This window comes from Oryzias latipes, chromosome 1 (genome assembly GCF_002234675.1).
Source record: "Oryzias latipes chromosome 1, ASM223467v1".
In the NCBI taxonomy this organism is placed as follows: Eukaryota; Metazoa; Chordata; class Actinopteri; order Beloniformes; family Adrianichthyidae; genus Oryzias; species Oryzias latipes.
Genome location: NC_019859.2, coordinates 2738371 through 3004739, shown reverse-complemented (window position 1 = coordinate 3004739; position 266369 = coordinate 2738371). Strand labels below are relative to the sequence as shown.

General features: G+C 43.0%; 9 protein-coding genes and 2 long non-coding RNA genes across 24 annotated transcripts in view; 2 read left to right on the top strand and 9 right to left on the bottom strand.

Moving 5' to 3' along the window:
• Positions 1-2058: 2058 nt before the first annotated feature.
• Positions 2059-11283, bottom strand: LOC105354554. The gene is made up of 5 exons (XR_909151.3): positions 11029-11283; positions 8256-8338; positions 7878-7976; positions 3031-3110; positions 2059-2493 (listed from the first exon to the last, which is right to left on the bottom strand). It is a non-coding gene; the product is annotated as an uncharacterized LOC105354554 (long non-coding RNA).
• A 13035-nt stretch (positions 11284-24318) lies between these two features.
• cygb (cytoglobin) lies at positions 24319-55498 on the bottom strand. 2 transcript variants are annotated; one of them, XM_020702137.2, is made up of 4 exons: positions 55163-55498; positions 54625-54916; positions 41226-41457; positions 24319-29621 (listed from the first exon to the last, which is right to left on the bottom strand). In XM_020702137.2, the coding sequence occupies exons 2-4, from the start codon at positions 54810-54812 to the stop codon at positions 29457-29459; spliced, it is 585 nt and encodes a 194-aa protein (XP_020557796.1). In that variant the 5' UTR covers positions 54813-54916; positions 55163-55498; the 3' UTR covers positions 24319-29456.
• Positions 55499-61637: 6139 nt separating this feature from the next.
• On the top strand, positions 61638-110708 carry LOC101165692 (myosin-10). Of its 4 annotated transcripts, XM_011478025.3 has the most exons (45): positions 61638-61805; positions 63248-63629; positions 70980-71136; positions 82773-82800; positions 84070-84172; positions 84428-84457; positions 84902-84916; positions 85377-85394; positions 87582-87674; positions 88733-88796; positions 89896-89994; positions 91179-91322; positions 91402-91497; positions 92050-92168; positions 92464-92616; positions 92720-92893; positions 93059-93232; positions 94535-94649; positions 97704-97897; positions 97976-98097; positions 98172-98241; positions 98320-98480; positions 99269-99377; positions 99463-99594; positions 99698-99904; positions 100039-100176; positions 100315-100438; positions 100569-100740; positions 102984-103196; positions 103279-103423; positions 103492-103698; positions 103777-103881; positions 103977-104129; positions 104647-104895; positions 104966-105178; positions 105283-105495; positions 105565-105726; positions 105809-105937; positions 106007-106095; positions 106202-106325; positions 107584-107673; positions 107814-107932; positions 108011-108119; positions 108196-108368; positions 109191-110708. In XM_011478025.3, the coding sequence occupies exons 2-45, from the start codon at positions 63285-63287 to the stop codon at positions 109336-109338; spliced, it is 5997 nt and encodes a 1998-aa protein (XP_011476327.1). In that variant the 5' UTR covers positions 61638-61805; positions 63248-63284; the 3' UTR covers positions 109339-110708. The 4 variants fall into 4 exon arrangements, with proteins under 4 accessions (XP_011476327.1, XP_023809909.1, XP_023809911.1 ...); XM_023954141.1 differs by lacking the exon at positions 85377-85394 and having other exon boundaries at positions 109191-109338; XM_023954143.1 differs by lacking the exons at positions 61638-61805; positions 84902-84916; positions 85377-85394 and having other exon boundaries at positions 63253-63629; positions 109191-109338.
• A 2274-nt stretch (positions 110709-112982) lies between these two features.
• Positions 112983-133838, bottom strand: LOC101167341 (ubinuclein-2-like). Of its 2 annotated transcripts, XM_023954144.1 has the most exons (17): positions 132993-133838; positions 131187-131291; positions 130354-130452; positions 126956-127066; positions 125764-125867; positions 123539-124079; positions 122365-122435; positions 122131-122260; positions 121423-121529; positions 120231-120341; positions 119984-120127; positions 118636-118686; positions 118516-118558; positions 116988-118445; positions 116702-116909; positions 115797-115865; positions 112983-114378 (listed from the first exon to the last, which is right to left on the bottom strand). In XM_023954144.1, the coding sequence occupies exons 1-17, from the start codon at positions 133299-133301 to the stop codon at positions 114332-114334; spliced, it is 3708 nt and encodes a 1235-aa protein (XP_023809912.1). In that variant the 5' UTR covers positions 133302-133838; the 3' UTR covers positions 112983-114331. The 2 variants fall into 2 exon arrangements, with proteins under 2 accessions (XP_023809912.1, XP_023809918.1); XM_023954150.1 differs by lacking the exon at positions 130354-130452.
• Positions 133839-136087: 2249 nt separating this feature from the next.
• On the bottom strand, positions 136088-149551 carry ttc26 (tetratricopeptide repeat domain 26). 2 transcript variants are annotated; one of them, XM_023954153.1, is made up of 18 exons: positions 149258-149551; positions 149026-149169; positions 147370-147462; positions 143608-143722; positions 142982-143031; positions 142741-142886; positions 142051-142222; positions 141364-141438; positions 141196-141298; positions 139787-139842; positions 139383-139436; positions 139239-139302; positions 139063-139151; positions 138875-138958; positions 138733-138802; positions 138134-138240; positions 136498-136631; positions 136088-136365 (listed from the first exon to the last, which is right to left on the bottom strand). In XM_023954153.1, the coding sequence occupies exons 1-18, from the start codon at positions 149258-149260 to the stop codon at positions 136251-136253; spliced, it is 1674 nt and encodes a 557-aa protein (XP_023809921.1). In that variant the 5' UTR covers positions 149261-149551; the 3' UTR covers positions 136088-136250. The 2 variants fall into 2 exon arrangements, with proteins under 2 accessions (XP_023809921.1, XP_023809932.1); XM_023954164.1 differs by lacking the exon at positions 147370-147462.
• A 12942-nt stretch (positions 149552-162493) lies between these two features.
• Positions 162494-164506, bottom strand: LOC110015246. Its single transcript, XR_002873169.1, has 2 exons — positions 164418-164506; positions 162494-164300 (listed from the first exon to the last, which is right to left on the bottom strand). It is a non-coding gene; the product is annotated as an uncharacterized LOC110015246 (long non-coding RNA).
• Positions 164507-166846: 2340 nt separating this feature from the next.
• LOC111947355 (lymphocyte antigen 75-like) lies at positions 166847-168217 on the top strand. Its single transcript, XM_023954134.1, has one exon. The coding sequence runs from the start codon at positions 166966-166968 to the stop codon at positions 167674-167676; it is 711 nt and encodes a 236-aa protein (XP_023809902.1). The 5' UTR covers positions 166847-166965; the 3' UTR covers positions 167677-168217.
• Positions 168218-173270: 5053 nt separating this feature from the next.
• On the bottom strand, positions 173271-180796 carry LOC101165446 (solute carrier family 25 member 38-B). Of its 3 annotated transcripts, XM_023954128.1 has the most exons (10): positions 180342-180796; positions 180166-180274; positions 179735-179830; positions 178617-178700; positions 177703-177827; positions 177298-177382; positions 176623-176802; positions 175168-175336; positions 174924-175087; positions 173271-174681 (listed from the first exon to the last, which is right to left on the bottom strand). In XM_023954128.1, the coding sequence occupies exons 3-10, from the start codon at positions 179747-179749 to the stop codon at positions 174559-174561; spliced, it is 945 nt and encodes a 314-aa protein (XP_023809896.1). In that variant the 5' UTR covers positions 179750-179830; positions 180166-180274; positions 180342-180796; the 3' UTR covers positions 173271-174558. The 3 variants fall into 3 exon arrangements, with proteins under 3 accessions (XP_023809896.1, XP_023809894.1, XP_023809897.1); XM_023954126.1 differs by having other exon boundaries at positions 180166-180796; XM_023954129.1 differs by lacking the exon at positions 178617-178700 and having other exon boundaries at positions 180166-180790.
• Positions 180797-181876: 1080 nt separating this feature from the next.
• On the bottom strand, positions 181877-206240 carry LOC101165201 (myosin-9). Of its 2 annotated transcripts, XM_011477718.3 has the most exons (43): positions 206114-206240; positions 203263-203472; positions 203042-203182; positions 202804-202960; positions 201886-201913; positions 201716-201809; positions 201453-201473; positions 200319-200411; positions 200181-200244; positions 199991-200089; positions 198623-198766; positions 198419-198514; positions 198259-198335; positions 197973-198167; positions 196677-196850; positions 196411-196584; positions 195157-195271; positions 193419-193609; positions 193213-193334; positions 192950-193019; positions 192717-192877; positions 192500-192608; positions 191020-191151; positions 190720-190926; positions 190490-190627; positions 190292-190415; positions 190054-190225; positions 189748-189960; positions 189531-189675; positions 189245-189451; positions 188479-188583; positions 187149-187301; positions 186820-187068; positions 186450-186662; positions 186163-186375; positions 185914-186075; positions 185697-185825; positions 184400-184488; positions 184199-184322; positions 183754-183962; positions 183572-183680; positions 183292-183464; positions 181877-182586 (listed from the first exon to the last, which is right to left on the bottom strand). In XM_011477718.3, the coding sequence occupies exons 2-43, from the start codon at positions 203446-203448 to the stop codon at positions 182478-182480; spliced, it is 5886 nt and encodes a 1961-aa protein (XP_011476020.1). In that variant the 5' UTR covers positions 203449-203472; positions 206114-206240; the 3' UTR covers positions 181877-182477. The 2 variants fall into 2 exon arrangements, with proteins under 2 accessions (XP_011476020.1, XP_004065556.1); XM_004065508.4 differs by lacking the exon at positions 201453-201473.
• A 2864-nt stretch (positions 206241-209104) lies between these two features.
• map2k7 (mitogen-activated protein kinase kinase 7) lies at positions 209105-225285 on the bottom strand. 2 transcript variants are annotated; one of them, XM_020703732.2, is made up of 12 exons: positions 225089-225257; positions 223357-223404; positions 220510-220654; positions 219797-219863; positions 218544-218657; positions 218299-218418; positions 217522-217629; positions 217256-217435; positions 216209-216289; positions 215044-215186; positions 214899-214944; positions 209105-214816 (listed from the first exon to the last, which is right to left on the bottom strand). In XM_020703732.2, exons 1-12 carry the CDS (start codon positions 225210-225212, stop codon positions 214673-214675), a joined length of 1320 nt encoding a protein of 439 aa, XP_020559391.1. In that variant the 5' UTR covers positions 225213-225257; the 3' UTR covers positions 209105-214672. The 2 variants fall into 2 exon arrangements, with proteins under 2 accessions (XP_020559391.1, XP_020559421.1); XM_020703762.2 differs by lacking the exon at positions 223357-223404 and having other exon boundaries at positions 225089-225285.
• A 2208-nt stretch (positions 225286-227493) lies between these two features.
• The window catches only part of pkn1 (protein kinase N1), a 47683-nt gene continuing 8807 nt past the window's right edge, over positions 227494-266369 (bottom strand). The window contains exons 1-23 of one of the 4 annotated variants that reach the window (XM_020703598.2): positions 253357-253487; positions 252798-252992; positions 251193-251298; positions 249109-249257; positions 248520-248640; positions 244669-244814; positions 244350-244563; positions 244048-244242; positions 243649-243758; positions 243430-243573; positions 242628-242703; positions 239725-239860; positions 239450-239534; positions 237281-237360; positions 236073-236148; positions 235533-235624; positions 234831-235007; positions 234558-234620; positions 232809-232885; positions 230771-230913; positions 230451-230558; positions 230280-230360; positions 227494-228452 (exon numbers count right to left, since the gene is read on the bottom strand). In XM_020703598.2, coding sequence (XP_020559257.1) covers positions 228249-228452; positions 230280-230360; positions 230451-230558; positions 230771-230913; positions 232809-232885; positions 234558-234620; positions 234831-235007; positions 235533-235624; positions 236073-236148; positions 237281-237360; positions 239450-239534; positions 239725-239860; positions 242628-242703; positions 243430-243573; positions 243649-243758; positions 244048-244242; positions 244350-244563; positions 244669-244814; positions 248520-248640; positions 249109-249257; positions 251193-251298; positions 252798-252992; positions 253357-253398 — 2820 coding nt within the window. In that variant the 5' untranslated portion in view covers positions 253399-253487 and the 3' untranslated portion in view covers positions 227494-228248. Of the gene's footprint in view, positions 228453-230279; positions 230361-230450; positions 230559-230770; positions 230914-232808; positions 232886-234557; positions 234621-234830; positions 235008-235532; positions 235625-236072; positions 236149-237280; positions 237361-239449; positions 239535-239724; positions 239861-242627; positions 242704-243429; positions 243574-243648; positions 243759-244047; positions 244243-244349; positions 244564-244668; positions 244815-248519; positions 248641-249108; positions 249258-251192; positions 251299-252797; positions 252993-253356; positions 253488-266369 lie in introns of those variants that run through there. The other 3 variants (XM_020703632.2, XM_004065506.4, XM_020703688.2) reach the window with 3 other exon arrangements.

The window sequence follows — 266369 nt, the reverse complement described above, 5'->3', positions numbered from 1 at the left end:
CTCACGCCCCCGGCCGTCCCCCCAACTCCGTTTGGATGAAGCTCGTCTGCTGGACTTTAAATATGTAGTTGTAGAGTTAGATAAGTTCATTCTTCTCTATGAGTTCTGGTAATCCCCTGTCCGTCCTGGGGGAGGATCCCTCCTTCATGTTGACACTGAAAACTTGATTTTCATAGAAGTGGGTCTTTCATGTTAAGGCTGCGTTGATTAGATGTCTTAAACCAGGGGTGTCAAACTCATTTTCACTGAGGGCCACATCAGCATAGTGGCTGTCCTCAAAGGGCCAGATATCTTCTACATGTAATTAAATGTAACGAAAAATGAATGTAAATGCTCCTTAATGTTAAATCACTCATTCATTTATTTATTATATCTTTTTAAATTGACAATTACAGTTGCATAGAAAACATATGTTTGCTTGTTACTCTAAATCCTTTTAAATTTGATTTTGACAGGTTAGGTTATATGGACAGTGTTGATGTCCTAATGTATAGTTGCCCAATCCGATATTTCAAGTCAGATTCCCCCTCGATATGAATAAATACACACCAATTTTTATTTTTTATATTACGAAATTAAAAACCTTTATGCGCTTGCGGGCCACATAAAATGACATGGCGGGCCTTGAGTTTGATATATGTGTCTTAAACCATTTGATTAGATTGAAAACGAGGTGGAAACAGCTGCTGTGCTCTGCTGCCCACATCTATGATGGTACAATAAAGATTTTTATCTTTAAATCCCTTTAAGGTTAATTTCCTTCTTTGCCGTTCCTCGGTTTTATTGCATTGCCAGTGATCCGGAATATAAAATATAATCAGGACTAGATTTTATTTTGGCAGGTCAGATATCTGTCACTGCAGCCTCACTGAAAACAGTTCAATATAATAGCCTGTTCATTAAATTTGAGATCAAACCACACTCAGGAGTATTTCTGGATGTAATGAATAAATAGAAACCAAAGGTCTCTGTTTCCACAGTGACCAAGAGACCTAAGAGGCTGACAGAAAACTGGAAACACGGATACTTCATGCAAAACATCAAACAGAACACCCTCTTTCGCCGGCGGCGGACGGCGTCGCATTTATCAGCTTCTCCTGACTGCACTCCAGCTTCTTCACCCACTTACAGATTTGATCTCAAGGACTTTCAGAGACACGATCAAGGCAGCGGCACCCAGAGAGAAAAAAGCTGTGTGCATTAGAGTCACCATCAGTGCCCTTCTCCCTGCTTCTCTCTGTGGCCATTAGGAGTCCTGCCTCCTCTCCCCCCCTCAGCACCATCATTAGATTAACTCCCATGGTCTGCCAGAGTGTCATTACCCGAGCTGCCATGCTTCGCCGGGCGCACAAAAGCTTCGCTTTCACCTAATAATTTGAGTCAGACAGGCTCATCGGGGCAGGAGACAACAGCGTGAGTGCTGCTGCCGCTTTCTGCAGATATTTGTGCCCTCTTCTGCCCTGATTACAAAGGCAGATGGAGTGCACGCTTGGCAGAAGCGATAGTCTGGGGGACGTATTGGAATCATTAGTTCTCTGCTTCTGCAGGTAGACCGAGAGAGCATCATGACTGGAAGGATTTGATGCATGATTCTCACTGCGGCCTACACATATATACACTCTAATTGTCATTTTAATACAGACGCTGCAAAAAGTCAGAAATATTCCTGGCACAGGAGTGGTTTTGGTCCCTTTATGAAAACAATTTTGACCTGTTGCTCTCTGTGGATCTTCACGTCTGCAAAATGGTTCCCTGGGACGACAAAACAGGAAAGCCTTAATGCAATAAAAGCTTCATACCGACGATGAGGCGGCTATTTGTTTAATTATGCAGGAAATAAGACAATGAAAAGGGCTGCAGCTCACAGAAAAAAAACGAGAATGAGTTAATTGCTTTGGAACTGCATTTTTGCTGTCCTCTGTGGACGTGCCTGACGAACCATGTGCCGAATAAAAAACACGATACAAGAAAAAAAACATCAGATAGGCAGCTCGCTTTGTTTGTGCCGCCAGCGTGGGTGTGGATTTCCCTTCAAATAAAGACGCAGGAGGCTGTCACTAGCAACACAAAAAACTCCTTTTTTTATTTCCGCTCAGTCAGCGTAATAATGAGAAATGAAGTGTTGTAGCTCTGCTTCTGGGACAGTTGAGTAATGATGCACAGGAGCAAGATAGTTCTCCTCCTCTAAATGTCATGAGACGCTTATGGGACAGTCATCACAGGAGGGGTTGCAGATGAAGACTAAACTCCAAACAAAACTGTTTCCCTGCAACGGTGTTGGCGCCTGTGGCAGGCAGCCTCCTTCAGACTGTTTCCTGTTTGTTCCTGGAGCAAAGCAAAGCATAAAATAAAAAAAGCATATCTTTACTGAGGCGGTGGTCTGATGGAAAAGCAGTCGTGTTTCACAGAAGACTGCTGTGGCTGGATCGAGGTTGAAGACTCTCCGGGCTTTTCCCACTTTTAGAGGGAGGATAGTTTTTGTAGAGAAGCATTCTGGCAACAGAGAAACATAACTTATATATTAACATATGCAATAATTTAATACCATAACAAGTTATTTCGATAGAAAAAGAAGTAATCTGATTACAGCAAGTCTGTAAAAACTGTAAAAAGATTAAATTGAAAAGACAAAAAATACAAAACGTTCTGGCCATTTCATCAAAACGTTGACAAAAATAAACTCTTACAGTTAAAAAAAATAAAATAATCTGTCTGTCAACCAAATGGTAGTTTTTTTTTCAAACAGTGAGGTAGAAAATCACAAAGAGATTCAAAAAATGCACTTACTTTTATTTTCAATTTATTGAGGGAAACAAGTATCTGAACCCAATTAGTACTTTGTGTTAAAACCCTCATTAGCAGCACAGAGGTCAGACAGTTTTTGTAGTTGATGAGCGGGTTTCTGCACATCTCTCTTCTTTACAAATGACTTCTAAATCATTCAGATTTGGTGGCTGTTGCTTAGCAACTCTGAGCTTCAGCTCTCCCCATAGGTCTTCTATAGGTTTGAGGTCCAGAGACTGACTGCACCTTGATCTGCTTCTTCTTCTCCTGTGTGCTTTTGGGTCATGATCCTGTTGGAAGATCCATCACCACCCATTTGAAGCCTCCTGGTGGGGGGAAAGAGGTTCTCAATCAGGATTTGACAGTACATGGCTTCCACATGGGGAATCAGCCCTGTGCAGAAAAACACCCCAAACCATAAGGGTTCTACCGCCGTGCTTGACATTGGGGATGGTGTTCTTGGGGTCATAGGCAGCATTTTTCTTCCTCCAAACATGGCGAGTTGAGTTGAGGCTAAAGGGCTCCATTTTGGTCTCATCTGACCGAAGCACCTTCTCCCTAGGAGGGCTACTTTAAGAGCTCTGCAAGATGTGAAACCATTACGGTGTAAAGTATTCCCAATGGTGTTCTTGGTGACTGTGGTTCCAGCTGCTTGGAGAGCATCAACTACCTCCTGCCGTGTTGTTTTAGGCTGATCTCTCACTGTTCTCATGGTCATAAAAACCTCACCAGATGAGTGATTTGGAGCCCCAGACCCATGGGTGGATTGATGCTCATGTTCTTGTATTTTGGCACAATTGCACCAACAGTTGTCAGCTTCTTGCTGATAGTTTTGTAGTCCATTCCAGTCTTGTGCAGGTCTATAATTTTCTCCGGTAACCTCTTAGGACCTGACCTGTGACAGCATATTTAGAGGGTAAGCTCAAATATTAGCGCGGGTCGTAGCCCTTGTGCTATCCTAGGCACTTTAACATCGGGAGTTGTGTCATCTAGACCCACGAGACAGTGCGCTGAACCTTTTTTCTTCAATGATTTGTGATCTTCACTGGTGTCCATGGATTACATGAAATCTTTCCACCTTTATCCACCTTTGTCATTAGTCTCTCCCTTGTTGCAGAGTTTGGAGTCTGACCGATGGATTGATTGTGTGGACAGGTGTCTTTTTTACGGGGGACGTGGTTTAGGTGAGTCTTGTCACTCATTGTTTGTCATGGAGCTTGGACACGGTCGCTGCAACAACCACATTTCCCGAACTGGGATCAATAAAGTATCTTTTTCCTATTTTATCTTATTATCTAACAGGTCTGTGTGAACCAGAATTCTAACTAGGGTATCAAATACTTATTTCTCTTAATGAAATGCAAATACATTTGTATTGATTGTCTTTCTGTCACTGTAAAAATGAACCTACCGGTAGGTCAACAGATTGTCAGTTTCCTTAAAAGCAGACAAACATACAAAATCAGTGAAGGATCAAATCTAAATCTGCGGTTTAGAGGTGATATTGCTTTACGTTGATAATTGGTGAAAAAGACAGTTGGACATGACAGACGTCCAGAAAACATTCACAAACACCCTTTCAAAAGGGGGGGAAAGCCATAAAAGGTAATCGGTAAAACAACCTGGTTTTGCATGGAGTGTTGCATCCAAGAATATTTTTTTTTAAATTGAGTAAAAGGTGGAAAAAATGCATCAGCAACAGAGATAACACGGCGTTGAGTGGTGTGATGTCACTGAGGAGTGTTATGCAGAAATTGTTCCAAAACACAGGACCAGAAATATTGCTGTCACTGAAACAATTTCCAGCAGATTTCCAGATTGAAAGAATGCTCTTCATTTGGGGTTAGTCAAAGCCATCATTGAAATAGAGGTAAAGACGTTTTTTAAGAAACAAAATCATGTGAAATGAACCTTTGAGCTTTTATGTGTATTTTAATGATCATTCCCAACAATAAACAATCCCAAAGCTTTTTTTTTGATCCACTCACGCCTTTCTGAGTAAAAACCTGCTCCAATTCATGAAAACGAGTGGATTTCTCACATTGTGATGTCACAAAGTGAGGAACCGCCCCTTCCAGGATGAGTCTGCGTGGCCAGCACCGCCCCCAGGCTAACACCCACTTTCCCAGTGGAGCTAGGAGTGATCGGCTAAATGCTTTCATTTTCCATGCCCAATCGGCACATCCATCAAAAATTCAGATGTTGTTTGTTTTTGTGGGCGAAACGCAGACACGCTGCTGAGACAGACTTTAGGTTGATGTCAGGAAATGGGCGGCACCCACACGGAGCGAAAGGCGGAGCTTCAAAGATTCCAGAAGTGTTCCAAAGGTAGTATAGAAGTTCATCCCCCGACAAGTAAGTTAGTGTAGAACCGCCACTGTTTACAAGTAACACGGATTCTGTCTCTCTGCTCTTCCTTCACACTTGGGATTTGATTTCCAAATGACAGAATTTTGGACCACTAATTCTTTGATCCTTAGTCCAGGTAAAACTCTTTTTCGTTGTCTATAGTCAGGAGTAGATTGACAGGAACAATGTCACATTTCTAGTATCTTTCTCCATGCGGGGGCCCTTCATGCACTGACTCCATCCTCAGTCCATTCCTTCTGATGATTCTCCAAATTCCTGAATGAGTTTCATCCCTGTTGATGACGCATCTTTCCCTACCCTGATTTTACGCAGGGATGCGGCGGTCTTTGAACAACCAGCTTGTTCTTTTGTGTGAAGGGAGTCAAGAACTGTAAACCGGACACCAGTCAAGTCAGCTATCTTCTCCATAATTGGATACCTTCTGATCCAGACGGACAAACAATTTAAAGGTTCAGGAAACATTTAAAAAACACTGAACTTTTCTATTCAAAATTCAAGAATAAAAGTTTTAGATCTTTCAACACACGTGCAAGGATTCTGTATAAAAGAAAACACAAGTTTCCTTTTTGAATAGATTGGTAAAAAACATTTAACATTATCATAAATTTTATGTTCTTGTATTTAAGGAAATGACCTTTAGGTACTACAAAAAAAGCACGAGACCAGCTCCTGTTGGATGAAAGTCTGTACTTTCAGGTCCTAAAAATTGGGCCGGTCTCACTGATCTGATGTGTTTTTACTTGCAAATTGAAGCAATCTTTTCATGCAATATTAAGTTTTCAGTTTTACATATGTTAAACCTTTTAGACAAATTTTATACAACGTTTGTAGAAGTAATGGTTTTTACCAATTCTGTCATCTTTTGATTCCATTCACTGTTTAGAAGAGGAGGACCCAAAACTGCCTTACAAAATTAATGTATTTTTAATATGATGTCAATAGAGATTTTTATATCTGTTTTTAATTTAAAAAAACACAATATTGGTTATTAATTGAACTAAATAATCTGTTTGAGAGACAAACAATGAAGGAGACAGGACTTTCCCGAGGGGCTGATTTGCCCTTTTAGTTTTTCATCGTCATTACAGGCACAGCTTGCCTTAATGATGCTTCATTTTCTCTGGGATGTTACATCCTATTATGAGGTAATCAGTGAAGCAAATTTACACATTAATTGGTTTGCATTTTCAAGCATTCAGCAGGTGTATGTTGGAATCCAAAGCAGTCACTTGGGGAAACGGAAACAAATGCCGTCGACGAAAGTCGCAGCATGAAAGGTGACTGTCAGAGAAAAGCAGAGTAACAGTTTTATTGGGTTTAGTTTTGTATTTAAAGATATCTTCTTCTGTTTTTGTATAAAATACTAAAGTTCATCACCAACTGAAATCTGAAAACATAGGTCTCTATTAAAAAACTCAGAACAATCTGCATTGTTTTAAAGTATGTAGGTACATTTAATTCTTTTCTCTTTTTTTTGCTATACTTTTAGAAGCCATTTTTTCAGCTCTGTGCTCTTTAACATTACACCAGAATGTAACATCGTATATAACATTAGAAAAAGATCAACTGAAAATGACCCATGGTACAGTTTTGACCCCAAATTAATGAAATGAAATAAAATTTAAAAAAAACTTATTTTTTTCTAATTTTTTAATATAATTAATTTTTAGATATTTTGTTGTGATTTTTAAATATAATTTGTTTTGTTTCTTATGGGATTACATGTCTGCCAAAAATCTAAAAGAAAGAGTAATGATATTGGGGATTTCCGTGGAGTTTCTTTTAACAATAGTTAGTACTTGTGATGCTTTTGAGATCATTTCTGATGAGTTCCTAATAAACTTCTATTGTTTTTGTGTTTTCGTGTACTTTATTGACGGTCCCTGCCTGCGTCTGCAGCGTCACACGCATCAACATGAAGGCAAAGTTCAGAACAGGTGGATCCTATTTACTGAAAAACTCCAACTGTAACTCATTTTCTGTATCACCACAAACCAAAATAACCAGAGCACCAAAGGTCTGTAGCACGGACAAGTTAGATCATGCTTTCTTTCCTTTTGTTGAAAGCAATATGCATCCAAACAAACAGCAATTATTTCAGAGAACAAAGTTTTTCTGTAACATAAGTAGGGCAACCAAACAAAACGTTTGTGAGACAAGGCTGTTCGAAAAACGTATTTAAACGTATTTAAAGTTTCTTCAAGGTGGAGGTCAGGGAGTCGCTCCTCCTTCTACATTAAAATGTGTCTTTTGCCTCATTTCACATTTACGACCATCGTACAAGATAAAACGAGACTAAAGCTAAACATAAACTTTCTTAAGCTTTTGTTTCTGTCTCTGTTGAGTCTTTTGTGTCATGAAACTGGGAGCTTGTTTGACAGCTAACACGATCAAGTGACCAGCAAAACAGTCTAGGTTTTGTGAAAATTAGAAGATCCACTTTTTTGTGATAAAGGCTCCTGTTTGTCAAATACTTCTGAAGGTAAAAGAAAAACAGCAACTAAAAAACTTGTTTAAAAACAAATTGACCCACAGGAAATTTGTATTTCCTTTCCTTGCGTTTCGTTACAGGAAATTGTCGCATTGATTAAATTGATTACCGGTAAACATGATGGATCACGGCTGTCTAAACGAGTTACTGATTGAAAGCAAAGAACAAAAAACCTTTTTCTGTTTTAAGAGATAACATTTCGTATTTCCTGGCATGTGTGAATATCTCTTACTTTGTGTCTTTTCTATGCTCCAGACTCGCACATCTCTTCAGTGCTCAGGCAAACGCGCATATGCAACCTGCCTGTCCTCTCGTCCAGCCATGACGTCCCCTTAAAAAACAGACATCAGGGAGTCGGATCAGCGAGTGATGTCTGCTCAGCTCCAGAATCTGATACCTTCCTGCAGAGAGTCCACCTGTAGGTGGTAGGTCCATAAAACATTCACAGGAAGTGACGGATTCAAAACCATCCCATGTGGGGGTGACATGTCTCAAAGGAACTCTGGTTAGCCCTGCAGTCCAGAAACAAACTCCTTTGTATCTAAAGTTATCAGCGGCCTCAGTGGGTTTCTACGGACAGTAGAAGCAAGTTTCTGCTTTTCAGAGTTACCTGGTGACGGCGTGCGCCTGAGCTGTCAGGATTTGGTGTCTTCGCCGGATGGTTTCTCCTTCTCCTCCGAGTCTTCTGGAAAACTGAGTAAAAGTGGAAAAAGAGAGAAGACAGAAACCAAAGTTAGATCTCAGTAAGGAATAAAAGGGCAGAGAGTTCAACAAGAGCTTTAATTCTCTGAACATTTTTTAGCGAGAGTAGGTCTGACTGAACGTTTCTATGGCAACCACTCTCACTGAAATCTGTCAATCAAACGTTTTTAATGTTGGACGTAGGGGCCGGCAGGCTCCACCTGCTTTTTTTGAGGCATCTGATTTGTAACTTAAAAATATCATGAAAAAATGAGGATTAGTAAGAACATGTTAAAAAAGATAGAAGTCTGCGGGATTTTGGCTTCTTGGAGCCCAGGGCACTTCCTGTTTGGAACACCAGGGGGAGGAGCCACTCGGACAAGTTTTCAATAACAGTTAATGGATCAGTTTGTGACATGGGGAGGGATCCTAAATGGCAACTGAAATAGAAATGAAAAATCAACAGAAACAATGCATTTCGTCTACGTAGAGGAAAAATGTCTGTATCACTGATTATCAGGCAGATAAACATTCAAAACTGGGCAGCAAAGATGGGAAGGCGAGCATAGAGTGTGTTGGGCTTGTCTTTTCTCACAATGGGATGGTTTATTAAAATACCGGTTTCTTTAGATCAGGGGTGCCCAAATCCAGACCTCAAGGACCGACGTCCAACATGTTTTTCAACCAACCTCCCATTGAAGATTCTTATTGGCTAAACACACCTGATCCAGGTAATCAGCAGCAAATGAGACAGGATTTCTGGAAAACCAGTAGGAGGCCGGCCCTCGAGGCCTGAATTTGGGCACTCCTGCTCTAGATCCTAAAGGCCTGAAATAGGGCAGCACATTAGGGGGAAAACTTGCGATGTGCTACATTTTTATTTATTTTACAAACTGTTGTGTCGTTTTTCAGTTGTTTTTTATCCTTCTTTATATCTATATAAATCACTCTGCCCACATTTACGGACATTTTTATATTTGTACATTTCTTATTTTGCATATTTGCACACTTCCGTTGTACACGTTGTACCTATAGCACATATTAATATTTTAAACATTATATTTTGTTTGTATCTGTCTTTGCACTGTAAATGGTGATGGCTTCAATTGATTTGTCCAAGTGGATAGTAACAATAAAGCCATGTCTGTGTGTCTGTCTGTCTGTCTGTCTAATGTCTTTTTCCCACAACAGCTCCTAATCCAATGTCCTAAATCCTTAACATTTGCAATTAGTCTAAGTGTTGCAGCTCCTGGAAAGCATGTTTGATGGTCAGAACCATCTAACAGGAAATCCCAAACTGTTCCAAGATTTTGGGGGTTCTTTCTAGGCAATCGGTCCTCTTAGATCACATTAAGCCTCCAAACAGAATTGTTTTTCTCACTCCATAATGGGGCAGTCAGTCTGTAGATACGGTGTAATGAGTTAAATATCTGGGGTCACCGCCTGCCTGCAGCGGTTTACTGCCTGAAGACGGCAGAACGGGCTTCTGAAAGACGAGTCGTGAGATGATCTCTGCTTTGCTCCGACTTTGACAAGGACCTCCAACTGAGGCACCACCCCTCATTACACACTGTGAAGAGCATCATAACCTGAGCATGACCACATCAGAAGCACCACATTAAAAAAAAAGCCTCATGAGGAGGAAACCATTTCTACTTGAGAACCAGTCTGCAAAACATGTACTGACCGGTTCAGACACAAACAGATGATTTTAAATTCTCTAATGAGAAAAGATACAGTTATTTGTATTGTGGAGATGACCTGGTTAAAACTGGATACCTTTAATTATGTCGCCTTAAATTGACAGAATAAATAGTTTTGGGTTGTTTTTTTTTGTAAAAAAGTATATAGAAAATCTGCAGAAATAATAATAAAATTGACATACAGATAAGAAATATTTTTTCAAAGAAAAATAAATGAATGATATAAATATTTATCTCAACAGTAGATCCATTAGGTAGTAGGTAGTAATCCCACCACGATCATGAGCGATTTCCATTTCTTTTGCCATGATTTTACTTTTACTTCTCTTTTCTCTTGTCCCATCTTTTCTTTTAAGTAAAGGTCAAAAGTATGTATCATGTATCATCATCATCTGAATCTTAACATTAATTTAGAGTTATTAAAAAGCCACATCGATCATCTTTCGCTGTCAAATTGTTCCCAGTGGTCTTTTAATTAGGATTATGCCGTTTTTAGCCCAAATCCAAAAGCGTGTGTAGTTTTCTAGGACATTGTGTCTACAGAGCAGCAGGAGTCCATTAGAAAGTCACCTCTGAGTTGTGGGCGGGACTGTTGGTGGGGAACAGCTCCGCCCCCTCTTCCCCTCCCCGTTGCTGAAAGCTCAGTTTGTGGCCTTTTTACGTCACAAATAAAATGCTTTTTTTTTTTTTTTTGTCTGCTCCTGATTCAAAACAAATTGAATAAAGAAATCCAAATGGGATTTTGATTTTCTTTATACTCCATCATCAGAAAAATGCAACAAGAAAATGGTTTAAAACACAGTTTTCATCAGAATGGAGCTTTAACACGCTTTCAATCCAAGTGCAGATTATGATGATTATTTATTTAACAAAGAAAGAATCCCCTTTGGGTTGTTCAAAGTGTGCAAAGTTGTAAAAGCAAAGAGCTTTTTTACTTAACTATAAAAGAAGCAGCAAACACCTCGATGAGGTTTGTGCACAGAAGGATTGTGATCTTACGTTTTGCCCCGGTTGAGGAAATGCTGGCGCAGAACAAAAGCCAGAGTGGAGAGAACCATGATAGTAGTGCACATGACTCCCCCGGAGTGCACCACCCTGCAAAGAAAAAGGCCGTTCAGCACCAACCAGCCATGACGAAGACCAGCACCCGTCGTTCCTCTGTCCCCCGGTGTGGGACTGCTGCAGCAGAGGGATTAGTCAATCCCAGATTATTGCTGCATCTTTCCATCCAGGCCTGTGCGGCACAGCTAATCTTTGTTGTGATGTGCTTGCACTTGCAGCCTAATCTCCTATCAGGAGCATCTGTGAGCCTTGTTTTCAGCTTCTCAATAACTGATTTGTATTTATGTCTGGAATCTGCCACCCCCGCGGCCCAGCGGTCGCCGTGATAATCAGCTGCCCACACACCTGCACCTCATTATTTTAATCCGCTATTAAAGCTACTGATCCGTGCACAGAACTATCAATCCGCCCCCACGCCATGCTTGAGCCATTCATCACAATTACTCCTCTCCAACAATCAACAACCAAGTTCAGGTGTTTGAACTTGGATTGCAGTAAAACGCTGCGGTTAATGAAGTAGAGGTTAGTATTAGTTATGAAATAAACCTCAATTATTACTAACGATTATTTTGTGGCCTTTCAGACTTTCATAGCTTCAGTTATTTGAAAAACATGTAAAGATTTGGACTCATTAAATTTTGAGAAAGTCATTAAACCAAACTTTTCCTGAGTGAAACAACCTCCCATCTTCAACTCCCCAAAGACGGGAGATTATGGAGGCAGCCAAGCCCCCTCCCAATTTGTTTTTGGAAAAGCAATTCCAGTTCTAAGTGGTTGAACCCGCCTCCACCTTAATGACTGCTCTGGAACTTTCTGATGTTTCCAGATTACTTCCAAACTTTACTGAAAGTCACTTTATGTAAGTGGGACCCTGTTTTCCTGGTTGGACATCAGCCGCCAAGAACTCCTCACCATCGTCTTCTGTCTGTTTCTAGCTCCCTCCAGGTTCACGTGAGCAGCCTCCAGTTTCTGTCTCTATCGGTTCCTTGGTCTTCCTCTTTTTCTCTTCCTCTGGGGTTTCCAGGACAGGGCCTGACAGGGGATGCTGGTTTCCTCATGGGGAGGCAGATCCAACCCCGTCTTCTCCGGTCTCTTCTTCCACCGGCTTTGTTCTTTGCTGGTGCTTTTTGTTGCTGATGGTTTCCAGCCTGTAGATCTTGAGGATTCTTCTTACACAGGACTCTCTTGATGGAGGTTTCTGTTGTTCTACCCCATCAAACACTAATCCCCCGTCCTGCTCAGTAACACCTTCTTCTCTTTCCTGGTAGCTCCAACCTCAGCATTGGTTCCTGACAAGGTCTTGTCCTGAACACCAAATGTCTCCATCTTTCCCTCATATGTAACCCACATATCTGTTCAAATCTTCTCCACTCACCACTCTGTCCTCTCCACAGATACTCTGGATCTCCGCAATCATCTCCCTTCAGGATTTCTCCTTTTCCTCTAGATCACAGCCAATGTGGGGACATGACCACATTACAGTTTTTCTCAGTCGCTTTAGTACAATTCTCAGATCAAAATGAAATTCCCAAACTATTTGTTCAATCTTCACATCATAATGTCACTTGTGCACATCATATAAGCAGTTTCTCACTTCTTTGAACAAGTTGCAATTGCTTTGGTACATCCATGCAAATGATTATGTACAATTCTCTGCTCTTTGCTACATTATCAGTTGTTCATGTCATGTTGATCAAAATGTATTATATAGTTCACTGTGCAATAGTCTTACTCCTCAAAACACCTAGTCATTAGTTCATCGTATAAGTCATTAACTGCAAAATGGTTGACCAAGTTGTCATAATGTGACAAACATATTTCGCTGCATTGCAAGAGAGGGTATTCGCTGTGATGTGGATGAGAATTTGTGGCCTAACATACAGGAACGACAAGAGGTGTAGGAAGACCACACCAATTCCTACTGCACTGCCTGTACTGTTGGACAGAATATTGTCCTATCTTTTTTCCCCTTTGTGTTACTGTTTGCAGTGTTTTTTTTTTATGTTGGTATGACATGGTCTGTCAACAAATTACAATATGAACAATAAAAGTGTAAATGTGAATCTTGTCCAGTCTCTTGCAATCAAACAAAAAAGGTGTAACTTACATTTTACAATAATTGTCATCCAAACTTTAGCCATAGTTTACATCAGAACCTCCCTCTAAAGTACACAGTTATTTTGACAACATGACTAAGTAATTTGACTGTCTTGTTCGTAGACAATGACACAAGGACTTGACATTCTGATGGCACTGACATGTTCAATGACATAAAGACTTAGTTTTGAGAGATGAACTAAAGATTTTGAGCAAGTTACAGGCTTTTGCAAGAAATCCATAGTGTTTTGCTGTTTGCACAAATTGTTTTGAGAAATGCACACACGTATTTGCAAACTTCAATTCTGTTTCGAGAATTGTACTAAAGCGACTGAGAAAAACTGTAAACACCACACCTTCAACCTCCAGCCACAGACTCATCTCCTTATCTTACACCCTTCACCTCCAGAACATTCCTGGCCAACTCCTCCTTCAAGATCCTACCTGCTTTGTTCTTCTTTCCATCCACACCATGAGAATCTGATACCAATCTACTGTATAAGCCTTGATCCGTTCCCATCTGGTCTGTTAAACACACAGGAGATCCACCTTTCTTCTTCACATCATGTCGACTATATAGACGGACGGACGGACGGACGGACGGACGGACGGACGGACGGACGGACGGACAGACAGATAGACAGATAGACAGATAGACAGATAGACAGATAGATAGATAGACAGATAGATAGATAGATAGATAGATAGATAGATAGATAGATAGATAGATAGATAGATAGATAGATAGATAGATAGATAGATAGATAGATAGATAGATAGATAGATAGATAGATAGATAGATAGATAGATAGATAGATAGAGATTTACATGATTGATTTGACATTGGTTTCAAATTGTTGTTCAAGTGTCCTTACAGGCAAATTTTTCCAGACTTGGGACCAGCACGTAAAAGCCCTGGATTGTGTCCTCTTGTGGTTGCACCATCTGTTGGAGGTCATTCACAGACCGTCTCAGTATTTCCTCTAAAACCAGTTAATATGAACAAAAAAGTTAAAGTTTGGGAGTTTGGGAGAAAAAAATAGTCACTAACTTCATCAAGACCTCAGGAAATTGCTGGACTGAAGTTGACAGGGAAAAAAAAGGTTGGATGTGTTTTTGAAGGGTTGACTTCACCTGTGTGACACACAGGTAGTTTCTCAATTTCCCAACTAATGAGAAGATTTTAATATCCGAATGCAGCTCACTCCCAATATTGCAGCGGCTACGTAAGGACATGCATGCATGGAGGAAATTACAATCCCGTGTTGACTCTGCATTTTATTGCACAGTCACACTGTCAAGAGTAGTGTTTGTGTATTAGCACTGCAATGTTTATCCATCAAGATTCAATTACTCTGTTCCTCTTCCCCTCAAAGTGTGTCTTGTTATCTGCAGTCCTCCAGGTAATATGATGCACGGAGGTAACGGCAAAATTACACCGTTATGGACCAGGTAATGTGTTGGAAATGAGGCGAAGACACATCATCTAATAAACAGTAAATCAAACTAATATGGGACTGTTCCAAAGACAATCTAAAAACCAAGGTGATAACTGATGTAGGCGGTCAATCCATCGCACTGAAATGTCAATGCAGCAGCTTAAAATAGAAATTAGTGTTTTTTTTATGGCCCTAAGGTTTTTGTGTGTAATAACATTGCAGATGGGGGTGTTTTGTTCACAGATCCTTATCAGGAAATCACCAAGCTGCTGGACAGAATAAATTGCGATTTGATTAAGTAAATTTTATATATGGCAAAGGTGTTAAAGTTGATTTTTCAGGAAGTAAACCTATGGGCTTGTCCCGGACATGAGTTCCTTCATCTGTATTTGCAGACAGAAGGGCAGAAAAGATGATAATTGAACAGAACATTGTTATTTTGGTAGCACTATTTAGAAAATCCTAATTAAAACTGAGAACACAAATTGTTCAACTCTGGCTTTGATGCATTAAATGCAAAAAGTAAAATGAACACAACGTTAAGTCAAACTTCCAAACTAGAAGTGAAAAAATGGCTTTGAAACCTCTAAATAGAACTTTGGTCATTTAAAATAAGCTAATCCTAAATAACCTGCATTTCTAATTATTTCTTTATTTTTATTGGGATAAATCAGAAGCAGAGCTGCATAAAAAAGACCCCATTTTTTTGACGCAGCAAGTGAAATGAGCGGGCCAAAGTCTCCCTGCTCGGCTCTATTCCGATCTATCCTCTTGCAGACGAACAGATCCATGAACGCCATCATTTTCATTGGCGTCCCTGCCAACAGTGGGATTAAGGCATCCAAAGAAATACTTTCAGATCATTTATTTTTTCGTGAAGGGTTCGTCAAAAGCCCGTTTCAAGGTTGGAACTGCCTGAGATCCGACGAGTACATCTGCAGCCCTACAGGTCAGATACCTTAGAAACACGAAAGGCCGTTTTAGTAGAAGCATAGAATCCGATACCAAGAAAAAAAAGGACTTTGACTCTCAGAGCTTTAAAGACCCAGTCAGATAAAAAATTGTGATTTTGTGTTTTTAACATGTTCTTGTGGCATTGTTCTCATGATGCAGGACATACTTATATTAAAAAATTAAGCTTAGAATTGAATTTCTTAGTATGTCTTTATACAAATCGTTGTGAATCAAGAGCAGATGAAAAAATGCAGTTTGAAAAAGATCATATTTGTGACGTTTATCACCACAAGCTCCCTGCTCTGCTCCACTCTGATCATCCACTTGCAGACAGATAGATCCGTCTTTGGTTGGGCTGGAATCTGGTTAAAAACTGTTTGGCTGGATTTTGTTTTGTTGCACCAGTAATGTTAGCGTAGGGTTGTAAGGATCTGTAAGCCAGTGGGAGAGCAGCATAATCATACTTCAAAAACCGCTGGAAACTATTTTCTTAAAGATACACGTAAAGTCGCAGTGGGACTTTAAAACAGTTTGCAGTAGGAAGCGGATGGCAGCAGAGCGGCCTCCGCGGACGCTAATCTGGTTTTGTCAAACCAGAACGCTGTAAACTGCACTCAACTGCAGCAAAGTCTCTAAAGCTTTGACAGCAAAAATCAAAGTTTCAGGACTTATTGTGTCTTCTTCCTCGATGGCTTTGAAAAGAATGCATCTCTGACTCAAGAATCCTCACATCAGAACCTTTAACCTTCGTCACGATTGCATTACTCAAAGCAAAAACCCGGCTTGCATATCGAGAAGGGCTCCAAATTACTTTTACGCGAAAACACACCCACAAATCAAGAGCTTAGCCTCTCCATTATCTGTCCGTCTCAGCTGGAGTTGTATTTCTTCTGGGCAGTCAGACGTGGATATTCTCCAGCTAGTAATGACATGCTCCGCTGCGTGGACGGCACACAGACTCACACAGGCGGCGGCGGCGGCAGGGAATGTCAAGTTGCTGCGATGTGGCTGTGCATCTCATCCACAGCTTTTAGATCAGCTTATGCCCTCTTATTGGAAAATTCCTCAGGCCTGCTCTTAAGCTTCATTTAGATGGAGAGCTGCACTCGTGTTTTAACCAGTTTTTAGCCGAATTTTGGAGTATTTTGTCGGAGGTTGCCAACAACCAGCTGCTGGCTAACATGAACCTGTGTGAGGTCACGACTGTGTAACGTAAAATCCCAATAAACCTGAGGACAGAGAAGGGATGGCTCTTCTCTGATGTCTACTGTGAGCACAGGAAAGCTGTGGCTGCATCCAGTCCTAAAGCTTTTTCTGAATCTCTGCAGGTGTTTGGAAACAGATTAGGTTCGTCCAGGTGTGTTGGGGCATCAAGCCCACGAGATGTGATGAGCCCATTTCGCCCAGCGCTCTGAAAACGCCAATACGTGGCGGTGAGAAAATGTGTCTCCATGGTGACAGATCTTGTCAAGCACATTTTGCGTGATGGATAAACCCGTGGGAGAGACACTATTTTCTGACTCTCATTGTTTACCTGCTTCACCTATTCCCATCACTGAGCCACGCACCAAGAAAGTAACACAGATTTTGTTTGAGCACTGATCCCTCGCAGGGAGCGAATGCATTTTTTACTCAACCACAAGTAGCTTGAGTGAATGCTGCTAATGAAAACTAACCCCCTCCGTGCTCTCAGAAAATAGAACAAAGTGTTCCCCACCACTTGATAACAAGCTGTAAAGTTTGAATAAATTACTGATTTGAAAAATATGTCTCTTTCTCGCTGCATGAACCTCCCACTGGAACCTCGGATTGAGCCTCGCCTGAAGCGTCAAGCAGCGAACAGGCAGCCATTTATCATTGATTAGGAACTTTTACATCTTGTTTCTTTTAATTATTTCTCATTTCAGAATCAGTGGGGCAGCTAAACGGAGCGTTTGAGCCGAGCAGCGGCAGGCAGGGACTGATGTATCCTGGGTTTTTTTAGTCAAGCTTCATTTTGGAGGGAAAAAAATGATGTTTATGGTTGCCAGGATGGGGTGAAAAGACAAAACAGAGAAGAACAAATCAAGTTCAACAATGGCAGAAAAATAGCATCCTTTCTCCTCGGTTTCTGTCGCTGCAGTTCTTGCAAACACGGGAAAGTGGAACCCATCACCAGCACACACCAGCTGGGAGACCTCAGCTGCTTCAATTGTTACCAAGAATCGATTCTGAAATGCTTTTGGTCTGACTGCCGGCTCGGGGCAAAATTACATCTTTTGATCTGCTGCAATGTGGTGAACCGTTCAGCCTCCCACAGCCAAGCAGTGTTCTCCTTCAAGCTCCCGATGTCTGTCAAATCAACCTGGAAAACTTTTCTTTTGTTTTTTTTTTTTTTTTTTTTTTTAACTTGTCCTGTCCAACAGCTAGGCAGACAGATGAGAGCTGAGGGCCTCTTGTGTTGGACATATTTTACTTTAACAAGAGGGGTTATTAATCTTCAGACAAACCAAAGGTATGTCTGAATAAACCCCTTTTGTAATTGAGGCCAAACTTTATTAATTTCAATCATGTTTGAAAATCTTTGGTGTTGGATCGGACGGAAAAGGAAAGAGGGGAAGAAGAGAGAGGGACGTTAGAGAGAGGGGGGGGGGGTAGGAGGGTGATAATAGGAGGGGAAGGGGGGTAAGACCATGAAGCAGCATAAAGCAACAAGTTTACTGGTTGTTAATCATTATGGTAAGGTTCAAATGTAGTACAAAAAGGGTGGGGCCTATCCACACACACACTCAAATGTTATAAACACACCTGCTAGCTGCAAAAATGTCCACCTGTCGACATCTACACAAAACAGATAGTGTTCACACGCATACTTATGCCTTAAAACCAACTAGTGTGAAATATTTCAGTCATTCAATCATGCAAACTGTTAGTGCAAAGGTGAGCTAACACCTGTGCTCAGGTGAGTGCTCATGTTCTTCTAAAATGGATGGTGGAACGTGACAAGATGTAGGGAGAGTGCCCAGCCATCCCCACCCCAAGACCCCCACCGCAGCAGCAGCGGCAGCCGAAATCCCCCCAACGCCACACGGGAACCGGCAGGGAACAACCGCCGCCTGGGCGACCAAGCCCGCCACCCAGGCCAGGGCCAGCAGGACCGCCGCAAGGCCCCCAGAGCCAGAGAGCAGGGAGGCACGGAGGGAAAGAGAGCGCCGCCCCAGCCCAACCAGGAGAGCAGCCCCCCCGCCGCGCCGGGAGCGCCCAACGCAGGGCCCCACCGGAGAAGGACGCCCACAGCCCCAGACGAGCACCCCACCACCACCCAGGAGTTCCGGGCATCCCCCTGCCCCTACCCCAGGTACGAGCCAGGACCCCCCAAGGGAGACCCGCTCCGCACTCCAGGCAGCCATCCGCCCGGCCCACGGTTGGTCCAGGGAGGAGCAAGGCAGGGGCCCGCCGCCCCCGCCCAGGAGGGGGGAACCCCGGGGAAAAAAGAGGGCCCACAAGGGGTGTTATAAATATGGCCCGACCAGACTCGGCCATGTTGGAAGTTTGGCGGGGCCCAGCGCTCAGGGGCAAGGACCAGGACCCCCACCGTGCGGAGAGAGCACCGCCGGGCCCGGGGAGCCAGCACCCAAGGGACACGGCCGCCATCGCCAAGGGGCCCGCACCTCCCACCAGGGAAGGGGTAGGGGACAGATGGACCCAGGTCCCACCTTCCTTGCAAAATGTGTGTGCGTGTATGTGTGTTTGAAAGGGTGTGTGTGTGCATGTGTGTGTGTTTATGTTGGAATGTATATATTGAAGGGGGAGGGGTGTGTGTACTAAGGGGGGTGCAGTTAAAATTGGCGAGTAGGGCACTAAGGGGACATCTCCTGATTACTCACAGTGATGTCCCCTCACCCTCCACACCAAGGGGCCCTAAATGTCTATGGTGCGGTTAAAATTGGCGGGTAGGGTGCCAGGAGGACATCTGCTGCTTGCTGGCAGTGATGTCCAAGCACCCCCCCTACCAAGGACCCTACATGTCTAAGGTGCAAATAAAACCGAAAGAGGGGGTGGCCTTTTCTGTTTGCTGCTGCTTCTTCGGTTCTGGCTTTTAATCCGTGTGACATGAAACATTTATGGCAAAAAAGTATGTAGCAAAGATATTTTGTGGTTATTTTGCTGGTGGATTTTTTGATGGTCAAATTTGTAGGCGGACCCAGCAGAGCTTCACACTTCAGTTTGTCTCGTCTAATTGTTGTTTTTGGAGCCATGTTGAGGTGGGCGGAGCAAACTCCGTTCATTGTGACAACTTCAGGGTTCATTTTCCCTATTCTGAATTCAGTGGGTGACTTCAAAATTGATCTCTCCAATGTACATTGGAGAGCGGAGGGATGAATGTCAGATGCAGACATGATGGAGGCGATGTCAACATTTCGAATGATTAATAAACGTTTTCTTTTCTTGTGTCAATGCAATGGAAAGTAGACGCAGCGGAAACAAAAAGCAACAGAGACGGAGACGCAATGTTGACGCAACACAATAGATGCAATGTGACGCAATGGAGATGTGATGGAACAGAAACGCAACGCAAATGGACCAGTGTAAATCAGCCTGTATTTACAAACTAAAAAAAATATCAGAAGACAGTACACCCCCTCTTTGCATCAAATCTGTCAAACATCTTCAATTTAGGACTGCTCAGCTAATTTTTTGGCTAATTGTGTTGGGGGGGAAAAACGCTTAAACATAAAGAGTACCTACATTTTAGTATTTTTTTCTTTTACAGATTTTTCTTTATCAATTCCTGTAACTGGGTTACATTGTACTGTAAACTATAGATAGATAGATAGATAGATAGATAGATAGATAGATAGATAGATAGATAGATAGATAGATAGATAGATAGATAGATAGATAGATAGATAGATAGATAGATAGATAGATAGATAGATAGATAGATAGATAGATAGATAGATAGATAGATAGATAGATAGATAGATAGATAGATAGATAGATAGATAGATAGATAGATAGATAGATAGATAGATAGATAGATAGATAGATGACTTTATTAATCCCACAATGGGGAAATTTCATTTATGTGGCAGCAACACGACATTCAGAAATAATCTATATAATATAGCATATAATATAGCATTGAAATATGATTTCTTTGGTCTTTTACTAGATATACGCCTTAAATACCATAGTTAATTAATGTTTAAATATAGAAATACTAAACTACTGGGGTGTTGAATGCCTCTTTGTGCCAGCTTTTCCCTCCATACCCCTTGAAAAGGGATCTAATATTTTCAAAACAGGCAGCAGTGGAAGCGGTTTATTTTTCATGGGTATAAACAAACCTGGTTTTCTCTGGGCGCTCCTCCAATGGTCCAAGAACATTCTTCATAGGTTCATTGATAAGTCTAAAAGTGTCCCTTAGGTGTGAATGTGTGGGATTGTGTGCCCCTGCACCAGACCAGCAATCTGTCCAGGATGTACCCCGCCTTTGACTAACAGCATCCCATGACCCCTAAAGGGGTTGAGTGGGTTAAGTAGATGGATGGATGGATGGATAGACAAGCTTGTAAACATTTAAAAATCCTCAGAATGAAGATCATTTTTCCACAAAGTTGATGCTTCCCTCAGAGTGTTTTAACTGACCAGGAGTCTGCTGAAAAAAACGACACGCGCCTTTCGCTGGCCCCCCCCACAATTTTAACTTCCTCTGTGGGGGCCTCGCGGCGGTCCTGCTGGCCCTGGCCTGGGTGGCGGTCTTGGTCGCCCGGGCGGCGGTTGTTCCCTGCCTGTTCCCGTGTGGCGTTGGGGGAATTCCGGCTGCCGCTGCTGCTGCGGCGGGGGTCTGGGTGTGGGGGTGGCTGGGCACTCTCCCTCCTTCTTGTCACGTTCCACCATCCATTTTAGAAGAACATAAACACTCACCTGAGCACAGGTGTTAGCTCACCTTTGCACTTATAGTTTGCATGATTGAATGAATGAAAGATTTCACACTAGTTGGTTTAAAGGCATAAGTATGCGTGTGTGAACACTATCTGTTTTGTGTACATGTTGACATGTGAACATTTCTTGCAGCTAGCAGGTGTGTTGATAATATTTGAGTGTGTGTGAGCAGGCCCCGCCCTTTTTGTACTACATTTGAACTGTACCGTAACGATAAACAACCAGTAAACCTGTCTGCTCTATGCTGCTTCATGGTCTTACCCCCCCCTCTCACTATCACCCCCCCCCTCCCCCCTGACATCCCTCCCTCTTTTTCCCCTCTTTCCTTTTCCGTCCGGTCCAACACCAAAGATTTTCAATCATGGTTGAAATGAATAAAGTTTGGCCTCAATTACAAAAGGGGTTTGTTCAGTCACACCTTTGGTTTGTCTGAAGATGAATAACCCCTCTTGTTAAAGTAAAATATGTCCAACACAAGAGGCCCTCAGCTCTCATCTGCCTGCCTAGCTGTTGGACAGGACAAGTTAAAAGGAAAAAAAAAGGAAAAAAAATAACTTCCTCTGTAGACACACACTGTATGCTAGCAGCACACACGCAGCAAATACACACCACTCACAGAGGGACCCCGGAGTGGGGGGCTTTGCGGCTTGGCAGCGGTGGAGCCCCCCACACTGGGGACCTCCTATTTTACCTGCAGCACACACACAGCACTCCCACACCTCCATACATGGGTGGGGTCGGGGGGGGGCGGCCAGTCTTCACCCGCCTGGTCCTCTCAGGGCGGCCGGGCTTATGGGTATCCTGTCAGCTGCGGGAATGGTCGGGCATACGGCGCTGGGGGTCGGCCGGCTGTGGGGGGTTACGGCGTGGCGGCGGGGGTAGGGAGGGTAACCACATGATTGTGAGTATGTGTGCGTGAGTGCATGGGTAGGACGGACTTGGGGGCTGGCTCGCTGGGACCCTCTGGGGCTTTCCCTCCCCATCACAGAGAGGGAAGGGCACTGAGAGGGTTGGGGAAGGGGGCTCAGATATTATGGCGGGGGGGGTTGTAGTGTGTAGGGTTGTAGAGTTATGGGGGGTGGCTGTGGGTGCGTGCCGATCCCTGGGATGCTTAGGTCGCGTGCCTGGGCTGGCTTGCGGAGACGGGGCGCCGGCCCCCGACTCATGGGTCCCGGGGGCCCTGGCTTCGTCCCTGGCCTTTGTCTCGGTGTCCGGCGCCCGGTGGCCCCCATGGCTGCCGCCTGGTACGGCTAAGCGCTCATGTCTCGTGGCCTGGGGGCCGGACACTGGGTTCGCTTGTGCCTCTGGGCATTGGGGGGGCCCTCTCTGTGCCTGGCTGGTGGGGTGGGCGGTCCCCTCCTCCTCCCCTCCCAGGCTGCCTGGGTCCGGGTGCTGGGGGGGCTTCTGGCCTGGGGGGCTCTCCTCCCCTCTCCTGGTCTGGCTGGTCTGGCTGGGTAGGATCTGGTTCCCCTTATGAACACACGGTTCACGTCGGCAGCATGCATGTATCTCCACCCCCACGTGCACGTGCACACTGCCACACTGCTCCCTGTCTGCTTCATCCCTCCTCCTTACCCACAGTGTATTGATGGACAGATTTTTTTTTTCCGCTCATCTTAGTGTCAGATTTTCACCTTTGATGTAACATTCGTCTTTCCAGCAGATCTGGTATCATTGTTACAGCTTAAAATAATAACTTATTCAAATCAGTGCTTGTATCCCCCACCTTTTCACCTTTCTTCCTTTTACTCTCTTCCACCCTCCCCACACACACTAAATGTAACAAATAAATAAAAAATAATACGACAAAAAGGGGTTTATACAAATCTACACTCTAGTTTCTCGAAGCTATATAACCTCTTTTTGTGATAGTAAAACCTGTCCAACACAAAAAGCCTTCAGCTCTAATCTGTTTGCTCAGCTGTTGGACAGAACAAGTTAAAAAGAGAAAAAAATAAAAAATAAAGAAAGAAAGACAAAAACGACACGCGTTTGTGCTGCAAGACATCTTCCAAAGGTAGAGTTTGGTTAAGTGGTCTGAAAACTGCATCAAATTTGAAAAGCTGCTGCCAGAACCATCGATCATGCTTGACTTTATTATTTTTAATGAAAAATTCCCTTTTACTTAATATAATTGTGAATAAGCCAGGCCTTTTTATCAGAACCATTGGTTTAGTACATTTGCATCCCTGTTGGTTGTTTCTCCAAAGATAAATCATAAAGCATAAAATACTTAAAATCTACACAGTTGGGCACTGCTTGTTTTGTCTATGCAAGCCTGAGGCAGGTAATCAAACAAAGTGGATTTATTTCAGGACAATGTGTTTGCAGTGCTGCAGTAGAATAATAGAAAGATGAAATCAGTCTCCCAAAGCTCCTTGATGTTGTTCAGAAAATTGCCTGAATTTCTTCTGTTGATGAAATATCAATCCCTTAAAGCCATGGAAACTGTTTAAAACGACACTGTGGCAGGTCTGTGTCTGCAGCTCCTTTGTGAACCTGTTAGGTCAGGGTTCACTTACATCTCAACTGCTACAGAATTTCATCATTTTATTTCACACCAAACTGGAAGGTTCACCTTCTTTGAAGCAATCTGCAGCTCATCTCAGCCCATTTGCTGTCAGTTTTTATTATCTTCAACCCCGTTTTGCTCCTTTCCGCTCTCTGCAAGCATTTCAGAAGAAAAACATGATCTAAAAAAACGGTTTCTGCAGGTGATGAAACCTCGATGCAACATCCTCTTTTAAAAAAGCAAAATAAAAATCAAATCCTGCACCCAGCAACCATAAAAACTAGCCACACAAAAGAGTCCTCGGCGTCCCATCTTTATTCAAATCACCAATCTTTACATCAGATCAATATTTAAAGAAGAAAAGATAGATCTGAGAAATATACAAGCATAGTTTATTGATGTTATGATTTTGTGTGTAAAGTTACAAGTCTGTGCAAACATGCGCAAAAACTCCACAAAGCCACGGCGCTCGCTGCCACAGACAGCGAGGTACACAAACACGAACAAAGCATTCACATACAGCCACCTCCGCAGAGATGTACAATAGAAAAATATGACTGTAGACTCATAGGAACATTTCACAATAAAAGCACAGAGCCACATATGCCACGGACCCCTATTTACTGAGGTGAAATGACAAAATGTACAGTTCAGATGGAGGCTATCAGCATGTGGGGACACGATCTGACCCATGCGGGTGTGGAAACTGATAATGGTTTGTGGGGAAGCTTTTGACAAAAGAAACCCCTCCTGAACCACTGGAGGTCTGACCCTCAGAGTAGAGCGGATGTTGGGCATCTGGCAACAAATCTTAAAAACTGTTTCTGAATCAATGAAGCGTCACTGTCAGCATGACGAGAAGTTTGAGATGTTTGCTCTTACTCACCTGTCAGAGAGGAGCTACAGCTTGAGTTTAAACTTATGAAACTTTTCCTTAACATCTCTTCAAGTTTAGTTTATGCAACAACTCTGTTATCCTGGCGTTGTTGGGTGGTATAAGCTAGCGGGAGAGAGCATAAGCAAAGGATTGATGGGAAATTAGCAGAGGCTTGCTCTGCGCCAACAGACCCGCCCACAACTCAGAGGGAAATTTCTAATGAGCTCCTGCCGCTCTGCAGAAACTATGTCTTAAAAAACAATGCAGGCTTTTTGCTTTTTTTGCTAATTACCGCACAATCATAATTAAAAGGCTACTGAGAACGATGTCGCAGTATAAAAACATTTAGTTGGCGTAAAGGTAAGGGATGTATTTACCCCTTTTTAAAACTCGTACTCTAAGAAAACAGTTGAACAAAAAAATAAGCTGTGTGCTGTTTTTTGTAATTAGTTTAATAATGCTTTCAACATTTTTAAAAAGGGAAATATAAACTTTGAAATCATTCATTCTTTCATTTATGAATGAATGAATGAAATTTGCAATCATAACCGTTAAATCCAAAGTGTGGTCTTTGATTATAGTTATCTATATGACTATGTATTTATCTGAGATTTAAAAAAATAAAACTGAAACTGATATTTTGGCCAAGCCAGACTGCACAGCATAAATCAATATTGTTTTTCATACAGTTAGTCATTTATTCAGGTTGGAAAAATATGTTTATATTGCCAATGGGTCTCCCTGTTAGTATGAAGATATGTTCTTTTTGTGTATTAAAGTATAATTTACATTTGGAGTTCATAAAAATTTTTTTTCCAGCCACTGAAGTTCAGACCAGATGTAACATCTAAAGCAGTCACGATGACTTCCTGTCAATAGCGGTCGAACATTTTGTCCTTTTGCATTCAGACCCTGTCAGCCTTCTGGAAAATGTCTTCCAGAAGAATTCAGTTAAATTAAAAGTTTGGAAACTGTCATTGTGTCCATTAGAGCATCACATCAGCATTTTATCTCTGGTTTTTGTTCTTGATTGCTGCTTCATTGATCTCATTTTCTCCTGAATGGACGCCATCTAAAGTGTTTGGCCGTTAATGGTCGACACGGTGCTGCGGGTTGGAAAACCAGCTGTCCGGGCATAATTGCTTTAGCAGTCGGTCGCGAAGATCCCAGCAGAAGCAATGGGAGGTTAAAGTAGATGGATGACCCAATGACGAGCAGAGGAAACTCATTATATTCCCTATTAATGCCAGATGCTGATGCCAGGGAGGATCAGATGGGATGTGGAGGACGTCGCAGGGGCAGATGTAAACTCTAGATTGGATCAAATGTCCATTCTAAACAGATTTGCTAGGTATGTTTGGGAATTAGCCACAGAGGAGGACTGGCGGTGAGAGTGAACGCAATCCAAAGAAGAGTCAAATAAGGTAAAGTTAGTGGGGCTTTCTTAGCCTGAACCTGCTTTAAAAAAATCATTTTAATAGACCTCCAGGGAGGATTTGTAGCCGTTAATGCAGCTTTTAAAGCAGCGCAGCTCTCTGACAGAGTTTAACAAGGTAAACTACCCGACAGTTCTTTAAACATCCATGCAGGAGACGTTTCATCGCACGCCTGACGTGTGGTCGCCAATCGTGTCCACCCGCTGACATCTTCCGCCTCACTTTCAGCTTAAAAAAAGCCGATGCTGATGATGAGAGGAGCAGGACAATCGAGACTTTCACGCCGCTCTTCAACACTTGTAAACAAACACAGAAGAATATGCACATTTGTCCGCTGTGCTCCTGCACACACACAACTCTTCAGTAGACATCAGATATGAGACTAAGAGAGGAATGTTGGGCTGCAGGTCTATCAAACATGAGGATATATATATATAGTAGCTGAATACAGAGGATCTATTAACAGTCAGCAGCTCTGTTATCTCATAGCTGTGGCTTAAAAAGCCCAGATTTTTCTTTTCCGCAGCTTAAAAAATCTAATCTCTTCTTTCTTTCCGTATAAGACGAGGCACATCCAAAAGTGCAGCCTTTGTGTGCCGTTCTGTTGGATTTAAAGTATCTAGAAATAACCCACATGTTCAAATGTCAACTTCCTCTTCAGGTGGTTGCCAACCAAATCTCTCCCAGCTGAGAGGCCAGCATGATTGTAGCTCAGCAACTAAAACAACCAGACTTTAAGCTTATCTTAAAAAAACAATCTGCAAAATCTGGATGAATGGATTCATACGTTTTTTTAATTGAAGGACTCAGTCTTGACTTAAGTTAGATGACTTTGTTGATCTGTTTTCACTAAATCTTAAAAATCTGAATTTGATGTTTATTGTTAATTGCATTAATCCTGGTGCCGCAATTTTTCCTTTTGTGTAGCTTAAAATGTGAAAAATCTCCTTAACTGGAAAGCCAATGTTAGATTTAAAATCAAAATTTGAATCAGTATTGAACTGAACTGAATTGGAAATGGAATCTAATCATCATTGAAGAAACTGTCAGTGAAGTCCAGCGTCACAACGTTCCGCAGACCAATAACTCAACCAGTAGCATGTGGGGACACCAGAGACGATTCATCTTTACTAAATCAATCTAGAAAAATATTTGTCAAATAGAATAACTTGCTAGAAATCCCCAGGCCTTGGCGGAGGAAGGTTCCCAGTTCAAATCTAATTTAAAGGCTTTCTGTATGGACTTTGCATGTCCTCCCTGGTTCTGTGGAGGCTTTCTTGGGCGTCTTTGGCTTTCATCTGCTCGTTAAAGCAAGTTTAATTTGACAATATTAAACTAATCATTAAATACTGACTAGAATAACTGAATATTTGTTTTGGTTCGTCTCATAGAAAGATGGTTGAGCTTTTCAGAACGCGTGATTTTCTGTAAATTTGACTCAAACAACCCTTAACAGCTAAAAGCAGGAATGAAAAATGATGGACCCATAACACAGGCTGTCCACTTATGTGTGCCTGTTGGCAAACATCCAATTATGCGAGTCCAAACCATCGACTGTATATGAGAACTGGACTGAGTAACCCCACCCCCCTGGTGTTCCAAACAGGAAGTACCCACTGGCTCCAAGAAGACAAAACCTCATAGACTTTCTATAGACAAATAAACAGCTGTTGATTCTATTGGTCAGAATAACCATTCTGGCTCTGATACCCATTTCTAACATGTTCATGATAAACCTCTTTTTTTTCATGATACTATTCTGAAGTCAAGTTTTGTACAAATCATAAAGAGACCAATCAGATACCTCAATAAAAGTGGGCGGAGCCTGCAGGCCCCAAAACCCAACATTAATATGTTTGACAGTAGCCTGCTTCTAACTAGCTCACACCTGATTGAAGAGAGTGGTTGTCATAGAAACTATGACTCTGAACAACTTGAACTGCTTACTGACGTCTGGCTCCAAAAAAAAAAAAGAAAAAGAAAAGGCAACTGAATTAGCTTAATTTTGTTAAAACTGGAAGTAAAGGGGTGATGTCGGACTCACTCACTCCAGTTCTCGATACAGCCAAAGGGCCGACCCCACTGGATACAAACCAGATTCTGTGATTGATTGTAGTCTAATTTTTGCAATTTCTTGGTGTCCATTTATCCACACACAGGTTGGGAAATGATCATACTTGCTTGAGTGGAAAAATGGGGGGGGGAAACTCAACACAACCTCAACCAGAAACAGGATTTTCTCTTCTTTTTTTTTTAAACAATGTTTTCATTCAAAGAAAGCTGGAATCAGTTTGTGGTAACATTCAACAAAAAGTAACTGTGTCACCATCGTTGCTCGTCTTCTCCGATCAGCAACGTGCAACTCATGAGTTTGACCATAAACAGCAAAAATCTGCATCTGACCGACTGAAAACCTGTAGCTGCATGCACATGCACAGAAAGGAAACTTTGTCACAGCGGTTGCTACATAAATGAAACCAAGTCAGAGGAAAATAAACCTGCAAAGAGCCAGAAGCAAAAGTCTTAAAGTTTCTACAAGGAGACAACCTGTAATCAGGTTGACCTCACTCGAGAACTTATTCCATGTGGCACAACTGCTGCTAATCAGGCTTTTGGGGTAAAAAACTGATTGGATAAGATTTCTTGCATTAAAATGGTTGATGTTTGTTGGGTAAAATCCCTTTAGATTCAATGTTTGCCCAACTCCAATTCCTGTTAAAGATAAATTACACCCAAAGTGGTAAACCTATTACTTGTAGTTGTTCTTTGTCTTGGCTAAAGTTTGCTTTTCAAAATCCTCTCTGCTGCAAAAGTTTAATGAAGTTGTTCAAACACTCAGCCGTTCTCTGACAGGAACACGGATCACAGCAGAAGAAGTCAACAGTCGACATCAGAGATCATTTCACCTGCTAATTACACAAACAGGAGCTCGCGCGGGCTAAAAGTGAAGTGGACTTCTGGCTACATTGTTTGGTGTCCGGCTGATCCCCCGCGGCGTGGAAACACCACAGCAGGTGGAGCTTAGCACCAAAACACAGAGCGGCGTCGAGCGACGTTCCACGACCTGCAGCGCTAAACTCCTCACTGCATTTTCCCCTCGCTCGCATCGTCTCACTTCCTCCTCACACCGCCGAGCTGGACACCTGGAGCCAGCCCACTTCGGTGTAGGCGCCGGTCACGTGCCAGTACACCGCCGCCATCAGTTTGGTCCACACCAGCTGCACCTCTGCCGTGAAGAATTCTGGGAAATCTTCTGAGAGCACGCTCAGCATCACGCCACTCAGGATCTGCTTAGCAGAAGAGGAAGAAAAATTGAAACAAAGAGGTTTTTGATCGTCAACAGAAGCAAAGCAGCTCCACCGAAAAGCATTACCAGAGGCCCACAGCCACCAATCTTGGTGTCATCGTGGACTGGGATTTCAAATTTGACAAACAGATAAATGGTGTTTAAAAAAAAAATCAAGATTTCATAATTTGCGGCTTTTATCTAAAGTTAAACCCTTTATCTTTTACTATTCTTGAGCAGGTCGTGCACGCTTTTATCTCTTCCCGACTGGACTACGGCAACGCACCTAACACTGGGATTTCCCACAAGGCACTTTCCCGGTTCCAGTTAGTCCAGAACTATACAGAACTCTGCTGCACGACTTTTAACAGGAGACAAACAACACGAGCACATCACACCTATTCTTGTGTCCTTGCACTGGCTTCTTGCTGATTTTAGGATTATTTTTTTTAAATGTATTTATTGTTCTTGTTTTTTTTTTTTTTTTTTTTAACTTGTCCTGTCCAACAGCTGGGCAGACAGATGAGAGCTGAGGGCCTCTTGTGTTGGACATATTTTACTTTAACAAGAGAGGTTATTAATCTTCAGACAAACCAAAGGTATGTCTGAATAAACCCCTTTTGTAATTGAGGCCAAACTTTATTAATTTCAATCATGTCTGAAAATCTTTGGTGTTGGACCGGACGGAAAAGGAAAGAGGGGAAGAAGAGAGAGGGACGTTAGAGAGAGGGGGGGTAGGGGGTGATAATAGGAGGGGAAGGGGGATAAGACCATGAAGCAGCATAAAGCAACAAGTTTACTGGTTGTTAATCATTATGGTAAGGTTCAAATGTAGAAAAAAAAAAAAAAAGGGCGGAGCCTGTCCACACACACACTCAAATGTTATAAACACACCTGCTAGCTGCAAAAATGTCCACCTGTCGACATCTACACAAAACAGATAGTGTTCACACGCATACTTATGCCTTAAAACCAACTAGTGTGAAATATTTCAGTCATTCAGTCATGCAAACTGTTAGTGCAAAGGTGAGCTAACACCAGTGCTCAGGTGAGTGTTTATGTTCTTCTAAAATGGATGGTGGAACGTGAAAAGAAGGAGGGAGAGTGCCCAGCCATCCCCACCCCAAGACCCCCACCGCAGCAGCAGCGGCAGCCGGAATCCCCCCAACGCCACACGGGAACCGGCAGGGAACAACCGCCGCCCGGGCGACCAAGCCCGCCACCCAGGCCAGGGCCAGCAGGACCGCCGCAAGGCCCCCAGAGCCAGAGGCCAGGGACGCACGGAAGGAAAGAGAGCGCCGCCCCAGCCCAACCAGGAGAGCAGCCCCCCCGCCGCGCCGGGAGAACCCAACGCAGGGCCCCACCGGAGAAGGACGCCCACAGCCCCAGACGAGCACCCCACCACCACCCAGGAGTTCCGGGCATCCCCCCGCCCCAACCCCAGGTACGAGCCAGGACCCCCCAAGGGAGACCCGCTCCGCACTCCAGGCAGCCACCCGCCCGGCCCACGGTTGGTCCAGGGAGGAGCGAGGCAGGGGCCCGCCGCCCCCGCCCAGGAGGGGGGAACCCCGGGGAAAAAAGAGGGCCCACAAGGGGTGTTGTAAATATGGCCCGACCAGGCTCGGCCACAGTTGGAAATTTGGCGGGGCCCAGCACTCAGGAGCAAGGACCAGAACCCACCCCCCAGGGACCAGACACCCCCGGCTCAGATGTAATGTGAACCCCCCCACCGCGTGGAGAGAGCACCGCCGGGCCCAGGAAGCCGGCACCCCGGGGACACGGCCGCCGCTGCAAAGGGGCCCGTACCCCCACCAGGGAAGAGGCAGGGGACAGACGGACCCAGGTCCCACCTTCCTTGCAAAATGTGTGTGCGTGTATGTGTGTTTGAAAGGGTGTGTGTGTGCATGTGTGTGTGTTTATGTTGGGATGTATATATTGAGGGGGGAGGGGTGTGTGTACTAAGGGGGGTGCGGTTAAAATTGGCGGGTAGGGCACTAAGGGGACATCTCCTGATTACTCACAGTGACGTCCCCTCACCCTCCCCACCAAGGGGCCCTAAATGTCTAAGGTGCGGTTAAAATTGGCGGGTAGGGTGCTAGGAGGACATCCGCTGCTTGCTGGCAGTGATGTCCGAGCACCCCCCCTACCAAGGGCCCTACATGTCTAAGGTGCAAATAAAACCGAAAGAGGGGGGGCCCACTCCATACGGCAACCACAGGAGGGGGGCCACTGCCTAGTAACCCCCCCCCCCAAGGCTCATCGCAGGCTAAGCCCCCCACCCCCTCACCCTATTATGAGGTGATATGAGGAAGGGGGTAAGTTGGGGACAGATGATAGACTGTCCCCCGCCCCCCCCGCCCCCCAGCAAGGGGCCAGGCCCACCCAGCCCCGGGGCCCCACCCCCGGAGGCGCAGACACCCCAGGCCCAGCACCACCACCCCCACACAGAGAGAGAGGAGCCAGAAAGCGCCGGCCCCCACCCCCAAACGCCGGCCCTAGAAGAGCTCTGATCAGGCCTCGACGGGACCGAGGCAGCCAACCGGCCGGGGAAACCGCCGATGGCCTCAGCGGAGACCCCGACCCGTCAACCCCCTCTGCCCCGTACCACTAGTGCCCCCCCCCCCTCCCCCAGAATGCCCCCCCACAGGACAGGGCCGACAAGACCCCCACCCCACCCCACCCCCAGACCCCGCAGCCGAAGCGGATGACACCCAGAGCGACCGGGGGCCCCAAGAGGGTTGCCCCGTCCCGCCCCAGAGCCAGGGAAGGGCCGATCCCAGCCCCAGGTGTAGATGGGAAGCCCATCCAGCGCCGCTGGGCCCCCCCCCGAGCAGCGCCCCCCGCCAACCCCCCCCAGCACAGGCAAAGGGACCACCCCCCCAAGCCAAGCCAGACCACCCCCCCACCACGCACCCCCACCCCACCCCCCCACCACGCACCCCCACACCCAAGCCCAGAGGACCACGCAGCGCCCCAGCCCGCCCCACCCAGGCGCCGGACCAGACCCCCCGACCAACGGAGCCCCCACCACCCCCGGCCAGGCACCGGAGGCCCCGACCCCCACCCCGGCCCACGGCAGAAGGGCAAGGAGCAGCGACGACCATGCCCCCCCCACCCCCTAAGTCACGGAGTTAGCTATGGGAGACCAGAGAGACCGAATTCTTTCAAAGTTACTTGAACTTTGGGCTGACATTTTTTCCAAGCTGATATGATCAAGCAGCAGATTTCTGTGTTGACTTATATTTATATTTTTTTTGCTTTTCAAATTTATTAAAATAGTTTTTTTTAGCAATGCAAAGAGTTATGAAAATGATAGAGCCTAATCCTCCTTCTACATCGATGGCACTCATGTCACCAAGCACACAAAGTGACGGTGAAGCTGTGATTGAAACCTTAAGCCAGACTGATAGATCGGCACATACCTGCTGCCAGAGAGCCTGGACCGGCGTGCAGAACCATAGTGCATGCATGTAATTGTCGGGTAGATTACTGTCACAGTGCTGACAAATGTCTGAGTTACTGAGACCCATCTTGAACATCCTCTGTCCAGTGTAGTAAATTCTCTGAAGAGTTTTGAAATGGATTAGCTGCAGATTTGGACTTTTTGTCATTTTAAAGGTGTTTAGACAAAGTTCTGACCAAAAACTTTCATCTGTGCTGATGCTCAAATACGCATCCCATTTTGTTGTCGGAAGTGAAATATTGTTATCTACATTACATAAAAGTTTGTATATTTTGGAGAGAGTTTTATTCCTTGAGAAATTGATCAGAGTGGTAACTACATCTGGTAGCTTTAAATCGTTGTCTCTGTATTTAAACTTTTTAGTAATAATTGATTTAAGTTGCTGATATTCCAAGAAGTTATATATTCCATGTTTGTCTTGAAGTTCCTGGGGAGTTATGAATCTTCTATCAATAATTATGTGCTCTAGTTGTTTTATGCCCCCTGCTTGCCAAGCTGGGAAGTGGATAATTTTTTTGTTTATGAGGATGTCTGGGTTGTTCCAGATGGGTGTCATTTTGCACGGTTGAATTGATGATTTTGATATTTTGAGAAATTCCCACCAGGCTGTTAAAGTGGCATTTATATTAATACTTTTGAAACAATCCTGTTTTTTAACTTTTTGACTAATAAATGGAAGATCTGACAGGTTGATCTTTCCACATAACGCCTGTTCCAAGTCTAACCATGAGTTGGTTTCTGGATTATTTTTTAACCATTTTAAGATGTATTGTAATCTATTTGCAAGAAAGTAATTGTGGAAGTTAGGTAATTCTAATCCTCCACAGCTTTTTGCAGATTTTAAAGTTTTTAGACTAATTCTTGCAGGTTTATTGTTCCATAGAAAGCTTGATATGGATGAGTCTAATGTTTTGAACCATTTTAATGGCGGTTGTGTGGGAATCATTGAGAAGAGATAATTAACTTTGGGTAAGATTTTCATTTTAACCGTGGCTACCTTGCCCATAAGGGACAAAGGCAGGTTGGTCCAGCGTGTTAGATCGTCCTGTATGTTTTTCAGTAATGGGGTGTAGTTTAGCTGCACCAGTTCTGATATTTTGGGGGAAAAATAAATACCTAGATATTTTATATTGCCTGATTTAACTGGTATTGTGAGTCCTTGCTCCGCATTACTGTTCAGTGGTAATAAAACAGATTTATTCCAATTAATGGAATAGTCTGATATAGAAGAGAATTCATTAATGATTGTTGCCGTTTCATTTACAGAATGTATATTACTTAAAAACAGTAATATGTCATCTGCATAGAGACTAATTTTATGATGGCTGTGTTTGGTTTTAATTCCTTTAATACTCTCATTCTGTCTTATTGCTGCAGCTAGAGGCTCGATAAATATTGCAAAAAGAGAGGGGGAGAGTGGGCAACCCTGTCTGGTTCCTCTTCCAAGAAAAAAACTGTTGGAAGTCTGTTTATTAGTTCTAACTGATGCATTGGGGTTGTGATATAATATTTTGATCCAATTGATGAATGATTCTCCAAACCCAAACTTATGGAGGGCAGCAATGAGGAACTTCCAATTTACTCTATCAAAGGCTTTTTCAGCATCCAGTGATAGTATAGTCATTTCCTGGTTTTTGATGGTGGCAAAGTCTATTATGTTAACGAGTCTGCGGACATTGTCATCCGAGTGTCTGCCTTTGATGAATCCAGTTTGATCAAAGTCAATTATGTGAGGAGTGACTTTTTCTATTCTCTGTGCTAGTGCTTTGCAGATAATTTTTACATCTGCATTCATTAAAGAAATGGGGCGATAGCTTGAAGGACTCATGGGGTCTTTGTCTGGTTTTACAAGAAGGATAATGTTGGCAGAGTTCATGTTAGGTGGTAGAGATTGGCTTTCATTGATAAATTTTACCGTTTTATAAAACGTTGGTGCCAGTTGTTCCCAGAATTCCTTATAAAACTCTGCAGGAAAGCCGTCAGGCCCTGGTGCTTTACCATTAGGCATAAGTAACAGAGCTTCATGAAGCTCAGACAACGAGAGCGGAGAGTCTAAATTTGTGATTTGATCTTCGTTTAACTTGGGCAGGTTTATATTGTTGAGAAATGAGTTGATGCTTTGTTCTGATGGATTGATCTGTGGAGTGTATAAGTTTTGATAAAAGTCTTTAAACGCATTATTAATTTTTACCGGGTCATGGGTGTTCATTTTTAAAGCTTCGTAAAGTTGTTAACCTAATTTTTTTCTCTGACTTTTAACACCGCATGAGTTGTGTGGTCCTCTGTGCTTTCATCCTATTCTTATTCATTTTAATTTTAGTCTCTGCACAGCATTTGGGAAACTGTTTGTTTGGGAAATGTGCTCTCTAAATAAAGTGGATTGGATTGGATAACGGCTCAGGGGTTTGGCTACTTGCGTGTTGCGTTCAAGTGCTGTCACTTCTGCAGAACTGGTCGGATCCTGCAGAACCTCAAAGAACATGTGAACTTTCTGCGTGTGGTAATTTATTTAGAAAATGTAGTCCAGTCTATCTACCTTAAAGGCCTCCAGCAGCTTCTGGGCATCTGAATTCATGCAACAATTTGAGTCTGCATACATTTTTCAAAAACTGGATGTGGGTTTTTTTCCCCCTCGGATGTCTCCATCCTCCCTTTCTGCTAATTACTTAGATCAGGTGTTAGACAAAAACAAAAGGTGCAAGGAAACAGGAAGTCTGGAAACAACCCAACAGTGCTTTTAAAGACAAATACTGACAGCATCTTCATCTTTGTGGCTGTCCTCAGTGGTGCATCCTATTTGGCTGGATGTTTTGATTGCTTTGGGTTTGATTGACATGTAAATCTGCAACATTTTTTATAAATTAAAATAGTCAAAAATCAATGAACTTCTTTCTCTGACTTTGAGATTTAACGGATTCTTAACTTTTTTTTTCTTAATTGGGCAAAATAATTAAAACTTCATGACAAAAGCAAACATTTTTAAAACAGTTACATCACAGACCAGCAAACTATCAATAAATCAGAGAAAATCAAGTCCTGCTTCTAACTCAACCTGTCAGATAAATCATTGGAAGTTTAATCCTAAATCTTGGGACAAGAGAACCAGCAGGATAATAAAAACAGTCCAACAATTACCTTAACACTGAGGACTGAAATAACGGGGGATTTAATGTCATTAAGCTTCCGGCTGAAGATTTTCTGTTTGTTTTGTCCGGCAGCTAGAACCTATTAGGAGTTTTCTACAGAGTGAAACAGGACGTGATGTGGTTCAAACATTTTCATCTCAAAACTTCACGAATAAAAGAAACTGAATGAGAATTCTGTCATCTGGTTAGCGTGACATTTGTCTCTTTCATTTATACGACTCAGGAGTACCATATTACAAAAGGAATCTATTACAGCTACATAATACTAAAACAAAATAGTGACGCAAATTTGCGGCAGTAAGAGATTTAGAGTTTAAATTTAAATATATTTTCTGATCTTTTGGACTCACTTGTAGCATATTCTAAATTTGGACTAAAAGTAGGCCAAGAAGAGTTAATTTTTCATTTGCTTTCACGAATTGAAACCATCTTCGTTATTTGATTTTTCATTTTTGTTTCAGTTCAGACAGAATGTGTTGGGCTTTATTTCTACAGACTAGACTGACTGAAGGGAAGCGTTGCTGCTGCCAATCGTATTTCCTGTGAAAGTATAAATAATATCTGTAACGTTTCTGTACATTAAAGTTTATTACACCATGGTCCAGTTGAATACTCGATTCTGATTGGCTGCTGGGTGTGCATTAAAACCGGATAACTGCAAGGTGAAAAAAGAAGTTCCGGTCACCTAGCTTAACTGTTTTATATCACTACTTCTTTAAAACAACGTTTTGCTTCATCATTTGGTTAAAAAAAAAAGCGGTAAGAGGTGAACTTTCTCTCTGAACTGATACTTTATTCAACCCATCGGGACGAATAGCATATATATGTCCCTGAATCTTGACTGCAGCGGTGGTGCGGCGCGACGCGGACTATTTGTTATGTGATGCTGCGTAACAAATAGTCAAATAGTCAATTAGTAATAACGCACACTCTGGTCAGAACTCTGTCTAAACACCTTTAAACTGACAAAAAGTCCAAATCTGCAGCTAATCCATCTCAAAACTCTTCACAGAATTTACGACACTGGACAGAGGATGTTCAAGATGGGTCTCAGTAACTCAGACATTTGCGAGCACTGTGATAGTAATCTACCCGACAGCTACATGCACGCACTGTGGTTCTGCACTCCTGTCCAGGCTCTCTGGCAGCAGGTATGTGCCGATTTATCAGTCTGGCTTAAGGTTTCAATCACAGCTTCACCGTCACTTTGTGTGCTTGTTGACATGAGTGCCATCGATATAGAAGAAGGATTAGCATCTATCATTTTCATAACTCTTTGTATTGCCAAAAAAACTATTTTAATAAATTGGAAAAACAAGAAAAACATAAACATAAGTCAACACAGAAATCTGCTGTTTGATCATATCAGCTTGGAAAAAATGTCAGCCCAAAGCTCAAGTAACTTTGAAAGAATTCAGTCTCTCTGGTCTCCTGTGGTTGACTCCATGACTTAGGGGGTGGGGGGCTTGGTCGTCGCTGCTCCTTGCCCTTCTGCCGTGGTTTGGGGTGGGGGTCGGGGCTTCCGGTGCCTGGCGGGGGCGGTGGGGGTCTCCGTTGATCGGGGGGTCGGGTCCGGTGCCTGGGTGGTGCGGGCTGGGGCGCTGCGTGGTCCTCTGGGCTTGGGTGTGGGGGTGCGTGGTGGGGGGGTGGTGTGGTGGTCTGGCTTGGCTTGGGGGGGTGGTCCCTTTGCCTGTGCTGGGGGGGGGTTGGCGGGGGGCCCTGCTCGGGGGGGGGGGGGGGGGGGCAGCGGCGCCGGATGGGCTGCCCATCTGCACCTGGGGCTGGGATCGGCCCTTCCCTGGCTCTGGGACAGGACGGGACAACCCTCTCGGGGCCCCCGGTCGCTCTGGGTGTCACCCGCTTCGGCTGCGGGGTCTGGGGTGGGGTGGGGTGGGGGGCTTGTCGGCCCTGTCCTGTGGGGGGGCGTTCTGGGGGGGAGGGGGGGCCCATTATTGGTACGGGTCGGGGGGGCTAGCGGGTCGGGGTCTCCGCTGAGGCAATCAGTGGTTGCCTCGGCCGGTTGGCCTCCTCGGTCCCGTCGAGGCCTGACAAGGAAGGTGGGACCTGGGTCCATCTGTCCCCTACCCCTTCCCTGGTGGGGGGTGCGGGCCTCTTGGCGATGGCGGCCGTGTCCCTTGGGTGCCGGCTCCCTGGGCCCGGCGGTGCTCTCTCCGCACGGTGGGGGGGTTCATATTACACCTGAGCCGGGGGTGTTCGTGTCCCTGGGGGGTGGGTCCTGGTCCTTGCCCCTGGGCGCTGGGCCCCGCCAAACTTCCAACATGGCCGAGCCTGGTCGGGCCATATTTATAACACCCCTTGTGGGCCGCCCTTTTTTCCCCGGGGTTCCCCCCTCCTGGGCGGGGGCGGCGGTCCCCTGCCTTGCTCCTACCTGGACCAACCGTGGGCCGGGTGGGTGGCTGCCTGGAGTGCGGAGCGGGTCTCCCTTGGGGGGTCCTGGCTCGTACCTGGGGTAGGGGCGGGGGGATGCCCGGAACTCCTGGGTGGTGGTGGGGTGCTCGTCTGGGGCTGTGGGCGTCCCTCTCCGGTGGGGCCCTGCGTTGGGCTCTTCCGGCGCGGCGGGGGGGCTGCTTTCCTGGCTGGGCTGGGGCGGCGCTCTCTTTCCCTCCGCGCCTCCCTGCTCTCTGGCTCTGGGGGCCTCGCGGCGGTCCTGCTGGCCCTGGCCTGGGTGGCGGTCTTGGTCGCCCGGGGGGCGGTTGTTCCCTGCCTGTTCCCGTATGGCGTTGGGGGAATTCCGGCTGCCGCTGCTGCTGCGGCGGGGGTCTGGGTGTGGGGGTGGCTGGGCGCTCCTCCTCCTTCTTTTCACGTTCCACCATCCATTTTAGAAGAACATAAACACTCACTTGAGCACAGGTGTTAGCTCACCTTTGCACTAATAGTTTGCATGATTGAATGAATGAAATATTTCACACTAGTTGGTTTAAAGGCATAGGTATGCGTTCGTGAACACTATCTGTTTTGTGTACATGTTGACATGTGGACAGCTAGCAGGTGTGTTGATAATATTTGAGTGTGTGTGAACAGGCCCCGCCCTTTTTGTACTACATTTGAACCGTACCGTAATGATAAACAACCAGTAAACCTGTCTGCTCTATGCTGCTTCATGGTCTTACCCCCCTTCCCCTCCTATTATCACCCCCTACCCCCCCTCTCTCTAACATCCCTCTCTCTTTTTCCCCTCTTTCCTTTTCTGTCCGGTCCAACACCAAAGATTTTCAAACATGATTGAAATTAATAAAGTTTGGCCTCAATTACAAAAGGGGTTTATTCAGACATACCTTTGGTTTGTCTGAAGATTAATAACCCCTCTTGTTAAAATAAAATATGTCCAACACAAGAGGCCCTCAGCTCTCATCTGTTTGCCTAGCTGTTGGACAGGACAAGTTAAAAAAAAGAAAAAAAAAAAAAAGTAATAACGCACACTTCGTCAGCCATTAACCCTCACTTAACCATCTCAAATTCAAGAGGAATTAAGGAACAACGGCAGTAAATGAAAGAAAAATCAACTTTTAGAGTTTACAGACCTGCGAACCTACAAGACCAGATGTTCACGGAAATCACCCGATGATCATTTTATATTTTATATTAGTTTAGTTTTGTCATTTCACCAAAATAAAACAATATTTTTTGTGGTCATACTTAAACCACATATACAATAGATTCAAAATGTATTGCAATCAATTTTTTTAATAATTATGTTCTTCTTCTGTCAGTACTATGATAAAAGTTACTTCTAAATAATAAACGAGTCCTAAGACAGCAAAAATGTCATTTACAATTAATCTGTAATATAAGCGCAGTTGCTCTCTAATGGGAAACTAATGGGACACAAACCTGACTTTTCCTTCTTAAATCAAAACCTTTAAGTCTGATATTATGCAAAGGATTGACAGTCACACGAGGTTAAAAATCAGGGGAAACACTGTGGCGCTGATAGATGATGCATTTAGTCTGAAATGAAGCATTTCAGACTCAGAACAAAAAGGTTGAACGCTTTCAGGAGCAGGAAATGTGTTCTCTGCACAGCTGGCCTTCATGACTGCAGACGCTATTCAAAGGATCTGAAGAGGGACGCACTTCCCTCCTCATCCGGATGAAGAGGGGAGCTCGCTGGATGCCATGTTGAAAATACGAACCCTTCGTGTTCTAGTTGGATCAAGCTTCAACCCTCCCATCGCTCAGCTCTGTGCACCTTCCTGGAACTGAGCTTTTCCGTAGAAATTGTTGCTCTCAGGACCATGTTGTTGATTGAATGACATGCATTTCTATAAAACTCAGTCTTGATGCATCTTTTTGCATCAAATCGTTTTAAAAGCAGTTTATCAAAAAAGAGGAATCAGAAGATTTAAACCAGAACAAAATGAATTAAATGTGTTTATCAAGCTTCACAAAAGCAGTTTCTCACCTTCGTGTCTATTTGTTTTTGAAGTGAATGGATGCAGATGCTGAACTTTGTGTACATCATCCAGTAAAAAACAGAGTCAGAAAATGTACATGTGATTTTCTTTGGGAACATTTATGTATCTTAGCAGAATTCTGTGATATAATGAATAATAGGCTTCTTAAGGGGCTTTTTAAGCATTGTTATCAGTTTTCAAGATTGAAAGATGTCTTTATTCTGTAAACTTCTTGTGGTAATGAGGTACAAAATCTGCTTTATAAATAAAGTTTGATTTGGTTATATTAAGCAAGCAAATCAATAGATTTATCAGAGACTTTTCATCTTTAAAAAGTTGCATTTTACTCGATTTAAGATTCTTTGTTCTTGCCTTGACTTTGTATTTATATTCGGGACAATATCAATATTAAAATGGCCATTATATGTTAAATATATATATGAATTAAATATACATAAAAATATATACATGTATTAAAAATGCATTTTTTTATTAACTGGAACTTTGCTTTGTTACATTTGGAAAAAGGAAAATCACGCCTACAATGATCCGGAAATAAACAAATCAAATATGAGTTTTACCTTGAAGTATATGGGTTCCACCTTGTGTTTGACAGCGTGGGCCTTTCCCACCAAGGCCAGTACTGAGGAGACTTTCTCGGGGTCTTGCAGGTTCTCCACCACTGTGTTGATGGCGTTCATCACCCTGCGGGCGTGCTGCCGGAGCTGGCTGCTCTTCTCCATCTCCTCAGGATCCTGCATGTCTTGAAACTGGCTGAAATACTGTTTGGCTGACGGGAAGTTGACAAAGAACCTAAAGAGAACAGACGGAGAACTGTGAGGTCCAGACGACAATCGTGGACTTTTTCATATAAGCAGAGCTTTGGGTTAGGTCGAGGCAGAGTCATCTTCATGTTAGGGGCTTGTAGCTACAGACAGGTAGGGGAAATCTACCCAAACCCTTCTCCAGACAGGTGGGTTTTCTAGATTATTGTTATTATTTCGGTTTGTATTCAATATTGACAGTCTTCCTCTGTACGAGGCTGATCTTTGGGCAAACTATGAAAGGGCCAGTATGGGAAAGCTACGGGTGACAAATGAGACTTTTCTCAACCCTTTAACAATGAAACTTTCACATTATACAAGTAAGGAGTTTTCACAATACATATACAGTACAGAATCAGCTGATTCCTGTTCATCGCGTGAACAGTTGAAGAGTTACATCAGGTCAAAGAGCGTGGGTTATTGAGGCATCGCCGGCGACCTCTCCGGTGTTGAAGGGCAATTAGTAATGTTGTATTTAGTGAAATAGGCTTTCAGTCAAATATGTAGAAATGCTGGAGGAGTTGCCTTTGTGTCCGCCCTTCTTTAACTAACGTACATGCTATTACTATTGTAGGTTTTTGTATTTTATTGTATTGTTATTTTTATTTTTTGTACACTCTCGGCTTTCATGTTTTGTATTTTTCTGCATCACTGATTGGACTATGACTTCGGAATAACGTCTGCCTGCCAACTATCATTCCCTTATAAATACTACAAAGTACATGTGTGGTACACTTGTTAGTTGTATTTGAAATCTCAAGCTGGGCAGTTATTGTTTCTTTGTTCGAGACCCCCCCTGCCTTTCATTGTAAAACATCTGTAATCTGTTTTGGTTTATATTTCTCTAATATTTTTGATGCATCTGTAGGAGCAAGCAGAACCTATTTTGCAATGTCAAAGGATATTTATACGAAGTTGCAGTGGATGCAGGTTCTTTTTATTGCACCTTCAAAGTTGTGTTTAATCACATTTGGTGAGCATTGTATTTTTTAAGTACTGTCTGAAATTGCAATTTAAACCAAATACTACCAATTCCTAACGCTTGTTTTTTTTAAATCTACTGACATTTCCTGGGGTGGTAATAACTTGCATCTAAATACTTGTTGTACAGTAAAAGTTAACACTGTCCCTGAACAATAGAAACTTCCTCTTTCCGCCTACCGTAACTTCACAATAATTATTACTAAAATATGAAACAGCTCTTCAAATCTGGAATCAATTTGGCAGCCTTTCTTCCTGAAAGTGCAGATCGGTAAGTTGCACATCCTTTTTCTGACACTCAAGTGTTTAATCAGAGGAAGTTCCTGGCAGAAGCCTCTGAAGTGGCGAAGCGCCGCGAGACGCCGTAGTTAAGTCTGATCTGACAGAGTGTAATTGGAGGCAGGTGTGCTGAGAGGAGCATCTAATTTTCACGCGCATCCATCTGTATCCAGGAGCACCAGAAAAAAACAAAGAAAGCTTCATCTAAAGGCAGAAACTTAAATGAATTAAACAGATGTTTACATGTTCACATTAATCCAGCCATACACAGATGCTGTAAAAAAAAAACTGTTAAAGGCTAAGAAATAAATCTGTTTTTGTGAGGTTTTAATTATTGTTTTAATTAATTCAGTTGGAAGGAGTAAACAAAACTCAATTCTCTCTGTTTACTTCATGTTTGGAAATGCACTGCTGCTGATTTAGTGTTCATAAAATGTCATTCAGGTTCATTTGTTCAAAAGCACAAAAGGAGGAGGAAAGCAGCCGTAATAATAACCAACATGCCACACAAGTGGTTTTATCTGTGATAAACTTTGTCCAGACTTTGTGAGTTTACTTTGTCTCCAAGTTTTGCAACGGCTGCTCTCCTCCAAAAACTAGTGCGACACAAGTCTTTCAAAACACTCCTGAAACCCCTGATGTCAAAGGTCAGAACTGGTAACCATCACCCTTTTTGTTTGTTGAGGTGTTTGAGATTTTTTTATCCTATTTTTCGTTCTACAGGGTGAAAAGAGTTTGTTCTAGTTTCCGAAGGACATTTATGCAGGACAGCAGTGGATGCGGTTTATTTTGTGGGAATCCGTGATCCTGAATGCTTCATGTCTGTGTTTGGACAAATGCAGGAACAAAGATGAACAGCGGTCCTTTATGTATTGCAGGAGTTATGTTGTAAAAATAACCTGCAATGAACAAAAAAAATTTTGGGAATTTTGAAATTTTCGACTATTTCTTCAGCCATTTACGTAATTTATGTCACTCCAACAGATTCAGAGGCTGAGAAAAGCTAGTAAACACCTGACTAAAGTGTTGCAAAATGTTGCTTTTCTCCGAATCAGAATTAGCCGATTCACATTGATCACCTCAGCGTTTGTTACAGGAACATTACAGCGCGTCAACATTGATATCTCTGATGTTAAAGGGTTAACCTATTCTGTACAGGAGACATTGCATGGAGGAGATTGAGTGACAACAGCCAATTAGGACCCAGAAGACAATGCAGAAAAAGAAAAAATGTGCAAAATTCCATAAAAAAATCTGCGAGGATGCAAACGCTGAGGCTGAATATGTGGACCAATTCCACATTTCTTAGTAAAATGTTAGCTGTTTCCACCTAATGTTTTCATGAAGAGGGATCAGTTAATAACTGATAGTATATGACATGATCATTTAAACAACTAAATTAGAAGGTACTTGTTCCTGTTTGTTTTTTTTCCCCAAGGTATTTGTATAAAGTTTTACATTATACAAACCACAATCCTGATGTATTTAAAAGTTCTGAAATTATGAAAGACAAATTACTAAAACAAGTATTTATAATATTTTAAAGCTAAAGGAAAACCACCATAATGATAATTCATAATAAATGAAATAAACAAAATACCCCATACCATTACCCCCCCTTCCCTGTCCCTTCCTCATAGCCATGCCATCACTCCATCACGCTGCGTCCTGCATTATGCACCATCACATGCAGCTAAGCTGCAACAAGCTTGTACTAAAAAGGGACCCCATAAATCTTCAAATGTGTCAAGAGACTTTTATGAGTGAATACCTAATTATCTCCAGTTTTAAGCAGGATATGATATCCTGCAGCCACTGTGAATGAGACGGAGAAGATGTTTCTTTCCATTAAACCAGGAGTGAGGCAAACAGTATACAGTATTTTTTGGCAGTATACCTAAAACAGCTTTGTCCTCCACAACCCCAAAAAGGGCTGCTAAGGGATTTGGTTTCAAATCAGTCTTAAATACACGAGACATCGTGTCAAAAATGGTCCTCCAATATTTATTCAGATGAGAGCATGAAAAGAACATGTGGTACAGAGAGGCATCTGTAAGATTACATCTAATACATGGTGGGGTAACTGTGGGGTACATAAAGCCAGGCCGGTGTGCCACCTTGTACTGAATTAGTGTCTAGCACAAAAAGAAGATGAGTTTACCAGTTTAAGAGCAGAAACCCAAGTCATCCGATATCTTCTTCCCAAGCCATCTTACATTTATCCACAGAGGAACATTTAAGGTCCAATATGATGTTGCACAGTCTAGAAATGATTCCCTTCCTGGATGGATCAAGTGACAAACTTTTATCAGTTATTTCTGTTTCTTTAATGGTCTTTGAATTGTTTTTTTTTTAGAATGTTGGTAGCTGTGAAACAAAGAAATGACGCAAAAAAAAATCTGAGTTTAAAAGATCAAATGTCTCTTTCAGTTGTACAAATAAAGCCAAAGTTATCATCTTTAAGTAGATCTCTAAAGCGAGTGATACCACTGTTGTACCATCGCAGGAAGCCTGGATCCACAGTAGATGGCTTAAAAAGGGGATTCACAGCAACAGGACTCCAAATAAAGAAACTGTAAAGGCCAAACTGTTTTCTTAACTAAGAACAAATCTTCCCTTTTTTTTAAAGTCATTTTTGCTGCGATAATCTTTATTGTTTGAATATATATATTAGAGCACTAACAATGAAAAGAAAAAAAAATCACTTCAGCAATACAAGAATCCACCTGATCCTAACTGAAATGTCTCAGATTTGGCCTAAATAGCACCCAAATCTGAGGAGATGTCTGTGGGTTTTATCATTTTAGACCGAATCTGAGATTTTTGGGGATTTTCTGAGTTGTCCCACAACGACATGAGTCGTAGGAAGGGCCTTAAAATTCCTTTCAAACAAAAGAAAAATGTATTTTGTGACAAGATCTTTGGTCTTCACAGGAAATCCCAATAACAGGATCTCACACAAGCTTCCTGAACAGCAACTTTTAGCGTCTCATTTTGTTTTTTATAGATCTATCTTACTGCAAATGAGAAAGGATGAGTTTGGTGAAAAGATTCTAGCAGTGCTCAGAAAACTGGATTTGAATGAACCTGAAACGTCGGTGTCTAACCTGAATATCTACCACTGAAAAGAATCAAGTTAATCAGTGGAAATGGATCTCATGGAACATAATCCTGAACTGCTGAGATAGATAAGTTTCCAGACGTCTGTGAAAATAGTTATGGTTAAAAGACGTTTCTAACATCTAAAATATGACCTCTTTAAACACATTGAATGCAGTTTAAATCCATTTTAATGCTGCCGACTTTTGCAAACAATTCAGAAAATGTGAACACGCATCAAAAACCTGCAGCAGCAGTTTATGAGATTGCGGTTTCTATAAATGGATGCAGCCTAAAGCAGCCGTTGTTTCTAATAATGGTTGTTCTGACAGAGATGGAAGATTTTTCTGAACCGATAAAAGAAGAAGACCGTTGTAGAGGTCGGTGGGATTTTCTGCTTTTGTTCTTGTTAAGAAAAAGTAAATGGAAGACGGGACAAACTTTCATCTGAGTCAGACTTCAAGTAGTCTCCAAGAAGATCGTCTCTGCATCTCATCGATTTTTAAAGCAGATTGATTTATTTGATTTTCTTAATTCTGAAACCTCATTGGCTTCTTTGAGCTGCTTTTTTAGGTGAATTATCTGCCTCCATCTAATCCTACCATGTGTATCCTCCTCACCAACACCCATCATGCTCCTCTATGGTCTTCCTCTTGGCCTCCTTCCTGGTAGCTGCAACCTCACCCCCTTTATCCAACAAAATCACCGTCCCTGCTTTTTTCAAATTTTGATCACCAGCGTTACATTCACCCAATCAGCTGTTTTCTCTATTCCTGATTTGAGACACTAAAAGTGATTCTTTCTCTACTCTCTTGATGATCGTCTCCGATCTCAATGTAATCTGCATCTTTGCCCGTGTTAATTTTTTAGTCTGAAGTCTAAATGCTGATCCTTTTTATACATTCGCAAGAGCAAGTCGCATCCGTATGCAATCTCTGATGAAACAGCGTCATTTATCACAGAAACAACCACAGGTTGTTGCACCTGAAAGGGAAAATAAATATATTTCTACTGTGCATATGCCTTAGTCTCTGGTCAGCAGGTTGTAACTGGCGTATTATGCTCCAAAATCTATAGAACTCATTCACTGAGAAGAGCCAGATCCTTTTTTTTTTGGTTCGTTTTACAACATGATGTCCTTAAAGTCCGTTTGGGTTTAGGGGGGGGAAGAAAACATTGTACTTGTTCTTACATTTGTAGTTTGTTTTTTTTTCTAAATGTATTTTATGTTTTTATTTGGAATGGACAACTAAAAGAAAGTATACGTCTCCAACAATAATAGACAATAAACATGAGTCCTCGTGCTTGTTTAAATTTGGTTTGAGATGTATAATAGCAGTTGTGGTTGAAGACTTAACCTGGTGGCATGTGTGTGAAATTTCCTAATGATCGCTCGGACAAACATGTGAAAATTGCCAACTTTCACACTTGGCTCCCGAGCTGTAGGTCTTGTGGCCATCCCATAATAATTTCAAAAGTATTTCCAATACCTTTTTGCTTTAGAGGATTTTCACTTTTTTTTTTAGCCCCAGAAGGAATTGATTTTTTTAAGGTTTCTCCTGCTGAGATGTCATTTTCTGTCATAGGCTCAGTAAGAAAGAAGAATGGTGAAACAGTCTGGTTTCTCAGTCCAGGACGGCTGCAGGACGGACTGACAGTAACCCAGCTGTGACGTGACGAAAGCGTGAGTTATAGTCTGAAAATGCTGTTTTCACTTTCACCAATTGTCTCTGGTGACAAACCTGTTTACAGGATTCTTGTTGACATGACTCGTCTACCTCCCAAGCCTGGACCGTCCACGCCGAAGGCTTTTTAAACCATCTTTGCAGCGTTTGGATCGTCTTTGAGGTTCATCCGAAGCGTTTAGTTATTTTATATGCATGGGCAGTAAAGACTTAAAGATAAACAGACTGGAAAGAAAGCCGAAAGTAAAATTGGTTTTGAGTTGACAGGATTCTTCTCAGGCAAGAAAGTTTCTACAAGCTCTGCTGGCGGAGTGTGCGAGACGCCTGACAGCTTGAGTCGTCACAGGATGTCAACGGAAATGTACTGCAATGTCAAGCTGTCAGTAAATGTATGGACACAAAGACGCACATTCTGTTCTGTCAGGAGTCCTGCTATAAAAGCCTTGCTGGAGGAATTAATTTTCCCGCTGGGATTTGGCCTCAGCGGCCTCGCTACACCACAGCCGCATCGCTCAGTTCTTATGTCATGGGAAGGCTGCCTTTATCGCCTTCACCTAACAGTTGTCACGATGTGCACACACACTCTGTTCTCTGGCGACAGAAATAGTTCAAACTGTCCCGTAGTTCTTGTTCCGCTTAAAAAAAGAAGAAAAAAAACAACATGAAAGCTAAACGGCGAGTTTCAAGAGGAAGAGCTCCTCTGATGTTTTCTTTAAGGAAAACAGAGTTTCTCCCTTCGGAGTCTCTTCTCTTCGGAGACTCATTATTTATCTCCTGTAGTTGTTAATGGAAAACATGGCAGGATCATCGCAAGAAAAAGTTTTAAAGTTGAGTGAAAAACGGTTTGTTCGTTAGACCGCCTAACCGAAATGGATCAAGGAAGAATCCCACGGCTGTGTGAAGCCGTGAAAATTTGCACAACTCACCATCAGTCAGTATTACACTTTTGCCGAAATACCCATTTTAAATTCTGTTGCACTGAACAGAATTTTGTCACTGCTGAGCTGCAACCAAAACCCCAACGCTGCCCTTAAAGTGCAAGTCCGTTTTAGTAAAAAACCAGAACCGCAAGTTACAGAACAAATCCACTTTTTAGGATCCGTGGAGTCTGATGACAATACCCCCCCTGTTACTTCTCTAGAAACTTCAACAGATCAAATGTAAACCAAACAAACAAATCAAGCGGTCACCGACACAATTCGGGGGGGGTTGACCCCTATGGGTGCTGTGGGTTTTTGGGTCGTCTGGCCCCAAGGGGCCACTTTCACTGAAAAGTCAATGTAAATGCACGTAAATATGCATTTTGGGGCTTCTTTTCTCAAAACTCTAGCCTTCAGAAGTTTGAAGCCTGTATTTGGCCTCTTTGTAAAAAAAAAACGTGCATCAGCGTCTTTTTTAAGTCATGGAAGTGCTAACTGTTTGAAAATTCATCACAGAGGAGAAATTAATCATTACGATTTGTTCCCGGCTGGAATTATGTGAAACCAAGTCTTTCAAAAATCAGAATAGAGCTGTGAAGGAAAAAGCCTGGAGCAAAATTTACTAGATTGCATCACCTCAACATTTCACACTAAGCTTCTAGCGGGCATGCTACTAAACTGTAGCAAAAGAATAAAAAACGGCCAAACACACATTCAACAACACGAGTCACATGACCACACACACGAATGCTGCACGCACAGGTCAGTCATGTGACCTCAGAAGAGATCCGTCTCGCCCTCCGCTCACCGGCGGGAACTGTCTCCTGAGTTCTAACCAAACTACAACTCCCAGCAACCGCAGCGCACACTTCCTGGATGCTGCACACCTGACTCTCATTCATTCATCAACCACAGCATCCTTAAGCACTGCACTGAGTGAAGCTCAGTGCGAAGTACTGTTTTTGCCACGCTATATTTCTTAGTGAGCGCTTTACTGATTTCCTGACCCTGTTGTGTTTCTGACTCTGATTGCCTGCTGCCTGCCCTGACTCTGGCCTGGATTCCGACTCCCTCTTTTCTCCTCTGATGCTCTCATGCCTGTTATCGACTCCTGCCTGCCCGACCCTGATTTAGCTTTGTGAACTTTTAGCTGAGCTAATAAACCTGCTGCATTTGGATCCATCCGTCTGCCTGTTCTTGTGAGATTATATGAGTGGGTGTGGGATGTCCACACAAACGACAGTAGGTTGTCTAACTTCCTCATTTCTAACAGTCCGGCTGCACACAAGGAGTTTACATGTGTCACGTGAACAGCACTAACAGGTTCCTTGCACAGTCTGCAGGATTGGGGGAGGGTAAAAAATCTGAACAACACGCCTGCTTCTCACCTACATCCCCCTTACGTATCCCTACATGTTGTATAAGTGTTTACTACGACCTGTCGCCTGCAGCATGCCCGTAGAAAAAATATGCATTTTGGTTTGACGGGATTAACGAGCGCTCTAGGACCTTGACATTTACGAGCGGGTCACCTGCGTACCTTGCACAGGTTTGTCCATTTTTTTGAACCCGCAGACAACCCGTCTCCACCTAAAGGGGCAGCTGTGACGCCGGCTTAAGACGGGGAGAAATCCAGAAAGTTCCCCGTTAAGTTTAAGCCTCATCTCACATTCAACAGAACGCCTCTCGATTATTCTCAAGACATCTGGGTTAATATTTGGTGGTATGGGGCTTGATCTTAAGTACAGCTTTTCGGTAAGTGAGAACAACCCAGTCAGGCATGGTGGCGACAGTGTGATTGTGTGGTGCTGCAGAATTTGTAGTTTGGCTCAACAATCACTTGATTGTAGTTGATGCCTCCAGCCGGTTTTAATGTTTCGAGGGCATTTGCTTTGAATATCCTTGTCGCGCTAATGCACAACATTCCAGTTCAGAAACTGCACTTTGTATTTACTTGTATCACAGTTGTTTAATAGTATGACACATTTCATTGTTGTCTGATGGATAGGTACTAAAAGAAAAATACTCATGAATGGGGCTCATATTTTTCACAACAATGAATAATTACCCCCCAATTATTTGACGCTCCCTCCATTTTAGCGGCTGTTCAATTGCTTCTGTCATTTGACAACAGTGCTGTCCTGTTTTGTGCATCAGGAACATCTGAACAATAATGTCCTTTCACTAAAAAGAGAGCTGGGTCTGGCGTTAGTCTCAAAGCAGACATATGTGGCGTTCTGCAGATGCCCAAGGCACTCCCACTCTTCGGTGCAATTGCATTTGTACGCATTGGTGAGATCAACTGAGGCTTTTGTCATCCTCTTTCTTTCTATGCTTTCATGCAGATCATTATCTGCACACCTCTCTCACGTCTACAGTTTTGACATTCAACCCACAAACTAACAATAACTCAATTCTCGATGAGGAGCTTTTCATCCAATTTATGGTTTTGATTCCACACCAGTCTGTAAAGCCCACAAAAATCAATGAGTCGACAGAAAAATTTACATTTTTGGGAGTCCAGATGTTTTTCAAACCCTTTAAGTTGCAAAATTATATTAGTTTTTATTTAATTAGTTTTTGCTCAAGACAAATTTCCGCTGATAATTAATTCTGCAACATCTGAAGGTTGAGCAAAAGCTCACGGGTCACAGCTAATAGCTTGTTTATTTAATAAATATTAAAACAATTCCTCCAGTTAGTTCTGGAATCTTGTGTGCCGTGATGTGTGAACTCTTGTTTTTTTTTTGTAATTTTGACAAATGTTTGAGCTATGCTGCATCTCCGTAAGCCGTTATGAAAATATTCTTTTTTTCATTGTTTTTTTAGATTATATGCTGCACGGTGTAGCAGTGGTTAGCGCTCTTGTCGTGGTTCAAGTCCTGGCTGGAGGACCTGAACCAGAATCACCAATGGGGGACCTTTCTGTGTGGAGTTTTCATGCGTGGGTTTTCTCCGGAGACTTAGACTTCCTCCCACCATCCAAAAACATGCTTCATAGGTTCATTGGTTACTCTAAATGAATATGTCAATACGAAAGTGCATGGGTGTCTAAATTGTGGCCCTGTGACAGACTGCCGACTTGTCCAGGATGCCCCTGCCTCCGCCCACAAGTGGGATAGGCTCCAGCAGCCCGTGACCCAGAAAGGGACAAAAACGGGTTTCAAAGATGAATGAATGTTTAGATTATGGAGAAAACCTAACAAGTGAAGGAATAAAAAAAGAACTGAAAGGAGTAAGACTAGGTGGGAGAGGAGAGCATTTGAGTGCCAAAGCCTGTTGCTGTCATCCGCAGATAAGAGCTCAGGACAAACACTCACTGACTGTTTCACACACTTACTTACTAGGGTCTTAAATCCTCTGAAATGCAGTTTGTTTCTGCCACATCAGTCTCACTAGATCTACTGTCGATCCTTCAGATTGCGATTATTTTAATGCTTTAAAGTAATTTCCTGTTTTTCTGAACCACACAGATGAAGGAACATGACAGTCAAATTCAGCAGATTTCACTTGGTCTGCAGGACTTTGCACTGGCAGCACCTCCTGCGTCGTGTGCATGTGTGCCCTCGTGAAATCCCTGAGGGCTTTTAGAAATATGTGTATAAATTCCGGCTGTTTAAAAAAACTGAGAAACAGCTGTGAATGGCATAAACACAGGATTCACAGCAGGAATGTACCGGATAAGAGTGTAAATGTGCAGCATTTGGACTTAAAAAAAAAAAATCAAAGGAAGGATTCTGGAGCATCATACTGAGGGAGGAATGCGTTGCTCTCTCCTTCTCTGCACTTGTCACAGTTTAGTTGTTGGTGAGAGGCTGAAGGAATATGTGCAGAACATGGTGTGTGTGTTTTTATCCCACCAGTGCTGTGGGAAACAGAAAGATGTTTCAGTGGGATGGAGGAGGCCCTGTTCTCTGTGGAGACGGGGATGTTTCGCTTCATTTTGACTTCTGCTAGAATGTGGTTTGAGTATGGACATGTGATTCCTCAGCCTTCATTCCATTAAAAAAAAATGAAAGCCATTATGGTCTGTCTGTTTAGTGTATCACAGCTGGACTCCATAAAGGTCAATTAAAACATGTTTGGAATGATAAAAACAGCTGATTTTTCATCTTGATGGCTGAATCCTTGTTGGATGGATGGATGGATGGATGGATGGATGGATGGATGGATGGATGGATGGATGGATGGATGGATGGATGGATGGATGGATGGATGGATGGATGGATGGATGTAAAGACAAATTGATAGACGGACAAATGGATAAATGGGTGGATAATTGATAATACATGGCCTGATGGACAGATGGATAAACAGAGACAAAAGCATGGAAGCATGGATGGATTTATAAAAAAATGGATCAATTGATGGATGCATAAATGGATGTATAAATGGATGGACGGATGGATATATGAATGAATGGATGAAAAGATTGATGGATTTATGATCGATGGATGATTGATGCATGGATGGATGATAAGTGGACAAATGGATTGATGATCAATGTATGGATGGATGTATGGATGGATTTATGATGGATGGATGGATGGATGGATGGATGGATGGATGGATGGATGGATGGATGGATGGATGGATGGATGGATGGATGGATGGATGGATGGATGGATGGATGGATGGGCCAAAGGACTGACGAACAGATGCCTGGATGTTTGGATAAATAGCGTAGATGGATAATGTTTGGATAGATGGATCTTTGGATAAATAAATGGTTGCAGATTTGCTTCCGTTGAGCTAACTTGCTGAAGAGACTGCTGGCTTTAAAACGGCTACTTTTCTGTTTTGCTTTGGATTATCATCAGCTAATCTGGCAGGGATCAAAACTGATTTTTAGTTTAGTTCTCCTGCTGTTGCTGAACTAAGACCATTTTTATTTGACTGTTAAGTGATGCCGTTTTTGACCAAACCGACTTCATCCACTTCAAACTAGTCGGTGTTTATTTTCAAAAGTCGTTGTGGCAAAAAGCAAAACATCTAGAAAAAAATAGTCGAAACACTAAATTGAAAAGTCATTTTCACCAACTGCACTTGTAGAAACAATAAAAATACAGACTTATAGTTGAGTAGATTAACAATTATTGGTAAACATTACTCTTCATTACTACTCCAAACCCATTCACAGGTTAAAGCTACAGTGTACGTCAGGCCGTTCTCGTTGCTAAATTCCTCAAGAAAAAACATTTGAGGTTTTTATTTACTACTTCGTGTAACTATGGAGATTCTTGTTTCTACAGCAACAGATAACACCTTGGTGGTGAGTCCCTGAGACTGCCAAAGAATGTTATGTCCATAAGTTACAGGAATTTCATGTACTTTCATTGATAATTTTAGAACAAAAATAAAGATTTGGAAAAATGCATATAGTGGATGTTCTGAATCCATCTTCTTAAGCGCATAAAAACAGGTGATGATTAAATGGCGCCTGTCAATCAGTGGAATATAGATGACCAATAATGATAACCTGATATGGATGCAGATAAAAGAATAGTTGTTTTTTTTACACAGCTATTGTGGTTGATTTTAGCATCATTCTGCTTTCTGATGGAGTTCAAACAGCCTCATTAGAAAAAGTCTCCTGCATCCTGGAATGGTTTTTATTAAGTTCCCACTGTCAGACAAGCCTCAGGCATCCTGCTCCCTTTATTTATTTCTTGACTCAGCCAAACAAGCTTCAACATTCATCTTCACGTCCTTCAGTCGGCCGTCGTTTCTCAGAGAGGCCGACTGGTTCATGAAATGTCAGAGGGAAAAACTTAAAAAGCAAATCTTGGTGTTTTTACTGCGGTCAAAAGTGTCTGAATTTAGATTTCCAGACTGAAAAGCCTCACAAATGCTCACCTGGGATGACCGTGCAGAACATGCGCTGCACTCGTAAAACTTGGAAATCATCCCTGACTCTAGACGAGCTCCTCAAGCAGAAAACACGTGGATTAATTCATATTTTAGGGACTTGAAGTGACATATTCTGCTTACCAACTGAAATGATATCAAAGCTTCATGCATGTGGGTTTAGGTTAAAGGGTTGTTTATAAATTTGTTTTAGCAAAACATCTTTTTCACGTAATCTCTCAACTGTGGTGCAGAAATAAAAACTACAGTCCGGTAGAACCTGCAGCATCATTTCTGGACAAAACAGATGACATTCCCAAAAACAGAACCGTCCGATGGCCTCACCTTATGAGCACAGACACCCCCACATCCTCACAGTTCTTGTAGACGTGCCCCCATGTGTGCTGGATGATCTCCATCTCGGCGTCGGACAGCGGCTCCGCCCGCTCTGGACGGTCCTCGCACTCCCCCCTCTGCACTCCCAGCATCTGTGGAGGTGGGGAAGGCGGCGGTGGAGACTCCCTGCGAGACATCCTCCTGCGCCGCAGCAGCACAGGAGCTCCCAGCAGCGCCCGGGGGAGGTAGGGAGCCAGGGAGGGGGGCAGGGAGATGGAGAGCTGAGACCCCACGGCGGGAGCTGGGAGGAGAGTCGAAATGAGAAGAAGAGCAGGAGGAGGAGGAAGAGAGGAACAAAAGGGGATCCAGGCAGAGCTCAAAAAAGGAGCAGGAGAAGCAGCTCTGGACCTCCCCCCCGCTGCTGCTCGCTCTGGCTGCCAACTCTCCTCTGGTCCACCCCCCACCCCCCCTTCACAGTGAAAACTTATTTCTCTCCCTAGTTTTGCTCTCCCTCTGCCTCCTCCCCTCCCCTGCTGTCTTTCCTCACCCTCAGAGAGGAAGATGCTGGTCCGTGATGCTGAGGATGCTCCTCTCCTTTCCCTTTGATCCTCTCAGTCTGCTGGAGGAGAAGAGGAGTTCGGAGTGTCAGAATGTGTCAGGGAGTGTTGAGACGGGGGGGAGGATCTGGAAGGAGGGGAAGAGGAGGAAGGGGGACGACCCCCTCAAACACATGCACCCACAGAGGAATAGCAGGGATTGCGATGAAATGGAATGCAAATGCATGGAATCAGGACATCATGTTTGAACAGCTAATGTAGCAGAAACATGCAGTTATTTATGTAAATGATATTTTGGTTCTGCAGATTTCCCCGTTTTTCCTCCGTGATTCATGAGAAATTCAAACTCTTTGCCTCATTTTGTCAGAGCTCCCTTGAAACCAACAAAAATGATGACTTTCAGTCATTCTCTGTCACGTAATCACATGGCAAAAGGACCAATCAGATTTAAAAAAAAAAGGAGCAATAAAAAAAACTTAAAAACTACCTTTGAGGGATTCAAGCAACAAAGTTTTTTTTTTTTTTGCAGATGTTCTCAGGGTACTACCCTTATTTCTTAGTTTCTCTGTAATAAAGCTTCAAAATGTGGGTCGGGAGGCGTCTAAAGGCCCTCACAGTTTCAGCAACAAATACTGCAATTGAAATCCTCAGAAAAAAAACTAACGTTTATTTATTTATTTTTTCTGCAAAAGGACTTTCAATCATCCTCCAGCAGCCGGATGCAAAGAGCAAATGTGAACAGAAGCATCTGAAATATTCTAGAGTTTAAAGACGCAGAACCAAATGTACCGGTAGGTTTTTTGTTTTTTTTTACTTTAATTGAACCAGAAAATTTGGTCTAGATTGGAAATGGATCGGGCATCTTTCAGAAAGTAAAAAGATTATGTAAATCACATGATTCAGTGTTTAAAGTCCCACTCAAATCATCTTCTGATCTAAACTGTTCTTTTATTTTATTTTTTAATATTTGTTTATTTTTAAAAAAAAAAAACCTAAAACAGAATAATAACTATAAATGCTAAAGTTGGATTAGTGAAAGAATCCAAGCCATCCCATATATAAAGAAACTAATGGAAATAAAAAAGCATCTTTAGAGCTTCACCAACTGAACCAAAGTTGGAGGGAAAAGGTGCAAAGAGAGCAAACGTTCTGCAGAACGCTGAAGAGAGCCCAAGCAGCGCCGCATTCATCCAAACTGAGTCTGGCAGAGCTATTAAAATGCAACAATAGACATCCATTATCTATGCCTGAATACAGGAGATTTTTGATAAACGGCTGCCAACACAAAGCGGCAGAGGGGAGGTTTGCAGTTGGAGGGGGAACGATACTGTTAAAAATGCCAGAATGGCACAGAAGCAAATATGGGAGCCATCAACTGAGAGACGAAGCTGCCAAAAGCAAAAAGATTTCTGTGCAAAACCAAACCGTGCCAACGCTCAGGAGCAGACAACCAGCTGGGATGTTGGGTTTGTCACAGACGCTTTTTCCATGCAGTGGAAAAACATCCCATTTGCACCGTAGCAACAAAACCTGTTCAGGTTTTTTTTTTTTTTACAGTCAGTGGAAGGTAGAGACAAATGACAGAAACACCACAGGAGTCCACATCCATCACCTCTGATTCCGCCTGGAAACAGCAGCTTGGAGCAAACATCCTTTAAAAACAGTACAGCGGCATGTCTGTGCACGAAAAAACTGGAAGTCTTAACTGCTCCTGCCATCTACTGTCCACTCCAGCAGATTTAAGTGATAAAACAGTCAATAACTAAATAATCCCGTCTGTCCTGACCACATCCATCTGGTTTGGATCTGCAACTAGACAGGACAGGAACTGACTGCAGCCTTCCCTCCATTCAGGACCTGTACCGGTCCGGGGTCAGGAAGCTGGCTGGTAGAGTCGTAAAAGACCCCTCTCATTCCGGACACTACCTTTTCAGCCTTCTCCCGTCAGGGCGGCGTTTTAGAACAACGTGCGCCAAAACCACTCGCCACAAAGTGGCGAGTGGTTTAGAGATTTCATTGTTAAATTTTTCTCATAAATGTTTGGAAACATCAAATATTTGTCAGCAATATGTTTTCCCCCTGGAAAGTTAACATTCTTTTTTGTAATGAATTGGGTTGACTGCAAAAACCTCAAAAGGCACGTCTAATGTCATATTTGAAGTTTTTCATTAATTACGCACTCCAAACCATAAAACTTGAAGTTCTAACACTAATATTTTACACTTTGTTTTCCTTACTTTTAGAATGTTTGTTTTTTTTTCAAAAAAAAGGGATTTAAATGACTTAATTTTACCAAACTCTTGTCCAAGTTTTGCCCCAATTGACTTTATGTTGAGTGACTTCATCTTTACTGGATAACCTGCGGTATTTTACATTTTTCTCTTGTACATTTTGAATTAAACAATGTTAAACTCATTTTAATAAAGGAAAAAATAATATTTAGTCACCATGACAACAAAAGGCCAGTAAGTGGCCAGTTAATGTGGATAAATGCTGCCACCTTGTGGTCAAAATGAGGTAACACCGTTAAAGTACAGAAACAGTTTTAGAAGTATTTCTAAACTTTTGATTTCCTTGGCAACGGCAGCTTCCTGTTAACCATGTTCTCTCTACATCTTGTTTCATTCGCGTCCGTTTGTTTATTACATTTTCGTACCATGTTCTGATGAAAATGTGTGAGCAACACAAGCTCCACTTTTGCGAGCTCGTCACGCTAACACCGTTCAAAATCTACGACCTCTAAATCCAAATTATTTCCCTAGTAGCTTTCCAATGAAGCTCGGGAGTGCAGAGATGATGGAAGGCCTGCGAGATTAATCGCAAATTTATCGTCTTTGTTCCCTTTGTACCCTTGAAGTACACTTTTCATTTTCCTGAACAGCCGCCGTGTCTCCAACAAATCCTGGGAAATAAATCAGAATACGGCCACAATTATGCTCTGCTTCAGCCAGAAAACTGCTTCATTTTCAATTCACATAATTACTTCTTTAGTACTTTTTTTTATTCTCCTTTTACATTTGACTCGAAAGTTTAGGTTTAAAAACAAAATGTTTACAAACAAACCCAGGAATCAGAACCAATCAAGCGCACCTGGCCTCGATCAATCCTAAAAAGCTCTACAGGTGCGTTGAACACGTGACCAGCCACTCTTCCGGTAGAACCGACCAATTCCTTTGAAACTAAGATGCTGACATCCGGTCGAGTTGTATATATTTTTTTTTTCTTTCTTTCTTCTTGGCGTTCACACTTTTGTTTTCATATGTTGTTGAAAAAAAATGTTTTTAATAAAGAAAGAAAGGAAGACCCTGTGTTTTTGTTTTACCGGGAAATGCACCCTTGCAAATGTACAACCCCTGACCCCTGATAAGTGTTGTGGTCCACCTGTAGTCTGGATCAGCTGTTTTATTAAAGTTTAATTTTAGAATCTGCAGATTTCAGTGTGTGAAAGGGGCCTTTCTGCCTCCACCCCTGCCTTCCCCAAGGTGATCTACTCCCCTCTGCTCTGATTTAAGTCAAACTGCTGAGCCAAGTAAAAAACAGCAACAAAACACTGCTGTTTCTTGACTTTTTGAGTTTCTGACAGTGAGACTGTTTACATCAAACTCAGCTGTAGGGGGCGATGCAGACATCAAATTAAAGAGTTGAAGTCTTCTTGCTTCTTTAGTTATGTAACGAGTGAAATACATGCAGAGTTCTGACTTTATGCTCATTTATCTGAATACTTTGCATTCAGAAGAAAACAACAAGACTTACCTCTGAGATTCATAGCAGAGGGACACAAAAAAACCAAGACGCAGTCGAAAAATGTTTTTTTTTGTTCAATTTTGCCTACTCTTTTTATCATCAACAATAACAATAAAGCTTTTTTTCGGTTATATAATGCAACTATTTAGTACCTTTTCAGTCCAAGTGCAGAGTATTTATCGAGCAAAAAGGAGGAAGTTCTTATCAAAACTTATCATCAAAACATATTAATAAAAAAATATATTTATGTTACATTTGGTAGGATGAAAGTACAGAAATTCTCATTGGATAGCTTTTCAGCTTTTGTCAATTGAGTCAGTATGAATTAAAACATACAGTAGGTCATCTACTTACACTAACCAAAAATATAAACGCAAAACTTTTGTTATTGCTCCCATTTTTTATGGTATGAACTCAAAGATGTGAAACATTTTCCACATACACAAAATAACCAGTTCTCTGAAATATTGTTCACAAATCTGTCTAAATCTGTGATAGTGAGCACTTCTCCTTTCCCAAGACAATCCATCCCACCTCACAGGTGTGCCATATCAAGATGCTGATTAGACAGCATGATTATTGCACAGGTGTGCCTTAGACTGACCACAAGAAAAGGCCACTCTGAAATCTTCAGTTTTGGTTTATTGAGGGGGTCAGGGGACCCAGACAACCAGTCAGTATCTGGTGTGACCACCATTTGCCTCATGAAGTGCGACACATCTCCTTCGCATAGAGTTAATCAGGTTGTCTATTGTGGCCTGTGGAATGTTGGTCCACTCTTCTTCAATGGCTGTGCGAAGTTGCTGGATATTGGCAGGAACTGGAACACGCTGTCGTATACGCTGATCCAGAGCATCCCAAACATGCTCAATGGGTGACATGTCCGGTGAGCATGCTGGCCATGCAAGAACTGGGATGTTTTCAGCTTCCAAGAATTGTGTACAGATCCTTGCAACACAGGGCCATGCATTATCATGCTGCAACATGAGGTGATGTTGTTGTATGTACGGCACAACAATGGGCCCCAGGATCTCGTCACGGTATCTCTGTGCATTCAAAATGCCATCAATGAAATGCACCTGTGTTCTTAGCCCATACCATAACCCCACCACCACCATGGGCTACTCGATCCACAACATTGACATCAGACAACCGCTCACCCACACGACGCCACACACGCTGTCTGCCATCTGCCCTGAACAGTGTAAACCGGGATTCATCCGTGAAGAGAACACCTCTCCAACGTGCCAGACACCATCGCATGTGAGCATTTGCCCACTCAAGTCAGTTACGACGACGAACTGGAGTGAGGACGACGAGCATGCAGATGAGCTTCCCTGAGACGGTTTCTGACAGTTTGTGCAGAAATTCTGTGGTCATGCAAACTGATTGTTTCAGCAATTGTCCGAGTGGCTGGTCTCAGACGATCTTGGAGGTGGACATGCTGGATGTGGAGGTCTTGGGCTGGTGTGGTTACACGTAGTCTGCGGTTGTGAGGCCGGTTGGATGTGCTGCCAAATTTTTGGAAACGCCTTTGGAGACGGCTTATGGTGGAGAAATGGACATCAATTCCCTAGCAACAGCTCTGGTGGACATTCCTGCTATCTGCATGTCAATATCACGCTCCCTCAAAACTTGCGACATCTGTGGCCATTGTGCTGTGTGATACAACTGAAGATTTCAGAGTGGCCTTTTCTTGTGGCCAGTCTAAGGCACACCTGTGCAATAATCATGCAGTCTAATCAGCATCTTGATATGGCACACCTGGGATAAGGGATGGATTGTCTTGGGAAAGGAGAAGTGCTCACTATCACAGATTTAGACAGATTTGTGAACAATATTTCAGAGAACTGGTTACTTTGTGTATGTGGTAAATGTTTCACATATTTGTGTTCATACCATAAAAAAAGGGAGCAATAACAAAAGTGTTGCGTTTATATTTTTGGTCAGTGTATGTAGTATTTGAATGTGGCCTCTGTTGCATTGCCAGTGTTGGGAATAATGTATAGCAACAGTAATATATTACAATAATAAATTACTTTGTGTTTTGACAAGATAGAATGGTGCTAGTAGTTCATTCTTAATAATATTAATTATATAACATTTATTAAGTACACTTGAATAATATAAAATTCAGGTGTACTTTTTTTTATTTTTGTTGTTGTCTTTATTTTTTGCTAAGGGATGCCACAAAAATGTTTTTCTGTTTACGTTAGGCTACTTTGAAGTGTTTATTTATTTTTATTTTTTGTTTACTGAAATAACGGAGTCACATTTTGTGGTTTAAAAACTACATTTTATGTTGCTAAGTGTGTTTAATCATGTTGTTTCAGAGAGTTTATAGATGTCTACCTTGTAGACAAAGTGATGAAACTGTGACCTGATTTTATTAATGTCATTTAAATTTACCTTTGATTTATGGGGCCTAGACATGAAAGTGGTTTCAGTTAGTTAATTATTATATCAAAAAACATTGCTAACATTTTATCAATGTTTTTCCATAAAATAATTACATAGAAAAAAATACTAGAATAAATTGTTACCATGCAGTTACATCAAGTAATATATTACTGTCATTAGATGCACCAAACTCAGTCTGCGGCTGAATTAACCAGTTGACCAATCACAACAGATCACCCAGACCGGATGCCCAATGAGCTTCCAGCTTTTCCTTGTGGGCGTTTCCCACTCCCCAAAATGCAGTGGGAGCCGCTGCAGTGCATCTTCCCGGGCCGGGGAGAGTTCGGTTGAGAGGGTGCTGGATGGTGGGGGAGTACCACTGATGAGAGAGCGGGCGAAGGAAGGGGCCGTTTTGCTCGCATTGGCAGATTATTGCGCTTCTTTACTGGGAACACCACAGACGTATCTCGTTTTAATTTGCTGCGTTTGGTAAGTTTGATGGAGAATTCTCTGGTCCTTGCGGGATTTGTTTTCTTTTTTCCTCGCGCGGATGTAGCGGTTAGCAACAGTCACCGTTACGGTTAGCTAGTACTAGCGGATTATTATGCTGCCATGACTTTATAATGATGGCGAAACCGTTAGTTTGGCTAATGTTAACCGGCACTTTAGAATTACAATATATTTTCTAGCTATGTCACGTGTTCCTGGATTATTGTATTTTGCCTAAAAATAGAAGTTTACATTTTAAGCGCGCGTGCGGTCAGTGTCAGCCTACTTATCCTCTGGCTGCCCGACGCAAGTTGAGCCGCCCACACCCATGATGATGATGGGATTTGTCGGAGGAGGCTGCACAGCTCACCCGCACACACACTTCCACTTTTCACGAAAGAAAACTCAACAATTAATTGTCCAAATGTGTATTTTAAGTGTTTTAAGCGCTCGCGGAAGCTCCCTTGGAGGGGGGCATCTTTTGTTACCGGCGAAAACTGCTGGAGGCACCGGACGCCAACTTTAAGCTAGCCTTAGCAAAGCTAAGTGGCAGATGCCGCTGTTGGCCTTACTGGGGTACAAATCAGTCATTGCTTTTGTCTCTATGGAGTATAATACAGCATATTATTGAGGATTACAACCGAATAGGGGATGAAAGTGGTTGAGGGAAGCAGGGACGGAACAGCCAAACTGATCCCTGCATCCCATGACCTGACCCAGATTCAGTGATTTACCAGCGCCTACTTTAAGAATGCAACTTCATTGTATGTTTAATAAATCTGCTTATCCATTAACATGAGTGTTTAGAAATAAATAATGCAATCATAATGAATAGGTCATCAATAATAACAATTTCCTAATATTTGAAAAGTCATTTTCTTAAAACAATCATTCAATTCCAACGATTAGTTTTGTTATCAATCAGAGCAGTTGGAGATGGCAGAACCTCAATATTTTTGTCCTTTTTTTAAGAACTAATGTGTGATTAACAAAATTTTAAAGCAGTAATAATTAATACTGGTTGTCCATTGTTTGTGTTTTTACTGATGTAATTCGCTGAAATGTGTTTAAATTTAATTTAAATATAGATTTAATGGGTAAATGGTGCACAGGAAAGTCTGTTGCGAATGTTATCACTGTTTTTACAGTTTAAATTAAGGACTTTACAACTGTTTTGTTTTTTTCTTGGTCCTAGAATGTAATCATTTTTAAAACAATTTACCACCAAGAGCATTCATTTTTATGTTTCACAGATAGTGGGATCTCTATAATGGCACATTAGTCATAAATCTACCAGATGATTTGATAGAATCTTTAAAGATCGACATGAAACCTGAGAAAGGTTTAAAGCTTTAAAGTGAATCTAAAAACAGCAAATACACTAGTTTTGATGATCTTTTACACTCCTAATAGAAACCCTTTCCTTCTTCTGCTTTCCTCAGGTAACCGAGACATTTGTCCTTCTGGTTTCCAGCAGTGATGTCACAGAGGAGTGGGCAGGATGACCCGCAGCGGTACCTGTTTGTGGACCGCGCCGTGGTGTACAACCCGGCTGCGCAGGCAGACTGGACTGCCAAGAGGCTTGTGTGGGTCCCGTCAGAGCGCCATGGCTTTGAGGGTGCAAGCATCCGCGAGGAGCGCGGGGACGAAGTGATAGTGGAGCTAGCTGAGAACGGGAAGAAGGCGGTGGTCAACAAGGATGACATTCAGAAGATGAACCCACCCAAGTTCACTAAGGTAGAAGACATGGCTGAGCTTACCTGCTTGAATGAAGCATCTGTGCTCCACAATCTCAAGGACCGATACTATTCTGGCCTCATTTATGTGAGTATAAAGATTTGCTTTGCGTTTACTGCAATACTTTGTATGCTACTACTAATAATACTTTGTATTCCTTTTGGTCACAGCTAATGGTACTTTTATTTTGAAAATAATAGGAAGTTATGCATTTCCCCGCCTTTTGAAAATATCCAAACTCCAAAAATGCCTTCAGGATGGAATTAAGTAAATTCTTTTGATTATTGAGATTCTTAAGACTAGGGACATTCTTATAAGAGAACTTTATAATAATAAATATTCTAATTTGAATTTCATTTGATGTTAGACTTCAAAGATTTTGTTGAGCTGCTGTCGTTTAAACTCCCCTGTTGTGCCAATGAAGACCATAGCTGTTATGTCTTTGAAGTTATGTCATCTGGTGCTCATCATTATTTACTCCGGTGCAAATGGATGATTATGAGGACAAAGGAAAAATGATGGCGATCCCTAATAATCAGATAACTGCAATCAAAGGATTATGCGGTATGTGTGACGGCCACAATCACCACATCATCATAGACTCTTATGTAATCCATTCAGTGTGATCTTCAATCAGCAGAGAAGTATCGTATCCGTCTATCAAACCATAGCTGGGGTGTGTTCCACTACCTTCTAAATAGAGTAATAAAGCGATGGATTGTTGTTTTAAAAACACGCTCATTATCTCGTTCTCTCAGACACATTATCGTGATGCCTTCAGGGTGTTTCCTCACCTGGAAATGTTCTGGTGCTTTCGTTTGTCCTTCAGCTGTTTTGGAGCTACAGGTTAGAAGGTCTGAAGATCGCTGACGGAAACCGTTATGCCTACTCTATTGCTTTGTTTACTGAGTAGTTAGATGGACTTGAAGGCCACAGTTAGTTCCTGAAAGAAGTTGACGTTGCTTTTGTGAGTGCATGTTCAGTGTAATAGAACACATTAGCATTACAAAACATCCTTTGGTAAAAGGCTTTTAGGATCCACACCCAGTGTCTTTTGATTGAGAACCATTTTCCTGGTTTTATTTCTGTCAGACTCGAAATCATCACAAGATTTAAAAAAATGACAACCATGTCAGTCTGCAGGTGAGTCAGCATCAGCCAGTAAATAAGAGCCAACATTTGTTCAGACCATTTTTTCCCGTGAAAAGATGGAAATGAGACAAAAATATGTATGTACAGAAAATCAGATTTTTCAAATAAATTAACAGCTTTATTGTCTTTTTGATAAAAATTGTCCCACATAACTTGATCAGTTTTTGCATTCTCTTTAAATGACAAATAACTGGTTTTTTTTTGTTGCTTACTAATAAGATTTACCACTAAAAATCAGTGTGCTCATTAAGGCAGCAAATTCCTTTTTGTTCATTTTTATAGTAACTTCTGAAATATATATTTTGCACAGTTTAAGAAAGTTATGAGCACCTTTCACATCTGAGGTGCCTAAAGCAGATAATCCACCAGTTTCCACTGTGATTATGGCCCTCTTAATACATTCCTGGAATAGCCCAGACAGAGGAGTAGTGGCCCACTTGAGACCATGCTAGATAACATGTCCACTGTGCCTTACATTTAGGAGCATAGCTACAAAGAAATGCAGATTTTACATTTTCATATAGACTAAAATACTAAAGAAAATATCTTTTTCTTGTTTACCTGAAATGATTGATTTTATATTTAGAAAAAGATTATTCTAAACTCTGTTTTGTCCAGGTATTATGAGTCCTATAGTGATGTTTCTGTGTAGTTTGAAAGGCTTATAGTTGTTGTGTGTTGTTTATGTTGTTGAAATGCAGTAATTACTTTGTTTACTGTGTTTTTATTTTAGACCCATGAGCATTCATTTAAATTCTCCTGGGGGATGTTATATATGAATGTGTCATATCATGAACATCATGGCTTTATTTGCTGAATTTGCAGAAAAAAGTTTGTTCTAAAAATAACAATTATTCTATATTATGCACAGCAACACTGCCGTTATGCTTTATGTTATCTGTCAGAGATGGGGTGTTATTTAGGAGGATTGCTGCTTTTTTAAGGAAATACGCCAATCATGTACATTATGGATGTATGTAAGGCCTCCACAATGAATTGCATATTTATCATTGTCTCGATATCAAGCCAGGCAATACGCATATTGCAAAAGTCGGGGGCGGTTTTCTTCACATCATGCAGTCCTAATGTATGTGTATATTAGGGTTGGGCGATGTCCCTTAAATTGGCCGTTGACGATGTTTGCTGTCAACCATCGGGATGGACGATGACATCGTCGGGGGGGGGGGGGTATTTTTACATTTTTCGTTCTTATATAACTGCTATTCGTTATTTTGCTTTTTTCATTTTATTTCCCAACTAATGGTTAATCCGCGATGATCCAGTATAAACTGAGGGAAGTGACTTTAACAGAAAAAGTAACAAGCAAAATAGAAAAGAAGTAGTCCGCTCCCGCACTTAACTAGCGAAGTGGACCGGCGGAGGGCGGATTTACAGCTTTATGTTTGATGGGAAGGGCGGGGGGGGGGGGGGGGGGGGGGGTAACATGAGCGGTATGTGTGGGAGATTTAAGACTGCGATCCGTCCCGCAGCTCCAAAGCTAATGTTGTTAGTAGGGTTGTGCCGATGGACGATATCATCGTCCATCGTGATGGGTGACTGACATCCCGATGGAGAGACCACCATCGTGATGCCACGCCCCCGCCACGTTGCGCGTCGACATCATAAGCCGCGGTTACATGTACAAAATATCTTGATGGGATCAATGGTCGGATTAGAATCCAACCGTGTAGATGGGCCCAGAAAAATGTTTTCAGAATATAAAAACGTTCACTAAGGTCACAATTTCGGTCGGAATAAATCATTCGCACACGCGCAGTATTCGCACATGCGCAGTTTGAAAACCGGAAGAGGATACAACTTCCGCCGAGCGGCTTTTTTTCCAAACTTTATTGAAGGTAACAATTCAATACAAAACGATAACAGCGGCGAGCAGCTATATACATTGACATGTCAGCTCGGTAAAATACGAGACGATCTTCTAAACGTGCTTTTAATAATGTTACGGTTATTATGAAACACCTGTTCGCTCATCATTTGAATTTTAATCCGTGTGGTCAGTGCTTTTTCTGAACGTAGCCAGGATTAGCAGTATGCTAACACGGGCTAACAACATTAGCTTTGGGTGGCGCTGCATCCTGTGAATAACATCAGCCTTTATTTAGTCGGGACACGACTGGAAACACAAATCCACGTGATTGATTGAATGTTTTCTTAGGACTGAGCGAAATTTCTGCTTTGAAGCTCAAACCGCTGTGTGTCTGCTGACGATCCGAACTGTGCTCAGACACACGTTTAGACCCGGTTCTGAGTTTGATAGCTCGTACCCCTAGAGCTGCGGGACGGTTCGCGGTCTTAAATCTCCCACACATACCGCTCATGTACCCCCCCCCCCCTTCCCATCAAACATAAAGCTGTAAATCCGCCCTCCGCCGATCCACTTTGCTAGTTAAGTGCAGGAGCGGACCACTTTTTTTCTATTTTGCTTGTTACTTTTTCTGTTAAAGTCACTTCCCTCAGTTTATACTGGATCATCGCGGATTAACCATTAGTTGGGAAATAAAATGAAAAAAGCAAAATAACGAATAGCAGTTATATAAGAACGAAAAATGTAAAAATACCCCCCCCCCCCCCCCCCCCCCGACGATGTCATCGTCCATCCCGATGGTTGACAGCAAACATCGTCAACGGCCAAACTAGGGGACATCGCCCAACCCTAGTTGTTAGCCCGTGTTAGCATACTGCTAATCCTGGCTACGTTCAGAAAAAGCACTGACCACACGGATTAAAATTCAAATGATGAGCGAACAGGTGTTTCATAATAACCGTAACATTATTAAAAGCACGTTTAGAAGATCGTCTCGTATTTTACCGAGCTGACATGTCAATGTATATAGCCGCTCGGCGCTGTTATCGTTTTGTATTGAATTGTTACCTTCAATAAAGTTTGGAAAAAAAGCCGCTCGGCGGAAGTTGTATCCTCTTCCGGTTTTCAAACTGCGCATGTGCGAATACTGCGCGTGTGCGAATGATTTATTCCGACCGAAATTGTGACCTTAGTGAACGTTTTTATATTCTGAAAACATTTTTCTGGGCCCATGTACACGGTTGGATTCTAATCCGACCATTGATCCCATCAGGATATTTTGTACATGTAACCGCGGCTTATGGTGTCGACGCGCAACGTGGCGGGGGCGTGGCATCACGATGGTGGTCTCTCCATCGGGATGTCAGTCACCCATCACGATGGACGATGATATCGTCCATCGGCACAACCCTAGTGAAATACCCCCCCCCCCCCCCCCCCCCCCCCCCAAAAAAAAAGGTAATGGGAGGGCCCCAGCCCTTTCACCCAGAGCAGCATTGGTCCAGAAACTGGATGGATGAACAGCCAGAAATGTCTTCATTGATTTGTATGTTTGCTGTCTTGGGACTTAAAAATATTATTGTTCACATTGAGCTGCGGCCCGCCCAACTTTATTTCCACTAAACATTGGGTTTTTCAGTATTGCTTCAGTATTGTTGTGTTGTACCACATAAAACGGGTGTTTGTTTTCTCCAGGGTCTTATAATTGAGTGAAAAATGTCCATGGCCACATGTTGTAGCAAAGGCAGCCAAAGATGAGTCATGCGGCAACCAATCTACAAAAACAAAGTTCTGGGTGTTCGCTGATAAGCAACATCTGTCAGTTCTTAAGTAACTGAATTTTTATTTTGTTCTGCTCTCAGCATCATTGCTGTTATAAAGGAACACCTGAAACCAGCTTTTGCTTGATGTTACAAATGCTGATAGTTGTTTCCATTTTCAGTTGTTCACAGAAGTGAATGGTAACAACGGGCACGTGGTGCGCTTTCTAGAAAGTGCTAAACGCGCATGTTTTACCGTGCATTTAGCCCATGGTGTTCACACTAAACAAGAAAGGAGGGGCTTCTTTTTCTCTTCTACTGTTTACTAGCGCATGTGTGCCACCTACAGCTGGAAGAGGCTTGGTGCGAAACGTCAAAGCGGTGCAAATCTCGTGAATATTTTCAGACTTTTACAGCTCTGTTCCGATATGTGAAAGACTTGCTGGTATATAATTCCAGCCGAGCACAAACAGCAATTAGTAATTTCTCCTCCATGATAAAAGTTAATTGGGTAAACGGTCAAAGAGTTATGGTATGTCAGTAGCGTGTTTTATTTATGTGTCGCCAGCAACATCTCCAATGTTAAAGGGTTAACTGGCAAAGCATTAAACAATTTTCTTGCAATATGTGTTAGACAGAAAAACAAAAGAAATTCTGAAGAAAATCCAACTTGCCAATTTGAAGGATGGAGGAGACCCCTGAGGTCCTTGGTTCTTATCCAACTGAGAATGGCCTCATGGTTAATCCCTGTTTGGCTCATTTATTTGCATCCCTATGTAGAGCTCCAGGGTCTATCAACTGATTTGCTCTTGTTGCATTATTACGTAACATAATAGACATTCTTCTTATAAAACTTTACAGGGAAATATAAACCACAACCCTCTTGCATCAAAGTGGTTGTATGTTGTGCAGACCATTAGCATTTTATGAGGTTCTAAGCCAAAGACAGCCAGCTGAGTCATTCTTCAACTCACGCTGGGTGAGAATTGCTGATCTGTCTGCTTTGTATCCTTCTGGGAGTCTGGAGGGGTTACAGTGGCAACAGTCCAAGGATCACATCCATATAAATGTACATTTGTATACGTATTCTTGGCATCCATAAATATTGGCGTTAATTGATTTTAACTCTTGCGATGTTGCAGAGGATTGAGACGATTCTGCTTGTGGTTCCAGAACAACAAATCTGGGTATGGCCAGACTGCTGTATGGGGTTAAGTCTGAAGCATCTGTGTACACGGCAGAGGTGGGGAGGGTGTATTACTGACCATCTGGTGACATCACCCCCACCCTCTATAATCACTCACCACATCATAAGATACTCACCCACAATACTTTTTTATTTTAAGATACAGATTCTATCTTTTTCACTGCTACAGTTTTCAATTAACTGCTCAAGTTGTCTGTTTTATTTAAGTATTTGGTCCTCAACGCATAATAGCATAATACAATTTATTTATTGATTTTACTGGAGCTTTAAACCTGTGTTTGTGATTGATTGGTGTGAAACTTGAGCCACATGTCAGATGTCTGTTCCAACTTCTGCCATACAGATAATCCATTCTTTACCCACATTATGTTTAAGATTGTTCCTGTTCCACAACTGGGTTATTTTGCAGCCTTTGAGCCTGTGAGCTCAAAGGCTGCAACAGACAACATCATTAAGGAGATTATAGCGATTCAGCCAAGCACAAAAATCAGGAAGACTCACAGTAAAAACAAAAAAAAGGTGATTAACAATCTGATGCCAGGTATTGAAAAACATATATAAAGAAGAGTTAATTTTAAATAAACTATTAAATAAACATGAGGCCAAAGTTAAGATAAAGTTTGTTATTAAAATAACTTGGGCAAAATGTCTCCACCAAATGGAATCTGACTGTTCTTTGTACTGTGTGTACCCCATGATCTGTCTCGGATTAATGCCTCAGCTACAGCAGCAGCCATAGCAGGCTGTAACCCTGCCCTGGTCAGACTGAATGTATGTCAGCACGTCACTGGAGAAAGACAGCTGTCTGATTGGCTATTAAAATATAAATATTTCATCATAACAAGGTTTGTAGATATGCTGAGGCACAGCAATGAGCAATAAATACCCCAAGATATTTGTGAATTTATGACAATTATTAGGCATTTAGTACATAATGTAGTGAAGCAGATGGATATCTTATATAAGGGTTTCTGGATAGGCAAGATGCTGAACCAGAATAAATATGTTGTATATTTAAAAAACAATTCCCAGCAGAGTTTAACTTTTTTGCTCTGACATAATGTATCCAATGGGGATCATGTGTATTTCATAAGTGCCAATGCAGATAAAAACACTGATACTTCAGGTCAGTGTTGGCTGATAAACTGTTTGTGCATCTGTTTTTAAAATAAAATTTAACATAAATGTAAAAAAAATGATAGGAAAACAAGAGTCAGATCTACAACTTCTTGTTTTTAATTACTCTTATAATACAAATGCGTTTGAAAAGGAATCAGGTATGCTCTACTATTTAAGTAAATGACGGTACATTTTCTTAAGTTTTCAGAGTTGAGTCCTTGAATCTTTATGGATTTTTTTATTCTTACTAGTCTTCTTATCACTCCTCTTTGTTTAAGATCAATGCAGTAATGAATAAAATGGATGCAAATGAACATGCTAACAGAATTCACTTGAGCATGATTTTTGATTTCATGTCCTCTTTCTCCTTGCAGACATACTCTGGTCTCTTCTGTGTGGTCATTAATCCCTACAAAAATCTACCCATCTACTCTGATAACATCATAGAGATGTACAGGGGCAAGAAGAGGCACGAAATGCCCCCTCACATATACGCTATCTCAGAATCTGCATACAGGTGTATGCTTCAAGGTAAGTGTCCACCCATCCCAGTCTTCCACCTTTACCACTCTGATGAATAAAAGGCTCTTTTTTGGATAACATTGAAGGTGATATTTGATCAACAAATTTGAAATCAGTTTGAACCATATCAAAATTAAAATATACCGGTAATGTTAGCTTTCTGTCAAAAGCACTAAATGTTTCATCATCACTTTTTATTTTGTTTTCTGCTGAAATTGCAGTTGTAACTTATTTATTTTAGAAAAACTCAATTTTTTAAGTTTTTGTAATCTGGAGATGTGCCCTCAGTGCCCTATCCGCCAGTTTTAACTGCACCCCATTAGTACACACACCCTTTACCCCTCAACATATACACTCCAACACATACATGCACACACACACACTGACAAACACACACACATGCATTTCACAAGGAAGGTGGGACCTCGGACCATCTGTCCCCTACCCAATCCTTGGCGGGGGGTACCAGGCCCTCGACGACGGCGGCCGTGTTCCCTGGGTGCTGGTTTCCTTGGCCCGGCAGCCCTCTCTCCCCGCATGCCATTCTGGCAAGACCAAGAGCCGGGGATCACATCACATCTGAGCCTGGGGGTGTCCGTGTGCCTGGGGTGTGGGTTCTGGCCCTTGCCCCTGAGTGCTAAGCCTCGCCAAATTTCCAACTGTGGGCGAGCCTGGTTGGGCCATGTTTACAACACCTCTTGTGGACCCCCTCTTCTCCTGGGTGCCTTCCTCCTGGTCAGGGGACCGGCCCCTGCCTTGCTCTCACCTGGACCAACCGGGGGCCGGGTGGGTGGCTGCCTGGAGCGTGGGATAAATCTCCCCTGGGGGGGGTCCTGGCTCATGCCTGGGTGGTGGTGGGGGGTTCTCGTCTGGTTGGGCTGGAGCTGCACTCTCTGTCCCCCCATGCCTCCCTGCTCTCTGGCTTTGGGGTGCCAGTGGCGATCCTGCTGTCTCTGGCCTGGGTGGCGGATGTGATCGCCCGGGGGGCGGTTGTTCTCCATCTGCTGCCGTGCGGGTGTTGGGGGGTTTTGGCTGCCGCTGTCAGAAGATTCATAACCCCTGTTGTTAAAGTAAAATATGTCCAACACAAGAGGCCTTCATCTCTCATCTGTTTGCTTACAAAAAAAAAAGAAAGGAAAAAAACCCTCAATTTTTAAGAGTTTTTGAGGCTAAGTGATGTCTTTGAAGGTCTTTGTGTGGAAGTTGGCGAGCTTCCAGAGACCGGCCAAGATCAGCCCAGCAGGAACAGAAACGGTGACCCCATTGTGCCCGACAATAGATCCTTTGTGCGATTGGGCCGGCTAACCACTGGGAGTGGCGACAAACTAGACAGGCCTTTCAGCCCTCCAAGGCTTTGCTCTTCTCATGTTGATGTGTTGAAGGAACCTTAGGGAGCCTCAATGATGCTGCTTGCCACCCCCCCACCCTGTAAACAAAAACTTGAGAACAACGTAATGCTGGATGTTGTTGATTTTGTGCTCATCATCCGATCTTTGATGGATCAAAACTAAACCCATTTCTTGAATCTTTTTTTTTTTTTTTTTACAAATGCAGTTAATTCAAACTAAACTATTAAAAAAAACTTGATGTGGAGTTAAAGATGAACTACTGTTACCTTTCTACTAATTGGTCCAAATTTTCTTTTTGCGTAAATATTTATCCCAATAGTTTGTTGACATGAATCTGTCAGGAGGCATAAAACTGCCTGGTATGCATTACCTCAAAAGATTTACTTTAGTATAAAGTATATTTTAAACTATTGAGCTGATGCATGCACATTTTATTACACAAAAGTACAGGCTCTCTCAAGCCACGTATGCCTTAGTACAGTGGCCTAAGGCCTAAGGCACAAGGTTAAAGTGAGCCACGGCACACTTTAACCTTGACAAAAATCCCGCGGCACACCAGCATCCAAAAAAAAAAAAAAACAGAGATTCATGGTCTGTATTGACCGACAGCCCCCCCCCCCCGCAATCTCACCTGCATTTTTGTGATAATTGTGGCCGGAAAAGCAGGAAGTTGCGGCTGTTTTTTCTAAGAGATGAAATGAAAGTTAAATTAGAAAATTTAGAAACTGTTTGTTTGTTGTGGTTTCAAGGCGTTTCGCAAGGACAACTCATTGTGCGCTGGGACACTGGCCGTTTAAGCCAATGCATCATGGGAGATGTAGTGTGAAAACTGCCGAAAACTTGCAGAAAGACTCGCGTCTCTGAGCTTCATTGTATTGTCCACTTGTTTCACGGTCTGACACCGGACTCTGTGGAAAGCTACATCGCTAAAGAAGAGCTTTAGCTGGTATTTTTGTTAGAACTGAGCGACTTTATCAGCAGAATTAAGAACAAGGAAGTGAAGACTTTAAGCACTTCTGATTGGTCAGACTGATGACATGTGATTAAGCCTTCAAGAATGATTGGTGGAGACAGTTAAAGGGATGGGACTTTTCCGCAAACTGTCATAGCTGCAGGGAAATCGCGGTAGCGTCATTCTTATCAAAATTTCTTTAATAGAATTAAATAAACACAAAGAAAAAGTAATTTTAAGATCTTTTATATTCCTAACTACTCAGTGTTTTATCAGGGCCTGTTTGGATGAACAAAGAGCTGATATCCTGGAGATGGGAAATGTTTTTAGATCAGTTAATGATTAATGAGGGCAATTTCTCCACGGCACACTTGACCATCTCCCACGGCACACTAGTGTGCCGCGGCACACTGGTTGAAAAACACTGCCTTTGTAACTACTCTCCAAATGGGTGGATACCATTGACTATGAGGAAACGGTGTCTCTTTCCCTTTGGCGTTCAGATCTTTCATTTACTAGCCCCCCTTTAAACCTGCGTACTGCGCGAGTAGCCCGTTAGTGCTGTTCACGTGCTACTTTTGGGCTCTTTGTATGCAGCCTAACTTTTAGAAATGAGAAAATTTGACATTTGGATTGTAGTTTGTGTGGGCGTCCTATGTGCACTTGAGTATCACCAGCAACATTTGCGTGCGGTCATGAAGTGGCCAGTACTTGCATCTTACTAACGACTAAAGTGTGGCATAAGGGCTCCGCACGACAGTATCTCCCATACGCCATAAGCGCTACAACTTAGTTTCATGAATTCGTACAAGCTTTAAGGGAACCGCAAGACATACCTGCGCACCCTTTAAGATGCAGCTGCTCCTATGGGCCTGGATAACCCAAAAACCTGCAGCACCCGTACGGATGAGTGTGACTTGGCCTAAATCAAGAATCCAGCATTGCTTTGGGCTCATCTGTTGAAGGAAACGCTGGGTGTGTGCAGCAAACAAACATATTGTTGTACCTTTGTGGGTTGCTTCTAAAACTAAACTCCACTGAATTTATTTCATCTGTTTCCTTGGAAACAGCTTTCTATATCTGACAGCACTTCTAAACGGATCCAGGAAGGACTGTAAAAGAAATGTTGCAGAGGGACATTGACGAGCTTGCACGGATTGCTTTTGTTCATGTACACGTGTGTCTGTGGTGAGAAGACTAACGATTGAGGTCGTGAATCATCAGAAATAGGGAGGCAGAGCGCACTTAAGTACACACTCTGATCTTGAGAACTGTCAGTTAGTAATACTTTAATATAGCATATTTTTGTTGGCTTGAATAAAATCCTCTGGCTGAGTAACTATATACTTTTGAGAATAAAGGGCTGACCTGTGTAGGTTTTTTCCCACCCAACCCATTTGTGAGCATATCAGAATGGACAGTAGTGGTTAGAGGTTTGTTTTGTAGGTTGGGGATTAGTGGAAGCCAGCTGCTTTGAGCTGTGGCTCTAAGCCTTTCACTAACCTGGTTAAAAAATATATGTCCAGCTGTATAAAGTAGCTTCAAGCTATTTCCCCTTTCACTGAAAAAGGTGTCATAATGATTTAGGGCTGTTTGTTTTTGATTTTTCATGATTTGATTCCAGCTTTTCAAGTTATAGTAGTATAGTAGATCCATTTCTACCCAAAATGTAAATTTAAGCCAAATGTACCCAGACCCATTTTTTCTTAAAAATAAAATTGTGTATTTTACCACAAACCAAGTGGACCACAGAATCCATTTCTGATATTTTTCTGTTACACTGATGTCACCATGGGTTCCTATGGGTTACGTTCACTGCGTAAACATATAGGAAATATAACGTAGAAAATATTTACAATTTAAGTTTAGAAACCTGCTGTTCAATATTTGAGCAATTTAATATTTAGGTTATTCATCTACTTTTATCCTTAGTGGTAAATCAAATCCTGAAATCCTTGATAGTTGTATTCTAGAGGCTGTTTACCAAGACCTAGTAGTCAGTGAAGTACCAAAGTACTATCTGTCTCTGTCAATAAACACTTTTTTTAAACCCGGTCTTTCTACCTGTAACATATATTAGATTTTTCCATCTTTGACCTTTCATACCTAATTTCCTGGCTTTTTACTGTCAGTCCCATCTGCACTATGAAAACTTTTTCATTGAAATTGACTTTGATTTATGGTATATCTGCTTTGTAGCTCAGCAGATTGCCAAACTGCATTAAAGGCTGAAGGACGTTGAATGATCTCAGTGATATATTAAATATAGCTACATTTCTGTAAAGCCAGTCATTGTTCAGATGTGTTACATGAAATATTAGGCTGGAGGCTGTTGCAGATTATCATGCATGTGCTATTGATTATAGTTCCCCACTTTGTCTTTTTGTGATTGTGGTGTAAAAACTGAAGATATTATTATGGAAGAAATTAGATGAAACGTCTTTTTTTCCCCTTTTATTTATTTACACATGGCATTTTTTTTTAACCTCTATTTCCTGGCTTGTGTAATGGGTGCTGAACTGCAACGACCACAGCTGCAAAATTGACCTAAGCAGGTCAAATTTACCGCTGTGGTGCAGAGGTAGAGCGGTCAACCTCTGATCGAAGAGTTGTAGGTTTGGTTGCCACCTTGCCTGCCCATGTGTTGAAGTGTCCTTGGTCAAGACGCTGGACCCTACATTGCTCCTGGTGGTTAAGATTGGCGTGATGTATGGAAGCGGTGTGAATGTGTGTGCATAGGTGAATGTGAAAAGCACTATATAACTGTATGCCATTAACCATTTATAACAGTTTAACTCTTAAAATAAATAGCCTCTGTGCTTCACTTTACATATCTTTTCTCACCTGCAGAAAGTGTTTTAAGACTCTACATTCCTCTTGTTAATGGACTGTAGTCCACTATAAAAATGATAATTGTAAACTTTTAAATCAGGATTTAATATGAAGACTGTACATAGCAAAAAATCTTCCACCCAAAAGCATCGTTTTAAGATAAAAAAACTGTTATAAATCAAAAATATTGTTTCCGGCTGTTAGGGCTGCACGATATGAGGAAAACTCGCGATATGCGTTATTGGTGATTAATAATGCGATAACGATATAATTTGCGGTATATAAACAAATGGCAAAACAACCAAAAACGTAATTTTCATTTCACTACAACAGTTTAAAAATTATACTCCAAATGACCCTTGTCGATGTAGGAGGCAAACATCAAACATAAAAGGGCTCATCTGATTGATCAACAACGTAAACGGGTCCTTCCGATTGGTTAAATGCATGAAGGGATTTATTTTATTTGTTCAATATTTCAAGCTGCCTTAAGATTGTTTTTAGCACATTTATCGTAACCATTTATTGCGATTATTGCCGTCTTTTCCGGTATGCATATTGCACAGCTTGATGTCGCGATAACGATAAATTTGCGGTATATTGTGCAGGCCTACCGGCTGTAATGAATTCCAACAAGGTCATATACATCTACAGCACCGCATTGTCCCAGGTGACTGTTTAATACTGGGTTTCTTTGTTTCAATAAAAATAGAATAAGACTCTTTTTTTTTTTTTTTTTTTTTTTTTTTTTTTTATTTCTGACTGAATCAGGGTTTAGGTCAGGTTTGGCAGACCCAGAGTTTAAACAAAAGAACCTACTTCACCTTTCTATGTTTTATAATGGTTCTCTACGACCTTTTTCGCGTAACATGTCCATTAAAAAAATGTGCTTGAACATTTTGGCCCTTCAGGGTCACTAAGTGGTCTATGACCTTGATATTTTGTGCCAGCCCACCTACATGTCCCCTAACGTTTGCCCATTTTTCACCCGCAGACAGCCTGTATCCACCCGTAAGGGCATTCGTGACTAAGGTTTTGAGTGCAGCTCCAGCTGTTTATTATATTGTAATATTGTGTCAGATGGAATATATTGTAATATTTTGACCTGCCAGATCTTTCAGCTATCAGGAATTCCTCGAATAATTACCAAAAACTGTTGGAGTAATTTAAGTGTCAGATTTTATTAGACACATTCCTTTGCTGAAACACCTCAAATGGTAGACCAAAGGCATATTTCCATTGTTTGTGTTTCCATTAGCAAATCTCTGGCACAGAATCGGCGCTGGGTTATCTTGGCTGTTTGTCATGTTAGCCTTTCAAATGAGTACGTGGTAAAACGTTTTGCCCAAACTTATGAACATTTAATTATTTATATCACTGAAGAATAAAAAAGCCCTCTGTTTCAGTTTGGACACTCCATCCTAAAAGTGCTAAAAATCTGGTCTGATTCCGTTTTGTGATGTCTCTTGGTTTTAGCAACACATTGGAAGCAGGCAATATATGTATCACATAGGCTAAATTATACCAACAGTAATGATCTGATTGAAAGAAAAAAAGACTTTTGTAAGCATTGTAGTTTATTTTGTTTTGGAAGAGTTTTTTTTGTTTTTTGACAGATTGGTTGCAAGACTTTTTGGACAGGGTTAGTGACACAAACGCGTTGACTAACACATTTTTGATTCCCACCCAGAGTTATCCTGCTGGTCAGGGCATTATTTCCATCAGTTTGATGGAGCATCACAAGGTCATGCATCAGTGTGGGTGGTGATATTCCTGCTGTGGAAATTCTTGCACTAACATGCCTGTTGGCATTATTTGGAGGATAATACTTTTAAAGCTTCTCGCTTGTCTTCATACTTAGATTTGGAAGTTGTCTTTAAAGCTTTACACTGGAAGCTTGTATGTGAAATATTTTTTTAGTGTTCTGCATTTCCTTGTCTCTTTAAGGCTGACAAAATAAATTTTTTATTTATTTCACAACAAAATTGCAAGAGTGATTGCGGGGTAAAATATAATACAAAGTATTCTCTAGTATGAATATGTAACTTCATATAAATGTTGCTCTACTCCAAAACTGTTTCTTCTCGGGAAAAGAAACACCAACCATGTTGTCTTTCTATCTGATTGCAAAGTATGCCACATATTCAACAATTTGAAGTTTATGTAGACTATGCTGATGTGCTCATTCATCAGTGCTGAATAGTAAAGGCAGAACAACATTAACATTGAATATCAATGATGATAATACTTATTCCATTATCAAATACGAATATTATGTTCCAAAACTTCCAAAAGGTTTTCTGTGTAGCAAACCTGTTTGCTCTTTGCTAAAGTGGGCAAATCGGCTAGTTTTAGCATGTGGTTTCCATAGCACACCGTTTGATTGAGTTAAATTACCTTTTTAAATACAAACTTGATTGACCTTTATTTTTAAATAAAGTTAAATGTATATGATCATCTGAAAAAACGACTTTGGAAGATTGCACAACAGTTAAGCTTTTCTAGGATGAATTCAAATGTCCTGTTTCTTTCATATGATGCACTCACATGCCAATTTGATTGCTCTTTTCTGGTTACTGGTGTTGCTTCTGGTTCAGGAGTGGATTGACATGAAGAATGTGACATTTGTTGCAGATGTGTACTTTTCTGTGTGTGGTGACTCTGTATGTTCTGACTCCTCAGTCCACTCCTTCTGATCATTCTCCAAATTCTTGAATGGATTTCTCTTGACAATCCTCTAAAGACTCCCGTTATCCCTGTTGATGGATTTCAACTTACAACCCTTTCTCCTTCATTCAATTTTCTGTTGATATGTTTGCATACGGCACTCTGTGACCAACCGGCTGTTTAGCAAATGACCTTTTGTGGCTTGCTTTCCTTGTGAAGGGTGTTGATGACTGTCTCCTGTCAAGTCAGCAGTCCTTCTTCATGATTGCATAGCTTAATTACACTGAGAGACATGTAAAGATACACAGCAGATGTTTTTAGTTAATTAGCTGATTCCCAGGACAGTTTACGTTGGTTTTCGATATTCTTCTTATTTTATATATCTCACATCAAACATGCCCCAACTCTAGGTTAAAAGATTCTTTAAGAATCTGACTTGTGTATGTTGTGAATGGAAACATTTCCTCCATAGATTAGTGTCTAAACTCAATTTTAAAGCAGTCCAGGATGTTCTGATTAGTGGCGAGTTGTCCTGTTTTGTCCTGCTCTACAGTTCATGAGTGGCTCTGCTCTTGTGTGTATGAGTCATAATTTATTTGCAGATGTAACTGGTTTGCTGTTGTACATGTACGGCTGTTAGTAATTTGGTTGCTGGAAGACGAGATTATCGGCGTGCTTAAATAGAGATGACAACTCGCACGGCAATGCTCCCAGACACAGTTTTATTTCTGTCTACTTCAGATCAGCCTTTTTCTTTTCTTTTAAGCAAAACAAACCCGTTTGAACATCTTCACTACTTTCTAACTTCTTAGTTGTGTGAAACTGGCAAAAGCACTGCCAATCATCCCCCCCCCCAAACTATTCTTATGACTGTTCAGTAATGTCACAGAAATAACTGCCCCTGATATGGTAGTTATCTTCTGCACAGACGACCAGTCTTTGTCCGTAATCAGCCTGGCGCAGGCTGGAAAGCTGAATGCAGTGAACAAGAACAGTCTCACAAAGGTGGAATCACATCTGTCTTCTGTGTCTGCAACCTGTCAGATAAAAAAAACACCTGTTTGGTTTTGGATCCTGTGAAGATGGGACTTTTAAGAGAACGGTGACACCAACAGAAGCTTTGTGTAACTGTGGTTTTTCTAGCATGTCCGTTATGCCTTTGACAAAACTGAGAAAAATGCAGTAAAATAGTAATGATAATGCATTCGGTGGATAATTAAAGTTGGACATAGTCTTGTATTAGAAATGCCGGAAATACAGAACAAAAACATTAAAACATATTTCAGATGTGAAAAACCTTTTCTGATTTGTATTTAATAATTAGGGATTAATCCAAAGCAGTTTGTGCATTTGTCATTGTAAGTCATTTTTTAAAAGTGCTACACTTTTGTTAACATTAAACAGTCTAACCAAAGGTGTCTGTCTGTTACTGTCCAACAAAGTAAATAATTTGTTTGTTTTGTCTCCTTTTTGTTCAAAGACACAGTTGTGTGTTGCACTGCATGGGTAGAAATGCTGTCCTTGATGAGTTTTCCAGCTGTGTCCTCTGTCCAATCCTCACTTTACACCAAAGGAACACAGTCAGCACTTTTAGAGACCTTCACCTCAGACAGAACAGTCCAACCAGCAGCATTCGTACTGAATGATTCAAGGCATTCACAGCAAATGTGTTTGGCCCCTTTTTTCCATGCTGCCATCATAAAGTCTGAGTGATGTTTTGCTGGTGGGTGTTAATTAGATTTTTGTTAGAAGAAGCTGGTGGCAGATAAGAGTAGTGCAGCTATTTAAAACAACCTAATGCAAATAACATTAGCACAACTAGATTAAAACAAATCCTCTTAAACTGTTTAAATGTACCTTTGTCCGCATAGTCGATAGATATCTTATTACATTTACCAACTTAGAAGTAAAAACTGGAGTGTTTAATAGACCACATCTAGTATTTATATTTATTTTGATGTACTTTTTGGCCACATTCACAGCTGGGCAAATGTTACTTAAAAACTACACTAAAGGACTAATTTCTGCTCCTCCAGGAGGTTACAAAGATCGTTCCTAAATCCTTAGTCACAGTTGGCCCTGCGGGTGGATATGGGCCGTCTCCGGGACCAAAAACGAGCGGTGAACCCACAGAGCCAAAATGTTCATGCGCATTTTTTCCTACAGCTATGCTGGGAAGCGACAGGTCATTGGTAAACACTTAAACAACACATAGGGTTAATCATCATTTGAAGTAAGGCGTATCGTAGATACTTTCCTTTTTTCAACCCCCGAATCCTGTGGACTTAGCAAGCAGCACATTAGTGCTGTTCAGTCGATAAGTGTGCTCTTGTTGTGAGCCTGACATTTAGAAATGAGGAAATCAGACGATGCATAATCTATGTGGAAAGCACAAAGGCGTACTACAGGCACTAATGCATCACATGGACACCTCTGTGTGTGCAGTGAACGACTAGAGTTTGCTGTAAGGATATGTCCTAAAGATCCACATTTTACTGTTAACATGCTGTGTTTAATGAACAACACAATACCAAGGAATAACAATATTCTTAAGTGTAAAAATATTGCTGTTCAGCCATATGCTCATGCATACACGGTTGTAATTTATTTTCCGAGATATATTGATCTCTCACTCCTTTGATAGTCAGGTAATCCATCTGCCAATCATGAGTCAGTGGTTGCTTGTTTAATTAGCACCGTCAGCTCCCCCCTTAACGATATCTACCCCACTAGAACAAACCTATCAGGAGAAACAGGAAATGGAGCTTCTGAAGTTGTCAAGTCCTCCACCAGTTACAACACATTTGTGTCATCAGTGTCCTTTGGCAAGACTCTGAGCCCCACATTGCTCCCGGTGGTTAAAGGTGTGCACCGGTGTATGGCAGTGGGGCCGCCGCCAGTGTGTGAATGTGTGTGTGTGTGTAAAAAAAAAAAAAAACAACAACAAAAAAAATACACAACTCTTTGAGTGTGTGCGATTCATTATTTAATCAAATAAATTTTTAATTTTAAAATGGACACTTTTTTATGGTTTGATTTTGTGGTTGCAATATTATATTTCTGGATTGTTTCATTGACTTTTATTCATTTAAAACTCTTAAAGACAAAATTTAAATGATATTTTGTATCTTTTAGGTAGAATAAAGCTTTGCTGGAAGGTTTAGTTTGTCATTGTTTCTAGTGTTTCTGACTGGCTATTGTTTGTTTTTTTTCACCGGGGGCTTTAAGACCAAGATTGAAGCTGATCTTTAACACTTTGGACTCCTATTGATTTACTGTAATTTGCTAAACGAAGAGTGTGACCACGCCGCAGGCTCTGATGGGAACAAAAGTGCTGCTTTTCCACGACAGTAGTGCTTTTTATTTTTACTATGTGGCCTTGAGGTTACACTCTGTAAGTTTTACAAGATACTCGTTAGCAGAATGTTGGTATTTATAGGCAAAAATGGTCCCATCTTCAAATCACCAATGTTCAGATTGTTTTTAGCACGGCAAAAACAATCTGCTGTGTTGTGCTTTTTTCCTGGTCATATGATCCTTCTTTTGCAGTTGTTAGTCAAAGTGTGTGATTGTGTGTTGTGGAAATGCAGAATCAGTTCAAATGAGGCAAACGTCTTGTAGTTTAATTCTTCCCTGCAGGTCAGGTCAATGAAATGTTTAATGATGTTTTTTTGTTTGTTCATTTGGTCAAATTCAGTTTGGAGGTCTATTAGGATTTTCTTTGGATTTTCTGGGATTCTTCCAAAGGAGGAAATACTTTATAAACTATGTTTTCTGCACATTGATTATGGTTGTAAGTTGATGTAAAGTATATTTATTATGTTTGCCTTCATTCTGTCCCACAGATCGAGAGGACCAGTCAATTCTTTGCACGTAAGTAGTAAAAAGTCTGCATAAACGCCATGTATCTTCACTTCTAAAATGCTTTCTTAGAATGTACAGGCTGTGGTAAAAACAAGAGCCATGAAAGGGGATATTTTTTACCAGCAATTTCTACAAGGATTAGTTCTTTACAAACGGGAAATAGTCCAAAATTTGGGCAGAAATTGAGAATTGCAACAAAAAAACGTTATAGAAAGACAAAAATTTAACACACTTTGATGTTTAAGGAGCCATTTGGTCCGGTTTCTTACTGACAAAAACACAGCAAGAGCCGCATGATTTCCATTATGTTAGTAAAAAAAAAAATGTCTCTGCAGAAAAAAGACACTTAAATCCTTTGCTCTCCTTATGGATTTTTAATTGTACTCAATAAAAAACAAACATTTCTACAAATAACATTGTGATTTACCTTTCAAAGTTGAGGCACAGCTTACAGATGAGGATAAAGCTTTCTTTTTTTTTGACAATAACAGTTTGTTGATGAAAACTAACATGTGAATTGTGATGTAAATTTAAAAAACAGTCACACACTGTCAAACTAAACCCCACAAAATACAAATAAGAAAACTTGCAAATTGTTTAACTTATCCAGAAGCTTTTTTTTTTAGTAATTTATGCATACAAAACGTAACACACAAAACCATAAGGAAACTCACAAACTACCGTGTGGTTCTGGCTCCCATTCAGAAAGCTCTTCTGGTTAAGTGAAGTGTTTAAAGAATGCAGCATCCAGCAGTCCAAGGTCAACAGCAGAGACTCTGATGCAATCATACTTCGTCTTTTCCAGTAGTTAATCAGACTGGTGCAGCTCTCTGCCGTCTCTGTATTCGGCCACGCTGCACCTCCATCGGAAAGCAGAGCAGGATCTCTCCCATGCACTGACTGCATGCAAATGTGCACTTTGTGTAAAACCGCAAATATGCTCTAAATCTACACTGCTGCTTCAAGAGCTTTAAGAGGCTTAGAAGGCTTAGGAAAATGTCTTTTTGCTCGGTCAGTGGAAGACGAAGCAGGAAGAAATGTGCCAAAAGTTAAAGCTGTGAAATCTGATGCTGTGACATGTTTTTAGAGCAGTTTCAGCACATTAAAATCACATTTGTGTTGTAATAGAAGTAATGTACTCTGTTAAATTAATTTAACTGGCAGACATGCTACTTACTAATTGTGTGTTCAGGCTAAAGAAAACAGATTCTACCATTATTATGGTCAGGAGGCTGAAGTTATGGAATTCATTCTGACAATCATTTATTTCGTTTGCAGAGGCGAGTCAGGAGCTGGCAAGACAGAAAACACAAAAAAGGTCATCCAGTATTTGGCTCACGTTGCATCGTCCCACAAAGGAAGAAAAGACCACAACATTCCTGTGAGTTTTTCTTTAAAATTACTTATTTTTGTCTTTAATCTACTAAAAACTATTAGTTAATGCTTTACAGAAATGCTTTACAGAAAAAAACTGTTCTATATTTAAAGACAAAATGTTTTTCAACTATTTGTCTGCAGATTTGATTAATCGAACTAGATTTATAAAAAATCTAAACTCAGATGAGATGTTTCAGTGTATGTGTGGTTGTTGTGTTCTCATTCTAAGTGTTTACTTTTGTTTATTTGTAACAAACAGCCAGAATCCCCCAAAGCAGCGAAACAACAGGCAAGTTTCAAGGTTTTTGATATAAAACTTTATTAGTAAGGCACTTTAATATTTTGTTCTATGTTCAAATACGTAATAAACACGTGAAGAAAGAAAGTTTTTGCAACCTTGGAAAACCCAGGGCTTCAAATTTAGCTGCTGTTTTTTTCTTCTTACATTTTTAAAATTGTAATCTATTGTTTAATATTTATTTTTGATGTTTTTTGCCATTGTTAATTGCTACAACTCAAAATGAACAAAAAATATTGATTAATTAAATTTAAAACCCCAGGAGAAAATAGTTCGTGGTTACATTTCCACTTGTTTTTTCTTCTAAACTAAACTTATTTCTTGGTCTCCTGTTCACTCCGTAGCTTAAAAGGTATTTGTTTGGCCTCTAACTGCATTTAGAGTGACACTATTTTACATTTTGATTAAATGTTTTCTAACTTTTCTTTCTGATAGGCACAAAATGGAGTCGTAAGTACATTTTGGAAAACTGCATGATTCATTTTTCTTCCTGTGTTTGTCCAAATGTCTGTTCTACGTTTGTGTTTGTTTGTGATGATTTATCCTCTTTAGCTTCGTCACATGTTGCCTGTTCTATAGTTTTGGTGTTGATGTTATTGTTATTTACGCTGCTGAATCAAAACTCCTCGTTTGATAAGCGGATAATCAGAAGAGATTGTGATTATTAAGCTCTCAGATACTGTGTCCCAGTTCACCCACTAACTGAAGTTCAGTGTCAGTCAGATGTTAAATACAAATACAAGAAAGATTCTTCAGCAGAAAACCACGTCTCTGAGGTTTTCTGCTGCTCATGACAGTCAAATTCCTCACATGTTCTGCATTCATGTCAGAGATGATCCACTCTCACCTGCTGTTCTTGTGTTCGATGTTGTACATGTTTTTAACAACTGAATCTCATCGTATTCCACAGAGCGGACTCCTGTTTTATGTGAGTAGGATGCAGTATCCCGACTTCCTCGTCTCTTTCAAAATAAAACGGGTTGCAGGATTCATTCTGTTTCCGCCTGCTAGACAAAATAACTCACTTTCAGCTCTGATTTTTACTCGATAGATGCTTTTCACTGACACGACCTTTACCCACTGGCTGTGATTTGATCTAATGCATGACCTGTTTGTTCTCACCAATGGCTGCTTGTTTTGGAGGATATTAGATTGTCTCATCTTTGATCTTTGATAACAGCTGGGTACCGACGAGGACCCGATCTTCCTTATGACATAACGTTTAGTGGTTGTATTTCTCTTATCTGATTCTTTTTCCATTATTTAGCCTCATCCATTGATCACATCAGTATTCGAAGCGATCAGTTCTTTTAATTAACTCTTGGTAAATAAAATGAGAACCCAAGTGTTTGAATTCAGAAGCTTAAATCCTAATTTTAGTTCGCTGTTTGGACGTATGCCTTTGTTTTTCCAGTATTTGGTGTCCACACTAAAACACTACAATGCTACACAGACTACATGTAAACTGTGGGTCACTAAAAACCGAAGCAAAAGTGATACAAGATTATTATATAAGATTATTTAATATTTTACAATTATGAAGTCCCAAAGAAATGTATATTATAACTGAATATTTGCTGTTCATTTCTTTCTTTTTAATAGCATATAGAAGGTTATTATTTGAGCTTTGGACGTAGATTTTCATCGCTGGTCCGTGCAGAATCCCTTTAGCCTTCTGGCTGCCTAAAAATCTTGCCCAGATCAGTTCTCTGTGAGGTTCCTTCCCAGGATTTTTGCTTTTCTAAAGGATGTCTCTTCTATGTCTGGCTCTGTGACCCTCTAAGCAGATGTTGTTGAGCAGCTCAGACACAATTCCAGCCCAAAAGATTTATTGGGTCAACGGCGTCTGATCTTTTTTCACTGCGGTCAATCTGCCTTGGAGTCCTGCTGCACAAATTGGCAAACTCCACTCTTTGCATTTAAATTTTTTTTATTTATTTTTTAAATGCTGTAGATGATTTTGTTTTTTTAATAATATAGCAGCTTTGTGTCTGGATGATAGACATCAGCCCTTTAGGCATTTATCAAAGCCAGGCAGCAGCTGTGTGCTGCGCTGCCAGCCAGTTTTGTCAGTTGTCAGATTTCTGACATGCTCACTTTACAGCAGAGAAGTGGCTCCTAACGCTTCCCTGTACGTGCTCAGCAGGAACGTCGGACGAGTGCCGGCTGTCAGTGAACAGTTTTCAACCACTGAAGCCGCACCTCAAAAAACAAAGAAATCCTCTCAGCTGCTCAGATGGTGCACTTTCTGCATCCATCAGCTGCAAAATTCAATAAAAAAGTTGTCCATGATGCTGTTTTGCAAGAGCTCGCATTAAGTGTCTGTTATCCAGAGAGGGATGCTGATTCCTCCGTTCACTTTGTGGAAACAGGCTTTACTTAAACTCTCAGCCTGTGGAGTTATTTCTGTCGTAATGGGAAAATGTCTCTCTCCGCCACCAGAAGACAAATAATGCAGCTGAAGAAACAGTTTTCCTGTCGGCCGCGCCGGATTCCCCGCTCATGACGAATCCCACAGCGGCTTAGATGGAAACTCTGTGGAAACACCTGTCAAAACAGCTTTCCACATGCCGTCTCATTTATTTAGCTTTTTAATATGCGGTGCTAAACCGGTTTAGGAGAGGGAAGAAAAAAACGTCTGAGAGGACGACTGTCAATCTGAACGAGGATTTACTGCTTTTTAAATCACTTTATCCAGATTACTTAAAAAAAAGCTCAACATGTTATTTTGTAAAGAAAAAAACTGTCTTTGTTTTATTTTTATTTTGTAAACATTAGATCATATGAACACTACAACCTGGACCTTTGGAAGTAAAATACTCAAAAAATGTGATTGAATGTTATGGATTCCTGTTATTATAGCGTCCCTTGTTGTCTGGATAAATACAGGTTATAATTTTTGAAAAAGTTCATTTTCCCTTTTTTGTTTTTTTTTCCACCTTTTTAGGAAATCCAAACGCGATGTTTTCTTTCATCTTCTCGTCTTTGGCTTTGGATGTCTTTTGGCTTTGCATGTTGGCTCCTTCAGTCACTAAAGCTCCGTTCTCCGTCACTTTCCTGTACTGACCTCCTGGTGTTATGCGCTGAGCGCCTGTGTGTTCTGTTTGTTTCAAAGGGTGAACTGGAACGTCAGCTTTTACAAGCGAACCCCATCCTGGAATCCTTCGGGAATGCAAAGACTGTGAAAAATGACAACTCATCTCGTTTCGTAAGTCCAGTCCCACGAAAGCGGCTCCTTTTGGTTCCTCCTGATGTCTGGGATTTGGTGGTGTCCTCTGTCACAGCATCATCTTTGACCTTTAACCACTTCATAACCACAGTTGATGATGTAGTTTGCATCTGTTTATGGTAGTTTTTCACCATGAAATTAAGAATTCTTTCATTTTAATTACCCGGTAAAAATGTATTTTTTGACAAAACGAAACAAAAAGACATCACTGCAGGAGAAATGGAGATATTCACAGGACATTTTGAAATTATTATGGGATAGCCGCAGGACCCACAGCTTGATGAAATATTGTGGTTTTTCACATTTTGACACCATATGGGAAAAGATAAACTTGTTCACGAAATTTCACACACATGCCGCGAGGTTAAGTCTACAACCATAACCAAAGTTATGTTGACCTTTGACCTCAGGAAGAGGCCGCCATCTGGAACTGCCCCCCAATTCCCCTTTAGCACCCTCTGCTAAATATAAACTCTCACAAGGGATTTCAATCTATCGCCTCCTAACACCTCCAGCATCAGTGGGGAGCCGCTTGGGAAAAATGTTTGTTTTTAAGTTTATAGAATTTAAAATATTGTTAAGGTGCCAAAATTAATGAATTGCTTGCACATTTTTACTGGAATATTGTGTAAATTTAATACATTTAATACAAATTTGAAACATACAATACAAACATATGATGTGAACATATGAGGAATGTGGGCGGGGTCAACTGAAAAACCTCCGTTGTCAAGGAGATCCAGAAATGTATTTGTTGATACTTCTAGAAAATGACATCGACCTGTTCGTCACCCGCAGGCGCCCAGAACAATAAATTGTGAGGGTTTTATAGCAGCTTCACAGTCACTGGAGGTTGGGAGCGCCCCCCACCCACAGGCCATGCAGCCCTGCAATTATGATTTGAAATATTACTTTTTTCTGAAGCATTTTTCTGCTTCATCAGCTTCTGTCATGTCTTCTAGGTGTCAGTGTTTTTTTATTAATTTTCTTTTCGTGTGCGTGTTCATTTTGTCTTTATTTTGTGTTGATCTCTGCAGGGGAAATTCATCCGGATCAACTTCGATGTCACTGGATACATTGTCGGGGCCAATATTGAAACTTGTATCCTGTAAATGAAAGTTTTTCCTAATAGAAATTGCATTCCTGGCCATTTAAAAAATGTTTGTTGTGCTTCTTCAGGCTTTTGCAGAAAATTTAAATCTTTGTGGGGTTAATCAAAAAAAAATATTCCTGTATGTTGTTTGAAGGTGCCATGCTGGTTCTTGGAGTAGAAAACATTTAAAACAGTAAATAACATCAAATCACCTAAGTGCAAAAACTGGACAGGTTAAAATGAGACATTGCTGTATTGATTAAAAGTAAGTTTGAACAGATGAGACGAGAAAAGAGTTAAATTTGTGAGGTCGGGAAGGTCGTTCCACAGCAGCTGAAAGCTCTGCTCCCCGTGGAGGTGAGGCGAGCCTGATGGACAGATCCGAGAAAACGGGGAGCGGAGATGCGGAGGAGATTCGAGAAATCTGAAGGAGGCTTTGAAAGTAATGAGAAGGATTTAGAAGTCGATATGGAGCTGAACCGTGATCCAGAGGAGCTGCTGGAGAAACCGGAGTGATGTGATGAATGGAGGGGGCTTCTGGTGATGAAGCCATAGAGAAGCGAGTTGCGATAATCTAAACAAGACTGTGGAGGAGGACTGCAGTGGTATGTGGGGGTGTGTGTGGGGTGTGGGGGGAAGGGATGGGTGAGGACAATTCATGTTGTGTAGGTGGATATTATTGGTGTGAGACTGAAAGGATATTCCCCTGTAAAGGATGACACCCTTAACCTGAGGCAAGAGAAAAACAGAGAGAGAGTCAATGAAGAATCCTGTGGACTAAGGCTTAGGAGTGAACGAGCAAAGAGTTGGGAAGGCTGCAGATGGGATGCTGGGTGTTATTCGCATAACAGTGGAAGCGCATGTTTTATTTAGAGAAACATGGCCAAAGGGAAGTAAACAAATGGCAAAAAGAAGGGACCTCAGGACTGATCCCAGGGGAACACCTGAGGTAATGGCAGAAGGATGAAGTTTAGAGGATTTTTTTAACAAAGCAAGATTTGAAGCGTTCCTGAAGTCTTCATCAATCAAATCAAGCCTTGCCTAAACAAAGTAAAGTTTTTCACGTATTTATCTACCAGATTTGTTTTCCTGACGGTTCTTTGACAGACTTGTTGGAGAAATCCAGAGCAATTCGACAAGCCAAAGATGAGCGCACATTCCACATATTTTACCAGCTGCTGGCAGGAGCCGGGGAACATCTCAGATGTGAGTAACCTGAAAGCTGAAGCACTTCACCGATCTGGCGTCTCTCTAAACCAAAGTAAACATTTACTTGCAAGAATGTTGTTAGATAAAGTATCCGGTCAAAACTTGAACTGTTGAACCTCGCATTGGCAGGTGTTATGGGTTTTTACACAGAGAAACACGCAAAGTTATCTGCCCAGAACTATTAAAGGTGTTTTGCTTGTATGACGAATCGGCTATCTTGTTGTTGTTGTTTTATCTTATTATGGAAAAACAGGCTTAATTTCATTAATAACATGCAATATTACATTTCTTGGCCTGATCCTTTCACACTAAAACAGTTGGTAACATTTCAACACGTCCAGATAAAAAATCCTTTTACGCAGGCGTCTGGATTCAGTCAAGAAGCTAAAACTGAGGTCCTAGTCTGTGGTACTGATAGTTGCCTCCCCCAGATAGTCCAGTGGTTCGGTCCACTTGCTTCCTCCATCAAGCCATCTGTCAGGAACCTCAGGGGGACTCTGGACCCCGTTTTATCCCTCGACTCACATGTCGGATCACTTGTTCATTCGTGTTTTTATCATCTTAAAAACATTGCAATACTGAGTCCAATTGTGCCGCGTTCTGAGTTGGAGATGCTCATCCACGCTTTTATATCTTCTCGTCTTGATTACTGCAACTCCATCTTCACATGTTTAAGCAAAAAATCTTTAAACGGCTCCAGGTTGTCCAGAACACTGCTGCAAAAGGCTTTTAACTAATTTGATCCAGCTGCACTGACTCTCTGTCCGTTTCCGTGTCCATTTTAAAATCCTGGTTTTAACATACACAGCTCTTAATAGCCAAGCTTAATAGTCTATATAAAAGACCTTGTGCAGCCGGACACTCCCAGCAGGTCCCTGAGATCATGTGATCAGGGTCTGCTGGTTGTTAAGAAATCCCAGATAAAAACTAAAGGTGACAGAGCCTTTGCAGCAGTGGCTCCATCGCTCTGGAACTCCCTTCCTCTCAGCCTCAGATCTGCAGACTCAGTGTTTCCTATCTTTTTACAAATGATTTTTCTTAATTCTTTTTTATATTCTGTGTTTTACCGTGTTTAACTGTGAAGCACTTTGTGATTTTTATCTTGAGAGGTGCTATACAAGTAAAGTTTATTATTATTATTATTTTTACAAGATGCTTTCGCTCCATTTTTCCGTCCACAGCGGATCTGCTTTTGGAAGGGTTCAACCAGTACCGTTTCCTGTCGAACGGGAACCTCACAATCCCAGGCCAGCAGGACAAAGACAACTTCCACGAGACCATGGAAGCAATGCACATCATGAGCTTCGGCCACGAGGAGATCATCGGTACGCTTCAATGACTCTGTCAGCAAAAAGCAACCAATGGCAAAATGATTGAAATTGTTGTTTTCCCTGATGTGAACAGCTATGCTGAAGGTGGTGTCCGCTGTGCTTCAGTTTGGAAACATCGTCTTCAAAAAGGAGAGAAACACCGACCAAGCCTCCATGCCGGATAACACTGGTAGGCGTCCCCAACAAAACCATGACCTCGCACTGTGTGTTTAACCTCTTAACCTTAACCCAGACTGGCTAAGACACTGTTCTCCACCTTCTCAGTTCTCCTCCATTACGCTCATGCCTCCCTTCTGCTTTGCACTTCACAGAACAGAGCTAGCTGTGATAAATGTCTTTCCTCTTCCTGACTCTTGACAATCTGCCATTAAGCTTCATCACTTACAGGATTTACTGCTGGAGGAAATGGGGCGCAGCCTTGCTATGCCTGCACAGTTTGGAACAGAAAGAGGGAGATGGAGCGATAGAATGAGTGCCAGAGAAGTGAAGCAGCACTCAAGACCACAGCAGATGTGGTTGTTGTTTTATTGGGACGAATAGTTTATTTTCCTTCTAACTCCACACTTTTCCACAAGTTCCAGAAATGAAAAATGTGACTTTTCCAGTCATATTTCATTTCCTAAACCTGAAAACCAAAATTCAATTGAAAGCAGAGCACCAGATTGACGATGTTGATACAGGATCTGATTGTTTTTTTTTCTTTTCTTTTTTGGTTTCCCAGCCACGCAGAAGCTGTGCCATCTGCTGGGGATGAACGTGATGGAGTTCACCAGAGCCATCCTGACACCCCGGATCAAAGTGGGACGGGATTATGTCCAGAAAGCACAGACCAAAGAGCAGGTTTGTCTCATTTTGATGTCAAATAAGAAACTATTTAAGATGTGCGGCTTTTCTTGACCAGTAAGCGGGGTAGCAGAATTATAACAACACACTTTTAACCTGATTCACAACCACAAATGTGAGTTTTTTTAGTATTTGTGGTAGGTGTCTGTTCAGATCTGGGCGTTCTTTCTCCTTGGTGTCATTTTGACATGATTTCTGTGGTGAATGATGTAGCTTATATGAAGTAAACTTTGAACATTGACCTTTATCATCTTGACTTTACCTTTTTTTCCCCGTGTCTCGTGTCTTCCAGGCTGATTTTGCTGTTGAGGCTTTGGCTAAAGCAACATACGAGCGTCTGTTTCGCTGGCTGGTCCATCGCATCAACAAAGCTCTGGACAGAACTAAGCGACAGGGCGCCTCCTTCATTGGTATTCTGGACATTGCTGGCTTTGAGATTTTCCAGGTTGGTTCAGCCTTCTTAAATGATGTTTAAAGTTTTCTTATTGATTCCGGTCTCTTCCATTAAGACTTCTCCTCTTCCTTTGTGTCTATTTGCCTTGTCTTAGCTAAATTCATTTGAGCAGCTGTGCATCAACTACACCAATGAGAAGCTGCAGCAGCTCTTCAACCACACCATGTTTGTCCTGGAGCAGGAGGAGTACCAGAGGGAGGGCATCGAGTGGAGCTTCATCGACTTCGGCCTGGACCTGCAGCCCTGCATCGACCTCATCGAGAGGCCGGTCCGTGACAGTCGAGCTTTTTCAAAGTGTCTTAGATGTTCTGTCTTTTGAACACATGCCTGTTTCTGCAGATCAAGGCTTTCATACGTGTCCTACGAACACAAACTGTTTGTTGCTGGCGATGATGAGACCAAAGCTCTGTTGGATTCTTTTTTTTTTTTTTAGGCAAACCCTCCTGGAGTTTTGGCTCTGCTGGATGAGGAGTGCTGGTTCCCAAAGGCCACAGACAAGACTTTTGTTGACAAGCTGATCCAGGAGCAGGGCACTCATGCCAAGTTCCAGAGGCCCCGCCAGCTCAAGGATCAGGCCGACTTCTGCATCATCCACTACGCTGGCAAAGTATGCTGTTTTTCCTTTTGAATGAAAAAAACCCCTCATCTGTGTCTAGTCTGTGGCTTTACTGTTTGCCTGAAAGGATTTTTCCCAACATTTTAATGGAGCATTTTAATGCTCTATATCAATGGTCCCAACCCGCCAGCCATGGACCGGTACCGGCCTGTGGGACAGTTGGTACCGGGCCGCGGACAAAATGAAAAAAAAAAAAAAAAAAACATGCGGTTTTATTTTTTTTATCTTATTTTGAAGGAAGTTTTATTTTGGAAAACTGCTGCGTTCTCTCCACCACATCCAACTCATTCTTGACGGATGACATGTTGCTCGGTCACGCGTCACTAAACTGAAACTTCTGAGCTAGCAAAGCTATCAAACAAACAAAACGTATTTAGAACATTTCTTTGGGCGGAAAAGAGAAAACAGATGAAGAAGAAGGTTCCTACATGAAAGCTAGTGAACACATAAAGTTTAAAGTAACTGCAGATATTTTACAGAGGATAAACTTTACCCTCAAAGGGAAACAGGAAGCTAAAAAAAAATGTAAAATTGAACTTCAGCTTCGTACAGAACGGCCCATGAAAATATTGAACCAGTCATTAAACTGGTCCATGGCCTGAAAAAGGTTGGAGACCAATTAACTCTTTATTACTAATTAGTTATTTTCTTGCACAAAGATCTGGCGTTAACTTTGTTTCTACTCCTGGCCTTTGCTACAAGTTTGGTCTGTTTTTGTTGATTTTTGGTTGTTTTTTTTTTGCCCCCAACCCCTCCTGGAGGAAGATGTTGGCCCCCTTTAGTGCTGTAGGGAAGCAGCTCATACAAACTTTTGGACTACAAACTTTTGGGATTAACTCCAAAACATCAAGATTCATGTTTTTGATTTTGTTTTCATAGAAAAAAAGTCAAAACATTTAGAAAAAACTCTTCTTTTTCTAGGAATGTACCTTTTTTATTAGTGTTTATAGATCATCTCCAATCATCTTTTGATCTATTTTCAAAGCCTTCCCGGTGGTCTTTTAATCATGATGATGTCGTTTTTAATCAACAAACCTGTGATGTTTTCTTAGACATAGTTTCTGCAGAGCGGGACCGCTTTGCATATCATTTATGTCGCAATGAGATCTTTTGCAAGCTGCATTTTTTTGTCAGCTCCTGATTCATTTTGATTTAAATAAAGGATTAGTCCAAAATGCAATTTTAAGAATCCATTTTGTTATATATGTCCTCCATCATAATAAAAATGATACAATAACATATTCATCAGAGTTGGTCTTTAAAAAAATGACAACATTTTTTTTATTGTTGTAGGTTGACTACAAAGCAGATGAGTGGCTGATGAAGAACATGGACCCTCTGAATGACAATGTGGCCACACTTCTGCATCAGTCCACTGACAAATTTGTAGCTGAACTCTGGAAAGACGGTAATCCTCCACCTTCCACACAGCCGAAGCTTGAATCCATTTAATGGGAACATTTCCTCTGTGTGTCTTTGTGTAGCTGTCTGTTTAGGTAAGACATGAAGTCACTCATGCTTACTAACAGTTGTGTTTTGTCGGCGCAGGCCTGCGGGTTTCTGATGTGCATGAATTAACCCCCGCCCCCCTCCACCTCTCCTTTCTCTCTCTGTGTGTCGTAGAGATTCAGACCATTCAAAGAGCCTCATTTTATGACAATGTCACATGTCTGGATGAGCCGGAAGGTGAATGAAATCAATGAGCAGACCTGGGCCAAAATAATCACTGGAACTGACCAGTGTTGGACTGACAATGAGAACTGGACTGAGTGACCCCTCCCCCACGGCATTCCAAACAGGAAGTGACCGCTGGCTCCAAGAAGCCAAAATCCCATAGACTTCTATGGAGAGATAAACAGCAGCTTCTCAGTCATTCTGCTCGTCAGAATAACCATACCATTTTTTTAACGTGTTTTTTCTTTTTCATGACATTTTTTTCAAGTTATTCAAGTTACAAACTGGCCAATCAGGTGCTTCAATAAAAGTAGGTGGAGCCTGCTGGTAGGGACGTCCCGATCCGATGACGTGATTGGAAATCTGGCCCGGTCACGTAGTTTCAGACCCGATTAGAATCAGATCTTGCTTCTTGATCAGGAATTGGATATTATTATGATCAGCACTACATATTTCAAGCTTGTTATTACAGATAAATTCTTCCAGAAGTCTGCATATAACGAACGGGTCACGACATTTTAATGCAGTGAAGCGCAGCAGAAGACAGTTTCGTGAAGTTAGTAAAAAATTTACAGATTCTGGCTTTATAAATCTTAAAAAAGAAGAACGTTTAAAACTGTCTGCAAGTGTCTTTATTGGTTTGTCGTTACGCAAAATGACCTACCCAAAGATGTTTATAAAACCTTGAAAATGTTATTTTAATAAGAACTGAGAGACGACAGTGAAACGTCTACAAGGGACCGTCTACAAAGTGCAAGCTATAGGAAAAAGGGATTAAAAAAAAAAAGACATTATGAATGTCTCAAGAACAACCGAAACTAGTAATAACTGGCTCCATTGGTAAGACCCAGTCATGAATACTCAGCATGTTTTTGCTTTTAGCATTTTTCTTGTTTAAGATTTTTTTTAAGAAAACCTTATCCGGACATCCCCACGTCCAATGTTCAAAATGTTCGACAGATTTTGTGTGGCCCGCTTTCAAGTGTGGCCTTCCAACAAGCTCACTCCTGATTGGCGGGGATGGTTGCCATAGAAATGTTGACTTGGACCGACTGGGACCAATCGCTGCTTACTGACGGTTGTCTGGCTCCAATATGTCAGCGTCTGTGTCGCTAAAAAATGGTGACAAAGTAGACTTCATTTAGTTGGAGCTGTAGGTAAACTATTTTCTATGGGTGGCATCACACTCACTCAGTCCAGGTTTCATTCAATGGTTGAGCTATAAGCTGCACCGCTGCGGGGTGCTTTGGGGATAAACATAAACGCTTTTCAGGCTGGTTCATCTGCAGGCTGTTGGTATATTTTAGCCCAGATCTGCCTGTAGCCGGTGTGTCATCAAGTATTTGAAGTGGCTCCCATTTGCTTCTAGGCTGCATGGCTCCCATGTTTCAGCCCAAAAGCTGCAGCAGTGCTCACTTCCTGATTAACTAGAATTTAGTCATTAGCGTTCCTTAGTCAAACCTGAGCGCCTCCATGTGTTTCAGTGTTTCTGTTAGATGAAGTTGGTCTGCTGTGTTCTTAACTGAAACGACTCAAAGGCGCGAATTTCTCGTTTTCCTGCCTCCTACATAGAATTCCAGCTGAAGGGAATTGAAAGCAGATGTTGTTCTCGGTATTTGGGCTCTGAACTCAGGAGTCACTGTGGAGGGTCTGGACTGCAGACCGTGCACCGCATCAGTCTGAGCTTTAAGCCATCCGTGACTTTTTCTGATGGAATAATAAATGACCACATGCATTTTCATCAGGGCGTTGAATCAAATGGGCTTTTTTTAAATGTAAAAAGTGTTTTAACACATTTCGTCCCTTTGAGATAATAATTCATCTGATCTCAGAGCAGCTTATTTTACATTTGAGGTTCAAACTTCAACAAATACACACGTAATTTATTTTTCCCTGTTACAAAAAGCAGGAAATGGGGTTTCAGAATGAATTGGATACCATTTGGTACGTGCGCTGAAAAAAGCCTGACACAGTCAGGATTTTATTTAAATCAAACTATTCAACTGGTGTTTAGATATTAACATATTCGTCAGATGTTTTCTTTTTCCTTTTTTGTTTCGACAGGCAGGAGAACTGGGTTCATAACCGAACCAATTCCTGCTATGGTTTTTAACCATTTGTTAATAAAAAAGTACAGCGTTGTGCACACAATAACAATAAAGGAAAGGACGAACAGTGTTGAGACGAGACATTTACTCTCATCACTGAATCTTTCATCCACTGGTTTTGACAACAACAACTAATATTTTTGGACTCTTTGCTGAATGTTTTATCTTTATTTATTTACATATAATCCCCTTATACGTGCTAACAGACTGAATGCATCTGTATGCAGTGAATCAGGTTAAAATAAGGACAGCTGCCTCCGGAGTCTGCTAATGTGATGTTTAAAACTCAGCTTTTTCTTGTTTTCTGTTTTTTTGGCTCCCAGTGTCACTTTTTTTTTTCTTTTTGTACAAAGATAGTTTTTTGCGTCACAGAGGTTCTTTGGTGGTGGAGCAGGAAGGCCAGGTTGTACGTTAGATACTGACGGGAATCAAAGTGTCCAACGTGTTGAGAAGGATCCACAAAAGTGCTTTCCTGTAGCTTTCACTGCTGTCTGCTTAGTTAGCTGCAGTTCTTTTGTTGTTGTTCCTATAGACCCCCCGCCCTTGTTTGGTCGGTGTAGTTTTTATTCAGCTCCACGTCATCATTTAGCCATCAAGTAATCCCACTGCCGTGCTTTTACGAATCCCCCGTCTCCGTTGAGTTTCTATCCTGAATATTTGCCTCCGTTTCCCACCCCCAGTTGACCGAATCGTCGGCCTGGACCAGGTGGCGGGAATGAACGAAACGGCCTTTGGGGCTACGTACAAAACAAAGAAGGGGATGTTTCGCACGGTGGGACAGCTCTACAAAGAGTCCCTCACCAAGCTGATGGCGACGCTGAGGAACACCAACCCCAACTTTGTGCGCTGCATCATCCCCAACCACGAGAAAAGGGTAAACATGGACGCCTGTTAGAGGGACGTCAACGCTCTCCGTGCTGTATCCTAACAATGCCAGCGTATCTTGTGACAGGCGGGTAAGCTGGAGCCTCACCTGGTTCTGGACCAGCTGAGGTGTAATGGAGTTTTGGAGGGGATCCGCATCTGCAGGCAAGGCTTCCCCAACCGCATCGTCTTCCAGGAGTTCAGGCAGAGGTAGGGATGAGGCTTTTTCCACTCGTTCCTCCAGAGGAGACGTTTCACACCAGTCCTGCCCTCCTCCCTCACAGATATGAAATCCTCACCCCCAACGCCATCCCTAAAGGATTCATGGATGGAAAACAAGCCTGCGAAAGAATGGTAGTGCCTCAAACCTTCTTTTGTTTTAACGGATACGTGAAACATTTCTGACGTTTCTGATGATTTCTGTGTCTTAAGATTCAAGCTTTAGAGTTGGACCCCAACCTTTACCGAATCGGTCAGAGTAAGATCTTCTTTAGAACTGGTGTTCTGGCTCATCTGGAGGAGGAGAGAGACCTGAAGATCACAGACATCATCATCTACTTCCAGTCTGTGTGCCGTGGATACCTGGCACGCAAGTAAGTGTCGGATCTGCCTTCAAATGTACGTTAAACGAGAAAAACTTCTGTTTTACTTAAAAATAAGGTGTTCTGTAAAATTTACAACCTCTGAGAGAACATCCTCTTTTGTTTGGTTCTCCACCCCTCCTCCATGGGTTTCATATGTTTTCTCAATCACTGAAGCTGGGATTTTGACTCTGTCATGTGAGCTAACGTTCAGAATTTAGATATTTTAGGGCCCAGCTAGGCAACTGCAGGGAAAAATGTAAAATATTCCAATGTTTGGATGATCTCACAGAAACTGACAAGTTGGGAGGAGGAGAAGCCAAAAGGAAAGGGTCATGTGACTTTCAGTACAACAAGTTCTGTTGAAAGTGCTTCATAGGAAAAACGCAGAAAACCTTTGATGGTTTCAGTCTGAACATTACCGGAGCTGGAGTTTGGCTTACTTCATCAGGAAGACTTTTTCTTTTACCTGATTGCTTTTCCATATCTGCTCCTGACTCTGGACAGGAAGTAAGTTCAGATCTGAAAGTTGGTCCTCCCAGCTTTAAATTAAAGATGCACTAAATATTCTGCCTATTGAAAAACCACCTGAGGTCTCAAGTTGCAGCTTAGAAGCGTTTCTGTTCTTGTTTCCTGATGTAAAGGTTTACGAAAATCTGATAAGTAATCAGTTTCATCTCCAGAAGTTGTTGTCCTCATGTACCCGCTGATTGACGCGTTCTCACCTGCAACTTGTTCAGAAACGGTCTGCTCGTCTCTGGAAAATGGTTCGATTCCCACGGTTTCTTTTCCTCTTTCAGAGCCTTTGCTAAGAAGCAGCAGCAGCTGAGCGCCTTGAAGGTCCTCCAGAGAAACTGCGCCGCCTACCTGAAGCTGCGACACTGGCAGTGGTGGAGGCTCTTCACCAAAGTGAGGCTCTGGCTGCGGTGGAGCAGTAAGACCTGCAGGGGAAGTTCAGCTGCTGGAGACATGCGGTGTTTCCTCTGTCTTCCAGGTGAAGCCGCTTCTGCAGGTCACCAGGCAGGAGGAGGAGCTACAGGCCAAAGACGAGGAGCTGATGAAGGTGAAGGAGAGGCAGCTCAAGGTGGAGAATGAGCTGGTGGAGATGGAGAGGAAACACCAGCAGGTAGATCCTTTCTTGTGAAATGGGACTAATTAAAACAAAAAAGGGTTTATTGACTATTTAGTCAAAAGTCAGTGGAGTTATTGTGTAACCATCACTTTTGCAGCTGGTGGAGGAGAAGAACATTCTAGCAGAACAGCTCCATGCCGAGACTGAGCTGTTTGCTGAAGCCGAAGAGATGAGAGTGCGCCTGCTTTCCCGCAAGCAAGAGTTAGAGGAGATCCTTCATGATCTGGAGTCCAGGGTGGAAGAAGAGGAGGAGAGGAACCAGGGCTTTCAGAACGAGAAGAAAAAGATGCAGGCCCACATCCAGGTTTAGTATCTCCTGTTCAGATGGATGTCTCTGTTTGCAACACCTGCGAGACCACAGACCACGTCTGCTTCAGCAAGATGGATTTCAAATCTCCAACTATTAGTTATGAAAACAGTTTGCTTTCGAATCCTCAGGATCTGGAGGAACAGCTCGATGAGGAGGAAGCTGCACGACAGAAGCTCCAACTAGATAAAGTAACGGCCGAAGCGAAGATCAAGAAGATGGAGGAGGACATTCTTCTGCTGGAAGACCAAAACTCCAAGTTTCTAAAGGTGAGATCATACTTGGGTTAGTCGTGAAAGCATGTCTCCCAGAATGCTTCACTGCAGGATATTGACATTAAATATCCATGGAGACACAGTGGTTGTTGGAAGTGGATCTGACCTTTTTTGTGCGTTTTAATTCAACAGGAGAAAAAGCTGCTGGAGGACAGGATCACAGAGATGACGTCTCAGCTGACCGAGGAAGAGGAGAAGGCCAAGAATCTCGGAAAAGTGAAGAACAAGCAGGAGATGATGATGGTAGATCTTGAGGGTAAGAGTTTTCAGCTCGTGTCAGCTTAGCAGAGCAAATAAAACTGTTTAGAGACAGATGTTGGAGAAACCATAGAGCCATAAACGATGATTCATGTTTAAATGTAACTTTTGTAATCGTCTCCCTTCAGAGCGTCTAAAGAAAGAGGAGAAAACGCGACAGGAGCTGGAGAAGGCCAAGCGCAAACTGGACGCCGAGTCCAGCGACCTCCAGGACCAGATAGCTGAGCTTCAGGCTCAGATCGAGGAGCTGAAGGTGCAGCTGACCAAAAAGGAGGAGGAGTTACAGGCTGCACTCGCCAGGTTAGTCTCATCATCATTCTGCACAAATGTGCCTGAAAATGAACAACAGCTACGTTTAGGAGTGAGCAAAGTGAACCGGTGAGCATTAATCCCAGTCATTCTCAGTGTTTTAGTTGGTAACTATTTTAAATGGGGGGAAATAAATGAATCACATGAACAAAGTTGTGCAAAAAACAGAAAACATATGAATTCAGTATCTCATTTTGACAGTAATCTATCCTTTTAGTTCATTTTCAAACAAAAACAAAAAGCATCACCTGTACTTGTTTTCATTTTGGGACAAAATAAAGTTTTGTTCTCATTTATTTGATATTTCTTTATTAAGTCGTTCCTTTGTGTTCCTCTTTTTACTGCACAAACAAACTCCTGCTGTTCCGCCTCACGCAGGCAGGAGCCTTCTCCGTTTTAGCACATGACTCATTTCATCGTGGGATGTTCATCCATCCCCACTTCAAGAGTCCTAGATGTGAAATCTCCATGACGACGGCTCCCACGGTGACGGAAAAATCCACCGCTGAAATAGATGCTGAAGAGCAGAGAAATGTTATCCTGAATTTCCTGGACTTCTGTCTCCAGTGAAAAATGTATTTCTGAACTTTAATTTACTGCTTTAATGAGACGAGGAGCCCGAAATACGACCTGGAGGTCTGATGGATTTCACACTAAGAGATCCTGATTTAGCTGCTGACGCTGTTAAAGTCAAAGTCCAAATATCCGTCACACACCAAGGTGTGTGACATATGTTCTCCGCATTCGACCTGTTCCCTGGGGGGGCAGTGAGTTGCAGACACAGCGCCACCATTTAGTGGTGGCGCTGTGTCCCTTAATGTTCAAGCAGGAAAGCATTGGGTCCCGCGTATGACTCGGCCGGGATTTGGACTCACGGCATTCCAGTCACAGGGTGAACACTGGTATTATTGCTATTATTAAACCTGCGTTGAAGAACGTGCTGAACTCTAGTTTTTAAACACACTTTGAGCATACAGTGAACTGACGGTATCCCATACTAGCACATGTACTCTCAGTTGGAAGAGTCTTGGTGCGAAATGTCAAAGCGGTGCAAATCTGGTGAATCTTTCTCCAGGTTTTTTACTTTTTTTCATTAATTTCTCCTTCCTGGTCTATTTTCAAACTGCTGGTACTTCTGTTTTAGGAAACGGACACTACCCATGCGTCTCCACCAAATCCAAGTCCCTGATTGGTCAACTCAACTGCTTTAGCTTTCAACTGGTGTTCAGTTGCCGCAGGTTTTGCATGTAGAGCGTGTGAACATCAGAGTTTTGAACGTGGAAGCCCAAAGCGCGGATTCACGCACGTTTACATAGACTTTTCATTGGCAGTGGTCGCTTGAACGAGCGTTGCCAAAGCCAGTGTGGACGGATCTTTAAATCCAGGCGTCCAAACCACCTCAGCTTTCTCTGCTCCAAACTCTCGTCTGTTTTTCAATCACAACCTCATTGATTCCCTCTGTACAGTTCATTAAACATGAAGGACGGTTCAACTGAATACAGATTCTTAAACTTCTTAAAACTCAGTCACAACTGCCCCTTTGGGTGGATCTGGGCAAAACAGTCAAACCTGGGCGGCGCACACAGGTAGTCCGCATGCAGTTCTTTCTGCAGCCATGTTGCGTGTGACAGGTCATGGCGAACCTAAACAACACATAAGTGAGGGAGAAGTAGGTGAGATGCTGGCGTGTCGTACGGATCTGTCATTTTTTTAACCCCCTCTAATCCTATGAGCTACGCAAGGAGCCCATTAGTGCTGTTCAGGGGATAAGTGCACGCACCGTACACGCAGCATTTGCGTTTATACAGTAAGGAGTCAGTACCTGCACCCTACTAACAAGGCGTGAGGACACCGTACGACAGCATCAGCCATACGTCATGAGTGCGTGTAACTTCAATTAGCCTTATGAATCCCTCACAACACACTTGACACACACAAGACAACTCCACAGATTCATTATCATGACGTTCTTTGAGGTGAAAGTATGAGCCTCAGTGGAACTGTGAGACACCTTAAAATGCAGGCGTGACCCTCCACGATCTGGATGACCCCAAAACCTGCAGCGCCCGAAAAGGTCAACCCCCCGTACGCGTGACTATTAACCTGAAGAAGACCTGAAGAGACCTTCGGCTTCAGACCTGAAAGTGCCGACAGTATTTTTGTGTAAAACAAAAAAATGATCATACCTTTAATTCCTGTTGGATGCTTGCTTTTTTTGTGTGTGTGTCATTCAGAGGTGATGATGAGGCTCTGCAGAAGAACAACGCCTTGAAGCAGCTGAGGGAGCTGCAAGCACAGATAGCTGAGCTCCAGGAGGATCTGGAATCGGAAAGAATAAGCCGAAGCAAAGCCGAAAAACTCAAGAGGGACCTGAGTGAGGAGCTGGAGGCTCTGAAGACAGAACTGGAGGACACATTAGATACCACAGCCGCCCAGCAGGAGCTCAGGTACCTGCTCCATGCAGATCTTCAGGTGGATCTGGACTCTTTCCAATATTTGGCAGATATCTAAGCGTTCTCTGATCACCAGGTCCAAGCGAGAGCAAGAGGTGGCAGAGCTGAAGAAGGCCATTGATGAAGAGGCCAAAAACCATGAAGCTCAGATCCAGGACATGAGGCAGAGGCACGCGGTGGCTCTGGAGGAGCTGTCCGAGCAGCTGGAGCAGGCCAGGAGGGTGAGCGGCTCGTGTCTGAGCGTCACGAATCAACAGGCAGCAGAACTCACGTCTTTCTTCTCGTCCAGTTCAAGGCGAACCTGGAGAAGAACAAGCAGTGTCTGGAGAGCGACAACAAGGAGTTGGCCTGTGAGGTGAAGAGTCTGCAGCAAACCAAGAGCGAGTCCGAGTACAAGAGGAAGAAGCTGGAGGCTCAGCTGCAGGAGTTCACAGCCAGGGCCACGGAGGTGGAGCGGGCCAAGGTCGAGCTGACCGATCGCTCCAGCAAGCTGCAGGTAGACTCCTCTGCAGACAAAACCCCGTCCCGTCTTCGTCCTTCACTTAAAGGGAAACTGAATGTTTGTGTTTGTTAGACGGAGCTGGACAATGTCTCTGCTTTGCTGGAGGAAGCCGAGAAGAAAGGGGTCAAACTGGCTAAAGAGGTGGACAACCTGAGCGGCAAACTGCAGGACTCTGAGGTTTGTGAGGCGTTTGAGGAAAAAGCGGCTGACGGGAAGCAGCGCTTCTCGCTTTGTTCCCCACTGACCCGTCACCGCTGTGCTGCCGTGTGCAGGAGTTGCTGCAGGAGGAAACGCGGCAAAAGCTGAACCTGAGCGCCCAAATCCGCCAACTGGAAGCCGAGAAAAACAACCTGCTGGAGCAGCAGGAAGAGGAGGAGGAAGCTCGCCGCGGCCTGGAGAAGCAGCTGCAGACGGTGCAGGCTCAGGTACTGAGACCAGGCGTCGACACGCAACGGAGGAGGCCGTTCGCTTTAACCCGTAAAGATCCGGGGCCGTTTTTAGCACTTTTTACTACTTTACGTTTAATCAAAGGGTTTTTAAGCAGAATCTCAGCTTCCCATTTTTTTTACAGAAATGTTTCATGATATTACGCAATAATTTCTATATTGAAACTGAAACTCTAAGAAAAACACAATTTCAAGTAGCAAATTTTGTGCAGTTTTTATGTTTAATGACAGAAGATCAAAAGTATTTAGATAAAATAAAATTTTTATTTTTTTAAATCAAAAAGGTCAAGATAACCCAGCCTCTGGTGTCGTTGGCTGCAGTTGTGGTCTGAAGCAGCCAGAGTGTTACCGTTTTCATCGGACTCCTCCTGTGGTCATGATACTTCTCAGAGCTCCGGTGCATTACGTTTGCTCAGAAAAACGACAGCTTCACCACATGAGCCTGTGTTCTTCTGATTACTTAAGAGCCCACTCCGTCATCTCTGGTGCTCTGCAGATGTTTGAGACCAAGAAAAAGCTGGAAGAGGACGGAGGAGTGATCGAGGGCCTGGAGGAGGCGAAGAGGAAGCTCCAGAAGGACGTGGAGCTCGCCAACCAGCGCCTGGAGGAGAAGTCCATCTGCTTAGACAAGATGGAGAAGACCAAGAACAGACTGCAGCAGGAGCTGGACGACCAGATGGTGGATCTGGACCACCAAAGGCAGATCGTCTCCAACCTGGAAAAGAAGCAGAAAAAGTTTGATCAGGTAAATTTCACCACCTGTGGAGAGAAAAGGTGACCGCCGTCAGGGTGTTTGACTCTGCCGTGTTGGTCAGATGCTGGCCGAGGAGAAGACCATCTCTGCTCGCTGCGCTGAGGAGCGCGACCGCGCGGAGGCCGAAGCCAGAGAGAAGGAGACCAAAGCTCTGTCCTTAGCCAGAGCTCTGGAGGAGGCCCTGGAGGCCAAAGAGGAGCTGGAGAGGCTGAACAAGCAGCTCCGTTCTGAGATGGAAGATCTCATGAGCTCCAAGGATGACGTGGGCAAAAATGTGAGTGACCTTTGGCCTCAAATCGGTGGCAACAGCCGCCCCGCCCATCACCGTGTGGGTTCATGTTAGAGCTTTGTGTTTCACATTTGCTGGACCTCCATCAGGTCCACGAACTGGAGAAGTCCAAGCGAACACTGGAGCAGCAAGTGGGCGAGATGCGAACTCAGCTGGAGGAGCTGGAGGACGAGCTTCAGGCCACAGAGGACGCCAAGCTGCGTCTGGAGGTCAACATGCAGGCCATGAAGGCCCAGTTTGAGCGAGACCTCCAAGCCAAAGACGAGCAGGGAGAGGAGAAGAAGAGGGCGCTGGTCAAACAGGTTCAGAAGACCCCCCCGCATGTTTCAATCTGCCGAAATCCGGGTGGATAAAACACTTACCTGCTTCAGGTGCGTGAGATGGAGGCGGAGCTAGAGGATGAGAAGAAGCAGAGGACTCTGGCTGTCGCTGCCAAGAAGAAGCTGGAGGTGGACTTGAACGAGCTGGAGGGTCAGATTGAAGCCGCCAACAAAGGAAGAGATGAAGCCGTCAAGCAGCTGCGAAAGCTGCAGGTGAGCCCACGTCTCTGTCCTGAAGGAGGTTTCTGAAAACTGCAGCTTTCAGCTCTCTGACCTGCTCTGCGTGCTCCTGCAGGCTCAGATGAAGGACTACCAGAGGGAGCTGGAGGAGGCCAGGGCCTCCAGGGACGAGGTCTTCGCCCAGTCCAAGGAGAACGAGAAGAAATTCAAGAGCTTAGAAGCCGAAATCCTGCAACTTCATGAGGTTTGTTCCTGTCCTGGCTGTCGCTTTGGCCCTGAAGTGGAATTGAAAGCTGATCATGTGGCTCCGCAGGACTTTGCGGCTTCAGAGAGAGCCAGGAGACACGCCGAACAGGAGCGGGACGAGCTGGCCGACGAGATCTCCAACAGCGCTGCTGGGAAGTCAGTACTCCTGCGACGCCTCCTCACTCTAGCAGTCATCGAGTCGCTGAAGCAAAGGAGGAAGTCCCAGTCCTTCAGAAAAACTTCACAGAAATGTTGTCCACAGGTCGTCACTGTTGGAGGAGAAGAGGAGGCTTGAGGCTCGAATTGCTCAGCTGGAGGAGGAGCTGGAGGAGGAGCAGGGCAACATGGAGCTGCTCAACGACCGCCTCAGAAAGGCCAACATGCAGGTACGGAGCAGAAACCTTTCCAAAATCACGTCAAAGTTATGTAAGGTGCTATGAAGAAAGTTTCATTCTTTCATGATCCTTTTAATAAAATAAATAACATTATTTATGAAATAAAACAATTACCAAATAACACTATGATTTTCAAAGACAAATCTTCAGGAAAAATATACTGATACATTAAAAAAATAATAAATAATGGATCCTCTCCCATCATAATCCTAATAAAGACTTTGAGGGCTGCAGCTCCTCACTTCTCACAGTTTGTGCAGCTGTTGTGTCCTTCACGTCTGTTTCTCATCCGGTAATAATGAAAAAGCTCATTTCTATGTCTTCTGCTGCAGCTACACATATATCTGTTACCTCTTCACCAGTACGGAGTTCCCTCGTTCATTGCAGGAGTTACGTTCTAAAAATAACCGTGATCAGTGAAATCCACGGAGAATGATTCCAGATGTTTATGGCAGTAAAACTCCTCACTGCCTAAATACACTTTTCTCAGACAAACGTGAACACAAACATGACCCCATTAGTGGGGTCATCTGGACCCCACAAGATGGCACAAAAGTTAAAGACCCGCTCCAATAAAATGAGGTTTTTAACGTTCTAATGGCATTTTTCTGATGATGGAGGACATGTTTAAGGAACATTAACTCAAAATTGTGTTTCTGAGTATTTATTTATTCCAATCGCTGTGAATCAGGAGCAAACCGAAAAATGCAGTTTGAAAAAGATCGAAAATCCACTGGGCGGGTCACAAGCCGCCTGCTCCACTCCATTCCGATTCATCCACTTCATGACAAACCGCTCCATGAACGCCTTTGTCTTCCTCGTCTGAGCCAGAATCTGGATCTAAACTTGCACGGCTGGACAGCTCTGATATTGCGCCGGTAATGTTTAGGTTGGGGGTGTGAGGGGCTGTAAGCGAGTGGGAGAGAGTGTAAACAGAGAGCTCTCAGCTGTGGGTGACTAACGGCCGCTCTGCAAAAACGACACAGGTTTTAAGATTTTTGGCTAAAAGCAGCAGCAGCATCATCATAATGAACAGAGCACTGGGAACTCTTTGGAAACAGATCAGAAGATGATCGGACTTTAAAACATCTGTAACCCTCCTTCCTTCACACATTTACCTTATGGGAGGTTATTTTTTTAGAACGTTGCCTCCCGCGGTGAACGAGGAAGAAACTGCCCGTCCTTGGAAGAGCAAGTCTTTCATGGTTTCTCCAGTGCTTCAGCACTAAAGTTCACTTCCTTTTCTCAGGTGGACGGTCTGAACGGCGAGTTGGCGTCTGAGCGCAGCGTCGCACAGAAGAGCGAGAACGCCCGGCAGCAGATGGAGCGGCAGAACAAGGTCTGCGCAGCCGCAGAGGCTCAGCCTCATCCAGAGCCTGCAGGAGGAAGCCAAACCCTCTTGTCCTGTTGTGGATTTAGATTTTTTTAACTGTTGATTACAAATGAGACGAGCATGAAGTATTTTTGCTGTGAACGCAGGAGCTCAAAGCCAAACTGGCGGAGCTGGAGGGGGCAGTCAAGTCCAAGTTCAAGGCATCCATCGCTGCCCTGGAGGCGAAGATCCTGCAGCTGGAGGAGCAGCTGGAGCAGGAGTCCAAGTCAGTATCTGCCTGTGTTTGCGTCAGGAGGAGCGGCGTTTCCGGTCTGTAAGGGGACTTTCTGTGTGAAACCTCCAGGGAGAGAGCGGCCGCCAACAAAATCGTCAGACGCACGGAGAAAAAGCTGAAGGAGGTGATGATGCAGGTGGAGGACGAGCGTCGCCATGCCGACCAGTTTAAGGAGCAGGTAGGGAAACCCGAGCGACGGCCTGCATTCTGTTTGCCTCTGGTCCTCACTGTGGACGCCCCCCGCCCCACCGCAGCTGGAGAAGGCCAACTCTCGGATGAAGCAGCTGAAGCGGCAGCTGGAGGAGGCCGAGGAGGAGGCCACCAGAGCCAACGCCTCCCGCAGGAAGCTGCAGAGGGAGCTGGACGAGGCCACGGAGGCCAGCGAGGGGCTCAGCCGAGAGGTCAGCTCCCTGAAGAACCGCCTGAGGTATGAAAAGGAAACATCTTCATGGCTGCTTCCTTTAGGGGGCGCCACAACTGTTTCCTGTCTTTCAGTCAGTGATGTGATGTTCTTCCTGCTGCAGAAGCAGCGCTCACAGAAACAAAATCGCATCACTGGGCAATAAAGTCAAGTCTGTAGAGAATTTAGTGTCACTAGGTGCGGATCAAAAGTGGCTGATGCCGATTGTTGATCCGATCGTGGCGGTGTGGCGCTCCGGAGGACCGACCGGACCGTAGCTTTGTGTTTGTGGGCAAGGGAGGGGGCTTCGGAACTGTTACCTTCGGAACCCTAAAAAAACAATTTTTCTTATATGATACGAGTTTTTTCCGCGACTCATTTTCCTACCCAAAAGTAAGACGACTCGAACTCTGAGGCTCCGCCTTTCGCTCCTTGTGGGTGCCGCCCATTTTATGGCGAACCTCCGAAGTTTTGCAAAGATGGATGTTCATACCGAGCATAGAAAAGGAAAGCGTTTAGCCCATCAAAGGCAGCGCAGCAGAGAAAGTGGCCGTGTGTTTTTTAGCCCGGGGGGCGGAGCTGGCAGCTCAGACTCTTCCTGGAAGGGGCGGGTCCTCACTTTGTGACATCAGATTGGTGCTCAGAGAGCAGGATTTCAGAGACGTGTGGATCAAAAACATCGCTTTTCGTGAGGAATTAACGTTTTAAAACACGTAAAAGCTCAAAAGGTTGATTTTGCGTGACGAACGCCGTTTTTATCCAGTTTCTTTATCGTTCTTAACGGACGTGAAGCGTTCTGTTGTTCCTGCCGATTTCTGTCTGACGCTCTGCTGCCGTCTCTCCCGTCAGGCGCGGCGGTCCGGTCAGCAGCTTCTCCTCCGGCCGCTCCGGCCGCCGCAACCTCAACCTGGACGGCGCGTCGGTGGACATGTCGGACGACGACGCAGACAGCCGCTCCGGCGACTTCAACGACACGCAGACCCCCACTGCGGAGTAAAAACCCCCTCCTGCCCCCTCCTGGTTCCTGATCCCATTCCCCCCCTCTTTTTTTTTTTTTTTTTTTTAGAAATCAGTTAACCCCTCCCTCAATGGATGACACCCCCCCCGCCCTTCCATCTAGATCAAACAGACATGTCTGCCTTACTCTGATCAAAGCAGTGGATCATCTATAACCCCCCCCCCTCCCCCCAGACATGAAGTTGACATGATGAAGACGATGTTCACGTCTTCACACCTTCAAAGTGCTTTTTATATCCATGTGACGCCACAGTAGGGTCAGGAGAACGGAAACTTTTCAGTCTGATGGTGTTTGTGCTAGGAATGACCCCCCCCCCCCCCCCCCGGTGTTCAGGCGCCACCGGCCCCACCCGCCGCACGAACTCTGAGGACGTTCCATCTTCAGCTTCCTCAGGACAACCTGGAAAGGCTTTTACTTTGAAAAGCAGAGCTTCCTTTTCAACCCTCGGCGGGAAAGGGGGACGAAAAAAAATGTCCGGTGTGGTTCGAGCTTCAGAGGGAAAACTTTAAGCTCCTCCCACTGATGGTCAAAAGATGCTGGAAAAAAGCAGAACTGCACAGAAAAGCTGAAATAAAGGATGGAACTGGAATAATGAAACTTCCATGTTTGTGCTTCACCTCCAGATGTTATCAAACCCACAGCTTTCTAATGTTGAATTATGGGTAATGTAGGCATTGACAAAGATCGGGATTTTATTAAAACTGTCAATTCTGACTAAAGATTTCCCAGTTTTTCTCACGCGGATCATTTCGGCTGCTTTTGCTTTGGTTTTCACGTCTGCAGATGTAAATGTGTAGCTCTGTGACTTGAATGTATTCGTGCTCGGACTTTATTATGAAACGGTGACGACTTCTTCCAAACCTGTACCCCAGAACTCACTGAATGACGGCCACACCCCATAAGCCCCGCCCCCTAACGCCAACTCTTATCAGTTCGTTTCTTTAAAAGTGCCTTAGACACTAAACCAGAACACGAGAGGGAAACAGTTCCACGCGAAAGCTTCTCATTGTTTTCTGATCCTTTCGTATCTGCCAGCGGCCCGGGGGTTTGGGTCAGAACCAGAACCACAGTATGAGGATGGACGGACAGGAAGTGGAGCGCTCTGCAGCTCCTTCTGCTGACCCAGAAGTGCTGATAATTTGCTGCGCGGGATTTTATTTTGGTTGGAAGCTTTAACATCCACAACTAGGTTTTTTTTTTGTGTGTTTTTGTTAAACAGCAGAATCTCCCGTCACCTTCCTTCCTTCCTTCCTTCCTTCCTGTATTTTAAGACACTATTTTTGTTTTCCTGTTTGTTTTTGTAAAAGTAAAATAAAGCATTATTCACGGTTTGTCTTCAGGAACATGAATCCTCTGATGTTTCATCGTCTGTTGTTCCCATTAGTCAGAAAAATGACAATTATCTCCTTTTTTTAATCCTCACTTTGTGCAATACTGCCCTCTAGCGAGCAGTTGTTGTAACTCCAGGAGGTAGACAGCTGAAAACGTCCAGAACTTCACATTTAAGACGTTTTAACCCTTGTGCTATCCTAGGCACTTTAACATTGGGAGTGGGGTCATCTAGACCCACTAGACAGTGCTCTGAACCTTTTTTCTTCAATGATTTGTGATCTTCACTGGTGTCCATGGATTACATGAAATCTTTCCACCTTTGTCATGGTAGGGAGAACATGTCAATGGAAGGGGGGGGGTCATATGATGGCACCATAGTTTAATAAGTGGGCGGAGCTCTGCTGGTTTTTGATTATAGTTCTTTTCATCAAGTCGGGCAGCAAAGTTTCTCTGGGTCCAACTCTCCACCCGACCATCACAACACCCAGGCGCCTCCGGTCTGGTTCTGGTCCTGGAGTCGCAGGATGTAAAGGATCCGCTGGTGCATCAGACAAGACAAGAACCTTTCATGGTCTAGAACTTACAGAAGCTGGTATCAGAGGACGTCAAATAGAAAATTTCTTCTATGGAAACGAAAAGGACAGTTTTCAAACATGACAATCAACTTTGTGAACATGTTTTTCTAGAATAAACCAGAATAAATAACTCTGGTCTTTCACATTTGATTATTTTTAGATGGTTTCGTCAAAACTGAAATCCATTTGTGAGACTCAGAAATCTTTGCACTGACTAATAACCTTTCATTGAACTCATCTGCTTTCACTACACAAAAACGCGAATAAAACCTCTGATTTGACTCTAATGTACCAAAGTAAGTTGGTGATACCGCCCTCTGCTGGTGACAATTGATTATTTGCGTCACATTTCTACTTCCTTCTTTCTGCTTTTGCCGATTAAACGGAGGTTTTTGCAATTTTCTGCCATAAAAAAAAACGTAAACGAAGCGGCGCGATTTAAGGTAGAAATAAAGATGGGAGTCAATTTAAAAACCAAATAGTTTGTTTAATTTTTTTTATAACAGACACACAAAAATAAACTACCAAAGACCAAATTAGGTAAGCAGATGACCACCACGTGCCGCGTCTCTCCTCCTCTCCCCTGTAGAGAGAGCGCGGCTCATAAAGACGTCACCCTCCGCTCCGGTCACGTGACTTCACATCCACCTTCGCCGCTCCGCAGGAGGAGCCGTCGAGGGAACGAGCAGCGCCCCCTCCTGGAGGACCACAACAGTCTTTGGCGTCTTTTCTGGTGCAACCAGCTGGTCGAGCACGCGTACACGTGCACACGAACACACACACACACACACACACACACAGAGGGAGGGGGGCACACAGACAGACCACGGAAGAACAGTTTTCCTAACAGAGGTATTCTGGGAAACAGCAGTGTTCAGACGAAGCGAAGAATCCCTGAAGGACGAAGCTGCCATCACTAAAGAATTTTTTTTTTACTAAACTGAGACTTTAATTTTGCTTTTTTGTTACAGACAAACAGGAAACTTTATTTTGAAAGAAGGAGGGACAAAAACTTTCTGCTCCGCTCACAGCTGATCTGAAGGACTGAACACCTGATCCAGGTATCGTCCAACCCAAGAGATCTGGATGTGATACATGAGGGGGTGGAGCTTATGTCTGTGGTTAACCCTTGTGCTATCCTAGGCACTTTAACGTTGGGAGTTGGGTCATCTAGACCCACTAGACAGTGCTCTGAACCTTTTTTCTTCAATGATTTGTGATCTTCACTGGTGTCCATGGATTACATGAAATCTTTCCACCTTTATCCACCTTTGTCATGGTAGGGAGAACACGTCAATGGTCATCTTGACCCCACAGGATAGCACAAGGGTTAAATGCAGCGCCACCTGTAGGCGCAGCCTTGCTGGAAGGGGCAGCGCCACCAAATAAAGCTGTAGGTAACAATGCTGCCCTCTAGTGTTTGCTGGTGTAATCGCAGAAGCTGCAGTTTCCTGTTGATCTTATTTAAAAAACATTCGTGATTATCTGTGAACCGTTGAAGATTTACAAAGAGATTTCCCTCGGATTCACGCCATTTGGACACATCATAGTTCCATGCGTACAAAATATTTCCTGCTAGATACAATAAAGTCTATTTCCGGTTTGAGGCTGGAATACATGTTTACTTTAACCCTTTTGCTCTCCAATGACTCCCCCCCCTTCCATTGAGGTGTTCTCCCTACCATGACAAAGGTGGATAAAGGTGGAAAGATTTCATGTAATCCATGGACACCAATGAAGATCACAAATTAGTAAATAGTGGGTCTAGATGACCCAACTCCCAATGGTAAAGTGCATAGGATAGCACAAAGGTTACAGGCGGCGCTGCACCTACAGGCGGCGCCGCCCATGTACACGCTGCTGCAAATCGACGACTAACCATCTGTTCAGTAAAGGCAGCTTCAGTCCTTCAGGTTTTTGACTAAAGCATGTCATAAACGTCATCAGCTCCTGTAAATGTGCTCCCCTCCTTCATAAAACAGTTTTACTGCCGTTGCATTCAAATTTTACAAATTAGGATTCATCTTTTTCTGTTTTTGGAGAACTAAAAAGCTGGAGTCCAGCTCAGAACTGGACCTGGAAGTCCTTCAAACCTCTGAAGAACCGGCCAGAACTGTTGCTACATCTGAAGAGGATCGGAGGGAACTTCAGCTTCTGCCTGAAGACTCGCCCGAGAAAAAAAAAAAAAAGTCATCAATCATTCAAACATCTGCAGAAATGCTCTGACAAGCTGAGGTCCAAAAGCAAACGGAGCTTTTTCAGGCCTGCATAGATCGGGTTCATACTTGTTCAATACAAACTAAGGCGTTTTTGTCGTTAAGTTATCAGTAAGCAAAAAAAAATAAAATAATTCAAGTAGGCTACAGTCTGGTTGTTGCTCCCTCACGCTCCTCCACCCAGGAGGAACCAGAAACATCTTCAAGTCTTTCTTCATCCACAAAAAGGTCCAGTGAGATTCAAGAGCACCAAAAAACACGTCCAAATGGGAGGCGTGGCCTCACCCGCTCACGTTGGGACCATGTCGTCTGTGGGCCGAACAGGAGGCGGGGCCGAACGGGAGGCGTGGCCTCACCGGCTCACAGAGGAAATGGTCTCAACGTGAGCGTCTGTCCCATTTCTGCACGCACACACATTCATCGTCAGCCTTTCCTCTCACACGTGAACCACAAATAATTTATCCGTTTTAACTTAAGCTAAAACTTAACAGTCACTTGTGGGAGACGAGGACGCCAAACTTCTTCTACCGACACGACGATTCCCACGGCCGGAGAGACACCCTACACAGAAACGTCGCCAGTCCCGATACTTCACAGGATCTTTGACACAAACTGGGTCGGGTCGGGCCTACGGCTCGTCTGCTGCTCGCCCGCTGGCTCGCTCGCTCGCTCACACTCGTTCCACAGTGATCACGGTCGGTCGTATGTAAACATGTTGACAGAAGATTCCACACATTCACTCCTCTCTCAAACCCAAACTCCTTCTGGTAAAGCGTCCAAACGGATGAGATCCTTCAGGTCCGTTTGACGGAGGCAGTGGAGGCCCCTCCCCCTTCGTACCACGGCAGGTCAGCGGCTCTTTCTCTTCACTTCTCCACCCTGGCTTTGGTTGGCGTCTGGACGGGGGAGAAGACGGAGACGGTGAACATCTCCGATGGACGGAGAGGACACAAACGCAGCAAGTCCCCGATTGGTCAAAGTTCAACCGGTTCAACTTTCGATGCGCGTTCAATGGATCCGCGTTTTTAAAAAACTGCATAGTGACGCATGCACGCGCGGGTTTCCGACGCAGAAGTCCCAAACGTAGCTTGACAAGCATTTACGTTTCTCCAAGGCGCAAACACAGCGGCGGCGGCGACTTGTTCTCAGGCGCCACTTTCAATGACAAGTCTCCAAAAACGCGCGTAGACCACAATTTCAGGTTTCCGCGTCTGGACACTCGTGGTCGAGCTTCGCTCTACAGGTGTTCAAGTCCGGTCCGGTCAGTCATTGATCGCGCGCTGGAAGTTCAACCTGTTGAACATTTTCACGCTGAATCTCAGCAGTGGCCCTGTGACCAATCGGGGACCTGGATTTGATAGTGGCGCGTGTGTAGCGTCCGCTTCAAAACACGGAAGTACCGACCGTTGTAAACACGATCAGACAGGAGACGTGAATTATTGTGGTTGAAATGACTTCCAAGACGGACTCTTATAGGAACAGAGCTGAGAAAAGGAAAAGCCTTCGGGATTAGCATCGCTTTGACTCCGCCCTCTGAGCCTCCAGCTGAGCGCTAACAGAAGAAGAATCATGAATGCGCGTTCGTGTGGCGCCTGAAAGCACGTTTCCGAGTGAACGCAGCTTTAGGAGGCCTCCTAAAAACATCGGCTGTGTCAGAATTCCCACCCTAACTACTAAAAACGATATAGTGCGGGACTATCTAGTGCCCTGGATGTACTTTATTTTTAATTAACGGCGAATCTTGAACATCGATTTCATGAAATGAAAATCTCGTTGATATGAACGTTTTGCGACGACCATTTATGATTCCTCTGTCTTCTAAAGATAAAAAACGTTGCTGATTTATTAAAAAAATACCTTTAAATTCATTTTCTTTGTAAAAATTATTCCGACGCAATGCATTGTGGTCTATATTCGCTGATCTAGTGAGCAGCGATGTACAGTGGTTTTCGCAGAGACTTCTGGGAAATTTTCAAGGCACCCGATTGTGGAATTGCACTAGAAAATGGCGAATGCACTATATAGTGCACTACGTAGGGAGTAAGGAAGGAATTCAGACACAGTCAGAGTCCGGCTTCACAGAAAAGTTTTTGTGGTTTTACTTCATGTTCTCATTTACAGAAGTTTGAGTGAAACCGGTTCTGAACCAACAAAAAGCACAAACATCTGAGTCCTTCAGAAAGGAAATAAATGATGTTACTGAATGCAGCTCGTCCTTTAAGACATGACTCAGCAGTTTGTCAGCATTTCTGGAAGACGTCGAACCTTCTCAGATGATGGAGAACTGTGACGGTGGAGCAAAAGCGGCGTTTACCTGAGAAAGCAAGCTGCAAGTGAGGAGGTAGAGCAGCCTGCGACCCCGACTGGAGACTCTTGAACAGATCTGAGGAAAGGTGAAGGGGGCGGGGCATGAGCGGCGACTCAGCAAAAGACACAGGCTTGTGACCATCGACTGTATGAGAGCTGGACTGAGTTAGTGTGACGGGTTTACTTCCAGCTCCAACCAAACTAAATCAACGCAGTCGGCATTTTTTGTTGGAGCCAGACATCATCGGTGAGCTGTGATTGGTTAAAGCCAGTCACAGGAGTGAGCTGATTGCAGGAAGTAGGAACATTTCTATCCACACCTCCCAACTCCTTCATTGGGAAACAACTTTGGAAAAATGCTGGCTTTAAATCTTGTAGATTTTGAACGGCGTTAGCGTGGCGAGCTCACAAAAGTGGCGTTCGTCTGTTGCTCGCATACTGCAATATTATGAAAACTGAATGCATGAATCGTTGGGTAAACCTGAACAAAACGATATGGGAACTAACACGAACATATCAGAAATGTGGGCATGGCTGACAAAAAACCTCCGTTGCTAAGGAAATCCAAACGTTTACTTTCACCAATTCTTCTAAAACGCACATAGAACTGTTCGACACCCCCAGGCGACCAAAACATAAAATGGTTGCTATGGAGATAAAACCAACAGAAATTTAGCTATTTTGAAAAATGTGCTGGGGCGCTATATTGAGATAATCTTTTGAAGTTTATCATCTTTCTGCTTTTTTTAAAACAGCTGATAACAAGGTACCTCGATAAAGAGATCAATAAAGTTTTTCTGTTTCATTCTATTCTACCTTATTCTATGTTTTCTTCTGACATTTCTAAGCAGACATGGTTCCTGTGCAGCCGTGAACCGTACGGTAAGCGGTTAAGGTGGGCGGCGGTCTCACCCATGAGGTCGCTCTGTGCTAGCGGGTATCCTGAGTTGGAGCTGGGGGCTGAAGCCATGCCAGCCGATCCTGGAGCGCCGGCGGAGCTGAAGTTGATCAGCGAGGGGAACTGAAAGGGGAGCGACACGGGGACCAGACCTCCCAACATCCCAAAGCCCAGCGGCAGAGCGGAGTGGTTTCCCAGGAGGGCGGAGCCAGCGGGAGGGACCTGAAAGCGGAGAGGACAGACGGGGAGTTGGTCTCCTGCGGGTCGGGGATGCCTCTGAGCTTGAACAGGGACTCTGACCTGCGACAGGTGGGACGTTGTGGAAGACGTGGCAGAAGTTCCTGAAGACGCCCACCCATTTCCCGCCTTCGAGGCCTGTCCGCCTGCCGCCGCCACCGCCGCCCGCTGCCTCTGACCAGCTGAGGCTGAAGGCGAGGGGCACGCCGGTTTTCTGTCCGGAAGGCTGCAGGCTGCCGGCGGCGGGGGGGCTTTGCTGCTCGTGGAGGACGGCGGTTTCTGGGCGCTGGTGAAGACTCCGCCCTGCGTTTGCTTCACCTGCCCGCAGCCCGAAACGCTGAAGGGGGGCCGGAAGGTTTTGGGGGTCTTCAGAGAGTAGGGGGGGTGCTGCTGCTGGCTGGGGAGCATCTGATGGGGGAGCTGGTGGGAGGGCGAGGAGGATGGGGACGGCGAGGATGAGGGGGGCGGCGTGGGGGCAGGAGGACGGGGGGTGAGTTTGATGATGGGGGAGGAGTTGCTGCTGTGGGAGGACTTGGTGAGGGTGGCCTGCATGGGGGTGATGAAGTTGGGCTGGTGGTGGTGGTGGGGGGGTTGCGTTTGGGCTTTACTTTGGGGGGGGTGCGAGCTCTGAGGGAGCAGGGAGGGGGAGGAGCTCACAGCGGAGGACGGGCAGAAGGACTGCAGGCCGTGGTGGGAGGTAGAGGCGGGCCGAGGCAGGGAGGAGGGGGAGGAGGAAGGGGTGACGATGCAGTTCACGGCGGCGCCGTTGCTGCTCGCGCCGCCGGGTTTGGCGCCGCCCTTGGAAAGCCCCGGAGCGGTCGCCAGAGATCCCAGAATCCCGCCGGGGCTGGTGAAAACCTTCTGATGGGGGGGCAGCAGGGGGGACGCTGAGGAAGACTGCAGCTTTGGTGACGAAGGGGAGGGGCGTGCGTTCATCTTCGTCATCACAGAGTTCGGCCTGTGATTGGAGGTCGCCATGGTAACCAGTCTGTGCGTCTGGCTCTGACCCAAAGCGTTCAGTCCTTTAACCTGCATGAAATGACCGTCTGCAGTCCTGGGGGGCAGCGACACCCGCGCCGCAGAGGAGGCGACAGGAGTCGCGGAGGTAGAGGAGGGGTTTGCGAGTGTCGCGGGCGGGACCTTCCCAGCAGGCACGGCTCCCGGGGTCGCCGACTCCGCCTTGGCGAGGGAATGCTGCGGCGTGGAGGGGGCGGCCAAGGCAGAGGGGTAGTGAGGAGCGACGGGGGGAGGAGAGGAGGTGGGGATCTGCAGCGGAGGAGGCGACAGGGGGCTGTCCGCGAGGCCCAGGCCCCTGGACGCATTGCTGAGGAGGGCCAAGGCGTGGGAGATGGAGTCCAGGGACGGGGCGGTCAGATCCTCGTCCAGAGAGTCCGACAGACAGATGGGCTCCGAGGGCGAGCAGGAGGAGGGCAGGCGGGCGGAGCTCTGAGCGGACGTGGAAGTGAGCAGCGAAGGAGTGGAGGTCACGGCCAGAGGAGGTTTGTGGATCCAAAGACACTCCTGAGGAAGAGAATTCCGGATCAGAGCTTCTCCAGGGGACGGGTTCTGACGCTCCGAGGAGCTCGCTCACCTTGGTTTTGGCCTTGGCGGCGGGCATCATTCTCCGTCTGACCCTGAAAGGAGACACAGCAGCAGCAACAGTCAGTTCCTGGAAGCTCCCAGCTCCTCCTGCAGAGCTTCAGATACTCACAGGTTCCCGGTGAGGTGATGGTGAACGGGGAGGCTCTCCTTGAAGAGGATCCTGAAGAACGAAGGAAGGACACAACCGGAAGATTTGAAACCAGATTTTTGGGGATTTCGGTGATTGATCACCTACATGAGTTCAACTCATGAGTTCAAATGTTTGTGATGCTGAGACGACATTCATCTGGTCATGTGACCCGCATGAAGTGTTTAGACGGGCTGAAATATGAAACGCCCCACTAAAACCAAATAAAAATGTGTTTGTAAAGAAAGTTGTTTCAGAAACATTTAAGTTGAACTTTTTGGGCTTTTTTAATGTTCATTCCTCACAAAAAACCAACCCTAACACGCATTTCTGATAATAAAAACCTGCTCTCTGAGCACCACCCCCTCCCAAACCATGAAAATGAGCGGGATTTCACATTGTGACATCACAAAGTGAGGACCCGCCCCATCCAGGAAGAATCTGCTCTGCCAGCCCCGCCCCCAGGCTAACACCCACTTTCTCTCATTTTTTCTGCACATCCATCTTTGCAAATATTCGGATGTTTGTTTTCGTGTGAGAAACACAGACTGAAGCTGATTCTAGGATGATGTCATGAAATGGGCGGAGAGGAAGGCGGAGCCTCAGATATTGAGTCCTTTTACTTCCAGATAGGAAAAAGAGCTGCTAAAATAATTCATGCTTTCATTGTCATTTCTATTCTACGTTCATTTTCTTCTATTTGGTTTTGTTTCACATCATGTTTAATTGATTGTTTCTGTGTCTTTGTTGTGTTGTTTTGTGTTTTATTGTTCAGCGCTTTGTGATTTTAACTGGGAAAGGCGCTATATATTCTTTCATTTTCTATTCTGTTTCTATATGTTTTTAGGGTCTCCATATAAATAAAACTCATTCACTAACCTCCTTACTAAGGAGGGAGCGTACCGCAGCGTCACCCATTCGTGGAACCTCCATTACGAAGACTCCACCACACGCTTACCACACGCACGACAATGGTACGTTCCGTTTCCATGACGTCCCTTAAGGTGGACCGACGTACGAGCCTCAAGGGAACTGCGAACCGGGTCAGGTCTACCTGACTAAAGCTAAAGTTAGAAAAAGTCCTTCTAAAGTAGATCAGTCCATTCAGGATTATTTATAGATGTTCTCATAACCGCTGGAGTGATGAGTTCACATTTAAGAAGTAAAGAATAGGTTAAAGACGCCGGTTTGGTTTCCTTATTTGACCACTAGATGGTGCAGTGGAGCAATGATGAAGCTGGGCTCCCTAATGAAGCCCTTTGCCTCATGAGGCCATCAGTAGATGATGTGTCACCTACAGTTTCGCGCACACACACATTTACACACAGACCTGGCCTGCATCCAGCCCTTGGGCCACAGTGGTTTGACCTCGTTCTCCAGAAAGGCCTTGAGGTAGTCCTCCACCGACAGAGAGCACTGCTTCTCCATCTCATAGCAGCTCAGCTTCACGCGCACTAAACTGCACAGTAGATTCCTGAAGACGCACAGACACAAAAAAGATGATTTTTCTTTTTGGGGCAGATTTCTGATTCAAGTAGGCAAAGCTGTTCGGTCGCTGGGCTTCATCAGATCCTGACCTGAGCCTGTCATCCCAGATAAACTTCTTCCGAGGACCGATCACCCGTTTGCCAGGTTTCTCGTCGTCTTCCTCCTCCGAGCCGTTTTTATCCCCCTCTTCTGACTGCTGCCTGAAAAACACAAACATGTGAAGATAAAAAAAACAAAAAAACAGATCTAAAATCAGGACAAGGCTGTCAGCAGCAGCTGAGGGAGTTTCACTCTGCAGCTTTCCATGAAAATAAAATAAAACTTTAAATGGACATGTTCAAAAAACAGCATGAGTGTTAAACCTGAAGGACAGGCTCTGGTGACCCCGTGACCCTGAAAGGGCTACAGCGGGTTGATAAAATGGACGGATAGTTCTGAAGACGTTTACTTTTTATGTACTTGTATCTTAAAGTAAAAACAACAAAAAAAATCTAATTTTGTTTTTCATTTAGGAGGATTGGTGCACAGACTTAATCAGGAGCAAGCCTTTTTTTTTCAATTTCAATGATCTTCTTCACTTCCTGTTTGAAGCAGATTCAAAAACCAAAGTGGGTGTAAACAGGTGCAGTTCACCAAGTCATCTGTGAGCAAATCCACGTTTATTCCAACAGCAAAATAATACAACTTTGCCACGTCAATTAAATTAAAGCTCGACTTTTGTCTCTATGACTGGTTTCCGTGACAACTGTTCAGAGAGGAAATGTTTATGAGCCTCAGCGTCATGCTCGAATGGGGGCGTGGTGTTTAGATTGACGGGTGAACATCAAACCCTCAGCGGTCTAAAGTCTGTTGGTCCCGCCCATTTGCCCGTTTGGGTTCTCTGACCTCATACCAGGCTCACACGGCGAGGATGGAGAGAATAAAATGGTTTTACCCGCAAACCCGTAAATGCCCCCCCCTCTGTCCGTCACTCTGCAGGTTATTGGAAGGATTTTTGAGCTGAGCTTTCCAGCTGGGTCAGAACTAGGTTCTGCATCCAGAACCGACTCAAGCAAGTGATATAAATAAGAGCGAGTTCTAGACCGAGACGATTCGATTTTCCGGATAAAAATCATCGGAGTTTGGATGTTCTACACGTTACGACAAAGACGACCGTCACCCATTCAAAAAAAAACCCACCTAAACTAATTTTCCCCTTCAGACACACACTCAAGTGGTTGCACACGCATGCACACAATCACACACACACACATGCACGCATGCACACAGAGGTCAACTCACTTTGCAGCCTTGGCCATGCAGTCCGTGTTGAATGTGGCTATCTGCTCCGGCATCACGCTGCACACGGCCAGCTTCAGCTTCAGCAGAGGCGTCCGCAGGCGGTCGTCCTTCAGGGGGGAGGCGGGGGGAGGAGAAGAAGGAAAGACGAGACAGAAAAGAGAAAAAAGTCATTGAGAAAGAGAGAAAAGGAGCAAATGTGAAAGTTCAGATAATATGATGGAGGGACAAAAGAACTTTTGAGGTCGGCTTTAACTCTGCACAGAACAAAGTGATGCAGGCGGAGAAACAAAGTTTTACTTTGTTTGGGCTTTAAAAAAATCCTACAAACTAGTTATTCCGATCATGAAGAACCAACGAGACTTTATTTAAACAAAAGAAATCATTTCCCGTTAAGGGAAAGAAAGAATCCAGACTCTTCTGTTCAGATCTGAAATCTTGCTTTCTTTTTTTTTAACTCATCTTGTCCATCAGCTGAGCGCTGAAAGCCTCTTGTGTTGGTCATATTTTACTGTTTACATATTTTTCTCCTTCCAGACTTCAGCAGAATCCGTCTTTTCTCAACATTTCCATTCCATTCAACATGAAACAACAGGAGTTTTTTTTTTTTTTAAAGCTTCAGAGTGAATAGAAAACTGTTGGACAGCAGCGTGATCCGCCTCTCCGTCGGCGTTATCGGAGGGATTCGCCGCTTTGTCGGCGGACGCTCACCTGGATGTTGAGGCTGAGCTTCTTCAGCCGCTTGAGCAGGGCCTCCTTGTTGCACGGCACAAACGCCTCCATGTGCGAGTAGATGAGCGAGCGCACCTCAGGAGGCTGCTCCTGGACCTGCAGCTCAATGCTGGGAGAAAGTCACGATGTCAGAACCAAAAAGAGGCAGAGACGGCCCCCACCGTGGGATAAAAGGAGGATGTGGGATTTAGGAGGCGAAGGTCTCAGACTCACTCCAGGAGAATGTCGTTCATGTCCAGCGTGAAGAACTTCTTCCTGCCCTCCTGGTCAAACTGCCGCGAGGCCTGAGGTCGGAGAGCAAACATCATCTCACTGCGATTCCAGATCTTTGGCCTTCAAAGCCTCTATTCTGACATGAGCTTGGCTGACACAAACCTGTCCTAAAACCCTTTTTATCCTCATTCCATTCAAAACGGTTTCACTCATTTGGTGTTTTTCTTGCAATAAAATATAACTTTAAAGGACAGAAAACAAAAGGTTTTGGGTTTTTTTTAAAGATGCCAAACACCACAGATTGAAGAAAAGAACATTAATGCCTGATTGGTCCACAACTCAGAGGTGAAATTCTGATGAACTCCTGCCGCTCTGCAGGAAATACGTCCTAGAAAACGACTCAGGTTTTTAGATTTTTGGCTAAAAACATCGTCATTAAAAGAACCCTGGGAGCAAACGATGATCAGAGTGGGGCTTTATCAGAAAACGATGAGCTAAAAAGACATCTATTTCTGATTGGTCTGTGCCAAACTCCCAATCTAAACCCAATTCATTTGGTTTTGGTTATAAATAATCATTCTCACATAAATAATCATTTAAACCAAACAAAGGTGGAACTTTGATGACTAAAACAATAAATTCTTACATTAAAAATAAAAAAACAACTTTTGTGTCTAAAATATGCAATAAAAACCTTAGAAATCTACTTTATCCGACAGGTTTCTGCAGGAAATGGCGCCTCCAGGTAAAAACACAAGCCCCTCCCCCATCCCGCTACGATCTATTTTCAAAGCTTCTTCAGTCGTCTTTTAAATTCGATTTTGCTGTTGTTAAATGAATAAAAACGATGTTATCTCAGACATCGTTTCTGCAGAGCGGCAGGAGTTCGTTAGAAACCTCTGAGATGTGGGCGGGACCGTTGGTGCAGAGAAACCCCGCCCCCTCTTCCTGTTGCCGAGAGCTCAGAGGAGGCAGCCTGTTTTTTTACGTCCCAAATACCATCTTTCTCATTTTTTATCTGCTTCGGATTCACAACAATTTGAAGAAAGAAACACTCAGAAATGGAGTTTGAACCTTAATTTTCTTTATAAATGTCCTCCATCATCAGAAAAATACCACAAGAAGACATGAAAAACACCCAAAACACAATTTTCACACCATTGTCTTTACTCACTGTTCTCAGGTCCTCAATGCGTTTTATTAGGGGGGCGGGCAGGCCTTCGGGAAGCGGAGGGGGGGGAAACAGCCCGCTGGAGGATCCGGGGCCTCGCCCGGGGCCACCTCCCACTCCTTTTTGGGAAGGAACTCCAACTCCCAGGATGCCATTCTCTCTGGCAGACACCATGACGTGCTGCTGGTCAGTCTCCAACAGGCTGAAGTCCAAGTCGCTCAGAAGATCCTGCAGCTCCTTCTCATTGGCCGAGCCCAGCAGTGACATCACAGCCGGGTCCGTGGCGAGCTCTGCCAGCGAGAGGTCGTTGGCCGCCGCGTTGCCCTGCGGCTGCGGGGGGTTGGAGGCGAGAAGGAGGTTGGAGGAGTTGCCGGAGGGAGTCCTGTTAATTCCCGGAGGCGCGTTCGGCGCGCTGGAGTTCCTCCTCCTCAGCTCCTCCTTCTCTCGGGTGAAGCGGCGGAGCATGGAGGCCAAGTAGAGGGAGTCCTTCATCAGTTTCTTCTTCTTCTTCTTCTCCGGCCGGTGGAGGTCGAGAAGCGTCACTCTGTTGGAACAAACAAAGAAACCTGAGCAAAAAGCAAAATGATGTCAGATCCCAGAGACTCGGATCCCCATCAGCGTATCAGCGATGTGACCGAGTCTCCACATTTCCTGAAATCTCAAGCTTCAGGAGCCTCGTTTTGGAAAGTCCAGGGTTTTTTTTTGGAGTCCCGGCTTCTCGGCCCACAGATCTGATCTTTGGTTGGAGCTGAGAATCTTTGCGTGAATCCTTTCTGACTCACACATCAACACAATCACTGCGTGTGTAGTAAATGCTGCAACATGTCTTCACTAAAAGTTTGTTTCTCTTTAAATTATTTACTTATTTCAGGTAAATATTTAAACTTTTGGCTTTGCTCAGGATCCTTCTCTTAAAACAAAGATCCTCAGAAAGTAAAGAGGTTTCCAAAAAGAATCCTGAAACATCCGTCCGATGAACCTGAAGTCTAAAATCTGCTCCTCAAAGGAGAGATCCTCATCTCCTCTGTCCTGATGTTCTGTTTGTCTGGCAGGAAGCAGCATTTAAACGAGGGGGGGGGCGCCTTCGCTCCTAAACTGAGTGATTAAAAACACATCAGGGAAGATAAACAGGACAAATCCTCCATCTGATGCAGCTCCTGGCCTCACCGGCACCAGGCCAGCTCACAGCTCTCGTCATGCTGATGCAGGCCTGCTGTGTAATGATCTCTTCTGTAGTAAACAAAACATTCTGTTCCACTTTAATCTGAAATAAAATGTATTTTTTTTCCCATCCAACAGTGCAAAGACTGAAATAAAACATCTGGACACTTTGAGACGCTTCCTTTTGGTGCTCGTTTGCCACAACTGACCGGTAGGTGAACATCTGCTGTGGTACAAAGACTGGCGGTCTTTTTCTAATCCCAAACCTTCCTCTGAATCCTTCACAACCACCCGCTCCTCATCTGATCTTAAAGATCCAGAGTCTGACAAACACACGCATCCATCCTCGCCTGTATTCAGCATCAACAGCAGATTAGCTGGAGGCTATTTTTAGCAGATGTTTCCAGAGTGTGGAGGTATTTGGCATGTTTAGGAGGACAACGGTGGTTTGTTCCTGCAGCTCAGAGCATCTACGACTCACGACGGCTCTGTGAAATCCACCGCCGTCCATATATGGATTATTTCCCATCAACTGTCCTTTGGCTGCGTTTCCAGTGACCATGAAATTGTGCAAAAGGATTTTTTGAGGAGGTGGTTTTTGTGGCAAATCCAAATTGACATATTTCCCAAAACTTGAATTGAATGAGTCACGTGACCCGTGACTTTGGGCAACGCACAGCGGGCGCCACCAGAGGGCCCACAGCGGCACACAGCTCATCCAAAATCTAGCGTGTCGTGATGGCTTCATCCGTAGCTCGCCGCTCCACGGCCTGAATGAGACTCGCCGGCGTCTCCTTTGACAGATGATGATGATGAGCGCCAGAGCCGTGGCAGCAATGTGAATGTACCTGCTGAAAATCAAAGTATTGTTCACATCCGTCGCCTCGTCTTTGAACGACTTATCGGGTGAGTTTACCACTCGAAAGTGGGCGTCACAAAACCTGTCAATCAATAGTTTTGTGGGGGTGGGAGTGATAAATCAGCCCTCTGCTGGTCTTCATGTTACTTCATTTCACTCTAAAACTGTCAGACCTCGATGATTACAGATCCTTTCGTTCTTTACTCACCCTGGTGTGGCGGCTTTGATCGTCTTTAAGTTCTTCTCTTCGAGGTCGTTGCCCTCCTTCTTCTTCCTCCTCTTTAGAACCTGCTCCTGCTCGTTTTTGCCCTTCTACCACACCAGAAAACAGACTTTAGTGCTTGAATAAGAACAAAAAAAAATCACCATAACTGATTAAATCTAAAACACAAATGTGCTTTTGTGAAAGAGGAGGGCTAAACTCATTAAAAAATAAAGTTTATTATTATTGGATATTATTATTACATTATTATATTATTATATATGTTGTTTATTATTTATTTTATAAAGGATAAAGTCTGAAAGTATGTTGTTTATAATCAAGTTTGAATCCCAGAGCTTTGTTGACGGTCTCTTGCACAGAGATTTTCATTAAAAAAAAAAACACAAAAAAAACCTGATATTAACTCTTTTGAAACACCTTTTAGGTTGAGACACAACAAGAGAGACTAGCTGTCAGTTTTAAACGTTTGTTGAAAAAGTGATGGAGCCTGGAAGGCCGAATCTGTGAATATTCTGCCGAGTTACTGACTTTATCCAACTTCTTATTCCGTATTCTGCTGAGTTTTACGGCATAAAAATGATATGCGTTAATAATAAGCATGGAATAGGCAGCGCTGATCGAAATAATTTAATAAAATTAATATCAGATCCCTGATCAAGATGCAACACCCGATTCTGATGGTCTGAAAGTCTGATTTACGATCGGATCGGGACATCCCGAATAAACCAGAAGGATTTCCAGAAGACAATAGAGGGTTGGATGCGATGTCGCTGACTGAAAAGGAAACTGATTATACTTGACAAAAGAAAAAATGTGTGAAAAAAAAGCACAATAACAAAAAAGATCTGTTTGTGAAAAATGCCAGCGCCGGGTATCGAACCAGCGAGCTTCTGCACCAAGGATTCCCCATGTGTTTGAATGGAGGCAAAAATCCTGGAAAAGTTCAAGGATTTGCAGGACAAAAAGTCACAGCTGGAAAAAGCTGAATAGTTGAAATAGCGGAAAAATAGTAGAAGCAGTTAAGCAGCAACAAATGGTGGCAGATACTAGAATAAAGAAAGAGAACCGATGGGTTGAAGGATTTACAGCGTTCAACCCGTTGTTTTGTTCCGTTCTTCTTACAGCCGTTACAGAAACCGTGTGATTCTTTCTGCTTCTTTTCTTGCCACAGCCTCACCTCGTCTTCCTCCCCCTCCGAGTCGGAGGTGGCTCTGAACTGCAGCGTGCCGGTGTTGATGTAGAACCCCCCCAGCTTCGTGCTCAGGGACGCTGGCACCAGCTCATCATACTGGGAGAAACAACAATGGAGAGCGGTTTGTGGTGCAGGTTGGCTGGAATCTGGAGAACAATGACTCCACTTACGCATCAGAATAGGAGTAAAAGCATTTCCGAGTAACCGACCGTGTGTTTTGTTAACAAAAGCTCCTCTTTTTTCTTTTTTTTGCTCCTCTGCTGGTCAGCAAAAGGTAAAAAAAAATCCCTCAAAACAGTCTGAACTCCTCCAGGCTACTGACAAAAACACGGATATCACATATCAGGACAAAAAAAAAAGAAAAAAAAAGTCAAACTGACAGTCGATTCAAGAAAGCAGAGAAGACAGCCGTCAAAACGCCGAGACAAATGCGCCCTAATGGCAGAAAATCTATGGGGGGGGGGGGGGGGGGCATCATTGGAGCCATTGAAGTCGTCCTGAATCCCAAAAGCAACAATGATGTCGTCCTGAACGTCCACAAGCGGCGTGCAGAAACACCATTTGAGGGGTTTTCAGCCTCCATCCTCTGTAAAATATCTGCAGCTGCTTTAAACTTTCTCTGTACCCTAGATTTCCTGTTGGACCTGTTAAAATGTTTAAAATAGATTTCGTTTTAACCCATAACTCTAAAAAAGGAAGCTAGCAACCTCACTTCGTCTGACTTTTAATGCGTGACGGATAAAAACCAAAAAAAAGCAATCACTGAAATGAGTATTTTTCTGAATATATCCGTATTTTCCGGACTATAAGTCGCTCCGGAGTACAAGTCACTCCAGCCCAAAAATGCATTATAAAGTCGAAAAAAACACAGATAAGTCGCACTGGACTATGAGTCGCATTTTGACAGGAAATTTATTTGACAAAATCTGAGACCAAGAACTAATAAGTTTCACAACCTCATATGACACAATCATAGCAGACTGTTTATCTCATAATTTCACAGTAATTCTTTCTCATACGTATTTATTTATTCCTTTCATGAAGCATCATTGGCCAACTAATACTCTGTTTTCATCCTGTATTTGTAGAAACAGTTGTCATTTTTATTGCATTTCTGCATCTATGAAATCATTGGAAAATAGAATATTATGTTGTTAGCCTTCAAGATCTTACTGTATAAAAAAGTTTGCTGATTCTCTGAGTCACTTAACATCCTCTTAACACTTAACATACCTCATACATCACATTGACCCAGGAACATCATCTCTGTTCCTCACAAATGAACATAACAGGAGGGTAAACAATCTATTTATTTCAATTTATTTCAAATATAAGTCGCTGCGGAGTATAAGTCGCACCCCTTGCCAAACTATGAAAAAAAGGCCGACTTATAGTCCGGAAAGTACGGTAATGATGAATCCACCATTTGAATAACTTTATTAGCAGCATCCTCGTAGCACTGGACAGCCGGTTGCTGGATATTCTTATTATTATGGTCTATTATGGTGTTTTTCAACCCCGTGATACACCAGCATCCAATAATTGAAAAAAGGAGAAACTCTATAATCTGTATTGATCTACAGTCCCCCCCCACAGTCTCACGTGCATTTTTGTGATAATTGTAGAAAAAGCGGGAAGTTGCAGCTGTTTTCTCTAAAAGATGTAATAAAAGTTAAGTTAGTTTTCCGTAATAATTTTCAACTTCATTATTTGTAATTTTACCCTGGTAGTTGTTTTACCCTTCAGTTTATTAACATGCAATTGTATGTAACCTCATAAAAAAACAAATATATTCTTTCTAAATTGTGATTTATTTCTTTTTTTAAATATTTTTTTCAATATTTGTTCAAAGGCAACTCTAATTTTTAAACAATTATATGATCGCAATATGTTTGATAACATTTACACAAACGACTAACATTATTTTTATGTTTTCTGTAGCTCCACAAAAAGTGAACATGTTTAAGTTTTATTAGCTTTTCTTTTGTCTTAATCAAAGATGAAGTCTTTGAAAACTTTAACAAAAATGTTTTATTTCTTTTAATTAAATTGTTTCAATTTATTTTAATTGCGTCTGTTGGCTTTTTCACCTTAATCCTGTCTCTTCAATGTTGTTATTATTTCCTCTTAAGTTTAACATAAAATAATCCAGACGTTCTTAGAAAAGTGTTTCAGTTGTAAAGATGACTTGGACCAAACTCTGGGATGTTTGGCTGTTAATAAACTCAAACCTTGAAGGAGAACTAAACTGTTGAACCTCTGACTTCATCAAGAAGATATAAAAACTGTTTGATGTGTGTTTGTTGTGGTTTCAAGACTTTTAACAGGAAAGACTCATTGTACACTGAGACGCTGTCACTTTAACCCAATGCATCATGGGAGATGTAGTGATGGCAGACAGACTCTCTTCTCTGAGCTTCATTGTTTTGTTCACTTGTTCCACGGTCTGACACCGGATACTGTGGAAAGCTACACCACTAAAGACGAGCTTTAGATGGTATTTTTGTTAGAACTGAGCGACTTTATGAGCAGAACCAGAACAAGGAAGTAAAGACTTTAACCACTTCTGATTGGTCAGACTGATGACATGTGATTAAGCCTCCAAGAATGATTGGTGGAGACAGTTAAAGGGGCGGGACTTTTCCAAAAACAGCTGTAGCTGCAGCTAAATCGCGGTACCGTCATTCTTAACAAAATGTCTTTAATAGAATCAAATAAACACAAAGAAAAAAGTATTTTATGATCTTTCATATTCCTAACTACTCAGTGTTTTATCAGGAACTGTTTGGATGAACAAAGAGCTGATATCCTGGAGATGGGAAATGTTTTTAGATCGGTTAATTAGGGCAATTTCCCACGGCACACCTGACCATCTCTCACGGCACACTGGTTGAAAAACACTGGTCTAAAGGAGTAAAGACTCCTGGTTCTGTCTGATATATGCAGCTTTTATTTTGAAGTGGAAGATTATTCTTCAGTTTCCTCTTTGACTTTTTGTTTTTTGTTAACTTTGCCAACTTGGTTTCAATTTTGCGGTCGGTGCCGCCACTTTAAGGAAGACCGGGTGAGCCAAACGTGGGTGAGAGAAAGTAAAGGTTTTCCAAAATAAATCTTCCTTCAGAATCAGATTAGAAATAAAATGTAAACATTGCAGGTTGTGTTTGTTTCTTTTTCTTTTTCCTCTGCGGCCCGTTACCAGCTGTCCATTGGACCCATTCTGGATTTAGAGAACAGCTCGAACGCCAACCAGTGACTTTTTAGCAACAAAATGACCCATTTCTATCTCAACGTGTCCAGACAATCATACAATAAACGAAGAAAACAGGACAACTATGTGACGGAAACTAATTATGCAAAAGTAATTTAGGTTTTCTTCAACTCACAGCTTCAGAGTTGTCTATGAAAGGATCGGTCTCATCGTAACCAAAGCCGATGTCAATCAAATCTTGCATCCTGTCTTTCCTCTTCTTGCCAGTGTTACCCTAAATAAAAACAACAGAAATTATTTAAAAAAATAGCTATTGACTTTAATTTATGTCTTTTTACAAGTGCTGCGTTCGGTAAAAATACTATCTTTACTTGATTGTCTTTAGAGACCCAAAAGAAAAAAGAATTATCCTCATGATCCATTAAAAAGATAATTTCAGAAATATATTTTAAGTATGAAACAGTCTGGGTATGCATCCTTAGACTAAAGCCTATCCAATAAAGATGATAATCATAAATATAGATAGTTTATTTCTAATATTTAAATAACTAGCCTATAAAAAGATATCAGTGCTTGATAAAAAAAAGTTTGTTTTGGAGACAAAACCAGGAAAACGAGGCTCCTGTCAGCTGACTCCTCCTGTCTGAAAGCCGTGTTCATGAATGTGGCTGTTCTGTTCCAGGAGCTCAGACTTTCCCAGATCATCACCTAAACAGCCGGAGGTCTTTGGAGTGCAGTTAGAGCTGGGGGGGTGCACGAGTAAACACCTCCAGACAGGACGCCATACAAAGAAAATAAACACGGAAACTAGCAAGCAACTTTCCGTAAAGACGCCCCTCCAGTCTTCAGGATTATCTGTTGCTAAGCAACATCTTTGTGTCGAGAAGAATCAAAGGAATTGGAGAATTTAGAAACTCTGTTTATCAAATCATAAAACTTTCCTCTGGACAGAATTTCATAAAACTCAACATCGTTAGCTAAAAAAATAAATAAAAAATAAAAACTCACATATTTATTTTCAAACTTCTTGGCCAGAGCTTCAACCTGGAGTCGCTCCTCCTCTTCATCGCTGAAGGGATCGTTGGGCTTGTGGGCTGGAACGCTGCTCTTTACCTAAAAACAAAGAATATGATAAACATTTTTGTATAATTAGAGGACAAACTGTGCAATAAAAGTAGATAAAATCCTAAAAAAAAAAAGTCAGTAGTAGTAGTCAGAGCACTCCTGCAAGTAGTTTTATTACTCCATGCATTTTACTTTTTAGTACATTTATAATAGAAAGCAGCACTCTAATTTCTAATTTGCTGTAATTAGTTTAGATACTATTTTTTTCAAAAATATTAGAAAGTGCACTTTTTGATTTGGCAGACTTCTATGGAGTTATATTTATGTCACCATGTTGCACATTAAACTTTCTAAGTTGCAAATGAAAATATTAAATATTTGCCTTCAAAAACGTTTTAATTTCTTCAATTTTTTTTTTTGCTTTCATTTTTTCCCCCCAAAAAGATATTTTTGCTTTCAAAAAATATATGTATTTGTAATACAAATGTTTTCTCATCCGTTGTGTCCCATCACACTTTTTTTCTTTGACATAGCTGCCATCAAGCAGCCTGCTGATTGGTCTAGATTCTAACCAATCAGGTGTCTCTTTCTCAAATTGTGCTTGGAGGCAGACATCGATTGATTTGATTTTTTTGATTTCACGGCAGCTTTGTCCCGCTAAACTGAAACTTATGAGAGCAAAATCAAAGATGGGGAAAAAGTGTGATGAGACACAACGCATGCGAAAACATTTCTGTTGTAAACACAAAAATATATTTTGAAAGAAAAAAAATACTGAAAGCGTATATTTATTGAAAGTTAAAAAAAAATTAAAAGCAAAAAAAATGTTTTGAAAGCAAAAGATTTCTGGAGAGCAAATTAAACAAATTTGAAAAGCAAAAAAAAAAGTTTTTTTTTAGTTTTTGAAAGCAAAATCATTTTTTTTGGAAAAGTTTTGTTTGCAACGTGGTGGCATAAATATCACTCCATAGACTTTTAGCTCAATTTAGTTTTATTGTGGGGAAGAATATATATATAGATAACTTTGGTTTAAAATTCAGATTTGTTCAAACTGAGAAGTTTAATTACCTTGGAGTAAATTATTATTATATACTTGAGTGTTTTTTGTGTCTCTTGGAATAGTTGTTTTGGGTAAATATGGGTCACATACTGTTGGAGTCAATGTGTCAGCGTCAATAAATGATCTTTTATTATCATTCGTCACCCAGGTTATCCGTGAACCGTTTGTCCGTTGACCGTGTTGTCATGGTGAAAGGATGCGACAGTTGCGCTCCAGATGCGCATTCGGTCAAAATGGGGCGAGCCTGTCTTTTGATCTCGAGCCTCTCACGTTCGCCTCGCGCCCCGCGCTACATCCTGGTCCTTCCGACCGTCGGTCTGCCCGCGGCTGCCGGGAGGGCCGGGTAAAACCGGGCTTGTTGCCGGGCGAGTCCGGCTGGGAGGCAGGTAGCGCCGCGGCGGGCGGGAGGCAGCCTCGCGCGCACCAAACGCGAACCCCCGCCTCGAGCGCAGCTGAAGTTGGACAGAAACGAGTGGACTCGCGGGGCACGCGCGGCCACGAACCAACGCGATCTTTTGTGATGACTCTCACTAACGGCCAGTTGCAGTCAAGCTGGCGGGGCAAGGTGCACTCCTCCCCCCTCCCTGCTCAGCAATGACAAGTCCGCAAACACTTCCAGGAGCTGGAAATGAACTCCAGCTCCAGTTTCCCACGCGCCGCTTAAGGTCGGTCGAGCCCAGAGGTCCTACCTGGAGGTTCTGGATGAGTTCGCCATAGTTGAACTCGGCGGAGGAGCGCTCGTCCGGCTCGGACAAGGGCAGGTTGAGCCGAACCGTCGCCCTCCCCTCGGCGGCAGCAGCAGCCGTGTCCCTGTCGCCGGTCTTGCCGAGCCGACCGTTGCTGGCGGCGTCTCCTGCCCCGCTGGTTGCCTCCAGCTCCCCGGCTCTGTCGAAGTTAAAATCGGCCCCATCCTCTAACCGTCGCTTCCGCGACTCCGCAGCTCCCCCGGCTGTGAAGGCCGAGAGGGTGACAAACTGCACTTTTCTCGGTTCGGCCATTTGGATAAGCAGCCTGTCTGCCTGGACCTCGCTCCGGACGGACAGCGAGAAGAGCTACTTCGCGAAACTACTCCAAATTGGTGGATGGAAGAAGGTTCCGCGGAGCTCCGACGGCTGCTCGAGGCCTAGGCGGGCGTTAAAGCCTCCTCCGCAGCATACGGATTGAACTCCAGGGGATGCGACGGTGGGGGAAAAGTTGTTTTTTCAGCAGCCACTTGCATCCTCGATTGACTGCGGGGCTGAGACATTCACAGGAGCCATCTTGGGCTACGGGAGTAAATAAAATATCAGAGGAGAGGGTTCGCTGCGCATGCGCACCTCCGCGGAGCGGAAGCATGTGCTACGGTGGAGCGCATCGCAGCCAATCAGAGCAAAGCTTGGCCGTGATCCCGCCCCCGTCACAACAGGCGATAATAACAACACCATCATCGGTCCTATAATGACCTTTATAACGTGTGGGACTGAAGGACTGGTCCTGACGGAGAACAGGAGGACACTGATTCTTTTTTAACATCACATGAAATAAAAATACATTACCCATGGTCTTCATTTTTAGGTTTATTGGGGGGGGGGGGGGTCTACTAACCATCTTCAGGATGAGAAATAAAAACATAGTGAAGCTTAATTACCAAATTATATCAGTAAAACAAACAGCCTCCAAGAGGATACAGTTATAAATGTAGTATGACTCATTAAACAATACTTTTATTTTAGTGAGTGCAAATGACTTGTGCTAAGTAATTTGTTCTCACCAATGTAGTTTGTTACTATTAGTATATTGTCCAAGAATAAAAATATGTAAAAAAATATAAATTCATATTTTAGATAATCTATTAATTTATTATTACTGTAGTGTCTTTCAGCAGCTCTGTCTGACTGCAAGGATTGGGCGTAGTGAATATTTACGCTGTAACCTCACTGTGGGAGAGACCTCAGCCTTTCAAATTATTATGGGATGGCCACATGACCTACGGCTACGTGGCCATTTTGTGGCAAAATGTAAAATTTGGTGATTTTCACTTTTGCTTAAGCAATCTTCACGAAATTTCACAGGTTCAGTCTACAACCAGAACCAAAGTTTCATTGACCTTTGACCTTAGGAAGAGGCTGCCATCTTGAGTTGTCCAAACAAAGACACCTTCCTACGGATTTTAAACTATCAGCTTCTAACTTCTCAACCATCATCGAGAAGCTACTTTGGAAATATGTTGGTTTTAAAGTTTGTAGAATTTGAATAGAATTTGATTTTGGCGTTAGCGTGGCGAGCTTGCAAAAGTGGCGTTTCCCTGTTCCGTGTACTTTTTTTTTTCCCCAAAATATTTGGAAATTTTAATGCATGACTTATTTTAATTCATGCTAAATAAAACGATGTGTTAGCCTACATGATAGGAAAAATTAGGAATGTGGGTGTGGTTAAACAAAAAAGAAACTTCCGTTGCCAAGGAAATTCAAATATTTACTTTGGCAGATTCTTTTAAAAATTACATAGGCCTGTTCGTCACCCCTAGACAACCAAAAAATAAAATGGTTGCCATGGAGATAGAACTAGAAGAAGTGGGGGGTTTCCGTGAAAAGGCAGAAGGGGGCGAGCGAGGGGCACGTAGGAACCACTCAACTTTTTACATTTTCTGTAAAATCGCTCCAATGTTCTGCAGCGTTTCACAACATTGAGATTTTCTATCTGTAAATTTGTACTTTGACTGCATAATGAAACCTTCCGATCCTTAAAATGACGTAAGAATCGAGTTCAAACTCCATAGTCGAGTCAAGAAACGTGCAGTCAAACCCAAAAGCCTCATCGCATTTGATAGTAGCAGCCTGATGAGCAGGAGCAGCAACCTCCCTCCAGGAATGATAATCTCCCTGCAGGCCACACCATGCATGATTTATGCACATCTTTAAAGGTGCAGCTAATCAACCCAGTCATGGTAAAGCAGACCAATCAGCAGAGATGACTGCATCGTCCCTGCAAAGCCAGAAAAGATGCACGCCAAACTTAACTGTCATTTGGGAGCGCCGTCTCAGTCACGTGAGGAAAATGACCTTGTCGGTGTGGCTCAGCAGTGACCGTAGAAGCTTTACTACCCCGTTCATTAAAACCCCGATACATAAAAGGCATTTGTCAGGCATTTGTCCTGGGGCTGGATTGATGTCACAGTTGCATTGTGGGAATAAAACTTCCTGTCTGTGATAGTGACTAAAGACAGATTTCAGAACTTTCCCTAAAGTCCCTCAGCACCGATTCCTTTACAGGAATTAATAATAAAACACATTTGCAGCAAGAAACTCACCTGCTGCTCGAAGTAGTGTATACTCAAAGTTACATTTGTAATCCAAAAACAAAACCTACATAGAGTTGAAGGTCTGACTACGGTCAAACACAACTGAATGAAGTAGTTCTCTGCGTTTGACGCAATTTCTTAGAGATGGAATAAGGTGTTTAGGTGGTTTTAGCCGCCAATTTGACCCCTTGAAGCCGAGTGACAAGCAGGAAGGCATTCGATCGGATTCTTTGGGATGACCAAGTCATGGACTCAAACCCTCAGGCTCCTAATGCCTGGGTGGACACTCTACAACTATGTACATATAGTGTATATATAAAGCACCTTTTTGTTTCCAGAAGCAGGCTAAAAAATAAAACGTCTTCGGTTTTTACGTATGTATCTAAAAAGTTCTTAAAAGTTTTCTGAAGCACATTGATACCAGACATATGTTTGTTTGTTTGTATATATATACACATATATAAACTGTAGGTACATTCAAATTGTTCAAGAAAAATCAACACATTTATACAAAAAAAACAAGAAAACAAAACTTTAATACAAATATACATCTATAGGGACAACTTTCACCCAAAACATCCACGTTTTTACTAAAACTGACAGGCGTGTGACGGAGAATAAGCCACATAAATGCGTCCAGCCCGCACACGTCTGACGCTGAAGGTCGTCAGGACAAGAGGACTCTGTTGTCTTTGGCCCACTTCCTCATGGCACGGATGATGTATTCAACCTGAGGATTCCCAGAGTTTCTGAGAAGTGCCAGAACCTCTTTAAGTGTCTCCCTGAAGCACAGACAGAAAGTGCAGAAAAACAATTAAAAATACAATTAAAAAAAAGAGTTTTAGCAGTTTATTTCAGGTTACGTCACACCAACTGACAAAAAGCCGGTGAGGAGGACGGGACACTGAACTTACTTGGACTCCTTGTTTGCCAGGATGAGCTGAAAGACGCCGACACATGCCCCCCGTTTGCCCTCCCAGTAATTGGAACCGGGGTCCAGTTTCTCCAGAGCATCAAAGGCTTTGGCTGCGTAGTAGAACTGACCCATCTGAAAAGCAGACGCTCGGTGATCAGAACCCCTTCTCAGGCTCTTTCCCGTCAGACGCTAAACACACGTGTTGTGTCGTAAAAATAGAAAATAATTGGGTGAATTATGGTTGAATTCAAATGTTCAGACAGATAATCGACGTGGTTGTGTCTGAACACACGGACGGCCTCGTCTGAGCTTTTGGGGAGTTTCTACCGCTTGGTGAGAAGAAAACAGTCAAATGATCCCAGAACAAATTTAAATAGACACACTTTCAGATTCAGGCAACCTCAAACGCAACGGTGTTCTGCTGTTTCAGAGTTTTTATGGATGCTTATGGAGTGATACTTATGCCACCACGTTGCAAATGAAAATATTAAATGTTTGCTTCCAAAAAAAGTTTTTGCTTTTAGTTTTTTTTGTTTTACTTTCAATAAATATTTTTTTTTTGCTTTCAGTTTTTCTTTTCTTTCAAAAAATATTTTTGCGTTTGCAAAACAAATGTTTTCTCATGCGTAGTGTCTCATCTTGCTTTTTTCCTATCTTTGACTTTGCTCTCATAAGTTTCAGCTTAGCGCGACGAAGCTGCGATCAAACACCCAATGATAAAAACAAAAACGTCCTGAGCTCCGACTCCGTCCAGCCGAAGGTTACATTTTATTCCGATTAAGATTTGTATCTGAACTTTTGTTTTATTTTCATCAATAAATGTCGAAATTTAAAGAGAAAATTCCATTTTTTCACGAGTATTTATTTATTTTTTTACTTTGGACAAAGTTCTTCAAAATAAGACGCTGTGAAAATAACATAAAAGTTAAAAATGTTTCTTCTGCTAAATACATTGAATTTACTTTGGTGAGTCATGATTCTTTTGCTTAATACTGCTGTTAATTTATTTAAAAAAAAAACATGTGCAGCATAAATAATAGATGCTTTAAATCTCTCTCTCTCTTTTTTTCTAACAGATCTTTAAGAAAATCAAACTTTTTTCCAATATTTTGTTCCGGAGAATTCACTTTACAGTTTCAGGTGATCCTCAGTCAGAAATTCACAAATCTGACACACAATAAAATTGAAAGCAATTATTCATTTGCAACTAAGAAGGTTTTGTGTGCAACATGGTGGCATAAATATCCCTCCATGCATGCTCAGATGAGACGGACCAACCAAAATGTGTCCTGAAGCGCTCGACACTTTCTCTTTAGTTTTCAAAAGCAGCACATCTTTCAAAGTCAAATCTAAAGTTCACATTTTTAGCAGATGGAAGTCAGTAAAATAGATCCTTTTTGCACTTTTCTTTTTACAAAAAGGCTTAATAATGAAGGTCTCAGGTGCATAAAAGAAAATAAAACGAAAGTAAAATATAAAATAAGCCTAAAACTGTAAAATCTCTCCGACATGAAAACGTACGACTAGCAAGAAGACAACTAAAGCAACAGGATTATCAGGCACGTTTTAAAACCCATGGTGGTCATAAGCTGAGCTGCAGAAACAGAACTGGTGGGGGGGGGGGGGGGGGTTACCTTGTAGCAGTCATTAGCAATAAGCTGCAGCAGACTGAAGGAATCTGAGGAAGTGCCCATCTTCAGATACAGATCCCAGGCCAGCTGGCCCCTCTGGTTCATGATGTCTGAGAGAAAACGAGGCGTCAGATTTCCTCAAAGCTTCTCCACATTCTAAATGTTCTGGAAGCTGCTGCGAATGAGGTCAAAGTGATGCACTGAGAAGAACATTTCAGTGTGGATTTCCATTTTTTTTTCTTTTCTGAGCAGCAGAGGCTGTCCTGAAACGCCTCACACACCTCAGGCAATGATTCTGGAGTCAGAAAAATAATAATATAAAGCCTTTTAGTGCAAAGTTAAAGTGTGCAGCGGCTCATCCCCCAGCATTTACATTCCCTCAGGAGGACGTCCACCTTAAAAAGCTTTGCACTTCTTTGGAAAACTGTCGACAAATCTCAGAAGTTTTGATAAACAAAAAGGCCTTTTGTTCATCGTCAACAATTGTCTCACAATTTTAATCCTTCTGTGCCAAAGTTTAGGTTTCTAACTGATTTTATGTTTTGTGGTGTGAAGCCCGTCTAGACAGCGGTGTTGTAATATAGAATAACTCCCATACGTACAGCATCGAGCCAGCCAGCTGAGGTAAACGTAGTCGTTTTTGATCTTTTCACTCTGAATGGACAGAAAAATCTGTGGGAGGACAAAGACGTTTAACACAAAAACCAGGACGAAATGCCGGTTCTGTTGCTCCAACTGAAGCACCTCCTCTGCTTCTTTGTACTTCCCAACGGCAGCTTTGGCCTGGGCGCAGTTGAACTTGAACGTGTCGTCATTAAAGAGGTAATCCTGAAAAAAGAAAAAAATAGGAGCCACTTTAATGAAACCAGCTCCATCCCATTGAACTACAGAACAACGACGACACCGACGATGACTGGCAGAGCTGCGCTGACCTTGACGGAGTTCAGATAAATAAGAACATCCTTAAACTGCCTCAGAAGGAAGAAGCAGGACGCCATGCACAGCCTGCCGGGAATGGTGTCTGAAAAGACGGAGAAAACATCTCACCGTTTGTTTCCTTCAAAGGAAAAACGAACCATATTTAAGGACGTGGCTCCATCTTCCTCACCGCATTCACTGGCCGATCCTCCAACCAACTGAAATAACTGCTCTGCAATTTTCAAGTGATCTCTCTAAAAGATAAAAACACACAAAGAAACTCCATAATCTGGGTTTACATGCAAGGCTGCAAAGCGTGAAGGAAAACGCTCACCGATCCGATTTCCTGTCCGAGCGCAGCGTTGACCACTCCCTTAAGAATATACTCCTGATTTACAACAAAACAAAGACGTTTTTCAGCTCTTGCTGCATCCAAAAGACTCAAATGTCACAAATATGGTCAGTAAATAATGAATAAACCAAATTTTTTCCTTAAAACAAATAATCAAGAAAATTCCGGTTTGGTTAAAAGAATGCAAAAAAATACCATCTTTCAGGAAATATTAACATTGCAACAGATAGCTGAAGATTTTTGTCAATTTTTACATAATTTCCTTCTTCAACATTTTACCAAAAACACTTATGTAAGCATAATCTCATGATCTGTTGTCTTTTGCTATTTCATTATAGAGACTTTAACACTGGAAAACATCCGCCGCGCCTCGTCAGATGTGTCACCTGAGGCGTGGTGGGAACCAGATCCTGGATGAGGTTGTAAGCTTCCTGGACGTCATCTATAAATGTAAAGTAGAGCGTGTCAGCCCCTGAAATAGAGCAGGTCTGCTCCGTCATCTGACAACCAAAACATCTGCTGGACAACCCCGACTTCAATGTGACAAAAGAGAAACGACAAACAATTCATATGTTTTGTTGTCATTAGTGACTAAATCAGTAAAGATAAGTTCTATTGTAAACTACTGAAGAAGAGATGGAAATGCTGCAGCCTGCATGAACCCAAGACGTGTTGTCATCTATTTAAGAAAAGTGAAATATGACAACTCGAAAAAACCTCAAAGAGGTTATTCTGGATTTTATTTCTCTTTTTTGAGAAGCTCAGATATATTAGGGTTTTCTTTAAATAAGGTAGAAAAATATCCTTTTGCAGAAAAGTTGGTTCAAGTTCAAACAGCGTTATTCTGCCCTCTAGAGGTCAAACCAAAAACGTGCAGTTAGGTTCCAGTCCAGTCTGGTTTAACATTAAAGACGCGCGCCGCCGGTGAAAATGCTGTTTTGGGCGTTTTTAACGTGTTCTTGTGGTATTTTTTCTGTTGATGGAGGACATATAAAAGGAAAATGAAGCTAAAATTTGCATTTCTGATTCAACTTCTTCACTTAAATGGTTATGAATCAGGAGCAGGTAAAAAAATGCAAGATTGCATTTGTGATGCAGAAATCGAGTTCCCTGCTCCGCTCCATTCTGATGCATCCACTGTCAGACCAAAAGATCCATGAACGTCGGTGTTTTTCTACGCCTGAACTGGAATCTGGATCTAAACTGCTCTGTTATTGCTCGCTAATGTTAGGTTAGGGGTGTGAGGGGCTGTAAGCTAGCGGTAGAGCATGTAAACAGAGAGCTTTCAGTAACAGGGAAGGGGATGGGGGGCGGGGTTGCTCCGTGCCAGCAGTCCTGCCATCGACCCAAAAGGTAAGTTTCTAACAAACGCCTGCCACTCTGCAGAAACTATGTCCTAGAAAAACATTTAATATATGATTTTTGCTAAAATCATGTATTAAAAACCACTGGGAACGCTGTGAAAACACATCAAAAGATGATCAGAGTGGGACTTTGAATGCAGATTTTACCTGTGACATTTTTAAAAGCTAATATTTCTTCTGAATCGCAGAACCTTTTGAAGCAGCTAAAGGCCAAAATCAAAGGAGGAAAATGATTTACTGATTTAGAGCAATATATATTTACACACACAAATACATTCTGAAAACACAAGAATTCCTAAAAATAAAAAAGAAACAACAGAAGAAAGACCCTCGGGAGTATTTCAGAGCTGGAGCAGCGTTGGAGCTAAAGCGCATTCAGGACACGTTCTTTTATTTTTTCCTGTCTCTCGTTTCCGTGTCGTGATTCTCACCTTGTCTCAAATAGTAAATGACCAGGTTGAGTCTGGCTTCGGGGATCACATCGATCAAAGGAGACAACATCTGCAGCGCGCCCTCCCCACCTCGAAACACCACCTGCAGAGGAAGCTCATCACCTCTGGGTCCAGGAAGCCCCGCAAACTCGTTCTGCAGACACCTACCAGGTTGTGTTGGATGAGCTCTTTGGCAAACTCAAAGGAGCAGGAGGAGATGTCGATGAGGTTCTTCAACTCGCTCTGACAACAAAAAAAAAAAAGAAGAAGTTTATGCGTGAATTAATGACCCCAGAGGTGGGGCGAAAAGGTGAACACACACATGTATGGAGTAATATTTATACCACCATGTTGCACACAAAAAATGAAAATACTTTTGCAATCGGCCTGCTGATAAAATACTACCAGCAGCTGCTTCATGGCAGCTAAACTGAAACTTATGTGAGCAAAACCAAAGGTAGGAAAAGCAAGACGACACATAACGAATGTGAAAACATTGGGGTTGCAACCACAAAAATATTATTCGCAAGCAAAAAAAAAAAAAGTTTGGCAAACAAAAGATTGGAGAAAAAGAAAAGTTTTTGAAAGCAAAGATAAAAATTTGAAAGCAAAATAAAAATAATGTGAAAGCAAAAAAAGAAATGTATAGCAAAAAAAAAAAAAATTTTTTTGAAAGAAAAAAAATTGAAAGCAAAAAAAAAAAGAATTGAGAAAAAAAAACAAAAGAAATTGAAAGCAAAAATTTCTTTTGAAAGCAAATATTTAATATTTTCATTTGCAACCTAAAAGGTTTTGTTTGCAACATGGTGGCATAAATGTTCCTCCACACACATGTGCTACAGAGCAGTCCCTCACCTCGGCCTCTTTGCCGTTGTACAGCCTGAAGTGGTTGCAGGCTTTGAGGTTGAGAGCGATGGTGGAGTCAGGGATGCTCTGCAGGTACACGGCCAACACGTCCTGGGAGATGTCGTAGTAGTCCAGTTTGTAGTAGCACAGAGCCACGTACACGTTCACAGCCAGGAAATCTCTGGAAAGAACCACAACTTAGATTCATTTTTGGGTTTCAATCAAACATCAAATCATTGGCTGAGAGTCAAATGCATTTATAGAAATCGCTTTGGGGTTTTTTGATGTTTTTTGCCAATAGTTAAAGTATTTTCCTTTGAACTTTACCAACAAATAAAAAAGGTGAAGTTCATCAATATGTAAGCAATTCAAGTATTTTAAACAGGAACAATCCCATTACTATTTATCCTTTCAATAGCTAATCTTTAACCACTTCTTTCCTTTTGAACATTTGTGCATTTCCTAAATAGTTTTTAAAAAATGAATGTCTTCTCCAAACTGATGAGGACTTTGAATTTTCCACATTTTTGAGAAAACTGAAAAGATCCTCAGATAACCCCTCAAATAACGACTTTCTGGAAAAGTTCCGTCACTTTCTGAGACGTAATGAGATATGAAGAAGATCAAATCCATTCCAAACATCCAGGTGAAAAGCTGACTCTGTGCCATGAATTGGAGTAGAAAGAGGGAGACTGGGACCTGTTCTGCAGCAGAAGGCGTTTATAGATGTCTATGGCTTCCTGGTAGTGCGAGCGCATGTAATGGATGGACGCCAGACTCAGCTGGTCCTCAGTCACATCCTCAAGGTTCTGGTGGAAACCCATCAGCCTCTTTTCATCGGTAAACTGAGACACAACATTAAAAAACAGGCAGAAAGGTAGATTAACGATCAGAAAGGACCCATTTGTGATTTCGCTGTAGAGTGTTGTGATGTTCAAACCTTGTGAGCCAAGTGGAACAGCAGCCGGTTTTGGAGCGGCGACTTGGGCGCTGCGGAAAACGAGAGGCATTGAAGATTTGCCAAACGCTAGCTAGGAGTTTAAAAAAGCATGAATCACTTGTACACGTGATAGCAAATCATGCGTGTGACATTTAAAAGTCAAACTCTGGTAAAATTCTCAACAAAACTTCTCAGACAAATTCTACAAATGGAAGCCGATCTAAATTTAGTCTGACAAACATAAAACTGATTTTTTTATGGGCAAATTCTCAGGAGATCTTTACACATTTTTTAACCAAACAGACTCTAAGGTTAAAAAGTTTTTAAACTTCAGACTGATAAACAACAAAAAATGTGAAATAAAACCCTTTTTCAGGGTCTACTTCATTCTGCTGACACTGTAATTTTAAAAAAATGTCTTTTTCTAGGTATTTGATTTCAACTTCCTTACATTTGTGATGAAATTCTGTTTAACCTTAGGAACACATAGGATAAAGAAAACATAGCTCACAGGATTAGTTCTGCTGGTAAAACATAAAGCGGTGTTCACCAAACCTTAAACCCTGTGGAACACTCTGGTTTGGTTTTGCAGACTAAAGGTGAATTATGTCGTCTGTCGGCGTCACCTTTGGATGCGGCGTCCTCCGCGTCTTTATAGAGGCCGAGGAAAAACAAGGCGCAGGCCAAGTAGACCCAGACTTCAGCGGGACAGTCCGGTTTCAGAGTGAGAGCTCTGTACTCCTGTCAGAAGATAATGTCAAATCAGGAGGAAGGAGAAGCAACAACAGTATCGGAGAGGAAGCATAAATATTCTGTGAATCACTACATTTTAAAATCAGAAGAAACTTCAACAGGAAAAAAAAACTGCTGAAAAAATGATTTAGTGCATTTATAAATATATTTTCCATAAACCCATCAAGTCATCATCAAATATGAATCTAACCTTACATGATATAATCTTTAATGGCCTGTTTTAGGAGAATTTGGGGCATTTTAAATTACATTTTTTCAGATTTGTAGACCCTCCAAAGTAAAGGTTTTGCCTAAACTTGATCAATGATGAACTAAACATTTTATTAATAATATTGAAAAACTATAGAGCCCGTGACCTGACAGGGTAAAAATATAAAAAAAAAAAAAAACGCCCCTCTCACCCTCCGCGGGTGGTTTCTCCTCCAAGCTCGGGTCCTCTACCAGAGGCCTGGGAGCTTGAGGGTCCTGCGCAGTATCTTAGCTGTTCCTAGCACTGCGCTTTTCTGGACTGAGAGGTCTGAGGTCTTTCTAGGTATCTGTTGTAGCCACTCCTCCAGCTTGGGGGTTACTGCCCCAAGTGCTCCAATTACCACAGGCACCACTGTCACCTTCACTTTCCAGGCTTTCTCCAGTTCTTCTCTGAGTCCCTGGTATTTCTCCAGTTTCTCATGTTCCTTCTTCCTGATGTTCCCATCGCTTGGCACTGCCACATCCACCACAACGGCTTTCCTCTGTTCTTTATCCACCACTACAATGTCTGGTTGGTTCGCCATTACCATCCTATCAGTCTGGATCTGGAAGTCCCACAGGATCTTTGCCCTCTCATTCTCTACAACCTTCGGAGGTGTTTCCCATTTTGACCTTGGGGTTTCCAGTCCATATTCTGCACACATGTTCCTGTATATTATTCCAGCCACTTGATTGTGGCGCTCCATGTATGCTTTCCCTGCCAGCATCTTACACCCTGCAGTTATGTGCTGGATTGTTTCAGGCGCTTCTTTGCACAGCCTACACCTTGGGTCTTGTCTGGTGTGGTAGATCTGAGCCTCTATGGCTCTGGTGCTCAGGGCTTGTTCCTGGGCTGCCAGGATGAGCGCTTCGGTGCTGTCCTGTAGGCCAGCCCTTTCTAGCCATTGGTAGGACTTCTTGATATCAGCCACTTCAGTTATGGTCCGGTGGTACATCCCATGCAGGGGTTTGTCCTCCCATGAGGATCTGTCCTCCAGCACTGTATCCTCTGTTCTCCATTGCCTGAGACATTCACTGAGCACACTGTCAGTTGGGGCCTTGAGCTTGATGTATTCATGGATCTTGGATGTTTCATCCTGGATAGTGGCTTCTACGCTCACTAGTCCTCGGCCTCCTTCCTTGCGGCTAGCATACAGTCTCAGGGTGCTGGATTTGGGATGGAACCCTCCATGCATGGTGAGGAGCTTTCATGTTTTCACATCCGTGGTCTGTATCTCTTCCTTTGGCCATCTTATTATTCCTGCAGGGTATCTGATAACGGGCAGTGCGTAGCTGTTTATTGCCCGGGTCTTATTTTTGCCATTGAGCTGGCTTCTCAGGACTTGCCTTACTCGTTGGAGGTATTTAGCTGTTGCAGATTTCCTTGTTGCCTGCTCCAGGTTGCCATTTGCCTGTGGGATTCCAAGGTACTTGTAACTGTCCTCGATGTCTGCTATTGTTCCTTCTGGGAGTGAGACCCCTCCTGTGTGGACTACCTTGCCTCTCTTTGTCACCATCCGGCTGCATTTCTCGAGCCCGAATGACATCCCAATGTCAGTACTGTAGATCCTGGTGGTGTGGATTAGGGAGTCAATGTCACGCTCGCTCTTAGCATATAGCTTGATGTCATCCATGTAGAGGAGGTGACTGATGTTGGCCCCATTTCTGAGTCGGTATCCATAGCCAGTCTTGGTGATTATTTGGCTGAGGGGGTTCAGACCTATGCAGAACAGCAGTGGGGACAGAGCATCACCTTGGTATATCCCACATTTGATGGACACTTGTGTAAGTGGCTTCCCATTGGCTTCAAGGGTGGTTTTCCACAGCTTCATTGAGTTTCCTATGAAGGCTCTTAGAATCATGTTGATGTTGTACAGCTCCAAGCATTCAGTGATCCATGTGTGTGGCATTGAGTCATAGGCCTTCTTGTAATCAATCCAGGCTGTGCACAGGTTGGTGTGTCGTGACTTGCAGTCTTGAGCGACTGTTCTGTCGACCAGGAGTTGGTGTTTGGCTCCTCTGGAGTCTCTACCAATGCCCTTCTGTATGTTACTCATGAATTGATCCATGTGCCTATTTATCTTTGTTGCAATGATGCCTGACATGAGCTTCCATGTTGTGGACAGACAGGTTATTGGCCGGTAGTTGGATGGGACTGCACCCTTTGAGGGATCCTTCTGGATCAGGATCGTTCGCCCTTCCGTTAGCCATTCGGGGTGAGTCCCATCTCTTAGCAGCTGGTTCATTTGTGCTGCCAGGCGCTCGTGGAGTGCGGTAAGCTTCTTTAGCCAGTAGGCATGTATCATGTCAGGGCCCGGTGCTGTCCAGTTCTTCATACCTGAGACTCTTTCTTGGATGTCTGCCACTGTGATGGTTACTGGATTCTGTTCAGGGAGGTTGCTATGTTCTTTTCTCAGAGAGACCAGCCACTGGGAATTGCTGTTATGTGCTGTCTCTTTCTCCCATATACTTTTCCAGTACTGTTCAGTTTCTAGCCTTGGTGGGTCTGCTCGGCTGTTTTGACCCTGCCACTGAGCGTACACTTTTGCAGGTTGAGTTGCGAAGAGACTGTTTATTCGTCTGGCTTCATTGTCTCTTGTGTACCTCTTTAGGCGGCTGCTCAAGGCTAGGAGCCTTTGTTTGGCAGTTTCCAGTGCTTCAGGTATGGGCATCTGGCTGTATCTCTTAGGTACTTGCTTTCTCATTGTACCTCTTTGAGCCTCTGTCAGCTTACTCACATCTTTCCGAGTTGCCTTGATTTTGGCCTCTAACCGTTGCTTCCATGGTGGGTACTGTTTTCTTCCATGGTTGCTCTTGTAGCCAAGCATCTCAAGGATCACTGCTGCTGAAGTGTAAACCAGTTCATTGGTTTCTGTAATGTTTGTGGTAGGAATTGCCCTCAATGCTTCATTCACAGTTTCCAGTAGACTTTCAGGTACGTCACTTAACCGTTGTAGTTCGTGTCGGGGTTGCCTAGTGTTCATTGTAGACATGATCTTGTCTTTCAGGTCAATTGCTGCCTCGCTCAGCGTAATTGTGGTTGTTGGGGCTGTGTACCCAATCTCAGGGTGGGAGTGTGGCATAACCTACTCTCTGACCTGTTGTTCTGGCTCTCCCGTGGCATTGTATCGCTTCAATCTCATATATATATATATATATATATATATATATATTTGGTCCACAAAATAATAATTCAACGGATCCAAGTATTGCTCACGTCCGTGTTTATGAATGACTTATCGCGTGAATTATTATTTCGTGGGAACAAATAAGTTTTTTTTTTTCTTAACCTGTGGCAGGTAAGGGGCTCCGTACAAAACAACCAATGACAATGAAAAATGTCTACTATATGAAACATTAGAGGCTTTTTTCGGTTTTAAATGAAGTTTCCATTGCGAAATTGTTACCTCCATGGCTCTCTTGTAATCCCCCAAGTGAAAGGCGCAGTAACCGATCCAGAGGTCTGCATGCTCTTCTTTTTCTCCGATACTTTTGTGAAACTTAAATAAGACACAGAAACACCTCAGAACCGTGACGCTGGGTACCAAAAGGTAATTTCAGGCCACAGAAACTACAACTGTCTGTTGCTGTGCAACTGTTTTGAAAAAGCTTTTACTTGATTACAATTTGGAGAAATGTAGTTTCCCGAAAATGAAATCCAGTTTACAGTTTTCACATTCCACCCTTTCGTCAGAAGTCAGAGCTCTGTCTCCCCCTCTGGTCACCGGCAGGAACCGTACTAAAGCACTACATCTCCCAGCAACCCCAGCTCACAGTTTCTGGATGTCACACAGTCTTATTTGCAATCACTCACAGCATACCTAAGCACAGTACTGAGCCTCACTCAGTGCAAAGTATTGTTTGTGCCACTTTGCCTGCGTTACCGAACTGTAGATCTTCTAATTTCCTGACCCTGTTTTGTCTCTGACTCCCTTTGCCTACCCAGTACTTCCTCTCTGATGCTCTCATGCTTGCTATTGACTTTTAGCTGTGCTAATAAACCTGCTGCACTTGGAACCAGCAGTCTGCCCGTTTTGACGCCTCTGGAGCTTAAAAAATTAAACAAATCCTTTAGGCTGCTCCGTTTACGAGAGAATCATCCTGTTTTATGTCAGAGGCCCATCCAGACAGAGCCCTCTGCGTTTCATGGGATTTGGGACAATCACACAGAAGCACTATATTGCACCGCCTTGTGGTTGCAAAAAGCTTCGCATGCATTGCAGTTTAGACCAGGGCAGGGGTGGGCAAACTATGGCCTGGATGCCATATATTGCCCATTAAATTTGCATTAATTTAATTGATAATCCTTATGTTTTATTTTCCCTGTTATTCTAGTGTCATTTCACTAATATATTAACCTTTGCGTAGGTGCAGAAATTGGAAGATTTGTTGCTTTTCTGATGTTCATTAGTGTTTCCCAAGTCAGACGGTCATTTTCCCCATCATTCCAACACCACATGAACGCAACATTTCTCTAAGTATCCTTGAAGGACATCAACATAAGTTAGATATTTATATAATTTTCAATCAAAATTAAAGCTTGCTTTAATCCAGATTCTACGTTATTGCTTTCTCTTCTGGTCCTCAGGCCTCCTTGTGAAATTTTAAAATCCCTACGAGTGAAAACGTTTGTCCACCCCTGGTTTATATTCATGTAGATCGCTGCTTTTCTCATCTTTTTTCAGACAAAAACAGCTCGTTTGTGAGGTTTTTTTTTCCTTAGGTAAAAACTCACAATGAATGGATGTAAATGAAAACTATTGTGATGAAAAAATCAAAGTGAATAATAAACTTTTAAGTTCAGGAATTTAGCTGTAGAACACTATTGCTGCTCTCAATGCCATATTTGTTGGGTTTTTTTTAATTATCGTTTATGTGTCATATTATTAATCAAATTTCAATCTTCTCAGCGTTTTTGTATTTCTAACACAGACACATTATTAGTGAGCATTACATTAAATATCTACAAATGAACCTGTACTATTATTTTCACTAAACCAAGTTAATAATTGGTGCACTTTTCATAAAACCAAAACAGAAAGAAATGAGAAGAAACGCCAGACCTCCAGCAGTGTCAGAGCTCCCAGGTAATCTCTTTGCTGCAGGTACTCCTCCAAACTGGGAACCTTGTTTTTGTTTTTCCTCTTTTTCTCGCTGATGCTCAGCGCCGACTCTCCTCCAACCGCAGGCTTCACGCGCGAGAGGATCTGCCCGCACAACAAGCCGCAACATTCAGGAACAAAAGCGGCCAAAACACATTCAGTCAACACTGATTAAGCTGAAACACATTCTTACCATTTTTGCTGGTTTATCCCGAAGAGGTTCGCTTTTGCAGATTTATTGCTAACCTAGGCAACCGTTAGCTAGCTAGCCAAGCTTCCACTCCTAGCAATTTTATTCTCTCAACTTACATTATTGTCTGGTTTGAGTGAGCGAGGCTAACGGGACCAGCGTAAGATACATTTTAAAGAACAACATGAAATTATAGACAGTGCCTTTCCCCTTTTATTTAATAGATGAAGTGCTAAGACACTCTCCTCGTATCGTTCTTGTTATTACAGAGTAGCGTCCGCGGTTAAATTAAATATTTCCGGTAGCTGATTTTCAAAATAAGCGCTTCAAAACATTATTTTAAAGAGGCTCATATCTAATTTGTGTTCAACATTTACAGAAATAACTCTTTTTCTCATTTTATATATATTTATACATATATTGCTCTTAAAAAATATTAAGTGAGGCTATTTTTTTCCATTTTAAAGACATTTAATATGTGTGCGTGCCTGGGCCGGAAATGAATTAATGTGATAAATGGAACTTAACTTATCTGATGTTTATACTTCGTTGCTTAGCAACACAGAGGCGCTCCTTATCAACACAACACGCGACCAGAACAAGATACAATTTTTCACATTTAAATCGAAGTTAAATGAGGCGGGGCTAATCTTAGTAAGCTGTTGCTTTTGTTTCACAGTAATAACTTTTGTAATATATCTAAACAGTTATTTCAGCTTCACCTGGTGTACGAATGGTATCTTTAACCTATCAGCCTATTTAGCTTTTTTTTTACCATGTTATGAAGTTTAGCAGACACATGGACAGCCACTTTGTTCATTTTTATTAATCAACACTGACGATGAAACTATTTTATCACTTATAACAATTAAAAAAGTATTAATTATGAGTAAACAAGCTTGAATCCATGCTTCACCTGGGTCACTTTATCCTATAAAGTTGGTTTTTATCATTGGTGCTTTAATAGTTTTTGTTTGTACAGATTAACAACCTATTGTTAGAAATAAAAATGATACAAAGAAAACAAATTTAAGAGAAAAAGTAATACGGACTTTTTTTAAATCGTCTCTTTAAAGTTCCCCAGAATTTGGCTTTTTAGAAAAAAATCACAAATAGATATTTATAAAAGGACAAACAAGTGTATTCATTTGTTTTCTTACACTGACACATTTTCAAACAGTTTACAAATAGACACTCATTAAAGATCTAATACCTCAAAAACGCGTGCAGACAGGCTGTCAAACCTCACATTCAAATCCATTCTTAGCACTTGCAAATAACAGAGCTGACAGTCCAGCTTTAGCATCTGATTTGAAAAGCAAATATCGTTTGACTGCTCATGTGGATTGACATACTCTGGTTTTTTGACATTGTCTGGTTTTTCAATAGAAGTTTTATTTGTCATTGTCACACGTGCGAAGAAATTAAAAAAGTCCTGTTTGTTCAGTGCATCATTCATTCATAAATAACAAACAACAAAAAATTACAGCTAATTAATTAACAACTAAGAAACAGTGAACTATTCAGTCATTACAAAACAACTTCCTACTCTACAATTATTAGCGAAAAACAGCATCATTTAGTCATTAAAAACAAAGAAATTACAACTAATTCATTTACAACTGTCAAAATGTGCACTAGTCTTTAAAAAGAATAACTTAAAATAAAAATAAAAAGAGTGTCAAAGTGGGCAAAACAAGACTAAAAATAAATACACATCTCTTTTTAAAATCATCAAACATCCCACAGTTTCAGCAGCTGCTGTTTGGAATCAATTTAAACCTGTTTCTGTATGAGACATCCTGGAAAAATGACACGATGTTCAGAGAAAAAGCTTGTTGCTGATCCCTTTAGGAAGCAAAACATATTTTTATTTACCAATCTTGAGGATTCAGGCAGTTTAATGCAATTTGCCTGCTTTCCTCACTTCACGGATGAGTTTGCAGAAATACATTGGAATCGCGTCTCGCTGACATTTGAACTTCGAATGACCTCTCAGAAAATGTGTTTCCTATTTTTGTTGCACGACCTGTCCAGGATGTACCCTGCCTTGGCCCAACAGCAGCCAGGCCAGGGTCTGGGTTCGCCGTCACCCATGTAGCAGCTTAGAATAATGGATGGAGGGATTTTCCAGCAGGCTGCTGAGATGCTGATTGACCTCATTTCAGGCCAGTTTGGGCTGTCAGGCAGAAAAAAAGGCTTCACCTTTGACTCCATTTGCTACGAGGAGTTCATGGTTCAGTCCATGTCTGCAAATCTTTGGTTTCCCAGAAGTGATTTGCTTTGCGTTGTTTGCTGAGGACTCTTCTGTCCGTCTCCACTCTGGCCTGTGGTTCAGATGCAGCTTTGGACGCAAACAAACAAAAGGTCAATCCTCCATGAGGATTTTCAGAGCATGAAACAAAATCACCAGCAACTGGTGACTTCTGTTTTCAAAAAACCCTGTTCCCCTTTTTTCAAATTATATTTAGAATTTTTTAATCTGATAATTGAAAAAAAAACTTGTCATTCAACGTATTTCAGGTTAATTTTTTTTCTTTTACAAATACACAAAGAATTAGCAGTTGTCTTTGTGTTTGTCCATCTTATTATGATGAACAGACTCGTGGAATTTGCTACAATTTATATATTTTTAAAAGTTTGTTTACTGTTTTATTTTTATTTATTTATTTATTTTTTTATTATGTTTGTTTACTGTTTTATTTATCGTCAGGATTTCTGCCTTTACACGGCGATATCAGACTTAAAATGTTCCAGGATTTTTGCCTCCATTGGAACACATGGGGAATCCTTCGTGCAGAAGCTCGCTGGTTCGATCCCCGGCGCTGGCATTTTTCATAAAAAAGTTCTTCTGCTGTTTTCACTTATTTATGGTCACCTCTGATCATTTATTTATTGCCAAATGTTACCCTTAAAGTTTCATTTTCATTCAGCTATAGGATTGGACCCTTCATTTCTTCTGGAAATGCAGCTCCTTCTAGTTAGACAATTATTTTTTTTTCTTCTTTTAGCGACAAAAACATTATTTTACACACCTCTGGTCCTCTGGTCCCTCAGCTGCCTAATAGGAAGGTTGTTGAAAATGTCAGATCTGATTTTTTTTCTGCCTTCAAACCTATTTTCCAAACACCCCACCTTACAGGAATCTCTTAGAGAATTTTCGTTGGGATACCTTTACATTTTGTTTGCATTTGATGTTTGCATTTCTTTGCCTTGTGTCCTCCCTCCTACTACCCTGACAGGAGGTTTCTATGTATACATTTGATTTCTTTACAGATTACTTGACTTTGTTAAGGTTATTTGTCTTAATGCAAATCCTTCTTCTCTCGGTGATTCATTGCCTGCCAATAAAGTCCCGGCCTCTCAGCCTGGGGTTGTCTTCAGAGGCTGCAGCAGGATGGAGAAGCTCGCCTTCATGGTGCTCGCAGTCGCAGCTGCACGCAGTTTGGCTGCAAAGCACGTTTTCACCTCGAACAGACTTTCCTGGACAGACGCTCAGGAGTTCTGCAGGAACAACCACACCGACCTTTCACCCCTCACCAATAATGTGGAGAAGTCGGTGTTCAGGCGGTCTGTGGGTGGTGACCAGTCGGGATGGGTCGGAGTGTACTGGAGCACTTCGGGGTGCAGCTGGTCAAATACGTCGGATCTGCAAACAAATTCTAACGTTTCTCTTCTTTGGAAAAGAAATAGGTTGCTTGTGGAACAAAAACAGAAACTGCAAGGTTTCTTCTGCCTGAACCTGATCGTGGTCCAGGAGGAGAAGACCTGGGAGGAGGCTCTGGAGCACTGCAGAGAGAACCACGGCGACCTCACGAGTCTGCTCTCTGAGACAGAGAACCGTCTGGCCCAGAGAGAGATCCAAAACTCCACCATCACCCAGCGGGTGTGGGTGGGTCTGCGTTTCCTGGGGGACACGTGGAAGTGGGTGAACGGGGATCCTCTGGAGTTCCAGGCCTGGAACCAAACAGGAGATCCGGACCAGCAGAGTCCAGTTCGGAAGCGCTGTGGAGCTTTGACCAAACAGGGAGAGTGGGAGAACCGAGACTGTCAGGAGAAACTAAACTTCATCTGCATCTGAGCGGCAGAACCAAAGATCTGAGCGGAAGTTTGCAGAACTTTATATTCCAAACAAAACCAGTCAGAAAATCTGAAGTTTGTCCTGCTTGTGATGTTGTAGATTTTATCTCATCAATCAAAAACATTTTGGGTCAAGATTTTCTGATCTGTGATTTAGAAACTAAATGTTCAAGAAATAAATATGAATTTAAATTTAGTCTTAAACTATAAAAATAGAGCAGAAGCTGAACCTGAATTTTGCTGTACCTGTACTTGAAGATAATTCCTTAAAACTGTTTGTAGTAGTTAATGAAAGTTTGTTTTAATTTTAAGTTGTTTGTTCATTGTTTGTTCATTTCATTGTTTGATTGTTTGCAGCAACAATAATTTGCTCATTAATAGGAATGAAAATGTTAAATATTTTCAATTCATGTAGGAAACAGTCCAATATTTGAATTAAATTGATTTTTTTAATGACAATTGAAAATAAAGAACAGGAGTTTAATTTCTGGTCCTTTCAACTTTATTTGTACGGCACTTTTAGGTACAACAATAGTATGAAATAAAATATAAGGTAATACAAGAATAAAACCATGAAAACTTTTAAAAAATTCAGAATAGTCATGTAAAAACATTACAATTTTAATGTTTGCTTCCTTAACAGAATAAAAAGCCCATTATAGTTTTAAAATGATTCAAAATAACAGCCTGATTCACCAAACTAACAATCAAACAAAAAAAAAAAAACAGATTCAGACTTGATTTCTTTTCACACATTTTTATCCTTTGGAGGGAAAGAGGATAAACAATTTTGTCCTTTTGTTTCTGCTTCAACGCAGAAAAGATTCTTTTCCATACAAAACAGTTCAGTATTTATCATGAAAACATCCACTCAGAAAAAGAAGAAGACAAGAAGCATCGATCAATAAAAGTCAGAACGTTTGTCATTTATGAAGATGTTTCCTAAAACACAAAGGTTTTCACATCAAGGATGGATCGGAAATTTCCGTGTATGGAAAGTTCCACAAACTGTCTGTTACATCTTTGTCATTTAAACTGTGTGCATCATCATCATCACACACACACGCACACAAACACACAATCTGACTTACCTAAAGACCTTCAATGAGCGAACGATCATAAAAAAAAGTCTGAATTTTTAAAATGAGAAGTTGTGTAACTGTAAATTTATATCTCATATTAGCTTCTTTTCATAAACATTTCGGGTTCATATGAGACCAAGGAAGAATGTAAAATGTACCCTTCAGTATGACTGCCAAAAAACACCAAGGTGGATGCTACAGATGGACTCACACACAGCCAGTGTTCACACACTGGTCCAACCTTTACTTATTAATTAAGTTCATCCTCATTCTTTTAGTGTCTCAGTCAGAATGAAGATGTGTTGATTAAACAGCATCGATCAACAGGTTTTGATTGAAAGTCCAACTTTGAAACATTTTTACTGATTTTTTTTCAGAGCAAAACAAAATAATACACTCCTCGTAAAACTTTATTAGCAACCACTGAAGAACACGAGCTCTCGAGCGCCCTCTACATTAAGGCAGAGGTACTGCCTGCCAAACACGTGATTTTTTTTAGTGCAGCTGTATGTCAGTTTCAATACAAAACGTGAAATATATGGAAAACAATGACATGTAATAAAAATGTTTATAATGTCTAGAAACTGTAATAAAGTATTACTTTCTGAGTGAATAAAACACGTTCAACTCCGTTTGTATGGGTTTGTGCAATCTGCAGTGAGGTAGAGCTCAGTGCTTCTTCACCTCACAGGAAATACACAAAGTACAGACATTTTAAGGACATCAATGACTGGAATATTTAGAAATCTACACATGAATTTCATTTATAGCAAATATTAGATGACCAGGTAATTTACTGTTAGTTTACATCTTAACAGGTGAGACGTTATCCGCCTCTTCTGACCGCACGTGTCTAAATAAGTAATCCACATTTATCTTTAGTTTTACATTTGCATTAACCCGTGTGCTATCCTATGGGGTCAAGATGACCATTGACGTGTTCTTCCTACCATGACAAAGGCGGATAAAGGTGGAGAGGATTTCATGTAATCTATGGACACCAGTGAAGATCACAAATAATTGAAGAAAAAAGGTTCAGAGCACTGTCTAGTGCAGGGTCGGCAACCCAAAATGTTGAAAGAGCCAAATTGGACGAAAAAGACAAAAAACCAATATGTCCGGAGCCGCAAAATATTAAAAGCCCTATTTAAGCCTTATAATGAAGGCAACACATGCAATGTGTTTCTATATTAGCTATATTAGCCTACTATCAACATGACTAAGATGTTACAAATACAAAATGAGCATTATTAACAATTAAATGTTTATTTGCCCTGCAGTGCGTTCTGCGGAGAACGCTGCGTCACGTCACTGCTCTGTTGTGCCAGTCTAACTTTATTACAATATCAAAGTAGCGGCAATACTAGAGAGCTGCCCGTACAACCCTGGACAGTTTCAAGATGTAATTAAAATAACAAGCTATTTGAAATTCCGTTGCAGGATCAAGTCCGCTTATTCAAGCACACATAAAAAGCCAAAACACCATGGACCTCACTTCAATTCCCAACACTCTCACTCAAAGTTTTACCCCAAAACTCCCCACTTCCCATGAGCCTTAGGGACTGAAGGCGGGGCTAACCCCCGGGTCACTACAATATCAATGAATCATGTTTCATTGCTTTGATAAAATTAAAGAAATGTAATAAAGAAATCCGATTTTTGATGTTATTTTTATTTTGAGGATTTGAACAAAGGAATGCTCCCCTGGCATATCTGAAGTTTAATTTGTAAATTTGTGTTTTGTATTGTACTTTCGTTTTGTACAATAAAGTTTAAAAAAAAGTAATATTGTAGTGACAGTCATGTGCATTTTTAGGTCTGTTAGCAGTAGGGGATTGTGGGACGCGGTCTCTCGATCTAATTAGGGCTCAGCATGAGCGTTACTGTTTTCCCACGTTTCTTTTCATATGGTAGTTTTGTTGTTCCACCTTAGTTTATTCTTCCTGTTATGTTTGTTTCTTTTTGTTCTACCGTGAGTGTGGGAGGGGGAGAGGTTGATGACTCCTGTGCAATGTTCAATGTGGTGCATGTGTTAAATAAAGGGGCCTATAATGCCAGAAAGGAGGCTATATGCTCTCAGCTAAGCTTCCTGCCTGCTTCTCCCTGAGACTGCAACGAGACATGCCTTGTACGGGACACAAAGATTTCTCCGGCGCAGCCAATTGGTTGACAGCTCAACTTCCAGACAGCTTGGCTCCCGATTTGTCCTCTGCAAATGATGTACCTGCTTGGCGTTACAAAGTTTTTTTCTACGCATTCTTACATCATTGGAAAACAATAATAATGTTTGTGTCTTGTTTACTCCTACAGAAACCATCTTAAGACAGATTTAAGAAGATTTTTGAAAATGCTGCAGGGAGCCACTAGGGCAGTGCTAAAGAGCCGCATGCGGCTCCTGAGCCGCGGGTTGCCGACCCCCGGTCTAGTGGGTCTAGATGACCCAACTCCCAACGTAAAAATGCCTAGGATAGCACAAGGGTTAACGTAAAATTATAATTTTTGTCCTGAATAAAACCACTAACCCTAAACCTGATGTTCTACTCAGAAAAAAAGGAACATCTCCACCATGGAAGTTTGTCTTTGGCTCCAAGACATCAATCGTCTAAAATGTTGTTAGTGTGAAGGATCTCGAAGTCTTCTTCAAAAACCTGCCTCCTCATCCTCGTAGCTGCAAGGTGGCTAACCTCCCTGCCACATGCAAATACAGACGGACAAAGGCTCACATTCAAATCCATCTCTGTCACTTGCAAACAAGCGGATGAGATCAAGTCTTTGATGCAGACACTTTCTGATCTTTTGAGGTATTAATTCAGTTCAATTTTATTTATATTGCCCAATAATACCACAATAGTCGTCTCAAAGGGCTTCATACCGGTAATTGTATAAGAACATGATTTCATAAAGAACATAAAGTCACAGAATACAGTCTATAACTGTTTAACTAAACTAGACTAAGCTAAATTGGGAATTCCCGCCCTTAGACCCTCCGTCTCGGTAAGGAAAAACGGATTCCGGGGAAAAAAAAGATGAAATCAGGGGTGTCCACATGAAGGAGGGATCCTCCCCCAGGACGGACAGGCGATGTCCCAGAACTCTTAGAGAAGAATTAGCTCATCGAACTCTACAACTACATGTCTAAATGGTCCAGCAGATGGGGAGTTGGCGGACGGCTGGGGGCGCGAGACGAGCCAGAGGGAGGGTCCACAACCAGGTGTAGTCAGGTGTGTAGTCAACAGATAAAATACTTAAACATGTAAAACTTTAAATTGAAATAAAAGATTAAATCCTTTCACAAATATCCGTTTTAAGAGATAAGACGCATCGCAACAGCTTTTAGATCCTCACTTATCTTTTAATATGTAAAGATATTAGTTTGTAACCAATTCTTTAGTAAAAAATTAATTGTTTTTGTACACTTCAGACTCTACCAAATGATTCAAATATAAAAGTACATGTTTATTACAAAAAGTACTGTACAAAAGTAAATTTCATATTTTCTCTAAAAGACTGTTTTATTTTTCTAAAGCCTTTTTTTTAACAAACTTACTTTTGCCGTATGCAAATCAGAACATCCCAACAGACACTGACTTCATCTGTTTTCTCAGCTTAAGCAAAATAAATTGATACTGGATGCAAATGTCTGCTGTCTGAACATTTTGGTGAAGAGTCTGGCACCAGTCTGGTTTGTTCCGTTGAACGGCGGTTTCAGCAGGATGGACAGGATCCTCTTCACCGTCCTGGTTTTTATCTCTACCGGCACTTTAGCTGCCAAACACGTCTTCATCTCCGAGAAGATGTCCTGGGATAAGGCTCAGGTTTTCTGCAGGACCCATCACACCGACCTCTCACCCATCTCCAACGCTGTGGAGGGACGGGTGTTCAAGGAGTCTCTGAGTGGAATTCAGACAGGATGGGTCGGTCTGTATTGGGACGTCACGGAGCTGAAATGGAAGTGGTCCGGAGGAGCCGCTGACGAAGACCAAGGCTGGCTCAACGACTGGCTAAATATCTGGGAGGGTGTGTTGTGGAAGGAGAACAGATGGGCTTCTAAAAGCCTTACCTCTGCCAACGGTTTCTTCTGCCTGAACCTGATCGTGGTCCAGGAGGAGAAGACCTGGGAGGAGGCTCTGGAGCACTGCAGAGAGAACCACGACGACCTCACCAGCCTGCTCTCTGAGACCGAGAACCTTCTGGCCCAGAATCAGATCAAAGACCCCACCATCACCCAGCGGGTGTGGGTGGGTCTGCGTTTCCTGGGGGACACGTGGATGTGGGTGAACGGGGATCCTCTGAAGTTCCAGGCCTGGACCCAAACAGGAGATCCGGACCAGCAGAGTCCGGTTCAGAAGCGCTGTGGAGCTTTGACCAAACAGGGAGAGTGGGAGAACCGAGACTGTCAGGAGAAACTAAACTTCATCTGCATCTGAGCGGCAGAACCAGAACTAAGATCTTCTGTTGCTCAGCAGTAAAAATACATTTTCTTTGATTAGTTTTGTTGTCTTTAATGAGTTTTTTTATAACATTAAACCACAAATCAAATCAAAACTCCTTCTGCATTTTGCAAAGCGGTTTAAACTCCTTATTTTGTCATAATTTAGTCGGTTCGTGTGATTTCTCTGTGAACTACTTCAGTCAGTCCTCAGAATAAAAAAAAACAAGGCAAAGTGCAATATGTCCATTATTTTTCAAATGTTCTTTTGTTCTAATTGAGGTTTTATTTATTATTTACATTTTTAACGTTAATCATAACACAAAACACAGCAAAAAAAATACATCCAATAAAACCAGCAAAATCACATACAGGGAAAATTCTTGGTCTTTAAAAAACATTAAAGAAAAATTTAGAAACATCAGAAATGCAAGTTTTCTTTGTTTTTGTTTTTTATCCCATACAACCATTCGTATCTAGCATTTTTGTCTGCAGTAGAAGGTTTTATTTTTTCCATAAAACCTCAAAAGCACATGATGAGAAAAGTTCAATTTTTAAAAAAATGTTATGGTCAGAATAACTCATTGCCATATATTTTTTAAAATTACAACTTGCTGCATTGAAAGAATGCACAATTAGTTGATAATTGACCTTTTTATAAGACAGTTACACCATGATATAAATGTGTGGGCAAAATGAGGGCAAAAACTCACCAAATCACCCAACAGATCATAATTGATATCTCCAAAAAATGATTTGTATGTGGATTACATCAAAGGGTTAAAATACATCTTAATTCCAATAAATTTGGATTTTCTGTTAGTTCTTTGATGAGATACTGGGTTAAGGATGAGACGCCTGTCATCTTGGAAAACGTTGGACGCCGTGACTCAGCTGCAGGCTTACCGACCTCACCACACATGCAAACACGTGAACACATTCAAATGCATCGCTGTCACTTGCAAATAACAGTGCAGGAGATAAAGCTGCTTCCATTAAAGAACATTAATCATTGAATTTGATGAATCAGTTTTTTAACAAGTGAAGACCAGCTCCCTTTTGATAAATATTTCTCAAACAGAGAATCTATGAAGCAAAAGGTGACAGAGTAACAGGGCCACCATGGAAGAAGAACAATAACTAAACATAGGAGAAAGAAGTCATAAAGTTAGGGAGAAAATTAAACAAATTTCAGGATTAACGTCATACAAATATTAGAAAAAGTCCAACTTTTACTTGAATAATGTAAAAAAAAAAGTGAGTCAATAATGTAAGAAAAAGTAACATTTCACGAGAATAAAGTTATACAATTATGAGAAAAACGTCAACATTTTTTGAGAACAAAGTCATAAAATTGTGAGAAAAGGCAAAGTTTTATTAAAGTTGTACAATTCATAAAATAAAAAAAAACTGAACAATTTACAGAATGCTTTACTAATAAAAAAACTAACTAACCAGCCTTTCCCCCCGCCTACTTTGGGTACTAAAATGAAAGTTGGTTGAGACAAAGTGGGTCCACACAACCTGCCAATAAAAAAACAACAACAACAACTTCTAATTATGTTTTTATAAAAAGAAATTAAAGTTATAAACAGGAAATAGAATTTTAGCATCAGACTGCATCTCTGTAGCCATGGCAACGAGCCCCACGTTCCTCCAGCTGGATGTGAACAAGAGCGTGAGTAAATGTGATGAGAAATAGGAGCTTTAACTCAGATGTATGGAGTAATATTTATGCACACAAAACTTGCAAAGGAAAATACAAAATATTAGCTTTTAAAAAATTTTTTTTTTGCTTTCAACGTTTTGTTGTTTCAAGTAAGCAAAGACTCTTTTTTTATCTGTCTAAATTATGTATAACACAACAAACCACAGAGATTAGAAAGTTTGTTTTCATTAACATATTTGGTGACACGTCGGTGGAAACCTGAGTTCATCCATGTTTTTCAAGTGAACATTTGAGTATGTTTAGATAAGTCTTGATGCAAATATAGCTGCTGCAGCCACCTCACTGAAAGACAAAACAGAGAAACAACAGTCTGGCTTGTTCTGTACAACGACTGAAGCAGCAGGATGGAGAGGATCATCTTCATCACGCTCGTTTCTTTCACCCCTTTCTGCTTGGCTGCAAGACACGTCTTCATCAGTGACTTTATGTCCTGGCAGTACGCTCAAGATTACTGCAGGAGCCATTACACTGACCTTCTGCCCCTCACCAATGACCTGGAGAAACAGGAGTTCTTCTGGTCTGTGGATGACAACCACATAGGATGGATCGGTCTGCACTGGGACACCGCCGATCAGAAATGGAAGTGGTCCGGAGGAACAGATGCTGTTTCTGTCTACCAGGAAATTCTGGAGCAACAGCCGAATTCTGCGGATGCTGTGGTTCAGGCCAAATGGTCAAGTTGGGTTTCTGATAGCACCTATGCATATCGATTTTTCTGCCTGAACCTGATCATGGTCCAGGAGGAGAAGACCTGGGAGGAGGCTCTGGAGCACTGCAGAGGGAACCACGGCGACCTCACCAGCCTGCTCTCTGAGACCGGGAACCTTCTGGCCCAGAGAGAGATCCAAGACCCCACCATCACCCAGCGGGTGTGGGTGGGTCTGCGTTTCCTGGGGGACACGTGGCTGTGGGCCAACGGGGATCCTCTGGAGTTCCAGGCCTGGACCCAAACAGGAGATCCGGACCAGCAGTGCCCGGTTCAGAAGCGCTGTGGAGCTTTGACCAAACAGGGAGAGTGGGAGAACCGAGACTGTCAGGAGAAACTAAACTTCATCTGCATCTGAGCGGCAGACCTGCAGGATGGAACAGTAGAATTAGCTTTCATATCCAATTATAACGTTTTAAAATGTCTTTTTCTGTAGTTTTATATTATCTTCAATTGTTTGCTTTTAGCATTCACTTATATTTACATTAGCCATTATAAAAAAGATCATTGAATCAAAATTACCCAAAAATTCTTCACATGTGAACTTTCTACTGTCCAGCCTGATGTAAGTCAGGCTATTAAATCAGATAAAAAACATTCAACAAAAACTGTTTAGGAAAGGGAACATTTCTGTTTGCAATGAATCTCTGTTGTTCTGCATGAATGGAATGAAAAGAAAAACTCGATCGGGTTTCAAATATTTGTTAACAAAATGTTTTACACAAATTCTTTATAGTTTCCAAAAAGTAAAAGCACAAAAACAGTGGTAAACAGTTAGGAAGCTTTAGATGTAATGAAATGTATCATTGATGCCATCCAGCCTCATTTCACTGGTGCATCCATTGCAGTTTATGCTACTGATTACAATAAAATGATCAAAATAAATTATTTAAAAAAACAAAAACCTGTTGTGAAGAAGTCTTCTTTAAAACATATTTTTAATGAAGAAATGACAGTTCTCATTCGGGTTTAAAAAAATAAAGATGTACCAGATGTATCCGGAGTTTCATTATTTTATTGCCAACTTTTGTTCTTTTGCATCACAAACTGACACACCAACAGATCCCTGCAGAAAAGAAGAATTTTTTCACCGGTTCACGTGAAACCTAAAGAGTTAGAGGAACCAAACGTCTGCAGACCAGAAGACATTGATGGCAGATATCAGTTTTTATAGCAGAAAATATAAAGTTACTTTCATGTTTTTTTTTGTTTGTTTTTTTGCATGGTGATAAGAAAAACCTACCAGTGCCTTCATGAATCACCTATTACCCCCGAAAAGTCCACAACATCAACAAATGTACAGAAATGTAAATTTTTCTAAACCCTTTGATGATACAAAAATGATTATACAAAATAACTTTTATTAGTTATAGATAGTTGCAATTTTGATATATTGGGTAATTTTGGTGAGTTTTTGCTCACAGCATTGTTAGTTTAAGACACAAACATATACTCGGGTGTTCAGAAAACAAGTACCTTATTTACCCACTGTCTCTAATTTGATCCACTCATTTTTAACATCGTGTAATGGTTAATTATAAACACATTTCTTTTTCTTTCAATACAAAAAGTACTGATTTCATTTCACACAAAAATTAACAAAAAATGCGGGATTTTATACAGTACACCTGTATTAAAATGTGGGATATGGAATGTCACAGTATGACAGATTTTTAAAATGTTTTATAAAGTATACTACATTCCATCCATCCACCTAATTTGGGAGAGACCCGCAGTTGAACTGATCCCCTCCACCTCTACCATTTTTCTTTACACACCATTTTTATTCATTCCAGTGTTTTCTATAAATGCTACTGACTGGACCGAACCAAATCCAAGGTATGTCTTTTGTCTTAGACTGCAATGAAATTTAATTTTGCAGAATTGGCTAAACTTTAACACAGTCATCCTTTTTTTAAGTTTCTCACTGTTTTTTTCTAGATTTTTGATCAACAATAGGAAGAAAATGAGTCTACATTTCCGGTTTATAAACTCCTTGTAAATATGACCTTGAAATTTGTTTTTTATAGAGACATCCGGACATCATTTCTTATGGAACGGTGTCCACTTGCTTAGTTTTTTTTTAAGCTACGATTTGTTGTGTTCATGTTGTGTTTTCAGGTTTTGTGACTGTTTTTGCTTGGTCCGGTGTTCCGTACCACTGAACGCCAAACATTTGCGTGTTGCCACTGTGACGTATTCAAAAACGCGTCTCCGGAGCGCCATTCAAAACATGCCACGTGACCACCGGTAAACAAAGCACCGGGGTACTATGGAAAGCCAGGTGGGACAAAAATAGTTGAGGCTCTTTGCGAGGAGAGAACGCGCCCCACACATGCAGTATGTGCGTGTGAGCTGCTCTGCATGTACTGAATGCATGTCGACATGTATGTGCGTGAAGGGTTTTAGAACCAGCAGTATGTATGTAATATTTCAGTGTGTGGATAGGCCCCGCCCCTTTGACTAACATCTACATTTGAACCTGATAATGATAAACCTCCAGCAACTTGTTGCCTCTTTTTGTAATTCCACCCTTCCTACTTTTAAATCACTCGGACTTCTTCAACAACTTATTTCCCATTTTCTTTTGTACCCTTACCCCCATCTTTAAACAAATATAATTAATATAAAAGAAGTTTACCCTAAAATACAAAAGGGGTTCATACAAATGTATACCTCGTGTGTCTGAACAACAACATGATCTGAACCCCAGGACAACTATGTCCATCTCTACATGTGGCACCAGGATGCTCTTGGCAGGAGGTCGATGGTCGACTTTATCGGCGTTTCAGGCGACCTTTGGCCATGTGTCTTTGACACTTGGGTATAGAGAGGGGGAGGCTGTCAACCGATCCCTACCTGGCGGTGGGTTGGATCAGATGGCCGGGAAGGAGGTCGGAAAGACTCGACACACCCAGATGGACTGGGATTGTTTGCTGGGAACGAGAATTCCACATCAGGGAGTTCCTCAACTCCCACATCTGGGAGCTTCAGACAGGAACAAAGGGAGGCTGGGAACACTGCAACCCCCCCCACCCCCCACCCCCGAGAATACCTGTTAAAAAACATTAATGCAAAAAACTCCCCCTTTCCTCCCTTTCATGGCAGATGGTTATCTACAATAAGCAGGTGAGTACCTCAACTCCCCTCAGCTGGTTCATCTTTGGGCCTTGTGTCTGTGTGCAGATGTCCAGCAGAGGTCAGCCTCGAGCTGAAGACACCAGGCTGCAAAACACACAGTGAAAAGGAAAGGAAAAAAACCACACAAATGTCCGTGCAACATTAAAGTAAATAGTCCGTTACTTCAGTGAGGATGACTGGACATCATTAGTGAATTTCTCTTATTTCTAGTCAAACTAGAATACATCACCTCTGTGGAAATATACAGGTATATCTAAAATATGTGAATATTTTTGAAAACGTTCAATAGTTTCCGTCAGTCATTTCAAATATAAAACACAAAACTAGGAGACAATAAATCAACTTGTCGTGGTTTCAAAGACTCCTGGCTCTTTTGTGTGTTAAGCCCTCACAAATAATCTCAGTCAAATGAGGGAATCACGTCTGCAAAGAAGCTGAGCTACATTAGGCGATCGCATTCATCCCCTCTGCATTTGAATCAGGTGTGTCAGAGTAGGAAAATGAGTGAAATGAAGGGCAAGAAACACAAAACACAACCAGACATAAAGAAAATACAAAGGAAAAAATAAGACTTCATATTAGTTCTCCAGAGTACGGAACCCCGACCTGACATGGGTAAAAAAAGAAAATTAATTCGTTCCCACAAATTAATTTTCTTTTTTACCCATGTCAGGTCAGGGGCTCCGTACTCCGGAGACGAACTGCTTGTGCGGAAAACAGGAATGTGTGTTAAAGTTGCTCTAGGAACCATAAGGCCTGTAAATGCCTTAATGTCTGTGATTTAGAAAATTTCACAAACAAACATAAAGAGTTTACCTTAACAATAATGGCTACGTGGAAACATTTCCAATATTATGCAGACTCCCACAGCTGCAAAATAATTCAACATGAAAACTTGTGCACAAATTCATACTTTATCAATATAACCCTAAAAATATGATTTAGTTTACTTGGAAATAAATGTTGCATTTTTATTCCCAAAAAGTGGCATAAAACCCCATCACTGTTCTTTTAACGTTATGTTAAAAAAATTCAAATACATTTATGATATCTAAAAGATAATTCAAAACAAAATTTGATTTAATGTTATGTTTTTGTTGTCACATTAACTGTTTATGTATCAACAAAACCAAATTATTCCAAATTTCTTTTGGTGCAAACTTTTATAGTATTTACCAAAAATCTCTTCCAATTACTTTTATTTAAAAAAAACTGTTGTATTATTGTAATCTTTAATGAATTCATCAGATTATTGCATGAACATTTGTAAGGTTCAACTCCTACTGATATATGTTTGTATTGTTGAGAATAACATGTTGGAATATTATTAAATATTTGCAATGCAAATAAATTTGTGATAATAGAGTACATTCAGGGTTCCTGCTATTTTCAAACATGGTTTTCCATAACTTTTCACATAATTTCCTAAAACTGAAAACATTTCACTCAGACTATTGTAGTCGGTTCCACTAAATGAAACCAAGACACACATTGATACACCCATTCATTTTTTCTTGCGACAAAAACACAGTTATCATTACAGTTTTTACTAGTGCTGTCATGCGATTCATTTTTTTCTGATTAATTGATTACAATTAATTAAAGTAGTCTACTTTTTTTCTAACCTAATAATTGCTGTTAAAAGCATCAATTTTACAGGTTAAACTTGCGACATTGAAGCGAGTAAAAGATCAAAAATTAAATGTAAAAAAAGGCTTTATGAAGTTTTCCTTAACAGACTTCCAACATTTACTTTTCCAACACAACAGGGGGATTTTTTTCAGTCGAGACAAACAAACATCAGGTCCAAAGTACTGTAATTACCACATCAAAAAATGACAAGAAGACTTTTCTGAACAGTCCAAACAATATTAACCACAAACTCCTTATAAATACCATAAAACATACACTGATGCATGTTATTCCATCTGTGAGATCTTATTGACCATCCATGCACACCAACTCGATTGAGGACCACACATTGCACACATCTGAAGGACTTGGGGCTTCGGACCCTCATGGCTACTTTTTTAATGCTCTAAAAAATTCTGTTTTACTTTAGTAAAATTTTATAAAACCATCAAAATATTGAAAACATTAGGTCACGTTTGTCATTTTAGAAAACGATGGTAATTGCTTGGAATATTATGATTGTTTTTGTTATGCAAATATATTTGTGATGCAAATTCATTAATGCAGTAGATCTTTTTGAGTTTCTACAAAGTTTTATGATGTAAGTAGTAAAACAGCAAAAATGTTTGTGAGCTTAAGGGAAAAAGAGCAGAAAACCAAAAGGTTTGATTTACTGTTCTCTATTTTTATTAAACACCTCCATTTAAGGATTTTCCACTTTTATTATTGTTTGTTTTTCCTAAAAAGAAAAAGAGAAAAGCCTTTCCCGTCATTTATTTGTTTTTCTCCGAAGCTAAAGAGGAAGGCTCATTTTAATTTTAGGGGGTGGGATGGGACGTCTGGTTTATATGTAAAGGTTTCTCCCGTCACCTCCTCAGTGTGAGAGGAGGACCACAAAGCTCCGGTCTCAGGATGGAGAGGATCTTCTTCGTGGGGCTTGCCATTTTTGCTGGGGGCTCTTTGGCTGCCAAACACGTCTTTGTCTCTGAGGATCGACGTTTTTATGAAGCTCAACAATACTGCCAGAGCAAATATACAGACCTTTCACCCCTCACCAACGATCTGGAAGAACAAGTGTTCAGAAAATCTGTAAAAGATGGGCAGTCAGGATGGATCGGTATTTACTGGGATGATGGTCAAAGGAAATGGATCTGCGTAGGGGGGGTGGTCTACAGAGACCAAACCTGGAAAACCTTCCCGGGCATCTGGGATCGCGTTTACTGGACCAGAGAAAAGTGGATATCAAAGAATGGCGGGACGCCCAGCAACTTCTTTTGCCTGAACCTGATCGTGGTCCAGGAGGAGAAGACTTGGGAGGAGGCTCTGGAGCACTGCAGAGGGAACCACGACGACCTCACCAGCCTGCTCTCTGAGACAGAGAACCGTCTGGCCCAGAGAGAGATCCAAGACCCCACTATCACCCAGCGGGTGTGGGTGGGTCTGCGTTTCCTGGGGGACACGTGGCTGTGGGTGAACGGGGATCCTCTGGAGTTCCAGGCCTGGACCCAAACAGGAGATCCGGACCAGCAGAGTCCGGTTCAGAAGCGCTGTGGAGCTTTGACCAAACAGGGAGAGTGGGAGAACCGAGACTGTCAGGAGAAACTAAACTTCATCTGCATCTGAGCGGCAGAACCAAAACTAAGATCTCCTGGGAGCTGAATGGACCTGAAAAATAAATACATGTGTGAATTTAAGGTTTGATTTAGACAAAGTTTCATAGAATCTCAGTTTTAGAAACTCCTGACTTTTCTCTATGTTTGGATTGAACCTGATGGTCAGTAATGTTATTTCTGTTAGCTGATAAACTGCTGCATTTAAAAAAACCACCTAAATGAAAACAATGTTTCTGCGATTCTGGAAAACCAGCCTTGTTATTGTAATGTAACATGCAGTGGTGTTTTTGAGGAAACAATTAAGGAAAAAAGACGTTTTACATAAGTGTAATGAACCGTGATGCTAATTTTCATTCCAAAGCCATTGAATGAAGCCTGCAACCATTTCCATGAAGAATTTGCTTTTTAAATACATTAACATTTGACTTTTTCTGTGTTGTGTTTTAAGTTTATATAAAGTTTAGAGGTTTCTATCTTTGTCCTTTGTCTTTGTGTCAGGAGTTTATCCTATCAGTAACTAGATGACAAAATAAAAAACCTCAGCCATCCAAGTTAAGAATTTTGTTGAATTTATTGGAGAAAAAAACCCCACTGAAATGTTCTAACAATTGGATTTTTTAACATTAAACTCAATAATCTCAGGCTGCAGTTCCTCTGATCTCCAGGCAATACAGAAAAACCAAAAAGATGTTTTAGGAAGTTTTGTTTACAGATGGGTACAAATAGTGAGAAACTCCGTCACCCGCAGAGAAGTTGGAGTAGTTCCTCCACTTTCAGAGGAGCCAGCTGAGGCGGCTCGGGCATCTGGACGCCTCCCTGGGGAGGTGTACCAGGCATGACCCACTGGGCAGAGGCTCCGGGGAAGACCCAGGACACGCTGGAGAGACTACGCCTCTTGATCATTGTGGGATCTCCTCAGAGACCCCCCAGAGGAGCCTGGAAGGGGGATCCCAGATGAGCGAAACAAAATGGACAGAAAACCACTAAAAAGTCCACTGTGATGTTTGACTTTTATAGATTTGCATTATGGTTCAGAAAATAATAAATTCTGTTCTTCACAGATCTGTTACTTCTTCTTTAAGAAGCTTTTCTATTTGTGTTCATGTCACCTGTTTGAACTAGTTTAAAAAGACCTTTCCACACCTTCAAACAGACTGCAACTTTTGCACCATAACCAAAGATCTGTCAAAGGACACCAGGGATAAGATTCTAGACCAGAACAAGAATGGGATGAACCAATCTACAAGAAGCAGCTGTAAGGATTCAGTGGTTTGGTTTTCTTTGTCATGTTTTTGGTTTCCTTTGTCATGTTTTTGGTTTCCTTGTCAGTCACACCTTCAGGTTCATGATCCACAGCTGTCTTCAGTTCAGTTAATTGCCCTCAGCCTTTTTTAAGTGTCTTGGTTTCTGTTCTTCATTGTCAGGTCAGCTGCTCTGTTTTGTCACTGTTTTGTTTCCCCTCATAGTTTTGTCATGTTTCAGTTTGCTAATTAAATGTTTTAGTTCCTGTCACCAAGCTTTGTCTCCTGCATTTGGGTCCTCCACCACCAGTTCGTGACAGCAGCAGCTTAATAATAATAATAATAAATTTTATTTAGAATGCGTTTTACATTTTAGGTAAAATCTCAAAGCGCTACAATGAAGGCAGGAATAACAATGGTTTAAAATAAGAACAAAGTAAGACAAAAAACAACAACAATAAAAGTACTAAAAAGCATTATTAATAAGGAAAGTCTTTTTTAAATGTGCCAAAGCTTGACGAGAAGAGACCAGCTATTGGAGCAATTATGAGAAAATGGAAGAAGATCTCTGACAATCCACCTGGAGCTCCATGCAAGATCTCACCTGGCAGGGAAGCAACCACACGGGGGAACGGGTCACTCCGGCATTAAAAGTGGACGAACTTTATGTTGAGTTGTTTTAACTCATTCATTCATCTTCTTCTATTTGTTCCCTTTCGGGGTCACGGGGCTGCTGGAGCCTATCCCGGCCACTTGTTGTCGAAGGCATGGGGACCTGGACAGGTCGCCAGTCTGTCGCAGGGTAGAATGTCTGCAATCACACACCCACACACTCTACATTCACACCTAGGGACAATTTAGGTTGACAAAAAATTAACCTATGAAGCATGTTTTTGGACGGTGGGAGGAAGCCAGAGTCCCACGCATGCACAGGGAGAACATGCATCTGGTCCAGGTCCCCCAGCCGGGACTTGAACCGGGGCTTTTATGCTATGAGGCAAGAGCGCCAACCACTGCGCCACCGTGCAGCTTAACTCAGGAAATTTAAAAAATGAAAAAACAAAAACTCAGGGGAAAAAAAAGCATACATTGGGTTCAAATGAAACCACCATAACCCCCCCCATACTTGAATTGTTTCAAAAAGTAACCCAAAAAGATGTCCAGACACAAGTAACCCAAAAAACGGGTTGAAAGAAACAACCCAAGTGTCTCATAAGTGAAGGTTACCAGGGTAACACACAACATAATCCAATTGTTCCCCTGCTTAAACCAGCACAGGTCCAGACCAGTCTAAAGTTCTCCAGAGACCATTTGGATGATCCAGAGGAGGGTTGGGACAAGATGAGACCAACGTTGAACTATTTGGTATAAACAACACTCGCTGTGTTCGGGAAGCACGGGGGAGGAAGCATCATGGTTTGGAGCTGTTTTATCAGCAAAAGGGACGACCGCTCCATTTGAAGGAAAGGATGAATGGATCAGTGTGTGGTGAGATTTTAGACAGAAACCTCCTTCCGTCAGTGAGGATGAAAAATGGAAGATCTTCCAGCAAAACAACAATCCCAAACACAACGAAAAGCAACGAAAAGCATTTCAAGGTCCCGGAATGTTCTATCCGGGGATAATCTGTGGAGGGAGTTGGAAGCCCAAAAACATCAAAGCTCTGGAGAAGATCTGCATGAAGAACAATGAAGAATGGACCTTGATGGCATCAAGTATGTGTGATGAAGATCTACAGGAATATGGAAGCATGTGCCTCATTTCAAAATAAAAGTCGAAAATGCTTTTTCATTTTCACAATAACCATTGTGCTATCCTATGGGGTCCAGATGACCCCACTCCCAAGGTTTGGGAGTGGGGTCAAGGGTTAAAGCTGCATTTGTCTCCGTCATTGTCACCAGGGTAACATTACAAAGGGTTTTGTTGTATTTTCTGCACCATCATACAAATTAATTTGTTTCAAAATAAAATGTTTTTCCTAAATCCTTTTTTTTTTCAGTTAAAGTGATTCTATGATGAACGTTACCGACCAACTCTATGGGAAAACGTATCAATCTGTAACAGATAATGTTTTATAAACTTGCTGTAGACCCTTTAATCTAAATGTGGGGAGGTTATTAAGACCTTTCCAAATCACCTTTAGGTGATGATGTCACGTCTACCAAACGTCCAACGGGTGGAAACAAAAACACTTGAATATTTAAATTAAATAAAACGATTTTGAGCTTCAGATTCACAGTTCTCTGGTTTTTACACAGATATGAAGTTTCCTGAAAGACGACCCTGAGAGGAAAAACACTTTCTAAAAAAAAAAAAAGTGTCCCATCAAGACGCATCGACAAGATTTAGAGACAAAACCCCAAAAAAGTCTGGTCCAAACTCAAAAGTTAATTGGCATCATTTTAATGAGTGCATTCATCTTTTTTAACTTGGTTTCTTCATCAAATGTTCTTCTCTAAAATCCTGCAATAATTTACTTTTTTTCTTTATTTGGTGCACAATATTCAGATTTAAACAACAATGAGGTTTTTCAAATATACATGGAGATTTAAATGTCTTACAATTGAGAAAATTCAGTTCAATTCAAAGGACAGAACCCCAGTGCACCATACTTTCCCCAGCTTCAAACTTCTAGCATCCTACTAAAAACTAATTGTTATTAATTTAAATTTAAACATGTTAACAGTAAGTTAAATATTTTCTGATTACTAGCTGGTCTGACAATAATCCTGTCCAAAGAGGAATGTTTTTAGTCTAACTTTGAATGTAGAAACTGCAGTGGCGGTTCTACACTGACTCAAGTTAAACCTTAAATAACTTGTAATATTTTGTTCTCCATAGAAATATATTCTGTCAAAATTATACAAATATGAACATGCTGCAGGACAAAACAAAGAAAGCCTGGAAATATTAATAAGAAATTACATATCAAATAATTCCATTTTTATGCTCTTTCATCCTTCTTTAGAGCATTTTTTTTAGAGCTGGACTCCTGCTTCATTTTAAGCAATAATTTCTTAATGTGTGACGTCCTGTGTGTGTCTTTGTGAAACATATCAGAGGGATTAGATCTAAAAAATAAAACTTATTGTGATTAATATGTTTAGGTCTTATAAAACATTAAAGACTAAATCTTAGAACTCATCAGTGGGATTACTCCAAAAATATTTGGCATTTCCCTAAATTTGTGCAACACCAACAGCAGAAATCCTCCAAAAAAACTCAATCCATAAAAAATGGTCTGCGCTCATTCCCCCCCCCCCCCCCCCCTTCCCCTTCCCTCTGACACACGCGGCTCCGTCTCTATGACGGGAGGCGCAGCTGCGGCCCAGAGTTGATTGTTAGATAGAAAAAGACTCCCAATCACCTGTTAGTGTGATTCACCCAGCCACCGGCGAGTTGCGCTCCCCTCTCGAGTTTTTTTTACTTATGTTCCAAAGACTACCGCAAAGAGGTGTGGCCGCAAGCGTCTTGCAGCAGAGGGCGGTGGTCACGTGCGCATCGGGTCTGCTGTGTCGGAGCAAAGAATTGTGGGAAATAATCCCCATTGCCTGCTTTTGTCGAAATTGGGTTGAGCACGGATGTTTGTTCTGCCTAAATCCTTTTCATGTGCCTGTTTTACGTTGTTTCACTCTAAATTATTCTTTTTTTTTTTTCTTTTTTTTTTTGCACCATAAGTGTGAAGAGGAAACAGGAGGAAGACATTATTAAGAGTCTGATGTGTCAAAATAAAAGTAGTAAGTGTCGGCTGCTGAAGTAATTTCAAATTAAAACTTCAAGCTACCTCTTTGAATATTGTATGTAGCACATTACTCATCGGACACGGCCAATGCCGCCCCCTATGAAGTGCCGCCCTGGGCGACCGCCCACATCGCCCATATCAAAAACCGCCACTGGGAAACTGTGTCGGCCTCTCTTCCATGAGCTGGGAGCTTATTTCACAAAACAGGTGGTGGCTAAAGGCTCTACCTCCAACTGTGCGTTTAGAAAAAACACAAAAAATAAAGACATGAAACTTCATCTGTGTCAGTTTCTGGAGTTTTTGTTTACGGGTTTCTAAATTCATCCGTCTAAACAGCAGCTGGTATAAAGTCGTGATGTAAACATGTTTTTAAAACGGTAATAATAGCAGAAATCCTCATCACCGATTGGAAAAAAAAGCATAAACCTCCAAATCTGAAGGTTTTTTTAGACCGTCAAGTTTTGTCCGAACATTACAAAAGCGTCCATGACACTCGACGGCGTTACACACATTTGTTAATGCACGCACACACATCAACAAAGCAAGCAGCCAGTGATTTTCCTCGATAGCATCTTATCCAACAATAAACTGTTTTTAAATCAGGAAAAAAGTTCAGAAGAATTTATGAAAAGAGGGTTAGTTTATTGGGGCAGCGAAGGTGAGCGCAGACCGAAGACTTTGCCCTACAGATGCACAACAGAAGTGATGACATCACAACCATCCAGGAAACGGCTACAGGGGAACATTTTGGCACACGGCTGCTGCTCCTTAAAACTGAAAGATCACTTCAGTGTCTTCTATCCGGAGTGTTTTCTAATCTGAACCATCAGTTTTTAAGTATTTGAATTCATTTGTTTTTGTTTTTTTACAAACTCAAACATGAAATCCAAACTGCTTCTCAGACAAGAAAGACAGTTTTTTGGAACCAGACTGCAAGTTTCATTCATTTCAAACAAGTGAAATGATGGAAATAATAATAATAATAATCAGTAAAATAATGAAATCATAATAATCAGAAAACAGCTTTTCAAACCGAAAACCACTCGAGGCTTCATTTCTGAAAACATCAGGAAACATTCTGGATTCTGCAGAAGAACAGATCAGAAATTCTGACGTCATCAATCTTTGCACTTTGAGATTTTATTTATTTACAAATTTAACATCTTTGGAACATTTTTAGTTCAGTGAGTAATCGGATATATTACTAAAAAAAACAAAAACATGGAACTTGTAAAGGTGCTTGAATGATCCCTGGAGTGCAACTGGAAACACAAAAGTGCACAAATTCAGTGTTTCTGACTAAATCAATACTAATAAAATCTCCAGATAAAAGCAGCGGCTGCGTGTTTATTCAGTTAGAAAAATTTAGCTTGTTTTCTTCATTTATACCAATTCCAAAAAACAAACTCACTTTTTAAATCTGTTCGGGTCGTTTTCAGGAGGGAAATCTGAAATTGAAATAAACTCCTAAAAATCGACTGAATCCGGATCCATCTGAGACGCCCAGACGTTACATTTCTGAAGGTAATTCTGGTTTAAGAAAAAAAAAAACCTTCCTTCTAAAGTTTTAGAAACTTCAAAGTGGATTCGATGTTTTTTCCCATGATGCAGCGGTGCAAGCATTAGAGATTGTCTGGAGTTAGGAGTGAAAGCAGCACTTCTTTGACCTTTGCCCTCCATGCAGGTTTTCTTCCTTTCATCTGCTTTTAACAGTTTTTTTAAAGACTTCTTCAAAGTCATTTCCTGGAGCGCCTCATGGTCTTACAGCTGAGAGGGATGGGTTTTCAGGTGAATCTTCACGCCTTTCACTCTAAAATAACACATATTGCCACCTTTCCGTGAACGCCTCGGCGCTCCTTTTTTTTTTTTTTTTGCTCTTGCTTTCGACAGGAAACGCGTGTTTTTCCTCTCAGGACTTCAGTCCCATCCGGGCCATCAGCTGCTCGTAGACGGTCCAGGCCATCGCCGCCATCAGCGTGCGGCGGAGGGACCTGGGCACGGCCCCGCGGAAGAACCCCGCCACGCCGTTTTCCTGGGAGGACACAGACGAAATCAGTTTGTGGCGCCTGAACAACGTTGATTTTTAGGACTCAAACGGTTTATTTTAGCATATTCTCATTCATCCAGGTGGATTTTTATTGAAAAAACAAACAGGGAAGTGGATTAAATATATTTTTATCATTGCAGGTGTTTCACCTTTGGAGCCTCTTGGAGAAAAGGTGAAACACCTGCAATAATAAAAATAAATCCTCTTGGACAAAGGTGTGTGAATACCTTAAATACATAGCGAACTGCATCTGCTGTGCTCCAGTGGGAGGGGCTGACTTGAATGTGGGTCTTGACCACGTCTGCCGGCTGCGTGACCAGAGACGCCATGACGCCCGCCACCACCCCACAGCCGAAGTTTGCCAGCGGGGCGTAGGGCGCTGCCGTCACCTCTGTGGGAAACAGGAGAAGGGGGGAGGGTAAAAATGTAAGGCATTGTCCGACCCCCCCTCCAGCTTCCTCCCGCCCTCACCTGGAGGCAGCGCCTTCTTAGCCTGGCTGTAAAACATCACGTAGATGCCGGAGAAGGGGGCGTCTCGAAGCAACGTGGCGGTCAACCCGGAGAACAGAGCCCGGACGCCCTCCGTCTCGTACATGCTCCTGAGAGCCCCCGCCACGCTCACGTAGTTGTAGCGGCCACTCTGAAACGACGAAGATCACCACAACTCTGAATAACAATTAAAAGTTTGTTTTCTTTTAATCGCAAATATTTGCGGGTTAAATCAGCAGCTTTTTAAAGCATCAGCGCCTCTAGTAGATCTATAGCTACATTAATAATGTGCGCTTTGCTGATGACGTCACTTCATGGGCATCTGGTGAGAATTTACTGCAACTTTTTGACCCGATCCATAAGTTCAGCCTAAAGTGAATAAAAAAAACAAGATTTCTATTTTTTTAAAAACTGTTAAAACTCAAAAGAATTCATTAAAAATGTAAAAAAAACATAAACTAATACCAAATGAAAGATAGTCTTTATACTACCAGCTGCTTTGTATTTTTGAGTTTGCTCCCTCTTTCTTCACTTTCAGTCCTCAATTCAGAATATCGTATTTTTTTTTTTGGCGTGGGTCGGTACTCCATAAGCCCTTAAGCCGTCTCTGTGGGCGAACTTTCAAAAACCGTTTTCAAAGTCTATGACGTTGACGAAGAGCTGCTGCTCCCAGACTGCCGGTAAGAAGAGTCAATAAGAATTTCAAATGAATAAATCTAAATGCAAGATATTATGGAATCTTTTAAGATGAACTCTTTAAAGAAATACGTTCGCCAAAATTATCTGAAAAGTGACTCAGGTCTTTGATTTAAGTATTTCTCCGTCGGTGGAAGAAAACGGAAACGACAGGAAGTGGAAGGCGGGACGCAGCCGTCGGAGGTGCAGAGAGGCGAACCACACCTCCACGACGCTGTGATGGAGGACTCTGGGATTGGCCTTTGAGCCGTCTCATCAAGAGATTTTGGACATTTCCATGCTCCCAACGGTTTCGGGGAGACCTTCTCCTGCTGCATCATGAAGAACATCTGCAGAAACATCTGGTCCGAACCGAGTCCGGACCTCGAACCCACAGAACCTTTTTGGAAGGAAATGGCGGATCTTCTCATCCAACATCAGTGTCTGAGCTCATAAATGATCTTCTAGAAGCGCCTAAGATTCCCATAAACACTCCTAAACCTGTGGAAGGGTTGAAAGCTGCTTTAACTACAGAATCTGTCTTAATCCCACAATAATCCCTGCAGATTACAAGAATGTAAAAGCAGGTGAGCAAATGTAGATAAAATTTTGATGCAACTCAAAACAAGTAACTACTGTCGGATTCCTACTTTTGTACCAATTATTCCTCACGAATAAATCCAGACGAGAAGCTGATCTTCTAACCGTCTCTATAAACTAAATCCTTTGATCTGAACAGAGGTCCTGAAATCGTCTCTGCACCTCGAAACGCGTCTTGATGACGGTGAAGGGCAGCATGCAGACTCCCGCCACCGCTCTGGCGCCCGCCCCCAGCAGAACCGCCTCGCCTGCGTTGGGCGCTCGGTCCAGGAAGTAGTGCTGCTTCAGCGAGTAGAAGGTGCTGAAGTAGATTCCCACGCCGGGGATGCAGCGCACGAACGACTGCGGACGCAGAGAGAACCAATTCAGATGCTTTTCTGTCCGTCATATTTGAGCCGTCTGAGAGTTAAAGACCCACTCTGATAAAAAATGTGTTTTTAAAATATTCTTGAGGCATTTTTCTGATGAAATAGAAAGAAAAGTAAAGTTTAAATAGCATTTCTAAGTATTTCTCTATTTAAATTGTTGGTTCTGCGGCTCTCCTACGCGATGCGTCAATGTGGAGAATAAATTTCTCACACTTAGATGCGTCTCAGCCAACGGGACTAACTTTTCGGATCCACAGTCATTCTCAGTGATCCACAGCTTTAGAGAGAATCGGAGTGGGTCTTTGAAAGAATTATGGCTTTAACTTCTTTGATTTGTACAACCAAGAAAAAAGAAGCTATTTCACAAAAATAACACGCGTTCGTCTTTCTGTCGTCTAAATAAAAAAACGAAAAGAAAAAAAAACTAGAAAAATTCAATGATTTCAAACAAACGTCCTCTGTTACTCACCGGTGAAACTCCTTTCCACAGACTGAAGAAATTCTCTGTTTTTATGACAGTGATGAAAACTCGGAACATTCCCACGTTTGGTGCTCTAAAAGAATAAAAGTACCATATTTTATAAGTCAACTTATAATGTAAACAAAAGTTTAAAGATCTAACAGAAAAAGAAAAAAAATCACAAGAAATCTAGGATTTAAGTCAAAATATGACTAAAACTATTTCAATAAAATCCACGTTTCCATTCAGGAAACTACGACTGGAGCATCTGACAGCTCAGCTCTGTGTTCCTGCTGTGACTAATGACTTTATTTAGGTCATGGAAGCACAATCAGGCAGCATTCAGCATGGAACCAATGGACTGCAGGTAAAATTGTTGTGTCCACACGTAGTGAAATGTGTGTGCGTGCGCACCCCGGTTTGGCGTTGTTCTTCAGGGTCTGCAGCCGCGTCTTGACCAGATCCAAAGGCTGGAAGAGCAGCGTGGAGCAGGTGCCGCTCAGAGAGCCGCACATGAAGGCTTTGAGGGCCGGGTGAGCCTGAGGATGATGGAGGGCGGAGAGAGGGATGAAGAGGAACATAAACACATGGAGGCAACAGTGACAGGAGATGGCAGAGAGGCGAAATGAGACCAGGCAGCAGCAAAGAGAAAGGATTAGTTTAATGAATTCATGATGGAAGTGCAGAAAAGGACAGAATCTGCCAGGATCCAGTCAATTTCCTTTCAAACATAAACGACTAAATGTGCAGAATATTTCTCACATACATAAAAACACATCCAATTCAAACACAAATGTTAACGCAACATTTACAATCGAATGCTGGGGAAAGAAAAAAAGAAAAAAACGCCACGAGCCTGCGGCACCGAGGCCAGGTTCCAACACAGCGAAGATGATGGAGATCCACTCAGACATTTCACACAAATACACAAACACACACACGCACAACACACACACACACACAGAGTCTGGTATCTGTGGCTTCAGACCAAATTACAGTCATTTTCCTGACACTACAAAACAGCATAGAATGAGACTTTCTATAGTCGATCACCACAGCGACGGGGAGCACACACCAGCATTTCTTTAACCCACCGACACAAAAATCCAACCGGACCTCGGCGTCATCTGCAGTCGAGTCCAAACATCATGACACACAGACGGGGGCAAATAAACGCTAAATTTAGCCGCCTTTGAAGGTGAACTGTTGCTCCGAGACAGAAAACCGCTGCTACAGAAATGACCGCTCCGTAGGGAAACATCAACAACCTCACAGAGCAAGACGCTGAACACACAGTTAAGACGCTGCGTGTCTTCAGACGGTCCTACCTTCCCCAGGCTGCCTGGGGTTTGACTCTGAGCGTCCCCTTTCTCCTGCATCTTGGCCTCTTTCACCCTTCTTCCATCTTGCAGCTACAAATATGACAATGAAGAGGATGAGCCTGCATCTCTGTTGTGAACCTTCTTTCTTCTCTCTCTCTCACCGACCAGCTGCATCAAGCCCTCCCCTCGTCCCCCGGTTTAATCCGCCCGCGTTCGACGGTCCGTCCGTCCCCCCCATCTCTATCTTTCAGAAACACACTTGCTCATGCTAGACACCTCCCTCTCTGCCAAAATTTATCCTCATTAAACACAAAATTTCCAAAAACTGCAACTTAGGACTAAAAATATAGGTCAAAAATACAGAAGTGCGTCTTCAAAAGTTGTAGAGCCTTTAGTAACGATGGCAAAAATATATAATTAATTTAATGGGGGGAAAAATGTTTATTCGACAGATTTGCCAACAGGAAGGTTTTTTTGTTTTTGTTTAGGTTAAATATTAAGACATGCATTAGAACAGATAAATGACAGAACATTGCTCCTTACATGTCTATTTTCTACCATTTTAACCATCACAGCATTGACTTATTTCTGCACTTAAACCAAGGCTGAATGTTAAAATAATTTACAATTAATTAATTTAGCAGCTTAAATATAACAAAACTTTGTGTGGTGCTTCATAGCAGGAAGGTTTCTGGTTTGAACCTCAAACGGGGACATTAGTTGGACAGTTTTTTGTGTTTGGTTCTGCCTTGAAACACTTCAGTTTCACTTTACATGACAGGACTGAGCAGGAAAACATATACGAGCATGAATAAGAATTGAAACATTATCATCAAAAGACTTAGAATGAAATCCTATATTTAATTTTAAAATGCTAAAAGTATTGAAAAACTTTAGACCCAAAAACTTTAAAATACTGAAAATAAAATCAACACCACATCGACGATGATCCAAAACAAACTGTTGTGGCGCACTTCACAATTATTATAATGATAACAGTAATAATTGCCCGTATAAACAATTTTACTGCACAAAAGTTTATTTTATTTTATTTGTTATTTTGTTTTAGTTCTGAATCAAAAGGTGCTAAGTTGACATAATCATAAATAAATCAAAATTCTCACCGATGCTAGCTCCATCTTTGCTCTGGACGCTGAACCGGACTCCAGTTTACCTCCTGATGTTGCTGACTTGAAGCTGGTTGATTTCAGCTAAGGTTACTGAAAACAAAAAAATAAATAAACAAAAAATAAACCACGACAGCTATGAATCCATCCATGTGGCAGAACTACAAGAAAACCGGTAGCCGCATGCTAGGCTAGTCGGCTAGCTACATGACTGACCGGCTAACGGGTAAAATAAGTTAAAATGACGTCTTTAGTCTATGACAAGGCTAGAGTTCGTGTCTACATTCAATGCGTTTAAATAATGGACAGAATCGTGATGAAATAAATACAGTAAACAGTATTTCAGGGACACTAAGATAGCTAACAGCTGTTAGCGGGGGAAGCTAGCTTACAATGCTACATGCTAACTATAAAAGCTAGCAACTTACCGTTAGGGATCCATGGAGACAGTTGCTCTTTTTAGCGTCAAAAACCGCGTCTTCTTACGCTCCGATATCATTTTACAAACTTTTTGAGCTCGGTAAATAAACTCTATGCCTAAAGTAAAAACAAATCTTACTTATTAAGCTAGTTACATTCCAAAAATGTTAGCATACCTCATTACCTCATGATTGTTAAACAAGGCTATTTAGCGTTGTTTGGCTTAATTGTTATTCGTAGGTTTAGTTTAAAAAAAAAATAAGTTTTCTAGACTTGAAGTAGATCCGCTGCAGTTGTCACAGTCTGCCAACAACAACACGGACTGACACAGCAGCAGCCCGGTGGCATAACTAAAGTCAAACACCGCGGCACCTGCGCGCTGCCCCGGACATCAACACCGTAATCCAGCCTCATCTGAACCGGACATCTGACCGATCCAGAACTCGCTTCGCTGATACCGGATTCCATCCACGGTCTCTAAAAATGTGAACCATGATGAGCAGTCGTTTAAAAATGACGGTCCTCCGTCACGCGGGGTTAAAACTGTGTCGCGCGTCTTTTCTAAACATTACGGCGATGTAAATATAAAGTTCTGGAAGTTATTTTACCCGTTTTGATTTAGTACGGAAGATGATTAGGACCAAAAAGGAAAGAGGGCGATGAGAAATTATGCCTTTTGTCTCTTTTGCAACTTCTTTTGAATTAAAATGCAATAAATGTTTATAGACCCACTCTGATCTTTTGATCCATAAGAAAAAAACACTCAGTAGTCTTTGAATTATGGTCGTTAAAAAATAAAAACTCTGTTGTCTAGGTCTAGGACAGTTTCTGCAGAGCCGCAGGAGTTGATTGTCCCATTAAATTGTGGGCGGGACTTTTGGTGTGAAGCAATGCTACCCCTTAATGCTTAGCGCTGCCTTTAATACGCTTTCCTGCCAGCTTACAGCCCCTCACAACTCAACACTACCGGTGCAACACACACAAAAAAAAAAAATAAAAAAGCAAGAAAGGTTAGAGCAATCGATCCAGATTTCAGCTCAGCCGAGGAAAACCCAAGATGTTCGTGGATCCATCTGTCCACAGGTGGATGCATCAGAATGGAGCAGAGCAGGCAGCTTGAGGCCAGCCTAGTGCATTTTCTACGTCACAAATAGGCTACGATCTTTTGCAAACTTCATTTTTTTCTTCTTCTGCGCCTTAAACACAAAGACTAGAATAAAAAAAATATGCAGGGTTGTAATATTTTATTTAATTTTCTCAATACATGTCCAGAAAAAATGGCACACAAACATGTTAAATTTCAGTCCAAGTTGCTCTAAAATGAATTTAAAGCAAACAATGACATGAAAGCTTCTTTTTTGTATTCAATTTTAAAATGCTTTTTAATTATGCTGCTTGCTGAAAATCCATGATAGTTTTTAAATGCCACTTCTTTTGCTTTTTAATTTTCTTAAAGATTTAGTTATAATTTTTTCCCCACTTGAAATTCTTAAAACGTCCTTAGTTTTAAGTCAATGAGACTCTGTAAGGTGAAAGTTGGTGAAATCAACCCTCAGCCGTAAAATTCCAGAACCTTCCTGGATTTTTTTGGTCTATTTTAATGAGAAGATATGATTCAAAGATAGAGATTTTGGGCAGAAAAACCCACATTTTCTGTACTGATGATTGGAAACCAATACAAAAATGTACGGTATATATTAAAAAAATAACTGAAAAGAATAAAGTAGTCTGATAGTTTATTGCAATAAGGCATTTAATAGAATACTTTTTGAACATTGGCATCGATGACATGCAGCTACTTTGATAATACAGTGGTGGGACATATTAAAAATATGCACTTAATCTGGTTAAAGCAGCGATAGAAAATCCCTTTTTAAGAAAGTAACCCATCACCAATAACTGACAGAATGCAAGATCAGCAGGTGCACGAAGAACCCAAACGGTGACATAACTACCAGAACCTCAGTGGAACACGGTGGTTAAACGGTGCAGATTCAGAACTACAGGCTGGAACTGCATTCAACACCAAATGTGTGCAAAGCCGAGTCCGTTAATCTCAGTGACGCCAACCTGTAAACCTACAGAAAAACTGACATTGTAACAGCTTGCATGATAAAAAGAAGTCCAGCCAGTAGAAAAATAGAATTATTTGATGATTTGGGATTAAAATGAGATTGAAGCTGGAAGATGAGCCTTTTTTTTTTTATGGAAAGCTGGAGCATAAGGGCTGATCGACTGACTGCTAACGTTCTAGAACTGTAGTTGCATGTTCACGGTGGGCACCAATGACTCCTCCCTTGTGGCTCTAACCCGCCGCCGCTCACTCAGCCGCCGGCTCGGACACTTGGCCCGTCAGTTCCAGATCTTCGTCGCTCTCCAGGCCGCTGCGATTCAAACCCCGCCGCGTATTTAAAGGCAGGTCCCCACGCCTTTAAAGACAGGATCACAACAGTTAGAAGCTGCGCAAACAAAAGTTTTTACTTTACATATTTAAATCAAGTTATTAAGTTCTGTGTAAAACTGTTAACCTCCATCAGTAATAGGTTTACAGGTTTACATAAAATGCTGCATGCATGTGATGCACATCCCACGGGCACATGGGATGTGCACACCAACTACACCCAGATTGTCTAATGTCCTCAAAAAAAAAAAAAAAAAAAAGATAATCTAGTATTTTTTCGAACCGTTGTGAATTGGGAGAAGGTGGAGAAAAAATAAAATTTCTGTTTGATAAAGATAGAGTTTGGGACGTAGAAACACGCTGGAGGGGCCACAAGCTCCCTGCTGCCACACATTTTCACATTTGATTGGTGAAGGGCTGGAAGCTAGTGGAAGAGTGCGTGGACCGCAAACTCCAAGTTTTGGTAATGGGGGCGGGGCTGCTCTGCGCCAACGGTCCCGCCCACAACTTAGGTGAATTTCGAATGAACTCCTGCTGCTCTGCAGAAACTATGTCCTAAAAAAAAAAACCAACAACAGGTATTTCTTTTTTTTTGGCTAAAAACAGCATAACTATGATCAAAAGTCCACTGGGAACACTTTGATCAAAAGGTGATCGAGTGGGCCTTTAAAAGTTGATTCCAAGTGATGACTAATGAAGTCAAAAGTGCTCTTGAAGGAGGGGGCTGCAGCACCTGAGCTTGCTCCTCAGACTGCTGACTTCCCGGTTCATGGCATCCGCGGACTCGTTGGCGTCGTCCAGCTCCCTCTGCAGCTTCCTGGCTTTGGCGTTGGCCCGCGACAGATCCTCCTCCGTTTCCTCCAGCTGCCGTTTCAGCTGATTGATTTTGCTGTTGGCCTTGTTTACCTGCAGAGCGGCGAGACGCGCACGTCAAACTCGACCGTCACAAACAAGGTGGGACGGAGAGTTAAAAAAAAAATGTTAAAAAAAAGGCGGCGTGTGATCCGACTTGCCTCATCCTTGCTGATTTCGGACTGGCGCCGCTCATCCTCAGCCTGCAGCATCACCTCCCTGAGCTTCTTCTCCGTCTTCCTGGTCAGCTTGGCTGCTTGCTGATGATCCCTAAAACCAGCAGCAGAGGCAGATTGAAGCAGCTGCAGCCAGCGGGGTTGTGCATGTGGGGCAAAGCACTCACTTGGCCTCCTTGTCGAGCTGCTCTTCCAGTTGAGCAATTTTGGCCTCCATGGTGGAGATTGTGGACTTGTACTTGGACTTGATTGCTCCCTCCATCTCCTGCAGCTTCAGCTTCAGCTCCTTGTTCTGCCGATCCAGTTGGGAGCGACTTCCCTCCAGCTTTTGGGAGTTGCTGCGCTCTGTAGCGAGCTCGGTGGTCAGCTGGTCGCTCTGGTTTCACACACAAAGATACAATTCAATTGTATTTATATAGTCCAATATTACAACAACAGTAGTCTCAATGGACTTGATCCATGTTTTAGAAACAGACAAAAGGATAACCTTCATATCTTTAATCTAAGTTACTTTTATCTTCTTCAATTCTTTCGTCTGTATTTCCACAAAATCCTACAGAGTAAACTGTTCAAACTGAGGACTCGTCTGTTGGATCCATCCAGGAACTTTACCTGCTGTGTGGCTCTTCTCAGACGATCATTGGTCATCTCCTTGTCGAGATGCTCCTCTTCCAGCTCCTCCTCCAGCTGAGTGATGCGAGCCTCCAGCCTCCTCTTCTCCTCGGTCAGCAGGGAGCTGGAGGAGGAGGAGGAAACGTCAGAAACAAACGGAGAAGCTAACAGTGTTTTAGGAATCGGGAGTTCTGTCCGTACTTCTTGGTGATGCCGCTGTTCACTTCGTCCTGCAGCTCGTCTCTCTCCCTCTGAAGTTGCTTCTTCATTCTGTCTGAGGTTGCCAGATCCTGGAAAACAAATGTGACTCCAGGAGTTTCATATAAACGTTCTTTTTATAGAAAATTCACGCTGTGAACATTTGCAATTCCGCCTCTAACCAGGAGCATGTCTCTGTATATGGAAAACTAACATAACTATCTGGCAACACTGGCAGAGATTAAATGAGTCAAAGCAATTTTTAATAAGTGGCCAAATGAAGCAAAGTGATCCAAGTGGCTGTGAAAAGAGGAAAAAGCAAATAGAAAGCAAGACATATGCTGTCAAACTTCCTGGAAGACAAAAATTAGGAAAAACAAGAACAAAATAAAAAAAAATAAAAAAGATAGTCCTTTTTAGTAAAAATTTGACAAATTAAGATCTTCATTTGTTCCTTCTTAAAAAATTAGTGCATTTAACAAACATGGAAACTATTATCCACGCTTTTATTTCTTCTTGTTTAGATTCCTGCAACTCTTTTTACCAGCTTGTCCAAAACTCTGCAGAGAGGCTTTTAACAGGAACCAGTAAACTGCCACACATTACTCCTCTGTTGTCCGTCTTACATTGGTTACCTGTCAAATTGATTAAATTCTACTTTTAGTTTTTTTAGAGCCTTGCACGGTTAAGCTCCGACATACATATCTGACCTTTTAACCCCATACTCTTAGTGCCAATCATTGAGGTCTTCCAACCAAAATCTTAATTGTTCCAAAAACCTTTAAGACTAGAGGAGATCTCTCATTTCAAGTCGTTGCTCCTCATCTTTGGAGCCCCCTCCTATTGTCGTTGCGTCAGATTGACTCCATAGACCGTTTTAAATCTCAGGTCAAGATGTTTTTATTCAGGACAGCTTTTAGTTGATTTCAGTCCTTGCTTTCCTACGTTTTACTGTTTCCTTTATGATTGCATTTTCATTTTATGCTCCTTTTGTAAAGCACTTTTTGATTCTGTTAAAAGTGCTACTTAAATAAAAATAATCTAGTGTTATTCCGAGCAAAAATAATATAAAATAAAATACATTTCTTTAACATTTAAATGTGATTTCAGTTTTTAAATTATCAAAACTTTTTGATTTTTTACATTGTCATCTAAAAGTGGACCAATAAAGAAGTTATTTGGCGTCCAGTATTTAAAAAAAAATTATAGTGATCATCATTCAACCGCTGCAAAGGGCCCCATATTATTGTTCGCTTGGGGCCCCTTAAACTGCTCAATCCGCCCCTGCGTGACCTCTTACCTCCTGGAGGTGCAGGGAGTTTGCCTCTGAAGCTTTCAGCTTCTTCTCCGTCTCCTTAGCAGAGTTAACGGCTTCATCTTTGGACAAACGGAGATCCTCCAGCTCCCTCGTTTGGTCTTTCATTTGGGCCTAGAGTTTGGAAAAATAAAAAAATAAAATCTCAGAAATGCTCCTCACATTTGGTTTAATCCCTTCTGAGTGGAGATGCCGACTTCACCTGGAGCTTCTTCAGCTGCTTCAGGGCGTCGTCGCGCCCTTTGTTGGCAAGATCGATCTGCGCCTCAAGATCCGCCAGGTCGAGCTCCAGTTTCTTTTTGGATGTGAGAGCCTGACTGCGTTGTCTGCGTTCCTCCTCCAGCTCAACCTCCATATCGCGCACCTGTGAAGGACCAATTCATAGTCACATTCAGGACAAAAGATCCTCTTTGAAACTCCGATGAGTTCCTAACGATGCGTGCATCGGTACCTGCTTCACCAGCTGCTTCCTCCGCTCCTCTCCTTGCTCCTCTTTGGCTTGGAGGTCTCGGTCAAACTGCGCTTTCGTGGCCTGCAAGTTGACCTCCAGACGCAGCTTGGCGTCTTCCGTCAGCTGCAGCTCATCCTCCAGCTCCTCCAGCTGAAGCTTCATCTCCTCCAGCTGCTGCTCCATGGCCCGCTTTGCCCTCTCCAGCTCGTGAACCTGCAACTCCAACAGATTAGCTCGTTTCAGTTGACGGCTGGACTCCAGTCTCCGTCTGAGGCGGTCGTCCTCACATTCTTGCCGACGCCAGTTGTAGAAGAGATCAAGTCCTCCATTTCTGCTTTGAGGAGCTTGTTGGCCCGCTCCAAGTCGTCCCTGAGTCCCGTCATGGTCTCCAGCTCGCGCGTCAGGTTGAGCGCTCGCGTTTCCTTTTCTCTGGCTTCGGCCTCGGCCCGGTCGCGTTCCTCTGCACATTTGGTGGAATTGGTCTTCTCCTCTGCCAGCATCTGTGTGGAAGAAGAAAAGATCAGAGAACGTTGATGCAATCACTCAAAAAGTTGGGTTATTGCCGGATTTAATGTAGACCTTCAGTCGAGTCAGGCCAGATTATTCCTACATCAACTGGAATGCAGCGTTTTAAAAAACTGACAAAAGTCGATTCACCTGATCGAACTTCTTCTGCTTCTTCTCCAGGTTGCAAACGATCTGCCTCAGCTGGTCCTGGTCCACCAGCAGATCATCCAGCTCCTGCTGCAAGCGGGTTTTGGTCTTGTCCAGTTTGTCGTAGGCGGCCGTCTTCTCCTCCAGCTGCAGCAGCAGGCTGTCCAGCTCTCGCTGGACCTTCTTGCGGCCTTCTTCCGCCCCTTCCAGCACCGAAGTGTCGTTTTCCATTTTCTTCTTCATATCTGCCACCTGAAGACGAGGAAAATGTGAAGATCTCGGCAAAGAAAACTGTCAAGGCGACGCCTCTGTAAACCACATGTTTGACTCACTTGGGCCTGGAGAGAGGCGACCAGCTTCTCCGCATTTCTTTTGGCCTCTTCCTCTTCCTCCAGAGTCTCCCTCAGGTTGTTCTGCTGTTCCTCCATCTGCTTCAGGCGGCTGGTGAGGGCCAGCTTCTGCCGGGTTTCTTCCTGGAGCAGTTCCTGGAGTTTCAGTCAAGAAAACGCCACAAAGTCAGGAACATGACCAACAGCAGCTGGTACTAAACATGATTTAGGGAAATTCTAACTGGCGGCCTCTTCTTGAAGTCAAAAGGGCAACAAAACCTTAGTTGCGGTTGTATTTTGCCCGGATGCCGTGTGTGTGTAAAGTTGTTAAGATCGCAGAAACTTTGCCTTAGTAAAAGACAGGTTTTTTTTTCGATTTTTGGCCCAAAAATGGTATCCTCGTAACTTAAAGACCTCTGGGACCGCTTTGAAAAGAAATCAAAAGATGATCGGAGTGGGACTTTGAAAGGGGAAATCTCTGGCAACCGTCCATTCCCCCTGCTGGTCCTGGATCACGAGGGGCTGGAGAAGATCCACAGAGCTATTCTCCCCTCTGACTCGACCAGACAAGTCCTTCGTCTTGGAAATCTTAAGTTCCAAGGAGTTCTGAGTGAACAAGCAGGCGTGCAAAGTGGGAGTCTATCACATGCAGCCGTGGTGCAGAGGCAGAACGGTCGACCTCTGATCGGAAGAGGTTCGGTTCCCGCCTTTCCCGCATGTCTCAAACTCTTGGGTTACTTCTGGCGTTACAGGTTGGCACCAGTGTTTGGCACTGGATCCGCCATCAGTGCGTGAATGGGACTGTGACTCTAAAGCGCTTTGGGCCTTCTAATTAGGTAGTAACAAGTATTCCCCAATTACATGTGCTACAAGCACCACATCACCTGCATACATAGATTGTATGAAAGCGCAGATTTACCAGCTCGTGGCCTTAAGTTAGAGTGTCCGCCCTGTAACTGGAAGGTTGGGAGTTCAAATCCAGGCCGAGTCATACCAAAGACTCTTAAAAATGGGACCCAATGCATCCCTGCTTGACACTCAGCATTGAGGGGTTGGATTGGGGGTTAAACCACCAAATGGTTCCCGAGTGTCTGCAGCTCACCGCTCCCCCAGGGCATAGGCCAAATGCGGAGAGCAGGTTTCACACACCTATGTGTGCGACAGATAACGGGACTTTAAAATACTTCAGGAGTGTCGGTCGCAGAGGCGTTACACAGAGGAGAATGGGCGACGGTGAAACAGGTCATTTGCGAAGCAGACATAGATTGTTTGGCTTCAGAGTGTTCAGGTTGAGGTTTTACACAGTGGGACAGAGGAACGGGTGTCTTCATACCTGCGTGTCCTGCAGCTGGGACTGCACTGAACTCAGGTCCTTGCTGGATTTGATGGCGTTGCCTTCTGCTTTGCTCAGTGAGCTGTTCACGGTCTCCAGCTCGGCCTGAAAGAGAACGGACAAATGGCTTCATCGATGGGGTTCGTTTCACCTTCTACGTTCACACTGGGCTCGGAAAGACGTGTTCAAGTGACCGCTTCCAATGAAAAGTCGGTAAATGCACGCTTCCACATCCAAAGTTGCTGTGTTCAAGTTTTTAATACAGTTTTAGGGCCCTACAGTTAAACCAGTTGAACTTGGACCAATCAGGGACTCAGGTTTGGTAGTGAGGCATGGGTAGCGCTAGGGCTGCACGACATGAGGAAACCTTGCGACATGCGATATTGGAGATCAATATTGCGATAACGATATAACTTGCGGTTTATGAACAAAAAGCAGAACAACAAAAACATCATTCCCATTGTTTTGCAACACCAATTTTCGCCGTCTTTTGCGACATGCATATTGCACAGCTTGATGACGCAAGAACGATAAATTTGCTACACATAGTGCAGGCCTAGGTAGCGTCCTTTTTAATACCTGGAAGGGCCAACTGTTGGAAAATTGATCATGAAGGACAAAGTAATAAATGTGGCTTCTTTCCAGACAAAGATGTTCGAGTCTTTCAAACTTGGAAATGGAGCTTCTTGACCGCGCCTGGTGTGAACATAGCATCAGAGTTAGCTGTTCAACACAGCTCCTCCCCCTCTGCAGTCTCCACCCGTACCTGCATTTTGGTCAGCTTCTCAGAAAGTTCCTTCCTCTGTCGCTCACTCTCCGTGGATTTGATCTGAAGCTCCTGGAGTTGAGCTTCGGCCTTCTTGCGGCGGTGTTCAGAGTCTCCTTTGGCCTGAGTCAAAGACTGCATCTCGATCTGCAGCTCGTTCAGCTCGCTCTCCAGGGCCTGCTTGGTCTTCTCCACGGACACTTTGCTCTGCGGGAACATGTCAGGGTTGAGATCTGGTCCCGCTTTGACAACGTCTGGCAGGGGAAGGGTCTTTGGCGTTCCTTACCCTCTTGGCCTGTTCCAGCTGCTCGTTCAGCTCCTCAAAGGCTTGATTGTGCTTGTGTCTCATGTCGGCCAACTGCTGCTCGTGAGACTGGGCCTCGTCCTCCAGAGTCTTCTTCAGCTGAGCCACTTCGCTCTCACGCTTGTCCCTGCACACGGAGAAGAGGGATTTCAGAAGCTGTGGAATTGGCAGGATCCCTCCGCACCATGAGGAGCCTTACTTGAGCTCCTTTTGCAATGCAGTGGAATCCAGACTGTTCTCCAGCTCAGCCTTCAGGGCTTCCAGCTCCTCTCCCAAGTCTCGGCGCTGTTTCTCGGTCTTGGAGCGCGCCTGCTTCTCCAGCTCCAGGTCCTCCAGGAGCTCAGAGATCTGGGCTTCCAGCTCCCTGACTTTCTTCTGGGCCGTGTTCTTCGCTGCAGCTTCCTCCTCGATCCTGCAGTCAGAAGAAGATGAAGAAGCTCAGAATGCACTAGTGCTGAAGTTTCTGTGACGGTTTCCAGGAGGTAGGCTTGAGCTTTTCACTCACTTTGCAAGTGCAGCAAGGAGCTCCTCCTCCTTCTTTGCCAGCTGAGCGCGGAGTTCGTCGATCTGGGCCTGCAGGTCCAGCATCTGGTCGTGAAGCTCGGATGAGTCGCCCTCAAGTTTACGTCGGTTCTTCTCCAGCTCCTGACGCATCTTCTCTTCCTTTCTCAAACGATCTGAAAGGATTTCGTTTTGGTTAAACTTTTTTTATATAAAGACTCTCCAGTTTGAGAAAAACTTGCCTTCCAGTTCCGTGATCATGGCTTCGTGTTTGTTCTTCAGCTTCTGCAGACTTTTGGACTTCTCTTCCTCCTCTGCCATGTTGGTGGTGAACTCGGAGATCCTCTCCTCGAGGAGCTTCTTCTCCTGAAGTTAGAGTTGAATGTTGCTGCATTTATGCCTGAATATTTTGCAGAGACTCTCCAGACGCTTGAACGGACCTTGTTCAGCTTGCCATTTTGGTCTTCAAGCACCATGATGTCCTCCTCCAGTTTTTTCAGCTTGGCATCTGTAGTAACCTTCTCCATCTGAAGCTTCTGTCTGGCTGCTTCCTCCTCATCCAGCTGTTGTTCCAGGTCCTGGACGGTAAGAAAGAAAAAAAATCTCTGTAATTAGTGCATTTAAAAAAAATAATCTGATAGCTTGAACCTCTTTTCTGAACTGGACTGACAATGATGTTCTGCTGCATCTTTTTCTTCTCGACTTGCATATGAGAGGCCCTTTCCTCCTCTTCTTCCAGGCGAGACTCCAGGTCGTTCAGTATTTCCTCCAGCTCCTGCTTCCTGGCGGCCAGACGGGCTCTCATCTCCTCTGCCTCCGTACACAGCATCGTCTCGGCCCGAAGCTGCTCCTGAAGAGCCAGCTTCTCCTCAGTCAGCTGGTGCAGAGGAGTCCAGAGAAATCTTCGTCAACTCAGACATCCAATTATTCATTCCCGGCTACGGTTTCCTTACCTGAAGCCTTCGCTCACCTGTTGCTGTTTCAACTCATACTCTTTGACCCTCTTCTCAGCCTCCTGTTGTTGCTCCTTCACCTTCAGCAGCTCCTCCTCCTTGGCAACCATTTCCTCCTCCTGTCGTGTCACCTGCAGCAAAGGCTTCACCTGAACAAAAAAAAAAGTAAGCATATAGCATTCAATAACTATGTATTTTTTATTGTTTGGACTCCAAACAGGCGTGGCTCTAACTTCATCTGCTCATGAAAACCAAATAAATAATACGTTGAAAAGCCACAAAGTGTCTGTCATCGACATGACCGGTTGTGTTAACGTGCCCCTCATGAAATCTGGTTTGTTCCCTTTCCCTTATCTACAAATATTACAGAGTAAAACACTGGGGAAGTATTAAATATTGACCAGTGTGAGACGTTTATTTTTGTCTGTGGTGATGCAGAAAACGAGTTACAGCCGGACTTTGCCTTGACGTGAAGTTGCAAATGCAGGCAGGGACCGTCACTAAAGTACATGAAAACACCTCAAAGCAAACAATATTTTCTCTGTAACATAAATAATCTCAAAAACATCACAAGTCCTCATTGTTTAAACAAACGCCACAGAAAAATCCCCAATCTCATTACTCTGAGTGAACCAAAATATTATAGTGCGAATTTTAGACGCGCCCTGATCTCCATGTTTTGACTGCCCCCCCCCCATAAAAAAATGGGGGGGTGTTCAATTAAAAAATGTATACATTCCTTTTTTTAATGGAAAAAAAATTGAAAAACGAAAAAATTAAAAATCTCAACTTTTTTTTTTTTAATTTATTTATTTTTTCATAACTTGTTGTATCCAACAGCTGAGCAAACAGATTAGAGCTGAAGGCTTTGTGTTGGACAGGTTTTACTATCACAAAAAGAGGTTATATAGCTTCGAGAAACCAGGGTGTGGATTTGTATAAACTATAAAAAAAAAATTTAAAAAAATCTCGAAACTAAAAAACATTCAAAAGGTTAGAAAAAAAATCTTGAAAAAACAAATTCTATGAAAGATTTAAAAAAAAAAAATTCTTTGAACAGACGGCGTTCCACAAAGTTGACCACACCCCCAACATGAGCATCCTGGTCACCCACAGCCTTCCCCTCTTGGTGCCCAATGTTGTTGGGATTGATAGTAGTTTATTAGTTCTTTGCTTTTGTTGTTCTTGAAAATTTGTTCTGTGGTTTTTCCTTTTGTTGGGTGGGGGGTTTCTCAGAAAATGAAAAAAACAAACAAAAAAAACAAAAAACAATTATATGGGGGGGGGGGGGGGGTTGAATAGGAAAAAATGTATTTCTTTTTTTTTTTTAATGGAAAAAAATGTGAAAAACTTCTGTGGTTTTTCCTTTTGTTCCAATTTTTTAAACGAAAACAAAAACAAAAAAAAGAGGAATTGAATTGTTACTTCCATACAGATTATACCTTTATGTAAACACAAACACAAAGCCCGACCAAATCTGGGTTTCTGCACACCCACCTTGGTGAAGAGCCTCCACCACTGCCAGTTCCTCAGTTTGAGGTAAGCTGCACAGTTTCGCTGGATGACCCGCATGGCCGTCAGCTGCTGCTGCCTCTTTGTAAAAGCTCTGGAATGGAAAAACTCTCCGTCACTTAGATGCAGCAGCAGCAGAATGCCCGTCGCTGCCGCTGAAACGCCGGCTTCTAAGGCGTCAAAAGAACTCTGTCCTCCATACTTGCGGGCCACATATCCTCTGCACCAGGCCTGGAAGCTGATGATCACGTCGGTGATCTTCAGGTCTCTCTCCTCCTCCAGGTGGGCCAGGACTCCAGCCCGGAAAAACACCTTACTTTGACCGATGCGGTACAGGTTCGGGTCCAGTTCCAGAGCTTTGACCTTCAAACACAAAGACGGCTCTAAACATGCTTCAGTTTTGTTTTAGACCAATAAAAGCAGGGTTCTCCTCACCATGAGCACACAGGCCTGCTTCCCATCCATGAATCCTTTGGGAATTGCGTTGGGAGTCAGGATTTCGTATCTAAAAAAAGGACAAAGAAATCGAACATAATTCATTACTTGGTCGTGGTGGCGTCTAATGACGCATGTTTTAAGTAAATTAACACCTCAGACGATGAAAATATTCAAACAATAAGGGCAGTTGATGTCCGTTAGGCATTCACTGTAAGAAAGGGATTCAATTCATCAAAAAATCTGCAGACAAACATTCACACCTCTGCCTGAACTCTTGGAAGACGATGCGGTTCGGGAAACCCTGTCTGCAGATCCGAATTCCCTCCAGGACTCCATTGCACCTGAGCTGCTCCAGAACCAGGTGGGGCTCCAGTTTTCCGGCCTGTTGGAAGCAACATCACGATTTCAGGGTTTTTCCGATCTGCTCTGCATGCTTTCCCCAAACGCCGGCTCTCTGCAGCCGTACCTTCTTCTCGTGGTTGGGGATGATGCAGCGGACAAAGTTGGGGTTGGTGTTCCTCAGGGTGGTCATCAGGTTCCCCAGCTGCTCCTTGTAGAGCTGGCCGACGGTGCGGAACATGCCTTTCCGGGTTTTGAACGCTCCGTGTGCAGAGTCCGACATGCCGGCCACCTTGTCCAGCCCGACAATGCGATCCACTGACAAAACAAAGAAATAAAAGAGTGGAGATGAAATCGGCCCCACGGGTCCACAACGACCACAACGAAGGAACACAAAGATGACACAAGAACTAAAGAAGCTTCTCAGCTCTTCAAGCTCAGCTTTCAAAGTCTTTGATTTTTTATTCTTTGTGCAACAAAATGAGATCGATCTTGGTTTTAATTACACAAAATGTTTGTCTCCAGGTTTCTTTCCCCTCCATGTTAAGTGTTTTGGAGCCCCTTAAGTTAAACGCCTGCCGACAGTTTTTCCTATCCCCTTCTCATGTCAGGTGGAATATATCCACATACAAAAATAAGAAAATTATCAATAATTTAATGATAAAAAATAAAATTAAAAAAAAAGGTGGTCTCAAAGAGTGTTGTGTCACAACGTTCTTCATTTCCACAAAACGATGCGGAAGTGAAGCAGTTACGTGCACGTTTGTAGGAAGAAAAAAAAATTGATCAGGAAATCGGTTAACTTCCATGTTTGCTGGAAAAAAATACAATTTCCGAACGCGCAACTTAAAATGACAGCAGCTTCAACACTGCTCCTCCACACACAAATCTTTGAATGGTGCGCACCAATCGCCTGACACACGCAGACAAAACCACCTTTCAGGTCAGTTACAAGAGCACTAGGGGTCAGACTTCACCTCTCCAGGTTTGTGCGTAGATGATGCGTTTACATGCCGCGAGAATTCTGGTTCAGTTTTGTCATCGGAATGCTTTGAACTTAGAAAAATGTCAAGTTTGTACCAAATATTATTGACAATCTGACAGTGTCATCGCTATGCTGATGACACTAAAGTGTTCACAGATTTACTCTTTTTAAGGATCATTTCCCAAGTCAAACTGGGCCAATTTCCTTTATCACATACCATGAACTGATAAAATACTTTTCCAGTCATTTATCTTTGAGCCGATTTTACCTTCAACGCCTGCACAATAAATCGCAAACTTATCTTTATCGCGATACGCATATCGCAAAAGATGGCGAAAATTGTGATAACCTTAAATGTGCCCAAAAAAAGTCTCATTGCAGCTGAAGTATGTAACAAATTAAAGAAATCCATTTATGCATTTGACCAATCGGATGGAGCCCTTTGTTAGATGCTCGCCTCCTATACTGACGAGGATCATTTGGAATATAATTTAAGTCATATTGACTCTTCTATTCCGTAAATTAAACTGTTGCAGTGAAATGGAAATGATGTTTTTGGTTGTTTTGCAATTTGTTCATTTATCGCAAGTTATATCGTCATATCCTGCAGCCCTAGTCCTGACTAACAAGAAAAAGAGCATGTCAAAAATAAATAGTTTTCTTCACCTATTCTGATTTTATATTTTGATTTTTATATCTTAAAAAAATGTCAGCGCTGCGTGACAAACAGATGTCATGTGACTGAGGCTTGTGACTCTGCAGAAATGCATTTTTTAAAACAGATGCTACAAGTGGATGCAAAGTCGCAGCACCAAGACCAAGTCTGCTGGAAGAGATTGTTAGCTACAGACAAAGAAATATCTTCAGGCAACAAACTCACCGTCTTTCCACAGGTCTGCGGTAAACTTGTCCGTCGACTGGTTTAGCAAAGTGGCCACGGACTCGTTCAGAGGATCCATGTTCTTCATCAACCATTCGTTTGCTTTGTAATCCACCTGCAGCGGCATTTGGAAGAAAGACTTTTAGAGTTCAGGCCGAAGAATCCTCCAAGTTCATGATTTTACGCAGGAACGTCGTCTTTCTGCTTCTAAAACCTTCAGATGTTCCAACAAACATGATGGAAGTCTGATAATTAACAAACGTTTCCAGACAAATTATTTTAAACCAAGAAGTGAATTCATGTGAAAAAGTTAAAAAGAGGAGAATCCGTCAAAAACAACAGAGATCAGAGCCGCTTCACAGAACCGACCCACAAGGGGAACAACCATTTTCGGCTTCAATTAAACGACATCAATTGTTTTTTTCCCCCCTGATAAGGAGGTCGCCATGTTGGATCCAAACGTCATCAGTACCAGTGATTGGTTCGAATTGGTCTGGGTTTCGATGGTAACCACTCTGGCCAATCAGGAGTAAGCTCATTGGAAGGCAAAACCCCTAACATTTGAAAGCGGGCAGCAAAATCATTTTGAATGCGAGACGTGGGGGCTGAAGCTACTGAAGCATCTGGTCAGTTTATGACAGAAAAAAGGTTTAAAAAAAAAGATTTAATCAAGAAAATGTTTTTAAAAATGTATTTGTGGCAGAATGGTTATTGTGACAAGTAGAAAGACTGAGTAACAGCTGTTCATTTGTCTATAGAAGCTTCTTGGAGTCACTTCCTGTTTGGAACGCCAGGGGGCGGAGCCACTCAGTCCAGTTCTCATTTACAGTCAATGGGTGTCATCTGGATCTCACGGAAACAAGCTAAATCTGACAGAGATGAATGAAGGTTTTTCTGTAGCAGATGCAGATTCCTGCACTTTGACGTTTACATTTTCTTCATCCATAGCTTCATTTATTCCAGGAGTCAAACTCCTGTTACAGACGGCGACATTTGTCCAATTCTCGGTTTCGAAACTTCTTGAATGTAGCAGAACACTTGCACCATTTCCTTGCTGTAAATCTCACGGATGTGCAACATTTTTGCAAACTGCAGATCCTTTTCCATCACAAATACGTCTCACCGTCACCTTAAACTTGACAAACGTCTGACATCAAACCTGTAAAAGGTTGGAAACCATTCACATCAAGTGAAACAGTCACCTTAATCTACAGAAAAACGTTCTGTAGATTAAGAGACAGAAACCTTCCTGACCTTTCCAGCATAGTGAATAATGCAGAAGTCTGCGTCGTCCTTCAGCTTCTTGGGTTTCTGGAACTTGGGGTGATTTCCCTGCTCTTGAGCCACTTTCTCCACAAAAGACTTGTCCGTGGCTTTGGGGAACCAACATTCCTCATCCAGCAGCGCCAGGATGCCCGGGGGGCCGGCCTACCAGACAAAACAGCGCCGTCAGGGGAGTCCATGTGCGCCCATCCATTCTGCAGACACCTAAAGGGACGGCGTGACGCTTCAGGACGCACCGGCCTCTCGATGAGGTCGATGCAGGGCTGCAGGTCCAGGCCGAAGTCGATGAAGCTCCACTCGATGCCCTCCCTCTGGTACTCCTCCTGCTCCAGGATGAACATTGTGTGGTTGAAGAGCTGCTGCAGCTTCTCATTGGTGTAGTTGATGCACAGCTGCTCAAAAGAGTTCAACTGCAGGGGGGGAGAAAAAGCAGCTTCTAAAAAAAAAAAATAGTCTTCATTTAAGAAAAAGCACCAATCAAAACCATCTGATCATGAAACAGACTTAACTAAAAATCACTTTCAAGTACTTCCGTAAATGTTGTGCATTCAAATATAACAAAAATGTGAGTAACAGGCAGTAATTTCATAAAAATCCCAATTAATTAAGTGGTCTTAATTAGGATTATTCCATTTTTAGCCAAAAAAAGAAACTCAAAAAAATTGCTGTTTTCTAGGAAGAAATTGGCCACAGAGTTGTGGGAGGAGCTGTTGGTGCAGAGCACCCCCGCCCCCCTTCCCCTCAGTGTTGCTGTGAGCTTGTGGACCAATTACATTTTCAACATCATAAATATATTTCAAACGACTTTTTTTTAAACTTTTGATTCACATTTAGAATAAAGAAATACTAAGGAATGCAACTGAGTTTCTTTACATTTTCTTTACATTTGTAAAATTTATTTTAAAAGTCGGATACATTTTATTAGTCAATCCATCATCTTAATTATCTGTGATCTGGAGTTTAATCCGCTTTTATTCAAGCATTTTCCTGACTTTATGCTACTTAAGAACAAATACAGATTTTCTTAAAAATGTATTTAAAGCAAGAAAAAAGGTACAAATAGAAACCGGTCTGACAGAAACAATCAGGGTAAATAAAAAATAAAAAAATCTGCAGCTTTTGAAATTTACAGAAAAGGTTATAAACTGCAACCTTCTGTCTGCTGGGTTTTTTGTGTGCTTTTATTTTCTTAAACTCAAACACAGAATAAATGCTGTAGTTTCTTGAAGCAAACCAAGTTATTTAGCCGATTCATGCAGTGAGTTTGTGGTTAAATGTATTTTTTCTTTTACCTTCTGGGAAAGCAGCCGCGTCTCTAAAGAGTTAGAGAGACTTGTGAAAACAGAAGATGACGATGAAGATGACGAGACCGCAGCGACTCAGCGCTCGAGTCTGCATGGCCGTTCTAATCAATAACCGGTACTTCCTTATCACAGCAGGATCTTAAAGTTCAAGCATCAGCAGCCCTCTCGTGTGATGTCTGAATTTATTTAAAGTTTTCTGGGCTGAACGTGGGGCCCTGAACGCCTCACCTCAAAGATCTCAAATCCGGCGATGTCCAGGATTCCTATGAAGGAGGCTCCCTGCCGTTTGGTCTTGTCCAGAGCTCTGTTGATGCGGAGGACCAGCCAGCGGAACATCCTCTCGTACGAGGCTTTAGCCAAAGCCTCGACAGCGAACTCGGCCTGCTCCTGCGTCTGCGCCTTCTGCACGTAGTCCCTCCCAACCTGCGCAAGGAAAAGAAAAAAAAAAAAACGCACTCCGCCGTTAGGCTGAAGCCAACGTCCCAACTTCCACAGAACGTGCAGCCGAGCAAACCTTGATCCTCGGTGACAGGATGGCCCGCGTGAAGTCCGTCACGTTGATGCCCAGGAGGTGACAGACCTTCTGAGCAGCTGCAGATGACACACGCCCAACACGTCATGGTCAAAGGCCGGAGAGCAGGACGCCAAACAAAGACGTCTGCAGGCACACGTACCCGTGTCGTCAGGCATGGACGCCTGATCCGAGTTCCGCTCCTTCTTGAAGCTCATGTTCCCCAGCTGCAGAACGGCCGACACGACCTTCAGCAAACCTGAAGGACACAGGAGCTCAGCCTGTCAGTCTCAAAAGGACTGCTTTCCAACGGGAAAACGGTTCATCTTAAGCAAACAAACGTCAGTAAAAACCAGAGGGAGGGTACCAGTGCTTTCCTCCTCTGGGATGCTCATGATGTTGAAGGCCTCCATGGTTTCATTGAACAGGTCTTTGTCCTGCTGGCCAGGAATGGTCACTTTTCCGTTTGACAGGAATCGATATTTGCTGAAATCCTCCAGCAACAGGTCAGCTGAACATAAAAAAAAGAAAAGAGAAGTAAGAAGTTCTGTAAAGTTGCAGAGAAACGAACCGGAAACCGTTTCACACAAGCTGCATTTGGGCTGCAGAGCTGCACTTCTGCAGGAACACGACGGATGCTGCAGTTTTGTACATTTACAGCTGTCCTGCATTCAGACAGGATTGTGCTTTTTTTGTTTGTTTGTTTGTGAAAGGTTTCACAGCAGCAGCTCAGTTTCTAGAGAACTTGACACGACAGAAAGCTGCTGCGGCGACGAGGACCTGAACAGAAAACCACAGAGGTCAAAAAGAGGAAATGAGGCGAGGGAGAAGCATCAACAGCGTCTGAAACGGACGTCTTCAGAGAGATGAAAAGCTGAGCAGCTTCACAGCAGCATGAATAAATACTGAAAACCCAGGTTCTGGTCAAATAGAGTATTGATTAAAGTTTAAGCATCCATTGAGATCAATGGAAATACTGAAATACTTCCTGAACAGGTTTTATGGTGTCGCATCACTTTGTGCCGACACACGTGTTCCTTAGATAGATGCGTCATTTTGTACATTTTTAAAAACCAAAGTACTGCTTTTATCCCATAATTAATCCCATAATAATAAGACTTGTTTTAGAAAGGTTTTACCTTATTTGAATGCTAAGCAAGCAGAACTATTTAAAACAGAAGTTTGACAATGAGAACTAAATCAACTTTTATCTAATTTAAAGGATTCACGAATTTGGCAAAAAAATCTATTTTTACTGTGTAAAGTTAGAAAATTTTCTTCTTTTTGTCATTTAAAACAAACTTTCATTCATCTGATGGCTGCAAAAACCTGCAGCAGCACCATTTCTAATAGTTGACAGAAAATAATAATCTTTTTGAGTTAAAAAGAATCAAGTCAGTCTTTCATGTTGTGTATAAAAAGTAATGTTGCATGATGAGTTCCAGTTGATAAACTTTAACTCCTAAAAGCACAAAGGTTGTTTCTTCAACCCAACATTTCAGGTTACATCGGTTTTATATGAACTTTTCTTTTCCTGAGTTAAAACAATCCAACAAAAAGTTTGTTAACTATTGAGTTTTTAGAGTGGACGACAAGGAAAACATCAAACTGTCTCAAATTTTCACTCATTTCCTATCTTCAAAAATCTTATGGTTTTTATAAGGATTTTTTGGAACAATGGCCAAAAAAACCCCCCAAAAAAACGTTACAAATAGTTACAGATCGTAATCCTCACCTCTCATTTTGTCTCCGGCTCCTGACAGCATGTAGTAGAAGATGTGGAAGCTCCTCTCATCTTTGGCTTGTCTGATGCCGCGGGATTTCTCCAGCAGATCTGAGAGTCCAGTTAAGAAGCAAACTACAGACCAGAGAGAAAAAATAATGATGGAAGCATTTAAACGATGCAAACGCTGGAAAAAGGATGCAGGTCTCAATGTTGGCTCCAACGATGTAACCTGTCACGTCGAAGTTGATCCTGATAAACTTCCCCTAAAACAGAGACTTGTGGTCAAAGCTCAGCATTCTGAACCGTGAGGAGGTTCGGAAAGGAGACGGCTTCTCACAAATCTGGAGGAGTTGTCGTTCTTGACCGTCTTTGCGTTGCCGAAGGCCTCCAGGATGGGGTTGGCCTGCAGCAGCTGCTTCTCAAGTTCTCCCTGACGGAACCAAGACAGTTTACCTGACACACCTTTACAGATATTTAGAAAAGGAAAGCAGCGTTTCCTTACAAGGGAAGCACCCGCACGTTAAAGGAAAAAAAAATAAAAAAACAAGCTCCAAAAGGTTATCTTCCACCGAACCATGCACATTCCTGCAGAGCAGCAAGCCCATTCAAGCTTCAGAGACGGGAAGGCTGGTCGTGTCCATGCAGGCACCGGCAAGCAGCTCGCTTGTTCGCCAAGATCCCCCAAAAAAGGAAACGGAGGAGTGAAAACAGAATAACCGAGGCAGCGCAGACGGCAGCGCAGACGGCAGCGCAGACGGCAGCGCAGACGGCAGCGCAGACGGCAGCGCAGACGGCAGCGCAGACGGGCGGAGCAGGGCCCCCTGCAGGTTGAGACTGAGCAGAAACCCTGTGGAGCAAACGTCTCCTCACTCTGATCCATGACGACTGAAGGTATTTTAGAGATAATTTGACCATTTTAGACTTTAACTATGGCAACATGTCCAGGGTTTTATTCGCCTTCGGGTCGGGCTCTTGCAGCCCCGTGAACCCCCCCCCCCCCCCCCCCCCCCCCCCCCCCCCCCCCACAGGATACAAAGTGCAGCAATAAAGTTCATCTAAAGAAGAATCTCACTTTTCACTTAAACAACGCTGAATTGACTCCCGACGTGCATGGAGGCACATTTGTGGGAACAAAAATGCAGTTTTTATTCGGAGGATTAGGAATTATTTTAAATGTTAAACAAGAAAAACTGAGTTGTAAACAGAAATGTAAGATTCCAGTAGAAACCAAATCATCTTTTCGTGAAACCTCTGTTTTCCTTTTACCTGAGGGCTGCAACAACATGCTGCAGCATGCAGACTTGACAATGAAGACAAAAAGAAACTAATTTTAACTATGACTTTTTTTTTGTTGCATAATTAGAAATGAAAAGCAGAGAGGAGCTGCAGCAGGACAAGCTTTTAGGGCTGCAAGCGTTTCTGCACATCCTCCCACAGACGAGAGGATTTCGGAGTCAAGAGGTCAACTCACATGTAACAACACTGCGCTGCCCTGGAGGGGGTGAAAAAAAACAAAAAAAAAGATGTCACTTCACAGCAAAGCGGCCTCCGACTGCTGAGGTCACAGCTCGCATTCTTCCTTCTGAGCTTCAGACGGAGAGGAGGCGAGGCGAGCGGGTCGGGACCTGAGGCTGGAATGCTTCTCCGCACGTTCCACTTCATCATTTTACACAAGAACAGAATTTTCCAGCAAAAATGAGGAGGGCAGAGAACCGCTCCTCCTCGTAAACGTACCTGATCTTTTTTGGACTTGAAGGATGAGGCCACATGAGCGAGATACTGAATGACTTTCTTTGTGTTCTCGGTTTTTCCTGCACCCGACTCCCCACTGCAGGAAGACACGACAGCCGCTCAGTCAAAATCGTCTCACAAGTCAGTCGTAAACTTTGACAGAGAAGACTCACGTGCAGAGGATGGACTGATCCTCCCGGTCTGTTGGAGGAGAAGATACAGAATGAGATCCACAGAAACTGAGATGTTCCTGCAAAAACCCGCTTTGATAATAATCAGCTTTTTTTTAAACATGTTCTTGTTCCATTTTTCTCACGATGGATGACTTGTATAAAGAAAATTAAGCTCAAATTTGCATTTCTGACTAAGTATTCAGTCAAATCGTGACTCAGGAGCAAATTAAAAGAAATTCTGTTAGAAAAATTTCGCATTAGGGACATCCAAAAATAAATATATATAAATAAATAAACACACTGTCTCCCTGCTCTGAGCTCTCGGCAAGAGGGAGGGGAAGAGGGGATGGGGTTGCTTCCGCCCAGCTGTTTAATTTTGGCTAAACATAAGCAATTAATGGCCAACGAAGTGTGCATCATTAGAAATTAATGCTCGCCATGGAAGCCTGAACCTTCCGACACAAAGTCATTATCCCGCTTACCAAAGAAATAAATATTCAACCAGTTTTTTAGTCCTTTATTCTCGTTCTTTTCTCGGTTTAGATCGCTTTTTTCACAAAAAGTGGACTATTTTGTTACGTGGTGCTGGTCGTTGTCATGGTAACATGTTTAGCCAGCACGATATTTATGCTGATGGTTGCATAAAGCGTCAGTTCACCTCTTACCGCTTGTCTTTGTCTAGATGATGACGCAAACGTTTGTTTTAAAGATAAAGAACGTTTAGGCTTTGTGAGCAGAATTTCTTTTTTTAGGCGTGCATCATCACATTTTAACTACACCCCGCAGCCAATCAGAATGGAGTATTCACCCGGGCCGCGGTATAAACATAATTCAAAGAACACCGGGTACGCTTTGGAAATAAAAGAGTGGGACTTTAGACCTGTGCTTTACTGAAACAGCCGTTTTTTCCCAGCATACCTTGCATCATGCTCCTGTACGCCGAGTCTGTGATGGCGTAGATGTGGGGGGGCATCTCGTGCCTCTTCTTGCCCTTGTACATGTTGACGATCTCCTCGCTGTAGATGGGCAGGTGCTTGTACGGGTTGATGACCACGCAGAAGAGGCCGGAGTACGTCTGGAGAAGGAGAGGCGAGGGCTGAAATGAGCAGAGGCCGAAGACGCGGCAGAAACGGAGGCAGGCGGTCCGGAGACTCACGTAGATGAGTCCGGAGTAGTACCGCTCCTTCAGGTTGTGCAGAACCGAAGCCTCGTTCAGGCAGGTGAGCTCCGCCATGTCCTCCACCTTGTTGAACTTGGGAGGGTTCATTTTCTGGATGTCATCCTTGTTTATCTTCACCTGAGACGGACGGGAAACCAAAAACAAACGTCAGCCTCCAGCTGCGCCTGAAGCCCGGCAGGAATCGGCTCACATCTCACCTTCTTGCCAGAATCCACCAGCTCCACCACGCACTCGTCCCCCTGCTCCTCTTTGAGGGAGCCGACCTCGAAGCCCAGCTTCTCGTTGGGGACCCACACCAGCTTCTTGGTGGCCCAGTCCGCCTGCGCCAGCGGGTTGCTGACCGCACCGCGGTCACCGTACAGGAACTTGTCTGCGTCCGTCATGGTGGCTGCAGATTCAGCCCAAGTCTGCGATGAAGCACATATTTACCACCACAAAAATATTTATCATTTTGATCGGTTTATTGATCCAAATGTTGTATTAAAAGAAACAAAAAGCCTTTTGTCCTGCTAAGCTCAAAACCCGATAAATTAAAGATTTCATTGAAAAACTGAAGGAGAATAAATTAACTGTGCAAATCCCAGCTTGTAAAATGTTCTGAGTCAAGAGGAACTTCTGTTGCTACAGAACTAAGCAACACTCCTTCAAAAAAAAAAAAAAAAAGAAAGAAAAAAAATGACTCTGCCTCCCAAAACTAAAAGTACAACTCAGAAGAGCAGCAGCAGAGTTTGCTGAGAGTTTGCTGAATTCGTGCTCGGGCAGGAGCCAAACGCTGCAGACCCAACAATCCGGATGTTGCCTCAAACTGCTGGGGGAAAACCGAAAACACAAACCGCTGAAACGTTTACAGATCTGGTCTCAATCCAAGATTCCATGCAGCATCAGGGATCATCTGCAGCTTCACAGCATAAATTCAGTGAATCGCCTCCAGTCTTTGTTGGAGTTTCTAAAAGATTAGTTAAGATTAGTTTGTTTATTTAGGATTATTTCCTTGTGATGCACTAGAAATGTTCAGATTTAGGAGCCTTTCTTTGACTTCATTTCAGCATCACTGCATCAGCTTTTTAAACGTTTAGGAACATTTTTCAACTTTTGAAAGTTTAAAAATCCTTAAAGTTCCCCTCCGATGAAAATCATGTTTTTTTTTTATCTTTGACAGGTTTGACAGGTTCCCTTAAGAAAGAGAACAAGTGTATTAAAAAAGTCATTTCGTTTTTGAATGTCTGAGTTCTTTTGAAATTGCTGTCAATCAAACTGTCTCAGAGATGCTCTGTTTGACTCAATGGGCCGTTGTGACGTCACAACAACCCAGGAGCACGAGCTCCCTGATCTGCCCCGTCCAGCGCGCGCATCAACGTCCAAGCCTGGATTTTCTTGTTGGCCGCACATATTTAAAATGAAAGTTAAAATTCCAGATGTGTCCTCTCTCTGACCGAGTTTGAAGGTTTGCTGTCCCGCATTAACCAGAGAGGGTCAAAATAAAAACAAGAGTAAAATTCAGGAGATCTTTTTATTATTGTTCATCATGCTGCAGGTCCTCAGATGGCGCCTTTACCATCGACTAAACATTGAAAATGTCCGCCTCTGCCGCGTGAATCGCGTTTGGTGTGAACGCAGCTTAACCGTAAACTGTCATCCTAAACTTGGCCCTTCATCTGGACCTGTGCGGCAAAGAAAGAAGTTCAGCGCTGGCCGCACATATTTGGAAAATTCATTGCCAAATAGTGACTTTATTTCTGTGTAGTTGTATTAAAAAGCACGGTCTGGTTCACACAATGGTTTTGTTGTTCCGCACGTCGTTCAAAAAGTGTCGATTTGGAAACAAGCTGCAGGTAATAAACAGAGACACTTTTCGTCCTTCAGGCTGAAATGTTTTTTCAGTCTCAGCTGAGCCGTGAGCGCTGGCGGTGACGCGTTCACCTGTGGAGACGCGTTCTGACACGATCCTCAGGCGGGGCCTCAGATCTGCCTCCCTCCTCGGCAGCATCTCTGCTCAGACCTCAAGCGCCGCATTCCAAAAAACTCCCAACTCTTCCCTCCACTGACGCCCCGCCCGCTCTCGGCTGCAGGTGAGAAGCGTGCAGTCTGCGTGTTCCCTCAGGTGGGCTGGAGGTCCCGCTGCGGTGATGCTGAGGAATGCATGAACAAGTCCAGGCGCAGAGGACCCTCACATCCGACCACGCCTCGTGGAAACACCCCCAGAACCAAAACTGGAGGCCTTTTCCAAACCATCTTCCTCCTGCATCACCTCTGCGGGGCGGAGGCCAGGGGAACGCACGCGCGTGTGCACATGTTCACAGAGTCAGGGATAAAAGGATCAGTGTGCAGGGTGTCATCTGCGTCTCTCTCTTAAGTTCATTAACCTCCCAGACTCTTAAAGTTCAGACGGGGAGGAAGAGGAGCTGGAGTCACTCAGGAGCAAATATTTTCAGAGTAAAGGTCTGGAGGGAAGCTGTGAACTGTCATGGAGACACTTCTGAGCTGCCTGCTGCAGCCTCACTTCCTCAGGAAGTTGCACAAACCACCTCTGTGGTGCAGAACAGCAAGAGCATCTCGTCTGAGCGGCTCGTGAACGCGCCGCAGTCATCCTTTAAGCCTTTGCGCTCACGTTTTTGTTTGCCAGTAAATCCCGGCTTGATCCGCAGAGCGCACGCGCCCCTCCACCTGCAGGGATGTCCTGGCGCGAGCCGCATGTTTAGGGGGGGGCAGCAGGATGTGGGGATTTGTAACGGACCTGGTCAGGTTCGGGTCTGCAGGCGGAACGCAGGCCTGCGGCGCGTCTGCGAGCAGCTGCAGACGCGCTGCAGAAGCGTTTGTGTTCAACCGGACGAAAACACCGAGACCCTGAGGTGACCTGTGGTGACCTGAAGTGACCTGAGGTGCCTTCATGCCGCTCAGTGAGAAACAGAAGAGGAGACCGCGCGAGCCCCTACGTGTGAGGAAGAGAGCGCATCCAACCTGAGCAGAAGCTCCAGATATGCGCCGCAGTTCCTCTAAATTAAAGGCCTTTCTGCGCTCAGCTGCTTTACCTGCGGGGCGAGAACTCACCTGTTCTGTCAGCTGCACGCGCCGTGGAAGGAGCACCGGGGAGGAACACACGGGACACACCTGAGCTCCTTCTGCTCGTCTCTGCTCCGTCAGGAGGCGCAGCTGCTCTCGAGTGGCCGCCGCCTCGCTTCCGCCCACTTTTATCTTTCACAGGTGAGCCACAAAGCCCCGCCCCCCTCACGCGCTGCGTTCACGTCCTCCGCGTAAAGAGGAGTTGCCCAGGAAGGAATGGATTGAAATGATCTTAACTGAGTAGAAAGTTTTTTTAAGTAATCAGAGAGAGAACACGGTGGTGAATAAAGTAATTATTTTTTAAATTGGTTTGTCTTTTCTCAAAGGAAGTAACAAACATTTGATCTTTTACAGCCTTTCTGTTAACAATAAAGCTCACGCATGGAAATTTTTCAATAAAATCTGCTTCAGTTGAAGTTAAACTCGGGAAGCAGAACTCATGGAGAGTATCTTCCTCGCTCTCTTTTCATGTTCCTGCAGCATCTTCACCGAAGAAACGTGTAGAAATCTGTGTGATGTTCAGTCTTGGCGTCTGTTCCTTGACGCGGATCATCAACTCATCCTGGATGTGTCTTCCAGTAAATCTGAGGAACACGAGGGTTTTGGTCACAGACACTCCTGGATTTTTGCACGTTTTCCTGCGTCAGACGTTGCAGTCGTCTGCTCCTCTTCACTTCTGTCTTTGGGGAAGTTTCAGGCTCTGAGTTTCAGGCCGACAGGACCACAAACACACTTTGGAGCTCACATCCTCCTTTTCTGCATCCAGTGGAACGCCGGGGCAGACGTGGGCAAGTTGGGGGGGGGGGGGGGGGGGGGCACCCCACCCAGGCCAACTCCACTGATTCACACCACCCCAAACAAGGCAATGGGTCTATACCTGCACTTTGTCCCACACCCATCAATCAGCTTCTGGGTTAACTTCCTACCTTATATGGTCAGAGGAGCAAACCAGGCAGAAAGGTGGAGGGAGGGGGCGGCGTCAGAAACCCTGTCATTAGGAGCCCCCACCCTCCTGTAGATAGACACACATCAAAGATGAGCTGAGAGGAATGGAGGCAGCGAGTAGCAGCATGAGTGGACCCCCCCCCCCCCCCCCCCCCCCCCACACACACACCACCAAGCAGCACATCTCCTGTTTGCAATCAAACATCCAAATGAACATCTTTTTTAGTATGAGCCGAGGTTTAGCAACAAGATACACCCAAACTCTAAGATTAACTTCATGGTTCAAGAATAAGAGGATATAAACACAAAACAAATAAAAAAAACATTCATACATAAAAACACTGACATCAAATGAAAAAGTATCGTAAACTTAAAAAAAAAAAGACGTACAAGTTTAAAAAAAAGGCGACCGTTCCAAAACCTCCAAATAGGGGACTGCTGTTCAAAAGTGCTGCACCTCACATTGATGAGAGTTAAGATGATTTTGTTCATTGAGGCGTTAAGACGATAAATAAACTATATCTATTTTAAACTCTTAAGTTTATTTTCATTTGTGTTTGAAATAAAAGAAATTCAACACAAAAAGTTCAGTGACAAATGTTTGTGATGAATAAATTCAACAAAACCATTTTTTTAATTGCTTTTGTGCATCGGTAGTTTCTTCCATGTTGTCATGATGGCTGAAAATGCCTCCGAGTCCCTCCAGATCTGCATTATCTGTTGTGGTGTCGGCTTTCACCTGCGTACCTGTCCCGTCATGCCCTGAAAAGGCTTTGTGGGGAATTGTGCAAACATTTCTCTAATATCTGCAGAAAAAAAAAAAAAAAGAGGTACAACACTTTCCCTTCCTGCTGACCCCACCCCACGGTGACCCCGGGGAGTCTGCAGCAGAACATTGTGACAGACTGTTGAAGGGGTAAAGGGGCGGCCCCTCTTGCCCCTCACCAGGGATTTGATCATTTCTGATCTAAAGGTTCTCGAGAAAAATTGAACTCGTCTGAAAGAATCTCTCTTGGTTAAAGAGCCTCGCTTCTCCGTTTTCCTCCTTCCAGGGATGATCGACCTGTGATGGTTTAGGGGGGGGGGGGGGGCTCAGCAGTCGGGGAGGCCTGTTGGGTCAGTCGCGCCTCTGCTTATCCAGGTAGAGGTGACCTGACCTCGGGGCTCACACGGGAGCCACAGGACGGTTAAGGCAGCTTCTGCAGCTGCAGCAGCCCCCACCTGGATGCTGGTGATGAGAGTCTGAATGTGGGAGACGTCACGCCCGAAGACGGTGGCCGTTTGGGGTCAATTCGCTTGACGGATGAAGGAATCTGATTGTTCTGCAGATGAACCCCCCCCCAAAATGGGGTTTAGAGTGATGGAAGGAACATTCAGGACAGAACAAATGGCAGAGCGACACAGAAAACGCTGATCTTTGGCTTTTTTGCTGCCATTTTTATTGAAGATGACCAGAACAGGAAGTGCAGCCGTGGTAACGGAGGGTCATCTGGTTTCACAGGTAAAAGCTGTTTACTTTGGCCTTGAAGGTTATCGTTGTGGCTGATGAAAGATGAATCCACCCAGATGACCACAGGAAGGGGCGGGGACATCAGAACGCACTTGGTTTGAGCGCCCTCCCCTTCTGCAACTTTGCATGGTTACACATCTACATGTATATAAATATACTGCCTTGCCTTGTCAATCAGGAAGCGTTCAGTTTGATAAATCCACATGAATTTTGGGTCACATCTTTGTTTTCATGTGTTTAGTGAGGAGTTTTCGGGGGTTTCATCTTTTAGGAGGAGGTTGATGCGGCGATGGAACCTGGGAAGTGACTCTTCAAGAGAAGTTTGTGGAGATCTGGAGCCGCTCGGAATCCGGCGGATCCACAGTTCTGTCGTCGCGTCATCTGAGACCCATCATGAGAGAAGGAGATGGCGCCGTTCTGACGTGAACGCCACCTGAAACAGGAAGTGACTCCAGACCTCAGCAGCATCAAGCCGCACAGTCAGGTTGTAACCTCCTTTGGGAAAAATCAACACAACGCTATGCTGGAGGTTTTTGATAGATTTATTGGATTTTTAAGTGTTTTATTGTTTTTTTTTCTTCCAAAAATCCTGAGGTATTCACAATATAATGGCATTTTTTTATGTTTGAAATGAGACCATGGAGGGGGGGAGAGGAAACGGCCAAGAAAAAAAACAAGTTTGTCAACTGTCAATACAACACAGGTCATTGTGTGTCTTTTTTTTTTTAAACAGCAGAGCGCGAAGCTGCCCCCCCCCCCCCCCCCCAAACCCTGCAAAACAGCAAAAGTCATGTGAGATCAGCTGATGATGGCGTTTTGAAGGAACCAAACGACAGACCTCAGGGACACTTCAAAGAGGGGGAGGGGGGGCGCCCTGCAACCAGGAAGTGCAGGTTATGACACACAAACCTTTCAAAGTAAAGTGGGTGGCGTTCAGTAAATCCGGTTAAAAAGCACCCAGAGTTTCACGTTAAAAGCATCAAAACACCAGTTGGTTTGTTTCAGAAACTGGATCTAGGAGACAAAAGATTCAAACACAACCGGTGCCTCAAGTCCTGTCTGCCCCCCACAATAATAAAAAACATTAAGCCCCCACCCAGAAAAAAAACAACTAAAGACCAATAAATAAATACCAGTGAGAAAAATACACGTCTGAATCATTTTCCGTCACAGACTCATGATTGAAAAAAAATAAAAATAAAATGCTGCGACGGAGAAAATAAAGAAGATTTCAAATATTCTCTTTTCTGCACGACAAACAGCGACGCAAACAAAAGGCCGTCCCGAGTGTGCAGCGTCCTTACGGGGCGGCCTTACGGAGCGGCGTCCCGCACAACGAGGAGAGAAAATACCACCAGCACCCCGACAGGGGCAACAGAAACAACTGAGCATAAAGAAAACAAAACACGTGAATAGCAAGAAAAACCAAAACTAATAACGTTTCGGCTTGGAGTCTCGCCGTATGAGGAGGGCGGAGCATAACGGCGTTGCTCCACCTCGACAGTCTGGGATCTCCCATTTATTTCCATCTCAATTTGGTGTCATTATTGCCCTGAATCATAAAAGAAGAAAGAATAAAAACTATCATAATTATAAAATAAAAAAATGACATTGAGAGAAATTTCTAAACGCTAATAGTCATAAATCAATCTTTTGGTAGACAGACGTCACACGCGCTCTCTGCACACACAACTGAAGAGAAAGACACACAACAAGAGGGGCAGCGGGGGCTCCCATTTTTCTAACACTGTCAGCCAATTAGACTCCGCCCCCTCCTCCTGGGACAGTCCAAAGTGAAACAGCATTTAGCAAAAATGAACAGAGAACATTAAAAAAAAAAAAAAAAGGCTAAAACACTTGTATCTTCCTAAGTACACAATATTTTCACATTAAAAAAACAACAAAAAAGAGAAATACATAAAATATGCCAAAAACAATTATAAATAAGAATAGATTTGTTTGTGCATCCCCGTCCCAACCGGCCATTGGCTTAAACACAAACAATGGCGGTTACAGCCGTGACATAAACATGCAACTGATATACTTTACAGCACTGATCTGCAACCCCCCCAAACAAACAAATTCAAATAAAAAAAAACCGTCCCTCCCCAACCCCAATACAATCCTTAAATATAAGCCAGCTCAGTCAAAACACGTCCCTTGCTCTGCCTCGACACAAGCTGAGGTGCTTTGAGTGACTGCATAGTGAAAATGATATTTGGTTTACTTACAGATGGGTTACAGCGCGCACGCACTCGGTGCCAAGGCACGGCGCGGCCTCCAACCGGCGGCGCGCCTGACAGGCTCATGTACACGCAAAGCCACAGCGGCGGCAGCAGCAGCAGCCGGCGCACAGGTGCTCTCACCTTAGAGGAGGCAGAAGGGCGGCGTGGCACCGTCAACCAATCGGGCGTGTGGGGGGGAGTGACGCGCGCGCAGCACGGGCAGGTGAGCGTGTGCGTGTGCGTCTGCAGCGTAAACAGATGACAGCGGGAGACCGCGTGCAGCTTTGGCCTCAAGTCAAACAGTTTGACAGCAAAGCTCGTCGGGGGCGGACAGTGGCCTCTAGCGGTCACAACTGGAACTGCACCGTGAGGATGTCTCCAGAACCAGAACCATGGAGAAGTCCAGTCCCAAACCAGAGACGGAGGCCGGTTTGGGGTTCTTTGCATTTCATCTAGGAGCGGAGGAATTCTACGCAATTCTTTGTTTACATCAGGAAGCAGAAGAAAACAAGTTAAACGTACGAGTTAGGATGGTTTAGGTGGGCTAATTTTTATAAAAACGGGCTAAAAAAATAGTCCATAAAATCATTTTTTACAATCTTCTTCAGTGACAGGTGTTTCAAAAATGAAGTTTCCCAAAACAGATGGAGAACTTCCTGAAGGGGCTTAAATTCTTCAGATCATAAAGGTGGCGGTGGAGGGCGGGGTCAGCATCTGGAGCCCCGCCTCCGTCGTTTACGCACTTAAGTGTTTGAGACAGTTCTTTTTTTTTTGGCACACTTGTTTAAAAGACGGCGGCGCTTCGGCCGAACGCCGTTCATCCGGTGAGCCGGCTGCTGCCCTGTGGGGGTGCACCAGTCCCCCCCCTGCACACTATAAACACACACACACAAACACACACTCATCCTTCCCTACTAGCTAGAGATAATTCACATATAGCTTAGAGTAATCCATTATAAGGTCACAAACAATGGTCATCATTACAACAACAACAACGATGCTCTTGTTCTTTTGCCGCGTCGTGGTCACCTTTGGTGTGATCCGTCACGGAGCTCGCAGACGACCGGTGGAGGGATGGATGGACGGATGCGACACGGACCTGGACAGACAGACGTTTCTACAGAGCTGTAGTGTTGCTTCCTCCGGCCTGACTCCTCCTCTGTATTTGGTAAAATGTGTCGACGTTGCATTACTTCATTTATTTGGCTTGAAAGAAACAAAAACTCGTCCTTTGGGGAAAAGAAGAGACAGCAGCGTCTAAAGCGATCAAACGTAGCAGCAGCAGCAAATAAATTACACGGTCTGAACAGTAAACTGATCCCACGCTCTAACTCGTTAGCCATAATCGGTTTGATGGTTCAAAACCACGAAAGCTCTTCCGGTAAACTGACGGTTCCTCGTTTCTCTTAACTTTCGGTCCACCTTTCCTCTCTCCATCATGTCACTTCCTCTAGTCTTTCCATTCATTCCTACGTCCCTGTTCCTCTCTGTCACTCCTCCTCTTTCCTGTCTCCTCCCTCAATGGCAGCCGCTACTCCCTTCGAAGGCGCCGGTTTGGTTTGGCCCGTGAAAGATGGCGGGCTGGAGCTTCGAGTCTCCCTCTAGCGGGTTTTGGCTGTGACCCTGCGAGGCAGGAGGCGGTGGTCCTCCTCCTCCTCATAAAAATGGACGTGTTTTGTGTCGCCTCATCATCGGGGAGGCGTCAAATGTGGGGAGGCCTTTGGTTCACTACAGATCTAGACCGCCCCAGGAGATCTACCAGAACCCCGAAAAGTGACTTCAAATAAAAGCAAATAAATAAAAACAAAAGCAAAGAGGGGAGATGGGATATCTGGACAGCCTCCATGTGAAGGTGAACGTTCATTTTTGCTGCAGAGAGCAAAGACGGGGCCTAAAATGATGAGAAAAGATCATCAGATGTAACCATGCTGCAGCATGCGGGGGCAGTGTCATGACCTGGGATTCCTTCAGTGGCTCGGGCCAACAATGGGCGTGTCCGAATTCGAGGGCTGCGTCCTGCAATGGCGACGTTGGCCCGGCAGGCCGGTTGTCTACGGCTGGCGAATGCCTCGTTGCCTAGCAACCGTCAGTCCCGAGGAGTACTGAACCGGGCATGGAGCTCAAAGTTTTCCTGGCTTCTTTGATCCAACTTTTGATCTCGGCAGCTTCGCCGTTGTCAGAATATCTCCGGGTTCTGCTGCAATGCATCCTGGGATATGGACAGCATAAAAAGGATGGAGCAGACCGATCCTTGAAAACGGGAAAAAGAAGGCCGTATTCGTTGGCCGCGTTTGCAGGAGTCGTTGGTTCTGGACGGCGCTGTGACGTGAAGAGGAACGCAGCCCTCGGATTTGAACCATCAACTGGAAAAAGACCTAAACTCGGCCGAGTAGAGGATTTTCCATCAATGAGCGTTTTTTTCTGAAGGCAGAAGACTTTTCCTCCAACTGTCTAACGGAGTCCAGATCTACCATAAAAAGAAACCTTCTCTTAATGTTTGGTTAAATTAGCCTTCCAGCCTAAACTACAGTCACCTGCTGATGACTTCCAGGAATCCACAGACGGAAGTCCCGACACTTTAAACTTCGGTAGGATCAGACGTCTCGCAGATCGAGTCAAACCTCATGTTCAGGTTTCCACTGTAACCCTCGGTAGGCTAAAGCGGGTTCAGATAACGGACGGATCTGTCACTAAACAAGACTTGAACGAGGCGTTTACGTCAGAACTGCACGTCTGCTGCTGGTTTCAAACCTCCCAGCCGTTGGACAGTTTGACTCCTCCCCTCAAAGCCACACTTTGTCTGAATTCGACTCCACGGCTCCATCCATACCCGACATGCAGCCTCTGGTCTGAGATTCTCCATCAGTCCAAGCAGCCGGTGGACTAAGAGGAAGGCAGAAAGAGTGCAGCGTAGAAATGCTCTCAAGGGTAATCGGACCTGCGTCCTGCTCTCTGTGCAGACGCTCTCCCGCTCCGTTTCACGTCAAAGAATGAAGCTGGTGTTGGGTGATCTCCAGCCGCCTAACAGATCCTAAAGTCACTGAGATCTTCAGCGTTTTTAGGACACAGATCCACTCAGCTTCCTTTCTCCTTCCCTTTTCCACCACTTTTGTTTTAGCTCATCCAAGAAAAAAAAAAGACTTTTACTGAACCTGCAAAAGCTTAAAAACTCACTAATTTTTTTGTTTCCATTTTTTTCTCTCCCTTTTATAATTGCAGCTAAAAACAGACGACGTGTTATCGTGATGTCACCGCGATGAATGCGCCACCGGTGGGTCAGAGGTGTAGTGTGAACTAAAAAAAGTGACGAAGCGGTCCGGTGAAAAACAGCCAGTGAGCGTCGCCTGAGCGTGTGTTCGATCCACAAAGTAGCTTCACGTGTCCTCGTTCTATTTACAAGAGTCGTTTGTGTTTGATGACTTTGTTCCAGTGTGTCGTGACTATTCTGCTGATAAATCCAACGGTTTGGATCCAAACGGAAACAAAAAGTACACACTAAAAGGTCAGTTTGTTAGTATACAGCTGTTAAAGATAGAAAGGAGGTGATAGTGCGACACCTCCACTCCGTGAACGCCAAGTATGTCTGCCAGTTCAATCTAGCAATAAATACCCCCCCCCCCCCCCTTTTTGTCGTCTATCCATCCATCCTCCGTCCACTGTGGTCATCACGCCATCTGTCCATCCGGAGTCCTCCAAGGTTTAGCTCTGTGTGTCCCGTTTGGGGTTCTTCTGGTGAACAGGTGGGCGAGCACGGATGGGCTGAGAAGTGGGCGCGGCTGCCGCACCAGCTAGACTAGGACAGGCCGGGCCGGGCCAGGCGAAGCTAAAGCTAGGCTAGTCTGGAGAGCCGCGTCAGCTGAGGCTAGGCTACCTGCTGAAGATGGAGTGGAGCATGTGCTGATGGCTGTAACACTGGCTGCTGCGAGGAGACTCCGTGCCGTCCATCACTGTCTGAAACCAGCCCGCCACGTCCACCTCCAGCACCTCGTAGCGCCTGATGAAACTGTGCTCCTGTGGGGAGACAGAACAGAGGCGGAGCTGTCAGGACCCCAACCATCCCGACGCCTTCGACGCTTCGCCAAAGGTCACTTACCAGCAGCTGATGGTATTTTGGCCTTTTTCTGTGATCTTTTGTGAGGCTGCGGACAGACGTAATGATTGCTTTAGTTTGTTCCGTCGTAATGAAGACACACCGCTCAGAACACCAGCCGGTCTGTCGCAGACCAGTTCCTACTTACCAGTCTTTGACGAAGGACTGGAAGTCCAGGGAGAAACCCATGCCGAGAGGCAACAGAGGAGGGTCTTCCTGCAGGACTTTGGTCAGAACCTCAAAGTCTGTCTTACAGTTCTTGTAAGGAAACTGTCCCGTGGCCAGCTCCACCTAAAGGACGCAGAGGACCAATCAGCACCTAGATCTGAAAAATCTCATAAATGCATTTATAACCAAGGACGGGTACTGAAGCACGTTGGTACCGGTGCCGATGTTGACGGCATTATCAGTACCGTATTATAAATGTAACTGCTTCATTTTAAACATGTCAATCACTTCTATTCTTTTCAGTTGCTGTAACCAATCAGTTCACCTTTCAAACGCTTGTGGGCGGGCTCAGATACAAACGGGTGGGGCCGCGAGGGGGGCGGGGCGGTGCTTGTGTAAAAAATGCCGAAAGCAAATCGAGTGAAAGTCTGTCTGGACTTTGCAGTAAAAGGTTCTGATGGATCAGAGTGATCCACTGAATCTCCTTGAATCGCTGAGTTTGACTGATATATCTGCTTTTGTAATTTAAAACAAAGCTTTCTCTTTCCAGTTAGTGAGCATAGATTTGGTTATTTTTGCCCCCTGTATCTGAATTTCATTACAACAACACATCAAGAAAAAAGCTGTAAATGAACTCTATAGTACTGGGTATACAAATAATAATAATTTAAAAAAATGATAATTTCTTTGGACTGAATCTACTGACTATCCAACACAATAACGCAGGATGTCATTTATTCTGCAAACGAGCATTTAGGAGTTTTTCCTCAGAACTAAAGACACTGATTTCCACGATTGTCTCCTAAATGCAGCTGAGATTCAAACAAACCAGCGCCCCCTTGTGGTGTCCTTTTGTTTAGCTGACAGGAAGAAGTTTGAGACGTCAAACCTCAACAAACTTCCAGCTCAAGCATGACAGAGCTGACGCCACACGAGAGACGACCTTATTGACTAAACCAGACATGATTCCACACTTTACAGCGTCTGCAGCGTCTTTTTCCTGCTCGTGGGCTGAATGTCAATGTGACATAAATTCATATTGATTTCACATGAAAGCCCTTCCATCCCACAATGAGGTTTTTCTGGACGGAACGGCGATCCTTTCGCGGTGTCCAGAAACACGTTAGAGGAAAAAGATGTTTTACCAGAGAAATGCCGAGGCTCCACACGTCTGCTCGGATGTCGTAGTCGGGTTTGGTGGGATCCGGGGGGTCTATCCGTTCAGGCTGAAAAACATGGTGACGTTAGCGGAAACAAGAAACGTGGGGCTAACGGGTGCAACTTCATGCACAAATATTGGCAGACAACGTTTCTAAAGGGGGGAGACGTAGATACAGAACAGAATTTCCTGAGGTGTCTGCTACTTCCAGCATAGCAGCACAGCTTCTGGACGGTTTAGTCCAGACCTGCCCCCCCATGTTTGATCCTTCTAACCAGCTGTTAAGTCAAACCTGTTTCATCTGAGGCGTTCCATTATTCCCAACCTTCATTCTCTAATCGACTGAACTTATTCAGCACGACACACGCTTAGTTCTTCTTTAAATGCCGACGTTTGTTCCTGTCATCCATATTGCCTGTGAACCTGAATCCGACGGCTTGTGTAACGCATATGCTTGGTGTTCACACTGAGCGTTATTCGAGCGTCAGGGGCGTCCAGTTTCAACGCTAAGCTAATGTACAGATGAGAGATGCTAGAGGTGATACTCTGGTGGCAAGAAAGCCTGAAAAACATCCAAACATTTCCAGAGTTCACATTTCTGAACAGGAGTCCAAAATCAACATGGAGGAGAAGCTGATCGATGCCGTTCTTCTTGTCCTGAAGGTTCTACAACATTTCATTGGTTTGGAGACAATAATAAAAAGACGGAATCCCGTTGGGTGTGAACGCAGCATTTGAGTTTAACCTCCTGACCACTGAATATCTCCCAACCACTGCAGACTACTGCCTGAACGCCCTTCTACAGAGGACATTTGGGGCTTTTCAGTGAAACCAGATGTGACGGGGCGGGGCTCTGCGAAGGGTTGTCATTGGTTTTGGTTCTCTGGTAGTCCGGAGTCACTTAAAGGCAGGGCTGTCGGACTCCAGAACGCTGGTCCTCAATGTCTGGAGTTTGGACATGGGTGCTTTAAGGTGTGAAGTATAACCGTAACCCATGTGAAGATAAACAGTTATGTCTGTGTGGGCGTCGTACCGCCATGTAGGCAGCACAGCCGGCGCTGCGAGTTTTGGCCTTAGAGTCGACGAGCCGTCCGCTGATGCCAAAGTCGCACAGCTTGATCTGACCTTTAGCGTCGAGGAGGATGTTGGAGGGTTTCACGTCCCGATGGATGACGCCGTGTTTCTCTTTCAGGTACAACAACGCCTTCACGATCTGCACAGAAGAATCGCGCACAGTGGAGACGTGAGGACGCCTCGGCCCTCGTGGGGAACGCCGCTCCGTGCGTGTCCTCAACTTACCGCCACGGTCATCTTTCCCAGAATCTGCTCCGGGATGGGCCCCTGGATTCTCTTCTTCAGCTTCTCTGCACACGTTCCCATCAGCTCCATGGCGATGAACACATCCGTCTGAACACGCATGACGAGACAAACATCTGGATTTAACCAACTGGAGGCTGACAAAGATAAACAGATTAACTGGGCCAGAACCCTCGACTATAACCGAGTTAATGTGCAGTCTCACACCTAGACGATGGTTTTTTTTCTGGCTCCAACCAAATCAAGTCGCCATTTTTTGGCGATGAAAATGTCGCCATGTTGGAGCCAGTGAGCAGCGATTGGTCAGAAACGGTCTGAGTCGACGTCTCTATGGCAACCACTCTCACCAATCGGGAGTGAGCTAATTCGAAGGCCACACACCTGCCACTTGAAAACGGGCTACACGAAATCTGCCAATCAAACGTTTTGAACATTCCATGAGAGACCGCCTGCTTCTACGGAGGCATCTGATTGGCCAGTTTATAACTTGAGAACAGGAAATAAAAAAGAGGATTACCAATAAAGTGTTTAAAAAATTGGATTACAATGACTGAAAAACAGCTGCTGATTTCTCTATAGAAGTCTATGGGATTTTGGCTTCTTGGAGCCACTTCCTGTTTGGAACGCCAGGGGGGTGTGTGGTCACTCAGTCCAGTTCTCATATACAGTAAATGGCTAAAGCAACAAACTGGTACCATGTTATTAAATATAGACTTGATTGACAGATTAAAAGCGGGGGGGTGTTTCCAGGCAACCTACATTGGTGACGATTGCTCCATAGCACTGAATGATGTAGGGACAGTCGTGACTTTTAAGAACCACATCCAGGTCCATCAAGATCCTCTTATTTTCGTCTTTATTTCCTGTTCGGCGCATTTGCTGGGGGCACAAACACACAAATGAAGCAGATGATCGACTGGATCGTTCCGACACCAATCCCTGAAATAAACCAGCAAGAACAGACAGAAAAACTAAACGGTGACAGACTGAGGGGGCCGGCTTACTTTGACGGCGATGACGTGACCCGTCTTCTTGAACCGGACTTTGAAGACCTGTCCGCAGGTGCCGCTGCCGATCTCTCCCTCGCTGATCAGGTCCGACACCTCGGCTGGGTATCGCTGCGGAGGCAGAAGGAGTCGAGCAGGACGTCAGAAACCCTTCCCAGATATTTTGACACCAACTTGATGTGAAAACAAAATTCTACCCAAACCGAGAAAAATGAAGATTATGGTGTAGATTTACAAAGATTCCTTCTGTATAGAATCAAAACAAAAATAACTACATTTTTAAAAAGATATTCATCTTAATGGAAAATCCTATTTTTAAAAATTAGACTAGAAAATGTGTTTCTAGAAAAAATAAATCATGAAGACAAAGAAAAAAAACCAAACACGTTCTAGCAAACTCAACATAAATTACAAAAACGAGATATTCTGTAAATGGGACATAAAAATTATATTTATATATGTATAGACTCTTACAGTACAAACTACTTATTTGTCTCTTTTTACTGTAATAATCAATCACTGTATTTTAGAGTTAAATGTGTAGATAATTTTCTTTTAAAAGCAAAATATTTTGGAAATAATCTCTAACATAACTGAAAACCAAGTGTGAGGTCATAGAAAAGGGTTTTTTTCCAGTTCCAACCGAATAAAATCAACTCAGTGGCCATAAAAATGGACATAAATCCATGTTTTCAATTCTCTAAGATCAATGAAGAGAAGGACTACAGCCGCTGTTCTCAGATTGTTTTCATCTTTAGAGCCACAGTCTGAAACTGGAGCTTGATGGAGGAAACAAAAAACCCAACACTACACAGAGCTTGAGATTATCAGACACGAAAATAAACATCCCAAGGATGCAGACATTTTTCTGAGACGTTTCTTCACACGGACAGAAGTCTGAACTTTCATCGAGGACAAACCGGGACTTTTCCAGTTTTTATCAACATGGTTTCCTTTATGTTTAGTTTAGGGATTTATTCGTTTTGGGATCGTTTTCTCGTTGTGTTTTTGTTTTAGCTGCTTGTAGGAAATAAATCAAAGCTAAACAGCAGGAAAAAAATGAAAATTCTCCTCATGAACATCAACAAAAATAAAAATTTCACAGCGAGAAGTGAACAAAAGTGAATATATTCACGACCATAAAGAAGTAACTTGCACAACCTTTAGAACAATAGCCCAAAAAACAATTATATATTTATATTCTTAAAAGATTATCTTTATATGCCAGAAATCCGTCCTCAATGTCTCACCTGACCGTCAATCTTCAGGTAACCCGTTTGCTTCATGATCTCCTGTAATTTCTGGTCAATTTCAGCACTAAACAGACAGAAGAAGGAAAAATACAGATGTCATTGAAAGCAACGCAAAGTCAGATCCTTAAAAGAAAATCAAAGAGGCTGAGGTTTAGTTTGAGACGCGTTACAAACCAAAGGGTGACTTTTTAGAATGAGAGGAAGTTTGAGAAGTTCAACCACAAACCTCCTTTAGAAACACCCCCCCCATGTTTTGACAAGAGAAGCTTCTCTGCGTTGGTTTTGGATAAATATTAGGGGAAGTAAAAAAAAGTAAATCAATCTTCAATTAAATGATATCTGGATAGCTCCAACATAAATATGCATTCATCAAATTGATGGATCAATTATCCTTTCTAACAATATTCTAATGTTTTTTAAGTGGTAAAAAAAAGTTTTTAAATCTAAGAATTCTTTAGTTCAATTATGAAAGTTTGACTTTTGTCCAGAATTTGTGAGAAAAAAAAAAATTCTAAATAAGATTTTGGAATTAATATTTTTCAAATTAATCTATACGGAAAAAAAAAAAATATATTTCTTTACAGATGGCTTATATGTAAATCCTTAACGTTTCTTTACATTAGATCTCACCCACCACCCCCCTTTTATACGAGTAATCACAGACAATCTTCCAGATCCCACTCTGCTGCAGTTTTCCGGCTCCAGCTTACTTTTCCAGACTCTTCTGCAGGCCGTAGGGAGGCGTGGGCAGGGTGAGCATGTGTCGGGGGCGGCTGGGGTACGGGTGGTGCTGGGGCGAGCTCTCTGAAGAGGACGAGCGGCTGCCGCCATCGTTGGCCAGGGGCAGCTGCAGGGCTGGGTTGGAGCGAGAGACGGTGGCGTTAAAAGAAAGCGGACTGCAGGTGGAGGTACGCTCCCCACACCCAGCAGCTCGTTCAGTGCTTTGAGGACCAGTCAGGACTTACAGCCCTCACGTCTGAGTCTTTGGTTTCAACACGCTTTGTTCCTTAAAAAATAAAAACATTTCCCTACAAATAACCAGCTAAACATTTGTGATTAAGATGAACCATAACTCTCATCAAATCGGCGAGCCGACTGATCGATTTGTTGTCCCTCTCCTTCTGTTGAGCTAAAGTCCATGTAGCATAAAGGAGCCTGAACCTCTTTAGGTATGTAGAATTAAAGGGCATAAGTGTTTTCTAAACCAGTGGTCCCCAAACCCCGGGCCGCGGACCGGTACCAGTCTGTGGGACAGTGGGTGGCGGGCTGCAAAGGAAAAAAGGACGACCTACGTGGAAGTTTTATTTTGGAAAACTCCTGAATCCTCTCCACCATTTCCGACTCGTTCCTGACGCACGCCGAGTCGCTCGGACACGCGTCGAAAATCCATTTGACACCTTCATAAAGCGGCTGCTACGAGCGCTAAACTGAAACCCCCGGGCTGGGAGAGTCAACACAACATAAATATAATAGGAAAGTTTCTTGTGGCTGAAATAATCCAGCGAGGAAACAGAAAGAAAGCTGTATCGACCAGACAAAAGCCAGGAGGCTTTACTCCAAATATGAATTAATTCTGACAGTTGTTTCCACAGACCATAATAATAATAATGCAGAATACTCAGCACCTGGCAGCTAATGTTGCGATGCTGCTGCTGCTAATAAAGTTGTTCAGTCGATTCAAGTTTATTATTAGATTTAGAAAATACCAGCTGTAGTGACCCTTTTTCCCCTAAAAGTCGGACGAGGCTGAAGTTGGCGTCTGATTTTTAGCTTCAACTTTGAAGAGAAAATCTTCTTCACATTTTAATGGTTCCTACAGGAAATCTAGTGAACGATTAAGTTTAAAGCAGCTGCAGAAATTTAACAGAGGACGAAGACAAACTTTACCCTCAAAAGTTAAGAAACGGAAGGCCCATTTCAGCCTCATATAGGCCCGGCCGTGAAATGTTTGTCTGACATTAACACTGGTCTGTGGCCTGAAAAAGGTTGGGGACCACTGCTATAGATCTTCTAGAGTCCTAAAGAGGCTGCAAACGCTACACCTAAAGATGGCTCCAGCACCGCTGGACGACGGCACAACTCCGCCCAGAACAGCTACTCTGACCTTTGCTTTCAGCTAAATTACCTAAAAAACTACTGTTTTAGCCAAACGTATCTTCTTTTTTTATCTCGTTTGAATTTTTTGGTACGTCCACATCGAAGAAGCAAAAGCCTTCTGCCGTGTAAGGACTTCCTATCCCGTTAAAGCCATGCAGGCAGGCTGAGCTTCTTAAAATACACATTAAGCCTCAACGGGAAGTCATCTACAGTTCATCGATCAATGGTTACCCCCATAGCAGCCACACAAACACAAATAATGATCATGTCCAGTGGAATCTGTGTTTACACCCTTCAGTGACGCGGTCTCACTGCATACTAGAGGTATGACTAGACTAAATGTCTGCTAGCAGTCACTTCCTGCTGCTCAGAGTTTTTCTGCACGAGTGAGATAGGGCTCTGCCAGGAGCACCAGTGTTTGGGTCCAGGAGCGGCCCGGACGGGTCGGCCTGTTCGGGGAAAATGGTTGGTGAAAGGAAGCGGGGGGGGTTAGTGTGACGGGCAGACGCCAGCGGCCGTCGGCACAGATTTTCATCTCCAAAGTTCTGACAGCCTCTAAACAGATGGGAGGAGGAACGGACGGACCAACACAGATGCTAGCAGGCCCGCCTCCTGCTCACACAGCGCCACTGCAAAAAAGGGGAGGAGCCAGGAGATGAGGGGGGAAAAAAAACATCAAAACAGTCCAAAGTGAGAGAGATACGGTAGATAAAAAAAAACTGCATAGCAAGACGTAGCTGTAAGTCAGAAACACTGAACCAGGAAGGAAAACATTCAGCTGTGCCGTTAGGAAAACAGACGAGAAAGGGAAACCAGGCGGAGGTTTCCCCGCTCCTGCAGACAGAACGGTGGGGATGCTGGATTAGAGACGCTCAAACAAAAACAACCCATTCCACGACGCCGTGCAAAAAAACAAAACAAAGCCACATGCACAAGAAGGGGGTTCTCTGCCTCCAGCAGAACAAATGTTAATGGTCCTCCACGTGTGCTGAAGCACACAAACACATCAATGCGAACCAACACTGCCCTGCCACTGGCACAGACGCACAGAAGGGTGAGAAAGTGGAGGATGAAGAACTGCAGGGTTGAAATGTCAGCGGTGGAAAAGTACTGGATGCATGAGTTTGTGCAACCTTTTGATGAGCTGTGACATGTTGGGGGGAAATATTTTCTGATAAAGTGGAGAAAAGTTTTTTTTTTTATCTGACAAATTAACAATAAAAAGGTTTTATCCCATCCCATCGTTCTAAACACAGTAAAATAGAAGAAATAAAAGCACATAAAAATGTCAAGAAGAAGTAAATATTTAGTCAGGAGCTTTAAAGCTCCTGGCTGAGCTGAATGTTTCTCTGGATGTTTGAAATGAGATGGAGAGGAAGTGATGGAGAGGAGGAGAGCGGAGCAGAGAACGGAGGGCTGGAAGGTGGTGGGGAGCAGTGGCAGAGGTGAATGAATGATACCTGCACGCTGGGAGGGGGCTGGAGCAGGACTGAGCTGGATCACGATGACTAGACAGAGGAAAGAAAATATACATACACACACGCACATTACAGGAAACAGCAAACACTTCCACATTTCATCATGTTCTCATGAAAATAAAACACACTTCAGCTTTTCGCTTTTTTTCTTTTTTGCAAAACAATGAGAAGACACGGGCACAAAACCTTCATGGGCACAACACTACCAATGTTTCTGATCCCAATTAGAAAGAAATAGAATTAAAAAAGGAAATTAAATATTAACACGAAGAGCCAAGCAACTCCATAAGACAAAACAAAAAGTCCAGGTTATCCCACAGAGCCACAGTAGTGACAGATCATGCCATTTTAACGTAAATAATGTCAAATGAAAGTATATTGTGCAACTTTTTCCACTGTTGGCCAAAACCAAAACATCTCAACTGGAGCTTCGCTCCAAGGCCTTTTCAGAATTCACCCCCCCTGCCGGGTGGTGCACTATTTAGGCCATTTTTTCAGAGGAATTTACCAGAGGTCTGTGCGAAAAACCACTATGCATCGAGGCTCACTAGCATGGAGAAAAAGGATGAGAAATGTATGAACAAAACTTTGAAACATAAATAACAACGACTGACGATCAGTACTAAAATCAGCAAATATGTCCGAAGAACACGTTCAGATGTCCTTCATTCTTCAGAAGAAAATTTTCAAATAAATTCTGTTTCTGTGTCACAACAGAGTGAAAAACTTAAGGTTGAGGTTTATTATTCTCAAACTTATTTACAGAATTTTAAAGGTTTAGATCTTAAGATAGAACCCCTACAAAAACAAATGAAGTCAAAGGGAGTTCTTTAAAAAAATAGAAGCTGGAGATAACCCTTCTTTTTATTTATAGTAGTAGGTTTAGGGGCTGTCATCTGGACTTAGTTTTTAAAGTTGGAAGACGTTTCACCTCTTATTATCCAAGAGGCTTCCCATTTTTGTCAATAATTATTTTTCTTGAGCGGAAACAACTGACTGTTTTGACTGATAGTATGTACGAAGTGAAGATTATTATCATTTTCTTCTTGTCTTTAGTTTTGATAATCGTCTGCTATTTGTGCTTTAATTATTTTAATATAAAAAGACTAAAGGAAAAACAAAGTACGGCAGCTTTACGTGTAACCGTTCAGCTGCGAGTAAATCAAACTTGACGTCTGTTTGACGCAGCTAGCTTATCGAATTAGCCTGCTTAGGAACACATAAAATGGCATCGAAAACAAGCTTTTTAGAAATAAAAACTAGTATAAAAGGACGTTTTTTAAGAACAATGAAACTACGGCATGAGTGGCATTTCTGCACATTCGCGTGAAAAGCTGTAAACAACGTTGAATACTTTACAGGCCTAGCGATGGATGCGGAGCTAGCCCGTTAGCTTAGCATGTTTGACAGGACAGAAACAAAACGGACTGCGGTACAAGGTTACCGCGGTTATACTTCACACCGCCGTCACCGACACTCCCAGTGAAGAACCCAAAACAGAAGCTGCCTTGATTGTTGAAGAAGCGCTTTGACGATAATAAATCATTATTCTTGTTCATGTTTGTTTACGTAGTTAGCATGATAGCATGTAGCTTTTAGCATGGAGTAGCATAACAGCCCTCATACACCCCACCCCACCCCACCCCTTCTCTCCGATCTTCCCCTCGCTGTTCTGGCCGTCACCGAACCCCAGTGACCCCCGCTGGACACTCACTTGGCCTCGGGCGTGATCGCTGCGGACTCATGTCGATGCTCAAGTCAATTCTCCGACGGGCCTCTTCGTTTTCCTGCTTTAGCTTCTCCTCGATCCTCGAGAGCCTCTGTTCCAGCGACGACATCTTGAAAAATTTAGCACCATGGAGTTCCCAGCAGACTCCAATCTCCGGCGGGCAGGGCGGGGCGGGGGGCGGGGCCAGCGACGTACAAATGAGACCAGCGAACCTACACACGCTGCAGCCTCCGCGCACGTGCAGCACTCCGCGCGGCACTATTCTTGCTCTGTACTCTTTTCTCGTTTTCTACCCAGTTTTAGAGATTTTCTGTCTGTTAGCCAACGGAAAAAGTTTTTCTAATTGTGGAGTTTTCACTGTTTGTGCATAGACATTATTCAAGGATTCTTTTTTTGTTCCAAAGAAATAAAAAAATGTAAATATAATAAAAATGTTGATAATAATACACCTTCCTGACAACACAATTTCAGGTAAAGGGATGGCTTACGACCTTTATGTGAAGCATAAAAACAGCCAAATTTGACTGGGAATCAGGAGCACATGGAAGTTGGAAAAGGGCAGCAAAAGCTCAGATTTTGTCCTTTAATCAAAACTGAAACTAAGTCAAATTTTAAAATAAACTACCAATAGATTTAAGAATTCTGCTACTGTGGGTGAAAGTGAAACAATTGTCATTTCTGTTATGTAAACAAATTATTGTCAACATGAGTTTGTTCACTTTATCACAGACTTGGAAGACGTCAAAACAATAAAACACTGGAGGCTCTTTCTGTTGGCACATTGTGCTGCAGACATAATAATCATGAATCAAGTTTAATCCAGATGGTAATATTTTAAAATCAGATTTTCAACAACTTCTATCGCCAGAATGCTGAAACTATTTACAATACTTAGTGTTATCAAAAACTGTTGCTGGGAGGATTCTGCAGTTATTATTCATATTCTGTCACATATCAGAACATCAGGAGATTTTCTAATAGAAATGTATTCACGTTAGTACAAAAAAAGAAAAAACAGGGAATTTCTTTATTACGTGGCAAAAGGGGCCCCCCCCCCCCGCGTTCCTGTGGGTGCACACGCCTGCATTTTCTCTAGTGGTTTTTCACTTTTATCAATAAATTTAGAGTCATTTTGCCACACAAATGACAAACTCATTTTATTTTTTATACTAAGACAGAATAAAAAATACTAGACTGTCATATAATTACAGTATAAAGTATTCATTACCAGGCAAATGATAAAAATACAATCTTTTAAGCTCAAATCTACGTTTAAAAAAGTTGAACTCAATTATTTTGTAATTTAATGAATAAAAAATTAAAAAGGAAAGTCATAATAGGAATGATATTTATGATCTTACACACGAGAACATGCAAACGTCCCTCATTGGTGATTCTGTTTCAGGCCACCCAGCCGGGATTTGAACCAACGCCTTCTTGCTGAGAAATAAAGAGCCTTTTGTCCTTAAAGTAAAGCTGTATTTATACACGTTTCCCTCAGATTTAATTTCTATTTTAAGTACTACAACAGTCCAACTATCAATATTTCTAGATATTTTAGAAAATTACTAGAATCCCACATTAAGATGAATTTGTCTTTAAACTTTCACGTGATGAATATTTATTTACTGTCCTGCTCCTGATAAATGCAGTTTTGCTGTTTTTGGAGTCGAGTTTCCTCTAACTGAGCCAGATTCTTCCTCATAATAACCACTCACCATCAAAAATTAAGCTTTGGCTTACAAATATGAAAATTTTAAAAGATATTTAAGATTTCATCAGCTACTGGTAAAGTTGGTCTTATATCAAGTAAAGTATTTTAAACTACAAAAGTACTCTGAGATTATATTTTTGCACAAAGAACTGCATTTTTAAATGAAATTAATATTTATTTGAAATTTTAATGTATAAACAATCCTGGTAGAATTATTGATATGAACTTTTTGAACCTTTAGGTGGATTTTCATGGCAGAACATTTGAAGATTAGATGTTAAAGAAACTAGAAAAGTGATTTAGAGTTTTAACTGTTTAACTTCTACACTGCAAAAGCAGAATCTTAAGAAAATAAAAAAAATCTCTTAATGTCTGTGTTAAAGGAAAAATGATTATATCAAGAAAGTTTTTCAAAAGCAAAATCATCTTAGTTTGAGAAAACACGTCTTAGTGACTAGAATTTTTTTCTTAAACTAAATCTTTTTTCTGAACCTATTCATTTATTTTTTGTTAATTTAAAAAGAAAACCTCCCAGAATGTTGGGCTAACTTCTAGTCTTTATTTTACAGTCCTTTTTCTTAAAATTACTCCAAACTGTTTGCTTAATTCACATTTCATCACTTCTATTTCCCATAATAATAAACACTCAGAGGCAAAAAGAAAAAGACCAGAAAAGTCACGGTAGAATTTCTTTATAAAAGAAGTCAGCTCATACATTAAACGCTTTTGCATCGTCGTACACCAGATAAGTAAAACCGGCTCCCTCACTAGAAAACCTAATCCTGTTTCCGACGTTTCTCATTCTTTTCGTCTCATGATTCACACGTAAAACTCTGCTGTGCGCTCCGACTTTCTGCAGAAATACAGCTGAGGTTTGTTTGGCTTTCGCCTTTCCGGATCGCCGCCGGGAACCGGAACCCGGGTTCTGCCGACGCAGACCCGACAGGAAAACGGCGTCTCAGACTCGCCGACTTTAGTGTTGGGTGCAGACTTCTGCTGAGCTCATTTCTCCTCATTTAATGAAAAAAAAACCTAATTTAAAACACAAACCCCCTTTTTTGCACGCCGCTGTCGTAAAATCCAAGCAGCACAAGTGTATAAAACAGTTTGTGGAGTGGTTTTAACCCCTCCCCCCCCACACACAGTTACATCATTCACTTCATCATTTTGATATAGCTTTAAATAAAAGGCTGCCCTCTGTGTGCCCCCCCCCCTTTTACCCCCCCTGCTGCAGACGGAGGGACACAGAACGAAAAGGAATAAATACGGGTAAAAACGTAAGGCATTGGTATGAGAGGCCACTGAGAGAAATGACCTCTGCCAGGCGCACAGGTGACCCCGCCCCCCAGACACACACGGACGCCGCCTTCATTCACAGTGTAGGTTTACAGGCGGCGGACGCCGGGCGACCAGGAGAGGCCGTCGGGTCACCTAACAGAGGTCAGAGACGTAGTCGAAGTCCCGGAAGCAGTCCTGGTCTTTGCGCGTGAGCGAGCGGGCCTCGCGCGGCGGCGTGAGCGTCGGCGGCTCGGTGGTGAACTCTTCGTCGAAGTTGCTCACGTCTTCTTTGCCGCGGATGGAGGGAACAAAAGGAGGGGGCACCTTCCTCTGCAGCAGCGCCTCCCAGTCCACGCTCTGGAGGAAGAGGAGGTGGCGCTGCATTAGCTCCCAAAGTCCAGGTTACTTTCCATGAAATCTTTATTTTTTACAATGAGTCTAGATCAGTGTTTTTCAACCTCTTTTGAGCCACGGCACACTCTAACCTTGACAAAAATCCCGCGGCAGACCAGCATCCAAAAAAAAAGGAAAAACTCAGTTTGTATTGATCTACAGTCCCTCCACAGTCTCACGTGCATTTTTATGATAATTGTGGCAGAAAAAGCTGGAAGTTGCAGCTGTTTTTTCTAAAAGATGTAATAAAAGTTAAGTTAGAAGATTTAAAAACTGTTTGATGTGTTCGTTGTTGTTTCAATACGTTTAACAAAGGACTCATTGTGCGCTGAGACGTTGTCACTTTAACCCAATGTATTATGGGAGATGTAGTGCAATAATCCGCCAAACGCAGGCAGACTCTCTTCTCTGATCTTCATTGTTTTGTTCACTTGTTCCACGGTCCGACACCGGATTCTGTGGAAAGCTACACCGCTAAAGACGAGCTTTAGCTGGTATTTTTGTTGGAACTGAGAGACTTTACGAGCAGAATCAGAACAAGGAAGTGGAGACTTTAACCACTTCTGATTGGTCAGACTGATGACATGTGATTAAGCCTCCAAGAATGATTGGTGGAGACAGTTAAAGGGGCGGGACTTTTCAGAAAACAGATTTAGCTGTAGCTAAATCGTGGTACCGTCATTCTTATCATAATGTCTTCAATAGAATAAAATAAACACAAAGAAAAAAGTATTTTATCTTTCATATTCCTAACTACTCAGTGTTTTATCAGGGCCTGTTTGGATGAACACAGAGCTGATATCCTGGAGATGGGAAATGTTTTTAGATCAGTTAATGAGGGCAATTTCCCGGCACACTGGTTGAAAAACACTGGACTAGACGTTTGAAGGCTATAAAATCCAGTTTTATAGAAAGAAAACATTGCTACGCTACTGCTAGCTTGGGCTTACAAGGAGCTGTAAGCGTGTAAACAAAGGCATGCTGGGATCTTAACATAGGTCAACGTCCACGCCGAAGGTCCCGCCCACAACCCAGTGACAGATGTCTAATGAGTTTCTGCCGATGTACAGAGAATATGTCTCTGAAAAAAACGACCGGCTTTGGCTAAAAAAACTGCATAATCATAATTAAAAAAGCCACAGAGAAGAAGTACAAATATAGCTGAAGTGGGACTTTTAAGACAAGGAAACATAACAGAGGGATTATTACAGGGCCACCTGGGGCTCTACAGCCAATCAGGACACAGAACACAATGCGCTGTAAAAAAAATTACCGGTGTGCATAATTGCACAATAAAAAAATCTGATGCCTGATCTAATTTAACTTTTGATACTTGATCTGCACATGCTTTGAAGATTTATGAAAGTGTTATGTCTATTTTTTCTGATATAGTGTTATTTTTAATCATAGTCAAGGTTTTTCTAATGAAAATAATCTGTATATATTTTAGATAACTGATCGGCATGTGCTATGTTGATTTCTAAAATAGTTATTGTTTACATAATTATTAAGTAATTCATCTTTGTCATGTGATTTATTGATACTTAAGGATTCTTAATTCTGTCTAATAGAAGTTATGAAGCGGATAAAGATATATCATGTAAAATGTTTACGGAAGAACAGGGGTGGGATTATATAAATTTGCTTCTGATAACCGGAGCGCACCTGGAGGGATCAGTACAAATCAAATCAAATCAAATCAAATCAAATCAAATCAAATCAAATCAACAAAAACCTTTATGAAACCTTTATGCGTACTTACAGACAGGAAGTGACACTAGGAGAACTCACCCTGAAGAACGGCTGCTTCTTCACCTCCTCGGCGTCCTTCTCCCCAGACCCCAGCCTCCTCTCTGGATTCCTCCTCAGCAGCTGCACACACACACACACAAACACTAGGTTAGCCAAACGATTAGCCTGGCGTGCCGCGAGGTTGACGGGGGCCTCGGCGCGGGACCTCACCCTTCTCATGATGCCGATCGCCTCGGTGGAGAGGAAGCGCGGGTATCGGACTTCATCGTTCACGATGCTGTCGAACACCTCCTCTTCATCGTCGCCTGGAAATGGACTCTACGCAAAAACACGCACACATATCAGTTAGGTTCTTCTGTTGTGTTTTTCCACATACCTTACATGTTTCCGTCTTCCGGACGGAAGACGGAAACATGTAAGGTATGTGGAAAAACACAACCGTGCACAAGTCATGCACACATATTGATGGATAGAAGTATGCTTTTTTTAAAAATGGTCCCAGTTTTTAGTTTTCCAACCGCCGCTCTCACCTCTCCCACCAGCATCTCATAGATGAGGACCCCCAGCCCCCACCAGTCCACAGCTCTGGTGTAGGACGTGTCCGTCAGGACCTCCGGGGCCAGGAACTCGGGAGTCCCACAGAAGGTGCTGGTCCGATCCCCGTAGCCCATTCCTGCAGGCGGAAGACAGGTTGGTGAGGAGAAAATAAAAAAATGAGCGAAAGGCAGCAGGTCACTTCCTTTCCTCCTCTGGTGTTTTAATGAATACCCTACAAAAGATAAAAGCATGTGCAAATGCAAGGACTGAATATTTCATCCAACAGCAGGTACCAGCATATAAGAAACACACAAGAACATACCGGTACCGGTCCGTAGGTCACCCGGGCCACAGGAAGAAGAAAAATACATACGCTAACTTAGGTTATTTCCGATTTATTTATTCTCTGCTACTGAAGAAAGTTTTATTTTTGTTGAGCACATCTGTCTGTCTTGACGTGACTTTAAGCAGCTGCTAAGTTATTATTGGCCCAAAGCTAAAACGCGAATAAAAACCCCAAAATTTAACGTGTTTAGAAAGTTTCTTTGGGGAGAAAGGAGTCAACGAGGAAACCAAAGAAAAGCTTTTCAACTTAAAGCTGCTATTTGCAGACCAAACCTGGAGTCTTGCTCCAAATACAGATGTTGTTTTATGACGGTTGTGCCATTTGATTTTGCTTTTGCCGGTTTTAAGTTGGCGTCCGGTTGTTTGCAACCACTTTGACGTTAAAGGGAAATTCTTTATGACAAAGTCTGAGTTCAAACATTTCACAGAGAATGAAGATTCTATCAAATAGAGTTGCCGATTTGTGGAAACCAGGAAGAGGAACATTTCCTACAGTGAGGGTGCTGTAGTTAGGCAGGCATCTGTTAAAAAACTTTGGCACAATAAATAAGGATTTATGTAAAAGCAAAATATGAAAAATCTTTTTGCTCTGAAAGATGATCCAACACTGAGTTGAGTTCTCACTGTTTTAATGGTCTTCTGTTTAAAAAAAAAAGCCTGTAATGTTGCTTTTATTGAATTTTTCAGAAAATCAGGAACCACGTCTACAAATCAACAACTTTGATTCATTGAATCTTTGTCATCTGTAAAAAAGAAAAAAAAAAGACTAAAGTTTTCAGATTTTTTCAGATTAAATTTCCTCTAGTAGCATTTTTAATTTGAAAAATCATTTTTTCTGAAACCGGAAGCTTAAAAATATTAAACGCAAACTTCGGCCCCGTTCGTGAAAATATTGTCTGACATTAAATCGGACTGATGCCTGAAAAAGGTTGGAGGGCATTTAGAGAATATTTCTTTTATAGCGTATAATGTGCCTGGGTAAAAGCAACTTGTATATGAGATACAGTTGCAGTGCTCAACATTGTCAACACTAAATAAACTGAATTTGACCGTTTTATTACAATGAAAGACATATTAAAATCCAGGTAGAGTTTTTTCTAAGTCATATAAATGTGTTCGGGTACAATGTTGGGATATGTATCGTATCGTGAGGCGCGTTTAAGGATACAGATCGTATCGCTAGACTCTTGCCAATACACGCCACTAGTTTCTACTCCTAGTGAGGCCCGCCTCACCAGCACCCTTTTCTCCGCCCGAACAGCGGCGCTCTGACCGGTGAGGCCGAGCGTCACCTGACCGCACGTCACCGGTCTCACTTCCGCTGCCGTTCAAAGACATCGCTATCTTTTGACCTCCTTCTGTCATTAATTACAATTTCAAGAGACTTTGCCCCTTGAAATTAGTTGAAAAAGTCCTATTTGTAGTTATATTTTTACAACAAATATGATAAAAAATGTGAACTACAATTTCCCAGCTTTTAAAAAAGGTTTTGCAACACCATGGCCACCCCTCCCCCCAACAGATTTGACTACATTCAATCCTTAATCTGACATGGATTAAGAGTTTATGCTGGAAAATTCAAATATTTAGTGCCAAGAATCCCAGTTTCTCTCCAAACCCACAACAAAAAGTGAAATAACTTTTTCATCAGGATGGCAAAACCTGAACCTCAGCTTCCATGTTCACCTTCTTTACAGAGTCCAAAGTCAGCGATCTTCACGTAACCATCGGTGTCCAGCAGCAGGTTGTCAAGTTTCAGGTCTCTGGGGAAAAAGACGAGAGACGTTGCTGAGAAGAACCAGAAAAACACACAGACTCCACGGTTCTACCGTCAGAAGCCGTTCCGGACCCAAAAAGCCGCATTTCCTCCGATAGTTTTTAAATACTTGTGTCACAATTCACAAGTGCACTTTACAAAGGGGGCTAGTATTTGAATCTCTGCAAAAAACCAGTGTAGAGATGCTCAGTGGACTGGTGAATATAGACCACAATGCACTGCGTCTGAACACATTTTCATTTGATAAAATGGACACACATTTATTATTTTTAAATTGTTTGTTTTCATCATCAGAAGACAGTGGATTCATAAATTGTCTTCACAAAATCTTCATATTTATCACGTTTTTAAATGAATGTGGCCTTATTCTCCAACAACAGAAAAGAAAATAGTAGTCAGGATGTTAAAATCCAGGGCGCTGGATAGTCTTGAACTATATAGACATTTTAATTTGTCACCATCAATTTGTCAAATGTTTAAATTAAGTTTGTAGAAGATTTTTTTGTAAGAAAAAAACACATCTTCAATTACACCAATTTCCTCTTGTGATAAACAAAAATAATGTTTAAAAAGCTGCTACTTTATCAAATGAAAATAAAGAACGCATTTACAAAACTGAGATTTACTGTCGCTCCGGCGCCGTCACATGTGACCTGATATGGTTTGTTTTGAGCGGAAAAAGTAAATCTAAACAAGAATCAGACAAAAACAAATACGATCAAAGTTTTTTGGGTTAACAAAGGCTTCGTTAAAAACTGGAAAAGTACAGCTCTGGGTTCCTGGTAGAGCTGGATTGAGTATCCGAATACTCTAAATATTCCCAATTTGTTCCAGAAAAAAAGGAATATTTGTGATGTGGGAAACAATTGATTTGTAATCTTTATAAAATAAAGTCGAGTTCAGTACAGTAAAGGTAAACTAACCCCCTTAAATGTAGAATAATTTTAGGCAACAGATCAAATGTGCTACTGTCACAGGAAGTGAAGAAATCTTCAAAATAAAATGTCCGTGAGGCACTTTTTGAAAGTAAAGCTGTCAAGTGGTTTTTGTAGATGAAAACATGAGAATTCGGTTTGCTAAAATAAATTCTGAAAGAACAAATTTATTTTAAATATAGGCGACAATTTGAATAAAAAAATATAACAAATATTTAAGATTTTATTATTCCTAAAATCCCTCCACCGCACAGCGCGATGCAGAGCCCTCCGCTGCCCTTAAAAACAATATTTCAGACAACTCTACCCCTCCAATTGGAGGCTGTATTGAGTTGAACTTTTGTTATTGACCAAATATTTATTTTCCACCATAATTCACAAATAAATTCTCTAAAAAGTGTGATTTTTTTTCTCCTTTAGTCTCTCATAGTTGAGGTTTAGCCTCTCTCATCCTTAAGTGAGAGAACTTGCAGACTTGATGGCTGACTGAATACTTTTTTGCCTCTCCGTAGCAACCATTCAAACACGACACATTGAATTGTACGAATCGTGGTCGGATCTGTGAATCGTTGATCTTGGTGGGTGAATCGGATCGCCGCCAAAGCAACGACCCCCACAGCCCGATTTCTTTAGAGCGTCTTTGTTGCCGAAAATCTCAGACGTTCTTGTTTGTCAGGAAAAAAACCCCAAAGAGCTGTTAGAAGGCAACGTGGCTCCACTGACCTGTACACAATCTTGTGGTCATGAAGAAACTGCAGTCCAAGAACCACACAGGCCGCGTAAAACCTGACGACGACAACAACAACAACAACAAGTTTAGTGAAAACTCCAGAGAAAAATGAGAAAACACGAGCGAGCTCCATGAAAGCTGGTTGGTTTCTGTTGAATAGTTTGTGCAGAAGTGAAGCTTTCAGACGGAAGATCTCCATTTTCTCCACTTGGAAGGTTTGTGTGAGGGAATGAGGATAAACTCCTGTCAATTTTCTGGTTACGCACACGGCTCGAGGCTCGGTGAAGACGTCCGTGTGGATGTGCATCATCAGGTCGCCTCCCGCCGTGTACTCCATCACAAAACACACGTGCTGCGACGTTTGGAAGCACGCGAACAGGTTGATCAGGAACGGATGGTGCGACATGTTCACGATCTCGAAGATGCGCTTCTCACACATCAGACTGCAGGACAGAAGAAGGGACGACATGAACGGCAACGCCAGAAGGAAAAAGACCAAACAAAGAACGTTTCTCTCCACCTCAAACTCATTAAAAACAGGACATTTTAATAACAGCAAAAGAAGATTTTTAGGCCAAGCTCTGAGGGACAACAGACCCAACAACCTCCATCGATAACCACAAACACACTGAGGTGTTTGGGTTTTTACCTGGAAACAGGTAAATGTGACCTAAACAGGAAGTCAGAAACAAAGTTGAGGATGTTTCCTGCAAAAATTCTGATGTTTTATTTATTTCTACTGCTTTCTTGATCAGCCTCAAAGCTGATTTGGTTTCTTTTTATTGTGTGAATAATCAAAAACTGTTTAAGGCTTCTCATGTATATTGTTGATTTTTTCTTTTTCTTGGTCGGACTGATTTGCTGGAGCGACGCTGCTTCATCAGCGTCTGTGAGAATCGCCACAGACGGCGGTTTCCAAAGGTGCAGACGATCAGCATCCATGGAGCACACATCAACAGCCGGCTCACCTGTCCACCTCATCCCGAGCGATGATGTCTCCTTTCTTCAGAGCTTTGATGGCGTACATGGTCCCCGTCTTCTTGTACTCTGAGAGCAACACCTGAAAGAAAAAGGAAAAGAAAAAAAGTTTTTTTCTTCACTTTTCATTCTGACCTCATCTTTAAAACCTTGAGGGCTGAATTTATTTAAAAACATGAAATTCTCTAACAGACAGTTCTGTTTCTAAAATGCTTTAAAGAGAGTTAGCTCTAAATGTATAGACTCGCTTTAAAAAAATACAAAAAAAGGCACATTTGTTTAGATAACCATATTCAATGATTACATTAATAACTAGACTATTAATAATATTCGTATCATCAAAAAGCAGCATTTTTAGATAATTTTACCACAACAATCATCAGAATTATCATTAACATCTTCTGTGCCATTCCTCTGTTTTGGTTTGTGTCGTTCAAAGTACTAAAAACCTGACGAATAAGTGCTTTTGTTAGCGAGTCACATGACTGCAGACAATCATTCTCACAAAATAGCAAATTCTTCCCTCGTACCTTTCCGAAGTGTCCTCGGCCCAACACGGCGATCAGCCTGAAGTCCTGCAGTGACAGGGGACCTTTCTTCTGCCTGCTGGGAGTGGGGGTGGGGGTGGGGGAGAACCAGCAACATCAGGTTTTAAATGTGAAGGCCTGATCCAGTCGTCACATCCCTGGACCAGAACCGAACTGGTTCAAAATATACTTGGAAAACAGGAATTATTTCGTGTCAGTTTCACATCTGAGCCAACAGAAATGACAAGTGGAGTTCCCCAAGGCTCCATGCTGGGGCCACTTCTGTTCAACATCTACATCCTGGTTCATGTTATGAAAAACAACACAAGTTACCATAGATACGCAGATGACACACATATATATATATATAACCCTGACAACAGAAGACCGAGGCCATGTACAGGTTTTATTCAAAGGTTTTCATCAGGACTACTACCGAAAGATTACTGTATTTTTTAAATATAAAATCACGTTTTTTTTGCAGAGTTTGGCCAGGGGTGCGACTTATACTCAGAAGCATTTGCTACTGAGAGAAACAAACATGGAGGAGAATCTGATTGTTCTCCTCCTGAACTTTGATATTTTTCTTCTTCGGACAGCAAGTCATCAAACTGGGTCAGATTAGAGATGGATGTACTGCTGAAAGCGCCGTCATACTTATGCAGATCCTACAGCTGAAGATCGCTTTCAAAATAAAAGACTGAATGACCTCATGAAGCCAGACATGGAGATGTGATTCCATGCACTGTAAATGAGACATACAGTCAACGCGTTAATGTAGCGATGAGGCTACAAACTGGACGGTGGCTCCTCCCACTCACATCAGGAGTGTCTAGATTTTAAACACATTTTTGAACAAGCTTTGGACATTGAATTTGACGGGAAATTAAAAGTGGCGACGGACACGAATTTGCTCAGAAACGACACTTTTCTCCCAAAGGTCTGACTTACTTGTGGTTCCTTTCTTCTTTATTAAGCATTTTTCTGCTGCTCCGGAAAACAACGTAAATTCAGTTCTTCTAACTTTAGTTTAAATTTTCCTTTCATGGATCGCTCCGGTAATTTTCTTTAGCGAGCGAATGTAAAGCAGCTACACAAATAAACGTCTGGTTTAAGCGGCATCACGGCATCTGCAGGACCACACGGGACCCACCGCCAGAGCAGAACACGGATCAAAACAGAAGAGGAAGCAGAGGCGTGTCAGCGGGTACCTGTTGGCAGACGGGGTTCGGACGGGGGACTCGGGGAGGAGGTCTCGTGGGGGGAGGGAGTCAATGACTGGTAGTGTGTCCTGTTAGACGAGACGTGAGGAGAGAAACTCAGGAGAGGACATGCAGGGACAACAATGAGAAGACAAGAAACAGGAATCCCTTCTATGTGCGGACGCTCCACCCCGGCGTCTCAGATCAGCTGATCAGCTTCTAGACATTAAACATCTGGAACGTTTTGCCTCTTAGCATCAGACCAGTGTCTCTGTCCAAAAACTCATTTTTATCCTCAAGCAATCGGTCAAATGTGATATTTTACTGTCTCTTATGTTTTTATTCACTCATTCGTTACTTTTAACGCTTTTTATATTTTTAAAGTAAGGTGCTTTTTCAATCTTTATTTTATGGTGTTTCAGCTTTCCAGCAGTCCTGGACTCGAGGACCGGATTGTTTTCGTACTTTTTCTTTTGAGGAAAAACCGTTCACACCCACCACATCCTCAAAAACCCGCCGAAAATTTGCACGCGCCTAGGAAATGAATTTTTGGGAGAAACAGTCAAAAAACGTCTAATGGGGTTGAAAAATAAACAATACATCAGATTCCACCAATGAAATCAGAAAAGGCGTCTCATCATAAGGAAGTTTTGAAATTATTATGGGATGGCCACAGGACCTACTATGGTTTGGCAGCCTTTTCGTGGCAAAGTGTGAAATTTGGCAATATTGACATTTTCAGACAATATGGGAAAAAATTGATTTTCACAGAATGCGTTTAGTTTCCCAAATCTACATACATCTCTTTTATTTATTCATTTTTTAAATTTACATACATCTTTGATCTCGATCAGATCTTTGTTTTCATTTTTATACCATAATGAAGGTTTAAACTTTAAGAGTTTAAACAAGAAAGAAAAGTGTGAAAACGTTTGAGTAAAGATATGAGGTGCGGAGTTTTACAGCCTTAAAACATCTAAAAGAATTGTAAAAAATAAAAGATTTCACGAAATGTGGCTTTTTTTGTTTTTAGAACACAACTACCTTGAGTTAAATCTTGAAGTATTTTGCAAGTTTCTTCTGATCCGGGAGTTTCTTTTTTCTCTTTTCAACTGAATACTGTTTGTAATTTGTGACTGAAGCCACAAGATGGCAGCAGAGCGCCGCTAGTTTGTGCGTGTCACACGACCACTACATACATGAATCATTTGTGATTCATGCGTGATCTACGTCATTCACAAGTGTTTCTTGCGTGTGTCGATGTGCGCAGATGTCCGTCGAGGGTTTTAGCCGACGGCTCTTTACGTGATTTCAGTTTTGAGCTGCTCAAGACTTTTGGCCGGTTGAGAATTAAGCAGTTTCCGCTTATTTCACGTAGTTTATGCCCAATTATTACTTAAATCTTGTGCAATTGTGCTTAATTTTTGTGAGATGGATACGCAAATTTGTGGCTTTCCGTCCCACGTGTGTCTAACAGACTCCTCACTCATGTACCATCGATCTATAACTTTTGCTCATACGGCGCACATATCACGTTTAAATGAATTGACGCATAGATTTTGGGTCAGATGCTTTTTCATGTTGAATTATATTTTCTTTACGTGGTTTATTATTTATTTGGACTTCTTCCCTGGTTTTAACGCGGTTCATTCATGAGAATTTTGTGAAAATTCCACGCGAAAAAGCAAAACTTTTGGACGATTTTCATCGGTGATACATAAAGTGCACGTAGTGGGACACGGCCGTTGGGGTTTCGGTGTGTTAAACCTAATGCTGCATATGAATTTATAAGCCTTTTTCTACAGTAAACATTCTATAATTTTATCTCGTTAAGAAACAGTTTGATCTGTTTGCCGCTTTTTTTTATTTCGTGTCACTAACGTTCTAATTTCTCAGATATTTTTTTACAGAAACAGTTTCCATTTCTACTAAAACCAGGATAATTTAAGGATTATTAAATTCTCCAACCCATAAAAGGAGAAGAGGAATTTTCTCTTAACTTAGAAAAAAAGTCTCGACACAAATTGTTTGTTTTTCTCTACAGATTTGTTACAGTTCTTGTCGAGTGATTTCCTATCTTTTTAAATTAAGACAAAAATATTTCTGTACACTTTCTTCTAAATTCAGGATCATTTTCTTTATTTTGTCCCTTTTTCCCAGGTTTCCTTTCCGTCTCACCGGAGTCTGCTGGTCCGTGTCTCTTTTGTAATCTCCTCTCAGTGGAGTATCGCTGTCCAGACTCAACTTCTCCACTGAGATCTCCCTGGAAGTTACACACAGACGACATGATGCCCACAAACAGACACAACAAAACACAGAAGGATTGTTAGAGGAGGGGCAGAGAAAGCATTCGATGCTTTTAGTCCTCGTCTGAAAACACCAGGGAAAAAAGGCTGAGGAGACGTCTGACTCTTTCTGCTCATCACAGAGCAGCTGACCGCCTCACGTCTCACCCCGAGTTCAGCGACAGGCTGTGTGCGGTCGGACTGTAGGTCCCCGAGTTGTTGGCGGTGGGGATGGCGTTCCGGAGCAACCTCACCCACGTCCCGATGTCCACGTTCATCTGACGGGCCCGAAGGAAGGCCTTTCCTGGCAGGCAGAGTCGCAGAGAAGAGAAAGTAAAAATACAAAAACAAAGTCTGTGTGAAGATTGTAACACGATCCTCCAGTCGGTTTTCTGACAACAATCAACGAAAAGGAAGAAGTTCATCTTCTGCAGATTGTTGTCCTTTGAATTTCTCCCAAACCTAGAAGGTGAAGAAGTTATTTGGATTAAAATATTCTGCAGAAAACAAAATGAAAAATAAAAGTAGGCCGCCTTTTGCTCAACCGGGGACATAAACCTTCAGGTTTCTATTCACAAAACGACACAAAATAAACATAAAACAACAAACGATTTCAAGAAAGTCCAGTCCAGACAGTTTTAGAGTGATGGAGAGCTTTTCCATGTTCTCTGTGGAACATGTGAAGCAGAGAACATGTGAAGCAGAGAACATGTGAAGCAGAGAACATGTGAAGCAGAGAACATGTGAGGCAGAGAACATGTGAAGTAGAGAACATGTGAGGCAGAGAACACGTGAAGCAGAGAACATGTGAGGCAGAGAACACGTGAAGCAAAGAACATGTGAAGCAGAGAACATGTGAGGCAGAGAACATGTGAAGCAGAGAACATGTGAAACAGAGAACATGTAAAGCAGAGAACATGTGAAGCAGAGAACATGTGAAGCAGAGAACATGTGAAGCAGAGAACATGTGAAGCAGAGAACATGTGAGGCAGAGAACATGTGAAGTAGAGAACATGTGAGGCAGAGAACACGTGAAGCAGAGAACATGTGAGGCAGAGAACACGTGAAGCAAAGAACATGTGAAGCAGAGAACATGTGAGGCAGAGAACATGTGAAGCAGACAACATGTGAGGCAGAGAACACGTGAAGCAAAGAACATGTGAGGCAGAGAACATGTGAGGCAGAGAACATGTGAGGCAGAGAACATGTGAAGCAGAGAACATGTGAGGCAGAGAACACGTGAAGCAAAGAACATGTGAAGCAGAGAACATGTGAGGCAGAGAACATGTGAGGCAGAGAACATGTGAAACAGAGAACATGTGAAGCAGAGAACATGTGAGGCAGAGAACATGTGAAGCAGAGAACATGTGAGGCAGAGAACACGTGAAGCAAAGAACATGTGAGGCAGAGAACATGTGAGGCAGAGAACACGTGAAGCAGAGAACATGTGAGGCAGAGAACATGTGAAGCAGAGAACATGTTCCACAGAGAATATGTGAGGCAGAGAACATGTGAGGCAGAGAACATGTTCCACAGAGAATATGTGAGGCAGAGAACATGTGAAGCAGAGAACATGTGAAGCAGAGAACATGTGAGGCAGAGAACATGTGAAGCAGAGAACATGTGAGGCAGAGAACATGTGAAGCAGAGAACACGTGAAGCAAAGAACATGTGAAGCAGAGAACATGTGAGGCAGAGAACATGTGAAGCAGAGAACATGTGAAACAGAGAACATGTAAAGCAGAGAACATGTGAAGCAGAGAACATGTGAAGCAGAGAACATGTGAAGCAGAGAACATGTGAGGCAGAGAACATGTGAGGCAGAGAACATGTTCCACAGAGAACATGTGAGGCAGAGAACATGTGAGGCAGAGAACATGTGAGGCAGACAACATGTGAGGCAGAGAACATGTGAGGCAGAGAACATGTGAGGCAGAGAACATGTGAAGCAGAGAACATGTGAGGGAGAGAACATGTGAGGCAGGGAACATGTTCTACAGAGAACATGTGAGTCAGAGAACATGTGAGGCAGAGAACATGTGAGGCAGAGAACATGTGAAGCAGAGAACATGTGAGGCAGAGAACATGTGAAGCAGAGAACATGTGAAGCAGAGAACATGTGAAGCAGAGAACATGTGAGGCAGAGAACATGTGAAACAGAGAACATGTAAAGCAGAGAACATGTGAAGCAGAGAACATGTGAAGCAGAGAACATGTGAGGCAGAGAACATGTGAGGCAGAGAACATGTGAGGCAGAAAACATGTGAGGCAGAGAACATGTGAGGCAGAGAACATGTGAAGCAGGGAACATGTGAAGCAGAGAACATGTGAAGCAGAGAACATGTGAGGCAGAGAACATGTGAGGCAGAGAACATGTGAAGCAGAGAACATGTGAAGCAGAGAACATGTGAGGCAGAGAACATGTGAAACAGAGAACATGTAAAGCAGAGAACATGTGAAGCAGAGAACATGTGAAGCAGAGAACATGTGAGGCAAAGAACATGTGAAGCAGAGAACATGTGAGGCAGAGAACATGTGAAGCAGAGAACATGTGAGGCAGAGAACATGTGAGGCAGAGAACATGTGAAACAGAGAACATGTGAAGCAGAGAACATGTGAGGCAGAGAACATGTGAAGCAGAGAACATGTGAGGCAGAGAACACGTGAAGCAAAGAACATGTGAAGCAGAGAACATGTGAGGCAGAGAACATGTGAAGCAGAGAACATGTGAGGCAGAGAACACGTGAAGCAAAGAACATGTGAAGCAGAGAACATGTGAGGCAGAGAACATGTGAAGCAGAGAACATGTTCCACAGAGAATATGTGAGGCAGAGAACATGTGAGGCAGAGAACATGTTCCACAGAGAATATGTGAGGCAGAGAACATGTGAAGCAGAGAACATGTGAAGCAGAGAACATGTGAAACAGAGAACATGTGAAGCAGAGAACATGTGAGGCAGAGAACATGTGAGGCAGAGAACATGTGAGGCATAGAACAGTGAGGCAGTGTGCTGCCTCACATGTGCGATCGACAACACGTCCACCTCATTCTTCCAGGTTTGACTCCTCACCTTGCTGCTTGGAAAAGACTTTTTTCTGCCTCTGGAGGCGAGGGACCCTCTCAATGACCGGGTTGAAGAAGGTCACCTGTGGGACAGGTGAGAACAGAAACAACAGACACTGTTTGTCATTTCTCAGCAACGACAAACGCAAACATCCAGAAAAAAAACGACAACAAATCAAACCTGTCATGGTTTCCCATAAAGCCTTTCATTTTATTGTATTATCTTTATCTTTTGATTTATTTTAATAAAAATTTTTATGCTTCTTTTTTAATGTCTTTCTGTTTTCTTTTCTTTTCTTAGTATGATTATTTCTATTTTTATGTCTTTAAGATATTTGTTCATTTTTCTGATGTAATTTCTTTTTCTTATTATTTATTCTAATGCTGCAGTTTTCTTGTGTTTTTCTTATTTATTTATGATTTTTTAAATATTTCTTTTTGTTTCTAGATTTCTATCTTACATTTTTCACTTTTTTAAGCTGCTGTTAATTACTTCTACCCAACATGAACAAATAAAAAAAAAAGTTGAACTTCAAAAGCTTAGAAGAAAATTGTTGAAAACATGTAAATCCTCTTAAAACTGTTACTAAGGTCTTGTATTTTATTTTATATTTCTATATGTAGTTAAACCTTTTATAAAATCCAAACCTTTCTTCAGATCTAAATGAACAGATAAAAATAAAACAGCTAAGAGGAAAAAGTCCTCATAAAAAGTCAGAACAAATGTTTGTCTCTCCACTTCTTAAACTGAGACGTTAAATTCACGTTTGTGTGAATCCGTCCGGTCTTTCCTGATTTGGCAGACGTACCTCCGCCAGCAGCAGCCCCTGAGGCTCCAGCTCCACCTGAACTCGGTGCTTCTGGTTGTCCAGGAACTCCTCCAGCTTCAGGTACTTCAGCGCGCACAGAGAGCGGAAATCCCTCCAGTAAACCGCGATCTCCATCTCTCTGGACTGAAACGGCAGGAATGAGCACATTTCTTGATGCGTTCTGCCTCAGGCATCTGCAGCCGGCGCCCTGATACCGACCCTCTCCAGCTCCACGGTGAAGGTCTGGTCCCAGGCCTGCTCTCCGACGGTCCTCCACGCCGTCTGACCCACCACGCCGTTATCCAGCTTGAGCACCGCGCTCACCTCAGCTGATCACAGAAACAGACCGTTCTCACGCACATTCAAAACCAGAACTCCGGATAATGATAAATCATGGAATAAAATGGTTACAGTAGAACAGGGGTGGGTTTATATAATTTCGCTTCCTTCCACTGATTTTATGTCTAATTATCCTAAGTTTGATACGTCATTGTATGAATGTAGGACTGCTGATTGTGTTGTTTTGTGCATTATTCTTGCTTTGATTGCTTGAAATAAACCATTTAAATAAAAGAAGGAAGCTCTGAGTGCGGGACACGGTCACCGCCGGCGACTCACTGGAGAGCTCGTCGCTCTTGTTGGGCGTTTTCCCGCTCACGGAGCCGGTGCGCCCGTACAAGCCTTTGCTGCTTCTCATGAAAGACCTGCTGTCTCCGGGGCTGTAGCAGGGCAGGGTCACGGCCGACCCTTTGCTGCGACCCGGGACCGTTTCCAGCAGCCCGACGCAGCCCAGCAGCTGCACCTGAAGGGTTCCTGAGGAGCGGAGAAAATTTAAGATAAACAGAACGCCAAGACGGTTTTCCATTATATGACATAAAGACAGATTCAAACAGATGGGAGGGATGGTTGGTGTTGTCTACCAGTGAGAGGCGAGGGCTTATTGAGCGTGCTGTACTGGTTGTGCAGGTAGGGGGCGCCATGGCGGGAGCTGAAGGCGGGTGACGCAGCCAGGACCAGCTCCTCTTTGATGACGTTGGCTTTGGGGTGGTCCTCTGGCAGCTCGGCTAGACGGCGGTCCAGAGAGTCCCTCAGGAGGTCCAACCGCTGCGACGCCTCGCCGAGGCGGGACTGCGCCTGCGCAGCAGTGAGACGCAGACTCGTGAGCACTAAAAGCACCAAAACCTAGAGACCCAGGGAAGCTCAGGAAGACGGTTCCCCCGTCAAAGAGTCTGCTCTGACCTCAGACAGAGCTTTCTTGTCCTGAACTTTGCTGGCCCCGAGGAGCCTCAGGACATTCTTGGCCCCCTCCGCCACGGCGTGCTCCACCCTGTAGTGATGCCTCAGCTCCTCGATGCGCAGCTCCACGCCACAGAGATCTTGGTTCCCTGGAGGGACCAAACGGCAGAGAAGATGAACGCATGGCGCATCACTTCATCTCTTTCTGGATTAAAGACTACAGGATGAGGAAGAACCCTCCATCGGGACGGTCGACCACTTGCATTTGGGATCTGAGAGGCCAGGAAAGACGCAGACGAACACAGAACACCCGTCCTGACCGACCGGAGCAACAGAAAACGGTTTGATTTCTGGCTCCAACCAAACGAAGTCGATTCAGCCGCCATGTTCAAGCCGGATGTCGTCGGGAAGCAGTGATTGGTCCGAGTCATGGTTTCTATGGCAACCACTCTCACCAATCAAGAATGAGCTTGATGGAAGGCCACGCCCCTACCAGTGAATGCAGAGAACAGCAGGCTCCACCTACTTTTACTAAGGCATCTGATTGGCCTGTTTCCAACTTGAATAACTCGAACCACAGAAAAATTATCGGGGAATTAAGAGAATTATTAAAAAGATGTCTAAAAAAAGGTATCAGAGGAAGAATAGTTCTTCAGACCAATAGAATGATTGAATAACAGCTGTTTACTTCTTTATAGAAGTCTATGGGAATTTGGCGTCTTGGAACCAGCAGGTACTTCCTGTTTGGAACACCAGGGGTGAGGAGTCACTCAGTCCAGTCCTCATGTTCAGTCAATGAGTCTGAGATAATAGAGATGGGCGAGTAGCTGCAGTGATAACAGGAAGCAGAGGAGCTCGGAAGCAGAGGAACATTTTCGTAGCTGCGGCGGTTTCTGCGCCGCTGATCCGAACGGTAAATATCCACAGAAACACGACGTAAACATCCTCCCATTTTCAGCGATTCCCCTTAAAACCAACAGCCGCTCCACAGAAATAATCTATTTCAACCAGATCTACCACTAATGGGGGAAACTAAACGGAGACCAGCTTTAGCTCCTCCCCCTTAACACAGGTTAGTTTTTAATCTGTTTTTGTGGAGCTATTTGAAGATCAGGTTAACTGGAACAGGTGTGACACTGAGGGGAAACCAGAGTACAGGAAGTGACCTCACAAACAAGGTAAACCTGACTTTCCAACTGGAGATGAGAGGAGACGAGGCGCAGGTGGAAACGCTTCGGCAGCTATTTTTGATCAGCTTTCTATAGCAGGCGTTTGGAGAAAGGGGGAGAAACGGGATCAGGAGGAGGCGTTCATCTCCTAATAAGGCGCTCTGCCTGCAGCGCACAGCTCCTCGCTGGATGACCCGTTCAGCGCCTGCGGTGCCTGGAGATCATCTGCGTGTGCAGAACCGGGGATCGGGCCTGCAGCCTGAAGCAGAGGGACGGACGCCGCATTCCTTTGACGCTGCAGCCTCCGATTCCAGCCATCAGATCGCTTTGATGTCTGTAAACGGAAACTTTTCCTGGAGTATGCAGGAAACAGAAACAGCAGCTCCTTCAATGTAAAGGGTTTTGTTTCCTCAATGTAACTAGACTAAACTGTCAAAATAAAAGACTTGTGAACAAAAAAGGCTAAAAAATTAAGAGCAAAGTGCTGCAAATGAGCTGCACAACCTAATGCTAGCTTTGATGTGTTTATATGGAGGATGGTTTATCCTGCATGGAGCCCGAATAAACCCAAAAATACTTCTCAGCCTCTACAAGCCTCAGTTTGCTCGTTAAAGGTTCGAATTCAGCAACAATTAGGGTAAATCTTTATCTAAAAATAAAAAAAAGTTTGTAAAGCTGCATCTGGAAAAAGCCTAAAACAGAACATTTTCAAAGAAAAAGTTTGCCTCCAATATAAGACGATAAGGTTTGTATCGACTTCTGCCGTTTCATTTTATAAACATAGAAAAACATTTTTCTGCTTTCGGTGTGAAATTGAACGTTTACTTTTCTGACTGAAGGAGACAAACATCTGAATATCAGAGTTTGTCGTCAGATGTTTTTAAAGCGGAACGCTTTGGACAAAAACTGAATGAAATCCTGAATCCAGAGAGATTTAGGGTCTGCAGGGGAAAAATGAGCCAATCTGTACAGGTGACCCACAGAAATTTCAAGGTTGTAGAATGAAAATGTTTCTCCTACGGTCGTAGTGAAGACTAATGCAACACGTAAGGTGGGAGGAAGGTCAGACGCCAGCAGTCTGGGAGCCTGAACCCGCACCGTACTAACAAGCAGAGCGCAAGTGCATGAGTGCGTATAAGCCCCACAAACACTTCATGACGCACTTACCACACGCACCACAATGAACAATGATGTTCATGACGCTCCTCCAGGTGGCCTTATGGGAACTGCAAGACACACCTGGGCTCCCCTAAGACACAGCCGCTCCTCTCAACGTCCCTCCACAGACCCGGACACCCCAAAAACCCGCAGCACCTGCACCGGGGGGCTATCTAAGTCTAAAGGCCGACTGCTGGGTCAAAAACTGGATCCATTTCATGACTGTAGTGGATTCCCAAACATCCAAACGATCCTCTAGAAATAACTCCATCCAAAGCCCTGAAGGTTTTTCCACACATGGATGAGAAATGTCCTTAAAAGGTCCGACAGGGATTTCTCCCGTTTTCCTTAGCGGCTTCCATCCGAGATGATCCGAGGCAGATCTACGACCCCGAAGGGACGGCGGCGTCTCTGCTTTCTCCATCCACGCTCTCCTGCCGTCTGACAGGACCAGCTCCTGTGGTCCTGACGGGTCGTGGTTCTCCTCCATAGAGGGGGGAGCCCGGCCTGAGTGTGGATCTTCATCGTTTGTTTCCTGCTGATGGTGACAGTACCGTTGACAGGCTGCTTCATAACAGGCCAGGTGGAGCCTTTCAAAGGGGGTTTGACCGCGTCTCCATGGACGCCCTCCAACCGCGGACACGCACCGAGGGCAGAGCGCCGCTCTCGTCTGTTTCTGACCAGAATCAAAGCGAACACTACAAACGACAGACGCTCATTCATCTGCTCTGTTTGAAAAAGCGTCCCGCTGCCGAGCAAAGAGAGGACCCCCCCCCCCCCCCCCCACACACACACACTGATTCTGGATCCGGCCTCTTGCCGACCGCCGTCAAAAACCACACAGCCTCAAGCTGACAGATTCCTTCAGAGAAATAACCACAGCGACCCCTCGGTGCTCTTTATGAGGAAGTGCGTTGACATCATGTGACTTCCATGCATTTCTTCTAACACAAGGGGGGGGTCCACACTTTTTTGGGACGTGAGCTACTTTTGAGAGGACAATGTCTTGAAGATCTACCTAAATAAACGTAGTACTGTGAAGTATCAGTACATAAGGTTGTTTATGTACTGATAATAAAACTGCACAGTAAGCGTATCTCAGTGTTAACGGATGAGGCGTTTTATTGCACTGCCAGCTCCGCGAGCGGCGCTACAGGAAAACACTGCTGCCTCAGTAGGCTCGGATCCATCAGGCAGGAACTGCGGAGGCGATCCGGGCCTCAATAAACACTCCAGTGGGCCGGAGTGGTCTTCTGCGGGGGACTTGACGTGCTGCGGGGCAGGAAGCTGGTTTGCTCAGTGCGCGGAGGATGTTCGATTGGCCGCTCTGCATGTCAATCAAGTCATGTACTTCTCTGTGAGGATTTTGATTCGCTGACGGATTTTTTAGAAATATATTTTTATTTTTTGGGTTATTTATCTTTCCTGGCCTGCGATCGTCCTTCATGTCTGTGGAGATCGACCGGTCAATCGCGATGATGAGCACCTGAGATCCGCACATGAGCGTGCAGGTCTGCCCAGACTCACCTTGCGTGTCGTCGCTGTGCTCGGTGGCCTGGACCGCCTTCCGGATTTGCATTCGGATGATGTCGATTTTGGTTTTGCTGTCCTGCAGCATCTGCTGGGCTGTCTGCAGCATCTTCTTATCCTGAAGTTGAAGAGAGACAAACGAAAATCACACAAGCAGCAATGAAGAAAAACAGCGCTGTATAAAAAGGGGGAGGGGTTTAAGGTGGTGGACTGGAGGTGTCTGCACAGGTAAAGGAGGATATCAGATAGAGAGAATACAATATGCTATGCTGCAGTTTTTGTTTTGTTCAGCAGTAACATCTCCGTCCTAAATAAAAGTCCTGAATGTCTGTTATTCAGTTTCAAAATTCATGATTTGATTCAATATCGATTCATTTTCTAATTTAATTTCAAATTCAGTTTTGTTTGGTTATAAACACACAAAAAACAGCAGTTTTGACTGAACAAAGGGAAAGTTTTCACCAACCAAAACCCACAAAAAACGGATAAAAAACAAGAATCTGCTTTAAAGGAAGCCGATTCCATAGTTTAGGGATCCACAGTGTTGTTTTGTATCTAGATTGAAGTCGAACGCCGCACGCCGTACCTTGGTGGATCCGTTGGCGTAGATGGGGATCATGTTCTCCACCCCCTGTTTGACTTTGAGCTCGATGTTGAGCTGCCTCTCCAGGGCTGCGATGCGATCTCTGTGAGCCGACGTTCGGCTCTCCGCCCCCGGAGACTGCGGACACTCATCTGTGTGGGGGGCAACGTTCAAATCACAACAGAGCCAATACACAAGAGTCTGCAGGTCAAACTAAATCTTTACGCCGCGTTCAGGCGCCGTGAGAGGATGAGTGTTGGGAAAAACGTCACCGCTTTGTACTTAGACAAAAGTCTGGGACACGTTTTTGAGGAGACGATAAAGATTTCCAGCTTCGTTCCTGCGGTCGGAAACTAAAAACGCACAAGTGTCCAGAATAGGAATTCAGCACTTCAACCTTCCTTACAAAAATGTCAGTGTGGGGCCTGACAAGCTGTCCTCCAAAGAGCCACTTTGCCTCCAAAGTTCTACTCCTCCCAGCCAGTGGCGTTCCGTTCCGCATCAAGGCTTCGAGTTTCCAGCTCAGTTTGTCGCCGATTAGCCGACTCGGGTCATTCTACACCCCGACTGAACACCTGGTTTAGGTAAACGGCACCAGCAGTCCAAGGGGAGCTGGAAATCAGGCGGGTTTGAACCGCTCCGCTCTAGAAAATGACATAAATGTGGAAGTAGCTCCACTTCTCTCCATCGTCTTCTGTCCTGGGGGATCCTCTCCAGCTCTTTCCAGGTGGGAGCCCCTCCTCCACTTGATCCGTAGTCTTCCTCGCTTTCTTTTCCCCTCAGGATTCCATGTCAGGGCTTGGCTTTCTCGGAGTGTGACCTGGCCAACCCCACCTGAAGGTGGTTTAAGTCGTTTGCGCTCCGTATGGTAGGACAGGGACAGACTTGAGGTCGATCTCCAGATGTTCTGGAGGCTGGCGAAGGAGGCCTTTGCCTTTCCAACGCGCGTTTTTAACGTCTGAGTCCGTTCCTCCCTGGAGATTCACCACACTGCCTAGATAAGACTCTTCTTCTTCTAGTCGTCGCCTAGCTTCCCCGGCTGAGTTGATCTTCAGGATCTTGGTCTTCAGAGGGTTAATAACGTAGAAGCAAACGAAACAAGCGTTGACGTTTTGTCCTGCATCTGAAATGCACCAATAGCTAAACTTTGTCTGATTTCTGATTCCTGCATTTGTTTTTAAGGATCTTTTAAATTCATACTTTATTGTAATCACACTTGTTACTGATATAAGTAAAGTTTTTTTTGGATTCTGTTTCCTTCTTGGATAAAGTTTTAAATAAAGTTTTATTGCTGCACAATAAATTATGAAGAACTATCCATCTGACACCAGAAAAATTACTTTTGTTATTGTCCACAAATGTTTCCATTTGTCAGATAATCTCCTTGGTTACGGTTCGATTGAACTCCTAAAAAAAAGACATTAAAGAGTTTTTTTTTTAGTTTTTCTGTGGACAAAACAGCACAGATTGTCTGTGGAAAAGGTTCCAGGAAACTTTACAAGAAATGAAAGTTATTCTGAGCAGGAGAGGATGAAACAAACAGAATTAAGCCTTTAAATAATGAAAAACGGTCTCTTTATTTTATACATTAATAATCCAGGATTCAACCATTTCAAAGGGTTTTATGTTTTCATCGCCTTTTAGAGACCAAACAAAAATCCATCGGTATCCTTTACAGAATTCTGCAGCACGTTTATATTGATCTGAGGCAGACTAAACTGAAGTCTGGACCTTCTGAAGATTATTTTTATTTTCTAAACACAAACGGTGTGATTTACGTTGAGGAAAAGTCAGTAAATCAACGTTTTTTCTCTTAAATTCAGTAGAATTAAATGTATGAGTTGGTCATTTTTCAAAAGGCCTGACTATACATCCACGTTTGGTCATTTGGATTTATAGGAGGATAAATGATGCAAAACGCGGAGAAAAACTGTGATATTGCTCAGTTTCACTGCAAATGTAGGAACGGTACCTGAACAGCACAGATTTGAGTGAAAAAGTGCTAAAGAAGCAACAAAAGACGTGTTTCAAAATGGTCTTGGTGTCTGAAATAACAACCGGACAGGGTCGGCAGAACGACGTCTCACCTTTATTCTCCTCTCCGCCCTTCACCACGATGTGAGCGTCCAGCTCCTGCAGCTGAGCGTGAAGATGGTCGAGGCGACGGTTGGAGGTCCGCAGCTGACTCTCCACCTGAAAACAATCGATAGAAGCTCCTTACGTCCAGGACAAGACAACACGGGAATGAAACAGTTTGTCTTTTTCTGAAGGAATTTATTTCATTATTGACTTGTATCCAGTTTCAAACTCGGCCTCAACCCACAAATAGTCGCCTTTCAATAAAATCAGAAGGAAGGCGACTTTTTCTCTCTGAATAATTATTATTGAAAACATTCCAGGCTAACAAAGCATCGTGGCTAACAGCTCCGTGAACTTTGACCACAGTTTACTCGGCAACAGGAAACGCTGCTGAATTCACACTTAGATCAACAACAAAAAAAAACGTACTCAGCAGCATATTTTTAAATAAAAGTTATATTTCTATTTGCTTATTTGAGTCTACCTACAATATATCCTTCAGAAAAGCTTTTCCCTTTGTTGCCTTCATGTTCTGCTTTCCATAATGAAGGATGTGAAATCCATCATGGTTCTCCCTTTGAATCAAACATCCTAAAATATGATGCACAGAAAGCCAACTTATGTGGTCAAACCTGTACGAGGCACTTGAGCGGTCCGCCGCACACAAAATATCACGGCTGTAGACCGACGGCTCTGTGAACCGGTGGAGAGTTGTTGTTTTTTTTTACTGGCATGCTGCAGGTCACAGTGAAGACCTACACAACACGTATGGGTAGGTAAAGATGAAGAGGGAGAGCCCCCTCCCACCAAATCTGAGCCTCAGGGGAACTGCTAGACACACCTACGCTCACCTTAACCCTTTTGCTATCTTATGGGGTCAAAATGACCCCACCTTTACATTGACGTGTTCTCCCTACCATGACAAAGGTGGAGAGGATTTCATGTAATCCGTGAAGATCACGTATCATTGAAGAAAAAAGGTTATCGTCCCAACGTTGACGGTGCCTCCAAGGCACATTGGGAGTGGGGTCATCTGGACCCCACAAGATGGCACAAGGGTTAAGATGCAGCTGCCCGATCAACCCCAAAAAAACCCCACAACACCCATACGGGTCAAGCTTTAGACTCACCTGTGTGACTAATATCATTTCAAAAAAAGAAGTTCATGAGCCAAACTAAAAGTTCAAGTTTATAATAAAGTCTAACCGCCTTTAATGCAAGGATGGCTGTTTAAATTAGAAAATACTTTAAATCAATAGCTAGTTAACTTCAAAATTAAACGTAGAAAACAAGACAAAACGCTTTCTTTGAACTGTCAGGCATGGAGGTGGAGGTGTGATGAACTGGGCCCTCACAAAAGCCTAAAGCTAAAGGTCGGACACACTGAGTGTCCAATTGAACGACACAACTGAATGTGAAGGAACTAAACCACTACATTAAGTTACGAAGACGCGGTCAGAATGGCGCCTTAACCCGCCAAACAACCGGAGACGAGTGCAGCTGAAGGCATTACAGCGGGAAAGCAGAACTTCTAAATATAATCCTGCGTCCTGAAGCAACGGAGAGAAACTGTCTTTGTTTCAAGTGGCTCTGGTCCGCTCCGACCGGCTCACCTGCTGGGCGTTCCTCTTGTCGGTGGTGGCCCTGCGCAGGTTCTCAGCTCCTTCCTTGATCTTCAGCTCCTTCCGGATCTCTCTGCGAATCCTCTCACGCTGCTCGTCCAGGAGCTGCTGAACGCTCGAGTCGGAGAAGTCTGAGCTCTGGTCCAGACCCAGCAGCTCCAGCACCGACAGGCCGCCCGGGTCGCTCTGGTGGGAACAGAGGGGAGAGACACGTTAAGAAAAAGAATAAAAGCAGAGGATTCTCCTTCAGTCGTGGTGCTAACAGAAGAACGAGGATGGAAGATAAGATCAGACCAAGACGAGGAGCGACGGACAAAAACCGACAGTGAGGCAAAAAAGGAAGGAAGGCGAGGAAAAGGCTACAACTACTGCTCAGATTTAAATCTAGGATCACAAAGAGAATGTAACCGTTTCAAACCGAGAGACTGAAATGAGCTTCAGGACGAATCTCCTTCAGCAGAGCAACAACCAGGAGGAGGCCAGAACCTCCTCATTAGGAAAACAGACCATCAAAATGAAAATTCAAATAAAAACATCTCCAACTCTTCACCTCGGAGCCGTCCTCGTCCTCCTCGTCTCCATGCCAACACATAGCAAATGTAAAGTTCCTGAAGAGCTACAGGGCAGACTGGGGGGTTTCTGGAGCTAACGGTAAGTGCCACACCGACAGCAAAAATGTGCCGGGGACAAAAAACGCTAAAAGGAGATAAAGAGAGGCAGAGTGGAGCGAGAGAGGAGAGGGAACGCCTCCATGAGAGGATATCCGTCCCAACACCGAGCGGCTCAGGCCTTTCCTGTTTCCTCTTCTGCTGCTGTCAGAGGAGACGGACATGCAGACCAGGAACTTTCTCCACACATGGAGTTCAGCAGAGCTAAACCACCCAAATATCTGTTCAGGAAAGCAGCAGCTGGGGCTGGTGGTGGTGGGGGGCAACAGGGGGAGGAAAAAGAGAAGAAAAGGAGAGATGAGGTTTGTTTCCGAGCCCTGGATCAAAGCCGGGGAGGAGAGTCAGGCTCTTCTGATGCTTGACTGAACGCTGATCCACAAACATCAGAGCTCCTGATAGCATCTCCACTCAAAGGAGGAAGGGGCGGAGCTACAAGGCTCCACAACACCGTGTGGAAAACGACTTAAAAATCTGTCGATTTACAGATGAAAACTTTAAAAGAACTAATTTTGAAAGTGTGTCCTCGTAGTGCAACAGCTTCATCACACAAAGCAGAGAGTTGGTGTTACTTCCACGAGACCCAGACGAGGGCTGATGAGGTCACCGGAGTCAATTTTCACACTCAATGTTAAAGATGTCATATGGAGCTGAACTGCTCCCGGCCGGGTTCTTTCTGTTTGGAGTTTGCGTCTTCTTCTGCGCGGCTTTTCTTCAGATGCTCCAGGTTCCTCCAACAGCCCAGAAACATTCCTCGTAGGTTGATGGGTGACTCTCAAGGGCTACATGTTTTCCAACCATCCTGCCATTGAAGCTCCTTATTGGCTATACACACCTGATCCAGGTAATAAACAACAGATAAGTCAGGGTTTCTTGAAAAGTCGGAGTCTGTATTTAGGTACCCCTGCTCTAAAGTCTCCCTTAGGTGAGTGGATGTTTCCCCGGCCTTTACCCTGAAGCAGCTGGAACACGCCCCAGCGGCCCCAGCGACCTCAGTGACCTCGCACAGGATCAAACGGAAACAGAAGATGGATGGACGGTAAAAACTTCTAATTTTAATGTGGCTGACCCTGCGTGACCCCGCAAAGATGCTGAAGGCCACAGGAACGGGCCCCGTCATCTTAAGTGAGCTCGCCCGGGGAGGAACAGTCAGCCTCGGTGTTCAGGGAGGCAACGACGTTCAGATTCAATAGATGGTTGCACCAAGCGAGGATAATTTAATCAGACTGAGCGTAAAGATGCCCGAGGCTGGACAGAGAGGGACAAGAAAGAACATGGAGAAAGTGCCGCTTTGTGTGTGCGTGTCCTCCAGTGGGAGTGAACTGCACGGAGTAGTTTATCTGTGTGGTAGTGGGCGCCTTGGCAGGGCCAAGTGTCCACCAGGGGTCACAGGACTGATGGACGAGAGTGGAAGCTTAAAGAAACGTACTCAAACACACTTTAAGCCTCCCTTGGTTTCACTGAAACACGAGGAGACGCCTCTGTGGAGGCCGGAGAGAGCCGTAGTGACAGAGCGGAAAGCTCTGAACCACCAGAGGCCGGGTCGAACCGCGCCCAGTGACACCGGTTCCTATCAGACAACTGAAAAACCTACTTTTGTTGTTCTACATTTAAACCCGATGCTGCTGTTTGACGAACTCATCTTTAGGCCTAGACCGTAGTGGCATCCGTGGAGACGTGCGACACCGACCGTCAATGCAGCGAGTAAGCGTGACGTCCCGCGTAGAAAATGGTTCACTTCTGGCTCCACCCAAATGAAGTCAATTTAGTCGCCATTTTTTCATGGTACGGACGCCGGCAGGTTGGAACCGGATGACATCAGTAAGCAGTCATCGGTCCGTGTTGGTCTAAGTCTATTTTTTTACGCCGACTACTCTCACCAATCAGCACTGAGGTTGTTGGGAGGCCACACCCCTACCACTTCACACCTGTCTCTACACGTAATCTGTCAATCGCTTTGAACGTTGGACCAGGGGGCCAGCAGGCTCCACCTTCTTTTATTTTTGTGGCATCTGATTGGCCAGGGGAAAAAAAAGAGGATTATCAAGCCGATGTTAATATAAAGGTATCAGATCCAGAGTGGTTGTTCTGACCAATAGAATGACTGAGTAACAGCTGTTTATTTCTTTATAGAAGTCTAAGGGGTACTTCCTGTTTGGAACGCCAGGGGGGAGGAGTTACTCAGTTCAGTTCTTGTGTACATGGTGACACAGCATCACTCAAAATTGTAAGAATGTTTTCCTTAAAGGCTTCTACAAAATAAGTGATGGTAAAGAAGGGTCAGAAGTGAACGTTGCAGGTATTTTTTTATTCGTTGAGCTCTTGTTCCGTCTTTCCCTCTACAGTCAGCTGATCAGCTAAAAGCTCCAAAAGCTCAGTTAAAGCTTAAAGTGGTCAAAGTATCTACTTTGTTATTGAAGGATCTGTCTGCTGTTGGTGATACCATTCGTAGGAACATTTGAAACAGCAGGTCAAAGTGTTTCCTTTAAAGGCTGGTCTGCACATTGTTTAATACATCGTTTGCAGCCTAAATTCAGTTTATTAAAGACAAACTTTTTCCAGCCGTTTGGGTTGTTGGCATGAAAAGACGCGCTCACAGGAACTGTCATTTCCTGTCGCTGTCAGGCCGACTGTCTGCACGCTAGAGGGCTTAAGGAAGGGAATGTCTCGGACAGAGAGTGAAGGCTGATGTCCAGAGAGAAAACAGAAAAGACAAATTAACTTGGGGAGAATTCACTCTATTTAAAAAAAAATTTCATTTAAGATGGATAAATGCATCCAAATGACTAGGAATGACGATAACTCTTTCGTTGCTAATGTTTGATTAAAAATGTATGTTTTTCACACTTCAATTATGCGGATATTTTGGAGTGAAATTGGTTTAGAAAGTTCTGGACATAAAGACGTGTGCCTCACACAGGCTGTCAAACACCACTGATGTGAAAAAAAACAGCTTCTAGAGCAGCAGAAATGCTGTTTGTCGAAGCAAAGTGAGTTTCTCTTTATCAGATGGGAATCCTCACATGCAGTGATGTGCATCACAAATCCACCCATGCTGGTTTTTAAGCAACACAAAGCGTCACTTAAAGTCCCACTCCATCTTTTGATCCATTTGAAAGCGACTTTTGATTATGATTATGCTGTTTTTCGTCGTTTTCTAAGACATAGTTTCTGCAGAGCGGCAGGAGTTTATTAGAAATTCACCTCTGAGTTGTGGGCGGGACCGTTGGCATGGAGCAACCAAGGGTCTTGCCCAAGGACCCCCACTGGGTAATGTTAAATGCTCGCCTTGATTTGGTAATTGCCCCCAATACCACTGTTTCTTCCCCCTCCGGGAATCTAACCCTGGATTCCTGCGTGGCAGCCTTACCAACCGAGCTACCCAGCCCATTATAAGAACGCAATTTATGTCGGAGTGGGTGTATAAAATAAAATCTGGCTGCTCTTAAAACGTGCAATCACTAAATCTGTTCCTAAGACCTCACAGATGTTACTCACGACAACGTTTTGGGCGGAGCTTTTGACTTGTCTGGATTAGACCACACCGCCAAACAAAGAGAAACACGCCACACGTGTCAAACGAAACCCTTTTTCATGTCAAAGGATTTTTACTACTGGATAAAACTTGATGAATTTGAACCTTTATTGGTTTATTCTTAACTATTAAGCAAATCAAAGTGCCTAAAGTTTGACCCTTCAGACATGTCTGCGGCAAGAACCTGAATTACAATAATAAGACAAAAAAGCGGAGTGAGGAGGTAAGCTGAGGCTCAGAACAGCGAGGAGCTCTTAGAACTTCAAAATGCTCCCTGGAACACAGAGAAAAGGAGGCCAGGGGGGGGACGGGGGGACGGCTACACCGCCGCTCGGGCCTCTTGAGAATAGACACAAAAGCTGGCGTTCACAGCCGCTGCATTAATGCTCCTCATCAGCAGGGGGAGGACCGTCGGCGCAGCAGGACGCCTGTCAATCAACATCTGTTCCAGACGCCGCCCAGTGAGCTGCGCAGCCGTCGATCAGTCGCTGCCCACAGGCCCCTGGTTACAACACAAAACCCAGATATGTGTCGTAATACAGTGATATTCATGTAATGGTTTCTGCGACTTTACTCTCAAATAAACAGAGACGTGAAATGTTCACTTGTGTAAAGCGGGTGAGACTGAAGGCTCAACCAGACCAATTGTTCCCTGACGGCTGCTGTATCATTTCTGATGTCTGCTGGCTTTTGGACCAAACAGGAACAGAGACGACACGCTGCAGAAAAACCCATTTGCATTTGCAAATAAGGGACTGAAACTACCGGATTGCTGCCGCCGGCGCCTTCACAGTCCAGCAAGCTTGAACAGAAAAGTGTCGTCTGCGTGTTTCAGCAGAGAAAAAAAAAAAGAAAAAAAGACGAGATTATGCACAAATCACAATAAAAAAAGGATGTTTCGTCTGCGCAGACGACTGTTGAAGAGGTTTTTCCGGCTGCACTGATTCCGGCTCTCCAGCCCGAGTTGTCTTAAAAAGATGGAAGCGGGTCTGCAGGACGAACGGGATGTCCAGCAGGCAGGAAACGGATCCTCACCTGCAGTCAAAACAAGAGGTGGCTCCTGTTGTTTACGAGCACGGGCAGTGAGGTGTGCTGGAGGGAAGCTGGGTATGTGGTTGAGTCAGAAAAAAAACACCTGGAAGGCGTTCCTGAGACTCCGGGGTGATGACAGCGGGAAAGCAGGGCACACGAGCTGGGAGAGGAGAAAACGCTGCAGGCGCTAAAGAAGTAACCTCCACTTTGTCAGAATCAGATAAGGAGGCGGAGCTTTAGACGCCACACAATCCAGTGATGCAGTCGGCGTAAAGGTCACGCATGATCGACGTCATTCAAAAGTGTTTCTTTGGTTCGTCGATGTGAGCAGACAACTGTTGAGGGTTTTAGCTGACGGCTCTTTACCTAACGTCACTTTTAAACTGTTCCAAGTTTTCGGTTGGTTGAGAATTACGCAGTTTAGGCATATTTCACGTAGTTAGCCTTAGTCACAACTGTCCTTACAGGCAGTTATGGGGGGTCTGTGGCTGGAAACTGGTCAACCCTGTAACGCAGTCGCACAAAATATCAGGCTTATTTGACAACAGACAAACACAAAAATACTAGAACATCTGTAGAAAGACAAACAGGGACTGAGGAGGAAGCAAAAAAAACATGAAATAACTTTAGTATGTCATAAAATGTGATTTTTCATCAAATAAACATGTTTTAAAGTCACTCCTCAATTTTGCAGTTGTGCTTTGTTTTATGCAATGTGGTTTAATTTAAAAGTAAACATTTAAAAAAGGTCTATATCATGAAAATCAACTTTCATGAGCTTTTAAGAGAATTATAATGTTCATTCCTTACACAAAAAAACCCCAAAGCGGTATTTCGATCCATTCATGAGCCCCAGCCCCTCCTAAAACACGAGCGGGTTTTCACATTGTGACGTCATAAAGTGCAGAGCCGCCCCTTCCAGGAAGAGTCTGCAATGCCAGTTCCGCCCCCAGGCTAAAACACACGCCCACTTTCTATGCTTAGCTAGCGGTGATAGAAAAAAAGGTTTTTATTTATCATTGTTCGGGTGTTGTTTATTTTTGCAGACACGCTGCCGAGGTCGGCTCTAGGTTGTCGTCACAAAATGGGCGGCATCCACAAGGAGCGAAAGGCGGAGCCTCAGAGATCGAGTCGTCTTACTTCCAGGTAAAAAAATGAGATGCGAAAATATCTAGTATTTCATAGAAAAATCGTTCTTTAGTGTGTCAAAAGTAATATATTATCAAATGTATGGATATATTTACTCCATAGTCTGAAATGCTTAAGAAAAGCTGTGTTCTCCCGCAGGATTTAGACCCTTTAAGAATTCAGATAATTATTCTTTAGGTAAACAGAGTGAAACAAACCGCATGAGAACATCTTTAGATGACAAAAGAAACAAAAAATAAAGCAAACGGGCGAAAAATGTTGTCTAAAGAACAGAAAAATGAAATCGGCTGCAAAATACCTTCATGTTATTACACAGTTGTGCACTAATCCTCTTAACTAAACAAAAACGCCTTTATTTCATTTGATTGCACACCCCTCCCCTTTTTGCCGGAGGGTCTTTTCATCTGAAACAGTGGGAGGGAGGAGACAGACAACACCCTTCCCCACGAGACCAACAAAAGCCAAGAAAGCCTCTGAGCAGAAAGACACGGCCAACAGGAAATGAAGAAACAGGTGGACGAGGGACGGGAGGATGCTGGACGGAGGGATGAGAGGAGAGAGAGCGCTGGGAGGTCGCATTCGCTGCCAAAACAAGCAGACATCAGACACAGCAGGAGGATTAGGGAGGAGGAGAACATTTGAGTGCATCATATGAGGAGCCGTCTTCCCCTAATGTGATCAAACCAACCATTTAATGCCTTTCTGAAGCACAGATATGTTGTTGGTGGTTCTTCTTTTTTTGGAAAGTCTGAAGCAAAACCGGCTCATCCCACGAGGAGAGCGATGATCATGGAGGGACGCGGGGAGGAACAATCCCCGGGGAGGAGGAAGGAGTCAGAGAGGGAGGCTGGAAGTTCCCGGCTATGTCACTAAATACGGTCAAGTTTTTCTTGAAAATACGTGGGAGTCAAAAGAGATGAAAGACGGTCCAAGAGAAGAAAAATAAACGGGTTTAGGTAAATCTGGCGATAAATTTATCTTTCATCCCCTGCATCTTTGTGGACACTTTTTTGAAGTTTGAAAAGTTCAAAAGCAGTCAGAGATGGGACAGTTCTTCGGGTCAGGAAGTGAAGGTTCTGGCATGACAGCATTGACGCCATGCACACATGCCGGCGTTGACCCGTCCAGGTTCTGTGGGTTCCTGGGTTGTCTGGGTATGTGGAGAGGAGCGGCAGCATCGTAAGGGATGTGCCGTTGCATCATGCAGTTCCCCTTCAAGGGACGTCATAAAAGTGGTACGTACCATTGGCGTGCCTGTGGTAAGTGTATTGTGAGGATTGTAAGTATGATGGAAGTTGACGTACGGGTGATGCCGTCGTACCGTGCCCGTATGCTTGGCCTGCACAATATATCGCAGTGCAACACGCATATCGCAAAAGTCGGCGAAAATTGCAATAAACGGTTACCTTAAATGTGCTAAAACAATCTTATGGCTGCTTGAAGTTTTAAAAAAAAATCTATTAAATCAATGTATGCATTTGACCAATCAAATGGACTCATTTACATCATTGACCAATCAGATGGAGCTCTTTGCCTCTTACATAGAGTAGGATCGTTTGGAGTTTAATTTAGGTTATGTTGACTATAATTTGAATTAAACTGTTGAAATAGTGTATTTAGTTGTTGTGCTATTTGTTCATGTATTGCTAGTTATATCGTCAACGCAATATTGATCAATAATATCGCAGATCGCAAGTTTTCCTCATATCGTGCAGGCCTACCGTACGCCACACTTTAGTCGTTAGTAAGGTGCGTGTACTGGCTCCTAGATTACACGCAAAGGCTGCACGCACGGTGTGTGCACGTGACATGCAAGGGACCGTAAGACGCCCGTACGATGTCCACACAAACAACACCCTGTCTACTTTCCTAATGTCTAACAGTCAGACTGCAGCAAGGAGCGTGCACGTTATCACGTGAACAGCACTAACAGGCTCCTATCTGCAGGTTTGGGGGCGAGTTAAGAAAAAGCAAAAATCTGTGCAACACGCCTGCGTCTCCCCTACTTTACCCATATGTGTTGTTTAAGAGTTCACTACAACCTGTCACGAACGCAGAAAAAATATGCATGAACATTTCCTCTCTACGGGTTCACAGGGCGGACAGTCTATAGTATATCTACAAAGTAGATATACTGTCCGGTGTCCACCCGTAGGGGCAGTAGTGACTGAGGCATAAGGAGACCCAGAGGTTTCTCTGCAGCTGCAAGTTTGATGCTCGGCATAAATTAAATCAGTTCTGGCCAACCCTGCCTGTTATTCAGTCCTCCATGACCAGCTTCCTGCTGATTAGCTGTCTAAAGTAATTCCACATCCTGATTGACTGAACACACCTGATTTCGGTTGTCAGCCAGTCCAGGGACTGCTGGAAAACAGGCTGAGGCTCTTGAGGACCAGGGTTGGCCAGCTTTGGTCTAATGCGTAAAATTCGTTTGTTTGTTTTTTCTCTAGCTGAACAAACTTTTCTAGCCATCCATCTACAACTGCGCCCTTCTCAAACAACCTTCTAAGCTCTGACGGCAGGTGACAGTCAGGTGTGTTTGGGTTCAGAGGGCTCCTGGGACCGAGGATTTGTGCTGAGGCCTGCAGGTGCATCGTGGTCATGAGCCACATGAGGTCTCCTGGGAGTCTCTGCCGTGTGTTTATGCGCCGGCTGTTGACAGTTGGCCTCAGGTGTGGCGGGAGCAACAACCTGTGCAGCAGGTTACAACACCTGCTCTAAGTGTGAGACAGCATTGAGATTATGTCTTTTTATGACTATTACATAACCGCAAACAGAGAAATTGGTTCATATAAAAAAAATGAAGCAGTTTTTTCTCCCCGTTTTCCACAAAGACAACAAAAATAGGGATTTAAATCCATCTTCATCTACCAAATCAACGTACACTAACACACCGCAGCCGTTTTGATCACCCCAAAGAACAGGCAGAGTAAGATTAGCCCGTTACATCATTTCATTTAGTGAAAAGCCTTCTGCTCCGCTCCGGCTTAAAGGGAGCAGACAATAACCTGAGAGCTTAACCAAAAAAATAAATAATAATTTGTAGATTAAAAGTCTGGAACTATGAAAACGCTGAACACATTCACCGTTCTTAGGTGAGCTACTCAATAACAGGACGTGTCCAGGTAAATCACAGCCAGAACAATGAACTTACTGGAATTCAAGGTCAGTTTAGTTTAATGCTAACATTTTTAAAACGAATACAACTTGATTCATTTTTCAAATTTCCATAACATAAACATTTTGTTTGATGATAAATAGTTTTCATATAATTAAAGGTTCAAACTACACAAAAGTAAAACTTCTGGTAATATTTTAAATAAAAGAGAACCCAATGAAATCTGTTTATTTTTAATGTTTGTTTCCTAAAATATGTTATCGTTAAATTCTTAATTGGAATAGTTTTGTAAAAATGTAATTTTTACTCCAGTGAAGTCTTGAAGGAATCTAAATGAGCTGAGATGTTCCACAGGTTCCAGTTGGAGCGCCCGGTTTGTACGTAGAGGCGTTGGAAAAACGAAGCTCTACCACAGACAGTATATTTCACCAGACATACTGACTCCCCCCCCGCCGGCGTTCCAAACAGGAAGTACCCACTGGCTCCAAGAAGCTAAAATCTAAAGACTTCTATAGAGAAACAAACAGTAATTCTATTGGTCAGAATAAACATTCTTGCTCTGATACCTTTTTCTTAACATGTTCTTCATACTTTTTTTTTCTTTTTTGCAGGTAATAAAACGGATCGGAGCGGCGTCCGTAGTTATGCGGTCGCTGTATCAGTTCGTTGTGGTGAAGAGAGAGCTGAGCCAAAAAGCAAAGCTCTCAATTTACCGGTCGATCTTTGTTCCAATACTCACCTATGGTCATGAGCTCTGGGTCATGACCGAAAGAACGAGGTCCCGAGAATACAAGGGGTTGAAATGAGGTTCCTCCGTAGGGTGGCAGGGCACTCCCTTAGAGAAAGGGGGAGGAGCTCGGCCACCTTTCGGAGAGCTCGGAGTAGAACCTCTTCTCCTCCACATCGAAAGGAGCCAGTTGAGGTGCCTCGGGCGTCTAGTCCATGCCTACTGGACGCGTCCCACTGGGCGGAGGCCCCGGGGAAGACCCAGGACACGCTGGAGAGACTATGTCTCTCGGCTGGTCTGGGAATGTCTCGGGATACCCCCAGAGGAGCTAGAGGAAGTGGCCGGGGTGAAGGAAGTCTGGGCATCTTTGCTTAGACTGTTGCCCCCGTGACCCGGTCCCGGATAATCGGAGGAAGATGGACGGATGGATGGATGGAAGTTATAAAACTGACCAATCAGATACCTCAGTAAAATGTTGTGCCCGGTGGCCCCCAACTTGAACATTTTAATTGACAGGTTCTCCCGAGCCGCTTTTCAGTGGAAGGTGTGTGAACTTCGAACAAGCTGACTCCTGATTGGCAACGGCGGTTGCCCCTAGAAATGTGCATCAGACTCACTTGGACCAATCACTGTCGACTGGCTCCCAGTGGCATTTCCCGTATCGAGGACTGAATTTGCTTCGTTTCACTTGAGCCGGAAGTAATTCATTATTTATGGGTGACGCAAGACCCGCTTTGTCCAGTGATATATGTCTATGAGGTCAACAGACCACGTGAGCGTCATTCAGAGGAAACTGACTGATCACATAACACACTACACCAGGGGTGTCAGAATCCAGGCCTTGGGTCTCCTGCTGGTTTTTCAGATACCCTGGCTTATCTGTTTTCTGATACAGGGAAGGAGCTTCATTAAGGCCTGGACTTAGACCTCTTTGCCATACATGGACCAAAATACCAAAATTATTGGGTTACAACGATATCTTTGATAACAGGAATTTGCCGTGAGAGATGAATAATTCTGATTAATGATACTGTAAGTCAATGTGGCTTTCAGTGACCTCATCCTACTGCCATTCATGATGTCTTGAGCTCATTTTATTCCTAATTTGTCTCATTTACCATTGCAGAGCTGGGCACATGCATGATTTCCATCACACGCTGCTTCGGCATGTTCTTATTGGCTGAACCCACCCATACCAGGTCATCAGCCATGGATATCTGGAAACCATGCAGACACACTGGCCCTCAAGGGCTGGAATTACCCGGTCCAGGGTGTACCTCACCGTCACTCGACAAGGATAGGCTACCTAACCCTGTGACCCCACAAGGGGTTCAAAAAATGGATAAAATGTCTGTTTAGAGCCACAACGAGGGTCCATTCATTTCAAATACCAAGCCTAAAATACCAGCACAGAAATCTAACAAACATGAAAAATGTTTTTCCCGCCCACCACTGAGGTCATCAGCAGACGTCGGTGAGAGAATCAGCAGAGGTGGAGGAGAAGCTGTGAGCCAGAACTCATTAGAGGGAAAGGTTCCAGTTTGGGCAGGTTTTAATCAGGTTATGTAAACTAACCGAGGACGATGATTGATTGAGCAGATATGAATTAAATGTGCAGGAGGAAACCTCCATAATCTCATGTCTTTTTGGGGGAAATATTTCATAACATCTCCCAAAACAAAAAAAGCCTGTGTTGATGTGCTACGGTGTTTGTGGAAAACTTCGTCCAGTCTCCTTTGTTCTGTTGGATCTCTGAAGTATGTTCATGTACAGCTGTTTGAAGCTGATTAAAAGCAGACCAAGGAGTTGGACCTGAACCACAGGCGCTCAGAAGGTGGAGGGAAAGTCTGCCCAGCATCAGAAACAACTGAAAACTGCGGCCTTTGCATTGTTCAGTTCCAGTGCAACATGAGGAAACCATAAACAGACACTAGTTCATCAGGAAGTCTGCGCTGTTCCATTTTATTTGTTTTCGCGGCCTCACCTCTGTCAGCAAACCTCTCTGCTCGGCGTGAGCACACTCCCCCAAATGAAAGCTGGAAAACGTGGAAAACGGGGCTTTGAACTGGAAGGGGAATAGGATTCATTGGAGAACCCGGAATCACATCTTCCCCCCTTCGGGGAACATGTACAGTTTCCCGCTGAACACAGCGGGACTGAACTTTGTTGGTCCCCCCACTGCTGCACAAGTGCGTCCTTCTTCTGCTGTGGCCTCCGTCGCAGGACAATCGGATCAAAGCCGGACTTGGAAAACGAACTCAAAGTGACCAAAGGAACAAGCGGGCCCTCATCATTCAGCTCACACGGGTGAAACCCCAGCAGGACGAATGTCATCCATGCAACTCAATCTCCTTCTCATTGTAAGGGGAGGGATTGTTCGCGGGGCACTTTAATAACTCCCATAACCTATTTATATCTTCACGCCATATGCTCATGACACCCCACCCCCAGAGCACTCAGATAAGGACTGGTCTGAAGGACCCGGGAACCATCATGCTTGTCGACACAGAACAAAAATGAAAAACACCACGTGTGTCTTTCCTCACTTTGGAAAACAGCCTGAAGATGATTGATTGTTTGTGAATGAAAGACTTGCAAAGCTGTCAAAAAGCTTTTATTTTAAAGCTATATTTACTCAAAGAACTAAATGTATAGATCGTTTGTGTGCAAAGGGATCCTGGCGGTGATGCAAGATTTTAAGAAATACCAGAAGTTTTGTTTTTAACGGTTTGATACCATCAAATGTTTCGTCGGCTTCGCTCTGGGCTGATCGCCACTTGAAGAGACGAGTCGTCCTTATAATTATTCCTCCAGTGGCTCTGGGGGCCCGACCACTCAAAGCATAACAGGCGGGCGCCATGTTGGATCAATTTACACTCACGGGTGTTCTTCTGGAGCCTTTATGAGCGACAGTTTGGTCAGGCTTAAATTTAAAGACGTACTTGTAGCTGCGTTAGCTTCTAGAGTTTCTTTGTGTTGATGCGGTTTCTAATAAACCTCAAAATAGGTTTTTTTGTGTTTTCCTTTAATTAAATTTCATTTACATTTTTGACATTTAAAGAAAAAAAGAGAAATGTATTTATTTTTTCATTTAAAACTTTTAATTTTATTTTTTAATTTGGCGTCATCGTAAAAAACATAAAAAAGGCATATAGGATCCTTTCAAAAATCATAAATTGTACATTCTTAAACATTTCTGTCATATTAAAAGGCAACTATTTATTAGTTAAGTCGGGATTTCTTTATTACATCAAAGATGACTCAGCAACTCCTGGTTAACCACTCAAAAGGATCCGGTACTCACACCCAACTACGACTAGAGTGTGGCGTAAGGAAA

Coding starts and splice junctions, on each gene's coding strand:
- ttc26 (XM_023954153.1), bottom strand. Junction 143,032..143,607: donor GGAGGACGCCGCATCCAAAG/GTGACGCCGACA, acceptor CGTTTTCCGCAG/CGCCCAAGTCGCCGCTCCAA. Junction 136,632..138,133: donor TTGCTAATGACTGCTACAAG/GTAACCCCCCCC, acceptor TCTGCTTTTCAG/ATGGGTCAGTTCTACTACGC.
- LOC101165446 (XM_023954126.1), bottom strand. Junction 177,383..177,702: donor AAGAACAACGCCAAACCGGG/GTGCGCACGCAC, acceptor TTATTCTTTTAG/AGCACCAAACGTGGGAATGT. Junction 174,682..174,923: donor CAGTTCGCTATGTATTTAAG/GTATTCACACAC, acceptor GTGTCCTCCCAG/GAAAACGGCGTGGCGGGGTT.
- LOC111947355 (XM_023954134.1), top strand. CDS start 166,966: ATGGAGAGGATCTTCTTCGTGGGGCTTGCCATTTTTGCTGGGGGCTCT.
- cygb (XM_020702137.2), bottom strand. CDS start 54,812: ATGTCTCGCAGGGAGTCTCCACCGCCGCCTTCCCCACCTCCACAGATG. Junction 41,458..54,624: donor GGGGTGTCTGTGCTCATAAG/GTGAGGCCATCG, acceptor TGTTCTCTTTAG/GTTCTTTGTCAACTTCCCGT. Junction 29,622..41,225: donor TGGAACCCATATACTTCAAG/GTAAAACTCATA, acceptor TCTGCTAAGCAG/ATCCTGAGTGGCGTGATGCT.
- LOC101165201 (XM_011477718.3), bottom strand. CDS start 203,448: ATGACGGACGCAGACAAGTTCCTGTACGGTGACCGCGGTGCGGTCAGC. Junction 203,183..203,262: donor TGGTGGATTCTGGCAAGAAG/GTGAGATGTGAG, acceptor CGTCCGTCTCAG/GTGAAGATAAACAAGGATGA. Junction 185,826..185,913: donor AGCAGCTGAAGAAGCTCCAG/GTGAAGTCGGCA, acceptor TCCAAACTCTAG/GCCCAAATGAAAGACCAAAC.
- LOC101167341 (XM_023954144.1), bottom strand. CDS start 133,301: ATGGCCGAACCGAGAAAAGTGCAGTTTGTCACCCTCTCGGCCTTCACA. Junction 124,080..125,763: donor ATCAAAGCCGCCACACCAGG/GTGAGTAAAGAA, acceptor TTGTTCCAACAG/AGTGACGCTTCTCGACCTCC. Junction 120,128..120,230: donor ATCTGGGATGACAGGCTCAG/GTCAGGATCTGA, acceptor GTGCGTCTTCAG/GAATCTACTGTGCAGTTTAG.
- LOC101165692 (XM_011478025.3), top strand. CDS start 63,285: ATGTCACAGAGGAGTGGGCAGGATGACCCGCAGCGGTACCTGTTTGTG. Junction 103,699..103,776: donor ATCGCTCCAGCAAGCTGCAG/GTAGACTCCTCT, acceptor TGTGTTTGTTAG/ACGGAGCTGGACAATGTCTC. Junction 106,326..107,583: donor TCAGAAAGGCCAACATGCAG/GTACGGAGCAGA, acceptor TCCTTTTCTCAG/GTGGACGGTCTGAACGGCGA.
- map2k7 (XM_020703732.2), bottom strand. CDS start 225,212: ATGTCGTCGCTGGAACAGAGGCTCTCGAGGATCGAGGAGAAGCTAAAG. Junction 217,630..218,298: donor ATGGAGCAATCGTCACCAAT/GTAGGTTGCCTG, acceptor ATGCGTGTTCAG/ACGGATGTGTTCATCGCCAT. Junction 216,290..217,255: donor GCTGTGCTGCCTACATGGCG/GTACGACGCCCA, acceptor CATGTTTTTCAG/CCTGAACGGATAGACCCCCC.